General features: G+C 49.6%; 6 protein-coding genes, 1 non-coding gene and 2 pseudogenes across 10 annotated transcripts; 7 read left to right on the plus strand and 2 right to left on the minus strand.

Moving 5' to 3' along the window:
• The first annotated feature begins 6,866 nt into the window (after nucleotides 1-6,866).
• On the plus strand, nucleotides 6,867-6,982 carry LOC115896577. The gene has a single exon (XR_004056497.1). It is a non-coding gene; the product is annotated as a U5 spliceosomal RNA (small nuclear RNA).
• A 536-nt stretch (nucleotides 6,983-7,518) lies between these two features.
• Nucleotides 7,519-18,451, minus strand: ECSCR (endothelial cell surface expressed chemotaxis and apoptosis regulator). The gene is made up of 10 exons (XM_010388118.2): nucleotides 18,296-18,451; nucleotides 13,913-13,957; nucleotides 13,531-13,581; nucleotides 13,319-13,378; nucleotides 12,279-12,323; nucleotides 10,822-10,935; nucleotides 10,346-10,444; nucleotides 10,101-10,137; nucleotides 8,040-8,136; nucleotides 7,519-7,873 (listed from the first exon to the last, which is right to left on the minus strand). Exons 1-10 carry the CDS (start codon nucleotides 18,354-18,356, stop codon nucleotides 7,865-7,867), a joined length of 618 nt encoding a protein of 205 aa, XP_010386420.1. The 5' UTR covers nucleotides 18,357-18,451; the 3' UTR covers nucleotides 7,519-7,864.
• Nucleotides 18,452-30,116: 11,665 nt separating this feature from the next.
• On the plus strand, nucleotides 30,117-32,972 carry SMIM33 (small integral membrane protein 33). Its single transcript, XM_030927672.1, has 2 exons — nucleotides 30,117-30,385; nucleotides 31,791-32,972. The coding sequence occupies exons 1-2, from the start codon at nucleotides 30,377-30,379 to the stop codon at nucleotides 32,178-32,180; spliced, it is 399 nt and encodes a 132-aa protein (XP_030783532.1). The 5' UTR covers nucleotides 30,117-30,376; the 3' UTR covers nucleotides 32,181-32,972.
• Nucleotides 32,973-35,445: 2,473 nt separating this feature from the next.
• On the minus strand, nucleotides 35,446-42,661 carry STING1 (stimulator of interferon response cGAMP interactor 1). Of its 2 annotated transcripts, XM_010388119.2 has the most exons (8): nucleotides 42,423-42,661; nucleotides 42,089-42,181; nucleotides 41,356-41,582; nucleotides 41,042-41,225; nucleotides 40,670-40,778; nucleotides 37,863-38,101; nucleotides 36,916-37,102; nucleotides 35,446-36,034 (listed from the first exon to the last, which is right to left on the minus strand). In XM_010388119.2, exons 3-8 carry the CDS (start codon nucleotides 41,580-41,582, stop codon nucleotides 35,841-35,843), a joined length of 1,140 nt encoding a protein of 379 aa, XP_010386421.2. In that variant the 5' UTR covers nucleotides 42,089-42,181; nucleotides 42,423-42,661; the 3' UTR covers nucleotides 35,446-35,840. The 2 variants fall into 2 exon arrangements, with proteins under 2 accessions (XP_010386421.2, XP_030783534.1); XM_030927674.1 differs by lacking the exon at nucleotides 41,356-41,582 and having other exon boundaries at nucleotides 42,423-42,628.
• A 110-nt stretch (nucleotides 42,662-42,771) lies between these two features.
• On the plus strand, nucleotides 42,772-53,310 carry LOC104681857 (cancer-related nucleoside-triphosphatase). The gene is given in 4 exon segments (XM_010388293.2): nucleotides 42,772-42,781; nucleotides 43,495-43,567; nucleotides 52,843-53,012; nucleotides 53,015-53,310. Coding segments are annotated over 4 exon segments (549 nt in total).
• Nucleotides 53,311-54,140: 830 nt separating this feature from the next.
• On the plus strand, nucleotides 54,141-56,059 carry LOC104681745 (annotated as a pseudogene).
• A 48,526-nt stretch (nucleotides 56,060-104,585) lies between these two features.
• Nucleotides 104,586-172,591, plus strand: UBE2D2 (ubiquitin conjugating enzyme E2 D2). Of its 2 annotated transcripts, none has more exons than XM_010388120.2 (7): nucleotides 104,586-105,219; nucleotides 144,508-144,571; nucleotides 158,139-158,170; nucleotides 158,249-158,326; nucleotides 158,413-158,518; nucleotides 166,662-166,755; nucleotides 170,916-172,591. In XM_010388120.2, exons 1-7 carry the CDS (start codon nucleotides 105,196-105,198, stop codon nucleotides 170,959-170,961), a joined length of 444 nt encoding a protein of 147 aa, XP_010386422.1. In that variant the 5' UTR covers nucleotides 104,586-105,195; the 3' UTR covers nucleotides 170,962-172,591. The 2 variants fall into 2 exon arrangements, with proteins under 2 accessions (XP_010386422.1, XP_010386423.1); XM_010388121.2 differs by lacking the exon at nucleotides 104,586-105,219 and adding an exon at nucleotides 105,438-105,811.
• Nucleotides 172,592-177,908: 5,317 nt separating this feature from the next.
• Nucleotides 177,909-178,358, plus strand: LOC104681747 (annotated as a pseudogene).
• A 15,374-nt stretch (nucleotides 178,359-193,732) lies between these two features.
• Nucleotides 193,733-230,145, plus strand: CXXC5 (CXXC finger protein 5). Of its 2 annotated transcripts, none has more exons than XM_030927675.1 (3): nucleotides 193,733-194,286; nucleotides 226,651-227,734; nucleotides 229,115-230,145. In XM_030927675.1, the coding sequence occupies exons 2-3, from the start codon at nucleotides 226,811-226,813 to the stop codon at nucleotides 229,157-229,159; spliced, it is 969 nt and encodes a 322-aa protein (XP_030783535.1). In that variant the 5' UTR covers nucleotides 193,733-194,286; nucleotides 226,651-226,810; the 3' UTR covers nucleotides 229,160-230,145. The 2 variants fall into 2 exon arrangements, with proteins under 2 accessions (XP_030783535.1, XP_030783536.1); XM_030927676.1 differs by lacking the exon at nucleotides 193,733-194,286 and adding an exon at nucleotides 194,353-194,449.
• The last annotated feature ends 17,642 nt before the right edge of the window (nucleotides 230,146-247,787 follow it).

The following is a 247,787-nucleotide window of genomic DNA, read 5'->3' on the forward strand; positions in this document are numbered from 1 at the left end:
GAGTGGGGAGGAAGGCATAGCAGGGAAGGCACTAGCACCTCACCCTTCTTCAATCAAAGCAGCTCTGCTTTTTTCTGTTTTGTATTTTGTGGTCTACTAAAGGAAAGAAACCCCATATGTTTGAAAACTACCAAACTGGTTGACCGCTAAAGGCTTGTGTCATTTGTAATATCAATTTCTCCTGGAGCACTTGAAGACAGTATTCTTTCCTCACCCCCACCCCCATAAGCACTGAGAAAGTAACAGTTGTCTAGAAATTTGGTCATTTTCACTTAATTTAGGAGGAGGAATTTAACATAGTGGTTAAAAAATCTGCATAGGATTGCCGTAGGATATAAGAAGATAATGCTTGTAAAGCTGTTAGCACCTCATCTGGCATGTAGTATGTATTTAATAAATGCTGGCCACTTATAGACTGGCTCAGAGGAAGAGAAAACATTTTTTACGGTTTGACATTGTAAATTAGGAGCGAAGGGGTGTGTATGGGGCATATCATAAGGTCCTGGATATGACTAACTGGACCCCATTCCTGTCTATCTGGCAATCATTACCTGCAAATAGGACAAGAAGCAAAACACTGCCAAAAAGGGCTGGGAAGCTGCTTGTCCATGCACCCTAACCCCTGAATCCAGCCACTAAAACTGGTGATTTTCTCCCTTTCAAAAAGAGAAGATGGCAAAAGTGAACCAGTATGAGAAGGTTTTGGGTCGTCCTAAATCCAATGAATTATGGATGTCCTTAAACTTGAGAGGCGAAGGAGGCCCCAGAACCATGAGATGAGTCAAAAGCTCCACTCTGGGACATTGGACCTATGACCAGCTAACTAATCCAGGCAGCAGTGTGCTCACAGAAGGCTGGATCCTGAAGGTCCCACTTGTGCTCTGCAGCTGAGGGACCTGATCAGGGACATCCACCAGGTGGTTGAATATAAAAAGGAAGTTCTTCTGGTTTGGGGAGGCTAGACCGCCTGCTCTAGAAGATGGACAACTGAGGGTGGGATGGACCTCAGGGTCTGGGGGCACAGGGAAAAGGTTTGGAGGTACTACCTGGAGGTGTTAGAATACCGTGAAGTCAGAGGCGTTTGGCTGAGAGTGGGCTGTTAGAGCACTGTAGGGGTTAACTGGATTGAGAAGAGGAACTATGAATTATAAGACTATTTAGGAGCAGAGTCTAGGCTCAAGAGTATTGGACAAGATTTGGGAAGCTGGGGCCTCTTCTCAAATCTTAGCTGCGTTCTAGTAGCTAAGCATCCTCTCTCCTCATCCTCTGAAACTTTACATCCCCTTCTTTTCCAGACTTCTTTTAATTTGCGTCTAGAACAGTAACAACAATGGTTTAGCATTATGACCTTCTCAAATATTGCCAAGTATCCACATGTATTCTTCAGTTTGTTTACACCTCAACTAACACTTCTGGATGAATTTTTGTATGATCACATCACTTGGACTAACGCGGAACTCTAAAGCTCAACATTGAGAATACTTCTATGCCAGTTTCTGCTTAAACTCATCAACTAGTCAGCAAAAATAATCCTACTGTAAAGTTCAATTTCTGTGTTTTGTAAAAGAGGAAGCTGTGGGCCCAAAGAGTACAGGATGGGGATGCCAGTCGAAAAAGACCTGCGGGAAGAGTGAGAGGGTAACTGGGAAGGAGATAAGGGAAGAGAAATTGGGGTCTCCAAGGCAGTTCTCAAAGAGAAGGAGGTAGATGTGGAAAGAAGTTTGAAGAGGAGAGAAAGGAGGACATCCACAAACCCAGGAAAAGACTGGTGGACATAATCACACGGTGTTTTCCAGCACATTCAAATTGAATAGAGTAGTACTAGCTGCGCTTGGGGAAATTGTGTGCCAGAACTAGGTCAAGGAGGCCTGCAATGCTCCTTCATCTGCTAAACCATTTTACCTTAGGGCCAGCCTCAGGTTTCTCTCGGTTTTCTCCACTTACTTTATTTTTTTCAGACAGGGTCTTATTCTGTTGCATGAGTTGGAGTGCAGTGGCTCTATCACAACTCACTGCAGCTTTGGTCTCTTGGGCTCAAGCGATCCTCCCACCTCAGCGTCCCGAGTAGCTGGGACCACAGGCACATGCCACTATACCCAGCTTTTTTTTTTTTTTTTTTAGATGTGGTATCTCACTATGTTACCCAGGCTGGTCTGGAACTCCTGGGTTCAAGCGATCCTGCCCTCGGGGACTTCCCAAGTGCTGGGATTACAGGCGTGAGTCACCATGCCCAGCCTCCACTTACTTACGTGTTGAACAGTAGTGGATTCTTGCTGGTGATACTGAGGTTTGTCCTGTGCCCTATATGATTGAGATGCTGCCCCATCCAGCCCTAGAAGAAAGAAGCTGAGTAAATGATCCCACTGGGCCTGTGTGTCTGAGCTGGTTTATTGGTTGCCCTCCCATAGGATGGGGGAAGAAATGAGAGAAGGACATTCTGCAGCAAGCCTCCCATCCCCGCCACCTATTCCTGTTTAAGGACCACGTAGTCCTGTGTGAGAAAAGGGAGGAAGTCATCTTGTAAACGATCATCATCCTGTTGTCTAGAAATGAAGGAAGAGAGGGTTTCAGAGAAGCTGCAAGGGCTGCAGAAGGCTGCACTCAGATTTCCTGTCAGAAGTGGGGTCTGGAATTTGCATAAATAGTAGGCTCCTCCAGGAGAAACCTCTCTACTAGAATTTGCTCCAGAGCAGAATTCAGCATTAAATTCATCCTCAACCCTTTCCCAAAGGAAAGAGTTACTTAGCAACAAGAAAATCCACATGGCTCATGTGGTACTGCAGTGTCAGTGTCAGGGTAAAAGCCTTTCAATCTCATAGATTATTAATACCAGTTCTCTCCTTCTTCCCCCACATATAAATACCTTATGACTAACAGCTTATATATGCAGGTCATTGCCCAGAGTCAGAGGAAAATGTGTGGTTTTATAATGAAGACGTCAGCTGAGTTACCTAGAGTGAATTCAGCCCCATGTCCTTGACCTGATTAGTCCAGTATGATGAGCAGCTGAACCGAGTGCCCATGGCAGGCAGAATAACAACTGCACAAACAGAATCCTAGGCATTGTTATGTCATCTGAGGGGTTCCATCCCAATGGTGGATGTTGGACCAGAATGGCTAGTAAGTCATGTGCTGTTGGCTGTGAGATTTAAATCAAATATATATGAATTATTTTAAAAATACTAGCCAAGTCTGGGCGCGGTGGCTCACGCCTGTAATCCCAGCACTTTGGAAGGCTGAGGTGGCCGGATCACCTGAGGTCAGGAGTTCGAGACCAGCCTGCCCAACATAGTGAAACCCCGTCTCTACTAAAAATACAAAATTAGCCAGGCGTGGTGGCAGGCACCTGTAATCCCAGCTACTCAGGAGGCTGAGGAAGGAGAATTGCTTGAACCTGGGAGGCAGAGGTTGCAGTGAGTGGAGATCGCACCATTGCACTCCAGCCTGGCCAACAAGAGTGAAACTCCGTCTCAAAAAAAACAAAACAAAACTAGCCAGGTGTGATGGCTCACACCTGTAATCCCAGAAATTTGGGAGGCCGAGGTGGGAGGCTGTCTTTAACCCAGTAGTTTGTAACCAGCCTGAGCAACATCGCAGGACCTCATTTCTACAAAAAATTTTTAAAAATTGGCTGGTTCTGCAATCCCAGCACTTTGGGAGGCCGAGACGGGCAGATCACCAGGTCAGGAGATCGAGACCATCCTGGCTAATACGGTGAAACCCCGTCTCTACTAAAAAATGCAAAAAACTAGCCGGGCGAGGTGGCGGGCGCCTGTAAGTCCCAGCTACTCAGGAGGCTGAGGCAGGAGAATGGCGTAAATCCAGGAAGCGGAGCTTGCAGTGAGCTGAGATCCGGCCACTGCACTCCAGCCCGGGCAACAGAGTGAGACTCCGTCTCAAAAAAAAAAAAAAAAAAAAAAAAAAAAAAAAATTGGCTGGTTGTGGTGGCACACGTCTATAGTCCTAGCTACTTGGGAGGCTGAGGCAGGAGGATCATTTGAGCCCAGGAGTTTGAGGTTGCAGTGAGCTATGATTGTGCCATGCCACTGCACTCTAGCCTGGGAGGCAGAGCCAGGCCCTATCTTCCCTCCCCCGCAAAAATACTGCAGTATTGCTTTCATAGGTTAGGTACCCCACAAAATAGACTCCAAGACACTGAGATTTGCATACTAAAGGTTTCTTGGTGAGCACTCCTGGAACAACAGCTGTGAGGAGTAAGGGAAGCAGGAATGGGGGCAAGGTAATTGAGGCAGGGGGTCCAGGTCTTCATCCCCAATCCCAACCCCCACAGCCAATCATCAACCAGCTGTGAGTCCTCAGCAGCCAACAATCCCACAGCTGGGGAACAAGTGCCTTGATCCTGAAGTGGGACCTGGGTGCTGGTGACCTACGCCAAGCTGTCTGTTACAGTTGCTCACTTCCCAAGTATCTCCACATTTATTATCCCATTTTACCTAGTCACTAGCCTGTGAGGTAGCAAGGGCCAGGTAGGGCACATTCTTCCCTGTTAATACACAGGAGAAATGGAACTCCTGAGAATGTGAAAGGCTTGTCCAGAGCCACCTGCGACTTGTCTACCCAGAGTGATCTCTACTTAGCACATAATATTCATTTTTTCTTACGTCCAGAGTCTATAGAACTGTGGAATATAAGAATGAGAAAAGGTAGTGAAGGCCAAGTCATCCAGCCAGCTCACTTTAAAACCCGCCAGGCACAGTAGCTCATGCCTGTAATCCCAGCACTTTTGGGAAGCCAAGGGAGGAGGATCACTTGAGCTCAGGAGTTTGAGATCAGCCTGGCCAACACGACAAGAGCCTGTCTCTACAAAAAATTTTACAAAATTAACTAGGTGCAGTGGCTCATGCCAAGAGTCCCAGCTACTTAGGAGGCTGAGGTAGGAGGACTGGTTGAGCTCAGGAACTCAAGGCTGCAGTGAGCCATGATTGTACCACTGCACTCCAGCCTGGGTGATGGAGTGAGACCCTGTCTCCAAAAAAAAAAAAAGTAAAAATGTAAGAGAACAGGCTTGGAGGAGGGGGACAGTTTCACCCAAAGTCAACCTGCAAGTCTGTGGCAGAACCCAATCTTATGACCAGATTTCCTTCACCCAAGAGCCAGTTTATATTACCTAGGAAGTGCTGGGCACAGTGTGTCACACAGGAGCTACAGACATGGGCAGGTTACAGGCCCTGTCCTGGGGGATTTTAGAATACAGTAAGTTCTCTTCTTTTCTTTTTTTTTGAGTTGGCTTGTGGTTGGTATGGGGGGGGTGATGGAGGGCGTTTGTGTAGTTTATTTGGGTTTTGTCGGAGGGGGGGAGGGAGGGAGGGAGGGAGGGGGGGCGTCTGTGAGGGGTTGGTTTGGGGTAGGGAGGGAGGGGGGCGGGATTTAGGGAGGGGGGAGGGGGTAGGAGGGAGGGAAGGAGGGGGAGTGAGGGAGGGCCCTTTCCAGTCCTTCCTTCCTTCCTCCCTACGTCCTCCTTTCCTTTCCTTCCTTCCTTCCTCCTTCCTTCCTTCCTTCCTTCTTCCTCTTCCTTTGTTTTTTTTCTTTCACGCCTTACCCTGTCACCCAGGCTGGAGGACAGTGGTGCAATCAACCATGGCTCACTGCAGCCTCTACCTCCCAGAAGCAAGTGATCCTCCTACCTCAGCCTCCTGAGTAGCTGGGATCACAGGTATGTGCCACTACACCTTGCTAATTTTTGTGTTTTTTTGTACAGACAAAGGCTTGCCATGTTGCCCAGGCTGGTTGATATGGTTTGGTTCCGTGTCTCCATCCAAATCCTATCCTGAATTGTAATCCCCATAGTCCCCACGTGTCGAGGGAGGGATCAGGTGAGTGGTGATTGGATAATGGGAGTGGTTTCCTCCATGCTGTTCTCATGGTAGTGAGTTCTCACGAGATCTGACAGTTTTATAAGGCAGTTTTCCCTGATCTTGCTCACTCTGTCTCCTGCTGCCTTGTGAAGAAGGTGCCTGCTTCCCCTTCCATTGTGATTGTAAGTTTCCTGAGGCCTCCCCAGCCATGTGGAACTATGAGTCGACTAAACCTCTTTCCTTATAAATTACCCAGTATTTCTTTACAGCAGTGTGAAAATGGTCTAATACACTTGTCTTGAACTCTTGCCTCAAGCGATCCTCCCACCTTGGCCTCCCAGAGTGCTGGGATTACAGGCATGCGCCACTATGCCCTGCTCACTAGGTTTCCACAGTTTCATTTTAATAGTTTTAATGAGACAGAGAAGATGAAACTTTTTGTTCTAGGCTGTCTCTCTCATCACCTTGAGAAGTCCGAATCAGGAAAAAATAGCATATTGTTGCTTCAGAATGAGTAAGCAGTGTTCTCCCTATGTTCCAAACTGCCAATTAGCTGGTACTTATAAAGTTAAATACTCCTAAAAGACACACATGGACGACTCCTCCCTCAATTTTCCACAAGATTCATTTCCAAACTAGTGTCATGGTAGACATGACTAAGACTAAGAAAGCAGACACCTCCTTTCTTCTCCTCCTTCTCTTTAAATGACTTTCCAGTATTTCTACAATCTTTTATTCTATGTCTAGGACACAAGATAACTGTTGTACGGGGTAAAGTGGGTGGGGTTTGTGTTGATGAAGTCACAGACCTATCTTCACCACAAATCTTCCCCGTGTTCATCCCATAGCTAAGACCAAAGTGATGCATGTCTACCTGGGGGCAGGCAGAGGACATTTGCCCTCATCTCATTCACCTCTCCCCATTGGCATTTCCTAGTCAAAACTTCTTTCTTGGTGATGACTGGTCACTGTTTACAGTCCCTCGTTTCTCTCCTCTATTAGAGTGGTTAGTCAGTCGCCTCAACCCTACTAATAAAAATAAACCAGGTGATACTCTGGTTTCTCTTCAGATCATATAAATCTTTCACCTTTTACTAAAGATTCCTGTGGAGAGGAGCAACTTTGAGCTTTTAGCTAACTTTTTGAGGCTTTGCTTTAGCAGGGCTAGTATAAAGAAGAAGAAAACAAACAAGCCAAAAAAAACAATGACTGGGTGTGGTGGCTCACACCTGTAATCCCAGCAGTTTAGGAGGCCGAGGCGGGTGGATCACTTGAGGTCAGGAGTTCGAGACCAGCGTGACCAACATGGTAAAACCCCGTCACTACTAAAAAAGTACAAAAATTAGCCAGGCATGATGGCACACACCTGTAGCTCCAGCTACTTGGGAGGCTGAACCAGGAGAATCACTTGAACCCTCGGGAGGCAGAGGTTGTGGTGAGCCAAGATCGCACCACCGCACTCTAGCCTGGGAGACAGAGTGAGACTCCATCTGAAGAAAAAAAACAAAAGCGACAACAACAACACCCAGGTGAACCTGATAAAACCTGACACAAAGTCCCTTCTATCCACCATCCAAGTTTCTCAGAGAGCTCCCCATAGGGGCAGAAACCTGCATGTATGTCTGGCCTTGGAAAGAAGGCCCAAAAGCTGCTAGAACATTCTGTTAAGAAATGTGCATGGGAGCATAGACCTTAAAAGTAATTAGACTGCAGGCTAGAACATAATTTTAATGCAAAGTAGAAAGGATCAATCCACTTCGTCACTTTCCTTGCTCTCGCTCTGTCACCTCCTCTTTCTTGTGGCTCTGAGAAGGTGGGGGAAGCAGGCAGTATTTCCACAGCAGTTGTCCATATAGGAAAGTGTCTCCCCCATTGGTAGCTTGCTCCCAGATCTGGGGCAATGCTAGTGTCCTTTAGATCTGGGAGCAGACATGAAACAATAAAATAATTTACATGTGGTTCATTGCCTCTACTAATTCCATCTCTTCCTCCTTGTAGTCACAGGGCAGCTGCATCGTCCTTGGACTCATGGGGTCCCAAAGTTACTTTTAAAGAACCTGCAAAATAAATGCATAATGGGGAAGAGTGAACTTCTTAGGAGTGGCGGGGTAGAGAAGAGGGGAGAAGAGCCAGGGTCTTTCAAAGTATCTCCTTTCTGCCTGAAAGTAGGAGGAGGGGAAAGGTGAATTTGGGGAAGGAAGGCAGGAAACAGAAAAAATGTACCTTCTCTGCTGAGAGACTTTGTTTGCCATTATTCATGTTGATGTTCTTCATGGAGATAAGGGTGATGCTGTCTTTCTCTCCATTGGCTGTGGAGCAGCTGGGGGAGGAAGGGTGTCTGGGTTAAAGAGAGGAGGAGGGCAGGGCAATGGGGAGTCAGGGAACTGTGAGGTTGTTGAGCCTTAGACCTTTGTCTCAAAAAATCTATATGTTGGTGGTGAATCATAATGAAATGAGAGTGTGCTTTGAAGACCAGAAGACTGCATTTATTTATTTATTTAGAGATGGAATCTTGCTCTGCCACCCAGGCTGGAGTGCAATGGCGCAATCTCAGCTCACTGCAACCTCCACCTCCTGGGTTCAAGCAATTTTCCTGCCTCAGCCTCCTGAGTAGCTGGAATTACGAGCACGTGCCACCACACCCAGCTAAATTTTGTATTTTTTAGTAGAGACAAGATTTTACCACGTTGGCCAGGCTGGTCTTGAACTCCTGATCTCAAATGATCTGGCCATCTTGGCCTCCCAAAGTGCTGGGATTACAGGTGTGAGCCACTGTGCCTGGCCAAGACTTGCATTTAAATTTTGGTGTTACTACCTACTACTTGTTTGATCTTTACCAAGTTACAGTCTTTATTAAAGCCTCAATTTTATTTTTTTAGTTTTTATTGAGACAGGGTCTTGCTCTGTCACCCAGACTGGAGAACTGTGACACAACCACAGCTCACTGCAGCCTTGACCTCCTGAGCCTACACAATCTACCTGCCTCAGCCTTCCAAAGTACTGAGATTACAGGCGTGAGCCATCACATCCACCAAAGCCTCAACTTTTTTCCCCCTGAGATGGAGTCTTGCTCTGTCACCCAGGCTGGAGTGCAGTGTGTGTGTTGTGTGGTGTGGTGTGTGTGTATGGTATGGGGGGATGTGTGTGGTGTGTGGCTGTGTGGTGTATGTGTGTTGTTTGGGTGGGTATGTTGGGTATGGGGTGTGGGGTGTGTAATGTGGGTATGTGTAGTGGGGTATGGGATGTGTGGTGTGTTTGTGGTGTGTGTGTGGTTTGGGTGGGTGTGTGGGGTACGTGTGTGGGGAGGGTGGGTGTGTATAGTATGGGTATAAGGGTGGGTATGGTGTGGGTGGGTGTGTAGGGTATAGGGTGTGGGACATGTGTGTGTGTAGTATGGGATGGATGTATTGGTGTGTATGTATAGTATAGGGTGTGGGGGGTGTGTGTTTGTGGTGTGGATGTGTGGGGTATGGGGCATGTTGTGTTGTTTATGGTGTGTGTGGGATGTGTGTGTATAGTACAGGGTGTGTGTGTGGTGCATGGGGTGTATGTGGTGTGTGGGTGTGTGTGTAGTGTGGGGTATGGGATGTGTTGTGTGTTTGTGGTGTATGTGGGAGTGTGTGTATAGTATGGAGTGTGTGTGTGGTATGTGAATGTACGTGGGGTGTGTGTGTAGTATTTGGGTGTGTGTGAGTAGTGTGGGGTGTGGGATGTGTTGTGTGTGGTGTGTAGGGGTGTGTGTATATGATGTGTGGGGTGTGTGGGTATATGTGTATAGTGTGGGGTGTGTGGTAGGTTTGTGGTATGTGTGTGTGTGTGTAGTGTGGGGCGTGTGTAGTGTGTGATATGTGTGTGGAGTGTGGTGTGTGGGGTGTGAAGCCTGTGGTGTATTTGAGATGTGTGTGTGTAGAGGGGTGTATAGTATGGGGTGTGTGTGGTTTGTGGGGGGTGTGTGGTAGGTGGGTATATGTGTGGAGTGTGGGGTGTGGAGTGTGTGGTGTGTTTGTGGTATGTGTGTGGGGGTGTGTATAGTATGGGGTGTGTGTGGTGTGTGATGTGTGAGGGGTGTGTGGTGTGTGTGTGTGTAGTGTGGGGGGTGGGAGGTGTGGTATGTGGTGTGTTTGAGGTGTGTGTGAGGGTGGTGTGTACAATATGAGATGTGTGTGGTGTGTGGTATGTGAGGTGTGGGTGTGTGAGTGTGTGCGTGTGGAAGGCAGGAAGTGTGAATTCCCTCTGGGAGTTGGGATCTGGGTGTCAGATAGAAGATTCTTCTGACGTTCTTACCTTTCAGACAGCCCTGAACTCCCAGGTTTCTGGGGATCTGTAAAAGCCAAAGGCACGGATTGGGGCTCACATGCTGTAACTCACAAGTCCAGCCTTCCTCTCAAAGCCCACCTGGGGACCCTCCCGCTCATGGAGAGGCACTCATGTGCCATTCCTTCCCCCAGATGCAGGCTGGTGTGAGCTGGGGCTCTAGCCCTGGGTCTGCCAGCAGAGGGGAAAAGGGTCCCCGAGGGCAGGGTACGCACCTTCAGACTCCTTGCTCTTCTGACACTTGAACCTCAGGCTGACCACACCGACTAGGACAATCACCACAACCACCAGGATGACAATGAAGCTGATAACGCCTGAACAGAGAAAAGAATGGGGTGAAGGGGGCCAGTCGGGGCAACAAAGGGGGGCCAACAAGAGTCCAGCGTTCCTTTCCCAGCTGAGTACTTTGTAGACAGGCTCCAGGAGCAAAGTGAGTTCCACTTCTCTGCTGAACAGGTGAGCTCTCAGCCTGCCGCCCCCTCTCCATCCCCCTGAGAACATGGAACCCAGCACAACTAAGAAGAGTGGACTGGAGGGGCAGGAGCCCCCCTCCCACAAGGGTCTTCCTCATAAGCCAGAACCTCCTGGAACAAATGGGTGAAATTTGAACTTGCGTTTCCAGATCTAGAGTCCAAGTCAATTCTAGGGGTGGGGTTCCCTCCTATGTCCCACCTTCTCCTCCCGCTCTCACCAAATGCAGCCACAGTGAGCACAGTCTCCGACGTGGGGCTGGGCAGGATGGTTGTATCTTCCCTCATGCTCAGGCTCATGGTGGTTGAATTGGGGGGAACATTTTGAAATGTGTCTAAAATGGAGTGGGGTCAGGGGCATCAGTGAAGGGGACTGACACAGCCTATCAGCGAGAGCTAGCTTCCCTCCCGCTTCCCCCTAGTGAAGGACCAGAATTTATGCTGCAGAGCTATGAGGTCAGACTGGGCAAAATAGAGCCGTCTGTATTGTGCCAGGGTTGAGGTGGGAGGAACGTTTCTGCTCAGGCAAGGCTCCAACAAACCAGGCTGCTTGTTAAGGGCAAAGGTTTCCGACTCTCTTTAAAAGTGCTATGCTGGCCTGGTGCAGTGACTCATGCCTGTAATCCCAGTACTTTGGGCGGCTGAGACAGGTGGATCACTAGAAGTCAGGAGTTTGAGACCAGCCTGGCCAAAATGGTAAAACCCCATCTCTCCTAAAAATAAAAATAAAAAATAAAAAATAAAAAAAAGATCGGGCACGGTGGCTCACGCCTATAATCCCAGCACTTTGGGAGGCCAAGGTGGGCAGATCATGAGGTCAGGAGTTCGAGACCAACCTGGCAATATGGTGAAATCCCATCTCTACTAAAAATACATAATTGGCCGGGCGCGGTGGCTCAAGCCTATAATCCCAGCACTTTGGGAGGCCGAGACGGGCAGATCACGAGGTCAGGAGATCGAGACCATCCTGGCTAACACTGTGAAACCCCGTCTCTACTAAAAAATACAAAAAACTAGTCGGGCGAGGTGGCGGGCGCCTGTAGTCCCAGCTACTCGGGAGGCTGAGGCAGGAGAAGGAGGCGGAGCTTGCAGTGAGCTGAGATCCGGCCACTGCACTCCAGCCCCGGCGACAGAGTAAGAATCCGTCTCAAAAAAAAAAAAAAAAAAAATACATAATTACCCAGGCATGGTGACGCGTGCCTGTAGTCCCAGCTAGCCAGGTGACTGAGGCAGGAGAATTGCTTGAACCCAGGAGGCAGGGATTGCAGTGAGGCAAGATTGTGCCACTGCACTCCAGTCTGAGTGACAGAGCGAGACTCTGTCTCAAAACAAAAAACAAAAAAAAAACTAGCTAGGCCTGGTGGCACATGCCTGTAATCCCAGCTACTCAGGAGGCAGAGGTTGCAGAGAGTCGGGATCGCACCACTGCACTCCAGCCTGGATGACAGAACAAGACTCCTTCTCAACAACAAAAAAGGCACTATGTCACCTGTGTCTTCCCTCCTCAACGCATCATACTTCAGGCCCAATTGCTGTTCCACTTCCTTATCCCTCCTACTCCCCCTTCCCAAATAAGTCTGGGAGAATAAAAAATCTGAGAGCCAAGAGATAAGATGAGAGAAAGGGTCACAGATATCTCCTGCCCACTCCTCTTCAGGGTGAGCGCAGCAGGACATACCTCTGCTTGTGCCTCCGCCTCTTCCACCGCTGGGGACACCTGCGCCTGCACCATGAAACAGCATGACCAAGATGGGGGATCCCCCAGCAGCCCTTCTCCCTCTCTGCTAAGCAAAGGCCAATCTTCCTTGCCTGAGAGGAGTCTAGCCCTTTCCCAGCCTTTTCTGCCTTCCTTTTCCTTCATTTTGGGGTATCCTTCCCCTCCCTCTCCTCTCTGGCTATGCCTTTCTCAGTCTCAAGTCTAAGCTCCTTTTACCTTCATTGTGACCAGGCCCAAGTTTCTGCCTCTATGCCCCACCAAGCCTCTTTCTTTCCTGAGCCAGGGTGCCACTGATGTCGGTCCTGACCCCTGTGGCCTCCTGAAGAGGGCAGAAGGAACCCATCCAGATGGAACCTAGTGTTTTTCACCGCTGCCCCTCGCCTTGGGCACTCAACAAATCCTGATGTGTGCATCTGTGGCTTGGCCCAAGTTAGGCCCAGCCAGGTCAGGAAGAGCCCATCCGCAGTGCCTGCCCTCGGCGTCACGGGTTTACTGGGTGCCATGGGGGCCTGCACGGCCTTCTTTGGAGCTGCTGTGAATGAGGAAGCACATGTGGGCCTGCTCAGGGCCTTGGCTGGCGTGTGCACCGGAAGGGCTCTTCAGTCCAAAATCTTCCTCTTCTTTCCTGCTTTCAGTTCCAGAAGGGGCCATTCTCTTGTTCACCTCTGGGCAGTTCCCTCTGCCTGGAATAAGCCCCACTACCCTCCATCCCACAGCCTCCACGTGCTCAGCTGACCCTTTCTCGGCTTGGCTTCAGAAGCCGCTTCTAGCAGTCATCCTTGGCCCCCAAGTCCAAAGTGACTGACATGTGCCTGGGCTCCCACACTTCTGCTTGTGCCCACCGCAGCCCTTCTCACCCTGCATGTCATCATCAGCGTGAGGTTCTATTTCCTTGTCTGTTCCCCCTCGCCCTGGTCTATAGTCTCTTTTAGAGCAGAAACTGTGTCGGGGTCCTCACTGGGCCCTCCCTGGATGCGTTTGTAGTCTGAATGACACAGTACCTGGCGTACCGGTGCTGGCCAGATGGCTTAGGCTGTTAGCCTCTGAGGAAGGGATGTATCCTGCAAGGACAGAAGCAGATGGGGAGTGGGAGGTGGGGCAAGTTTAGTGACACCACACTCCCTCGCCCATCCAAGAACCCCTGGGCTCCAAGCAGGTCTGAATGAATGGATGTGGGGCAGGAGCAGGGACCTCAGTAACTGCACTCACTTACCTGGGTTGGAAGAAACTGGCTCTGTGGTCGGACTTAGACTGCCGAGGCCTCCTGAAACAGATCATCTGAGGCTGAGGGGTGCACAGCCTCCTACTGTTCCATCTCCCTCTCTTCTTCCCTAGATCTGTGTGTCTTTCTCCCTACCCCATTCCCCACCCCTCACTCCCAACCATTCACCTCTTTTTTCTTTCAAGGCACATTAGACTCGGCCAGGCTGAAAAAAAAAATCCTTAGATGAGCTCAGCTTTGGTGAGTCCTGAGAGCTCCTGCTCCAGCCGCAGTCCCAGCCCCCTGAGGTTAAGGCTAAATTGGCACAGAGCTCCTCTCGCCCTTCCTAAGCTCCTAGGCCTACACGCTGGAGTAGAGCCATGTTTGGTCTTACCCTGAGAGCTAGAGGTCTGAGTCGTTGTGGGCTGGGAGTTGTAGCCTGCAAGAGAAAGCAAAACACATAGCTTGGTAAGTCCCCTGCCTAGCACAGAGCCTAGAGAGGAACCCTCAGAAAGCCTTCTGGCACCGCCTGGGCAACATAGCAAGACCCTGTCTCCTTAAAAAGGTTTTTTTTGTTTGTTTGTTTTTTTAATTCTTCAGGCATAGTAGTGCACACCTGGAGTCCTATCTACTCAGGAGGCTGAAGTGGGAGGATTGTTTGAGCCCAGAAGGGTGAGGCTGGCTTCAGCAAGCTATGATTGCACCACTACACTCCAGCCTGGGCAACAGACAGAGACCCTATCTCAACAAAAAGAAAAGAAAAGAAAAAACACTGTCCAGGTGCGGTGGTTCACGCCTGTAATCCCAGCACTTAGGGAGGCCAAGGGGGGTGGATCATGTGAGGTCAGGAGTTCAAGACTAGCCCGGCCAACATGGTGAAACCCTGCCTCTACTAAAAATACAAAAATTAGCTGGCCTGATGGTGCACACCTGTAATACCAGCTGCTTGGGAGGCTGAGGAATGAGAATCGCTTGAACCCGGGAGGTAGAGGTTGCAGTGAGCTGAGATCGTGCCATTGCACTCCAGCCTGGGCGACAAAGTGAGACTCCATCTCAAAAAAAAAAAAAAAGAAAAGAAAACAGAAAAAACCCTTTTGGCTTTCTAAGCCTCCCATGCTAGAAGGCAGACACACTAGGCAGAGGGCTAAAGGGTGCGGGCTGTAGCTCATGGTGCTGGCTTCCTCCGAGACTGTGACTCAGTAGCAGCATCACCACTACCTCATGGCTCAGGGTCCTGAAGTCCTTCCCTGGCTCTTCAATCTAACATGGGCATTTTACCAACCTGATGCAGGGTCAGGGGAAGGTTATTTTAAACTAGTGACATTTCTAAGGAAGGACAGAGGACCTGCCACACCTTGACAAGGAAGGGCCCAGGACTCCAGGTCCATAGGCTAATGTTTACCCTAAGCTACTGTCACCCTAGTCCTGCCCCCAAGGAAGGGGCTAAGAGATGGGAAGGTGAGTGAGATGGGGATGGGGATTAGGGCTTGTATCTTGGCTGGAGGTAGGAGCCTGTGCAGGAAGTAAGTTCTGAGGTATATATAGGAGGCAGGGAAACTCTAGCCTGAGCAACCCATTCACTTTTACAGGCAGAGGATACATAGGAAATGGTTGTTATTGACCAAACCCAGAGAGGGGTCAGTCACCAAGAGTCCCCAGTCAGAAGCCCTCACTGGCTTTTTTGTATGTACAAGTGTGTCTGCGGGGCTCTATGCAAATGTGAGTGCATGCTCGTGTGCCCCTGTGTGTGTCCTGCTGTGTATGTGGAACCTGAAAGGTCAGGTTGTATTTGCTCATTTTCCACAATGAAATCATTCTTGAAACCTGTGAACAATGTGAAAGGAAAATAACGTGGGGAAGTGGAGCCGCCCAACTGGGTTCCCGTCCCTCTGCTTGAGTGGGGACTAAAGCCCCTGGCCTGGCTCTGCTGCTCCCTTGGCCTCTCAGCATCAGGGGAGCATTCAGCCCAGGCCTGGGTGGACAGAGGCGGCTGGGTGCCAGGGGTCCACCCCTGCCTGTGGCAGCCTGCTGCTGTGCTTATTTTCCTTAAGCCACTGCCTTCCTCCATGGGGCTATCATTTGGATAGTGTAGAATTAATTGTTTCCAAGTGTAAAATTGCCAAACCCTGGGCCATGTTTTTCTAGATCACCATTTCTGAGAGTCCCATTCCCTTGTTGCGGGGAGGGGGATGGTCAAGAGGGAAGTTAAAATTTACAGGAAGCCCAGGCTAGAGAAAACCCTTTCTAGCTAGGGATGACCCTGGGAGAATCTTTTTAACCCAAGGCATGACCTGAAAACATCTATCAGTTACTAATCCAGCATATCTAATGTACTTTTTTTTTCTTTTTTTGAGATAGTTTCTCTCTTGGTCACCCAGGCTGGAGTGCAGTGGCACGATCTCAGCTCACTGCAACCTCCGCCTCCTGGGCTCAAACAATTCTCCTGCCTCAGCCTCCTGAGTAGCTGGTATTACAGGCTCCTGCCACCACGCCCGGCTAATTTTTATATTTTTAGTAGAGATGGGGTTTCACCATGTTGGCCAGGCTGGTCTCAAACTCCTGACGTCAGGTGATCCATCCGCCTCAGCCTCCCAAAGTGCTGGGATTACAGGCGTGAGCCACCATGCCCGGCCTAATGTACTATCTAAATGCTGTAAGGTTATAACTTAATTTTTGGTGGGAAGGCACAAGGAACTGCCCTTCTGCATTTATCTAGAAAGAAAACTATTCAGTGGCTTAGGAGGAGTTCCAAAGTCACAAGCTTCAAGACCCACTAGCCTGCTCTTTCCTTGCCTCTTGCCCCTCCCACTACCCAAACTTCTTGTCACCAACAAAGATTCCTCTGTGAGTAGGGGAGGGACTTAGCAAGCATCTGTATCTACAGCAGAGGGTGTCTCTGACCACGGGGCCTGCAGACGCCCAAAGAGCTCTAGCCACAGGAATTTCTGATTTCTCTGGTTTCCCCTCTCTAATCCTGTCTGCGTTATCCCCTTCTGGTCTATCTCCACACACACCCCTCCCCATTTTCCTCAGAAGCATAGTTTAGTAGTTAAAATCGTGGGTGTTAATGGAGCCCGGCAAGCCTGAGTTCAAGTCCTGGCGTTGTCGCTCTCTGGCCTAGGCCTCAGTTTTCTTTCAAGTGCAAGTGACCAGCCTGGGCAACATGGTAAAACCTTGCTCTACAAAAAAATACAAAAATTAACCAGGTGTGGTGGCGTGTGCCTGTAGCCCCCAGCTACACAGGAGGGTAAGGCAGGAGGATTGCTTGAGCCCAGGAGGTCAAGGCTGCAGTGAGCCATGATCACGCCACTGCACTCTGGCCTGGGCAATGGAGCTATCCTGTCTCAAAAATAACTAAGTAAAATGCAAGTGGTATTAGTACCTCGCAAATTGTTATGAGGGAAGGAAAATGCATATGAAGCACTTAACTCAGTACCTGACAAGCTCAATGAAGGCCAGACACTTTTGTTTTTGCCCCATTCTCTCAAATCCTCCAAGTCTCAAGTCTGCCCTGCCTCTGGGTATCCATAGTCAAGTCCCTTTATGGGCCTGAATATGCTCAGGATTCCTCAGTCCATCAAGATGAAGGAGCCAGGAAGAGAGGTTAGGAAACTCAGGGGGAGGTGATAGCGGCTTAGGTAGAGCTGACACAGGGCATTTGAGAGCCCTGGCACTTGCCTGGGAGAAAACAGTGTGTAGGGAGGCTGGGAAAAGTCTACGCCTGTGAAAATGCCACCTCATGAGCCTCACCTGCAGTTTCCACAACAGCCTAGACCCCCAGCCCGAGAACTGTGACTCTGTCATGGAGGGGGTAGAAGGGGATGGGGACAATCAGAGTTTTGTCCTCCAGCCCATGGGCTTTTAGAGAAATGCCTGCCCTCTCCAGGAGGCAGTGTTCTGGTACTCAGGCCTCTTACCCACCACCGATGGGGGGCCACCACCCCTCCCCATCCAAACCCTCTTGCGCACTCTTTCTGCTGCTTTGAGCACAGAGGACTTGTAGAGGGTGAGGTGGGGGCAGGGCAGAGATGGTCAAAGGGAAGTTGCTGCCCTGTGAGTCAGAATGTCCTGGACTCATCATGATTCCCAGCAACTGCTCCCTGATGCGAGGACCCCTACGAGTGGCTTCACAACTCATTGGCTGGCAAAGCCTGTCGGAGAGGTGAGGTTTCCGTGTAGCCTCCTCTGGAGGTCATCTCCTCTAGACCCCTGGATGTGAGAGTGTTATGCACATCCTCCTTGGTGAACAGTTCTTTGTGTCTAACCTGAGTCCCTCTTGCTGTGATTTAAGTTTACAATCAACATTTGGAATTCCTAGGCTGCTACTCCTCATGTGAAAGGAGAGAACAGATCCCCTGTGAAGCCCAAGGTGCAGAGGATTTGTCTTAGAACAGTTGATAGAGGGGCCGTAGTCAGCCCTTCCCGAAGATCAGAGGGTGAGCCTCATGAGTAGCCTGAGCACATCCTAGAAGAAGCTTTGGGCCTGGGTCTCGCACGAACACAGCTCCCTCCCACAATTCAGGAGGCCAGCCTCTATGGGGAGCCCAGCTCCCCCAGGGCAATTTCCTACAAGAGGGTTTAACCATAGCTCCATTTTACCCCTGCCTGGTAATCAGGACCCCCAATCCAACTGATCCCCTTCAATGAAAAGGCTCTGGAATTTCCCCTGGGCACAGTCCCTGGATGGAAAGCATGTGTATTCTGAGAAAGGGACTGACGCCTAGAATGGCCAGCTGTGGAGAGGAATTGCTGTGGAAAAGTGGCAGGCGCCTCTTACCTCGGAACAGGAGGAAGCCCAGGATCACCCAGCACAGCTGCATGGCTCCTGCGGTGCCCATGTCAGCTGGATATGTGGCGGGCAGGCAGCAGCTCAGTGGAGGCTCTGTCCATAGTGGAGAAGAGAGGGAGAGCTGGGGCGGGGTGGGGGTGGGGACTGGCTCTCCAGGAGCTTCCTGTCAAAAGAATAGAAGGAAACACATTGGGACCAGCTCCAGGGGCCCTGCTCAGCCATGTCCAGATGAGGATGTGAGGCTGCAGCAGCAACTGTGCCTGCCCAGCATGGCTTCTAGTGCCTATGCACAATGACTAACCATGGTAACCTGGCCCCATCCCCATTCTCTTCCCTTCTGAGGGATCCATCAGGTTCCACCACAGATCGCCTGGGGGTTTTTCTGGAATCTAACACCAATCCCGCCCAGTACTGTTTCAGACCAGGTTCTCCTTTCCCATGATTCAGCCTGGAAGCCCAGCCCACCAGCCGCCCATGCTCCCTGGACTCTGAATTCTCCACATTCCTCTCCCTCCTCAGGGATCCCAGTGCAGATAGGACTCCCTACATCTTTCAGAGAGGCCCAACATGCATGATGATTATTCCTTTTTTACTTTTTGTAAAGAGATAGGGTCTTGCTCTATTGCCCAGTCTGTACTCAAACTCCTGGGTTCAAGTGATCCTCCTGCCTCAGCCTCACAAGTAGCTAGGACTTCAGGCATGTGCCACCATGCCTGGTATTGTTGTTATTAATAGAAACGCAAGAGTACCTATTTGAAGCACTCCTCCCTCTGCACCCTCACTGGGGTGAGGTGTCCCCTGTCCTCAGCATCCGGCAGCACTCATCCTTATCCCAGGATTCTCTTTCTTACAGACTACGAGCCAGCATTGTGACTTTTTTCAGTATTCCTTGGACCTGGCACAATGCCTGCCACATAGCAGGTCCTCAGCACATATTTACTGAACTAAACTCAAAAGATTTAAGGTCAGGGCTGCACAGTGGCTCATGCCTACGATCCAGCACTTTGAGAGGTTGAGGCAGAGGATTTCTTGAGGCCAGGAGTTTGAGACCAGACTAGGCAACACAGCAAGACCCTGTCTCTACAAAAAAAAAAAAAAAATTTAATTAGCCAGGCATGGTGGTGCATGCCTGTAGTCCTAGCTACTCATGAGGCTAAGGTGAGAGGACCTCCTCAGCCCAAGAGTTCAAGGCTGCAGTGAGCTATGATCAGAGTGAGACCCCATCACTGAAATTAAAAAAAAAAAAGATTCGAAAGCAGAGGAATGTTACAAAAAATCCTACCTCCTTAATATTAATTACATTATTGTTATTAATTTCCTTCCAGTCTATTTGCCTTCCAGTCTTTGACAATATGCATATACATATACAATCATTTATATGATTGGTATCCTTTTTTCTTTCCTTTTTTTTTTTTTTTTTTTTGAGACAGTCTCTCACTGTTACCCATATTGGAGTGCAGTGCAAGATCTCTGCTCACTGCAGCCTCCGCCTCCCGGGTTCAAGCCATTTTCATGCCTCAACCTCCAGCGCAGCTGGGACTGCAGGCTCATGCCACCAAGTCTGGCTAATTTTTGTATTTTCAGTAGAGACAGGGTTTCACCATGTTGGCCAGGCTGGTCTCGAACTCCTGACCTCAAATGATCCTCCTGCGTTGGTCTCCCAAAGTGCTAGGATTACAGGCATGAGCTACCATGCCTAGCCCTTTTTTCTTTATTTTTTAAATATTTTATTATGAAGCAGTCACAAGAAAAGTTGAAAGTACATTACATAGAACTTTTTTAACTTTTTTCCCTGAACTGTTTCAGAGAAAATTGTCAACAGGATGCCCCATCACCCCGAATAGTGTGTATTTCCTACAAGGGACAGTCTCCTACATAATCACAATACAGCTATCAAAATTAGGAAATTAACATAAATATATTAATATCATCTAATCTTCAGATCCTATTCAAATTTTGGCAGTTGTTTCAATAATGTTCTTTATAGCAAAAGGATCCTGTCCAGAATTACTCATTGAAAGTCTCTTTAGTCTCCTTCAATCCGGAATACCTCAGCCTTTCCTTGATTTTCATGACCTAAACACTTTTGAAGGTTACAGTCCAGTTATTTTATAGAAGGTCTCTTAATTTTGGTTTCTCTGATGTTTCCTCATGATAAGATTTAGGTTATCTATATTGACAGTGACGTCGAAGAAGCAATGTTGAGCCCCTCTCTTCGCATCCTATCAAATAATGCAAGATTTTTTTCCTTTTTTTTAAGAGACAGAGTCTCAGGGATGGGTGTGATGGCTCACGCCTGTAATCCAGCACTTTGGGAGGCTAAGGAGGGAGGATTGCTTGAGCTCAGGAGTTTGAGACCAGCCTGGGCAACATGGCAAAACCTTGTCTCTGCTAAAAATAGAAAAATTAGCTAGGTTTGGCCGTACCTGCCTGTAGTCCCGGCTACTCAGGAGGCTGGGATGGGGAGGATGGCTTGAACCTGGGAGGCGGGGGTTGCAATGAGCCAAGATTGTGCCACCGCACTCCAGTCTGGATGACAGAGCCAGACCCTGACTCAAAAGAGAAAAAAAAGAGAGAAGGTTCTGGCTCTGTCACCCAGACTAGAGTGCAATGGCGCAATCTCACCTCACTGAAGCCTTGAACTCCTGGGCTCAAGTGACCTTCCTGCCTCAGCCTCCTGAATTGCTGGGATTACAGGCGTGAGCCACAATGCCTGGCTCAATTTTTTTTTTTTCTGCGATGGAGTCTCATTCTGTCACCGAGGCTGGAGTGCAGTGGCATGATCTCAGCTCACTGCAACCTCCGCCTCTCAGGCTTAAGCAATTCTCCTGCCTCAGCCTCCTGAGTAGCTAGGATTGCAGGTATACACCATCACGCCTGACTAATTTTTGTGTTTTTAGTAGAGATGGTGTTTCACCATGTTGGCCAGGCTGGTCTTGAACTCTTGACCTTGTGATCTGCCCGCCTCAACCACTCCAAGGTGCTTGGATTACAGGTGTGAGCCACCGCGCCCAGCCCCGGCCCTGGCTCTATTTTTATTTTTATTATTTTTATTATTTTTCAAGAGCGAGTCTCACTATGTCACCCAGGCTGGCCTCGTACCCCTTGTACTCCTCATACTCCTCATACTCCCCCTGCCTCAGCCTCCTGAGTAGCTGGGACTACTGGTGCACACACCGCCCCTGGCGTGCATGATTTGGATTTGTTCTGTTACTGAGGAGGTTTGCTTTAATCATAAAGTGGTATCTGCCACTGTATTAGTTTCCTGTGGCTACTGTAACAAATTACCACAAACTGGTGGCTTAAAACAATAGACATTCAGACCTTTATTCTGTCACAGTTCTAGGGGTTAGAAGTCAAAATTGAGGGGTCAGCTGCACCACAGTTGCTCCCAAGGCTCTAGGAGAGAATCATACTTTGCCTCCTTCAGCCGCTGGGGATTGTTGAGCATTCCTTGGTGTCCCTTGACTTGTAGTGCAGCATTATCACCTGCGCCTCTATCTTCCCATCACATCACTTCCTCTGTGTCTTCTCTCCTGGGTGTCTCTCAGAAGGACACTTGTCATTGAATTTAAGGCCTGTCTGGATAATCTAAGATGATCTCAAGATTTTTTTTTTTCTTTTTTCCTTTTTTTTTTTTTTTTTTTTTTTTGAGACAGAGTCTCACTCTGTCGCCCAGACTGGAGTGCAGTGGCGCTCTGGCACAATCTCGGCTCACTGCAAGCTCCGCCTCCTGAGTTCACTGCAGTCTCCTGCCTCAGCCACCCAAGTAGCTGGGACTACAGGTGCCCACCACCATGCCTGGCCAATTTTTTGTATTTTTAGTAGAGACAGGTTTTCACTGTGTTAGCCAGGACGCTCTCGATCTCCTGACCTCATGATCCGCCCGCCTTGGCCTCCCAAAGTGCTGGGATTACAGGCGTGAGCCACTACACCCGGCCCTTTATTTTCTTTTGAGACAGGGTCTGGCTCTGTCACCCAGGCTGGAGTGCAGTGGTGAGATCTCGGCTCACTACAACCTCTGCCTCTCAGGCTCAAGCAATCCTCCCACCTCAGCCTCCTGAGTAGCTGGGACTACAGGCGCACATCACTATACCCGGCTAATTTTTGTACTTTGTTTTGTTTTGTTTTGTAGAGATGGGGTTTTGCCATGTTGCCCAGGCTGGTCTTGAACTCATGGGCTCCAGTGATCCACCTCCCTCGGCCTCCCAGAGTGCTGGGATTCTTAACTTAATTACATCTGCAAAGATGTATTTATTTTTTTTCTTTTCAGACAGTCTTGTTCTCTTGTCCAGGCTGCTGGAGTGCAGTGGCATGATCTCAGCTCACTACAACCTCCGCCTCCCGAGTTCAAGTGATTCTCCCACCTCAGCCTCCTGAGTCGCTGGGATTACAGACACATGCCACCAAGCCTGGCTGATTTTTGTATTTTTAGCAGTGACGGGGTTTCACCATGTTGTCCAGGCTGTTCTCAAACTCCTGGCCTCAAGTGATCCACCCATCTCAGCCTCCCAAAGTGCTGGGATTATAGGCTTGAGCCACCGCGCCCGGCCTCCAGATACACCTTGTGCTTCACCTGCCCCAGCCCTGGAATCAGCTATTTCTTTAAGGGGCCTTCATTCCTTTGGCGCAAATGGTATTTAGAAACTGAGGGCCGGGCACAGTGGCTCACGCCTGCAATCCCAACAATTTGGGAGACCTAGGCATGAGGATCGATTTAGCTCAGGAGTTTAAGATCAGCCTGGGCAACATAGTGAGATATCGTCCACACACAAAAAAATTTTAAATTACCCAGGCATGGTAGTGTGAGCCTGTAGTCCCAGCTACTCAAGAAGCTGAGGTGGGAGGATCACTTGAGCCTGGGAGGTCGAGGCTGCAGTGAGCTGAGATCAAGCCACTGCACTCCAGCCTGGGCCACAGACCCTGTCTCCAAAAAAAACAAATTTTTTCAAGGAAAGAAACCGAGGTCTGAATTGTCAGTGTGCTCATTGGTGCTAGGGGGTAGCGTCTCTAAGGCCCTCCTCTGACTGCCATGATCCTTAAATATTACTTATTGGATCACTCCCCTTGCACTAACCAAGCTCCCATTTCTGCTCCCATTCCTTCCCCACCATGTGGATGCCTTCCTCACCCTCTCCCCCGTCCTCATTTGAAGTGCACAATTCAGTGGCTTTTTTTTTTTTTTTTTTTTTTTTTGTGACAGTCTCCTCCCTCCGTTGCCCAGGCTGGAGTGCAGCGGCGCAGTCTCAGCTCACTGCAACCTCTGCCTCCCGGGTTCAAGCTATTCTGCCTCAGCTTCCTGAGTAGCTGGGATTACAGACATGTCACCAAGCCTGGCTAATTTTTGTATTTTTTAGTAGAGACAGGGTTTCACCATGTTGGCCAGGTTGGTCTCGAACTCCTGACCTCAGGTGATCCACCCATCTCGTGCTGGGATTACAGGCCTGAGTCACCACACCAGCCTCAGTGGTTTTTGTTTTTGTTTTTCTTTTTTGTCTTTGAGACGGAGTCTCTCTCTGTCGCCCATACTGGAGTGCAGTGGTGTGATCTCAGCTCACTGCAAGCTCCGCCTCCTGGGTTCACACCATTCCCCCTGCCTCAGCCTCCCAAGTAGCTGGGACTACAGGCACCCGCCACCACACCTGGCTAATTTTTTGTATTTTTAGTAGAGACAGCATTTCACCATATTAGCCAGGATGGTCTCAATCTCCTGACCTTGTGATCCGCCTGCCTCGGCCTCCCAAACTGCTGGGATTACAGGCGTGAGCCACCGCACCCGGCTGCCTCAGTGGTTTGTATATATTAGAGAGTTATTCACCCATCCCAAATAAAACCAATTTTATAACATTTCCATTACCCTAAAAAGAAACCTCACACTCCTTACAGACCTATAGCTTTTTACAAGGCTAGAAGTGGGGTGTGGTAGAGGAAAGCAGCCTTTGCTCCTTACTTACCCAACTCTAGCCCAGAGTTTCCAATGACCTCAAAAGTTAGCCGCCTCTCAGACCTGCCCCGAGTCTATCATGGCAACCCCACTTTGGCCTGCTCAGGATGTTCCCACAGGCCCCTGTCCTTCAGCTCCCTCTGCAGACTCCTCAGCCTGCCTGCCTTTGGTGGCGATGGAGTGAAAGAAGGGTTGCTCTTTGCCTTCCTCTGGCCAGCAAAGCCACTTTCACCCACCCCTGGAGAGGTGGAAAGGAAAAGTGACCCTAGTGTCTGGAGCTGGATCAGGCGCCTCCCGCCCAGCGCAGTGATGGTAGGGAGAACCCCAGAGTCTTTATTTTTGGTTGCAGAGCTTGAGCCTCAGAAGTCAGGGCATGTGTTCTCTATGACATAAGAGCAGATTCTTGATCATTATAGCCCCCTCCAGCCAACCTAAGAGGCTCTGTGACAACAAAATCCAGAAAAAGACAGCGGGAGCAAGGCAGTGAGCATTCTGTCATGGCTCAGAAGTGCCCTCCTGCAAGTGAAGGACGCTCTGCTTGCTCTATGCTTCCAGGATTAAGAACAGATATGTATGTATTGTGGAGTGAGAGGGTACATTCCTCCAGGTTCCACTTGTATCAGCAAACTTTTGTTTTTTTTTTTTTTGAGACGGAGTCTTGCTCTGTCACCCAGGCTGGAGTGCAGTGGCCGGATCTCAGCTCACTGCAAGCTCCGCCTCCCGGGTTTACGCCATTCTCCTGCCTCAACCTCCCGAGTAGCTGGGACTACAGGTGCCCGCCACCTCGCCCGGCTAGTTTTTTGTATTTTTTAGTAGAGACGGGGTTTCACCGTGTTAACCAGGATGGTCTCGATCTCCTGACCTCGTGATCCGCCCGTCTCGGCCTCCCAAAGTGCTGGGATTACAGGCTTGAGCCACCACTCCCGGCCTAAACTTTTGTTCTTTATTAGAAACCCCGCTGGGCGTGGTGGCTCACGCCTGTAATCCCTGCACTTTGGGAGGCTGAGGTGGGCGGATCACGAGGTCAGGAGATCAAGATCATCCTGGCCAACATGGTGAAATCCTGTCTCTACTAAAAAAAAAAATACAAAAAATTAGCCAGATGTGGTGGTGGGTGCCCACTGGGACTCCAGTAGTAGTCCCAGCTACTTGGGAGGTTGAGGCAGGAGAATGGCGTGGACCCGGGAGGCGGAGCTTGCAGTGAGCTGAGATCACACCACTGCACTCCAGCCTGGGCCACAGAGCAAGACTCCATCTCAGAAAAAAAAAAAAAAGAAACTCCCATGGTTCTCAAGGAATGAGACATGGTTCCTGGAATCACTTGAACCCGCGAGGTGGAGTTTGCAATGAGCTGAGATTTTACCATTTCACTCCAGCCTGGGTGACAGAACATGACTCAGTCTCAAAAAAACGAGAGACATGGTTCCTGGAAAAATGAGCCCCCACACACCTGTAACATAAGACAAAGTGTGATCAATGTTAGGAGCGTGTAAGAAACATTATGCTGTAAGGCTTAAGGAAAAGAAAGCAAGTTACTCAAGTACAGGGCTGAAAAATTTATCCCTAGAGGAGGCCACACTTGACCTAAGCTGTAACAGATGTTTAAGGTTTAGACGGCAGGAATGGGCAGGCAGCTCACAGCAGTGGTAGGGAAGTGACACCGAAGGCTGGGGCTGTAGTCTGGTCCCAGAAGTTCCACCTCTCAGAAGCCCTTTAGGAGATAGATCCAGGATTAATGAGGGAGGGAAAGGGAAGAAGTAGTTATCAGAAGGATCAAAAACTGGGCTTTTGGACACAGGGACAGGCGCCCCAGTGGAGGTATCTGCCAGAGCAATGGCACATGTGTCTTGAGGGGGCAGGAGGAGAAAAGCAGTGGCCGAAGTTCAGGACCCATGGCAGAGTCCAGATTCCCTCTGGCTGAAGTCTAAATGGACCAAGATGGGAAGCAGAGGATGAGCAGAGTCTTTGATCCCGTTGGGAGGGGCTCAGCCAGGGACTTCAAGGTCAGCCAGCAATAGATCCCACTTACTTTGCAGATCAGGTCAGCAGCCCAAGGATCTGGGCTCAAGTGAACTTGGAGGTCTGAGTGGGGGCCCTGGATGTCAGGATGTGGGACAGCTCGGCTGAGAAACAGGGAACCAGGATGTTACATTCTGCTTCATCCTGGATCAAGACTCCAGCGGAGGGGAGTTCCCAGGGTGTCTCCAGCTCTCCAGACTGGACGGGAGGATGGTAAGTGCACAGCAACGGACAGAACGAGGGATGGTTGGTCCCGCAGAGTCAGCCGGGGCTAAAAAAAACTGTCTCTAGAGAGAGGAGAGATTGGTGGGCAGTTTTTGTGACTTGGACACATTAAAACACATACATACTCTCAAATGAAGTTGCCTTCAGGCAAATGCAAAGAAATATAGAATTCGTATTTATAAAAACCAAAAGAAAAAAAGGGAAAACAATGCCTTGTGTGAGAATAATAAACATCAAATTCTATTACTATTATTTTTTTGAGATGGGGTCTCCCTCTGTTGCACAGGCTGGAGTGTAGTGACACAAACATGGCTCATGGTCTTTGACCTCCTGTGCTCAGTGATCCTCCCACCTCAGCCTCCCAAGTAGCTGGGACTATGGGTATACACCACTACACCCAGTTCATTTTTTAAATTTTTCGTAGAGATAAGGTCTTACTATGTCGCCAAGACTGGTCTTGAACTCTTAGCCTCAAGTGATCCTCCTGCCTTGGCCTCCCAAAGTGCTGGGATTACAGGCATGGGCGACCACACCCGGCCAATAAACATCAAATTCTATAAGATGTTTATCCCTGTGGTAAGAAGGAGGGGAGAGGTCAGGAAACAAGGGATTCTGTTTTCATTGTAATGTTAATATTTTAAAAATAAATGTGACAAACTATTGATAGAAGACAGAGCTGGTGGTTGAGCCTTGGAGATTTAGAGACTTACTATGTTTTTTTTTTTTAATTTCTTAAAATTTTTATTAATCATTTACAAGTAACAAAAATCCATTATGTATAAACACATAAATAACATTTTTGACAAATAGCTATTTTTATTTTTTTCACATATTAAAACCCACTAAAAATAACCATTTTTCTAGCCAACAACAACAAAAATCATGGTGAGAAGAGTAGTGCTGCTTTACATTTCTCCAAATCTCTTCGATGTCTGATGACAGACAAAAGATGGATTCTCATATCTGCTTTTGCATTCAGCTATTACAATATCACAGCAGATGGCCTCTCAAAAACTTCTCTGCACACTCATGAAAAAATGAGTGAAAAAGATAAATGATGGCCGGGCATGGTGGCTCACACCTGTAAGCATTTTAGGAGGCTGAGGTGGGCAGATCACTTGAGCTCCAGAGTTCCAGACCAGCCTGGCCAACATGGTAAAACCCCGTCTCCACCAAAAATACAAAAATTAGCCAGGTGTGGTAGTGGGTGCCTGTAATCCCAGCTACTCAGGAAGCTGAGGCAGGAGAATTGCTTGAATCCAGGAGGTGGAGACTGCAATGAGCTGAGATCGTGCCACTGCAACAGAGCAAGACTCCTTCTCAAATAAAAAAAAGGAAAAACTATAAATGATGAAATGATGTCTTAGTGTTATAAAAACAGCTTTGACCTAGAATACCCTTAAAAGGCTCTTGAGGCCCCCCCGACCACACTTTGAGAACCACTGCTCTAGACAAATCTCTTCATTTTACGTATAAGGACCCTGGACCTCAGAGAGAGTAAGTGAGAAACTCAACATCACACAGCCTGTTAATAGGAGGATACCGACATTAGATGGTTTGTCTCACTTCTCTTGGTTTAGGTTCTCAATTGAAAACCTGGGAAATATACCCTAATGACCTGTCCTATTCCCTGTAAGTTGCAAAGATTGTCACAATGTATTTATTACCCTCTCCCCAACATTTCTGTAATAAAAGAAGTAATCAACAAATTTGGTAAATTTTGCAACAGGCATACTGTGTTTGAACCTAAACTACAATATTTGAATTCAGGTCTCTATTTGAACAGAAACACTAAGGCAAATTCGACTGCATCCTACTCCATGCAAGCTAGTAATGACAAACTGCACAGTAAATATCACGGGTAAATATGGAAAGCAGATTACCCATAATATCAGTATTTATCATATATTCTGTGTCTGGAATACAATTCAATGACATATTTCAGAAAAATTTTCTCAAGTACTGGCTGAAAGGGTGGTGGATACATTAAGAGATTGCAAATAAATTGGCGATCATAAGAACTTTTTTAGATAAAATGGAGTTGTTCTGAAATGTAGACATTTTTCATTCCCTAACCAGACCTTATTCTTGTGTTTTTAAAGAAAATCAAGAAATCTTCTCAGCCACCTAGAGATGATTTCCTTTGTATCCCACGAGAAGGTTCAGATCTTCTTTAAATGGATCATAGTCTTGTTTTTTTTTTTTTTTTTTTTTTTTTTTTTTTTTTTTTTTTTGAGACGGAGTCTGGCTCTGTCGCCCAGGCTGGAGTGCGGTGGCCAGATCTCAGCTCACTGCAAGCTCCGCCTCCCAGGTTCACGCCATTCTCCTGCCTCCGCCTCCCAAGTAGCTGGGACTACAGGCGCCCGCCTCGTCGCCCGGCTAGTTTTTTGTATTTTTTAGTAGAGACGGGGTTTCACCGTATTAGCCAGGATGGTCTCGATCTCCTGACCTTGTGATCCGCCCGTCTCGGCCTCCCAAAGTGCTGGGATTACAGGCTTGAGCCACCGCGCCCGGCCTAGTCTTGTTATTTTGAACAACGCAGTCCCCAGATAAGCTGGTCCAGAGGAGGAAATTCTTCCCACGGAACCCACTCCCAACTTTCATTTTTTTCAGGTTCTACATTCTTTGGTTCTGAATCACAAGTCACATCCACTTCTCCTTTTATTAATACAATAACATAATGGTAATTCTCCTTCTCAGTGAAAAGAATTCACAACTGAGGCAAAGCGAACATTTTTCAGGTGAAGAGCTGCTGCTTCCCAGGTTTCCCTTTGAGCACATTCTTCCCAGGTCTCACCGAACTCCAAATGACCTCCAGGGAGTTGGAAACTGCCGGCTCCAACCGAGCGTTTCCTCTTCCCCAGGAGGACGCAACGCGGATGCTTGCAGCTGGTCACCACAACTCCGACTCCGGGCCGCCGCCCCGCCCCCGGCCGCCGGTCCTCCCGCCCCCCCGCCCGGCTCTGCACTGTCAGTCATAGCGCGCGGGAGGACGCGCCTGGCAGCGGCAGGAAGTGACGCGCTCACCGCCCTTACTATGTATTTATTAAAGAGAGAATGTATCTGCAATTTCCATTGTGTTTGAAATATTGCATTTAGAAAGAAAAGATCAGGCCGGGCGCGGTGGCTCAAGCCTGTAATCCCAGCACTTTGGGAGGCCGAGACGGGCGGATCACGAGGTCAGGAGATCGAGACCATCCTGGCTAACACGGTGAAACCCCGTCTCTACTAAAAATACAAAAACTAGCCGGGCGAGGTGGCAGGCGCCTGTAGTCCCAGCTACTCGGGAGGCTGAGGCAGGAGAATGGCGTAAACCCGGGAGGCGGACCTTGCAGTGAGCTGAGATCTGGCCACTGCACTCCAGTCCGGGCGACAGAGCGAGACTCCGCCTCAAAAAAAAAAAAAAAAAAAAAAAAAAAAAAAAAAGAAAAGATCAAAGGACAGTAACTCCAGGAAATCGGTTAAGGCAAGGAGCCAGCATGACTTGTTGGGGGGCAAGTTGGGTCGGGGCCCTGGCCAGGCTTCTGGGATCTGGTGGCGGCGGCGGGGGAGGGGGGCCGGAGGGGGGCCGGGGGGGGGCGGGGGGGGCGGGGGGCGGGTAGGCAGGCACATCCAGGCTCCTGAAGCTGGCAGGGGGCATGAAAGGAGGCGCCAGGGAAGAAGATTAAGATACTATCAGAGTTAAGGGCAGAGCCCAGGGTAGCCCAGATGTTCCCGGAAGGAAGTGCAAGCACAGGAGAGCAGTGAGAGTGTGTGCACAGGGTGTGTGCCCATGGGCCCCGCAGACGTGGCAGCTCCGGGTAGGGGCTGAGCTAGGGCGGCCAGCCCTCCTTTACCCAGCTGGCTGCCAGTCCCAAGGGAGCCCTGTGCCAGCCCGGACAATGCACCAGGTAGACTCTGCTCACCCCTTCCTGCCAGGCTGAGCTGACTCCCTGCAGGGGCCCCCTGTCTGTCACCAGCCTCAGCTTCCCCTTTTCCTCTGCACATCTAGAGCTGCTTCCCCTGGGAGCTCCCTGCCCTGGGAGCTTTGTGGCCTGGGACCCAGAGATAGTTGAAAGGTAGGGAGAGGGGGGTGCCTTTCCACAGGCAAAGGGATGCATGTGGGAGATGGGATAGTGTGGACAGGGGGACTGAGGGGCTAAAGGACATGGGTTTGTCCTGGGCAGCCTTTCCTGGCCTTCCCATAGAGTGGGCCACGCTGAGGGTGCAGGGCTAGAGGGAGGGGCTCCACCGGCTAAGATCTGTTCCAGGATGGCCCATCTGGGAAGGGGAAGCTGGGGAGGAAAAGTTTATTGGGCCTGTGAGGACCTCAGCTCTAGGGTTTACAGTTTTGCAGTTTGCTACCTTTACTACAATGCCACCACCCCCATCTGATATCCAGCAGGGTGGAGTCAGACAGGGGTACGGATCATGACCCCCAGCTTTTGGTAGAAGAACACTGGGACTTTGACAGAGGAAGACTGGCACAGGGTTTCCTCAATCCATAGTGGGCACAGCCAGAAGTCCACACTGGGTACTGCCTCTCCTCCAAGACCCCAGAACCTGATGCTGAGACCTTGGCAGGGTGGCGGGGGCACAGCTATGGGATGAGGCATCCCCCTGCCTTCTAAGTTCATGTCCCCTCTACCTCTATCTCTACCTCTTCCACCACCAGGGCACCGCCTATCTGTCTTCCGTGTGAGTAGGGAGTAAGGGGAGCCTAAGATGCTGGATAAGGACCCCCTTTCCCCAGGACTTGAAGAAGCAGGTGCTCTCTTCCCACTGCCTAGGATGTGGGGACAGCAGCCCATAGTGTGCCAAGACTCCTGACCCAGGGCACAGGATCTATTTAGGAATTTTGCTGGAGACCTGGGAAGAGGGGACAGTGGGAGGAAACTTGGGGGGCCAAACTATGTATGCTGAACTGTGAGGAAACCAGCACTCTCTTTGTCCCTGTCTGAATGTCTTTGTCTCCCTGTGTCTGTTTCTTTTTTCTCTGTCTCTGTCTCTATCTGTATTTCTGTCTGTTTTTATGTGCCTTTTTCTTTCCCCTTTCGTCTTTCTTTCTCCCTCTCTGTATCCCACTCTGCCTTTTCTGACTTTTCTTTTATTGTCTCTGCTGCCATGTGGTTTATCTCTGTATTCTCTACCTCTCTCCAGGTCTTTACTCTGACTTTTTGTCTTTCTGTCTTTGTCTTTGGTCCCTCCCGCCCTCATTCTCCTGCCTCAGGTTCCTTTGGGTGCTTGTCTCTATTTTAGTCTTTTTCTGTATGTATACATCCATGTCACTCTCTTTCTCTGCCACTCTCCTCCCAGGCTGGCCACTACTCCTGGCCTTCTCCAGCTGTGAACAGTTCATCAGGGCAGGAGTCCCAGAGGCAGCTACCGGAGGTGCTTGGTGGCATCTGGGAACAACCTCGAGGTGACGGGCTGCCCATGGTCACCATCATGGTTGCTGTCTTTGTTCTGCTAGCCGTCTGCATCATAGTGGCAGTCCATTTTGGGCCAAGGCTGCACCAGGGTCATGCCACTCTCCCTACAGAGCCACTGACCCCAAAGCCAGACGGTGGCATCTACCTCATCCACTGGCGGGTGCTGGGCCCCCAAGACAGTCCTGAAGAAGCACCGTGGGGCCCTCTTGTCCCTGGCTCCTGCTCTGCACCAGATGGACCCAGGCCCAGCATCGATGAAGTCACTTATCTGTAGGAGGGAGACTTTGGAAAGTTAATCTGACCTAGCTCAGAACAAGAAACCAGGCAGAGAACTAGGGCAAAAGCAAATTGGAGACTGGGCATCAGAGCGTCGGAAGGGCACACTGGACTCAGCTGGAGCTGCTCTCTCAGAACATTTATAGAGAAAGCCCTGTGGTGGGCAGGAGAAATCAAAGCTTGAGGGCCCTGCCCAGAAACATGCTGCTGGTGGCCTCCCCAGGGCCCAAGGTCACCTCACAAAGTCCCTCCTTCCTCTTCAGGGACCACCAGACCCCTGAATCTCCTTTTCTGAGTCTCTGCCCCTTCAGTGCACCTCTGATCTCCTTCCCTTGTAATGTGAATCCAACTCAGGAGATTCCACCACCTCCCCCAAGCAGGAATGTCAGAGGCCCTGTGGAGCAGCCCTCATCCTACAAAGGCCAGCCAGGGAGAGCCCAGGCAGAGAAGCTGGTGTCTGCCTTCCCTGAGACTCACTGGGCTCAAGGAAATGACGAACGTCTATTCTCCTTGGTCAGTCAGGGGCAGTCCTTCGGCTGTTAGGGCCCAGACCTTGTTGACAAGCTCCAAAGTCCTTGTAAGCCCAAGCACAATTTATAGTTCAAACATTGGCTTTCAGAGGCCCCCACTGACTCTGTCTTGCCTCCCCAGAAGGGATAGGGGGGATTTGGGAGGCTCTCATGGCCTCCCACTTTCTGTGTGCCTGGGCCTGTTGGAATAAGCCTAGAATGTACCATAGGACATTTCCCAGATCTTTCCAGCTGATGAGAAAACAGGAAAGGAAAAGGAGCTCCATGGAACTTGTTTTGGGAAGGAAGGAGCGGGGTGGGGACCACTCCCAGCAGTGGGAGGGCCTGGGTCTAGTCAGCAGGGGGGTCAGGATGATGCATCCAGGAGCCAGGAAGACAAAACTGGGCCTTCTGGTGACTCAGTGCCTGCTGGTGGCACTGCCTTCCCCAGCACCTCTGAATCTCACTCATCTGCAGTCAAGAACAAGCAAACATTTATGGCCGGACTTCTGGTGCTGTACCCTGGGGAACTCCTGGGGACAAGAAGTCCCCTGGCGGCATCAGCAAGACCCCAGCACAGCCAGGGAGGCTGGGAAATAACAGGAGATAAAAAGGAACAGAGGTGGGGATTGCAGAGTACACAGAGGGCAGGCTTGCCTCCTTTGGGATCGGGGAGCGGCAGCTAAAGTGTTAATAGCTGCCCCGTGTTGTGGGTTAGCTATGTGCTGGACACCAGGCTTCTCTGTGGACCTACAGATATGATACCATTCACTCCTCACAGCAACCTCCAGGGGAGGGGCCACTACTATCCCCATTTTACACTTGGGGAAACCGAGGGTTATCAAGATACTTAGGTAGACACAGGTACTAAGTGGTAGAGTCAGGATTTGAACCTGGGGCCATCAGACTCCACAGCCTAAGCCCCATGATAGGGACTGGATGGATTGGAAAGGCCTTTGATTCTGGGCTGGTTTCTAGTATACGAGCCACTGGTGTGATGATGGAGGATCTTCAGGCCTTGGGGACAGGGTGGCTGGGATACTTAGGGAGAGTGGGGACAGTTCCCTCTTGACTCCCTTGGCTCTGCCGTCCTTAGGGGCAGCCAGTTCCTTCTGACCCATGTGTGTCTGTGTGGAGCGTTTCTCCACCGTGATGCTGTACTCAGAAATGTATATTGAGCATTTGTGACAAAAAAAGAAAGAAAGAAAGAAAAAAGGCCAGCCACGGTGGCTCACGCCTGTAATCCTAACACTTTAGGAGGCCAAAGTGGGAGGATCACCCAAGGTCAGGAGTTCAAGACTAGCCTAGCGAAATCCCGTCTCTACTAAAAATACAAAATTAGCCAGGCATGGTGGTGCATGCCTGTAAACCCAGCTACTAGGGAGGCTGAAGCAGAAGAATCACCTGAACCCTGGAGGCGGAGGTTGTAGTGAGCCGAGATCACGCCACTGCACTCCAACCTGAGTGACAACAGTGAAACTCCATCTCAAAAAAGAAAAAAAAAAAAAAATGGGAGGGAGGGAACGAGCCCAGCCTGGTGAGACAAATGAAACTAACAGAGATGGGCTGCCTTCCCTCCCAGATGGGGGCAGCTGTGCCACCACAGTGTGGAATCGGTGACTCAGTTATAACCGTGATAGCGGAAGGTATGGCACGGCAGTTGGCTGTGCTGTCCAAGGCCCTCCAGGGACTGTCCCATCTCATCACACAAACTCTTTCCCCTTGTCCCTTTGCAGGCTCTCTCATCTGGCACCTATAGTTAGTGTCACCTGCTCCTTTGAGTGGCCCCTTGCCCAGGACACAGCTGTGTACCCTCATGGCATCATCTGTGTGCTGGCTCAGGCCAGCCTGTGGTCCCTGCTCCCCAAGCCTCTCACGGAAGAGAAAGGCACTGAAAGGACAGGTGCCTCAGCCTGACTAGTAGGCTCTGTCCGGATGGAAAATGACACCCCACACCCTGCTGCCCTGTACTAGGATAAGGAGGGGTGAAGGGAGGCATGCATGTGCAGACAGGTTTGGACATCAGGGACAGTAATTCCCATCTGTTATATCAGTCAGAGTCCAGCAAGAAAAAGACGACACACTCACATTGGGTAATCTGAGGTGTGCTTTAAAAAGGGAAAAGGGTGGAGTATAAGGAAACCGCAAGTGAGAGGGAGAACTCTAGTCGGCTGGCGGTGGGGGAGCGGTGGATACACAGCTAGGCTTAAGGGGCCAGGGAAGGAAGTGGTGCCAGAATCCTAGAGATAGTCATGATTACTCAAGAGTTGCCCAGCAGGAGAGTCCACAGCAACCTTGATGCTGCAGGGCAGGAGCCGGGGGATTCATTACCCCAAACTCAGCCTCCTCCTCCCCTCCATTCTCCTGCTGGGGCTCCCCAATAATGGAACATGACCAGGAGCCAAAGGGCAAGGGAGCCTGTCGATACCATGGAGAGAGTTCGGTGTCCTCGGGCAGAGGAAGGGCAGAAGGCTGGGGAGTGGGTCTGGAAGGCCGCATGAAAGACACCTGGCACATTCCCTAAGTACCTAGCATCCAGAGTTTACAAAAAACTTCCAACCGGGCGCGGCGGCTCAAGCCTGTAATCCCAGCACTTTGGGAGGCCGAGACGGGTGGATCACAAGGTCAGGAGATCGAGACCATCCTGGCTAACCCGGTGAAACCCTGTCTCTACTAAAAAATACAAAAAACTAGCCAGGCGAGGTGGCGGGCGCCTGTAATCCCAGCTACTCTGGAGGCTGAGGCAGGAGAATGGCGTAAACCCAGAAGGCGGAGCTTGCAGTGAGCTGAGATCCGGCCACTGCACTCCAGCCTGGGCGACAGAGCGAGACTCCGTCTCAAAACAAAACAAAACAAACAAACAAACAAACAAACAAAAAACTTCCACACACTCAGTCCTCACAACAACTGTGAGGGAGGTAAGGCAGTGATTATGATCCCATTTCACAGGTTGAAGACACCGAGGCTCAGAGAGGGGAAACGACTGGCCCAAGGGGACAGGACTCATCTTAAGATGTCAAGTCCTGGACCCTTCCCTGCAAGGCCCCCTGTGGAAGGAAATAGCTCTGCTGGACATGCAGCCACTGAAGAAAGCCCCCAGTCCAGAGGCTTGGAGACCACTGGAGGCTCTGGCAGGGTGACCCTGGGTCTCAGGAGAAATCCGTGCGGAGAGGGAGGGGCTTTTCCATTCCACTGATGAGGAGCTCAGGCTCTTGGGACATTGTGGAGGTACTGGGCGCCCCTGAGGTCTTCAAGCTGCCCACAGTAACCTCTTCCTTTTCCTCCTGCCGCAGGTGCCGGAGAACCTCTTGGGACAGTGAGAAGCTGCTGTCATCTGCAGGTTCTGGAACAGGGAGATGGGGGAGAGTGGAGAGAGGATCTTACACATTCCCACTCGAACACACCTAGAGGACTTGCTGGGAAGATCCCCTAACTCTCCCTACCCCCTTTTCCTACCCACCCCCCAGCCACTGGGACTAGAGTTTCATGGAATCCTAGGCTAGAAGTGGTTTCAGGCTGGGTGCAGCGGCTCACGCCTATAATCCCAGCACTTTAGGAAGCTGAGGCAGGTGGATCACGAGGTCAGGAGTTCGAGACTAGCCTGGCCAGTATGGTGAAATCCCGTCTGTACTAAAAATACAAAAATTAGCCAGGCGTGGTGATGGGCACCTGTAGTCCCAGCTACTCGGGAGGCTGAGGGAGGAGAATCGCTTGAACCTGGGAGGTAGAGGTTGCAGTGACCCAAGATCGAGCCATTTCACTCCAGCCTAGACAGCAGAGCAAGACTCTGTCTCAAAAAAAAAAAAAAAAAAGAAGTGATTTCAGAGAGAATGAAATTCTACTCTCTCACTTCTAAAGCTGATGTTCAGAGAGGAGCAGAAACATGCCTGAGGTCATACAGTGAGGGAGTAGTGGAGCCAAGCCTGCAGCCCCAGTCTCCTGTGCCCACTACATACTGGCCTGGGACTCTTCTGTTTCCTCTGGAATCCTAGATGAAGTGAGGGGCCCCTAGAACCCATCTCTTCAGGCTCCACTGAGGGACTACAGTCAAAGACCTAAAAAAGCAATCTGATGTGCTGGGAAGAGGGGGCTTCTCCCAGGGAAGGAAGGTCAGGCCCAGGGCATGGTGCTGCTGTAGCCCCTTCTGACTCTTTGGGAGACCCTGGGACCCCTGACTCCTCCTGCCTTCCAACCTATCAACCTCTCACCCTATCAACTCCTCACCCTGGTAGACAATGAGGCGGCAGTTGTTCTGAGACTCAGGGTTATCTGCCAGGATGTCCTCAAGTGTCCGGCAGAAGAGTTTGGCCTGCTCAAGCCGATCCTCCCGGCTAAATCCAGCTTGACCATGTTGTGACATGGCAAACAAAGTCTGCAAGGGGGTGGCGTACTCTAGGACGCAGGTGCCTGCCTGGAGGAGGTAAGAGGAAGACCAGACTAAGCCAGGGACCAGGCAGATGGAGAATGGAGGATCCAGTCCAGGCTGTGGCCCCCAGTACCACAGACTGAGGCCCCACTCCCTCAGCCTGTAACGATAGAGTCCTGGGAGGTGGCCACCCTAATGGGGTCTATGCTGTCTGGCCTGCCTTTGCCTCTGATACCCAACTCTGAAATCAGGGACAGGGCTGGGCTAAATTTACCCTTCACAGATCCTTCTCCTAAGATCCTAGGGCAAGACCTGCAGAGCGAGGCTGTCAACTGCTCCAGCTAGGAATCAGGTCTGGGGCTGGGCTCTGGGGTTCAACTCTGATCTGGGTTCCCCTGCACCCACATGAAATCCTTCAGATGTTCTCACAGGCTTCGTCTGGGGCAGCTTTATGGTCAAGAGCATAGTACAGTCAAGTTGAAATCGTCCACTTTCCTATGGTGTCTCTGAGCCTCAGTGTCCTCTGTAAAGTAGGGATGCTAACAGTCCCTACCCCATAGGGTGGTGGTGAGATTTCAATGAGGTGATCAGATGACACACCCAGAATAGCATCCAGCATGTAGTAAGTGCTCAATAAATGTTACTTATCATTATCATTCGGTGCTGAATCCTGCCCAGACCTGGGACCAGCTAGGGACACTACAGCTCAGAGAAGGGCAGTGAATTTTCATTAGCTCTTGGCTAGGGCCCAGGGTTCTGGGGTCCTGACCTCTGCCCAGGGACCCCCACTCCCTTGCACACTCACCCGCTGCCCGTTCTCCAGAAGCTCATAGATGCTATTGCTGTAAACCCTATCTTTGATGCCAGCACGGTCAGCGGTCTGCTGGGGCAGTTTATCCAGGAAGCGAATGTTGGGATCAGCCATACTCAGGTTATCAGGCATCCCACAGTCCAACGGGAGGAGGATATACAGCCGCTGGCTCACTGCACCCCGTAGCAGGTTGTTGTAACGCTGATTGTAAGTTTGAATCCGGGCCTGGAGTCCTGAGGCAGGGAAGCCCAAGAAGTCATTCCTGCTAACCCTATCTCCCACCTAATTCAGGAGTGAGACCCAGGTCATTGGCCCCTGCAGTATGTAGATGCCAGAGAATGGAGAGTCCAGTGCACTCTCATTATACAGGAGGCCAGGAGGGGCAGCGCCTCCAAAAGCCCTCCCCACCCCTCCTCTTACTGCACTGCCCTTTGCCCTCCCTCACTTCTTTCCTCAGATGTCTATGTCAGCCCCGCCCCTTTCCACCATGGCTTTCAGGGCTGAGAGGCAGGCACAGCACTGGGAAGTGACATTTCCAGCATTCTCCTGTACACAGAGGGAAGCCTCTAGCCCCAGATCAGTCTCCTAGCAGAAGCCTTAGGAGACAGCAATGAGATATGGAAGAGCTGCAGCTTTAGCCTGCAAGTCAGAGGAATAAAACACACAGGCTTAGGCCAAGCATAGTGGCTCACACCTGTAATCCCAGCACTTTGGGAGGCAGAGGAAGGTGGATCATTTGAGGTCAGGAGTTCGAGACCAGCCTGGGCAACATGGTGAAACCATGTCTCTACTAAAAATACAAAAATTAGCCAGGCATGGTGGCACGTGCCTGTGATCTTAGCTATTCAGGAGGCTGAGGCAGGAGAATCACTTGAACCTGGGAGGCAGAGGTTGCAGTGAGCCGAGATCTTGTCACCACTATACTCCAGTCTGGGCAACAGAAAGAGACTTCATCTCAAAAAAAAAAAGAGGCTCCACAGTACAGTGGTCTAGGGTCCAGCCTGGACAAACCTGGGTTCAAATCCTTTCTCTTCTTCTCTCTAAGCTATGTGATGTCGGATAAATCACTTGATCTCTCAGAACTGCACTTAAAAAAAAAAAAAAAAAAAACGCTGGGCACAGCAGCTCACGCCTATAATTCTAGCACTTTGGGAGGCCAAGGCGGGTGGATCACTTGAGGTCAGGAGTTTGAGACTAGCCTACCCAACATGTTGAAACCCCGTCTGTACTGAAAATACAAAAATTAGGTGGGCATGGTGGTGGGCCGCTAAAATCCCAGCTACTTGGGAGGCTGAGGCAGGAGAATCACTGGAACCTGGGAAGCAGAGGTTGCAGTGAGCCCAGATTGTGCCACTTCACTCCCATCTGGGCGAAAGAGTGAAACTCCATCTTAAAAAAAAAAAAAAAAAAAAATCTAAGGCCGGTGCAGTGGCTCATCTCTGTAATCCCAGCACTTTGGGAAGCCGACGTGGGTGGTTTACTTGAGGTCAGGAATTCAAGACCAGCCTGGGCAACATGGTGAAACCCCGTCTCTACTAAAAATACAAAAAATTAGCCAGGCATGGTGGTGGGCACCTGTAATTCCAGCTACGTGGGAGGCTGACGCAGGAGAATGACTTGAACCCAGAAGGCAGAGGTTGCAGTGAGTCGAGATTGTGCCACTGTACTTCAGCCTGGGCAACAGAGTGAGACTTCGTCCAAAAAAAAAAAATCTAAAATAGGGATGGGCATGGTGACTCCTGCCTGTTATCTCCGCATTTTGGCAGGCCAAGGCAAGAGGATTGCTTGAGCCCAGGAGCTGAGACTAGGCTGGGTAACACAGCAAAACCCTCTTATTTTTAAAAATAAGTAAACAAAACAGGAATGAAGATTATTCCTTCCTCACAGGGTGTGAATTAGAAAATGCACATGAGGCTGGGCGTGGTGGCTCAAGCCTGTGATCCCAGCACTTTGGAAGCCAAGACGGGTGGATCACGAGGTCAGGAGATTGAGACCATCCTGGCTAACATGGTGAAACCCCGTCTCTACTAAAAAATACAAAAAACTAGCCGGGCGAGGTGGCGGGCGCCTGTAGTCCCAGCTACTCAGGAGGCTGAGGCAGGAGAATGGCATAAACCCGGGAGGCGGAGCTTGCAGTGAGCTGAGATCCAGCCACTGCACTCCAGCCTGGGCGACAGAGGGAGACCCCATCTCAAAAAATAAAAATAAAATGTACATGAGAGCACACAGCATGCAGTAAATATTTATTGAAAGAATTTACGGCTGGGCGTGGTGGCTCACGCCTGTAATCCCACACTTTGGGAGGCTGAGGCAGGCAGATCACTTGAGGTCAGGAGTTCGAGACCAGCCTGGCCAATACGGTGAAACCCTGTCTCTACTATCTACTAAAAATACAAAAATTAGCCAGGCTTGGTGGCGGGTGCCTGTAATCCCAGCTACTCGGGAGCCTGAGCCAGGAGAATCACTTGAACCTGGGAGGAGGTGGTTGCAGTAAGCTGAGATGGTACCACTTACTCTAGGCTGGGTGACAGAGCGAGATTTCTTCTCAAAAAAAAAAAAAAAAAAAAAAAAGAATTCACGAGTGACCTTGGGTAAGTCACTTAATGGCTCTAAGCCCCATATTCCTTTCTGCAAACCAGGCATCATAATGACATCCTTCATGCCTTGGGATTAAAGGATTTGGCAGACATGAAAATGCTTTGAAAAGTATAGTGAGTCCTGTGTGTTAAGAAACACAAGAGGCTGTGTGTCTTAGTGTCTATTTGTTAGATCTAGAAATGGGGACAGAGAGGATGGCCCACCTGGCAGGATGAGCTGCAGATATCCGATGTAATATGACCATGCCAGCCCATGGGCCACGTTGAAATTCCCTTTTTCACAGACTGCAGAGATCTCAGCTGGGGTCAGGCCCTGTGGACAGCAGGATGGGGATGTGGGGCCTCCATCAAGGACACCCAGAGAACTCCTCCTCCTCCTCCTCCAAGGCTTCCCAACCTGCTCCTGACTTGATCCCTCCTTTGCCATTGCCAAACCCACTGTTCTAGGACATAATAGGTTCTACTCCATGGACTCCAACCTTTAAACCAGTTCCACTTCCAGTATTCAACTCAGGGCAGGTCACACCAGCCACAGCCTCCACTTGGCCAGAGCTTCTACCTCCCCCTGTGTCATACCTTGAGGCCCAGGAGGATGTTCAGTGCCTGCGCGAGGCCCAGGAGGGCAAGCATCCAAGTGAAGGGCAGGCCGACCGCATTTGGAAGGGAACAGTAGAAATAGCTGGACAGCAGCAACAGGGTCCCACAGCGGAGCGGGCAGCCCAGGCAGGCCTGCACAGTCCTCCAGTAGCTGTCCCGGTACCTGTGGGTGACAGCCAGGCCCCAGCCCCCAGCCCAGCTCAGCCAGAGAGGTTCAAGGAGGGATAGGGCTAGGCATCAATGGAGTGACACATGTTGGAAACCCTGTCACCATGGGTACTGCAATGAGTCACCTGGAGTGGATGTGGCGCAGCTCCTCGGCCAGGCTGCAGACCCCATTTAACAGCTGTCCCAGCTGCAGGGAGGCTAGGTGGAGCACCAGGCACCGGAGAATGTGCTCTGGTGACTCTCCTAGCCCCCAAAGGGTCCCCAGGCAGGCAGTCAGCAGAACCAAGGCTGCCTTCTGGGCCCCGTGACCCCTGGGACACGGGATGGATGGATGCAGACTGGAGCGGGGCATCTGTGGGCACCAAGAAATGCATGACCATTCTCCCCTTGCCCTCCTGCCCTTCTGGGACTGAGGCTCTGGCTGGGCACTTCCTCCCAGTTCCCCTTTCGCTGGTGCCCAGCCACTCCCAAAGGCTGCTCTTACAGACACCTCTAGGAGACAGGCTGGGACTAAGTCACCCCAAAGCTCCTGTCTCTGTGAGGTTTGCTGAAAACAGAGCAGGTCCTACACACACATGCCCCACCAAGCCCCAGGGAAACCACAGGTGTAGTGAAGAAAGAAGGCAGCAACTACCCCAGATCCAGACTTGAAGCTGTCCTGTGCAGCCCTACCCAACCAAGAACCCTTGGGGACCTGGGTTCCCCTGTCCCCGGAACCCACCCCAGGGAGGACCTTAGTTAATAAGGTGTGGAAAACAGAGCTCAGGGAGTAGGGATAGGGCAAGCAGCAGCACCCCCTTGCCTCTGGGTGCCAGGGGCCCTAGGCTTGGCATTCTGCCAGGCTGATCTTGAGCCTACCGTCTGCCTCCCGGACACTGGCTGCTCTGGATGATGACGAGGAGAGAAGGCCTGGCACTACCAGCAGCCAAGGGCAGCTTCTCTGAGTGCAGCCTGAAAATGAGATGTTAACAATTGGTTTCTCCACAACACTCTAGCCCTGGTGTCTCTCCAAACCACAGCTTTAGTGGTGCTGGGAAGGAGGGTATTTCCTCTTCCTGGGGAGAGGTAGGACCCTTCCCTCAAAGCCCTGATGAGCTGGACCTGAGTCCTGGGGTCAGGGGTGAGGTTTGAGAAAGCCTCTGTTCCATTGCACTTTGCTACCCCCAAACCAAGCATTTTTAGAAACATTCACCACAGTCACAGCTCTGAACACCAGGTTCCCCTTAAGCCACACGATCAAACACACTGTGCCCACCACCTGAGCAGGACTCCACACGCTCAGCCAAAGGCAGCACACATGTCACACGATGCTTCCCGTCTCATATTTTTCTTCTGGTTCTCAGAATGCAGATTCTTTTTCTCAAAAGTGTGACCTAGGAGGGAGGAGTGGAAAATGAGCAGTTATTTCCGGTAACAAGAGCTTTTTTTATAAAGCGCTTGGTGGGAGAGGAGGGGCACAGAGGAATGGGGGTTTGGCTCTTTGCAGGAAACGGCCACGCCTGTGACTTCTGCAAGAAAGCCTGCTGGTTTTGGTTGTGGGGATGATATTAGGTAAGTGCAAAAGTAATTGCGGGCCTGGCACAGTGACTCACGCCTGTAATCCCAGCTCTTTGGGAGGCTGAGATGTGTGGATCACTTGAGGTCAGGAGTTCAAGACCAGCCTGACCAACATGGTGAAACCCCATCTCTACTAAAAGCAAAAATTAGCTGGGCATGGTGGTGGGCGCTTGTAATCTCAGCTACTTGGGAGGCTGAGGCAGGAGAATCGCTGGAACCTGAGAGGCAGAAGAAGTTGCAGTGAGCGGAGATTAGGCCACTGCACTCCAGCTTGGGCAACAAGAGCGAAACTGTCTCAAAGGAAAAGAAAAATGATGTAACCTACATTGTTTGAGTGTAGGTTATAAAACCCCATGCATCAACCTAATAATAATAATAATAATAATAATAATAGTAATAATAATAATAATGTGTTTACCTTGTTCCAGACATTATGCCAAGTCTTGCATATATCACTTCACTTGTATATCATTTCACCAGCCACCCTGTCAGGTAGGTATAATTCTAGCCCCATTTTATAGATGGATAATCCGACGCTCAGGGAGGTGAAATAACTGGCCTAAGTAATTGAGAGTGGGGACTTGAAGCCTGGTGGGTTGCTCCAAAACCCAACTTGCTCTGGCCTTGATTTCATGCCAGTAATCCCAGCACTGGTGGCTAGAAGAGCCACCAGAGCACATTTCTTCAGTGCCTGGTGCTCCACCTAGCCTCCCTGCAGCTGGGACAGCTGTTAAATGGGGTCTGCAGCCTGGCCGAGGAGCTGCGCCACATCCACTCCAGGTGAGTGGAGGCCCAGGCAGGAGGATCACTTGAGCCCAGAAGTTTGAGGCCAGCCTAAGCAACATAGGGAGATCCCATCTCTAAAAAAAAAAAAAAAAAAAAAAATTAGCCAGGAGTGGTGGCACACGCTTATAGTCCCAGCTACTTGGGAGGCTGAGGTGGGAGCATCACTTGACCCCTGGAGGTAGTAGAGGTTGCAGTGAGCTGTGATGGCGCCACTGCACTCCAGCCTGAGTGACAGAGTGAGACCATATCTCAAAAAAAAAAAAAAAAAAAAAAAAAAAAAGACCAGGGGCAATGGCTCACCCTTGTAATCCCAGCACTTTGACAGGCCGAGGCAAGTGGATCACTTGAGGTCAGGAGTTCGAGACCAGCCTGGCCAACATAGTGAAACCCCGTCTCTACTAAAAATACAAAAAATTCGCTGGGCATGGTGGTGGGCACCTATAATTCCAGTTACTCCGGAGGATGAGGCAAGAGAATCGCTTGAACCTGGGAGGCGGAGCTTGCGGTGAGCCGAGATCGTGCCACTGCACTCCAGCCTGGGCAACAAGAGCGAAACTCCATCTCAAAAAAAAAAAAAAAACTCCGGGTGCAGTGGCTCACTCTTATAATCCCAGCAATTTGGGAGGCCAAGGCGGGCGGATCACCTGAGGTCGGCAGTTCGAGACCAGCCTGACCAACATGGAGAAACCCCATCTCTACTAAAAATACAAAAAATTAGCTAGGCGTGATGGCGCATTGCCTGTAATCCCAGCTGCTTGGGAGGCTGAGGCAAGATAATCACTTGAACCCGGGAGGCAGAGGTTGCAGTGAGCCGAGATCGTGCCATTGCACTCCAGCCTAGGCAAAAAGAGCAAAACTCCATCTCAAAAAAAAAGAAGAAGAAAAAGAAAGAAAAAGAGAGCGAGAGAAAGGAAGGAAGGGAAGGGAAGGGAAAGTCTGACCTACATTGTTTGAGCATAGATTATAAAATCCCCATTCCAGAGAGGGCCCCTGCCCCACACTCAGAAAGAAGGAACACATGCTCAGAGAGGCCAAGAAGAATCTAGACAGACGGGCGTGGCTGGGTTTCCCCACTCATTCTATTAGCATTAGCACATACCCTTTCTGTCCAATTATATTTCAACAAGGGTGTCCATACTTTGATGAACCTAAACATAAAAATAGACAATTTGCCCTCTGTCTTTAGGTCTTCATTCTGAAGGCCTCTGTGACACATAAAACTCTGATCAAATAAATTTGTATATTTTTCCTCCCATTAATCTGCCTCTTGTCAGTGATTTTCAGCAAGCCTTCACAGGGCAGAGGGGGAATTTTTCCTTGGCCTTGATGCAAGCTTTTAGTTCCCTTGGGGTGGGAATTGCCTCTGGCTGCAGTAAGCTGCTTCAAAAACGGGGCAGGCCTGGAGAGTGAGGCTAGGATGGCACCTGCAGAGCAGCAATAGGTTCATTCCTGTCCAGGTCAGACGGTCCTTGCCCTGGACCCTTCCCCACGTCATGACTAGACACGGGAAGACACACACTCATAGATGCCCTGGCCTCAGAGGAGCAATGAGGCTTCCTGGAAACTCTGGTTTTTCAAAATCATGTCCTAAGAATGCAGGGAATTCCCTACACTTTCTCTAACCTACAATAGGCTCACATAAAGACCTAGGAGAAGGCCAGGAACAGTGGCTCACGCCTGTAATCCCAGAACTTTGGGAGGCCGAGGCGGACAGATCACGAGGTCAGGAGATTGAGGCCATCTTTGGGAGGCTGAGGCAGGAGAATCGCTTGAACCTGAGAGGCGGAGGTTGCAATGAGTCAAGATTGCGCCACTGCACTCCAGCCGGGGTGACAGAGCGAGACTCCGCCTCAGACAAAAAAGAAAAAAGAATCAGGAGAATATATGATAAAGTGCTAGCAAAGGTTACTCTGTGCAGTTGGAATATGGGTGATTTTTATTCTATTGCCCTTTTTTGCTCATTATGTTTTCTAAGATTTCTTTTCCCTACATTGAACATGTATCGTTTGTTTAATATTTGTTTGTTTGTTTGTTTATTTTTGAGACAGAGTCTCTCTCTGTCGCCAGGCTGGAGTGCAGTGGCGCGAACTCGGCTCACTGCAACCTCCGACTCCCTGGTTCAAGCAATTCTCCTGCCTCAGGCTCCAGAGTAGCTGGGATTACAGGCACGTGCCACCATGCCCAGCTAATTTTTGTATTTTCAGTAGAGACGGGGTTTCACCATGTTGGCCAGGATGGTCTTGATCTCCTGACCTCGTGATCCTCCTGCCTTGGCCTCCCAAAGTGCTGGGATTACAGGCATGAGCCACCGCGCCTGGCCTGTTTAATGTTTAAAATATACCATAAAGAAAGAAAATCCAGCTAGGCACGGTGGCTCACGCCTGTAATCCCAGTGCTTTGGGAGCTCAAGGCAGTAGGATCGCTTGAGCCCAAGGAGTTAAAGGCTGAAGTGAGCTATGATCACACCACTGCACTCCAGCCTGGGCAACAGAGCAAAACCTAGTCTCAAAAGAGAGAGAGAGACAGAGAGAGAGAGAGAATTCCAACATTGTCTCAGTCTTAAGACCGCCTTCCGGCCGGGCGTTAAGGCTCACGCCTGTAATCCCAGCACTTTGGGAGGCTGAGGTGGGAGGATCACTTGAGCCCAGGAGTCTGAGACCAGCATGGGCAACATAGGGAGACCCTGTCTCTACCACAAAAAAAAAAAAACACCTCTTTCCACTCCCTTCTGTCCCCTCTCCCTCCCCTACCTACTACTCTGGGCTCATTTCCCTGAATCTGAATCTGCTCTAATGCAGGCCTTGCAGGCTCGGAAGGCATTGAGGCCAGGTCATGCAGATAAAGTAAGCTGTGGCTTGGCCAAAAAGAGTGGGAATGATGGGGGCCAGGGAAGCCAGGAGGCCAGCCTATCCTGGCCTGACTGGAGAGAAAGGTCCTATAGGGTGGGGGAGGGAGTGCAGGCTGCGAAGGGAGCAGAGGCCCCCTGCCTCCTGGGCCTTCCAATGCCAGGCCAGGGTTTCTGCACACCCTTTATCCATGCTGTCTATCCCTGTGTGTACTGTGCTCTGCATGGGATAGGACTGCTGGTGCACGTGCCAGGTCAGTACTTATTGTCATGGCATCTACAGTTGGACAGGAGAATGGGCAGAACACAACTATATGAGTGAGTAGTTAACTACAGATGTGGCAGGGCCACGAGAAATGCACTCAGCCTGCTGCTCTGTGCAGAAGTTGGAATACCCAGGGTCAGGTTTCCCTGAAGGTGGCCATTTACGCTGAGTTTGGGAGGAGGATGGGAGTGATGGGGGGTGGGTGGGTATGCAACATTCTGAAGGGAGCAGCACACACAAGGGCCCTGGAGTGGGAAGGCACCGGGCCGGTGGAGGAACAGAGCAATGGCTGGTGTAGCTGGGGCATGTAAGCATGTTGAGGGGTCTATGTTAGTTTCTAAGAACTGCCATAACAAAGTATCACAAATTTCGTGGCTAAAAACAACAGATGTTTATTCTCTCATAGTTCCAGAGGCTAGAAGTCCAAAATTAAGGTGTTGGTAGGGCCACACTTCCTCTGAAATCTCTAGAGTAGCAGTCCCTAATCTTTTTGGCACCAGGGACCGGTTTCTTGGAAGACAATTTTTCCATGGATGGGTAGGGGGATAATTTCAGGATGAAACTGTTCCACCTCACATCCGAGCATTAGTTAGATTTTCCTAAGGAGCATGCAACCTAGATCCCTCGCATGTGCAATTCACATGTGCAATTCACAATAGAGTGTGTGGTCCTATGAGAATCTAATGCCACCACTGATCTGACAGGAGGCAGAACTCAGGCTGTAATGCTCGCTCACCCACTGCAGCCCGGTTCCTAACAGGCCACAGACCAGTACTGGTCCAAGGCCCAGGGACTGGGGACCCCTGCTCTAGAGAAGGATCTCTCCTTGCCACTTCTACCTTCTGGTATTCCCAGGTGTGCCTGGACCCAATCTCTGCCTACTTCGTCACATGACATTCTCCCTTCTGTGTGTCTCTGTCTTCACATGTCCTTTCTTCTTATGAAGACACCAGGTGAGGTACAGTGGCCCATGCCTGTAATCCTAATGCTTTGGGAGCCTGAGGCAGGAGGATTGCTTGAGGCTAGAGTTCAAGGCCAGCTTGGGCAACATAGGGAGACCCCATCTCTAAAAAAAAAAATAAAGAAAGAAAAAAGAAAAGGGAAAAAAAAAGGCCAGGCACAGTGGCTCATGCCTGTGATCCCGGCACTTTGGGAGGCCGAGGTAAATGGATCACCTGAGGTCAGGAGTTCGAGACCAGCCTGGCCAACATGGTGAAACCCCATCTCTGCTAAAAATACAAAAAATTCACTGGGTGTGGTGGCAGGCGCCTGTAATCCCAGCTTCTCGGGAGGCTGAGGTAGGAGAATCACTTGAACCCAGGAGGCGGAGGTTGCAGTGAACTGCGATCACACCACTGCACTCCAGCTTGAGCAACAACAGCAAAACTCCATCTCAAAAAAAAAAAAAAAAAAAAAAAAAAAAAAAAAAAAACTTACCTAGGCATGGTGGCTCATGCCTGTAATCCCAGCTTCTCAGGAGGCTGAGGCAGGAGAATCACTTGAGCCCAGGAGGTGGAGGTTGCAGTGAGCTGAGATTGCACCACTATACTCCAGCCTGGGGGACAGAGTGAGATTTCATTTCCAAAAAAAAAAAAAAAAAAAAAAACCACTCATTGAATTAGGACCCACCTCACCTTACTCAGTTGCATCTGCAAAAGCCCTATTTCTAAGTTCCAAGTAAGGTCACATTCACAACTACCATAGGTTAGAATTTCAGCATTATCTTTTTGGAGACACAACTTGATTCATAACAGGGTCAGTGGTATAAGAATGGGACTGGAGGGTGGGTGGGACCCTTGTGGCCTGTGGCCAGGGCCTCAGTACCTAGGAAGCGTCACAACAGCTACCTGCATGGGATTGTCCTCAGCAGTCAGACACACATCAGCTGTATTGACAGGCAGGGACATCACAGCTCTTCCAGACTGACCATCTGGTCCTCCGAAGAGGAAGCTGAGGGCCACGGAGGGAAGTTAGGCCCAAGTTCCAGGCTGCCTGGCTTATTGGCTGCAGCTCTCAGGCCGGTGGTGCTGAGTTCCCACACGCCTCTCCACGCCTGCTCCTTCCTCTGGTAGTTGCTTCTTCCCTCCAGACACCTCGGAAGTGCTGGCTCTCACTTCTATTTCCAGATGAGTTACAGCTCTCACAAGTCTTCCCTGAAACCCATCATCAGTGCTTCCGGTGAGAAATAAGCCCGCATGCTTTCATTCAGGGGACCCTGGGCCTTGGACAGAGTGTGAATGAGGTAGGGAGGCCTCTGGCCTCTACGGAGCCACTCTTTTGCCCACACAACCTCAGTACCCCTTAATCCTGCCAGAACAGGGACATTGGGGGGATTTTAATATCGGTTGATCACAGTAGACCTGGTTTCCAATCTGGTCTCTGCTTCTCCTGGCTGTGTGACCTTGGCCCAGATGTGCAACCTCTTTAAACCCAAATTTCCTTATACCTAAAATGGGGATAGCAACATCTTTTATCTGACAGAATTGTTTTGAGAATGGAAAGAAAAAATGCATAAATGCATGTGCAGACCTGAATTGTAAATGTTCAGTAATTGTTAAGTCTTTTTTTTTTTTTTTTTTTTGAGATGGAGTCTCACTTTGTTGCCCAGGTTAGAGTGTAGTGGTGCAATCTCAGCTCACTGCAACCTCCACATCCCGGAATCAAGTGATTCTTCTGCCTCAGCCTCCCGAGTAGCTAGGACTGCAGACACATGCCACCTCACCTGGCTAAGTTTTGTGTTTTTAGTAGAGACGAGGTTTCACCATGTTGGCCAGGCTGGTCTCAAACTCCTGACCTCAAGTGATCCACCCATCTCGGCCTCCCAAAGTGCTGGGATTACATGTATGAGCCACCTTGCCCAGTAATTTTTTTGTTTTTGTTTGCTTGTTTGTTTGTTTTTGAGACAGGGTCTGTCCCCAGGCTGGAGTGCAATGACAATCACAGCTCATTGCAGCTTTAACCTCCCAGACTCAGGCGATCCTCCCACCTCAGCCTCCCAAGTAGCAGGGACTATAAACACCTAGCTAATTTTTTTTTTTTTTTTTTTTTTGTAGAGATGGGGTTTCACCATGTTGTCCAGACTGGCTTAGAACTCCTAGGCTCAAGCAATCCACACACCTCAGCCTCGAAAAGTGCTGGGATTACAGGTGTGAGCCACTGCATCCTGCCAGTAATTGCTAACTCTTATCACCCACCACCAGCACCATCACCATCATTATCACCACTGACAATCACACTCTTGGAGTTGCCAGCGCCTCTCACCTTGGTTTCTACCTTGGGCTCAAATCACCTCTCTAGCAGACACAGAGATTTGATGTCTAATCCAGGGGTGGCTTCTGAGTCTGACTCCAACTGCCCCTCTGTTATAATTCTATTGTCCCATCATGGAATTAACTATTGTGTCATGGTCTTCCCTAAACAGGGTGCTATCCTAGTAGACATGATGAGGAAAGAGGGGCTAAATGATGGCATGATTGGGGGCAGGGAAGCACAGTTGGCTGGCTGAGCTGCTGCATCTTCAGGAAGTGAACAATGAACCCACATTTCGTTGGAAGGAGGTATCTAGCCGGGTGCAGAGATCTACTATTTATTTATTTATTTATTTGTTTATTTATTTATTTATTTTTGAGATGGAGTTTTGCTCTTGTTGCCCAGGCTGGACTACAGTGTGTGATCTCTGCTCACTTGCAACCTCCACCTCCCAGGTTCAAGCAATTCTCCTGCCTCAGCCTCCCTAGTAACTGGGATTACAGGCATGCACCACCATGCCCGGCTAATTTCGTATTTTTAGTAGAGACGGGATTTCTCCATGTCGGTCAGGCTGGTCTTGAACTCCCCACCTCAGGTGATCCACCCCCCTCAGCCTCCCAAAGTGCTGGGATTACAGGCGTGAGCCACTGCGCCCAGACTTATTTATTCGTTTTGTTAATGGCTTTATTGAGATATGTCATATGTTATATAGCTCACCAACTTAAAGCATGCTATTCAATTCAATGGTTTTAAGTATATTCACATAGTTGGGCAACCATCACCACAGTTAATTTTAGAACATTTTTGTCACACCCAAAAGAAACCTGTACCTTTGGCCATTGATATTGTTTGACTGTGTCCCCACCCAAAATCTCATCTTGAATTGTAATCCCCATAATCCCTACATGTCAAGGGTGGGACCAGGTGGAGGTAATTGGAAGATGGGGTAGTTTCCACTATGCTGTTCTCATGATAATGAGTGAGTTTCATGAGATCTGATGGCTTTATAAGCATCTGGCATTTTCCCTGCTTACACTCATTCCATCCTGCTGCCCTGTGAAAAAGGTGCCTGCTTCTCCTTTGTCTTCTGCCATGATTGTAAGTTTCCTGAGGCTGCCCAAGCCATGCAGAACTGTGAGTCAATTAAACCTCTTTCCTTTGCAAATTACCTAGTCTTGAGTATTTCTTCATAGTAGTGTGAGAATGGACTAATATAGCCATCAACCCCCAACCACCAACACCCCTACCTCATCCCCAGACAACCAACCGCTAATCTGTTTTCTGTATCTATAGATTTGCCTATACTGGACACAACATAAATGGAATCATGCAACATGTGATTGTGTCCGACTTCTTAGCATCTCCAGTTTTTTGACTGTTTTTCATGTGTGTGTTTTTGAGATGAAGTCTCGCTCCGTCACCCAGGCTGGAGTGCAGTGGTGCAATCTCAGCTCACTGCAACCTCCACCTCCTGGGTTCAAGCGGTTCTCCTCCCTCAGCCTCCTGAGTAGCTGGGATTACAGGTATGAGTCACCATGCCCAGCTAATTTTTTTGTATTTTTAGTAGAGACAGGGTTTCACAATGTTGGCCAGGCTCATCTCGAACTCCTGACCTCAGGTGATCTGCCATTCTTGATCTCCCAGAGTGCTGGGATTACAGACCTGAGCCACTGCACCCTGCCCTTAGCATCATTTTTTACAGGTTTACTTACGTTGCAGCATGTATGAGTACTTCATTTCTTTTTATCCTTTTTATTGCCAAAAACATTCCATTGTGTATAATATTCCATTGATATACCACGTTTATTGACCACTAATTAGTTAAGGACAATTGAGTTGTTTCTACTTTTTGACTATTATAAATAATGCTGCAATGATCATTGATGCCCAAGTGTTTGTGTGGACATACATTTTCATTTCTTTTGGGTATGTACCTGGGAGAGGGGATGCTTGGTCATGTGATAACTCTAGATAAATGAACTTTTGAAGAACTGCCAGACTGCTTTCCAAGTGGTTGCACCATTTTGCTTTCCCACTAGTTATGTGTGAGGGTTCCAGTTTCTCTACATCCTAGTGAATAATTGCTATTCTCTGTCTTTTAAATTCTAGCTATCTAGTGTATATAAAGTGGTATCTTATTTTTTTATTTAAAAAAATTTTGGGCCAGCCTCGGTGGTTCTCACCTATAATCCTAGAACTTTGGGAGGCTGACGCGGGTAGATCACAAAGTCAGGAGATCAAGACCATCCTGGCCAACATGGTGAAACCCCGTCTCTACTAAAAATACAAAAATTAGCTGGGCATGGTGGTGGGTGCTTGTAATCCCAGCTACTTGAGAGACTGAGGCAGGAGAATCGCTTGAACCCAGGAGGCAGAGGCTGCAGTGAGCCGAGATCATGCCACTGCTCTCCAACCTGGTGACAGAGCAAGACTCCATTTTGGAAAAAAAAAAAAAAGAAAAAATGGGGGCCAGGTGCAGTGGTTCACGCCTGTAATCCCAGCACTTTCGGAGGCCAAGGTGGGCGGATCACCTGAGGTCAGGAGTTCAAGACCAGACTGGCCAACATGGCGAAACCCCATCTCTACTAAAAATTAGCCAGGTGTGGTGATGCATGCCTGTAATCCCAACCACCCGGGAGGCTGAGGCAGGAGAATCGCTTGAACCTGGGAGGTAGAAGTTGCAGTGAGCCGAGGCCATGCCACTGCACTCCAGCCTGGGTGACAGAGTGAGACTCCATCTCAAAATAAATAAATAAATAAATAAATAAATAAATAAATAAATAAATAAATGAAATAAATTGCTGGGGGCCTATGGTACAGGGTGAGCAGGGCCTGAATTAGGACCCTAACCTGGACCTGACCTGAATTGCAACCCCAACCCAACTGCAACCTTGACCACGACCCCAGTAGATTTTATAGAGAGGAAGTCAGACAGGGAGGGAGAAGAATAGGATTTGATGTCATCATGTTGTCCGGCATCCACGGGCCTTTATTCAGAGTTGGGTTAGAGCCTCCACCTGGAAAATGTGGATGCTAAGTTGGGCATTATGTGGTTAACCTGACTTATTTTGAGCAGTTGGCGCTCCCGTCTTGAGGAATGCAGATTCCAGCAGTGGCCCAGGGCAAAGAGTGTGCGTCATTGATGAGAGCGGGAAAATTAAACTCTTAAATCAGCCTTTCATCTAAGCTGTTTGTGAGATGCTATCTACCCCAGGGACTATAATCGCTGGCACAATCCTAGTCCCTAAAGGAAAACCACTGGCCCTTGTAGAAGAAATCAGAAACAGAAATGACGTGAAGGTGTTTAATGTCTCTAAGGAAGACAAAAACCACCTTCTGCCAGATATTGAGATGTGTGTGCAGAGCAGCAGGAAGTGAAGACAGGAAGTGAAGGAAGACACACATGTCTTCACTGCTTTTCTACCCGTGAAGGAGTGCCCAGTTCAAGAACAGCCCGATGGAGTCCTGCCTGTTGAGGCTGTATGCCTTTGGGGTTATGAAAGTTTGTGGGCTTTTCTAGTGAAAATGTCAAATGTTTTCCATAAAATGTTTAAAAGATCAAATTAGCCTTAATGCTGGATTGTCTGTACAGGATTAATAATATATTGTGGTTTATGTATGCTTAAAGATTTCTGTTTATTTCCTCTTGCAGTCGTGCACATGATTTGGGTAAATTATGAGATGAGAAATGGTTTTCAAAGTATTGGATGGAATTTGCCCCCATTGAAGTTTATAAATGTGTTCACAGGGAGGGGGGAAAATAGCTCATTGCCTCATCAATTTTGCAGGTCATGAAAATGAAATTCCTCTCCAGGTGCAGCTTCAGTCTCATGCAACTTAAAATAATAACAGTTATTTGATTTCTTAAAAAATCATTCCTAAAGAAAACCATTTTAAGTTATCTTCCCCAGCTCTTACTGTTTCCTTATTGCTTAATAAATATAAAAATGAATCTAATGGTTACAGACAAAAGAAAAAAAATTTAGTCCGGGAGCAGTGGCTCATGCCTATAATCCCAGCACTTTGGGAGGCCAAGGCCAGCAGTTCACTTGAGGCCAGGAGTTCGAGACTAGCCTGGCCAATGTGGCAAAACCCCATCCCTACTAAAAATACAAAAAATTGCTTTGGGCCCTAGGTTTGTGTGGTCCGTGTCTCAGACCACCCAAGGTCCCCTCGGATCATCCGGAGAGGCACTCGGACCTGGAGCAGTGAGCAGGATGAATACCTTCTAAGACCAGAGTGGCAGCTCCAGTAATGGAGAACCCCTTTTGAGGTGTAGTGATGCATGGAGGGACTTGGAGCTTGCTATTGGTGGAGTTCTCCGGGCTGAACAGCAAATTAAAGATAACTTGCGAGTGGTCAAAGCTCGGATTCACAGTTGCATAAGCTGTTGCCTGGAATGTCTTAGAAGTCATGAGGTGTGGCTATATGAACAGGTGGACCTCATCTATCAGCTTAAAAAGGAGACACTTCAACAGCAGGCTCAGCAGCTCTACTACTTATTGGGCCAGTTCAATTGTCTTACTCATCAACTGGAGTGTACCCAAAACAAAGACCTAGCCAATTCAGTCTCTGCGTGCCTAAAGAGACTGGGCAGTTTGACCCTTAAGCCTAAAGATTCAACTGTCCTGCTCTTTGAAGCTGACACAACTGCTCTGCGCCAGACCATCACCATATTTGGGTCTCTAAAATTCATTCAAACTCCTGAGCACCTGATGGCTCATGCTAGTTCATCAAATATTGGGCCCTTCCTGGAGAGGAGAAGCTATATCCCAATGCCAGAGCAGAAGTCAGCCTCCAGTATTGTAGCTGTCCCTCTCAGTGAATGGCTCCTTGGAAGTCAACCTGCCAGTGGTCATCAGGCTCCTTACATACCCAGCACCAACTCCCAGGACTGGCTCACCCAAAAGCAGACCTTGGAGAATAGCCAGACTTCTTCCAGCCTACAATTTCTTCAGTAATGTCTGGGGAAACCTAAAGGGCTTAGAAAACTGGCCCTCAAGAGTCAGCAACAAGAAATTCCTGAAAAACCAAGTTATCAAAACTGTAACAGCTATTCCACTACTAGTTATTTCTCCATTGAAATGGAAAAGGTTGAAGAGCTAGAGCTTCCTGATCAAGATGAGATGGACCTATCAGATGGGCTGACTCCCCAGGAATCCCATAAGCTGAGGAAGCCTGAGAATGGCCGTCATGAAACCAGTGAGAAGTTTAAGCTGCTGTTCCAGTCCTACAATGTGAATGATTGGCTGGTCAAGACTGACTCCTGTACCAACTGTAAGGGAAACCAGCCCCAAAGTGTGGGGATTGAAAACCTGGGCAATCTGAAGTGCCTGAATGACCACTTGGAGGCCAAGAAACCATTGTCCACCTCCAGCATGGTTACAGAGGATTGGCTTGTCCAGAACCATCAGGACCCATGTAAGGTAGAGGAGGTGTGCAGAGCCAGTGAACACTGCACAAGCTTTGCAGAGTGTGTGTGCGATGAGAATTGTGAGAAGGAGGCTCCGTATAAGTGGCTTCTGAAGAAAGAAGGAAAAGATAAAAATGGGATGCCCATGGAACCCAAACCTGAGCCTGAGAAGCATAAAGATTCCCCAAATATGTGGCTCTGTCCTTCTAGAAAAGAATTAATAGAACAAATTAAAGCACCAAAGACAATGGTTCCTTCTAGAATTGCTGATTCCTTCCAAGTCATAAAGAACAGCCCCTTGTTGGAGTGGCTTATCAGGCCCCCATACAAAGAAGGAAGTCCCAAGGAAGTGCCTAGTACTGAAGACAGAACTGGCAAACAAAAGCTTAAAAGACCCATGAGCACTTCCTGGTGTCCCTTTAACACAGCTGACTGGGTCCTGCCAGGAAAGAAGATAGGCAACCTCAGCCAGTTATCCTCTGGAGAAGACAAGTGGCTGCTTTGGAAGAAGACTCAGGAAGGATTATTTAATTCACCACTACAGGAGAAACATAACTTCCCCCCAGATCATTACCGCCTCCCTGCAGTTTGTGATCTCTTTGCCTGTATGCAGCTTAAAGTTGATAAGAGAAGTGGTTATATCGAACTCCTCTACAGATACGAAGGAATGGACAAGAGTTGAGCAGCCTTTCTGCCTATTATCACACATCATGAGCTGAGTGACTGAGGCTTGCCAAATCATTGTGTTTCTGGGTCTGACCAGTTAGCTCAGTTCTTCTCCTGCCTAATTTTCAACTAGTAAAGCGAAGTGAGTCATCAGATTATGAGTTACTGTTTAAAAGAAAAATGCTGTTTATTGATGCTGGGGTGATTCAGTTCCTTCCTTCTTACAGAAGTATTAATTCACCCCCACACTAGAAATGCAGCATCTTTGTGGATACATCTTTTTCACAAGTCTCCAAGTCTCCTTAGATTGGATTGTTACTAAAAGTACATTAAAACACTCTAGTTTTGGCCGGGCGCAGTGGCTCACGCCTGTAATCCCAGCACTTTGGGAGGCCGAGGTGGGCGGATCACGAGGTCAGGAGATCTAGACCATCCTGGCCAACACGGTGAAACCCCGTCTCTACTAAAAATACAAAAAATTAGCCGGGCTTGGTGGCGGGCGGCCTGTAGTTGCAGCTACTCAGAGGCTGAGGCAGGAGAATGGCGTGAACCTGGGAGGCGGAGCTTGCAGTGAGCCGAGATTGCGCCACTGCACTCCAGCCTGGGCGACAAAGCGAGACTCCGTCTCAAAAAAAAAAAAAAAAAAAACACACTCTAGTTTTAAAAATGAAATATTTCCATAATCAAAGTGTATCGATGTATTCTAAAGCTAGTAACTTCCCTAATGTTTAATTGCCCTATAAATGCTTCTCTTGCTGTGGGTTTTCTTCTGTTAGTGGTCTGAAATAATGATTTTCCTGTTCTATTAATATATAGTGTATTTTGCACAAAAAAATTAACCTGCCCAATAGTGATTACCAAAATATATATTAATAATCTTGGCAATTTTTGACATTAATTACCAAACATTTTAGCCTACATGTTAGTTCTACATTATTACTTTTCACTTGAAAGGATCTCAGCTACTGCAATTTTTGTGTTTCTTTCTTTCTATAAATGTTATTAAAATATCCAATGAGCTCTTTTAAAAGGGCTCGGTATTATTTCAATACTATTTTTGAGGTAGTTCTAGCCTTTTAAAATATTCTACAGACTGGCGCGGTGGCTCACGCCTGTAATTCCAGCACTTTGGGAGACTGAGGCAGGTGGATCACGAAGTCAAAAGTTAAAGACCAGCCTGGCCAAGATGGTGAAACCCCATCTCTACTAAAAATACAAAAATTAGCTGGGCACAGTGGCAGGTGCCTGTAATCCCAGCCACTTGGGAGGCTGAGGCAGGAGAATGGCTTGAATCCTGGGGCCGGAGGTTGCAGTGAGCCAAGATTGCGCCACTGCACTCCAGCCTGGGCGACAGAGTGAGACTCTGTCTCAAAAAAAAAAAAAAAAAAAAAAATCTACAGACCCACGGGGTTTAAAGGAACCCCAATACTGACTAAGCAAATAGGCAAAAGACCTATTGGAAATAGTACTTGAACCATTCACTATCTATAGTACTTGAACCATTCACTATCATAGGGATTATTGGTGCATGCTGTGTAAATGGAAGCTGAGCTTGACACCTGGTGCTTTTAACTAGGGATAAAGTCATCCTGTCACTGCAAGCACAGCATACCTATATCTCCAAAAGTAACGTTCTAGTGAACAGGCCGTTTTCAACACTTGTACCTTGGGGTGTTTGTTGAAGCTTTACAAAAACTACTGATGTTTTCTCAATCTCCTTAAAGTTATGTCCATGCTTTAAAATGTCTCTGTAGGAGAGAAGTGGAGTTTATGTTTTCAAATTCTCTAAGATATCTTTTACTGCTTTCCAGACTTTGAAACTATTAAGCTTCTTAACTGCCTGTTATTGGAAATACTTCTAGGGAAACTTCATGGTCCCATGATATCATTGCCATACAGCTTCACTAGAGTTCTTTGAACCACAGCTGAAAGAGCTTTGTATTATTTTTTAATTCCCTCTCCAGATATCATTTAGAAGTATTATAATAAAGGTGGTGAGCAAAAACAACGTAAGGAGCCTTTCCAGTTATCTTAAGTTGCAGCTAATTGTCTAGTTTCTTTTCTGAGGCCAAACACACTGTATTTTACATTGTCAAGATATAATTTACATTAATCACTATGTTAATGGGGATGTAAAATGTTCTTTTGCATTGATGAATTTTGTATCTGCCTCCATTAAAAGCATAACAGTTATTTAAAAAAATACAAAAAATTAGCCAGACGTGGTGGTGCATGTCTGTAATTCCAGCTACTCAGGAGGCTGAGGCAGGAGAATCACTTGAACCCAGGAGGTGGAGGGTGCAGTGAGCTGAAATCATGCCACTGTACTCCAGCAGGGCAGTGACAGAGCGAGACTCCGCCTCAAAAAATGAAAAAAATAAAAAAGAAAAAATTTCTTTTAGAGAGAGGGGGGTCTCACCGTGTTGCCCAGGCTGGAGTGAAGAAGGTATTCACAGGTGTAATCATAGTGCACTACAGCCTCAAACTCCTTCATTCAAGGGATCCTTCCACCTCAGCCTCCCAAGTAGCTGAAATCAGAAGTGCTTACTACCATACCCTACTCATTTTTTAATTGGGTTGTCTTTTTATTATTGTAATAATTTGTTGTTTTAATTATTATAAGAGTTCATTATTCTAGATACAAGTTACTTATCAGATATATTATTTTTAAATTTTTTCTTCTCTTTTTTTTTTTTTTTTTTTTTTTTTTGAGACAGAGTCTTGCTCCTCTGTCACCCAGGCTGGAGTGCAGTGCATGATCTTGGCTTACTGCAACATCTGGCTCCTGAGATTTTCCAAGTGATTCTCCTGCCTCAGCCTCCCAAGTAGCTAGGACTACAGGCATGAACCACCATGCCTGGTTAATTTTTATATTTTTAGTAGAGATGGGGTTTCAACCTGTTGGCCAGGCTGGTCTCAAACTCCTGGCCTCAAGTGATCCGCCTGCCTCAGCCTCTCAAAGTGCTGGGATTACAGGTGTGAGCCACCACTTCCGGCAATCTTTATTTATTTTATTTTGAGACAGAATCTTGCTGTCACCCCAGCTGGATCATGCAGTGGCATGATCACGACTTACTGTACCCTCAAACTCCTGGGCTCAAGTGATCCTCCCATCTCAGCCTGCTGAGTAGCTTGGGCCACAGGTACACACCATCACGCCCAGCTAATTTTTTATTTTTTGTAGAGACAAGGTCTCACTACATTGGATTATCTTTTTGCTGTCTTCATGGTGTCCTTTGAAGCACGAAAGTTTTTAATTTTGATGAAATCCAATTCATCTACCTTTTCTTTTTTTTGTTTTGTTTTTTGAGTTGGAGTTTATCTCTTGTTGCCCAGGCTGGAGTGCAATGGCACGATCTCGGCTCACCGCAAACTCTGCCTCCCGGGTATTCTCCTGGCTCAGCCTCCCCAGTAGCTGGGATTACAGGCATGTGCCACCATGCCTGGCTAATTTTGTATTTTTAGTAGAGACGGGGTTTCTCCATGTTAATCAGGCTGGTCTTGAACTCCCGACCTCAGGTGATCCCCCTGCCTCTGCCTCCCCAAATGCTGGGATTACAGGAATGAGCCACTGTGCCCGGCCTACGTTTTCTTTTGTTACTTTTCCTTTTGGTACCATATCTAAGAAACTCTTGCCTAAGCAAGGTCACAAAGATTTATGCCTATGTCTTTTTCTAAGAGTGTAAACAGTTCTAGCTCTTATATTTAGGTATTTGATCCATTTTGAGTTTTTTTTTTTTTTTTTTTTTTTTGAGACAGAGTCTTGCTCTGTCGCCCGGGCTGGAGTGCGGTGGCTGGATCTCAGCTCACTGCAAGCTCCGCCTCCCGGGTTTACGCCATTCTCCTGCCTCAGCCTCCGGAGTAGCTGGGACTACAGGCGCCCGCCACCTCGCCCGCCTAGTTTTTTGTATTTTTAGTAGAGACGGGGTTTCACCGTGTTAGCCAGGATGGTCTCGATCTCCTGACCTCGTGATCCGCCCGTCTCGGCCTCCCAAAGTGCTGGGATTACAGGCTTGAGCCACCGCGCCCGGCCTTGAGTTCTTTTTTATATGGCGTGTGATAGGAATTCACATTTATTCTTTTCCATGTACATATTCAGTTGTCCTAGCACCATTTGTTGGAAAGACTATTCTTTTTCGCCTTAAATTGTTTTGGCACCCTTGTTGAAAATAAAAATCAACTGACAGGGCCAGGCACATTGGCTTATGCCTGTAATCCTAGCACTTTGGGAGGCCGAGGTGGCGGATCACTCGAGGTCAGGAGTTCGAGACCAGCCTGACCAACATGGTGAAACCCCATCTCTACTAAAAATACAAAAATTAGCCTGACATGGCACATGTTTGTATTCCCAGCTACTCAGGAAACTGAGGCAGGAGAATCACTTGAACCTGGGAGGCAGAAGCTGCAGTGAGGCAAGATTGCATTGCTCCACACCAGCCTGGGCAACAGAGCAAGACTCCAGCTCAAAAAAAAAAAAAAAAAAAAAAAATTCAACTGACTGTAAATGTGAGAGTTTATTTCCGGATTCTCAATTCTCTTCCACTAATATATATGTTTTTTTGTGTGTTTTGTTTTTTTCTTTGGACGGAATCTCTGTCACCCAGGCTGGAGTACAGGGGCACTGCGTCAGCTCACTGCAACCTCTGTCTCCTGGGTTCAAGCAATTATCCTGCCTCAGCCTCCCGAATAGCTGGGATTACAGATGGGCACCACCACGCCAGGCTAATTTTTGTGCTTTTGGTAGAGACAGGGGTTCACCATGCTGCTCAGGCTGGTCTCGAACTCCTGACCTCATGTGATCTGCCCACCTCTGCCTCCCAAAGTGCTGGAATTACAGAAATGGGCCACTATGCCTGGCTTTTTTTTTTTTTTTTTTTTGAGACAGGGTCACTCTGTCACCTTGAATTCGAATTCCTGGGCGCAGGTGCTTCTTCTGCCTCAGCATTCTGAGTGGCTAGGACCACAGACGTGCACCACTACACCTAGCTAAATTTTGTATCTTTTGTAGAGAAGGGGTTTTACCATGTTGCTCAGGCTGGTCTGGAACTGCTAGCCTCAAGTGATCTGCCCACCTCAGCCTCCCAAAGTAGTGGAATTACAGGCATGAGCCACTACGCCTGGCCAAGACTCGCTTTTAACTGCATATGCTTTTGCACTTTTGTATCTTTAAATTTTTAGTTTTAGTTTTATTTATTTATTTATTTTGAGACAGAGTCTGTCGCTCAGGCTGGAGTGCAGTGGCAGGGTCTCAGCTCACTGCAACCTCTTCCTCCCAGGTTCAAGCGAGTATCCTGCCTCGGCCTCCTGAGCATCTGGGATTACAGGTGTGTCTAGGCCGGGCACATAATCCCAGCACTTTGGGAGGCTGAGGCAGGCGGATCACCTGAGGTCAGGAGTTTGAGACAAGCCTGGCCAACATGGAGAAACCCCATCTCTACTAAAAATACAAAAATTAGCCAGGGGTGGTGGCGTGTACCTGTAATCCCAGCTTCTCTGGAGGCTGAGGCAGGAGAACTGCTTGAACCCAGGAGGCGGAGGTTGCGGTGAGCCAAGATCACGCCATTGCACTCCAGCCTGGGCAACAAGAACAAAACTCCATCTCAAAAAAAAAAAAATTACCTGGGCATGGTGGCAGGCACCTGTAGTCCCCCCAGCTACTCGGGAGGCTGAGACAGGAGAATCACTTGAACCTGGGATCATCCCACTGCACTCCAGCCTGCGTAACAGAGCAAGACTCTGTCTGAAAAAAAAAAAAAAAAAAAAAAAAAAAAAAAGATGTGTATAGGCCTGGTGAGGTGGCTCACCCCTGTAATGCCAGCACTTTGGAAAGCCAAGGCAGGATTATTTGAGCCCAGAAGTTCGAGACCAGCCTGGGCAACATGGTGAGATTTTTGTCTCTACAAAAAAAAAAAAAAAAAAAGTCCACAAGTTATCTGACACTTCTCCCTTCAAAAAGGGAAGCCTAATTCCACTCCCAAAAATAGAACTAAGTATGTTCTAAACAGCACTGTGGCTTCCTCTTTGATCTCTTTCTTGGATCACTTGCTCTGGTGAAAGTCGTCTGCCCCGCCATAAAGACACTCAAGCAGCCCCATGAAGAGGTCCAAGTGGTGGAGCTACAAGGCCTGCTATCAACAATAGGCAATATCTTGCCAGGTCTATGAGCCGGCCACCTTGGCAGTGAACCCTCAGTCCTAGTCAAGCCTCCAGATGATTGCATCCCTGGCTGACATCCTGATTGCAATCTCATAAGAAACCCTGAGCCAGAATTATCCAGGTAAGTCACTCCCAAATTCCTGAATCTCAGAAACTGTAAGATAATAAACATTATATTTTAAATTTTTAATTAAAATGGACGTGTATTGCTTGTATAATCAAAACAGAGAAAAAAGGAAATAAGAGAAAAATGGAAATAAAACTCGGTCTTAGGTTCATTAACACAGCTGTGTGATCCCCAGATGGGGGTATCTTGGTCTTTCAGCAGTTTGAGTGAAGAATCCTTGAGGGCTTTGAAGGGCCACAGGTATACTTCAAGTTATGATCAAAAAGTTGATGTTGGGCCAGGCGCAGTGGCTCACACCTATAATCCCAGCACTTTGGGAGGCTGAGGCTAGTGGATCACCTGAGGTCGGGACTTCAAGACCAGCTGCCTGACCAACATGGAGAAACCCCATCTCTACTAAAAATACAAAATTAGCTGGGCGTGGTGGTACATGCCTGTAATCTCAGCTACTCGGGAGGCTGAGGCAGGAGAATCGCCTGAACCCGGGAGGCAGAGGTTGCGGTGAGCCGAGATTGTGCCATTGCACTCTAGCTTTGGCAACAAGAGCAAAATTCTGTCTGAAAAAAAAAATAAAAGGTTGATGCTGGCTGGATGTGGTGGCTCACATCTGTAATCTCAGCACTTTGGGAGACCGAGGTGGGTGAGTCACTTGAAGTCAGGAGTTCAAGACCAGCCTGACCAACATGGTGAAACCCTATCTCTACTAAAAATACAAAAATTATCTGGGCATGGTGGCACACGCCTATAATCCCAGCTACTTGGGAGGCTGAGACAGGAGAATCGCTTGAACCTGGGAGGCAGAGGTTTCAGTGAGCCAAAATTGCGCCACTGCACTCCAGTCTAGGCAATAGAGAGAGACTCTATCTCAAAAAATAGAAACCAAAGGCAGATGTTTTCTTGGGCCATGTTAGTGGAAATGCAGTGCCTGCAAGAGAGGTAACCTACATCAGGCTAGATCTGGGCCTTGAACACTGTCATTGAGATGGCATTCAGGGGCCCAAAGGTGCTTCTTCCTTCATCTTGGGCCTGTTCCCTCATAGTTCCTTCATCCCTTGTGTGCTCCCGAAAGACTGGGCTTATCTGCCTCCAGACACTCCGTGCTCTCTCTCACTGCTTAGGTGGCTCTTCCCATCCCCTCTTCCATGATGCTGCATTTTCCAGTGAGCAGACTAAGCTCAGAGCATCAGCAAAACTCTCTGTTTTTCTTTGAAACTTTGAACTTCATGGAAGTTGCTCACCTTCTGCCTAACCACAGGAGATGGCCCCAGAAAGTCTTCCCAGTACCCATGTGGGTGAGGGCCTTGCCTCCTGTTCCAGGTCCACCCACATCTTTCCTATTTGGCCGTGACCATGCCTTATTATTACTGTTGGTTTGGTTGTTGGCTTCTTACACAGACTATAAGCCACAGGAGGACAGGCCTCAACCTTATTTATTCTCTGCTATGGCCCCAAGGCCTGGCACACAGCAAATGTTCTGTATAGAGTCATGAATGAGTGAACAAACAAATAAATGAACAAACTCAGGGCACCAGAACAATCTCTTAAAGTGCCTGCAGGGCCAAGTTTGGCAGAAGAGCCTTCCTCTTTACAAACACAGATGGCAGAAGTAGGACAAGTCAAAGTGAATGTCAAATTTTGGTTCTAAATCAGGAAGAACCTTCTAATAACATGGACTGCATTGTGAAGTAGTGAGCTGTGGTCACCAAAGGGATTTACAAGAAGGCTGATGGACTCTCTATGAGGAACAGGCTGCAGAAAGAATTCCAGACTGGACAGAGGTTGTGAATTCCCAAGGTCCCAAGCCAGTTGGGCTGTTGAGGAAGCCATGAATGTATCTTTATGGCGAGGGAGGATTGAGGAGATAGATTTTTTTTCCACTTGAGGAACTTGCTTTTTTTGTTTGTTTGTTTTTGCTTTTTTCAGTTTTTTGAGACAGTCTCACTCTGTCGCCCAGGCTGGAGTGCAGTGGCCCGATCTCGGCTCACTGCAACCTCCACCTACCAGGTTCAAGTGATTATTGTGCCTCAGCCTTCTGAGTAGCTGGGACTACATACAGGCACTACGTGCCACCATGCCTGGCTAATTTTTTTTTTTTTTGAGATGGAGTCTCGCTTTGTTGCCCAGGCTGGAGTGCAGTGGCGCATCTCAGCTCACTGCAAGCTCCGCCTCCCGGGTTCACGCCATTCTCCTGCCTCAGCCTCCCGAGTAGCTGGGACTACAGGCTCCTGCCACCACGCCCGGCTAATTTTTTTTGTATTTTTAGTAGAGACGGGGTTTCACCGTGTTAGCCAGGATGGTCTCAATCTCCTGACCTTGTGATCTGCCCGCCTCAGCCTCCCAAAGTGGTGGGATTACAGGTGTGAGCCACCACGCCTGGCTTTTTTTTTTTTTTTTTAAACAGAGTCTCGCTCTGTTTCCCAGGCTGGAGTGCAGTGGCACGGTCTCCGCTCACTGCAAGCTCCGCCTCCCAGGTCGACGCGCCATTTTCCTTCCTCAGCCTCCGGAGTGGTTGGGAGTACAGGCGCCTGCCACCACGACCGGCTAATTTTTTTGTATTTTCAGTAGAGATGGGGTTTCACCGTGTTAGCCAGGATGGTCTCGATCTCCTGATCTTGTGATCCGCCTGCCTCGGCCTCCCAAAGTGCTGGGATTATAGGCGTGAGCCACCATGCCCGGCCAATTTTTGTATTTTTAATAGAGACAGGGTTTCACCATGTTGGCCAGGCTGGTCTCAAACTCCTGGCCTCAAGTGATCTGCCTGCCTTGGCCTCCCAGAGTGCTGGGATTAAAGGCATGAGCCACCATGCCCAACTGGAACTTATCAGGCTGGCTGAGCAGAGCTGGCCAGGTTCACTCATCCATACTTCCTTATCCCAGCCCATCTTTTCTCAGGCCTGCAAGAGGCCATGTGACTGGCACTGGTGACACCTGGTGGCCAGTTGGACGAGGACAGAGACAGCTGTCTATCTGGTTCATGGCTGTATCCCAAGGGCTAGAACAATGCCTGGCAAAGAGAAGGCTCTCCCCTTGCAGGGATGAATAAATGAATAGACTAGAAAGAGAAAAAGGAGGAATAGATACTGTCTCTTTAGCCTGGAGACCCACCAGGGCAACGAACCAAGACTGCAGGAGGAGGCCAGAAATTCACCTACTCAGGGATGTGCAGACAGAAGGGCCTCTGCTCTCTCTTACCTTCCTCGTCTGTGCCTGTCCTGTGTTCTAGGGCACCTGTAAGGCAGGGGAGGGGCTATTTTCGGAAAAGGCTGATGTTAATTAAAGCTGCTTCTGCATCTGAGCTTAATCGTGCTCTGAAGCTATGAATAGAGAGAGCCGTGGGCGGGGTTGGAAGTGCCTGAGCAACACTCCTTTCAGTGAGAGGACACTGAGGCCAAGAGAGGGCAGGAACCTGCCTAAGGTTCCAGAGCCAGGACTCCCAGCTCCAATTCATTAAGCCATAGCACTGGCCACCTAAGATAGAAACACAGAAGAAAACAGTTGGTGTGGAGCCTGGAGGAGCAAGCACCAGCACCCCAGCCTGGCAGGCAGGGAGTGTCAACATCACTGCCGACTGCCCAGCATGCACCTTTCCTTCCAGCCAAAAAGCCGAGGCTCTGTTGGCTGCACCAAGTGTGCATCCCTCCCAACTCACCCAGGCTCCCTCCTCTCAACTACTCTGCTTTACACCCATCCCTTCAAGTGTATGGGCTGGCTTAACCTCTCTGGGTCTCAGTTTCCTAATCTGCAGAGGGATTGTTTGAAGTGTGGAAGAGACTACGTGTCAAGTGCGTAGAACAGTATTTGACACATGGTAAGCATCCAGTAAGAACTACAGCTGCAGCCAGGCACTGTGGTTCAAACCTATAATTCCAGCACTTTGGGAGGATGAGGTGGACAAATCAACTGAGGTCAGGAGTTCAAGACCAGCCTGGACAACGTGGTGAAACCCCATCTCTACCAAAATACAAAAAAAATCAGCTGGGCATAATGGCACATGCCTGTAATCCCAGCTACTCAGGAGGCTGAGACAGGAGAATAGCTTGAACCCAGGAGGCAGAGGTTGCAGTGAGCCGAGATCACGCCACTGTACTCCAGCCTGGGCGACAGAGTGAGAATCCATCTCAAAAAAAAAAAAAAAAAAAATGCCAGGCGCGGTGGCTCCCACCTGTAATCCCAGCACTTTGGGAGGCCGAGGTGGGTAGATCACTTGAGGTCAGGAGTTCAAGACCAGCCTGGCCGATATGGTGAAACCCTGTCTCTACTGAAAATACAAAAAAATTGGTCTGGTGTGGTGGCACATGCCTGTAATCCCAGCTACTCGAAAGGCTGAGTCAGGAGAATTCCTTGAACCCAGGAGGCAGAGGTTGCAGTGAGCCGAGATCATGCCATTGTACTTCAGTCTGGGCAACAGAGCAAGACTGTCTCAAAAAAAAAAAAAAAGAACTAGCCAGGCGCTGTGGCTCATGACTTTAATCCCAGCACTTTAGGAGGCCGAGGCGGGCGGATCACCTGAGATCGGGAGTTCAAGACCAGCCTGACCAACATGGAGAAACCCCGTCTCTACTAAAAATACAAAATTAGCCGGGCATGGTGGCACATGCCTGTGATCCCAACTACTTGGGAGGCTGCAGCAGGAGAATCACTTGAACCTGGGAGGCGGAGGTTGCAGTGAGCTGAGATCACGCCATTGCACTCCAGCCTGGGCAACAAGAGCGAAACTCAGTCTCAAAAAATAAATAAATAATAAAAAGAACCACAGCTGCAATGACCATGGTTATTCTAATTAAGGCTCAATTTAAATCCTTCCCACAACTCCCAGCTAAATGGTGAGAAATGTACTTGAGGTCAGGGTCAGAGTTCCTTGACTCTGTATCCAGAGAAGGACCAGAGCACAGGGTACAGGGTGGTCTATGTTGGCTCAGGCGGCATTAGCTGGCTGGTTTCCCATGGGCTCGGCAGGGACTGGCCCTGCTGTCTGAACCTGGCTTTCTTGAGGCTGTAATGGCTTATCTATCTAGACTGGGCTTGGGATTTCTCTGATGGGTCAAAAATCAGAGAGACAAGGTACTGCTGGAGTACAAAGAGGCCATCTGAAGCTGGGCGCAGTGGCTCATGCCTGTAATCCCAGCACTTTGGGAGGCTGAGGCAGGTGGATCACCTGAAGTCAGGAGTTCGAGACCACCCTGGCCAACATGAGGAAACCTTGCCTCTACTAAAAATAAAAAAAATTACCCGGGCATGGTGGCGCACACCTGTAATCCCAGCTACTTGGGTGGCTGAGGCAGAAGAATCGCTTGAACCTGGGAGGCGGAGGTTGCAGTGAGCTGAGATCGTGCCATTGCACTCCAGCCTAGGCAACAAGAGTGAAATTCAGTCTCAAAAAAAAATAAATAAAATAAAAAAAAAAAGAAAGATGCCATCTGCCAGTTGCTCTGGATGGTACAGGTAGGACTCAACCCCCCAGTAGAGGGGTAGAGATGGGTCAAGATGTCCACAGAGACCACAGAGAAGAAAGCTGATATATGCACACAGGTTCTCCTTGGCATCCTTGGGAAGAGATACATCCTTAAACTAGACCCCTGTGGGTGACAGCTGGAGGGGGACTGGAAGGGCCTGATACTCCCCAGTCACTTCCTTTCCTCCAACCCCAGGGCTGGCTTATTCTAGTTCCTCTTCTCTCTCACCAGATGCCAGGTCCTAGAATTGTCTCAAGCTTGGAATATGCCCAGATATTCATTAATTCAATACTTAACATGTATTTATTGATCTCCTTCTCTATGCTAGGCACATTGCTCTGTGAACAAGACAGACACAACCCTTGCCATAAGGAGTTTACATTCTGATTGGGGGACAAAGAAGCAGACAGGCAAAACTCCACTTAAGCACTGTTTTAGGAGTAAGCCTGGGGCTTCAGGAGAGCAGGAGAGGGATGACCTGTAACCTCAATGTGAAGGAAGCAGAGGAGGTGTAGTGTCTAAGTAAGGGGAAACTGCACCTCCTGTGCTGTGTACAGGCTGGGAGGGAAGAGAACCGTTTTTGGCTTTTTGGGTTTTTTGGTTTTTCTCTTTTTGTTTGTTTGTTTGTTTTTGAGACAGAGTCTCACTCACTCTGTTGCCCAGGCTGCAGTGCAGTGGTGCAGTCTCGGCTCACTGCAACCTCCACCTCCTGGGTTCAAGTGATTCTCCTGCCTCAGCCTCCAAAGTAGCTGGGATTACAGGCGCCCACCACCACGCCCAGCTAATTTTTTGTATTTTTAGTAGAGACGGGGTTTCACCATGTTGGCCAGGCTGGTCTCGAACTCCTGACCTCAAGTGATTCACCCGCCTCTGCCTCCCAAAGTGCTGGAATTACAGTAAGCCTGTAATTTTTGAGGAGCTGCAAGAAGCGGGTCTCAACTAAGGAAACCTTGTGAAAATGCGTGCCACTCCCAGGGATTCTGATTTGATGGGTCTGGCACAGGGACCCAGAATCTGTGTATTAAACAAGTTCCACCAGTGATGTTGATGCAGGTGACTGTGGATCCACCCTGAAGGAGGCTTTGTGAAAGACGGGCTGGCCGGGCGCGGTGGCTCAAGCCTGTAATCCCAGCACTTTGGGAGGCCGAGGCGGGCGGATCACAAGGTCAGGAGATCGAGACCACCCTGGCTAACACGGTGAAACCCCGTCTCTACTAAAAAAATACAAAAAACTAGCCGGGCGAGGTGGCGGGCGCCTGTAGTCCCAGCTACTCGGGAGGCTGAGGCAGGAGAATGGCGTAAACCCGGGAGGCGGAGTTTGCAGTGAGCTGAGATCTGGCCACTGCACTCCAGCCTGGGTGACAGAGTGAGACTCCTTCTCAAAAAAAAAAAAAAAAAAAAAAAAAAAAAGAAAGAAAGATGGGCTGGAGGGTGCGGGGTCCAGGCCTCAAAGGCTGGTGGGTCAGACGGAGAAGTTTGATCTTTATACGAAAGGAAGGCTGCTGAAGATCATCAATCCTAGAAACGACATTATCTTTACAAATATCCTTCCTCAGAATCGCTTGAACCCAGGAGGCCGATGTTGCAGTGAGCCGAGATCGCGCCACTGCACTCCAGCCTGGGCGACAGAGCGAGACTCCGTCTCAAAACAAACAAACAAACAAACAAACAAACAAAATTTCCGTCCTCCAGCTGCAGGGCAAAAAATGGGTTGAAGAGCCGGACTGGTGGTGGCTGGTGTGGCCATCCAGCCTGGAGTAGATATTGGCAGGAATGAAGAAACAGGCAGTTGGGACAGAGAGAAGCGAGTGGGATGTGGAGGGGACCCGGTGAAATACTGGCCCGGAGACGTGAGGCATGAGGCGGGGAGCACGAGGGTGTCCAAGAGCCAAAACGTGGTAAGAGAAGCCGGAGGAGTGTGAGGACGGGAGGAAGGGATCCAACGTTGAATCTGAGGGGTCTGAGACCACCGTGGCCGTGGGAGGCAGGGGAAGGTACCGCAGAGCTCTCGGTGATGTGTCAGGAGGCCCTACACTCGCGCGTGCACAGGCTCGCAGTTTGGACAGAGACCCTACAGACCAGGCCGCAGCTGCGCCCAGACCTCCCCCAGCGGGTGGAGACGGGCGCGGCGGCTCCGTTCCCGGCATGCCTCCGGTCGGTGACCTCATCCGGCCCGGGCCAAGGCCCGGCATCCGCTAGAGGGCGCTGCTCTCAGCAGCGGCGCCTCTCGGCTGGACTTGCGCCTGGGTACGACAGGGCAGGCAGGCGGCGGCTGCTCGGTGCAGCTCCCACGCTTCTCAGGTCCTGCCTCGGACCTGGGACCACTGGCTGGCGCCTGTGGCTCACATCTCCGCGCCTTTGCCTGCTTCTCCCAGGCGCCCGAGTCAGAAACCTGTGCTTCACCCTCGAGAGCGCTGCCATCCTCCCCCTCAGCCAGACGGGCATGGCGTCTGGTTGTCAGTCCTGTCTCCTCATCGTCTCAGAGCCCTTCCCTGACCCCTACCCTCTCTCAGACCAACAGTATGATGACAGGAAGAGGATCCAGGACCAATTCCTAGCAGTGACCTTGAGAAAACAATCTCATACCCCAGTTTCCTTTACAACGCAATGGAAATAATACTAACAGCCCTGGAAGAGTGTTGGAGGGACTAAACAAAGTCATCTTTTTCATTACGAAGCAGATGCTCAATGAGCATCAGCGTTTTTGTTTGTTTGTTTGTTTGATTGTTTTCTTGAAACAGGGTGGAGCCCAGGCTGGAGTGCAGTGGCATGATCTTGGCCCACTTGAGCCTCAACTGCCATGGGCTCAAGCCATTCCCCCTCCTCAGCCTCCGGAGTAGCTGGGACCACAGTTACATGCCACCATGACTGGCTAATTTTGTTCACTTTTTTGTAGAGTTGGGGTCTCTCTAAGTGATCTTGAACTCCTGGACTCAAGCGATCCTCCCACCTCAGCCTTCCAAAGCACTGGGATTACAGGCGTGAGCCATTGTGCCTGGCCAGCATCAGCTATTTTAACACTTCTCTCTGTGTTGCTTGAAGGTATTTGCTGGCCCCAAACTCTTCAGTGGCTTCTGACTGCCCTCAGGATCAGTCCACACCTTTAGCTTTGGCATGCACAGCCCTTTCAATCTCATTTCTTGTCATCTCCCACGTCGTTTGTGTGCTTTATCACAGGCTTTGGCCTGAACACTCCTTTGCCACGTTTTCTACCTGTCTAAACACTCCTCACATTTTGAGACCCAACATAAAAGCGTTCCTATCACACATACCACCTGCACCACCTCCCCCATAATGATCCCAAAGTTTGAAGATGCCCAGAACATCTTTGCTGCTGCTGCTTTTTTTTTTTTTTTTTTTTTTTGTTTGTTTGTTTGTTTGTTTGAGATGGAGTCTCGCTCTGTCGCCCAGGCTGGAGTGCAACGGCACGATCTCAGCTCACTGTAACCTCCGCCTCACGGGTTCAAGCGATTCTCCTCCCTCAGCCTCCAAAGTAGCTGGAACTACAGGTGTGAGCCACCATGCCCAGCTAATTTGTGTATTTTTAGTAGAGACGGGGTTTCATCATGTTGGCCAGGGTGGTCTCGATCTCCTGACCTCATGATCTGCCCGCCTCGGCCTCCCAAAGTGCTGGGATTACAGGTGTGAGCCACCGCGCCTGGCTGCTGCTTTTACCAGTAACAAAATGGAAAGACTAAGGTACACTATGTCATTATTATAGATATTCTTGAGCACTCTATGCTTGCTTTTAAGGACAATAATAGTCCTACTTCTGGGTAGGGTGTGTTGGTGGTAGATGGCTGAGGAGGTGAGTGAGCTGGGATATTGGATGGGAAGAGGATGAGGAAGGAGAAAAGGAAGGGAGCTCCCAGAAAGGTGTAGTGGCTCATACCTGTAATCCCAGCACTTTGAGCTGAGGTGGGAGGATCACTTGAGCCCAAGAATTTGAGGCCAGTCTGGGCAACATAGTGAGATGCTGTCTCTACAAAAATAGTAATGGTGTGCCCCTGTAGTTTCAGCTACTTGGGAGTCTGAGGTGGGAGAATCACTTGAGCCCATGAGGTCGAGGCTGCAGTGAGATATGATCGCACCACTGCACTCCAGCCTGGGTGACAGAGGGAGACTCATTGTTTATTTTTAAGTAAAAATAAAAAGAGTCAGGCCAGGCACAGTGGCTCACACCTGCAATCCCAGCACTTTGGGAGGCGAAGGTGGGTGGATCATGAGGTCAGGAGTTTGAGACCAGCCTGGCCAACATGGTGAAACTCCATCTCTACTAAAAACACAAAAATTAGCCAGGCGTTGTGGTAGGCGCTGTAATCCCAGCTACTCAGGAGGCTGAGGCAGGAGAATTGCTTTAACCTGGGAAGCGGAGGTTGCAGTGAGCTGAGACCGCACCATTGCACTCCAGCCTGGGCAACAAGAGCCAAATTCCGTCTCAAAAAATAATAATAATAAAATAATAAAATAATAAAATAAATAAAATAAAATAGTCCAGGCGTGGTGGCTCACGCCTGTAATCCCAGCACTTTGGAAGGCTGAGAGGCAGGCAGATCATGAGGTCAGGAGATCTAGATCATCCTGGCTTACATGGTGAAACCCCGTCTCTACTAAAAATACAAAAAAATTAACCGGGCGTGGTGGCAGGCGCCTGTAGTCCCAGCTACTTGGGAGGCTGAGGCAGGAGAATGGCATGAACCCAGGAGGCAGAGCTTGCAGCGAGCTGAGATTGTGCCACCACACTCCAGCCTGGGCGACAGAGCGAGACTCCATCTCAAATAAATAAATAAATAATAAAAATAAAAAGAACTCCCCTCACCTCCCTAAGGTGTCCAAGCCCTGAGGAGACCACCTCCCCAGGAACCAGGTCAGGCATCCAGATAGAACTGATTTATAAGTTCTTGACCAGGTGTGGTGGCTCACACCTGTAATCCCAGCACTTTGGGAGGTCGAGATGGGCAGATCACTTGAGGTTGGGAGTTCAGGACCAACCTGGCCAACATGGCAAAACCCCACCTCTACTAAAAATACAAAAATTAGCCAAGCGTGGTGGTTCACACCTGTAATCCCAGCTACTCAGGAGGATGAGGCACAATAATTGCTTGAACCCGGGAGGTAGAGGCTGTAGTGATCACCTGAGGTCGGGAGTTTGAGACCAGCCTGACCAACATGGAGAAACCCCATCTCTACTAAAAATACAAAATTAGTCGGGCAGGGGGGCGCATTCCTGTAATCCTAGCCACCCAGGAGGCTGAGGCAGGAGGATCACTTGAATCTGGGAGGCAGAGGTTGTAGTCAGCTGAGACAGCACTACTGCACTCCAGCTTGAGCAATAGAGCAAGACTCAGCTTCAAAAGAAAAAAAAAAAAAAAGAATAAGAAAGAATCCATTTTGTTTATCAGAAAAAGAGAAAGGAACTCCCAGGCCCCTTGGCACTGTCAGAATCATGTCCCAAACTCTCCAGATCATCAAACACATAAATGAGGATGACAAAGAGTATCAAAAAAGGGACCACAGAAGTGCTCATGTCTCTTTCTTACTTTTATTTTGACTCTAACTTCTAGATGTGCTGGGGCTTCTTACTCTGGTGTTCATTGGGCTACCAAAAGACAAGAATCCATCCAGGGGCTAAATACAAAGCCAGTCAGGGCAGGCACGGTGGATCACACCTGTAATCCCTGCACTTTGGGAGGCCGAGGTAGGCAGATCATGAGGTCAGGAGTTTGAGAACAGCCTGGTCAACATAGTGAAACCTAGTCTCTACTAAAAATTAAAAATTGGCCAGGCATGGTGGCACGTGCCTGTAGTCCCAGCTACTTGGGAGGCTGAGGCAAGAGAATTGCTTGAACCCAGGAGGTGGAGGTTGTGGTGAGCCGAGATCGTGCCACTGCACTCCATCCCAGACAACAGAGTGAGACTCTGTCTCAGAAAGAAAAATAAAAAAATACAAAGCCAGTCAAAGGCCTTCAACCCCGATCTGTACACAATACACAATATTGTATACAATATTTGCCAAATATGGGCTTTTCCTTCTTCATTACAGGATTAATACATGCTCATTTGCAAATAAATTAGAAAACATAGATAACAAGAAGAAGTATATGATAAGTTTGTATCATTTTCCTCAAAAATATGACAAGTTAAATAAAGTATGTTCTGAAGATTTGATCCTGTCATTAAAACCTTTTTCTGCTGCCCAATTTGTAATGGCTGTAGAATGCTGTGTTGGAGACATATATCTCCCAGTCTCCTATCATTACACATGGAGGTTGTTTCTGTTTATAAATAACATCAATAAGACCATTCTTATAACAAAATCCTTGCTAGGCGCTTTAGTTATTTCAGGATACATTTCTAGATGTGGACTTGCTGAGTCAAAGGGAACAGACTTTTGACTATATTGCCAAAATACAGATGGGCCTATTTAGAGTTAGATTTTAGGAGTCAAGTTAGGAGATAAAGTTGATGGGAGGTTGAGAGGGGTAGGCATGAGGAAAAGAAGTCAGCCTGGGTTTGCAGCTATTCCAAGGAGCTCTGGGAGATAAAACTAGAAAATAATCACAGGACCAGGTGCAGTGGCTCATGCCTGTAATCCCAGCACTTTGGGAGACGGAGGCGGGTGGATCACCTGAGGTGGGGAGTTCAAGAGCAGCTGGACCAACATGGAGAAACCCTGTCTCTACTAAAAATACAAAAACTAGCCGAGCATGGTGGCACACACCTGTAATCCCAGCTACTCTGGAGGCTGAGGCAGGAGAATTGCTTGAACCTGGGAGTCGGAGGGTGCAGTGAGCCAAGATTGAGCCACTGCACTCCAGCCTGGGTGACACAGCAAGACTCCGTCTTGGGCGGGGCGGGGCGGGGGAGAAAATAATAATGCAATCAGATAGCCACCCCACTCTAGTTTTCCTGCATGTGGTTCCAGTCCCCCACCACCCAGGGCCCCCCAAGGGATCGTTTAGCAGGGAAGGGAAACTTTCATCCCTGGGGACTGGGGAGTAAAATTGTCTTTATTTGGGACCAATGGTGCTAAACTAATGACCTAAACCATTCCATTCTGCTCTTCCCCAACATTTAGTTTCAGGAATTGTGTTAATGATTGATGTGTATTATCTAATTTAATTCTCACCGTTGGAAGTAAATGGTCGGTGCTGCAAAGTGAAAACAGCGCTCAGGCAAAGTTTTCTCAGCAAAGTAATTTACTTCTATAGAAGGGCACGTCTCGCGGATGGAGCAAACTCGAGAGCGCACAGGTTAACGGGTTCTTATTCCTGACGCAGCTAGTCCCTACTGCTGTGTCTTTCCCCTATTGGCTAGGGTTGGACCGCACAGTCTAAGATAATGCCGATTGGCTATTTTAAAGAGATCGGGGTACGAGTCTGAGAGGCAGGGTGAGCAGTTTCGGCGGGAAGGATGGTTACAGAGCAGGTGACTAAGGATGGCTAAGGACAGAGCAGGTGACTAAGGACAGAGCAAGTGACTAAGGATGACTAAAGACAGAGCAGGTGATAGAGGCTAGGAGGGGGTCGTTTACTGAAACTAGGGGCAAGGAGACTTAAAGAACCAGGAAGCTAAACTTTAAAATGGAGAACATCCGGGCGCAGTGGCTCACGCTTGTAATCCCAACACTTTGGAAGCCAAGGCGGGTGGTTCATGAGGTCAGGAGTTCGAGACCAGCCTGACCAACATGGTGAAACCCCGTCTCTACTAAAATACAAAAATTAGCCAGGCGTAGTGGCGGGCGCTTGTAACCTCAGCTACTTGGGAGGCTGAGGCGGGAGAATCGCTTGAAACCAGAAGGCGGAGGTTGCAGTGAGCCGAGATTGTGCCACTGCTCTCCAGCCTGGGCAACAACAAGAGTGAGAGTCCGTCTCAAAAAAAAAGGGGGGGGATAACAAAGAACAGGGAAGCTGAACATACTGACATATTGATTCTTTCAAGAGGAACTCAGAATTCATTGTACTTAACAATTTTTCACATCTTGAATTTTAAAGGAGGTTAACAGGCTAAAACCTTTGAAGAGGAATCTATTGTATCCTACATCACGAAAGCCTGAGGGAGAAGGTGTCATGTTTAGTCCTAATTTATGGATAAGGAAACTGAAGCACAAAATAGATAAGTGACTTGGCCAAGGCCATGCAGCTAGCAAGTGGCCGAGACACAGCTTTTTGTTTCACCCTCAGCCCCGCTGGTTGGGTTGCCTGGGTCAACCAGACCTGGCCACCCTGGGGAGAAATTGACAAAAGAGGGTTGAAGCTGCAGCCTAGGCCATTTCCCAACCTTCTCGAAGAGCCACATTCTGTCCAGGGCCAGCAGCTGACCCTGGGATGAGGAAGGTGTGGACAGAGCCCCTTCTCAGCACTGGTAACCTTTGATCTCCAGGTGGATTGTCTAGCAGCGGCACCTGAAAGGATGGCAGGGTGGCTGGACTGGGAGGGACTGGGGATCTAATCTGTTTGTGACCTCAGGGGTGTCTTCAATAATTGGAGGGACAGTGATTGATGGTGGGGGGTATTGAAAATCCCAGTTGTGTCGGGGAGGGCGGAGATGAGGTGAGAGAGGGGCCTGAAGAAAACTCTTCAGATACAGAAGGACGGGGGGCCAAAGTGCCAACAGGAGGAAGACATGGGGAGTACTGGTTTTGGAGCCCCAGCACGGGCATTTTGTTGCGTTATCATTTTGAGCAATTAAGGACCTTCAGCTTTCTTTTCCTTGTCTGTAACAGTATCTTCCTCCCAGAATAGTTGTGAGGAGTTTGGTACCTAATAAACACTCAGTAAATGCAAGCTATTATTATTACAAAGTACTTAAGATGTGGCCCTGAGTGTGGTGAGCGCTGAGTCCCAGGGGCCCATTGTTATGCATTGCTTGGCCGCCTGTGGAGGCCCAGCCTAGACCCCCAGCTCAGGATGGAGTGATCAAACGAGGCCAGAAGATCCTGAATGTGAAAGCCCCTTAGGAGGCTCCAGGGATCCTGGGAGCCTAGCCAGGAAGGCCTTTCTGATGATTATTAGGCCCTAGACAGGGGCCCACTTCCAAGCTTGGCCAAATCATTCCTTCTCTAGAAAGGCTCAGTGGTCCCCTGGGGCTTTGGCAGGAGACATGTGAAAATCCCCAGTGGAATAGGGAAAGCCACACACCAAAGCTGGGCCAGGTGAGCCTTTTGTCCACCCCATCCCCAACCCCATCCCACCCCTGCTGCCTGTTGCCCCTCTCCCCAGCCCCCACCATCGGCAGATAGTATCTGAGTCTCCAGCGATTGGTTCAGGGCAAAGAAAGAGTGGAAGGTGCCCCCAAGAGCACCCTCCTTGTGCTGCCTTCCCCTCCCCACGGAGTTTGACAGACCATTCCTGGAACCAGGGAGAAAAGAGAAAAAGCTACAGGAGGGCCTTAAAAATGACCTCCTCGCCGGGCGCGGTGGCTCAAGCCTGTAATCCCAGCACTTTGGGAGGCCGAGACGGGCGGATCACGAGGTCAGGAGATCGAGACCATCCTGGCTAACACGGTGAAACCCCGTCTCTACTAAAAAATACAAAAAACTAGCCGGGCGAGGTGGCGGGCGCCTGTAGTCCCAGCTATTCAGGAGGCTGAGGCAGGAGAATGGCGTAAACCCGGGAGGCGGAGCTTGCAGTGAGCTGAGATCCGGCCACTGCACTCCAGCCCGGGCGACAGAGCAAGACTCCGTCTCAAAAAAAAAAAAAAAAAAAAAAATGACCTCCTCTCACTATGGAACTCAAGTAAATGACCTGAAATGGCAGTAGGAGGGATTGCGATTAGACTGCCAGAGGGAATTTACTGACTGACAGCAATGTTAAGTGAGCTACTTACAGAGAAGTTATAAAACCTTTTGTTAAAGAAGAATAATAGCTACCTAGTTAGGTGCCTAGTGCTCTTCATACATTTGCTCATCAGTGCCTACAACAATCCCACTGGGTAAGTGCCATTATTATTTCCATTTTGCAGATAAAAACACTGGGATCAGAGATGGGGAAGCCACTTGCCCAATACTACTCAGCAAAATAAGTGGCAGTGCTGGGGCCTCCACCCAGCAGGCAACCCTGCCTCTTAAACACACATCTTCAGGGTCCGATTTAGAGCTTCCCACAATACCTCTCAATGATTCTTGTTTTTAATTTGCAGAATCTCTGCCCCCCCTATAAAGCTGTGACCTAGGAGTACAGGCAAATGGGGATCCTGGTTGTCACTGCTACCATCGGCTGGGGGCTTCCAGTGAGTTACCAAAAGGGCCCAAAGACCACTCAGAGCAGAAGCTCCTAGTGTCCCCCTTCTAGGGTCAGAAGCCCTCTTCAAAAAGGAAGCCAAAATGCATGAGACTATCACTCACAGTGGGTAGGAGAAAAGGAGGCAGGAACTGCACAAGCTTTGAAATTCATTTTGACCTTCTAATTCTCATGCTTAGGATTACCAGGAGTCTACATCCCCATTTTTACAAATGAAGAAACCAAAGTTCAGAAAGATACAGGCATGCAAGTCTCTGAACAAGAAATACAAGTGACCAATAAACTTATGAAAATTATGCCTGGGGCCAGGTGTGGTTGGCTTACGCCTGTAATCCCAGCAGTTTGGCAAGCCGAGGTGGGCAGATGGTCTGAGGTCAGGAGTTCAAGACCAGCCTGGCCAACATGGTGAAACCCCATCTCTACTAAAAACACACAAAAAAATTATCCAGACGTGGTGGCATGCACCAGTAGTCCCAGCTCCTCGGGAGGCTGAGGCAGGAGAATTGCTTGAACCCAGAGGTGGAGGTTACAGTGAGCTGAGATTGCATCACACACCACTGCACTCCAGTTTGGGTGACAGAGTGAGACTCCATCTCAAAAAAAAAAAAAAAAGGAAAAGAAAAGAATGCCTAGCCAGGCACTGTGGTGCATACCTGTAATCCCAGCACTTTGGGAGGCCGAAGAGGGAGGATCACTTGAGCTCAGGAGTTTTAGAACAGCCAGGGCAAGAGTGCGGGACTTTGTCTCTACAAAAAACACAAAAAAGATACAAAAGCAAAAACTAGCTGGGTATAGTGGAATGCACCTGTAATCCCAGCTACTCGGGAGGCTGAGGTGGGAGGTTTGCTTGAGCCCAGGAGTTCGAAGCTGCAATGAGCCATGATCATGCCACTGCACTCCAGCCTGGGCAACAGAGCAAGATCCGGGTTGTTGTTGTTTTTTTAATTATGCGTGACCTCATTTATGATGAGGGATGTTTTGGGGGTGTGGGGAAACACTGTTGGTGGGGGATGTAAATCTGTACAACTTCCTTAGCAAACTATCTGTTAATATCTATAGAAAATTTAAGTTTGCATATCTTTTGACATGGCAATATTACATCTAGGAATTTATTCTACTTTTTTTTTTTTTTTTTTGAGACGGAGTCTCACTCAGTCGCCCAGGCTGGAGTGCAGTGGCGCGATCTCGGCTCACTGCAATCTCCGCCTCCCAGGTTCACGCCATTCTCCTGCCTCAGCCTCCCGAGTAGCTGGGACTACAGGTGCCCACCGCCACGCCCAGCTAATTTTTTGTATTTTTTTTTAGTAGAGACAGGGTTTCACTGAGTTAGCCAGGATGGTCTTGATCTCCTGACCTCGTGATCCACCCGCCTCGGCCTCCCAAAGTGCTGGGATAACAGGCGTGAGCCACCGCACCTGGCCTTTTTTTTTTTTTTTTTTTTTTGAGAGAGAGTCTTGCTCTGTTGCCCAGGCTGAAGTACAGTGGCACGATCTTGGCTCACTGCAACCTCCACCTTTCGGGTTCAAGCGATTCTCCTGCCTCAGCCTCTCAAGTAGCTGAGATTACAGGTGCCCACAACAACGCCCAGCTAGTTTTTGTATTTTTAGTAGAGGCAAGGTTTCACCATGTTGGGCACACTGGTCTCGAACTCCTGACCTCAAGGGATCAGCCTGCCTGGGCCTCCCAAAGTGCTGGGATTACAGGCATGAACCACCACGCCCTGCCCTGTTCTACTATTTTTAATGGGCTAAAAAATGAACCTCCTCGGCCGCGGCCAGTGGCTCACGCCGGTAATCCTAGCACTTTGGAAGGCCCAGGCGGGTGGATCACCTGAGATCAGGAGTTTGAGACCAGCTTGGCCAACATGGCGAAACCCCGTCTCTACTAAAAATCACAAAAATCACCACTGGGCGTGGTGGCACATGCCTGTAATCCCAGCTACTTGGGAGGCTGAGGCTGGAGAATCACTTGAACCCAGGAGGTGGAGGTTGCAGTAAGCCGAGATTGCGCCACTGGATTCCAGCCTGGGTGACAGAGCAAGACTCCATCTCAAAAAGAAAAGAAAAAAAAGAACCTCAACTCCTCAACTTAAATATCCTTCAATAGGGGATATACACACACATACACACTTTTCTGTGTGTGTGTGAGATGGAGTCTCACTGTGTCCCGCAGATTGAGTGCAGTGGTGCAATCTCAGCTCACTGCAACCTCTGGGTAGAAAAAAAAAAGAAAAATCATTGAATTGTACACCTAAAATGAATGAAATTGATGCCATGTAAGTTATACCTCAAAAAAAACGTTGAAAGGAAAAGAAAAGGGGCCGGGCGCGGTGGCTCACGCCTGTAATCCCCAGCACTTTGGGAGGCCAAGGCAGGTGGATCACCCGAGGTCAGGAGTTCAAGACTAGCCTGGCCAACATGGCGAGACCCTGTCTACTAAAAATACAAAAATTAGCTGGGCCTGGTGGCAGGCGCCTGTAATCCCAGCTACTTAGGAGGCTGAGGCAGGAGAATCGCTTGAACCAGGGAGGCGGAGGTTGCAGTAAGCTCAGATTGCGCCATTGCACTCCAGCCTGGGCAACAAGAGCGAAACTCCGTCTCAAAAAAAAAAAAAAAAAAAAAGAAAAGAAAAGGATTGATAAGGACCAGTGTATTATCGGGAGCATCAGAAAACAGGTAATTCCAAGGATTTAACTACAGAACAATCTCACCATAAATTTAAAACCTTTTTTTTTTTTGAGATGGAGTCTCACTCTGTCAGCCAGGCTGGAGTGCAGTGGCACAGTATTGGCTCACTGCAACCTTCGCCTCCTGGGTTCAAGTGGTTCTCCTGCCTCAGCCTCCTCAGTAGCTGGGATTACAGGCGTGCACCAACATGCCTGGCTAATTTTTGTATATTTAGTAGAGAAAGGGTTTCACCATTTTGGCCAGGCTGGTCTTGAACTCCTGACCTTGTGATCCACCCATCTCAGCCTCCCAAAGTGCTGGGATTACAGGCGTGAGCCACCGCGCCCAGCAAATACAAACATTTTCTTTAAACCTGCACATTCTTTGACCTGGCATCTTCACTTCTGGAAATTTATTCCAGGTCAGGCACAGTGTCTCATTCCTGTAATCCCAGCATTTTGGGAGGCCAAGGCGGGCAGATCACCTGAGGTCAGGAGTTCGAGACCAGCCTAACCAACATGGAGCAAATCCGTCTCTACTAAAAATACAAAATTAGCCAGGGGCAGTGGCTCACGCCTATAATCCCAGCACTTTGGGAGGCCAAGGCAGGCGGATCACAAGGCCAGGAATTCAAGACCAGACTGGCCAACGAGGTGAAACCCCGTCTCTACTGAAAATATACAACATAAATTAGCTGGGCATGATGGTGTGCGCCTGTAGTCCTGGCTACTTGGGAGGCTGAGGCAGAATAATCTCTAGAACCCAGGAGGCAGAGGTTGCAGTGAACTGAGATCGCACCACTGCACTCTAGCCTGGGCGAAAGAGTGAAACTCTGTCTCAAATAAATAAATAAATAAATAGTACAAAGTTAGCCAGGCGTGCTGGCACATGTCTATAATCCCAGCTACTTGGGAGGCTGAGGCAGGAGAATCGCTTGAACCCTGGAGGCTGAGGTTGTGGTAAGCAGATATCATGCCATTGTACTCCAGCCTGGGCAACAAGAGTGCAACTCTGTCTCGGAAAAAAAAAAAAAAAAAAAAAAGCATAAGAAAAAAAAAAGTGTTCTAAGGAAACAGTTAATTGGGCACAGACATTTGTACAAGAATATTTCCTATAGTATTGTTTAGAATATTGAATATTTGAAAATAAAATAATTCAAGGTTGGGTGTGGTGGCTCACACCTGTAATCCCAGCACTTTGTGAGGCCAAGGCTAGAGGATTGCTTGAGCTCATGAGTTCGAGACCAGCCTAGGCAACATGGCAAAACCTTGTCTCTGCTAAAAATGGAAAAATTAGCCAGGTTTGGTGGTACATGCCTGTAGTCCCAGTTACTCAGGAGGCTGAGGTGGGGAGAATCGCTTGAACCTGGAAGGCAGGGGTTACAGTGAGCCAAGATCTAATGCCACTGCACTCCAGCCTGAGTGACAAAGTGAGACTTTAATCTCAAAAAAAAAAAAAAAAAAAAATGAGCCGGGCGCGGTGGCTCAAGCCTGTAATCCCAGCACTTTGGGAGGCCGAGACGGGCGGACCACGAGGTCAGGAGATCGAGACCATCCTGGCTAACACGGTGAAACCCCGTCTCTACTAAAATAAAATACAAAAAACTAGCCGGGAGAGGTGGCGGGCGCCTATAGTCCCACTACTCAGGAGGCTGAGGCAGGAGAATGGCGTGAACCCGGGAGGCGGAGCTTGCAGTGAGCTGAGATCCGGCCACTGTACTCCAGCCCAGGCAACAGAGCGAGGCTCCGTCTCAAAAAAAAAAAAAAAAAACCATAAAAAAATGAAGACGGCCGGGCGCGGTGGCTCAAGCCTGTAATCCCAGCGCTTTGGGAGGCGGAGACGGGCGGATCACGAGGTCAAGAGATCAAGACCATCCTGGCTAACATGGTGAAACACCGTCTCTACTAAACATACAAAAAACTAGCCGGGTGACCTGGCGGGCGCCTGTAGTCCCAGCTACTCGGGAGGCTGAGGCAGGAGAATGGCGTGAACCCGGGAGGCGGAGCTTGCAGTGAGCTGAGATCCGGCCACTGCATTCCAGCCTGGGCGACAGAGCGAGACTCTGTCTCAAAAAAAAAAAAAAAAATGAAGACAGGGTGTGGTGGCTTACGCCTGTAATCCCAGCACTTTGGGAGGCTGAGGCAGGTGGGTCTCGAGGTCAGGAGTTCAAGACCAGGCTGGCCAAGATGGTGAAACCCCATCTCTACTAACAATACAAAAATTGGCCAGATGCAGTGGCAGGTGCCTGTAATCCCAGCTACTTTGGAGGCTGAAGCAGGAGAATCGCTTGAACCCAGGAGGCAGAGGTTGCAGTGAGCCGAGATCACACCACTGCACTCCAGCCTGGGCGACAGAGTGACACTATCCCCCCCCCCCCAAAAAAAAGTTCTCTAATAGAGAATTAGTTAAATAAATATGGAAGGCTATGCCCCTATTAAAGAGCATAAGGCAGGTTTCCATGTATTTACATAAAGGATATTTATGATATGCATTTTTATTATTATGGAACATCTGCAATATATACAAAGGTAGAGGAAATGTATTACAGTGAGCTCTCATGCATTCCTTCTCCAGCTTCAACAATTACTAACTGTGGGAAGTCTTGTTTCATTTATACTTCCACTTGCTTACTTTTTTTTCTTTTTGTTGAGATGGAGTCTCATTCTGCTGCCCAGGCAGGAGTGCAGTGGCACGATCTCGGCTCACCGCAACCTCCACCTCCCAGGTTCCAGTGATTCTCCTGCCAAAGCCTCCCAAGTAGCTGGAATTGCAGGCACCCACCACCACACCTGGCTAAGTTTTGTATTTTTATTTATTTATTTATTATGTTATTTATTTATTTATTTTGAGACTGAGTTTCGTTCTTGTTGCCCAGGCTGGAGTGCAATGGCACAATCTCAGCTCACCGCAACCTCCACCTCCCAGGTTCCAGAGATTCTCCTGCCTCAGCCTCCCAAGTAGCTGGGACTACAGGCATGCGCCACTTTGCCCGGCTAATTTTGTATTTTTAGTAGAGATGGGGTTTCTCCATGTTGGTTAGGCTGGTCTCGAATTTCAGACCTCAGGTGATCCTCTCGCCTTGGCCTCCCAAAATGTATTTATTTATATATTTATTTATTTTTATTTATTGTTTTGAGACGGAGTCTCGCTCTGTCACCAAGGCTGGAGTGCAGTGGCACAATCTTGGCTCACTGCAACCTCCACCTCCCAGGTTCCAGTGATTCTCCTGCCTCAGCCTCCCAAGTAGCTGGAATTACAGGCACCCACCACCACACCTGGCTAAGTTTTGTATTTTTATTTATTTATTTATTCATTATTTTATTTATTTATTTATTTATTTATTTATTTATTTATTTATTTATTTTGAGATTGAGTTTCACTCTTGTTGCCCAGGCTGGAGTGCAATGGCGCGATCTCAGCTCACCGCAACCTCCACCTCCCAGGTTCCAGCGATTCTCCTGCCTCAGCCTCCCGAGTAGCTGGGATTACAGGGATGAGCCACCGTGCCTGGCTAATTTTGTATTTTTAGTAGAGATGGGGTTTCTCCATGTTGGTCAGTGTGGTCTTGAATTTCTGACCTCAGGTGATCCGCCCGCCTTGGCCTCCCAAAATGTATGCATGTATGTATGTATGTATGTATGTATTTTTATTTTATTTTATTTTATTTTTTTGAGACAGAGTCTCGCTCTGTCGCCCAGGCTGGAGTACAGTGGCGCGATCTCGGCTCACCGCAATTTCCGCCTCCTGGGTTCATGCCATTCTCCTGCCTCAGCCTCCAAAGTATCTGGGACTACAGGTGCCCGCCACCATGCCCGGCTACTTTTTTGTATTTTTAGTAGAGATGGGGTTTCACAGTGTTAGCCAGGATGGTCTTGATCTCCTGACCTCGTGATCCACCTGCCTCGGCCTCCCAAAGCACTGGGATTACAGGCGTGAGCCACCGTGCCCGGCCGTATTTATTTATTTTTTAGAGACAGAGTCTCGCTCTGTCACCCAGGCTGGAGTGCAGTGGCATGATCTTAGCTCACTGCAACCTCCGCCTCCCAGGTTCAAGCAATTCTCCTGTCTCAGCCTCCTGAGTAGCTGGGAACACAGGCACACGCCGTCGCACCTGGCTAATTTTTTATATTTCAGTAGAGACGGGGTTTCACCCTGTTGTCCAGGGTGATCTTGAACTCCTGAGCTCAGGCAATTCACCCCCCTCAGCTTCCCAAAGTGCTAGGATTACGAGTGTGAGCCACCTTGCCTGGGAATTTTGGTATTTTTAGTAGAGACTGTGTTTCACTCTGTTGGCCAGGCTGGTCTCCAACTCCTGAGCTCATGTGATCCACCCACCTCAGCTTCCCAAAGTGCTGGGATTACAGGCGTGAGCCACCGCATCCAGCCCACTTGCTTACCTTTTATATTATTTTGAAGTAAATCCCAGATATCATATCATTTCATCTGTAAACATAACCATACACAGTATAATTATCAGGCTTTAAAAAGTAATAAACCTGGGCCGGGCGCGGTGGCTCACGCCTGTAATTCCAGCACTTTGGGAGGCTGAGGCAGGCAGAACATGAGGTCAGGAGTTCGAGACCAGCCTGGCCAACATGGTGAAACCTCGTCTCTACTAAGAATACAAAAATTAGCCAGGCGTGGTGGTGGGCACCTGTAATCCCAGCTACTCGGGAGGCTGAGGCAGGAGAATTGCTTGAATCCGAGAGGCAGCAGTTGCAGTGAGCCAAGATTGGGCCACTGCACTCCAGCCTGGGTGACAGAGCTAGACTCCATTTCAAAAAAAAAAAAAAAGGAGGCCGGGCGCGGTGGCTCAAGCCTGTAATCCCAGCACTTTGGGAGGCCGAGGCGGGCGGATCACAAGGTCAGGAGGTCGAGACCATCCTGGCTAACACAGTGAAACCCCGTCTCCACTTAAAAAATACAAAAAATTAGCCGGGCGAGATGGCGGCGCCTGTAGTCCCAGCTACTCGGGAGGCTGAGGCAGGAGAATGGCGTGGACCCGGGAGGCGGAGCTTGCAGTGAGCTGAGATCCAGCCACTGCACTCCAGCCTGGGCGACAGAGCGAGACTCCGTCTCAAAAAATAAAAAAAAAAAAAAAAAAAAAAAAAAAAAAAAAAGGGCTGGGCGCGGTGGCTCAAGCCTGTAATCCCAGCACTTTGGGAGGCCGAGACGGGCGGATCACGAGGTCAGGAGATCGAGACCATCCTGGCTAACACGGTGAAACCCCGTCTGTACTAAAAAATACAAAAAACTAGCCGGGCGAGGTGGCGGGCGCCTGTAGTCCCAGCTACTCGGGAGGTTGAGGCAGGAGAATGGCGTAAACCCGGGAGGCGGAGCTTGCAGCGAGCTGAGATCCGGCCACTGCACTCCAGCCTGGGCGACAGAGCGAGACTCCGTCTCCAAAAAAAAAAAAAAAAAAAAGGTGCACGTAGGGCTCAATGCTGGCACCTGTAGTCTGAGCTACTCAGTAGTTGAAGCGGGAGGATCATTTGACTCCAGGAGTTGGAGTTCAGCCTGAGCAACATACCTAGACCCATCCCTACTGAAGAAAAAGTCGCTGGGCTCAGTGGCTCACACCTGTAATTCCAGCATTTTGGGAGGTCAAGGCCGGTGGATCACTGAAGTTCAGGAGTTGGAGACCAGCCTGGCCAACACGGTGAAACCCTGTCTCTACTAAAAATACAAAAATTAGCCAGGTGTGGTGACACACGCCTGTAATCCCAGTACTTTGGGAGGCTGAGGTGGGCAGATCACCTAAGGTCAGGAATTCGAGACCAGCCTGGCCAACATGGCAAAAACCCATCTCTACTAAATATACAAAAAGTAGCCGGGCATGGTGGCATGTGCCTGTAATCCCAGCTACTCAGGAGGCTGAGGCAGGAGAATTGCTTGAACCTGGGAGGCGGAGGTTGCAGTGAGCTGAGATCGTGTCACTGTACTCCACCCTGGGCGACAGAGCAAGACTCCGTCTCAACAACAACAACAACAAAAAGTATGAACTGATAAGTACCATTTTTTAAGGGTAGTTATTCCTGGGAAAGTATAGTAGTAGAGAAATGGGCTTATAGGCATGAGCCACCACGCTCGGCCTGGAAGAATTCTATTAAGAGAAACTTTCCCTAACCTACTATCTTGTTAACCCATGGCATGATATAGTTGTTTTTGTTTGTTTGTGTGTGTGCGTTTTTTGAGACGGAGTCTCACTCTTTCACCTGGGCTGGAGTGCAGTGGCACGATCTTGGCCCACTGCAACCCTGCCTCCTGGGTTCAAGCAAGCACATCCGGCTAATTTTTGAATTTTTGGTTGAGATGGGGTTTTGCCATGTTGGCTAGGCTGGTCTCAAACTCCTGACCTCAAATGATTAGCCTGCCTTGGCCTCCCAAAGTGCTGGGATTACAGGGGTGAGCCACCATACCTGGCATGGCATGATATAGTTTTGACAAGTAAAATTTATTTATAGAACACCCAAGCTCATAGCAGCATTACTCACAATAGCCAAAAGGTAGAAGTAACCTAAATGTCCATCAGCAGATGAATGGATAAACACAATAAATATCCATATAATTCAGACTTAAAAAGGAAAGCAATTCCACACATGCTACAACATAGATGAACCTAGAAGACATCATGCTAAGTAAAATAAGCCAGCTCTGCGGGTTTGTTTCTGTATTGTTTTAATAGTTTACACAAACATATGTAACTTTTTGTTTGTTTGTTTTTTGAGACAGAGTCTGGCTGTGTCCCCCAAGATGGAGTGCAGTGGTGCAATCTCAGCTCACTGCAATCTCTGCCTCTGGGGTTCAAGCGATTCTCCTGCCTCAGCCTGCTGAGAAACCGGGACTACAGACGCGCACCACCATGCCTGGCTAATGTTTGTATTTTTAGTAGAGACGGGGGTTTCACCGTGTTGGTCAGGCTGGTCTCGAACTCCTGACCTCGTGATCCGTCTGCCTCAGCCTCCCAAAGTGCTGGGATTACAAGTGTGAGCCAACGCGCCCGGCATATGTTACTTTTTAAATTAAACAAAAATGTTAAATAAATTTTCATGACGGGGAGAAAAAGAAGATTGACTTTGTGTGACACTCCTCCTTTATGAACTAATGGAGAACATACACCCTACATTAGTTACATTATTCTGGAAGATAAACGCTCGGCACAGTGCGCTGCCAAACTGTGAGGGTGTCCTCCTTTCCCCGCTGCACTTTATGTCCATCTCTTTGGCCTTTCTGCCTTCCGTGGGCCGAGCTTCCCTCTATGGCCGCATAGATCCTAGATTGCACGTCAGTGGGCGGGCTGCAGAGGAAGGGCGCTGTTCTGGTTGGTCCCAGCCCTACCCCGCCGGAGGGCGCCAGCTGCCCCGGCGACGACACTGGGAAGGGACAGAGCCGCGGGCGGCCAGGGAGGGGCCTGGCTGCAGAAGGAGCGTTCTCACTAGCGACTCGGGCCTCTCAAAACCAGCATCCGCCTCTCAGGCCCTCGGCGCCTGCTTCCCATTGGCTTTTACTGGCAGTGGAACCTTTCCAAAGGAATGCTTCTAGGGCACGGTAAAAATAGGCATTTAAAAAGTGATACAGTTCATGCCTAGCTTCGCCACCAGATCCCAATTCTTTCCTGAGAGCAGTGCTGAAGTGACAATAGGCCCATAGCATTAAAGGTCGTCTGCTTCCTTCTTCAAAAAAGACCGACCTCAACCAAAAGTTCAATTTCCTCAATGTAAATTAGAGGGAAATCAGCAATCACATTATCTGGAGTAGGCACAATTTGCACGAAGCCTTTGGTAGGCGTTCACCTTATTTTCTTTTCCCACAGAGCGCCATTGAAGGCAACAGGAATGCCCCTGAAATCAATGGAGTGATTTAGGGAACCCCACAGAAGACAAAGGATTTTTTTTCTATTTCTTTTTCTTTCTTTCTTTCTTTCCTTTTTTTTTTTTTTTGAGACAGAGTTTTGCTCTTGTCACACAGGTTGGAGTGCAATGGTGTGATCTCAGATCACTGCAACTTCTGCCTCCCGGGTTCAAGCGATTCTTCTGCCTCAGCCTCTCGAAGTAGCTAGGATTACAGGCATCTGCCACAATGCCCAGCTAATTTTTTTGTATTTTTGGTTGAGACGGGGTTTCACCATGTTGGCCAGGCTGGCCTTGAACTCCTGACCTCAGGTGATCTACCTGCCTCAGCCTCCCAAGTGCTGGGATTACAGGCGTGAGCCACTGTGCCCGGCCGAGATACTGCATTCTAACACATACACACACACACACACAAAACACCAAAATTGTATGAAGGTTAAAAACCTTTTATTGAGGTATAACTTACAATAAATAGTGCACGTTAAGTGTGCAACTCCATTAATTTTTTACATATGAATACATCATTGAGACTTTCTTTAATCCACATAAGGAAGGGTATAATTCTATCAGATACATTTTACTGCAGTTTGCTTTTTTTTTTTTTTTTAGACGTAGTCTCGCTCTGTTGCCAGGCTGTAGTGCAGTGTTATGATCTCGGCTCGTGGCAACCTCCGCCTCCCAGGTTCAAGCGATTCTCCTGCCTCAGCCTCCCGAGTAGCTGGGACTACAGGTGTGCACCACCACGCCCAGCTAATTTTTTTTTGTATTTTTAGTAGAGATGAGGTTTCACCATGTTGGCCAGGATGGTCTCGATCTCTTGACCTCATGATCCACCCACCTCAGCCTCCCAAAGTGCTGGGATTTCAGGCGTGAGCCACTGCACCTGGCCTGCTTTCTTAACTCAACAATTGCTGTGGTAGTTCTTCCATAGGGACATATAGATCTAACTCACACTTTTTATGCTGGCATAGTATTCCATAGTATTAATTACGGTAATCTAATTAACCTTTCCCAACTGATGGATAGATTGTCTTCAATTTTATTTTTTTATTTTTAGATATGATAGGGGTCTCTATGTTGCACAGGCCGGACTTGAATTCCTGGACTCAAAGTACCCTCCTGCCTCAGCCTCTAGAGTAGCTGAGATTATAAGCATATGCCACTGCTCTCAGCTTTGTCTTCTAGTCTTCTATTTTTTTAATATTGCGTGTTAACAGATTTTAAATTTTCTTTTCTTTTTTTTTTTTTTGGTGATGAAGTCTCCCTCTGTCACCCAGGCTGGAGTGCAATGGTGTGATCTAGGCTCACTGCAACCTCTGCCTCCCAGGTTCAAGCAGTTCTCTGCCTCAGCCTCCCAAGTAGCTGGGATTACAGGCACCCGCCACCACGCCCAGCTAATTTTTGTATTTTTAGTAGAGACAGGGTTTCACCATCTTGGCCAGGCTGGTCTTGAACTCCTGACCTCGTGATCCACTCACCTCGGCCTCCCAAAAGTCTGGGATTACTAGCATGAGCCACCGAGTCCAGCCTAAATTTTTCTTTGGAAACAGAGTCTTGCTCTGTCACCTAGGCTGGAGTACAGTGGTGTGATCTTGGCTCACTATAACCTCCAACTCCCAGATTCAAGCAACTATTCTGCCTCAGCCCCCTGTGTAGCTGGGATTACAGGCATGTACCACCACGCCCAGCTAATTTTTGTATTTTTCTAAGTAGAGATGGGGTTTCACCATGTTGTCCAGGCTGGTCTTGAACTCCTGACCTCAAGTGATCCACCCGCCTCAGCCTCCCAAAGTGCTGGGATTACAGGCATGAGCCACTGTGCCTGGCCTTAAATACTCTTTCTTTTTTTTTTTTTTTTTTCTTTTGAGACAGTTTTGCTCTTGTCACCCAGGGCAGAGTGCCATGGTGCGATCTTGGCTCACTGCAACCTCCTTCAATCGCTTGAAGATGGCTTCAAGCAATTCTCCTGCCTCAACCTCCCGAGTAGCTGGGATTACAGCTGCCCGCCACTACGGCCGTCTAATTTTTGTATTTTATTTTTATTTTATTTATTTATTTATTTTGAGACAGAGTCTCGCTCTGTCATCCAGGCTGGAGTGCAGTGGCGGGATCTTGGCTCACTGCAAGCTCTGCCTCCCGGGTTCATGCCATTCTCCTGCCTCAGCCTCCCGAGTAGCTGGGACTACAGGCGCCCGCCACCACGCTTAGCTAATTTTTTGTATTTTTAGTAGAGACTGGCATTTCACCATCTTGGCCAGGCTAGTCTTGAATTCCTGACTTTGTGATCACCTGTCTTGGCCTCCCAAATGCTGGGATTACAGGCATGAGCCACTGTGCCTGGCTGCCTGGCTAATTTTTGCATTTTTAGTAGAGACAGGGTTTCACCATACTGGCCAGGCTGGTCTCCAACTCCTGACCTCATGAACCACCCACCTTGGCCTCCCAAAGTGGTGGGATTGCTGGCGTGAGCTACCGAGCCTGGCCTAAATTTTCTTTTGTTTGAAACAGAGTCTTGCTCTGTCACCCAGGCTGGAGTACAGTGGTGAGATCTCAGCTCACCGTAACCTCCACCTCCCAGGTTCACGTGATTATTCTCCCTCAGCCCCCTGTGTAGCTGAGATTACAGGCATGCACCTCCACGCCCAGCTAACTTTTGTATTTTTTAAAGTAGAGATGGGGTTTCACCATGTCTGCCAGGCTGGTCTGGAACTCCTGACCTCAAGTGATCCATCCGCCTTAGCCTCCCAAAGTGCTGGGATTACAGGCGTGAGCCACCTTGCCCGGCCTTAATTAATCCTTCCTTCCTTCCTTCCTTCCTTCCTTCCTTCCTTCCTTCCTTCCTTCCTTCCTTCCTTCCTTCCTTCCTTCCTTCCTTCCTCTCTGTCTCTCTCTCTCTCTCTCTCTCTCTCTCTTTCTCTCTCTCTCTCTCTCTCGGCGTGATCTTGGCTCACTGACGTGAGCCACCGTGCCCAACTAAATTTTATTTTTTTCTTCATATAGGAGCAACATATGTTCACTGTAAAACATTTGACATTTCAGAAATGTATGGCTTAGAAAGCAAAAGTCCTTCATAATCTCCCCTCAGATTACCACCAAATACAGATGTTATTCTATGCATATGCCACATAGATCATCTATAATGTATAGTCTCTACACATTATTGGAAACACTACATATCAGGTTATACTATACGTCTTATTCGCGGCTCAAGCCATTACATTTTGTATTTGGCGTCCTTGTCTCCCTAGCATGAAAAAGCTGGTCCCTTTTAGGCTACAGGCTGTGAGAACTGCCAAGTCCTCAAAAATGGGGAGGTTATTCAGCTGTCTACACTACCCTGCTACCCATTCTGCCTCACTGTCCTTAAACTCTCCTTCTACTTCTCCAGGACACCCCTCCTGGCCTTGTAATCTCTAAGAGAGTCCCACACTCCTCTGAAACTCCAAGTACTTTTCTTTCTTTGTTTTCTGGTTTTTCCCTTCCCTTCCCTTCCCTTCCCTCCCCTCCCCTCCCCTCCCCCCCTCCCCTCCCCTCCTTCCTTCCTTCCTTCCTTTTCTCTCCTTCTCTCTCTCTCTCTGTCTACTCCCCCACCTTTCTTTCTTTGGAGACAGGTCTCACTCTGTCACCCAGGCTGGTGTGCAGTGGTGTGATCATGGCTAATGGCAGCCTTGACCTCCTGGACTTAGGTGATCCTCCCACCGCAGTCTCCTGAGTAGCTGGGACTACAGGTGGGCAACCACCATATCCAGCTAATTTTTGTAGTTTTTGTAGAGACAAGGTTTTGCTGTGTTGTCCAAGCTGGTCCAAGTACTTTTCTGTTTTTGTCTTTACAAATTACCCCGACTCATGATAGATACATAACTTGGCCACATCCTTTGCTATGTGAGCCACTTTTTTATTTGAGATGGAGTCTCACTCTCTCACCAGGCTGGTGTGCAGCGGCGCAATCTTGGCTCACTACACCTCCGCCTCCCAGGTTCAAGCAATTCTCCTGCCTCAGTCTCCCGAGTAGCTGGGACTACAGGCTCGTGCCACCATGCCCAGCTAATTTTTGTATTTTTAGGGGAGATGGGGTTTCACCATATTGGCCAGGATGGTCTCAATCTCTTGACTTCATGATCTGCCCACCTCAACCTCCCGAAGTGCTGGGATTACATGTGTGGGCCACCATGCCTGACCTTTTTTTTTTTTCCAGATGGAATCTTTTTTTTTTCTTTTTTTTGAGACGGAGTCTTGCTCTGCCGCCCAGGCTGGAGTGCAGTGGCCGGCTCTCAGCTCACTGCAAGCTCCGCCTCCCGGGTTCACGCCATTCTCCTGTCTCAGCCTCCCGAGTAGCTGGGACTACAGGCGCCCGCCTCGTCTCCCGGCTAGTTTTTTTTTTGTATTTTTTAGTAGAGACGGGGTTTCACCGTATTAGCCAGGATGGTCTCGATCTCCTGACCTCGTGATCCGCCCGTCTCGGCCTCCCAAAGTGCTGGGATTACAGGCTTGAGCCACCGCGCCCGGCCTTTTCCAGATGGAATCTTGCTCTGTCACCCAGACTGGAGTGCAGTGGCGTGATCTCGGCTCACTGCAACCACCACCTCCTGGGTTCAAGCAATGCTCTACCTCAGCCTCCCAAGTAGCTGGAATTACAGGTGCCTGCCACCACACCCAGCTAATTTTTTTTTTTTTTTTTTTTTTTTTTTTTTTTTTTTTTTTTTTTTTTGAGGTGGAGTCTTGCTCTGTCGCCCAGGCTGGAGTGCAGTGGTGTGATCTTGGCTGACTGCAAGCTCCGCCTCCCGGGTTCACGCCATTCTCCTGCCTCAGCCTCCCGAATAGCTGGGACTACAGGCACCTGCCACCATGCCCAGCTAATTTTTTGTATTTTTAGTAGAGACGGGGTTTCCCCGTGTTAGCCAGGATGATCTCAATCTCCTGACCTCGTGATCCGCCTGCCTCAGCCTCCCAAAGTGCTGGAATTACAGGTATGAGCCCCCGCGCCCAGCATTTTTTTTTTTGTATTTTTAGTAGAGATGGGCCTAACCTCGTGTGCCATCCATCTCGACTTTCCAAAGTGTTGGGATTACTGGTGTGAGCCACTGTGCCCAGCCGAGCCAGTTTTACAGTTAGGTAAATCTGTTATTTAAGCAGCAGGGTTAATAACTAACAAAGTTTCATTTTATTTATTTATTTATTTGTTTATTTATTTATTTATTTGAGACGGAGTCTCGCTCTGTCACCCAGGCTGGAGTGCAGTGGCCAGATCTCAGCTCACTGCAAGCTCCGCCTCTCGGGTTCACGCCATTCTCCTGCCTCAGCCTCCCGAGTAGCTGGGACTACAGGCGCCGCCACCTCGCCCGGCTAGTTTTTTGTATTTTTAGTAGAGATGGGGTTTCACCGTGTTAGCCAGGATGGTCTCGATCTCCTGACCTTGTGATCCGCCCGTCTCGGCCTCCCAAAGTGCTGGGATTACAGGCTTGAGCCACCGCGCCCGGCTATTTATTTTTTGAGAGGGAGTCTCTGTTACCCAGGCTGGAGTGCAATGGCGTGATCTTGGCTCACTGCAACCTCTGCCTCCCAGGTTCAAGCGATTCTCCTGTCTCAGCTTCCCGAGTAACTGGGATTACAGGTGCCTGCCACCACGCCTGGCTAATTTTTGTATTTTTAGTAGAGACAGTGCTTTGCCGTGCTGGCCAGGCTGATCTCGAACTCCCGACCTCAGGTGATCTGCCTACCTCAGCCTCCCAAAGCGTTGGGATTACAGGCATGAGCCACTGAGCCTGGCCAAAGTTTCATTATAAATTTAATGGCTGGGTGTGGTGGCTAAGGCCTGTAATCCTAGCACTTTAGGAGGCTGAAGCAGGAGGATGGTTTGAGCACAGAAGGTCAAGATTTCAGTGAGCTACAATTGCACCATTGCATTCCAGCCTGGGTGACAAAAGGACTCTGTCTCAAAAAAATAAATAAACGTGGCCAGGCGCGGTGGCTCACAACTGTAATCCCAGCACTTTGAGAGGCCGAGGTGGGCAGATCACGAGGTCAGGAGATCGAGACCATCCTGGCTAACACAGTGAAACCCCGTCTCTACTAAAAATACAAAAAATTAGCTGGGCATGGTGGTGCGCACCTGTAGTCCCAGCTACTGGGAGGCTGAGGCAGGAGAATGGCGTGAACCCAGGAGGTGGAGCTTGCAGTGAGCCGAGATCGTGCCACTGTACTCCAGCCTGGGCGACAAAGAGAGACTCAGTCTCAAAAAATAATAATAATAATAAAATAAATAAATAAACGTTTCCTTCAAATAATGCCCCCCAAAAATGACAGATTTTGTAGACAACTCATATATGCACGGCCTCTCATTCAAGTGTTCCTCGTTTTCCCACCTCCTCTCCAAGATACAGAGGAAGGTTGGGGGACTGTCTGTGGATTGAAACGCCAGACTGTTTGTTTTCCAGACAGAAAGACCCAAGATTGCCACATGGAGTGTGGGCTGAGCCTGCAGGAAAGGATCCATCCTCTGCTGATGTACTGTCATCCCAGCCACAAGATCACAGGAAAAGGAGTGATTGAAGCCTCTGGGAACCCAAAACCCCAGCTTCACAAGGACTGAGCTTGTAGATTTCCCTCATGGGCAAAAGGTTGGCTAGGACCAGTCTTTTATAATCCCTCTTTTCTCAGAAAAATCATCATCATTATCATCATGGCCATCATCAATACTTATTGAGCATTTCCTTCACACCCCAAACTTTATACACACCACTTGTTATTTAACCTCACAATCTATGAATATACTAACATTATCTCCATTTTACTAATGAGAAAAATCAGGTTTCAAGAAGTCAAGTAACTTGTCCAAACTTCACAGTATGGCCTAATAAATAGCAGAGTAGGGCTTGAACCCACTGACTTCAAAGTCCTGGTTCTTTTTTCTTTTTTAGACAGTGTCTCGCTCTGTTACCCAGGCTGGAGTGCAGTGGTGCGATCTTGGCTCACTGCAACCTCCGTCTCCCGGGTTCAAGTGATTCTTCTGCCTCAGCCTCCCGAGTAGCTGGGATTACAGGCACGCGCCACCATGCCTGGCTAATTTTTTGTATTTTTAGTAGAGGCGGGGTTTTGCTATGTTGGTCAGGCTGGTCTCGAACTCCTGACATCATGATCCGCCCACCTCTGCCTCCGAAAGTGCTGGGTTACAGGCATCAGCCACCATGCCCGGCTTTAAAAGCCCTGGTTCTAAATCACTGTATCATTGTATTACACTGGTCTCAGCACCACTGAAGTCAGTATGAGAAAAAGCACAAGTGTGCACACCATCTCCTTCTCCTTTTAGAATATTTCACTGGGCTGGGGCAGGGGGGCGGCGGGCGCAGTGGCTCACACCTGTAATTCCAGCACTTTGGGAGGCCAAGGCTGGTGGATTGCCTGAGGTCAGGAGTTTGAGACCAGCCTGGCCAACATAGTGAAATATAAAAAATTAGCTGGGTGTGGTGGTGGGTGCCTGTAATCCCAGCTACTCGGGAGGCTAAGGCAGGAGAATTGCTTGAACCCAGGAAGCAGAGGTTGCAGTGAGCCAAGATTGTGCCATTGCACTCCAGCCTGGGCAACAAGAGCGAAACTCCATCTCAAAAAAAAGAAAAAGAAAAAGAAAAAAAAGAATATTTCACCAGAGGAACTCCACACTTGCACAATATCTTATCCAAGGACAGAAGAGGGACAATATTTCTCCTTCCTACTGAATTTTGAACCCCTTTGCACTGAGTGTAGACTGTAGTTCTGTGACATACCATGTAGTGTGTGTGTGTGTGTGTATGTGTGTGTGTGTTTTAAGATAGCTACTGTCTTACCCAAAACCTGTGACTATAAAGTGGTTTTTCCTGAATTGCTCATTATTCAGCCAGTCATTCATGAATTCATTTAACAAGTGTCTCTGAGATGCCAGGCACTGGGGATTAAAAGAGGAACAATAGAGACAAGATCTCTGCCCTCCAGAAACTGACAGTCTATTGAATGAGATAGTTGTCCAACAATTACAATCAAGTGTGATCAATCTCTGGTGACAGGACTCTAACCTAGAGGCATCTGCCTAATCTGGGGTGACTGGTTAGGGAAAACTTCCAAAAAGAGGTGACTTTTAGGCTAAAATCAGACTGCTAACAAACATAAGAAAGTGTTACAGGAAGTAAGTGGCAAAGCTAGTGTCATTTTTTTACTTAGCAGCTTCAGTGAAGTTGGGCACGGATACTGGCGTCAGATCCCAACAATAGAATAAATGCTGGTAAGCAGAACGCATCCCAAATCTAATTACATTAATGAATGAGAACAACAGTACAAAAGGAATGTAAAATCAAGTATAATTCCTTGGACAAACCACTGTTCCCACTTTTGGCCATGAAAAAATGAGTTACTACAAACTCACAAAGCTTACCTTTCCAAATAAATAGATTAGCCTCTAATAGATAACATCTAATAGTTAATTTCTTCTTCTTCTTTTTTTTTTTTTTGAGACGGAGTCTCGCTCTGTTGCCCAGGCTGGAGTGCAGTGGCCAGATCTCAGCTCACTGCAAGCTCCGCCTTTCAGGTTCACGCCATTCTCCTGCCTTAGCGTTTTTTGTATTTTTTAGTAGAGACCGGGTTTCACCGGGTTAGCCAGGATGGTCTCGATCTCCTGACCTTGTGATCCGCCCACCTCGGCCTCCCAAAGTGCTGGGAATACAGGCTTGAGCCATTGCACCCGGCCCTTCTTTTTTTTTTTTTTTTTTAAGACGGAGTCTCACTCTGTTGCCCAGGCTGGAGTGCAGTGGCATGATCTCGGCTCACTGCAGCCTCCCCCTCCTGGGTTCAAGCAATTCTCCTGCCTCAGCCTCCCGCGCAGCTGGGATTACAGGCATTCGCCACCACACCCGGCTAATTTGTTTTGGGTTTTTTTTGTATTTTTAGTAGAGATGGGGTTTTGCCATGTTGGCCAGGCTGGTCTCGAGCTCCTCGGGTGATCCGCCTGCCTCGGCCTCCCAAAGTGCTGGGATTACAGGCATGAACCACTGCGCCCAGCCTCTAATAGCTAACTTCTTTTTTTGTATTTCTTTCTTTTTTTTGAGACGGAGTTTTGCTCTTGTTGCCCAGGCTAGAGTGCAATGGTGAGATATTGGCTCACCGCAACCTCTGCCTCCCGGGTTCAAGCGATTCTCCTGCCTCAGCCTCCCAAGTAAGTGTGATTACAGGCATATGCCAACACACCTGGCTAATTTTTTTTTTTTTTTTTTGAGACGGAGTTTCGCTCTTGTTGCCCAGGCTGAAGTGCAATGGCATGATCTTGGCTCACCGCAACCTCTGCCTCCCAGGTTCAAGTGATTCTCCTTCCTCAGCCTCCCGAGTAGCTGGGATTACAGGCATGCGCCACCATGCCCAGCTAATTTTGTATTTTTAGTAGAGACAGGGTTTCACCATGTTCGTCAGTCTGGTCTCGAACTCCTGACCTCAGGTGATCCACCTGCCTCGGCCTCCCAAAGTGCTGGGACTACAGGCATGAGCCACCATACCTGGCGTCTAATTTTGTATTTTTAGTAGAGACCAGATTTCTCCATGTTGGTCAGGCTGGTCTGGAACTCCTGACCTCAGGTGATCCGCCCACCTTGGCCTTCCAAAGTGCTAGGATTACAGGCAGGAGCCACCGCTCCTGGCCTCTAATAGCTAACTTCTAATAGTGGTATCATCTTACAAAGTCTAGAATGTTTTGGGACAATCTTACATTTTAAAACTATACCTTAGGAAATACCAGAAAAAGGGATCATACTGATGCAGCTAGGAAATCAATAACAGGTTATTCAATACTCCTTCATCAGCCATTCTCATAAAACACAATGAGCTCTCCTATAGGGTTGCTGAGATCCAGAAATCGGGAGTTCCCAAACTGCTTGGGCTGTACTCTCTATTCAGTAGTACTTTTCACCACAGCAGTCATCTGCCTATTTATATTAATGACTGTCCTCCTTATCATTTAATCTCCAGCTGTATGACAGCTGTCAGCTGTGGGAACACCTTTGCCAAGGGAAAGCCTCTAAATACTAAAATGTTTGCAGCACTAGGTTAACAACCAAGAGGGGAGATCAAACTCCAGGAACATACAGTGTGCTTGCAATTTCAGTAAGATAACAGAAGGTAAAGCAGGGCCTGTATGATCCACGTGGGGTGAGTGGGAAGAAAAATGACCCCAAGGCAAAATCAATTATGTAAGATCTGAAAATTCTTCACACTCTTTAAAAATTTATAATATTGTTTCTATACATATATCCAATTTACATACAATAAATCTTTAATGTTTGGTTCCATGAGTTTTTTACTTATTTAAATTTTTTGATATGGAGTCTTACTCTGTCATCCAGGCTGGGGTGCAGTGGTGTGATCTCGGCACACTGCAACCTCCGCCTCTCGGGTTCAAGCGATTCTCGTGCCTTAGCCTCCTGAGTAGCTGGGATTACAGGCGCCTGCCACCACGCCTGGCTAATGTTTGTATTTTCAGTAGAGACGGGGTTTCACCATGTTGGCCAGGCTCGTCTTGAACTTCTGACCTCAGGTGATCTGCCCATCTCAGCCTCCCAGAGTGCTGGGTCATGAGTCACCGTGCCCCGCCAAGGTTCTGTGAATTTTGACAATTGTATAAACTTGTGTAACCTCCAACCAAAACAATAGATAGAACATTTCCATTACCCTAGAAAATTTCCTTGATTGCCTTTTTTTTTTTTTTTTTTTTTTTTTTGAGACGGAGTCTCGCTCTGTCCTCCAGGCTGGAGTGCAGTGGCCGGATCTCAGCTCACTGCAAGCTCCGCCTCCTGGGTTTACGCCATTCTCCTGCCTCAGCCTCCCGAGTAGCTGGGACTACAGGCGCCTGCCACCTTACCTGGCTAGCTTTTTTGTATTTTTTAGTAGAGACGGGGTTTCACCGTGTTAGCCAGGATGGTCTTGATCTCCTGACCTAGTGATCTGCCTGTCTCGGCCTCCCAAAGTGCTGGGATTACAGGCTTGAGCCACCGCACCCGGCTGCCTTTTTTTTTTTTTTTTTTTTTTTTTAAAGGCTCATGCAGGCTGAGTAATACTGAGAATGGGGTCTCATTATGTTGCTTAGGCTGGCTTCAAACTCTTGGGCTCAGGTGATCCTCCCACCTCAGCCTCCTGAGTGGCTGGGACTACAGGCGACCGCCACCACACCCGGCTAATTTTTTGTATTTTTAGTAGAGACGGAGTTTCACCATGTTAGCCAGGATGGTCTCGATCTCCTGACCTCGTGATCAGCCCGCCTCGGCCTCCTAACGTGTTGGGATTACAGGCGTGAGCCACCGCGCCAGGCCAAAAATTAGTTTTGTCTGTTTTTGAACTTCATATAAATGGAATCATACAGCCCATATTGTGTTTTTCTTTTCCTTATCATTTTGAGATTCACCCACGTTGTTGAGTGCATCAATAGTTTGACCTGTTATTGTTGGTGTTGAGCAGTGTTCCATTGTTTGAATGTGTCATAATGTGTTACTCCATCCTCCTGTGGATGGATATTTGGGCTGTCTCCAGTTTTGCACTACATTCAAAAAAGGCTGCTATAAATATTTGTGTACAAGTCTTTTTGGGGACATATATTTTCATTTTTCTTGCTTACCAAAGAGTAGAACTGCCGCGTCATATGGTAGATGCATGTTCAACTTAATAAGAAATCACCGGTTTTCCTAACTGATTATACCATTTTACACCCCCATTTGCAATGTATGAGTTCCAATTGCTGTACATCCTTGTCACCACTTACTTCCATCAATGTTTTTTATTTTAACCATTCTAGTGGCTATGAAATGGTATCTCATCGTGATTTTTTTTTTTTTTTTTTTTTTGAGACAGAGTCTCGCTCTGTCGCCCAGGCTGGAGTGCAGTGGCTGGATCTCAGCTCACTGCAAGCTCCGCCTCCCGGGTTTACGCCATTCTCCTGCCTCAGCCTCCCGAGTAGCTGAGACTACAGGCGCCCGCCACCTCGCCCGGCTAGTTTTTTGTATTTTTTAGTAGAGACGGGGTTTCACCGTGTTAGCCAGGATGGTCTTGATCTCCTGACCTCGTGATCCGCCCGTCTCGGCCTCCCAAAGTGCTGGGATTACAGGCTTGAGCCACCGCGCCCGGCCGATTTTTTTTTTTTTTTAAGGCTAGTCAGGTGAAGCAGTGGGAACGGAGAAGGGACAAAGAAATCTGTAACTGGTTGTGATCAATTAGTTGTAAACACCACATCATTCATACTAGCCTGTCATTGTGACTTTAACTTGCATTTCCCTTTTTTTTTTTTTTTTTTGAGACAGGGTCTCACTCTGTCACCCAGGCTGGAGTGCAGTGGCACAATCTCGGCTAACTGCAACTTCTGCCTTACGGGTTCAAGCGATTCTCCTGCCTCAGCCCCCGAAGTAGCTGGGACTACAGGCACATGCTACCACACCTGGCTAATTTTGTATTTTTTGTAGAGGCTGGGTTTCACTGCCCAGGCTGGTCTTGAACTCTTGAGGTCAAGTGATCCACCCACCTCGGCCTCCCAAAGTGCTGGATTACAGGTGTGAGCCACTGTGCCCAGCCAACTTTTATTTCTGTTTTGAGACTGAGTTTCGTTCTTGTTGGCCAGGCTGGAGTGCCGTGTGCAATCTCAGCATACTGCAGCCTCTGTCTCCCAGGTTCAAGTGATTTTCCTGCCTCAGACTCCCAAGTAGCTGGAATTAAAGGCATGCACCACCACGCCAGGTTAATTTTGTATTTTTTTTTAGTAGAGACAGGTTTCACCATGTTGGCCAGGCCGGTCTTGGACTCCTAACCTCAGGTGATTCACCAGCCTCAGCTTCCCAAAGTGCTGAACCTTGATATGAAAATTTGGTGAAGATATTACAAAAAAAGAAAATTATAAATCAATATCCCAGCTGGGTGCAGTGGCTCACACCTGCAATCCCAGCAGTTTGGGAGGCTGAGGCGGGCAGATCACCTGCGGTCTGGAGTTTGAGACCAGCCTGGCCTACATGGTGAAACCCTGTCTCTACTAAAAAAATACAAAAATTAGCCAAGCGATGTGTTGCACACCTGTATCCCAGCTACTTGGGAGGCTGAGGCAGGAGAATCGCTTGAACCCGGAGGTGGAGATTGCAGTGAGGTGGAGATCACACCACTGCACTCCAGGCTGGGCAATAGAGTGAAAGTCCGTCTTAATAAACAAACAAATAAATAAATAAACCAATATCCCTCATGAACACAGATGCAAAAATGTGCATATCTGTTGATGCTGCAGTTTCATTTCTAGGAGTTTATCCTAAAGCACTGTTAGAGGTGTTTACAGATGAAGAGTCTGTTTATCAAGAAGAGTCATATGGATTTTTAAAGAAAAGGATCCTGTTTCTACAAAAAAATACATAAAAATTAGCCAGGCATGGTGGCTCCAGCTTACAGTTCCGGCTACTCAGCAGGCTGAGGTGGGAGGATCACTTGAACCAGGAGTTGGAGGCTGATGTGTACCACTGCACTCCAGCCTGAGGGAGAGACAGGGACCCCATCTCAAGAAAAGAAAAAAGAAAAAAGACGAACTATAGGATATCTAGGATATTTACCACAGCATTATTTTAATAGTAAAAATGGGAAACAAATGTTCCCCAAAATGTGACCAGTTAAATAAATATGGTACATTTATATGCTAGAATATGCAGCCATTAAATAAGGTAGAAATATTTGAAACAGGAAAATTCACGATATATTGTTTATTTTCAAGGTAGATTACCAAAGAGTATTATGCAATGACCCCACATTTTTCAAAGAAAAATATGTATTGATATTTATATGTAAGGGAAAAAAAGACTAGAAGGACATTAACCAAATGTCAAAAGTGGTAAATTATTGGATGATGAGAGCGTGGGTGACTTTTATTTCCTTCCTTTACTTATAGGTATGTCTAGGTATGTCTTGCAACAAATGTACATTGCTTTTTTTCTTTAAGAAAGGATCTTGCTCTGTCATCACAGCTGAGGTGCAGTGGCGCCATCACAGCTCACTGCAGTTTTGACCACCCAGGCTCAAGCTATCCTCCCCACCTCAGCCTCCCAAGTAGGTGGGACCACAGGTGCGTGCTGCCATGCCTGGCTAATTTTTACAATCTTCTGTAGAGATGAGGTCCCACTAGGTTGCCCAGGCTGGTCTGGAACTCCTGAGTTCAAGTGATCTTCCCACCTCAGCCTCCCAAAGTACTGTGATTACAGGTGTGTCCAGCAGCTTTTCTAATATCAAAGTTATTACTGAGAATAAAAAAAAAAAAACCTGTCCAGTGGAGATTTTTGTACCCCTCCCATCACATTTCTTAGGAAGAAAATATCTGGGGCTGTGAGATGTTCCACTTTACCCTCAACCTCAACCATACCCACCCTGAACCACTGGATACAATTTTCTCTCACTGGGTGCACGGTGGTTCTGTCCTAATGGTCCAACCTTCTCAGTAGGTGAGGCAGTATGAGCTTTGCCACTCACCTGCTGTGTGGCTTTTGGCAAGATCCTTCCCTTAGTTGGGCTCCAGTTTTTTCTTCTCTATAAATTCAGTAGTTAGAATCAATGATCTGCAAGGTCCTTTCTGGATGTAGCAGAAAGGAGACATTTAGAATCAGAAAACGCCAGGGGTAGATTTCAGAATGTGGGCATTACCTCCCAGCAAAATATTCCTTACTATTCTCCTGTGTGAGGCCTCCAGCAAGATAATAAGCACCCTCCAGCCCTGGCTTGGCTCCGTATCTTACACTAGTCATGGTGTAGGACTGGGCACAGGGTAGGTGCTCAGTGATTTAGCTTTTTGTCTCCATCTCCTAAAAAATAATTCCACATATTCTAGGTTTGATTATCAGTGGACCCTCCTGATGAGTATCTGGAGCAGGAGGTTGGTTTTTTTATTTTTTATTTTTTGGAGATGGAGTTTTGCTCTTGTCGCCCAGGCTGTAGTGCAATAGCACGCTCTCGGCTCACTGTAACCTCTGCCTCCTGGGTTCAACCGATTCTCCTGCCTCAGCCTCCCTAGTAGCTGGGTTTACAGGCACCCACCACCACGCTCAGCTAATTTTTTTTTGAGACGGATTCTTGCTGTTGCCTAAGCTGAAGTGAACTGGCGTGATCTCGGCTCACCGCAACCTCCGCCTCCCGGGTTCAAGCGATTCTCCTGCCTCAGCCTCCCGAGTAGCTGGGACTACAGGCACCTATCACCATGCCCCGCTAATTTTTGTATTTTTAGTAGAGAAGGGGTTTCACTATGTTGGCCAGGCTGGTCTCGAATTCCTGATCTCGTGATCCGCCTGCCTTGGCCTCCTAAAGTGCTGGGATTACAGGCGTGAGCCACCGTGCCCGGCCTAATTTTTGTATTTTTAGTAGAGATGGGGTTTCACCATGTTGGCCAGGCTGGTCTCGAACTCCCGACCTTAAATGATGAGCCAGCCTTAGCCTCCCAGCATGCTGAGATTACAAGCGTGAGCCACCACGCCCAGCCGGTTGGTTTTAACTATTTGGGGCACACACTGTGATTTTTTTTCTGACGCAGCTGGTACAGCGCTTGACTGTAACAATTTGCAATTCACTAAGCTGAGCAAGGTCTGGGCACCTCCAAGGCAGACATGCCAGTGGCTGAAGAGAACACAACATTAAAATCCTCTCCATTTAGGGCCTTGGTCCGGAAGGCCAATCTCACGGCAAGTCGAGCGGCTTTGAGACATCTCCCGCGTGGCGGGTGCCCGAGCTGCAGCCACGCGGCCTCTGGAAAGAGATCTGCTAAGTACCAGGACTTCAGAAGAGTCGTGTGACTTTGGCCAAGTCCCTTCCTCCTTCAGGAACGTTGCAGTGGGCCTGAGTGCCTCCTCCCGGAACTGGTACGGGGACGGTCGTGCGATTTTGACAACATTCGCCTTTTAATGTTTATTGATCTTTTGTAACACGCGCGTCGGTTCCCATCAGAAAGGAAGTCAACGGTAGCGGCGCGGGAGCCTGCAGAACTCGCGCTCTGGCTCTCGCGGGATCACCGCCCAGGGCTTCGCAGCATCACCCCCTCCGCGGCCGTGGCGGTGGCGGTGGCGGTGGCGGTGGTGGCGGTGGTGGCGGCGGCGGCGGCGGCGCGTAGCTTACTCACGGGGGCGGCCCGTATCCCTCCGCCGCCGGCGCGGCTCGGCCCTCCCTCTCCTGGCCCGCCAATCCCCGCGCCTCCCGACCTGCCCCTCGGTCGGGCCCACCCCGTGCTCCCACGGCCCCACCCCGGCGGCGCCGCCCGCCCGCCCGCGCGTCCCTCGGTCCACCTGCAGCAGGCAGGAAGACAGGCAGTCCCTCCGGCTCTACGACCGAGAGACGCCGGCTGAGCTTGGGCTTTTGCTTTCTGGCGGAGGGATCCGCGGCGGCTGACTAGGCGGCGCTGATCCTGGGAGGAAGAGGCAGCTACGGCGGCGGCGGCGGCAGCGGCGGCGGCGGCGGCTGGGGCGGCGGCGAATAAAGGGGCCGCCGCCGGGTGATGCGGTGACCGCTGCGGCAGGCCCAGGAGCTGAGTGGGCCCCGGCCCTCAGCCCGTGCCGCCAGACCCGCTCTCCTCAACTCTCCATCTTCTCCGGCCGACCGCGATCGCCGAGGCGGCCTCAGGCTCCCTAGCCCCTTCCCCGTCCCTTCCCCGCCCCCGTCCCCGCCCCGGGGGCCGCCGCCACCCGCCTCCCACCATGGCTCTGAAGAGAATCCACAAGGTAAGCGGCCGGAGGTCGGCTGCGGGGCTGACCAGCTGAGCAGGTTGCGGCCTGCACTTCCCGCCGTAGTCTCCGCCGGCCTCGCGGCCTCCTTGGATCCCGCTGCCGGTGCTGGCCCCGCTGGGCGGCCTCCATACCCCACTCCCAGTGATGGCGCCCGCGGAGGCCCCGGCGCGCAGCCCGCGCTTAGGCCGGAGGTGCTCTGGCGGCCTCAGCGTTCCTCCCCGGCTGCCCTTTCAGGCCCGCATGGTGTGGATTCTTAGGGCTTCTCTCCAGTCTGGGACTGCCGCTGCACTTAAGGGCCATTGTCCGGCCAGGATGGCGGGGTTGGGGCCGTGGGGGGCGCTGGGGCGTTGGGCGGCCCCTTCGACAGAGGTCGAAAGGGCTTCTCGCCCCATTTCTGTTCCCTCCTCCCACACCTGCCCTAGCTCCCTCCACAAAACCGCCTGAGCTCGGGCTGACGGAGGAAGTCGTTTTGCCCGATCCACAAGTATCTCTTGAGTTCACTTACCTCTTGGGTGGCAGCACACATCGGTCCACCCTGCTTGTTCAGAAACTGTTAAGAGTTGGAAGTTCAGAAGAAAAAAAAAAGGTGACTTATGAGGGAGGAGGGAAGTGGAGGGAGAATCATTTTATTCTTTGAGGTTGCAATATGTAGTTAGAAACTAACACTTCGGTTTTGCAGGATTGGATTTAATAGAAAAGCTGTACATTGGCAAAGGTAGAGATAGAAACCTGAACATTGAAAAAACCACCAGAGAAATTACACAAAAGTTCCTTTCACAGTCTCTTCGCAAAATGGGCTTGACGCTATTAAGTGATACGTTTACGGAGACTGTTCAAACTGGGAAGGGATTTTACTAGATTTTGTATTAAAAAGGATTTCTTTGCTCTTTAAAGTGAAGGATTATTTAGTTATCGATAAGGAGGTTTTCCTAATAATACATCTAGAGTATAAGATTGGGTTAAAATTTAGTTTTTTTCCTTTTCTGATGTTGTAACCTGTTAGTGCCACTTTCATGTTTTTTTCCTTGGAAGTAAGGAGGCACCACTATTAATTTCTGTTCGGTGTTTCACCTGGCTACTCAGATTGGCTATATTAAACTGGCAGCTACTTTTTTCTTCAATACATCTTTTTCCTTTTTGTGGAGAATGGGATCTTGCCATGTTGTCCAGGCTGGTGTCAAACTCCTGGGCTCAAGCTAGCCTCCCACCTCTACCTCCCTTAAGTGTTGGGATTACAGGCATCAGTCACCCACTGCACACGGCCTATACCTGTAGCTACTTACTGAGAAGTAGGTACTGGGGTTATCCATTCTGGATGATGGGATGGGTGTGCAAGAGGAAGAGAACCAGTTTTCACCTTGTCTTAAACTAAGTCAGAATACAGATTGATGATTTAAACACCTCAGCTCAGCGGTTGGTCGTAATTTCATTTTTGCTCAGACTTAGTGTGGAATCAGTCCCATTGGTTACTATAATTAGGTTAGCTCCTTAACTTCTTTTGACTTCGATTTCTAACAAATGAAGAAGGGCAGATTTTAGACAATAAAATCTTATACTAAAATGAAATGGTATTTGTTGAATACCATAAAGAAGCTTGAAACTTAAGCAAAGATGTCTTAACCATTTAAGGGGCAGGAGCACACAGGAATAGTCATCCAAATAAAATGTATACATATGTATTTTTAAGGCATTTAGGAATTGCTAGGTCCTTATAGAATCTAATTGGGAAGTTATCAAATACTTGTAGAAGATTGTGCTTTTATTTTAAAACCTGAGGAAGAGCAAGTGGGTATAATGTGTGATAATTTACAGATAAAGAAATGTAGACTTTAATCTCTACATTGATTTATGTGTGTAATGGACTTATTCAGAGAGGGAAATATCTCTTCGACACAAAGCATACATTTTAATTAATAATACTTGCCCTGGTAATATGGTTTCTTATGAGTTGCTACATATTTTCCAGAATAGATTTTCCCTAAAATATGCCTTTGTAAGATTTTTAAATAACATCAAGTTTAGAAATAATTTGAACTTTTTTTGGGGGCAGAGTTTCACTCTTGTTGCCCAGGCTGGAGTGCAATGGCATGATCTTGGCTCACCGCAACCTCCACCTCCTGGGTTCAAGTGATTCTTCTGCCTCAGCCTCCCGAGTAGCTGGGATTACAGGCACGCACCACCATGCTCATCTAATTTTTTGTATTTTTAGTAGAAACAGGGTTTCACCATGTTGGCCAGGCTGGTCTCCAGCTCCTGACCTCCGGTGATCCACCTGCCTCAGCCTCCCAAAGTGTTGGGATTACAGGCGTGAGCTGTCTTGTCTGGCCTGAACCTTTTTTTTTTTTTTTGTTTGAGACAGAGTCTCCCTCTGTTGCCCGGGCTGGAGTGCAGTGGTGCTATCCTGGCTCACTGCAACTTCCGCTTCCTGGGTTCAAGAAATTCTCCTGCCTCAGCCTCCGGAGTAGCTGGGATTACAGGCACCCTGCCGCCATGCCCAGCTAATTTTTGTCTTTTTAGTAGAGAAGGGGTTTCACCATGTTGGCCAGACTGGTCTTGAACTTCTGACCTCAAGTGATTACTCCTGACCTCAAGTGATCTGCCCACTTTGGGCTCCCAGAGTGCCGGGATTACAGGTGTGAGCCACCTCATCTGGCCCGGCCTGAACTTTTAAAATTCGATATTAGCCATTTTCCCCTAGTTTATACCCCTAGAGCTCTTCACAAAGTATGGCTTGACTTCTCTGAGACTGCTGGTGATAAGAAAAATGAAATTTATTTTGATATACCAGTCAAAAAGATTGTGAAAACAAAATGGAGATGAATTTTTTTTTCCAAACTGTTTGTACTACAATGTTAAGTTGAACAGCAGACTTACTAGGCATGGATAAGATCAGTTCTATCTTATCTGCAGTCCTAGTAATGTGTCTGCAGTGGAATCCCCATTGCTTGGCTTCTATAATTGATCTTGATCTTGAACCTTCCCAATTGTTCCCTGAAAAAAAAAAATTCTACTTAAATACCTTCTTGACTTATATGTCATGAGTTGCTGTATCTGGGTTCTAATGAAATTTTTCTAAGAAAAACTACATTTGACATGTGACATCTTCAGGAATTCAATATCTTGTTTCTTTGACAGAGGGACACTATTCATGTCTGTGAATTTGGCAGTCTTTGAAATGCCATGTCTTTTTTGGAAAAAGCTTCTGATGGACTTTATTTTGATATACATCTTAAGGTCCCCTGACCTATGCTATAAAAGAGCATAGCAAAGAGTGTCATTATGAACATTGTGTGTAGTTCTGGGCAGGGATTGGGATCCTTTGGGATTGTTGGTATCTATACCACATGGCCCCACCCTGCTATGTTTTGAGGTTTTCTGCTGACTTTTTAGGTCTTCAGCTTTGATTTTGATGCTTTGAGTGCCTGCCTCTAGCAGCACCACCCCCAGCCCTTTTCCAGTTGGCTGCATCTCATCTGTTGTGGGCTAAGAAACCAGATCACAGAGCTTATTAAAATTGTGTCTAAATTAAGATCCAGTAGGCTCTTGACTGAAGAGGGCTTCATGTGCTCCGTGAACTGTGGTTTCCTTGGCTGATCAGAGACCTTTTTGACTTGCTTCCTGTTTTTCTTCTTTACTTTTGCTATACAGATGTAGGAGGCTTTTTGGTGCTCTTAGAGTGCTGTAATGTTGAAGTATTTGGTTAGTTTCTCTATTCTTGGGAAGGGTAAAAGGCTAAATATCTTGATTCTTTGAGGAGTTGAAGACTGACCAGAGTTGGATACTAAAAGCTTTTCTTAACAGTAATAGGCCGGGCGCGGTGGCTCAAGCCTGTAATCCCAGCACTTTGGGAGGCCGAGACGGGCGGATCACAAGGTCAGGAGATCGAGACCATCCTGGCTAACACAGTGAAACCCCGTCTCTACTAAAAATACAAAAACTAGCCGGGCGAGGTGGCGGGCTCCTGTAGTCCCAGCTACTTGGGAGGCTGAGGCAGGAGAATGGCGTAAACCCGAGAGGCGGAGCTTGCAGTGAGCTGAGATCCCGCCACTGCACTCCAGTCCGGGCGACAGAGCGAGACTCCGCCTCAAAAAAAAAAACAAAAAACAAACAAACAAACAAAAAAAACAGTAATAGTGCATTGTACATTTTAATGGTGTCCTACTAGTAGCAGGTAACGTTTAGTATACATAGCTTTCAAACAAAGTAATGCTAGGATTGTCACTTGATCTATTTCTGTGATAGAGATTTTTTTTTCTTTTTTTTTGAGACAGAGTCTCACTCAGGCTGGAGTGCAGTGGCATGATCTTGGCTCACTATGAACTCTGGCTCCCAGGGTCAAGCAATTCTCTTGCCTCAGCCTCCCAAGTAGCTGGGATTACAGGCACCTGCCACCATGCTCAGTTAATTTTGTATTTTTAGTAGAGACAGGGTTTCACCATGTTGGCCAGGCTGTTCTCAAACTCCTGACCGCAGGAGATCCGCCCATCTCGGCCTCCCAAAGTGTTGGGATTACAGGTGTAAGCCGCTGCACCCAGCCTATGGCTAGCTTCTTTTAAGGCGTCTCAAGACAAAGTTCTCAATGAAATAAAGGTATCAGGTCAGGCACGGTGGGTCATGCCTGTAATCCCAGCACTTTGGGAGGCCCAAGTGGGCAGATCACTTGAGCTCAGGAGTTTGAAACCAGTCTGAGCAACATGACAAAACATGATCTTTACAAAAAATACAAAAAATTAGCTGGGTATGGTGGTGGATGACTGTAGTCCCACCTAGGTGGGAGGCTGAGGTGGGAGGATCTCTGGAACCTGGGAGGTAGAGGCTGCAGTGAACCGTGATCAAACCGCTACGCTCCAGCCTGTGCAACAGAGTGAGACCCTGTGTCAAAAAAAAAAAAAAAGATTTCAAATGCTGATGTCTATAAAAGCCAGGCAGGTACCAAAGTGAGCAGAGATAATTTGAGGGAGCTAGAAAATGCATGTGCTATCAGATGAGGGCAACTGCTAACCAGCTCCCTGCAAATGTTGCCATTGCCAAAATCTGTGGACCCAGTGTTGCCATATCTTTCATTAAAAAAAAAAAAAAAAAACAGAGAAGCCACAAATCCAGATTTTTTTGCCAACCGATTCAAATTAAAAAAAAAAAATACACGTTTTGGTCGACATCAGTTTAGTATGTGGATTAAAGTAACAAGGGATTGGGGTTCCTTAAGTAATCAGGAGTGTAAAAAGATTAAGTCATTTAAACAATACTTCCTGTGTTTTTAAAAGTTTGAAAGTATTGCTTTATGTAAGATTAAGTTTGTTTTTTAGACAGTCTTTGCTTTGTCACCCAGGCTGGAGTGCAGTGGTATGATCTCGGCTCACTGCAACCTCTGCCTCCCAGATTCAAGCAATTCTCCTGCCTCAGCCTCCTGAGCAGCTGGGACTACAGGCTTGCGCCGCCACACTCAACTAATTTTTGTATTTTTAGTAGAGATGGGGTTTCACCATATTGGCCAGGCTGGTCTTGAACTCCTGACCTCGTGATCCACCCACCTCGGCCTCCCAAAGTGCTGGGAATACAAGCATGAGACACTGTGCCTGGCCTTAACGTAGTTTTTAAATACAATTCTAATTAACTTGCCTTTTTTTTTTCTTTTTTAAATGAGACGGAGTCTGGCTCTGTCGCCCAGGCTGGAGTGCAGTGGCGCGATCTTGGCTCACTGCAAGCTCTGCCTCCTGTGTTCACGCCATTCTCCTGACTCAGCCTCCCGAGTAGCTAGGACTACTGGCGCCTGCCGTCACGCCCGGCTAATTCTTCTATTTTTAGTAGAGACGGGGTTTCACCGTGTTAGCCAGGATAATCTCCATCTCCTGACCTTGTGATCCGCCCGCTTCGGCCTCACAGAGTCCTGGGATCACAGGCGTGAGCCAATGTGCCCGGACAAACTTGCTTTTTTTTTGAGACCTCAGTTGATTTGCCCTCCTCGGCCTCCCAAAGTGCTGGATTACAGGGGTGAGCCACTGCGCCCGGCCAATTTGCTAATTTTTATATGGTTTTGTGTGAGGTCTTGGGAAAACCAGTTTTGTAAATACATTGATCCCGTAGAAGTTTATGTATTAATCTTCCATTATGATCTGTTTCATGTTTTGAGTTTTTCTGTAGACTGACAATACACTTTAAAAATGTCTGAGATTGGGAAGTTACCAAAGCATGATCTTTTTGTTTTGAGACGGAGTCTCGCTCCGTCACCCAGGCTGGAGTGCAGTGGCGCGGTCTCTGTTCACTGCAAGCTCGGCTTCCCAGATTCACGCCATTCTCCTGCCTCAGCCTCCGGAGTAGCTGGGACTACAGGCACCCGCCACCACTCCCGGATAATTTCTTTTTGTGTTTTTAGTAGAGACAGGGTTTCACCGTGTTAGCCAGGATGGTCTTGATCTCCTGACCTCGTGATCCGCCCGCCTCGGCCTCCCAAAGTGCTGGGATTACAGGCTTGAGCCACCTCGCCTGGCCACCAAAGCATGATCTTAAGGAAAGTAGTTGTAACGCTGAACAGTGCTGTATTTTAAAAAATTGCTTAGGCTGGGTGTGATGGCTTGCGCCTGTAATCCCAGTACTTTGGGAGGCCAAGGAGGGCTGACCACCTGAGGTCAGGAATTCGAGACCAGCCTGCCCAACATGGCGAAACCCCGTCTCTGCTAAAAATACAAAAGTTAGCCAGGTGTGGTGGCACTCACCTGTAATCCCAGCTACTCAGGAGACTGAGGCAGGAGAATCACTTGAACCTGGGAGGCAGAGGTTGCAGTGAGCCAAGATCTTGCCACTGCACTGCAGCCTGGGCAACAGAGCGAGACTCCATCTCAAAAAAAAAAAGAAAGAAAATTGCTTTAAAATGCCGTAGGCTGGGCGCGGTGGCTCATGCCTGTAATCCCAGCACTTTGGGAGGCTGAGGCGGGTGGATCACACGGTTAGGAGTTCAAGACCAGCCTGGTCAAGATGGTGAAACCCCGTCTCTACCAAAAATATAAAAATTAGCTGGGCATGGTGGTGAGTGCCTGCGATCCCAGTTACTGGAAAGGCTGAGGCAGACAATTGCTTGAACCCAGGAGGTGGAGGTTGTGGTGAGCCGAGATCGCGCCACTGCACTCCAGCCTGGGTGACAGAGCAAGACTTTGTCTCAAAAAAAAAAAAAAAAAAAAAAAAGAGGAAAAAGGCCGGGCATGGTGGCTCATGCCTGTAATCCCAGCACTTTGGGAGGCCGAGGCAGGCAGATCACCTGAGGTCAGGAGTTCAAGACCAGCCTCAACGTGGAGAAACCGCGTCTCTACTAAAAATACAAAATTAGCCGAGCGTGGGGGTGCATGCCTGTAATCCCAGCTACTCGGGAGGCTGAGGCAGGAGAATTGCTTGAACCTGGGAGGCGGAGGTTGCGGTGAGCCGAGATCACGCCATTGTGCTCTAGACTGGGCAACAAGAGCGAAACTCTGTTTCAAAAAAAAGAAAAAAAAAATACTGTACTAGAGGTGTGGTACCATATATTAGATTAATATTAGAGGTAAGGACTGATGGAATTCCTATCAAAATGACGAAATGAATTAACAGGTAGTAGTATTGGGAAGTTTAATAAACGGTTGTCTGAATATGGCTATTTAAATTAGTTTTATCTTGGATAGCAGACATACCTTCTTAATCCAAAAGGTGAGCTTCTTCACATAATTTCTAGGTAGTTTTTTTTTCCCCCACTAAAAAAGTATTATTTCCTTTACAAAAGATCATTGAATTGAAGCACTTTCTTTGGCTCTACTAGGTTGTTATTTAAATATAATTCAAACAGCCATCATTGAGGATAACTGTTAATAAATCTAGGTTTTCTCTGAAGTCTCCCAGTGTATATTACTGTACTGATGACTGACAAGGAAGAGGTTTTGACAAGGTCTAATTCTGTATATTTCTGCTAAAATATCCTAGGCAGTTCCCAGGATAGGAATATCTGACTCATTCCTCATGCTAGCAAAAACTTTTGCAGCCTTATCCCAGAAATGCAGGAACACACTTGTTTTGTCTGTAGAAATAAAGTTTTGATGGTTAGATTTCCAGACAAACCTTCAAAATCATGTTAAACTATAACATAGGGAAATAAAGTAGTATTTCTGTCTGCAGAGTCAAGTGAGATTTCGGGTAATAGAATCATAAAATGTTAGCACTGTAGCACATCTCAAGGCTGCTGTCTGGAAAGGCTGTGTGACCTACCAGATAAGACTAGGTCTGAATTGAGAACCTGGATTTCTTGACTGTGTCCAGTATATTTTCTGGCAAGCCATGTGTTATTGTTACATAGCTGATAGGTATATAAATCCAGAGGATGCAGCCTTTTTTTCTTTTGTTCAAACAATTGGATATTTAAACTATGGCTTGGAACCCGAAGATCTTCCTCAACTTCCCTTTTTTTTTTTTTTTTTTTTGAGACGGAGTCTCGCTCTATCGCCCAGGCTGGAGTGCAGTGGCCGGATCTCAGCTCACTGCAAGCTCCACCTCCGGGGTTTACGCCATTCTCCTGCCTCAGCCTCCTGAGTAGCTGGGACTACAGGCGCCCGCCACCTCGCCCGGCTAGTTTTTTGTATTTTTTAGTAGAGACGGGGTTTCACGGTGTTAGCCAGGATGGTCTCGATCTCCTGACCTCGTGATCCACCCGTCTCGGCCTCCCAAAGTGCTGGGATTACAGGCTTGAGCCACCGCGCCTGGCCTCAACTTCCCTTTTTATGGTTGGCAAGGTTACTCATAAGCCCTCTTAAAACTGCAAATTTATTTAGGCTTGACACAGTGGCTCGTGCCTGTAATCCCATCACTTTGGGAGGCCAACGTGGGAGGATTGCTTGAACCCGGGAGTTCACGGCCAGATTGGTCCATAATGGGAGACAAAAACAAAACAAAGCGAAACAAAATTAGCTGGGCATGATGATGTGTGCCTGTGGTCCTAGCTACTCAGGAAGCTGAGACAGGTGGATCACTTGAGCCTGGATGGAAGATCAAGGCTACAGTGAGCTGTGATCACACCCCTGCACTCCCGCCTGGGCAACAGGGCCAGATTCTGTGTCAAAACAACAACAACAACAACAAAAACAAGTATTGCAAATTTGGTATTCTATTCTCGCTACCACCACCCCCGCCTTTTTTTTTTTTCTCTGAAACAGAGTCTTTACCTCTGTTGACCAGGTTGGAGTGCAGTTGTGCAATCTCGGCTCACTGCAACCTCCATTTCCCGGGTTCAAGAGATTCTCCTGCCTCAGCCTCCCAAGTAGCTGGGACCACAGGTGCATGCCACCATGCCTGACTAATTTTTTTTTTTTTTTTTTTTTTTTTGAGATGGAGTCTTGCTCTGCCGCCCAGGCTGGAGTGCAGTGGCCGGCTCTCAGCTCACTGCAAGCTCCGCCTCCCGGGTTCACGCCATTCTCCTGTCTCAGCCTCCCGAGTAGCTGGGACTACAGGCGCCCGCCTTGTCGCCCGGCTAGTTTTTTGTATTTTTTAGTAGAGACGGGGTTTCACCGTATTAGCCAGGATGGTCTCGATCTCCTGACCTCGTGATCCGCCCGTCTCGGCCTCCCAAAGTGCTGGGATTACAGGCTTGAGCCACCGCGCCCGGCCTGTTTTTTTTTTTTTTTTTTGAGATGGAGTCTCCCTCTGTCACCCAGGCTGGAGTGCAGTTGTGTGATCTCGGCTCACTGCAACCTCCACCTCCTGGGTTCAAGTGATTCTCCAGCTTCAGCATCCCGAGTAACTGGGACTACAGGCGCATGCCACGACGCCTGGCTAAGGTTTTTTGTATTTTTAGTAGAGACAGGGTCTCACCATGTTAGCCAGGATGGTCTCCATCTCCTGACCTCGTGATCTGCCCACCTCGGCTGGTTTCGAACTCCTGACCTCAAGTAATCCACCTGCCTCAGCCTCCCAAAGTGTTGGGATTACAAGCATGAGCCACCGCCCCCGGCTTTCTGCATATATCTTTTATCAGAGTCAAATGGATTTTTTTTTTAAGTGAAAGCGAGTTTATTAAGAAAGTAAAGGAATGTCTACTCCCTAGGCAGAGCAGCCTTAATATCTAAAAAGATTAAAAACCACCGTCTTTCTACCTTAAACATTATTTTAATCTCAGCAGATGAACAGAGTATCTGTTCTGCAGAGAAAAAATAAATCTTACACGTGAGTTCTTAGGGATTTCCTTCAAGGTATTATAACAACAGATTGGCCAGGTGCGGTGGCTCATGCCTGTAACCCCAGCACTTTGGGAAACCGAGGTGGGTGGATTGTGTGGTCAGCAGTTCGAGACCAGCCTGGCCAACGTGGTGAAACCCCGTCTCTACTAAAAATACAAAAATTAGCCAGGCGCGGTGGCTGAGGCAGGAGAATTGCTTGAACCTGAGAGGCGGAGCTTGCAGTGAGCCGAGATTGCACCACTGTACTCCAGCCTGGTCGACAGAGCAAGACTCCGTCTCAAAAAAAAAAACATTTCAGCTATCCTCTTTAGAATACTCACTGTGCATCAGGAATTACTTGATCTTTTCAGCAATCTTTTAATAATTCTGTTCTCCCCAGGTTAGATAAGGAAACAGTGGGAGAAATAAATTTGCTTAAGATTATATGGTTATAGTAGGAAGAACTAGGATTCAGATACAGGCGATCTTGACTGTAGAGCTATTGTCTCACCAGGTTTACTTGTTTTAGTCATTGCCCTTCTCCCCTCTAATCTCTAGAGAAGCGTTACTTTTCCCTTTGCCATACTTAACTTTTGCTTTCCATCCTTTTCTCTCTCTTTCCCTCTTTCCTTCCTTCCCTCCCTCCCTCCTTCCTACCTTTTTCCTTTTCTTGTTTTTGCTCTCCGGTAATTGTCCTTGTTTTCATACTTCCAATCTCTTCTCCACTAACTCCTCTTAGCATCCAAACTTATTGAAGGTTTTCCCCCATTAAAAAAAAAAAAAAGGCAGTAAAATAACTTTTTAAACTTCCTCTCCCCAAGAAGAGCTACTTCCTTCTTCATCTTTATCCTTCCCATCTCTTACATTTCAGTCCCAAAATTATTGAAAGAATAGTCTTTTCACTGTTGTGGAACTATTTAGTAAGTTCACTAATGATTATTTAATTGCCACATTCAGTGGATACCTCAGTTTTTGTTTAACTTTTGTAATAGTTGGCATCGTTTTTATTCAGTTATTTTGGCTTCTGATAAACTGCTTTCTTCTTCCTCATATCTGGTGTTTCCCAACTTTATTAGAATGCTTATCAAAGTAATATTATTGATGGAATACAAGCCAAAATGTATGAAATCATGCATACTTGTATTAAAATTGAGAGCACTGGCCAGATATGGTGACTCATGCCTGCAATCCCAGGACTTTGGGAAACCAAGGCAGGAGGATCACTTGAGCTCAGGAGTTCAAGACCAGCCTGTGCAATATAGCAAGACCCTGTGTCTACAAAAAATTAAATGTGCCTGTAGTCCCTGCTACTCAAAAGGCCGAGGTGGGAGGATTGCTTGAGCCCAGGAGTTTAAGGCTGCAGTGAGCTGTGATCATGCCACTGCATTCCATGCATTCCAGCCTGGACCACAGAGCGAGATCTGTCTCTTAAAAAAAAAAAAAAAAAAATTGAGAGCACAAATTATCTCAGATACATTAATAAATACATGCACCACTATGCCTGGCTGTGTATTTTTAGCAGGTTTCACCTTGTTGGCCAGGCTGGTCTTGAACTCCTGGCCTCAAGTGATTCACCCACCTAAGCCTCTCAAAGCGCTGGGATTACAGGTGTGAGCCATCATGCCCCACCCAATCTCAGATAAATTAATTAAAATATATAATCAAACTATGTCACAAACAAAATTATTAAGAACTATCAAGATGAGGCTGGGCGAGGTGGCTCACGCCTGTAATCCCAGCTCTTTGGGAGGCTGAGATGGGCGGATCACAAGGTCAGGAGATCGAGACCATCCTGGCTAACACGGTGAAACCCCATCTCTACTAAAATATATAAAAAATTAGCCGGGCGTGGTGGTGGGCGCCTGTAGTCCCAGCTACTTGGGAGTCTGAGGCAGGAGAATGGCGTGAACCTGGGAGGCGGAACTTGCAGTGAGCCGAGATCGCGCCACTGCACTCCAGCCTAGACGACAGAGAGTAACTCCATCCCAAAATAAAAAAAGAACTATCAAGATGAAACATCTGTCATTCTTATTTTGCTATCAGTTTTAAGAATAGTATTTTTCACACATAATAAAAGTCATCCTCATCAGGTACCACTTTAAATGTCTTACTGTATATTGTTTTTATTACAGTATATAAAAATTTGTTTCAAACAGATACATGGTAGCAAAAGAAAGAATACAGACTGCGTATTTTGCAGTTAGACTGCTGCTGACATTAATTATCCCATCATGGATAGGTCACCCTAATTTTTCTGAAAAATAAATGCCTGTTCTTTGCTCATGTTTATTTTAACATAATATGACTCCTTGGGTTTAAGAATCAAAGGACTCTGCTTTCAGTTTAAAATGTCTTTCTCGGCCGGGCGCGGTGGCTCAGGCCTGTAATCCCAGCACTTGGGGAGGCTTAGGCGGGCAGATCACGAGGTCAGGAGATTGAGACCATCCTGGCTAACATGGTGAAACCCCGTTTCTACTAAAAATACAAAAAAATTAGCTGGGCATGGTGGCAGGTGCCTATAGTCCCAGCTACTTGGGAGGCTGAGGCAGGAGAATGGCGTGAACTCGGGAGGTGGAGCTTGCAGTGAGCCGAGATCTTGCCACTGTACTCTAGCCTGGGTGTCAGAGCGAGACTCCATCTCAAAAAACAAATAATAATAATAATAATAAATGTCTTTCTCCTAGATATAAGTCAATTGAGGATGGGTTAGTACACTTGAAATATTTAATATATAATAAGCTTCAGTTAAATAACTTTTTTTTTTTTTTGAGACAAAGTTCATTCTTGTTGCCTAGGCTGGAGTGCAACTGCGTGGTCTCGGCTCACTGCAATCTGCGCCTCCCAGGTTCAAGCAATTCTCTTGCCTCAGCCTCCCAAGTATCTGGAATTACAGGTGACTGTCACCACGCCCAGCTAATTTTTGTATATTCGGTAGAGATGGGGTTTCACCGTGTTGACCAGGCTGGTCTTGAACTTCTGACCTCAGGTGATCCACCTGCCTTGGCCTCCCAAAGTGCTGGGATTACAGGCGTGAGCCACGGTGCCTGGCAATAACTTCTCAAATATATATTGAATTATGATAAGAAACATAGGATAGATCTGTGATGGTCAAATAGACAATGCTGCAGACTAAATGATGTTTATACCTCAGAACACAGATGGAAAGTCAAATGTAGGCATCATTTGCTTTCTTGTGTGCAAGTTTCTTAAGGCAAATTACTGCTTTAAAACTACAAAAATATGTAGTATTTCTTAAAAACATGTTAAAAGTGATAGAATTGACCAGGCGCCGTGGCTCTTGCCTGTTATTCCCAGCACTTTGGGAGGCCAAGGCGGGTGGATCACCTGAGGTCAGGAGTTAGAGACCAGCCTGGCCAACATGGTGAAACCCCAACTCTACTAAAAATACAAAAATTAGCCAAGCGTGGTGGTGGGTGCCTGTAGACCCAGCTACTTAGGAGGCTGAGACAGGAGAGTCGCTTGAACGTGGGAGCTGGAGGTTTCAGTGAGCCCAGACTGAGCCACTGCACTCCAGCCTGGGCAACAGAGTAAGACTGTCTCAAAAAAGAAAAAAAAAAAGCATGCCAGGCATGGTGGCTTAAGCTTGTAATCCTAGCACTTTGGGAGGCCGAGGCAGGTGGATCACCTGAGGTCAGGAGTTCAAGACCAGCCTAGCCAACATGGTGAAACCTTGTCTCTACTAAAAATACAGGAAAAAAAAAATTAGCTGGGTGTGGTGGCGGGTGCCTGTAATCTCAGCCACTCAGGAGGCTGAGGCAGGAGAATTGCTTGAACCTGGGAGGCGGAGGTTGCAGTGAGCTGAGATCGCACACTGCAGTCCAGCCTGGGCAACAAGAGTAAAACTCCATCTCAAAAAAAAAAAAGTAAAATTTGAAACAAAAATATTACTGTCTTTATTACTATAATATATATTAGTAATATCTCCCGGGGAATGCTGCTGTAGTTGTAACACTTGTAGTTGGTCCTTCCCAGAATCATGTTCTCTTTGATCTTTGTTTAGCACCTTTGCTTATACAGAGAATCTCTTCTCACCCCTCTCCCACCTCCTGAATTCTTTATTCATACTTGGAGACCCAGCAGAAATGGCTTCTCTAGGAAGCATGCATGAGGCATACAGGCAGTCAGAGTTCAACTGTAGAATTGTTTCCTAGTGTGTAGACATGATTGATTGTTCCCTTATTTAGACTGAACTCCCCTGGGCAAAGTTCTTGTCTTATTCTTCGTATTCCTAGTAGCTAAAGCATGGTATTCCATGTTTGCCAATAACATTCAGTGAATGCCAATATCAGGTGGTGTGGCAAAAAAAAAAAAAAAGAAGAAGAAGAAAGAAAAAGTGGAATTTTGGAGCATTTGTGGCCTTAGGCAAGTGACTTAGTGAATTTTCTTGAAGCTCAGCTTCCCTGTCTGTAGAATGGGAATTATACCCTGCAAGCCTGTGGTGAAGATTAGACAGAAGAGGGTTTAGCACTTATGGACTACATAAAAGGTAGTTTTGTTGTTACTTTTTTACAAATGTGCTTGGCAGTTTTATTCACAGTACCCAATATTTAGAAATAACTCAAATATCCATCATTAGCTGAATATATAAACAAAATGTAGAAAATCCATATACTGGAGCATTACTCACCAATAAAAAGGAACAAATAGTGAAACAGCCCTGCCACTTAGCAGTTTATTAGTCGGCTCCAAGTTCACCCTCCAGTACTTGCTCTGCTTTGACTAAATAACTTCTGAAGTATGTATTTGAGCTGGTGAAGGGCTGGACTCTTTCACCTTTGCAGTGAACAAAATGTTGGACTTTGTCAATAGAGGGCACTAGAGGGACATTACAGAGGGAATGGGCCTCTTGGATTTGGTAGGACTTTTTTTTTAAGGTTTTTTTTTTTTTTTTTTTTTTTTTTTTTTTGAGGCAGAGTCTCACTCTGTCTCCGGGGCTGGAGTGCAGTGGCCGGATCTCAGCTCACTGCAAGCTCCGCCTCCCGGGTTTACGCCATTCTCCTGCCTCAGCCTCCTGAGTAGCTGGGACTACAGGCGCCCGCCACTTCGCCCGGCTAGTTTTTGTATTTTTAGTAGAGACGGGGTTTCACCGTGTTAGTCAGGATGGTCTCGATCTCCTGACCTCGTGATCCGCCCGTGTCGGCCTCCCAAAGTGCTGGGATTACAGGCTTGAGCCACCGCGCCCGGCCTTTTTTAAGGTTTTTAAATATTATCATGGTGTCTTAACTTGCCAATAATGTTGGCCTACAGAATTGGTATAATCTCGAAATCTTAGGTGTCAGTGTTAGATATGTGTTTCACATTTTACTTCATTGTCACCCAAGCAAAAAAAAGAAAAAAAAAAAAAAACCTGAATGTGAAAAGAATGAAGTCTTAGAATATTTCTAAACTAAAAAAGGGACTGAATCCCAGTATTCTTCAGCAAACTTCAAAATACTGTCACCTTAAATACATTTTTAATACATGTGATATTTTTGTAGGTCTAGATTTGTGAGATCAATTCTGTTAAACATTATCTTACTGTAGAAGTGTCTGCTGTTATCTTTGAGCACTAACCCCACCACCTGTAATGCATCATGCCAATGTAAGTGATAGAATTGCTTTGCCAAATTCTTAAGGGCTTATGTCAGGGAAAAACTTTGAAATTAGCTGGGTACAGTGGTTCATGCCTATAATCCCAGTGCTTTGGGAGGCCAAGGTGGGAGAATCACTTGGCTGGGAGACCAGCCTGAGCAATTCAGCAAGACCCTTTCTTTACAAAAACTGCAAAACTTAGCCAGGTTTGGTGGCACACGCCTGTAGTCATAGCTACTGGGAAGACTGAGGTGGAAGAGGAGGATCTCTTGAGGCCCAGAGTTCAAGGTGGCAGTGAGCTATAATCTGCACTGCACTCCAGCCTAGGTGACAGAGCGAGATCCTGACTCAAAACAAGCCTTGAAATCAAAGTTGATTTTTACAAAAGCCTCAGTGGTAGGAGTGTTAGATTTCTTAAAATAATAGCACACTAATGGAGTGAGTGATTTTCTTTAGATTAAATGTTTACGTATTTATACCATCTGTATTAGTTTCTTAGGGTTGCCATAATAAATTACCACAAACTGGGTGGCTTAGAGTAACAGAGCTATATTCTCTCACAGTTCTGGAGGCCAGCAGTTTAACGTCAGTGTGTCTTCAGGTCCATACTCCCCCTGGATGTTCTAAGGGAGAATCCTTCCTTGCCTCTTCCAACTTTGGTGGCTGTCAGCATTCCTTGGCTCCTTTGTTTTGTGGCTACATCACTCCAGCATCTGCCTCCGTCTTTGTATTACCTTCTCTGTGTGTGTCTTCTCTTTTGGGTTTTATATGGCCATTTGTCATTAAACTTGCCCATCCACGGAACCCAAAGATGATTTTTTTTTTTTTTTGAGACGAACTACAGACACGTGCCACCATGCCCAGTTAACTTTTTGTATCTTTAGTAGAGATGGGGTTTCACCGTGTTAGCCAGGATGGTCTCAATCTCCTGACCTCGTGATCTGCCCGCCTCAGCCTTCCAAAGTGCTGGGATTACAGTTGTGAGCCACCGCACCCGGCCAGTAAATTCTTTTTATTACTGTAGTAGATGATACTTGATTAGATGCCATCTTGGGGGGTGCTTTCATTGTGGACAAAGGGGCTCCCATCTCTAAGCTTACATAAAATGTAATTTTAAAAAGATATTTCTTTAGATGTACCTGTTGACATTTTTGTTAATAGTGTCTCATGTCTAGTTTTGGAGGCCGGAATGTTCCAGGGAGCCACAAAAATCTCTGTCAGTTGGTGTTTTGAATAATTATTCTGAAATACACTCCTAGGCTTGAAACTTGGATCTGGCTTTTTTTTTTGTAACTTGAATTTTTTTTTTCTCTTAAGTTATTCTTAAGAATTTTGCAAATAGAGCCAGTTTTGTAGCATAGTAAAATTTAAGTTTATGTGACTATTGATCTACTCATCTTATAGAGATTGTCTGTCTGTAGGAAGACTGTGGTAACCGTGGTCAGACTCATCATTTTGAACACTCTAGGTTAGTGTTGGAGAATTTGTAAAACAGAAACTTAACCAACTGTGCTTTGAAAGAGTAAAGTCCATGAAAAGTATTACTTTTAAGTTTCCAGGATTTACAGTTTTAGGTTAACAGTTTTTACATACTGTATTTCAAAACATCAGAGTACTGAAACTTACCTATATGCTCCTTACTAAAAATAGCTCATGCAGGGTCTTTTTTTTTTGAGACGGAGTCTCGCTCTGTGGCCCAGGCTGAAGTGCAGTGGCCAGATCTCAGCTCACTGCAAGCTCTGCCTCCTGGGTTGACACCATTCTCCTGCCTGAGCCTCCCAGGTAGCTGGGACTACAGATGCCCACCACCTCTCCTGGCTAGTTTTTTTTTTTTTTTTTTTTTTTTTTTTGTATTTTTTAGTAGAGACGGGGTTTCACTGTGTTAGCCAGGATGGTCTTGATCTCCTGACCTCGTGATCCGCCCGTCTCGGCCTCCCAAAGTGCTGGGATTACAGGCTTGAGCCACCGCGCCCGGCCCATGCAGGTTCTTTTCGGTGATCATAGTTTTACAGAGTATAGTAGAAAACAGGATGCCAGTTAGCATCTCTTTTTTTTTTTTTTTTTTGAGATGGAGTTTCACTCTTGTTGTCCAGGCTGGAGCGCAATGGCGTGATCTTGGCTCTTTGCAACCCCCGCCTCCCGGGTTCAAGTGATTTTCCTGTCACGTCCTCCCGAGTAGCTGGGATTACAGGTGCATGTCACCACGTCTGGCTAATTACTGTACTTTTAGTAGAGATGGGGTTTCATTATATTGGTCAGACTGGGCTCGAACTCCTGACCTCAGGTGATCTACCCGCCTTGACCTCCCAAAGTGCTCGGACTGCAGGCATGAGCCACCACACCTGTGCCTGGCCAGCCAGTTGGCATCTCTTTAAGGTCTCCACTATCCTGCCATGTTAAGTAGCACGAAAACACACCAAGTTAATTATATTAGCATTCATCCCCCCCACCACCACCACATTTTCTCAAGCTTCGTATTACGGTACATGCGTGATTTAGTGTTACAGAAGAGGGTGTCAGTAACCCAACAAATAAGTTCTTCAGATTCTTGGTTTGCTGTGTAGTTACTAAGGAGGGATTCAGCTGGTGGAGGAGATCCTGGCACAAATGCCAGGAAAGAAGCCCTTTTCCTAGCATTTCAGTGTTTCCTTTGAAGCTTAGTGAGTGGTGAAGTCTTTTGGCATAGGTGCTCCACCGTCTGTCTATTCACATAGACTCTTTCCATCTACCTGGCTATGTGCCACCCTTGTTTTGGACATAGAGGGGTAGAGAGCAGAGACCACTGCTTCAGTAACTAGAAATAGATGGAATTTCAGATCCTAACAGAGATTCTCTGTGGAGTCGCCACCCCTGTTCCTCATCTCCTGGAGTTGGTAGCAAGGAACAGCTGATCTGCTGTTGGTACTATGTATACTTCCTAATGCTTTTGTTCCCCTACTTGCTATAGAAGTAGAAGTAGTTTTACTGGCATCCCTACGATTTTCCTGTCCTGTCTCTCTCATTTACTTAGTTATCTTCTACCTTGGCTCTGGTTGCCAAAATTCTAAACTTATGTTTTGTGTATGTGGGTTTTTTTTTTTTTTTTGGAGGCAGGGTCTTGCTCTGTTGCCCAGGCTAGACTGCAGTGGCACAATCATGGCTCACTGCAGCCTTGACCCTCTGGGCTTAAGTGGTCCTCCCACCTCAGCCTTCCCAGTAGCTAGGACAGCAGTTGTGTGCCGCCATACCTGGCTATGTTTTTTATTTTTTGTAGACACAGAGTCTTGCTTTTTGTTTTTTTTTTTTGAGACGGAGTCTTGCTCTGACGCCCGGGCGGGAGTGCAGTGGCCGGATCTCAGCTCACTGCAAGCTTCGCCTCCCGGGTTTACGCCATTCTCCTGCCTCAGCCTCTGGAGTAGCTGGGATTACAGGCGTCTGCCACCTCGCCCAAATAGTTTTTTGTATTTTTTAGTGGAGACGGGGTTTCACTGTGTTAGCCAGGATGGTCTCGATCTCCTGACCTCGTGATCCGCCCGTCTCGGCCTCCCAAAGTGCTGGGATTACAGGCTTGAGCTACCGCGCCCGGCTGACACAGAGTCTTGTTATGTGGCCCAGGCTGCTCTCAAACTCCTGTATTCAAGTGATCCTCCTGTCCCAGCTTCCTAAAGTGCTGGAATTACAGACAAGAGCCACCGCACTCTGCTAAACTTTATATGATCCCATGGCTGCAGTATCAGAGAATGAGGTTATTGCCTTCCCATGTACCTTATTTCATTGACTCTAAAATGCCATCAATTGAAAGATTTACCATTATTCTACTAAGAAGGAAAGTATACTTAGTGCCAGTTAAGCTGACATGCCATTGATTATGATATGCAGCCTGATTTCAGCTATGTTTTATTTTTAGTTAGTTATTTATTTTTGAGTCGAAGTCTCACTCTGTTGCCCAGGCTGGAGTGTAGTGGCGCAATCTCAGCTCACTGCAACCTCTGCCTCCCAGGTTCAAGTGATTCTCCTGCCTCAGCCTCCTGAGTAGCTTGGATTACAGATGTGTGCCACCACGCCCAGCTAATTATTGTATTTTAATTTTTAAAATTTTTTTGAGATGGAGTTATGCTTTTGTTGCCCAGGCTGGAGTGCAATGGCATGATCTTGGCTCACTGCAACCTCTGCCTCCCGGATTCAAGTGATTCTCCTGCCTCAGCATCTCAAGTAGCTGGGATTACAGGCAAGCACCACCACGCCTGGTTAATTTTGTATTTTTAGTAGAGATGGGGTTTCTCCATGTTGGTCAGGCTGGTCTCAAACTCCTGACCTCAGGTGATCCACCCGTCTTGGCCTCCCAAAGTGCTGGGATTGCAGGGGTGAGCCACCGTGCCTGGCCTAATTTTTGTATTTTTAGTAGAGATGGGGTTTTGCTTTGTTAGCAAGGCTAGGCTGGTCTGGAACTCCTGATCTCAAGATGATCCGCCCACCTTGGCCTCCCAAAGTGCTAGGATTACAGGCATGAACCACTGTGCCCAGCCTCTGCTATGTTTTTTTTTTCTTTTAAAGTCTTACAATCAGTGACAATCACTGTAATTATAACTATCTGGTTCTTCAACAGATATTTACTGGGCAGTTTTGATGGACCAGGCTCTGTGTAAAAAGCTGGAAGTCAGGTCCCTATTTGTTACTGGGTCAAGAGACATTAAATAATCACATATGGCCGGGCGCGGTGGCTCACGCCTGTAATCCCAGCTCTCAGGGAGGCAGAGGCGGGAGGATAGCTTGAGCCCAGGAGTTCGAGACCTGCCTGGGTAATACAGCGAGACCCCGTTCTCCACAAAAAAGGAAAAAAAAAAAAAAAAGATAAATAATCACATAGATGCCAGGTGTGGTGGCTCACATCTGTAATCCCAGCACTTTGGAAGGCCGCGGTGGGCAGATCACAAGGTCAGGAGTTCGAGAACAGCCTGGCCAACATGGTGAAACCCTGTCTCTACTAAAGATAGAAAAAATTAGCTGGGTGTGGTGGCGTGTGCCTGTAATCCCAGCTACTCAGGAGGCTGAGGCAGGAGAATCACTTGAACCCAGGAGGTGGAGTTGCAGTGAGCTGAGATCATGCCATGCCATTGAGATCATGCAATGCCATTGCACTCCTGCCTGGGCAACAGGGCGAGACTCCGTCTCAAAAAAAAATTGTTCACATAGATAAGGCTCATGCCTAGTGCTTTTCTTTGAGACAGAGTCTCCTCTTGTCATCCAGCATTGAGTGCAGTGGCACAATCATGGCTTACTACAGCCTCAACTTCCTGGGCTCAGGTGATTCTCCAGGCATGTACCATCATGCCCAGCTAATTTTTTGTATTTTTAGTAAAGGTGGGGTTACACCATGTTGCCCAGGCTGGTCTTGAACTCCTGGGCTCAAGTGATAACGCCCACCTCAGCCTTCCAAAGTGCTGAGATTACAGTCGTGAGTCACCTTGCTTGGCCAGTCCTATCATTTTGAATGGCTGAGGAGAGAGGATGGCTTGAGTCCAGGAGCACAAGACCAGCTGGGACAGTATAACAGAGTGAGACCCTGTTTCTACAAATTTTTTTCTTTTTTGAAACGGAGTCTCACTGCGTGACCCAGGCTGGAGTGCAGTGGTGCGATCTCGACTTACTGCAACCTCCGCCTCCCGGGTTCAAGCGATTCTTCTGCTTCAGCCTCCTGAGTAGCTGGGACCACAGGCATGTGCCACCACACCCAGCTCATTTCTTATATTTTTAGTAGAGACAGGGTTTCACCATGTTAGCCAGATGGTCTCGATCTCCTGACCTCATGATCCGCCTGCCTCAGCCTCCCAAAGTGGTGGGATTACAGGTGTGAGCCACCGCACCCAACCTCTACAAAAATTTTAAAAATAAACAACAGCCAGGTGTGGTGGCATGTGCCAGTAGTCCCAGCTCACTCGGGATGCTAAGGCAGGAGTATTGCGTGAGCCTAGTTCAAGGTTATAGTGAGGTATGATTCACACCACTGTGCTCCAGCCTGAGCGACAAGAGTGAGACTCTGTCTCAAATAATAATAACCACACAGACAAATATGAACTGTATAAAGTTGTTTAAGCAACCTGGGCTTTACCATAGTACTTAATAAGAAATAAATGGAAATGGCGGAAAGAGGCTTCTGGGAAGGTCTCTAAGGGCAACATTTAAGTGAAGCCTGAAGGTGGATGTGGGGGAGGAGAGGATGGGAAGAATATTCTAGGCAGAGTGTTCCTATGGTCCCGGAGTGGTTGAATTTAAAAGTTGGCCGGGGCGGTGGCTCAAGGTATCCAAGACACTTTGGGGGCCGAGCGGGCGGTCACGATCAAGACTCTGCCATCCTGGCACGGTGAAACCCCGTCTTAAAAATAAAAAACTAGCGGCGATGGCGGGCGCCTGTGGATCACGGAGGCGAGGCAGAGTGGCGAGAGGCGAGCTTGCAGTAGCTAGATCTGGGCCATGCACTCAGACACGGCGAACTCCGTCTCAAAAAAAAAAAAAAAAAAAAAAAAAAAACAGAATAAAAGTTATAGAAAAAGAGGCCGGGCGCGGTGGCTCAGCCTGTAATCCCAGCACTTGGGAGCGAGGCGGTGGATCCGAGCAGGAATCGAGACCCTCCTGGCTAACACGGCGAAACCCCGTCTCTACTAAAAATACAAAAAACTAGCCGGGCGCGGTGGCGGGCGCCTGTAGTCCCAGCTACTCGGAGGCTGAGGCGGGAGAATGGCGGGAACCCGGGAGGCGGAGCTTGCAGTGAGCCGAGATCGCGCCACTGCACTCCAGCCTGGGCGACACAGCGAGACTCCGTCTCAAAAAAAAAAAAAAAAAAAAAAAAAAGTAGGCTGGGCGTGGTCACTCACGCCTATAATCCCAGTACTTTGGGAGGCTGAGGCGGGTGGATCATGAGGTCAGGAGTTTGAGACCAGCCTGGCCAAGATGGTGAAACCCCATCTCTACTAAAAATACAAAAAAATTAGCTGGGTGTGGTGGTAAGCACCTGTAATCCCAGCTACTCAGGAGGTGGAGGCAGGAGAATCGCTTGAACCCAAGAGACGGAGGTTGCAGTGAGCTGAGATCACGCCAGTGCACTGTAGCCTGGGTGACAGAGCAAGACTTCGTCTCAAAAAAAAAAAAAAAAAAAGTAAAGTTGATCTTTCCTTATCCAAAATGCTTAGGACCCTAAGTGTTTCAGATTTGAATTTTTCTGGATTTTGGGATATTTGCATATACATAATTAGGTATCTTGGGGGTGGGACCCAAGTCTAAACACAGAATTCATTTATGTTTCATATAGGCCTTGTACAATTTTTTGAAGCCTGAAGATTATTAGTTTAGTTTTTTCTTTTTTTTCCTTTTTTTTGAGATGGAGTCTCGCACTGTCACCCAGGCTGGAGGGCAGTGGTGCAGTCTCGGCTTGCTGCAACCTCCGCCTCCCGAGTTCAAGCTATTCTGCTTCAGCCTCCCGAGTAGCTGGGACTATAGGCATGCGCCACCACGCCTGGGTAATTTTTGTATTTTTAGTAGAGATGGAGTTTCACCATGTTGGTCAGGCTGGTTTCAAACTCCTGACCTTGTGATCCAGCCGCTTGGCTTCCCAAAGTGCTGGGATTGCAGGCATGAGCCACCGTGCCAGCCTTTTAAATTTTTTCGAGATAGAGTCTCACTTTGTTGCCCAGGCTGGAGTGCAATGCAATGGTGTGATCATGGCTGACTGCAGTCTTAAACTCCAGTGCTGAAGCCATCCTCCCAAGGACTGCAGGCACTGTGTATACAGGTGTATAGGCACTGCCGCCTAGCTAATTTTGTAGAGACAAGGCCTCACTATGTTGTCTAGGCTGGTGTTGAACTCCTGGACTCAAGTTATCCTCCTGCCTTGGCCTCCAGGTGTTGGAATTATAGGCCTTACGCGATTTTTTTTTTTTTTTTTTTTAAGATGGAGTTTTGCTCTGTTGCCCAGGCTGGAGTGCAGTGGTGTGATCTTAGCTCACTACAGCTTCCACTTCCTGGGTTCAAGTAACGTCCAGCTAATTTTGTATTTTTAGTAGAGACGGAGTTTCGCCCTGTTGGCCAGGCTGGTCTTGGACTCCTGACCTCAAGTGACCCTCCCACTTTGGCCTCCCAGAGTGCTGAGATTACAGGTGTCAGCCACTGTGCCTGGCCTTTACACAATATTTTAAATGATTTTGTTCATGAAATAAAATTTGACAGTGTTTTAACTGCTGCCTACCACATGAGACCAGGTGTAGAATTTTCTACTTATGGCATTATGTCAGTACTCAGAAAAAGTTTCAGATTTTGGAGTAGTTTAGATTCAAATTTGTTTTTTTTGAGACGGAGTCTTGCTCTATGGCCCTGGCTGGAGTGCAGTGGCTCAATCTCAGCTCACTGCAAGCTCTACCTCCTGAGTTCACGCCATTCTCCAGCCTCAGCCTCCCGAGTAGCTGGGACTACAGGTGCCCGCCACCACGCCCAGCTAATTTTTTGTATTTTTAGTGGAGACAGGGTTTCACCGTGTTAGCCAGGATGGTCTTGATCTCCTGACCTCATGATCCGCCCACCTCGGCCTCCCAAAGTGCTGGGATTACAGGCGTGACCACTGCGCCCGGCCTTTTTTTGTTGTTGTTGTTGTTGTTGTTGTTGAGACAGTGTCTCACTGTGTTGCCCAGGCTGGAGTGCAAAGGCGTGATCTCGGCTCACTCCATCCTCTGCTTCTTGGGTTCCAGCGATTCTCCTGCTTCAGCCTCCCTAGTAGCTAGGATTACAGGCATGCACCACCATACCCAGCTAATTTTTGTATTTTTAGGAGAGACGCGGTTTCACCAGGTTGGTCAGACTGGTCTTGAACTCCTGACCTCAGGTGATCCACCTGCCTCAGCCTCCCAAAGTGTTGGAATTACAGGCGTGAACCATTGCACGTGACCAATAACCATGTATTCTTAAAAATTGCTGAGAGTAGATTTTTTAAGTGTTTTCACTGCCAAAAGAAATAAGTATGTGAGGTAAATAAGTATGTGAGATGATAATATGTTAATTAGCTCAATTTAGCTATTCCACAGTGTATTCATATTCCAGAACAACATGTTGTGCGTGACAAATATATACAATTTTGTCAATTTGAAGAAAGAAGTTGGCTAGGCCCGGTGGCTCACGCCTGTAATCCTAGCACTTTGGGAGGCTGAGGTGGGTGGATCACCTGAGGACACGAGTTGAAGACCAACCTGGCCAACAAGGTGAAACCTTGTCTCTACTAAAAATACAAAAATTAGCTGGGCGTGGTGCCAGGCGCCTGTAGTCTCAGCTACTCAGGAGGCTGAGACAGGAGAATCGCTTGAACCCAGGAGGTGGAGGTTGCAGTGAGCTGAGATCACGCCACTGCACTCCAGCCTGGGCAACGGAGTGAGATTCCATCTCAAAAAAAAAAAAAAAAGCCGGGCGCGGTGGTTCAAGCCTGTAATCCCAGCACTTTGGGAGGCCAAGACGGGCGGATCACGAGGTCAGGAGATCGAGACCATCCTGGCTAACATGGTGAAACTCCGTCTCTACTAAAAATAAATACAAAAAAAAAAAAAAAAAACTAGCCGGGCGAGGTGGCGGGCGCCTGTAGTCCCAGCTACTCAGGAGGCTGAGGCAGGAGAATGGCGTGAACCCGGGAGGTGGAGCTTGCAGCGAGCTGAGATCAGGCCACTGCGCTCCAGCCTGGGCGACAGAGCGAGACTCCGTCTCAAAAAAAAAAAAAAAGGAAAAAATTGTGAAATGAGCAAAGGATAGTGAAAGGTAAAATGGGAAAGGTTCTTGATATTCAATAATGAACAGAGAATACGGTCATATGCCACATAATGACATTTTGGTCAATGACAGATGATATGACAGTGGTCCCATAAGACAGTGGAGCCAAAAAATTCCTGTTGCCTAGTAACGTTGTAGCTGTTGTAATGTAGCGTAATTCCTTTTTTAAAAAAGTAAATTAGGGGCCGGGCGCGGTGGCTCAAGCCTGTAATCCCAGCACTTTGGGAGGCCGAGACGGGCGGATCATGAGGTCAGGAGATTGAGACCATCCTGGCTAATACAGTGAAACCCTGTCTCTACTTAAAAATACAAAAAATTAGCCGGGCGACGAGGCGGGCGCCTGTAGTCCCAGCTACTCGGGAGGCTGAGGCAGGAGAATGGCGTAAACCTGGGAGGCGGAGCTTGCAGTGAGCTGAGATCCGGCCACTGCACTCCAGCCTGGGTGGCAGAGCAAGACTCCGTCTCAAAAAAAAAAAAAAAAAGGTAAATTAAAAAATAAATTTATTATAGGCTGAGTGCACAGTGTTTATAAAGTCTGCAGTAGTGTACAATAATCAGTAATGTCCTAGACACTCAAATTCACTCACCATGGACTCATCCAGAGCAACTTCCAGTCTTGCAGACTCTGTTCATGGTGAGTGCCCTATAGAGGTGTGCCATTTTTTACCTTTTTCCCCCCCATGTTTTTTTTTTTTTTTTTTTTTTGAGACGGAGTATTGCTCTGTCGCCCAGGCTGGAGTGCAGTGGCCGGATCTCAGCTCGCTGCAAGCTCCGCCCCCCGGGTTCACGCCATTCTCCTGCCTCAGCCTCCCGAGTAGCTTGGACTACAGGCGCTCGCCACCTCGCCCGGCTAGTTTTTTTTTTTGTATTTTTTAGTAGAGACGGGGTTTCAACGTGTTAGCCAGGATGATCTCGATCTCCTGACCTCGTGATCCGCCTGTCTCGGCCTCCCAAAGTGCTGGGATTACAGGCTTGAGCCACTGCGCCCGGCCTCCCCCCCATGTTTTTACTGTACCTTTTCTGTTTACATATGTTTAGGATACACAGATGCCATTGTGTTATAGTTGCCTGTGGTATTCAGTACAGTAATATGCTGTATAGATTTGTAGCCTGGGATCAGTAAGGCTGTATACCATGTGGCCTAGGCTGTACCATCTAGGTTTTTGTAAGTACACTTCGATGTTCTACAGCTACAGATTTCTCAGAATATATGCCTTTTGTTAAGTTTAGCATGACTATATTCTCTTCATAAACACATTTCTATCTCAGTGGTTGCTAAAGTACTCAAAGAAAGAAACTCCTTATTCTCTCCTGTTTTCCACATTTACCCCAAAACACCTTTTTCTTTCTTTTTTCTTTTTTTTTTTTTTTTGAGACAGAGTTTCGCTCTTGTTGCCCCGTCTGGAGTGCAATGGTGTGATCTTGGCTCTCTGCATCCTCCGCCTCCTGGGTTCTAGCAATTCTCCTGCCTCAGTCTCCCTAGTAGCTGGGATTACAGGCATGCGCCACCACACCTGGCTAATTTTTGTATTTTTAGCAGAGACAGGGTTTCACCATGTTGGTCAGGAGGGTCTCGAACTCCTGACCTCAGGTAATCCACGTGCCGTGGCCTCCCAAAGTGTTGGGATTATAGGTGTGAGCCACTGCGCCTGGCCCAAAACACCTTTTTCATTCAAGTTCAGTAATTACATCGTAATATATTGTGTATGTCACTATAAACTAACTTTTTTTTCTTTTTAAGATGCATTTTCGCTGTTGTTCCCCAGGGTGGAGTGCAGTGGCATGATCTTGGCTCACTGCAACCTCCATCTCTTGGGTTCAAGCGATTATCTTGCCTCAGCTTGTCATGTAGCTGGGATTACAGGTATGCACCACCACGCCCAGCTAATTTTGTATTTTTAGTAGAGACAGGACTTCTCCGCGTTGGTTAGGCTGGTCTCGAACTCCTGACCTCACGTGATCCGCCCACGTCAGCCTCCCAGAGTGCTGGGATTACAGGCGTGAACCACCATGCCCAGCCGCATGCAGGTCTTTTCTTTCTTTTTTTTTTTTTTTTTTTGAGACAGAGTTTTACCTTCCCGCAAGATGCTTGAAGTACAGTGGTGAGATTATAGCTCACTGCAGCCTCAAACTTCTGGGCTCAAGGAATCTTACTGCTTCAGCCTCCTGAGTAGCTAGGACTACAGGAATGTGCTACCACATCCCGGCTAATTGTTGTTGTTGTTGTTGTTGTTAATTTTTTGTAGAGACAGGGTCTCACTATTTTGACCAAACTAGTCTCGAGCCCCTGGGCTCAAGGAGTCCTCCAGCCTCAGCCTCTCAAAGTGCTGGGATTATAGCCATGAGTCCCTGTACCTGGCCTGTAGACTTTCTGTTTCCTGGTTATTGGGCTGAATGGACTAGACTTCCTTTTGGAAATTTTTTATTTACCTTTGTAAGTATTTAAGCACTAATTCTGCTTGGTACCCTACTAAGCATTAACCCACTCAAGACATTTGAGTGTCTCTCACGTTCCAGTCTCTACAGAATGTGGTGAAGAATATGATACACCTTGTCTCTCATTCAAGGAGTCATAATTAAACATTAAAGGGATAGAGATGAGTTTGTGCAGAGGTTAACTTCTGGTAGTTGTAGATAATTTAAAAATGAAATATAGGGAGGCTGAGGGAGGGGAATCACTTGAACCTGGGAGGCGGAGATTGCAGTGAGCCGAGATTGCGCCACTGCACTCCAGCCTGGCGATAGAGCAAGATCCTGTCTCAAAAAAAAATATATATATATATATATGTATATATATATATACACACTTATAGCTATATAGTGCCATATATGATACTAGATTTGTATAGTACAGTTAATAAAATAGCTTTCTAGGAAAAGGAGGCCTATAAAGAATAAAGAGTTAAGATTTTTTTTCATCCTAAGAAAGATAAGTCTAATCTTTTTAATTGCAAATGTTTAGTGTTGATGTTTTAAAACCATAACTGCTGTTGTGAAGATAGGTAAAGATTATCTGGGGTCTAGCTTAGAATTTTTTTTTTTAATCTCAGAATTTCATATTGGTTTATCCTTTGTGAAACTTTAAACGTGGTAGGCAAATGTTAATGTCTTAACTACAATTTATTGGATATAAATAACTTACTAGACGGAACTCAATGACTTTAAAACTGCTTTTACCATAGCTGACCTTTTCTACTTAACGAACAGTGATAGACCTTATTCTCTGACTTCCTGATTCTAACTAACACTCTCCACCCCCTCTTCAAGTGTAGATCTGGTTTTGTATTTAAGGTCAATGATGAGTCTAAAAAAGAATTTTCTTAGGCCGGGCGCAATAGCTCACACCTGTAATCCCCACACTTTGGGAGGCTGAGGCGGGTGGATCACGAGGTCAGGAGATGGAGATCATCCTGGCTAACATGGTGAAACCCCATTTCTACTAAAAATACAAAAAATTAGCTAGGCATGGTGGCAGGCGCCTGTTGTCCCAGCTACTCGGGAGACTGAGGCAGGAGAATGGCCTGAACCCAGGAGGTGGAGCTTGTGGTGAGCAGAGATCTCGCCACTGCACTCCAGCCTGGGCAACATAGCGAGACTCTGTTTCCAAAAAAAAATAAGAATTTTCTTTAAAATGTCTATAGTTTTTTGAATTATTTGTTTTACGTTAGGGTAATCAGCATCTTCTTTTGTTAAACAGAATTTTAGACAATTTACTTTATCAGCATAAATACAATATAGTGCCTTGTTTAGTTTTTATAAAAAGTATTTTTAGAGACAGAGTCTGTTGCTTAGGCTGAAGTACAGTGGCATATCATAGCTCACTGCAGTCTCCAACTCCTAGGCACAGGTGATAACCCGGCCTCAGCCTCCCAAGTGGCTGGGATTACAGATGTGCACTACCATGCCTGGCTAAATGTTTCTATTTTGTAGAGATGGAGTCTTGCTCTGTTGCCTAGGCTGGTCTTGAACTCCTGGCCTCAAGCAGTCTTACTGCGTCAGCCTCCACTGCACATGTCTTGTTTAGCCTTTTTTTTTTTTCTTTTTTTTTTTTTTTGAGACAGAGTGTTGCTGTCTCAGCCAGGCGCGGTGGCTCAAGCCTGTAATCCCAGCACTTTGGGAGGCCGAGACGGGCAGATCACGAGGTCAGGAGATTGAGATCATCCTGGTGATGATCTCACGGTGATGATCTCACCGCTAACACGGTGAAACCCCGTCTCTACTAAAAAATACAAAAAACTAGCCGGGCGAGGTGGCAGGCACCTGTAGTCCCAGCTACTCGGGAGGCTGAGGCAAGAGAATGGCGTGAACCCGGGTGGCAGAGCCGAGATCGCACCACCGCACTCCAGCCTAGGCTGGACTCCGTCTCAAAAAAAAAAAAAGAAAAGAAAAGAAAGTAAGAGTGCTAAGGGATTAAGTCTATCAGCACCAGATAATTTGATTTGTCAGAAATTATGTCTTTCAAACTCATCTAAGTTAATTATGAGTTACTAATATTTCCTGAGTTTTAAAAATTAATAATTTAAAAATATGCAAGCAGTTATTTTCAAATATTAGCTGAAGTGTTGTGCTGGGAACATAAGCAAGTAGTAAAAATTAAATTGTTTCTGTTGCACCCCTAGTTAAGAAAGGAGTGAGGCAGGGAGAATGCATGTACTGTAGTAATGACAGATTGCTCACCTTCAATCAGTCTTGAAAACCTGGGGCCGGGTGCGGTGACTAATACCTGTAATTCCACACTTTGGGAGTCCAAGGCGCGCGGATCCCTTGAGGTCAGGAGTTCTCAAGACCAGCCTGGACAACATGGTGAAACCCCGTCTCTACTAAAAATACAAAAATTATCCAGGCGTGGTGGCGGGTGCCTGTAATCCCAGCTACTCAGGAAGCTGAAGCAGGAGAATTGCTTGAACTTGGGAAAGACAGAGGTTGCAGTGAGCCAAGATTACTCCACTACAGTCTAGCCTGGGCGACAAAGCAAGATTCTGTCTTAAAAAAAAAAAAGGAAAAAAAGAAAACCTGGAACACACCTTGGCCTTCTAAGTCTCATCTCTTTGATTTCAGTTTCTGCCATTTTGTCATTTGCCTTCCCTTGCTTTCCCTTCAAATCTTGTTGGTAGTGAGTTTTCTAGTATCACCTTTTGTCTCTGATACTTTTTAACTCATCAGACATAAAAGTAATAAGCTCTGGTGTGCATTATAATTTTCTGAGGCCTTGTTAAAACAGTTCAACTCCACCTCAGAGTTTCTGACCTGGTAGTTGTGGGATAGAGCCTGTGAATTTGCATTTCTAATAAGCTTCCTTGTGATGGTGATCCTCCTGTGTCAGTATCTCAGTTTTTTTTTTTTTCTTTTTTTTTGAGACGGAGTCTCCCTATCACCCAGGCTGGAGTGCAGTGGCCAGATCTCAGCTCACCGCAGGCTCCGCCTCCCAGGTTCACGCCATTCTCCTGCCTCAGCCTCCCAAGTAGCTGGGACTACAGGCGCCCGCCACGTCGCCCGGCTAGTTTTTTGTATTTTTGTTTTAGTAGAGACGGGGTTTCACGGTGTTAGCCAGGATGGTCTCGATCTCCTGACCTCGTGATCCACCCGTCTCGGCCTCCCAAAGTGCTGGGATTACAGGCTTGAGCCACTGCGCCCGGCCAGTATCTCAGTTTTGAGAACTACTGGTTTAACTGTTTTTTCTTTGCAGTTCAGTAATTTTTTTTTTTTTTTTTTTTTTGAGACAGAGCCTTGTTCTGTTGCCCAGATTGGAGTGCAGTGGCACGACCTTGGCTCACTGCAACCTCCGCCTCCTGGGTTCAAGCGACTCTCCTACCTCACCCTCCCGAGTAGCCGGGACTACAGGCGTGTGCCACCACGCCCGGCTAATTTTTTTGTGTTTTTAGTAGAGATGGTGTTTCACCGTGTTAGCCAGGATGGGTCTCGATATCCTGACCTCGTGATCTGCCCACCTTGGACTCCCAAGGTGCTGGGATTACAGACATGAGCCGCCGTGCCCGGCTGCAGTTCAGTAGTCTTAAAAGAGGTTCAGCTTAATTTCCCAAATACCATGTAGATTCTCAGACATTTCTTTTTTTTCTTTCTTTTTTTTTTTTTTTTTTTTTTTTTTGAGACGGAGTCTTGCTTTGCCACCCAGGCTGGAGTGCAGTGGCCAGATCTCAGCTCACTGCAAGCTCCGCCTCCCGGGTTTACGCCATTCTCCTGCCTCAGCCTCCCGAGTAGCTGGGACTACAGGCGCCCGCCTTGTCGCCCGGCTAGTTTTTTGTATTTTTAAGTAGAGACAGGGTTTCACCGTATTAGCCAGGATGGTCTCGATCTCCTGACCTCGTGATCCGCCCGTCTCGGCCTCCCAAAGTGCTGGGATTACAGGCTTGAGCCACCGCACTCGGCCTTTTTCTTTTTTTTTTTGAGACAGAGTCTCGCTCTGTCACCCAGGCTGAAGTGCAGTGACGCGATCTCGGCTCACTGCAACCTCCGTCTCCTGGGTTCAAGTGATTCTCCTGCCTCAGCCTCCTGAGTAGCTGGGACTACAGGCAAGTGCCACCACGCCCAGCTAATTTTTGTATTTTTAGTAGAGACGGGGTTTCACCACGTTGGCTAGGCTGGTCTTGATTTCTTGACGTTGTGATTTGTCCGCTTCGGCCTCCCAAAGTGCTGGGATTACAGGCATGAGCCACTGCACCCGGCCGATTCTCAGACATTTCTAACTTGTACATTTCTAATATTTTAGATCCAGATTTAAAGAACCATGGTATAGCAGGACACTCAAGTCCTTACCCTTGGGTTACTTTGTATTTTGTTTTCTTATAAAATTGGGAATAGTTCTAAATGATGTCTTATGACCCTGAAATTTTATATATACATATGTATTTTAATATATGTTTTTAATATGTAAAAAAATATAACATAATGTATACATTGTTATATAATGTATATAATGTATAACATGATGTATATATTATGTATATAATGTATATATAACACACAAATACGTATGTATGTATGTAATAAACACATACGTAACATATGAAAAATGTATTTTAAAATATGTACTTTTTTTTAGAGATGGGCTCTCACTTTGTTGCCTAGGCTGGAGTATAGTGACACAATCCACTGCAGCCTTGAACTCCTGGGCTCAAGCAATCCTCCTACCTCAGCCTCCCAGGCAGCTAGGACTACAGGCTCCCTCCACCATGCTGGGCTAATTAAAAAAAATTTTTTTTTTGTGGAGATAGAGTCTCACTGTGTTGACCAAGCTGGTCTGGAGCTCCTGGCCTCAAGTCATCCTCCCTGCTTAGCCTCCCAAAGTGTGGGGATTACAAACGTGAGCCACCATGCGCAGCCCTGAAATTACAATGCTATGAATCATAATCTTTGTTTAAATATTTTCATAGTGTGATTTTAACCACCAAAGAGCCTTGATTTGTATAGCAATATTCAGACTACTAAAACTTGACTTCAGAGCCATTTTTCTACAAAGTTAATCATAACCCCTTTCAGTTTCCCGTCTTGTTCCTTTCACCTTACACCATAGGGTGAGGACCAAGGGTAAACACATCTTTCCCATGCTATTTTTATTTTGTTTCATAATTGTTATGATTAGGGAAGGAGGGTGGTTTGTAAAGAAGCATTAATTTTTACTGACTAATAGCTTGAGTTGCCTACTCAAGGATATAGTGAAAGGGAAATCTGCACATCCCTTGAAGGATGCCTTCCCCTCAAGGAATTTAGAGGGTTTCTTTTTGCTATAGTGGTGTGATGCATATATGTCTTTGGCTTTCAAAGTTTCAGTATTCTACTTTAATTATCTTTTTTTTTTTTTCCTTAAAATTTCTTTTTTTTGAGACAGTCTCTATTGCCCAGGCTGAAGTGCAACAGCACGATCTCAGCTTATTGCGGCCCCTGCTTCCCGGGTTCCAGCAATTCTCCTGCCTCAGCCTCCTGGGTAGCTGGAATTACAGGCACGCACCACCACACCTGGCTAATTTTTGCATTTTTAGTAGAGACTGGGTTTCACCAGTGTTGGCCGGGCTGGTCTTGAACTCCTGGCCTCAGGTGATCCACCCGCCTCAGCCTCTCAGAGTGCTAGGATTACAGGCGTAAGCCACTGCACCGGGTTGAGAATCTTTTTATAAATTGAGAATGTTCTACTTTAACTGTCAAAGTTCCTTACCTATCACTTTTTTCTAAACGTAATTATATATACATTCCTCCCTCAGTATCCATGAAAGGTTGGTCCCAGGTGCTTCCATGGATACCAAAATCTACAGATGCTCAAGTCCCTGATATAAAATGGCATAATATTTGCATATAACCTGTGCACATCTTCCTGTATACTTTAAGTCATCTCTAGATTACTTACAAAACCTAATACAGTGTAAGTGCTCTGTGAATAGTTGTTATGCTGTGGTGTTCAGGGAATAATGACCAAAGAAGTCTGCACATGTTCAGTACAGACATCATTTTTTCCCCAGTGTATTTGACCCACAGTTAGTGGAACCTGTAGACACAGAGGGCTGGCTGTACTTTATTTCTCTGTTGTTCTTTCTCATAAAATAGTTAAAATTAATGTATAGGTTTAAAGCCAACTGTTAAAACACAGCCTGATATATTGGGATATTATTTTTTTCTGCCCACATGTTCCAACTAGATTCAACTTCAGTTTTCATCATGATGTAGAGATAATCAGTTTTATAGATTGTATGTTTATTTGCTGTAATTGGGTTTTCACTATTTAGATTACACTGCAAATGATGACAATTTTTTTTTTTCTTAAGTCGGTATCTCGCTCTTGTCACGCAGACTGGAGTGGAGTAGTGTGATATTGGCTCATTGCAACCTCTGCCTCCCAGGTTCAAGCAATTCTCCTGCCTCAGCCTCCTAAGTAGCTGGGATTACAGGAGCCCCCACCACGCCCAGCTAATTTTTGTACCTTTAGTAAAGATGGGGTTTTGCCATGTTGGCCAGGCTGGTCTTGAACTCCTGACCTCAGGTGAGCCACTGTGCCCGGCCATGATGACAATTTTTAACAGCTATTTTAATCCACATTTGTGGTCAGGATAATTCTTGCACAGACCCACTTGGTTAAAAAAAGAGAAAAAAAATTTTAAAGGGTAATTTATTTTTCAAATAGGCAGTATACACACTTTTATAAAATTCAAAATGTATAAAAGGAATATAGTTCCCATTCTCACCCCTAAGCTTTCCTTCCTAAAGACAATTATTTATTGACTAGTTTTGTGTGTGTGTGTGTGTGTGTGTGTGTGTGTGTGTGTGTGTGTGTGTGCGTTTTGAGACAGAGTCTCACTCTGTCACCCAGGCTGGAGTGCAGTGAAGACATCTCAGCTCACTGCATCCTCTGCCTCCCAGGTTCAGGCAATTCTCCTGCCTCAGCCTTCCGAGTAGCTGGGACTACAGGTGTGTGCCACCATGCCCGGCTAATTTTTGTATTTTTAGTAGACACGGGGTTTCAGCATGTTAGCCAGGCTGGTCTCGAACTCCTGACTTCGTGATCCACCTGCCTCAGCCTCCCAAAGTGCTGGGATTACAGCTGTGAGCCACCGTGCCTGGCGTTTCTTTTGTATTCTTTGGAGATATTTTGTGCACATGTAAAGATGGATAGTTATGTGCTTTTTTTCTTTTTTTAAAAAGATCTGTTTCTGAATCCAAATGTACTGTGTGTGTGTGTGTGTGTGTGTGTGTGTGTGTGTGTGTGTGTGTGTGATGGAGTCTCGCTCTGTCGCCCAGGCTGGAGTGCAGTATCACAATCTCAGCTCACAGCAACCTCCGCCTCCTGGGTTCAAGTGATTCTCCTGCCTCAGCCTCCCCAGTAGCTGGGATTACAGGTGTGTGCCACCACACCTGGCTGATTTTTGTATTTTTTTTTAGAGATGGGGTTTCACCAGGTTGGTCAGGCTGGTCTCGAACTCCTGACCTCATGATCCACCCGCCTTGGCCTCCCAGAGTGCTGGGATTACAGACGTGAGCCACTGTGCCCAGCCCAAATGTGCTTTTAAGAATAAAAAACTGGGCCGGGCGCGGTGGCTCAAGCCTGTAATCCCAGCACTTTGGGAGGCCGAGACGGGCGGATCACGAGGTCAGGAGATCGAGACCATCCTGGCTAACATGGTGAAACCCCGTCTCTACTAAAAATACAAAAAACTAGCCGGGCGAGGTGGCGGGCGCCTGTAGTCCCAGCTACTCGGGAGGCTGAGGCAGGAGAATGGCGTGAACCCGGGAGGCGGAGCTTGCAGTGAGCTGAGATCCGGCCACTGCACTCCAGCCTGGGTGGCAGAGCGAGACTCCGTCTCAAAAAAAAAAAAAAAAAAAAAAAAAAAGAATAAAAAACTGGCCAGGCTCTGTGGCTCACACCTGTAATTCCAGCACTTTGGGAGGCTGAGGAGGAAGGATTGCTTGAGTCCAGGCATTAGAGACCAGCCTGGGCAACATAGTGAGACCTTACCTCCCCTTTAAAAAACAATAATAAACAACTTTGAGATACAGTATTACATACCTTAAAATTTAGTGTACAATTTGAGTTTTGACAAATAGGCATATAGTTGTACAATCTCTACCAAAATAATGATTTTGAACACTTCTATCATTCCTCAGATTTTCTTCATGTCTGTTTATAGTTATGCCCCCCTCCAACTCCCTCTAGCCACTGGAACCATGAATCTGCTTTCTGTCACTATAGTTTTGCCTGTTCTAGAATGTCATATAAATGGAATCATACATCATGTAGCCTTATGTCTGGCTTCTTTCACTTAGCAGTATGCTTTTGAGATTCAGCTGTATCAGTGCCGTCAGCCAAGGAAGTGTTGAATGAGCGCGTTAAAGGTCTATTAGTCTGAGTTTGGCTTAGGGTTTTAAAATTATATCATACTGGCTCGTGAAACAGACTGATGGATCTTGTATTCTGCTTAGATAAATCGTAGCTCTTGAGTTAAAAACCTTGATGTCATTCAGCATGGAAAAAAGTAACTCAGTTTGAAAGGAGCAAAAGATTAAAGTGAAATCAAAAGTAAAATTCCACTTAATGAACATGGCAGGACCTCAGAATTGTTCAATTGTTAAATTCAAGTTATATTTTAATAACAACCTGTTGCTACAGCAGTGTCTTAAATAAAGCCAGATGTTCTTAGTTATACCAACCTGTGCTGTCAGTAATATTTGAGAATGGGAACTATTACTTTTTTTCTTGAGATGGGCAGAAAATCTCTATTTTAGAGACACAAAATCCAAAAATTGAGATATTTGAGTAAGTTAATCATCTCAATCCAGAGCCTTCTTTTCAAACTTTCTTTTTTTTTTTTTGAAATGGAGTCTTGCTCTGTTGCCCAGGCTGGAGTGCAGTGGTGCAATCTCGGCTCACTCATGCTCCGCCTCCCAGGTTCACGCCATTCTCCTGCCTCAGCCTCCTGAGTAACTGGGACTACAGGTGCCCGCCACCACGCCCGGCTAATTTTTTTATATTTTTGGTAGAGATGGGGTTTCACCGTGTTAGCCAGGATGGTCTCGATCTTCTGACCTCGTGATTCGCCTGTCTCAGCCTCCCAAAGTGCTGGGATTACAGGCAGGAGCCACTGCGCCCGGCCCTTTTTCAAACTTTATCTCTGAACTTCATGCTTTGTACTCCAAACTTACAGACAGGATGAAACAACATAAGAGTCTAAATGGTTTTTGGATTTAAAAAATCTTAGACTTTTCTCTTTTTACTGTTGTAGTTTTCAAATATAATCGAACACTAGTTCTTGAGAACTTTGTTTTTGTCTCAAAAACCAAGCTGAGGGGAAATGGAATATAGTATGATTTCCTGCCTTGTAATTTTTCAGGCGTCCCCACCCAATAACAAGTCTCAAGCTTCTGAGCTTTTATGTTTAAAAAGCTGAGAAACTGGTAACTGTTTATAAAGCATTATTACAAATAGAGGAGTCTCTGACTAAAAAGCTTTTTTTTTTTTTTTGGAGACAGGGTCTTAATATTTTTTTTTTTGGAGACAGGGTCTCGCTCTGTCGCCCAGGCTGGAGTGCAGTGGCATGATCTCAGCTCACTGCAAGCTCCCTTTCCCGGGTTCTTCTGCCTCAGCCTCTCGAGTAGCTGGGATTACAGGTGTGTGCCACCACTCCCAGCTAATTTTGTGTTTTTTTAGTACAGGGTCTCGCTATGTTGGCCGGGCTGGTCTCAAGCTCCTGGCCTCAAGTGATTGGCGCTGCCTTGGCTTCCCAAAGTGTTGGGATTACAGGTGTGAGCCATCGCTCCTGGGAACTACAAAGCTTTATGGATGGTGGCTTTTATTACTTCAGTCAGCCTTTTAAATACTTATTTTTTTTTTTTTTTTGGAGACAAAGTCTCATTCTGTTGCCCCAGGCTGGAGTGTAGTGGCATGATCTTGGCTCACTGCAACCTCTGCCTCCCAGGTTCTAGCAATTCTCCTGGCGTAGCCTCCCAAGTAGCTGGGACTATAGACATGCACTCACTATGCTTGGCTAATTTTTGTATTTTTAGTAGAAATGGGGTTTCACGATGTTCACCAGGCTAGGCTGGTCTCGAACTCCTGACGTCAGGTTATCCTCCCGCCTTGACCCCACAAAGTGCTGAGATTACAAGCATGAGCCACTGTGCCCAGTCTAAAATATATTCTTTCAAAGTTTTTTCTACTTTTAGAACCCTGGTAGTGGACTTCCATTGAAAACGTATCAACTTGTCAGATGGTCCAGTATAATTTTGGAACATTTATGACTTTAGGAGGTTGTCCCAAGTGTAACCTAATAGTTTTGAGGTACTAAAATTAGCCTTAAATTTTTTTTTGAAAAATAATAAATGAAATGTTTACATTAAAACAGTTTTGGCTGGGCGTGGTGGCTCGTGTCTGTAATCCCAGCACTTTGGGAAGCCGAGGTGGGTGGATCACGAGGTCAGGAGATTGAGATCATCCTGGCTAATACAGTGAAACCCCATCTCTGCTAAAAATACAAAAAGTTAGCCAGGTATGGTGGCAGGTGCCTGTAGTCCCAGCTACTCGGGAGGCTAAGGCAGGAGAATGGCGTGAACCCAGGAGGCGGAGCTTGCAGTGAGCTGAGATCGCGCCACTGCACTCCAGCCTGGGCAAGAGAGCGAGACTCCATCTCAAAAAAACAAAAAAAAAAAAACAGTTTTTATGATTCTTTAATACATAATACATGTTTTTTGTTTTTGTTTGTTTGTTTGAAATGGAGTCTCACTCTATCACCCGGCCTGGAGTGCAGTAGTGCAATCTTGGCTTATTGCAACCTCTGCCTCCCTGGTTCAAGGGATTCTCCTGCCTCAGCCTCCTGAGTAGCTGGTATTGCAGGCATGTACCACCATGCCCAGCTAATTTTTTCTATCTTCACTAGAGACAGTCTTGTTGGCCAGACTGGTCTCGAACTCCTGACCTCAAGTGATCTGCCCGCCTCAGCCTCCCAAAGTGCTGGGATTACAGGTGTGAGCCACCGCTCCCAGCCCATAATACATGTTTTACCTTCCTCATTGTATTTATTTACTAAGCTCTGAACAAAGCAAAAATGACCCACTTTAAAAAATATACATTGCATTGGAGAATCCAAAATACCTTAAAGATTCACCAATCTACTGATCTCTTACTCTGAAGGAATGCTCTTAAAAGAGTTTCACCAGCATGACAGAGAATATTGGTAACAATATAAACTTTAGTAATGGATAAAAGGTACATTTACATTGAATATATTTCTTTTCTTTCTTTTTTCTGTAGGAATTGAATGATCTGGCAAGGGACCCTCCAGCACAGTGTTCAGCAGGTCCTGTTGGAGATGATAGTAAGTATTTAAAAGGAATAATGGAGTAATAGCATAACAGTGGTTATTTGTGTGAAGAAACAATTACGCTATAGGGAAGAGGCAGTGTTTAACCCTTAGTGGCCCATGAATGGAGCAACTCTGTGTTCATCCCATTATCATCTGTGTTGTTCATTACATTTTGAATCTTCTGCCAGGTATTGGCTGTATAGTTAGTTGTTCTGGTCCTCTCCTACCTGACCTTCATCCCTTCTGGGTATTTTCCTGGAGTGAAGGATTTGAGCTTTTACCTACAGCTAGCTATTATTCTTGAGTAAGATAATACTAAGGATGATGGTATATGTGTCTGTGTCTGACTTTCTACTGGCTCATACTTGTGAAATCAGGTCTTTATTTATTTTTTTCTTGAGACAGGGTCTCGCTCTGTCACCCAGGCTGGAGTGCAGTGGCATGATCTCAGCTCACTACAGCCTCTGCTTCCTGGGTTCAAGTGATTCTCGTGCCTCGGCCTCTCAAATATCTGGGATTACAGGTGCATACTACCACGCCTAAGTTTTATATTTTTAGTAGATTCGTGGTTTCGCTATGTTGACCAGGCTGGTCTCAAACTCCTGGCCTCAGGTGATCTGCCTGCTTCAGCCTCCCAAAGTGCTGGGATTACAGGCGTGAACTACCACGCCTGGCCAAAAGCAGATCTTTATTTTTAAAGTCCAATTTATCTGCTTAATTCTGTCTAAAATAATCTATGAGATGTCTTAATGCATACATTGGATGATAATTTCCTCTGTGTTGCACTTCATTGCAACATAATTTTTTCCCATATAGTGTCTTTGAACTTTTTTAAAGAGGGGATATTTGAACGAGACTGTGCTATGTAAAACTAATTCACAAAAAACTGTAACATTTGGTTGGGTGTGATGGCTCATGTCTCTAATCCCAGGACTTTGGGAGCCGAGGCAGGTGGATCAATTGAACCCAGGAGTTCAAGACCAGCTTGGTCAACATGGTGAAGCCCTGTCACTACAAAAAACACACAAAAAAATTAGCCAGGTGTGTTGGTGCATGCCGGTCGTCCAAGCTCCTTGGAAAGCTAAGGTGGGAGGATCTCTTGAACTTGAGCCTAGGAAGCAGAGTTCACAGTGAGCCAGGACCATGCCACTATACTCCAGCTTGGTGACAGAGTGAGATACTGTCTCAAAAACTAAAAACAGGACTGGGCCTGGTGACTCACGCCTGTAATCCTAGCACTTTGAAAGGCCGAGGCGGGCGGATCACGAGGTCAGGCATTCAAGACCATCCTGGACAAGATGGTGAAACCCTGTCTCTACTAAAAATACTAAAAAAATTAGCCGGGCGTAGTGACAGGCGCCTGTAATCCCAGCTACTCAGGAGGCTGAGGCAGAGAACTGCTTGAACCCAGGAGGCAGAGGTTGCAGTGAGCTGAGATTGTGCCACTGCACTCTAGACTGGGTGACAGAGTGAGACTTACTCTCCAAAAAAAATTTGTAACATTTAACAAGTATTTTAAGTATATATACTTACAAATACTTGTGTAAATATGTAGGTTAAGGTCAAAATGAGTACAGGGTTAAATTAGCTTGTGTTTAATATTTTTGTTTGTTTTGTTTTTTAAGACGGAGTCTCACTCTCTTGCCCATGCTGGAGTGCAGTGGCGTGACCTTGACTCACTGCAACCTCTGCCTCCCGTGTTCAAGCAATTCTCCTGCCTCAGCTGTCCAAGTAGCTGGGATTTACAGGCACCTGCCACCACACCTGGCTAATTTTTGTATTTTTAGTAGAGACGGGGTTTTGCCATGTTGACCAGGCTGGTCTTGAATTTCTGACCTCAGGTGATCCACCTGCCTTGGCCTCCCAAAGTTCTGGAATTACAGGCATGAGGTACTGCACCCGGCCTCTAATTGTTTTTTCCTGATTTTTCTTACTAATGTTGTGTCTGGGTCCAGCACAGTGGCTCACACCTGTAATCTCAGTGCTTTGGGAGGCTGAGGCAGACAGATCACTTGAGCCCAGGAGTGCGAGACCAGCCTGGGCAACATGGTGAAACCCTGGCTCTACAAAAAAATACAAAAATTAGCCTGGCCTGGTGGTGCATGCCTGTAGCCCCAGCTACTCAGGAGGAGTTTGAGGTGGGAGGATCGTTTGAATCCAGGAAGTTGAGGCTGTAGTAAGCCAAGATTGCACCACTGTACTCCAGTCTGGGCAACGGGAGCGAGACTGTCTCAAAACAAAAACAACAACAAAAAAGGAAAAAAGAATGTGTCTGGTCTACTAAATCCTGAAGAATCAAAGCAAGGCCCTTTTACAAGGATTACTTTACAGATAAAATAGATAAATACTATAAATTATGAGTCCAAGTACATGTCATGAAAAAACTCATTTACATTATTGTGTTCTGACTTACCTAGCGTGAGTAACTATAGTATTTGGTACCAAACAAGGCAGACTAAGTACCTAAACCATACAAAATGATTTAGTAAGTGCTCTTACACACTGTTGTCTCATTTAAGCCTTACAACAACTCATTTAGGTGACTGGAGTAGAAATTTTAAACTGTTTTAGAAAAGAGTCCCATGAGAAGCTCATGGAGATTCTCCGTGTGGACTCACTCTCAGGTTTTCTCATTCTAGTTTGTCCTTCCACTGTATCATATCGGCCACATCCATCAGCGTACTCTTTCTATTCAGTTGGAAAAGTGCTTTTGTTTTAGGTAAATTCCTCCAAATTAAGAATGGTTGAAAATCTTTAATTAAAAGTGGTTGGAATCAGGGGACTTGATTTCATTTTGGAAGTTTTCTTTAGCATGCTGAAGTAATTTGTCTTTGCTTTGCTTCGCTTCTGCCATAGTTAGCACTATACATTTCTTTCTCAGTTTGAAAAATTGTTCCCTTTGGAGAGTTAAATAAAACTCCCACAGTCGAGTGCGATGGCTCATGTCTGTAATCCTAGCACTTTGGGAGGCCAGGAGTTCAAGACTAGCCTGGCCAACATGGTGAAACCCTGTCTCTACCAAAAATACAAAAATTAGCGGGGCGTGGTGCCACCTGCCTGTAATCCCAGCTACCCAGGAGGCTGAGGCAGGAGAATCGCTGGAACCAGGAGGTGGAGGTTGTAGTGAGCCGAGATCATGCCACTGCACTCCAGCCTGGGTGACAGAGTGACACTCTGTCTCCAAAAAAAAAAAAAAAAAAAGCTGGATGTGGTGGCTCACGTCTGTATGCCTGTAATGCCAGCACTGTGGGAGGCCGAGGCAGGCGGATTACCTGAGGCCGGGAATTCAATCAAGACCAGCCTGGCCTTGAACTCTGCTGAAACTCCATTTACTAAAAATACAAAAAATTAGCCAGGTGTGATGGTGGGAGCCTGTAATCCCATCTATTCAGGAGGCTGAGGCAGGAGAATCGCTTGAACCCGGGAGGCAGAGGCTGCCAGTGAGCCGAGATCACGCCATTGCACTCCAGCCTGGGCAACAAGACTGAAACTCAGTCTCAAAAAAACAAGCAAACTCTCCCAAAGCTAATCAGTAAGAGAAAAAAATAGGTATTATTAGACTTCATCAGAATTAAAGATATACAGGCTGCAAATGATGCCATCACGAAAGTGATAAAACACACTAGAATGGAAGAAATTTTTGCAAGTCATATATATATATATATATCCAGTAGATTTTTTTTTTTTTTTTTTTTGAGACAGAGTCTCGCTCTGTGGCCCAGGCTGGAGTGCAGTGGCCGGATCTCAGCTCACTGCAAGCTCCACCGCCTGGGTTTATGCCATTCTCCTGCCTCAGCCTCCCGAGTAGCTGGGACTACAGGCGCCCGCCACCTCGCCCGGCTAGCTTTTTGTATTTTTTAGTAGAGACGAGGTTTCACCGTGTTAGCCAGGATGGTCTCGATCTCCTGACCTCGTGATCCGCCCGTCTTGGTCTCCCAAAGTGCTGGGATTACAGGCTTGAGCCACCGTGCCCGGCCTAAGCTAATTTTCATATTTTTAGTAGAGATGGGGTTTCACCATGTTAGCCAGGCTGGTCTTGAACTCCTGACCTCAGGTGATCCGCTCACCTCCACCTCCCAAAGCGGTGGGATTACGGGCGTGAGCCATCCCACCCAGCTGTTTAAAAACTCTTATAACTCAGTATAAAAATAAATAACCCAATTAAAAAATAGTCAAAGGATCCGAATAGACATTTCTCCAGAGAACATGGCCAGTAAGCACATGAAAAGATGCTCAGCATCATTTGTCATTAGGGAAATGCAAATCAAAACTACAGTGAAGAAGAGCCAGGCACAGTGGCTCATGCCTGTAATCCCAGCTACTAGGTAGACTGAGACTGGAGGATCACTTGAGGCCAGCAGTTTTTCACCAGTCTGGGCAACAAAGCAAGACCCCATCTTTAAAACTAAAATTAGCTTGAAGTGGTGGCTCATGCCTGTAGTCCCACCTCTTCATGAGGCTGAGGTAGGAGGAACACTTGAGCCCAGAAGTTTGAGGCTGCAGTGAGCTATGATTGGGCCACTATACTCTAGCTTGGATGACAGATCGAGACCCAGTCTCTACAAAAAAAAAAAGTATTGATCAGATCTTTCTGATGAACCTCACATAAGAGTACATAAAGTATAATTGGATAGCTAAATGTCCTTTTGTCATCTTATTTTTGTTATAAGGAGTCAGAATTTAATCTTAGAAGAAGGAAGACAGAAACTGTTGGCCTTTTGAAACTTTTGAGCTCCTTTTGACTATCCTGGTACCCAAATCCCTCATTACCACATGTTATTGATATTTAGTGTAAAAATGAAGTCGAGACTTGTGCTTTATTTTAAAACATCCAGATTTTAATGTTGATATTTTGTATAAAAATAAAGTAGAGATCTGTGCTTTATTTTAAAACATCCAGATTTTAATGTACCAGTAAATTTTTTTTCACTTTCCTGCAAAGATCTGGTAAGCAGGAAGAAATGTACTTCCTGAAAGAAGTAAGCAGCCAGGCCCTGTGGCTCACGCCTGTAATCCCAGCACTTTGGGAGGCAGAGGCGGGCGGATCACGAGGTCAGGAGATGAATACCCTCCTAGCTAACATGGTGAAACCCTGTCTCTACTAAAAATACAAAAAATTAGCCGGGCATGGTGGCGGGCGCCTGTAGTCTCAGCTACTCAGGCAGCTGAGGCAGGAGAATGGCGTGAACCCAGGAGGTGGAGCTTGCAGTGAGCCGAGATCATGCCACTGTACTCCAGCCTGGGCGACAGAGCAAGACTCCATCTCAAAAAAAAAAAAGTAAGCTGAAGATTGAATGGCCATGTGTCTGTTTCCTTCTATCTTCTCTTCCCTCCCCGCCTTTCCCCCTCCCCCTGTGCTGGCATTATAGGCATACAGACATGAGCCACCACACCCAGCCCTTTTTTTTTTTTTTGAGACAGAGTCTCCTCTGGTCTTTCAAGGCAGGGGATGACTCTGTTGCCCAGGCTGGAGTGTAGTGGCGTAATTGCAGCTCACTGAAGCCTCAAACTCCTGGGCTCAAGGGAGCCTCTCACCTCAGCCTCCTGAGTAGCTGGGACTATGGGTACATGCCCTCACACCCCTGGCTAATTAAAAAAAAAAAAATATATATATATATATATAGCAATAGGGTCTCACCATGTTTTCTGTGCTGGTCTTGAAATCCTGGGCTCAAGTGATCCTCCTGCTTCTGCCTCCCAAAGCCCTGTGATTACAGCTGCGAGCCACCGCACCCAATTTTCTTTTGTTTTGAACACTTGGTAAATGTGACTGTCTTGAGATCTGTGCATTCAAGTGTAGGTCTCTGGAGATTCAGTCTCATACTACCAAATATTCTCACTGTCCCCTGCTTTTTTGTTTGTTTGTTTGTTTGAGACGGAGTCTCGCTGTGTTGCCCAGGTGTGCAACAGATCATGCAGTGGCGCGATCTCGGCTCACTGCGACCTCTGCGTCCCAGGTTCAAGCAATTCTCCTATCTCCATCTCCCAAATAGCTGGGATTACAGGCATGCACCACCACACCTGACTAATTTTTTGTATTTTTAGTAGAGACGGAGTTTCACCATGTTGGCCAGGCTGGTCTTGAACACCTGACTTCAGGTGATCCACCCACCTCAGTCTCCCAAAGTGCTAGGATTATAGGCGTGAGCCACTGTGCCCAGCCTGTCCCTTTTAACCTCAAGGCTTCATTCAGAATATTAAAGAGTAATCATTCATCTGTGAACTTCACATTTAAACTCTCATAAAACAGATTGTGTAACTTTCAGTTTGCATAATTTGGTTTGATAGTCTTAAACCAACATAGTGCTGGGAACTTATTTTTGTTTTTTACTATCAAAACTTTTTATTTTGGTCAATTTTGATCAATCCTAAGATGGATCATTAAAAGAAAGATTTTTGAAATAGATGTTTATGTAAAATGTAGCAATATTTTATACTTAGGGGCCAGTATTTCATTCAGTAACTATTTTTGGGGTCCTTTTTACTTGAACCTCTAGTAATTCTTGAGCTATTTCTCCTTTTGTTTTTTTTTTTTTTGTTGAGACAGAGTCTCACATTGTCGCCTGCTTGGAGTATAGTGGCATGGTCTCGGCTCACTGCAACCTGTGCCTCCCGGGTTCAAGCAATTCTCCTGCCTCAGCCTCCTGAGTAGCTGGGATTACAGGCACCTGCCACCACGCCTAGCTAATTTTTTGTATTTTTAGTAGAGATGGGGTTTCACCATGTTGGCCTGGCTGGTCTCGAACTCCTGACCTCGTGATTCGCCTGCCTCGGCCTCCCAAAGTGCTGGAACAGGCATGAGCCACCGCGCCTAGCCTACTTGAGCTATTTCTAAAAACATTGTAATGTGAGGCAGGTTTGGTATTCTCTCACTACCTTCTCTGATTTATACTTCTACCTTTAAGAGCTAGGGAGTCTAGAAAGGCTTCCAGAGAGTAACCTAAATCAGTGGTTTTAGTAGGTATCTTTATATTCAACCAATGTGACAAAATTCTCAAGATTTAAATGGTAGGTCTTTAAATGCTTTCATTAATTCAATTCATCTGAATGGGTTTTAGTTTCTCTTTCTCTGCCTTTTTATTGGTACTGTAGATTCTAGATCATTTTATGAGAGGCATAAAGATTACTTGTCTTGGTTGCTACGTTAGTAATTTTTTTCTTCCTTTTCCTTCACCTGTTTTAAAGACTTAGTCCTGTGTATGTGTTTTTGCTCATTTTCTTGATGATGGAATTTGACCTTAATCACAGTGAAGACAAATTAACATAGTGTTATTAGAATGTGAATAGGTTTTTATTCAGAGTTTAGTGCCAATGGATTATATATGTTTAGTCCTGTTGGAATGTTAAACAGATATGATCTACTAAACTAAATAGATATGGATTACAGATGAGGTCACCTATTTTTTTTTATTTTTTATTTTTTTGAGACGGAGTCTCACTCTATCGCCCAGGCTGGAGTGCAGTGGCCGGATCTCAGCTCACTGCAAGCTCCGCCTCCCGGGTTTACGCCATTCTCCTGCCTCAGCCTCCCGAGTAGCTGGGACTACAGGCACCCGCCACCTCACCCGGCTAGTTTTTTGTATTTTTTAGTAGAGACGGGGTTTCACGGTGTTAGCCAGGATGGTCTCGATCTCCTGACCTCGTGATCCGCCCGTCTCGGCCTCCCAAAGTGCTGGGATTACAGGCTTGAGCCACCGCGCCCGGCCGAGGTCACCTATGATGTTGAGTTAAAAGTTTACAATAATGTAAGAATCTTCTGCCTGGTACAATGGTTCATACCTGTAATCCCAGCACTTTGGTAGGCCAATGCAGAAGGATCGCTTGAGGCCAGGAGTTTGAGACCAGCTTGGGCAACATAGCAAGACCTGATCTCTATGAAAATAAAAATTAAAAAAATTAGCAGGACATGGTGACACTCGCCTGTAGTCCCAGCTGCTCAGTTGGCTGAGGTGGGAGGATTGCTTGAGCCCAGGAGTTTGAGGCTGCTGTGAGCCAAGTTTGTGCCACTGCACTCCAGTCTGGGCAATAGAGTGAGACTCTGTCTCTTAAAAAATACATATATATACACATACATATATATGCATATATATGTATGTATATATACATATATATAAAATATACAGTATGCTAGAGTATCTTTAACTTTTTGTAGTGTGGGTATGAAAGATTGCAATATTAGTTGAAAATATGTTTTTTTTTGCCATCTTCTATCAAGAAGGGTATTCTGGCTGGGCGTGGTAGCTCATGCCTATAATCCTAGCACTTTGGGAGGCCAAGGTGGGTGGATTGCCTGAGCTTAGGAGTTTGAGACCAGTCTGGGCAACATGATGAAACCCGATCTCTACTAAAAATGCAAAAAATTAGCTGGGCGAGGTGGTGCACACCTGTAATCCCAGCTATTTGGGAAGCTAAGGCAGGAGAATTACTTGAACCTGGGAGGCAGAGATTATAGTGAGCCTAGATCTTGCTACTGCACTCCAGCCTTGACAGAGCGAGACTCTGTCTCAAAAAAAGAAGGGCATTCTGGGTATTCTGGTTGAGCACTGCTGATGGCTCATGCCTATATTCCCAGCAGTTTGAGAGGCCAAGGCAGGCAGATCGCTCGAGCCCAGGAGTTTGAGACCAGCCTGGGCAACATGGCAAGACCCCTTCTCCATTTAAAAAAAAAAAAAAAGAAGAAGAAGGGTATTCTTTCCATAATTGTAAACATGAGCAGCTTGTTGGCATTTCTGCTTCAACCCTGTTGGGGATTCTGCATTGTCCGATTGTTAGTAGATTTTGATCCCACAGCCTATTTGTGCTTTGTTTGTGTTAGTAGGAAGAACAGGGAAACACAAAAAAGGAAATATTTAGCTAAAAATTTCTGATTTAAGGCTGGGCCTGGTGGCTTATGACTATAATCCCAGCACTTTGGGAGGCCAAGGTGGGTGGATCACCTGAGGTCAGGAGTTCAAGACCAGCCTGACCAACGTGGTGAAACCCCGTCTCTACTAAAAATACAGCAAAATTAGTCAGATGTCGTGGCACGCACCTGTAATCCCAGCTACTCAGGGGGCTGAGGCAGGAGAATTGCTTGAACCTGGGAGGAGGAGGTTGCAGTGAGCCAAGATCGAGCCACTGCACTCTAGTCCAGGCGACAGAGCAAGACTCCATCTCAAAAAAAAAAAAAATTCTGATTTAAATTTTTCTAATAACTTCTTAAGTCTGGTAGTAGTATTAGCAAGAAAAGAAGAAGATTGATTTTGAAAAGACTAGGAGGAAAGAATTAGTACTTAAATGGTTAATGGAAAATTTAATTTTTTAAATTGTCTCAATATTTTTATATTTTGGCTGGGTATGGTGACTCACACCTATCACACCTATAATCCTAGCACTTTGGGAGGCTGAGGTGGGTGAATTGCTTGAGCCCAGGAGTTCAAGACCATCCTGGACAACATAGTGAGACCTCATCTCTCTCTTTTTTTTTTTTTTTTTTTTTTTCAATGAGATGGAGTTTCGCTCTTGTTGCCCAGGCTGGAGTGCAATGGCGCAATCTTGGCTCACCGCAACCTCAGTCTCCCAGGTTCAAGCGATTCTTCTGCCTCAGCCTCCCAAGTAGCTGGGATTACAGGCAATGCGGCACCATGCTTGGCTAATTTTGTATTTTTAGTAGAGACGGGGTTTCTCCATGTTAGTCAGGCTGGTCTTGAATTCCTAACATCAGGAGATCCACCTGCCTCGGCCTCCCAAAGTGCTGGGATTATAGGCGTGAGCCATCGCACCCGGCCACCCATCTGTATTTTAAACAAAAATAAAATAAAATAATACTTTATTAAGTGCTTTCTTTCTTTTTTTTAAAGTGCTTTCTTTTCTTTTCTTTTCTTTTTTTTTTTTTTTTTAAGATGGAGTCTCGCACTGTTGCCCAGGCTGGAGTGCAGTGGCACGATCTCGGCTCACTGCAACCTCCGCCTCCTGGGTTCAAGCTATTCTCCTTCCTCAGCCTCCCGAGTAGCTGGGATTACAGGCACCTGCCACCACGCCCAGGTAATTTTTTGTATTTTCAGTAGAGATGGGGTTTCGCTATGTTGGTCAGGCTGATCTCGACTCCTGACCTCAGGCGATCCACCTGCCTTGGCCTCCCAAAGTGCTAGGATTACAGGCGTGAGCCACCGCACCCAGAGACAAGTTTTATTTCTTTAAGAGATGGCCACATTCTTGGAAAGTGTGTAGACTGAAATAAATCACTGTTGAAATGACATCAGTGTGAAACTGCCCATTCCACTGAAGTTCTGAAATCTTTCATCATGTAAATAATTTCCATGTCTCTCTTTTATATTAAACTAATGATATAACTAGTGACAAAAATAAAATCCAAATGCTAGCATTGTCCAGAAAAAATTTACAGGTCTGTTTATAATTGTTATAAAGGTGAACTGCTGAAACTTGTTCACCGAAATAGTTTGATTTGAATTAATGCTTTACATCCTCAATTTTATATTAGAAATTCACACACAAGTTAAAATGGAAAAACTGCCAATACCTGATTTCTGTCCCCTATTTTTCCACTTGCAGTCATATACATAGTTACCTTTTGACCTCATGGGGGCAAAATACATCTAACAGAGAACTACCAATAACAGAAAGAAGAAAAATAATTTTTTTTTTTTTTGAGAATGAAATGTTTCCCAATCTTAAGCACAGTCTCCATGTAATTGGCATGCTAGGTGGATGTCTTTTGGCATACTTGTTACATATTTGGCATGAGTAGCACATAAGTTAGTGTCTTCATAAAGCCCATCAGATAGACCTCACTTGCCTCCTGCAAAGTACCAAAAGCTAGAAGTGTAGATTTGTTTTGAAGTCCTCAGCAACTTTTTCTGTCAGATGCTGGAAAGGAAGTTTGCTAATCAGAAGTTCAGTGGACTTCTGATGAGATCTATTTTCACAGAGTACCACAGTACCAGACCTGTAACAGTGGGGTTTCTTTACCCTTCCAGTAAAGGGTACACTCTTGTGAGTAACTTCCGTAGCCAGTTGCTTCCTGGGTGCTTTACCACTGGGCCAATTTGCTGATAATCTACCTTCTACTAGTCATGATCTAGATACCTCCTTGCTTATCCGCCTTCTCAGCAAGCTAGAGGTAGCGCAGACATTAGAGATGAGGGCGCCACTGTGGCAGGCAGTGCCTGAGAACACTTAAAAGCAGTGCTTTCTTATTATCTTACCCAACTCTTACAGCTTTGCGCGGGAATGCAGGTACAATTAATACTCTTCCATTATAATCACAAATTTAAATAACATAAAAGAATTAGGCCGGGCGCGGTGGCTCAAGCTTGTAATCCCAGCACTTTGGGAGGCCGAGACGGGCGGATCACGAGGACAGGAGATCGAGACCATCCTGGCTAACACGGTGAAACCCTGTCTCTACTAAAAACTACAAAAAACTAGCCGGGCGAGGTGGCGGCGCCTGTAGTCCCAGCTACCCGGGAGGCTGAGGCAGGAGAATGGCGTGAACCCGGGAGGCGGAGCTTGCAGTGAGCTGAGATCCGGCCACAGCACTCCAGCCTGGGCGACAGAGCAAGACTCCGTCTCAAAAAAAAAAAAAAAAAAAAAAAAAAAAAGAATTAAGTAGAAGAACAGGTCCCTTGGCTAGTTGGTCATTCTTTTGTCTAATAGTGTTTTTAGCCTTGTTATTGGGGGTTAATTCTAGTTATCAATGTTTTATTTACTCAAATTGTAAGTATATTTGTGATTAAAAATAGAGTGAGATTCATGTGTATGTGTGCATGCATGCGTGTGAGCATGTGTGTGTGTGTGTGTTGTAGTCTTGTTTTTATTTTTTTGGAAACAGGATCTTGCTATGTTGCCTGGGCTGGGCTTGAACTCTTGGGCTCAAATCATCCTCCCAACTCAGCCTCCTGAGTAGCTGGGATTACAGGTGCCTGCTTTTGTGTCTTTAAACAGCATATAAGGGGCTTTTTATAGGACTTCCCTTGAAGATACTAGGTCCAGTTTTAGTGGCCCAGAGTGGCTTTGTCCTTTGCTTACACAATCCATTAAATGGTCGGCAGAGAGTAATATAAGTGTTTCTAAGTACTAGTGAGGGCTAATCTAAGGAAGGGAGCCTCAGCAATTCCTGTCCTTTACCTTTAACTCCTAATCAACGAGCTGCTATTTTTAGGTTCAAGTCCCAGTAAGCAACAAACCAACCATAGGGATTAGTTTCATATTAAGGAGGTTGGAAGGAACTTTAGGATTTGGACTGACATTCTGGTGGATTTTTATATGGCTTCTTAGTCTTCATGTTTCTTCTACCTTGTGACAAGAGTTATCTCGTTTGGGTTGTTCAAATATAACCCCAGTGACAACTTCCCTTAGGTTGCTCAGATCATAGTATGAATGTTAAGTGTGCTAAGTAGTAGCTTGCTTATAAATAAAAACTCTGGCTTTTGATCTCTCATACTGCACTTAGTAACATGAGAACATGGAACAAGCACCATTTTCTGCATTTGGAAGATATTTATTTATTGAACAAGTTTGTAACTTATTGGAAGTATCCCTAGAGCTTGTAATCAACCTTGGGCTTTTAGCTAATATTTTCTTTTTAAATTTCACTCCTTTTTTTATCTTTTTTCCTCTTTAACTTATCCTCTACATTAGAAGAGATGATGTTTTTCTTTCTTTAATGAGGACCAGTAATGTACAGACCTACACAAGAGTTTTTAGAAATTTGTTCTCATTGTTAAAACCAGTCTTTCTTAATTTGAGTATTATCTACCTTGACTTTACTGTTTTGTCCCCCGTTTACCAGCATTGTAAATGAAGTCATGCCTATAATGCCAGCTTTGGGAGGCCGAGGTGGGTGGATCATCTGAGGTCAGGAGTTTGAGACCTGGCTAAATGTGGCAAAACCTTGTTTCTACTAAAAACACAAAAATTAGCCAGGTGTGGTGGCACTTGTCTGTAGTCCCAGCTACTTGGGAGGCTGAGGCAGGAGAATTGCTTGAACCTGGGAGGCGGAGGTTGCAATGAGCTGAAATTGGCCACTGCACTCCAGCCTGGGCGATAGAGTGAGACTCTGTCTCAAAAAAAAAAAAAAAAAGGATATTATATGTAATTGTTTTGAAGAAATGATTTACCCTGTGAGGTAAAGAAATAGCTGTTTAAAAGTAGAACTATGAGCCTTGTCAAGAAGTTTGTTTCTCTGACATGAAGTTTCAAGAAGTTTTAGCCCAAATACTTTGTTTTTTTTTGTTTGTTTTTGAGAGAGTCTCGCAGTGGCGCAGTCATGGCTTATTGCAGCCTCCACTTCTCAGGCTCAAGCAGTCCTCTCACCTCAGCCTCTCAAAGTGTTGGGATTACAGGTGTGAGCCACCACACCTGGCTCCGAATATTTTTCATTGAGCACCTTATCAGTGTTCTAGGCCATTCTAGTCATTTTTCTTGTTTCTTTAGACTGTTATTTTATGTTCCTCATCTTGCTCATACTCATCATATTATTTATAAATGGGTTTGGATTAGAAGGGGAATGATACGTTACTATGGCACAGATACAATGTAGATATTGTTACATGGTGACTTTTTTCTTGTTATTTTTCAGTGTTCCATTGGCAAGCTACAATAATGGGGCCAGTAAGTATTCAGTTTAATTTCAGAATAAACAGTTTATGTAATTTACTTATTTTAATCCCACTTTTCTTTTATCAACAGAATGACAGTCCCTATCAGGGTGGAGTATTTTTCTTGACAATTCATTTCCCAACAGATTACCCCTTCAAACCACCTAAGGTAATTAATTGGAATGTGGCAGTTTTTAATATGCTTTCTATAATACTAATAAACTAGTTTACAGAAAGTTTCCTTTCTTTCTGTAGGTTGCATTTACGACAAGAATTTATCATCCAAATATTAACAGTAATGGCAGCATTTGTCTTGATATTCTACGATCACAGTGGTCTCCAGCACTAACTATTTCAAAAGGTAACAATGGGTATTTGATATCAAGATAACGCAACCGTGTCTTTTGTCTTTTTAGAGTTACTTATTTTTGAAAAGATTATTTTTCTTTTAAGAAGAGATAGTAATTCTTCTTATTCTGAAGTGGACCTTGAGAACTGAAAACGAGTTGGATTTTTCAAGCAAAAGCGTTCCTTGGTGTAGTGACTACTCTGTTAGTTGTGCTACTCAAGCATAGGTTAGAAGATGGACACTGGGCCGGGCGCAGTGGCTCATGCCTGTGATCCCAGCACTTTGGGAGGCCAAGGTGGGCGGATCACAAGGTCAGGAGATCGAGACCATCCTGGCTAACACGGTGAAACCCTGTCTTTACTAAAAATACAAAAGAATTAGCCGGGCATGGTGGTGGGCACCTGTAGTCCCAGCTACTCGGGAGGCCGAGGCAGGAGAATGGTGTGAACCCAGGAGGCGGAGCTTGCAGTGAGCAGAGATCATGCCACTGCACTCCAGCCTGGGCAACAGAGCGAGATGCCATCTTACAAAAAAAAAAAAAAAGATGGACACTGGTATGAATTTTTTTTAGAGCATAAACACAATTAACATCTCTTCCAACCTTGAGATTCATGAATGAAAAAGATAGATACTATTCCAGAACAGGAAATAGATCAGCCCTTTAGACAAATGCTTATGGTATAAACATAGACATTAGGTTCTTGAAGAATGAAATATTGGTAAATATTTTACCAGCTCTTGTCTTTAGGTTTCTATATCAATGAACTGAGTGATGTAGTTGTCTTATGTGTTGATTTGAAATTGTACAACCCTTGAACATTATTCCCAGATGAAATCACAGTTGGATTAAAATACTCTCTCATTATTCCCAGATGAAATCACAGTTGGATTAAAATTTTCTCTCTCTCTCTGTATATATATGTATTTTTTGTTTGTTTGTTTCTTTCTTTCTTTCTTTTTTTTTTTTTTTTTTTTTGTGAGATGGAGTCTCACTTTGTCGCCCAGGCTGGACTGCAGTGGCACAATCTTGGCTCATTGCAACCTCCGCCTCCCGGGTTCAAGTGATTCTCCTGCCTCAGCCTCCCTAGTAGCTGGGATTACAGGCATCCACCACCACACCCGGCTAATTTTTATATTTTAGGCTGAGGCAGGAGAATCGCTTGAACCCGGGAGGCGGAGGTTGCAGTGAGCCGAGATCACGCCGCTGCACTCCAGCCTGGCCAGCCTGGGGGACACAGCAAGACTCTGTCTCAAAAAAAAAAAGAATCTTTATCAGATCTCACCGCTCTACTCTGAGAGGTGATAAAAGAGCTTACTGGATGTACTTTTGTGAAAATGAAATCAGTTGTTTAAGAGAAAAATGAAATATGGTAATGGATTAATATGTTTAAAATATGAAGTACAAAAATCAGAAAAAAAATTCAGATCCTAATAGATGAGTGGACACAGGGGGACCAAAGAATAAATAAATGAATGTTACATTCCCATTTTTTACCTTTTTTTTTTTTTTTTTTTTTTGAGACAGAGTGTCGCTCTGTGGCCCAGGCTGGAGTGCAGTGGCCGGATCTCAGCTCACTGCAACCTCCGCCTCCCGGGTTCACGCCATTCTCCTGCCTCAGCCTCCCGAGTAGCTGGGACTGCAGGCGCCCGCCACCTTGCCCGGCTAGCTTTTGTATTTTTTTAGTAGAGACGGGGTTTCACCGTGTTAGCCAGGATGGTCTCGATCTCCTGACCTCGTGATCCACCCGTTTCGGCCTCCCAAAGTGCTGGGATTACAGGCTTGAGCCACCGCGCCCAGCCCCTTTTTTACCTTTTTAATTAACAAAGATATTTTTAAAAGGAGACAAAATGCTAATGAGGTATATTGAAATGAACACTCTATACTTCAAGTAGAGGTACAGGTTTGTAGAGCCCAGTCTGCCAGTATGTGTTAAGATACTTAATCATCCATGCCCATTTACCCAATAATTCTAGTTTCATTTATTTATACTAAGAAAACAATCCCAAATGCTGAAAAAACTTTGTATGCAAGTACATTTGTGACAGTGTGATTTAGTTCTGAAAATCAGAGGTTACTTACATAAGAGGAAAAAATAAATGGGTTCTAGCACATGCATTTAAGAGAGTATTGACCCTGGCCAGGCACAGTGGTTCATGCCTGTAATCCCAGCAGTTTGTGAGGCTGAAGTGGGCAGATCACTTGAGACCGGGAGTTTGAGACCAGCTTGGCCAACATGGCAAAACCCCATCTTTACTAAAAATACAAAAATTAGCCAGGTATGATGACACGTGCCTGTACACTCCTGGGTGTGATGGCGTGTGCCCAACTACTCAGGAGGCTGAGGCAGGAGAATCACTCGAACCCAGGAGACGGAGGTTGCAGTGAGCCAAGATGGTACCACTGCACTCTAGCCTGGGTGACAGAGGGAGACTCTATTGCCAAAAAAAAAAGTATTGAACTTTACAAATATTGCGAAAATAGGAAAATACTGTGTTTGAGAAAAGCAGAAAAAAGAAAAAAGGCATATACACTATAACAAGAGTTACATGTAAAAGTATGTTAAGTGAGGCTGGGTGCGGTGGCTCACGCCTGTAATCCCAGCACTTTGGGAAGCCGAGGTGGGCGGATCACGAGGTTAGGAGATCAAGACCATCCTGGCTAACATGGTGAAACCCCGTCTCTACTAAAAATACAAAAAATTAGCCGGGCGTGGTGGTGGGTGCCTGTAGTCCCAGCTACTCAGGAGGCTGAGGCAGGAGAATGGCATGAACCCGGGAGGCAGAGCTTGCAGTGAGCCGAGATCGCGCCACTGCACTCCAGCCTGGGCAACAGAGCGAGACTCCATCTCAAAAAAAAAGGTGGTTAAGTGGCCAGAAATAGACAAACAATGTTAGTTTTGGTATTTGTGTGGTGAAACGTGGTGTATGAATTTTTGTTTTTTTGTTTTTTGAAACGGAGTTTCACTCTTGTTGCCCAGGCTGAAGTGCAATAGTACGATCTTGACTGACTGCAACCTCCGCCTCCAGGGTTCAAGCAATTCTTCTGCTTCAGCCTCCCGAGTAGCTGGGATTACAGGCGCCCACCACCATGCCCAACTAATTTTTGTATTTTTAGTAGAAATTATCTGCTTATAATTTAGCATTTGTTTAACGCATGTATTTAGACAGGAAGCAACGTAGTTTCATGGTAAAGAACATAGATTCTAGATCCAATTGCCTGTGTTCAGATCTCAGATCCACCTCTTATTAAATGAGACTTGAGACACATTGGCCCCTATATTCCTAAATTTTGTCATCAGTAGAAAAGGAACAATAATAAATATTTCATTGTTGTTACGAAGATTAAAGAAGCAAAAACGGACAGTTAACTGGTTCCTTGTAAGTACTCTAGAAACTGGGATAAAGGCACAGTTGTCAAAAGTGTTGAGTATTTGTCATGTTATAACTTGGATGTCAAGACTCAATCTTAAAATTTTATTTTATTTTTTTGAGAAGGAGTTTCACTCTTGTTGCCCAGGCAGTGGCACAATCTCGGCTCACTGCAGCCTCCACCTCCCAGGTTCAAGCCATTCTCCTGCCTCAGCCTTCCGAGCAGCTGGGATTACAAGGCATGCGCTACCACACCTGGCTAATTTTGTATTTTTAGTAGAGACGGGGTTTCTCCATGTTGGTCAGGCTGGTCTTGAACTCCTGACCTCAGGTGATCCGCCTGTCTTGGCCTCCCAAAGGGCTGGGATTACAGGTGTGAGCCACCACTCCTGGCCACAAATTAATTTTTTAAAGCAAACAAAACTCTGAGGCATTAATTTAAAATTTTTAGAGTCCTAGGCAGAAATAAAAACAGGATGCCAGAGAACCACATTTTTTTAAAAGTTGTAATGAAGTAGTTTTTTAGAGAAGAGTCCCCTTTTCTTTTGGTGGGCCCTCTTACAATTCAAGAGCTACTTGAGAAAGTGTTTATGGACCTGTGCCTGGCCTGGTGAAGGTCCCATTGGTTGCACTTCCTTCACCAAATAGCAATAGAGATGTAAATCTAGTAATGGGACCAAGATAAGTGGAATTATGTGAGAGGTGTGTTTTGGTGGGGTGGGGTGTTGGAGGCGCAAGGTAGCTGAAATTATTGCCATATCTCTTTTTGTTCTTCCCCTTCTCTTGCCTAGCATTGATTTTTTTCAGCTATTGTAAATGATAAGGACTGTTACAAGTTAGATTTGTTAGGTTCTATCTGGATAGCTATCCTTTAAAATAATTGCAGTGCCATTTTGTTGAATTTGATTGTGTTAACTGTCTCAGGTTTAAGGTTTTAATGATTCCCTTTTTGTAAATTGAATGTATGGGCAAGTAGTTCTATGAAACGCCTTAATCCTGTATGATATTATTCCTTTAACATATAGTCTGTCTTCAAGGATAGAAATTTTGACCCAGTATTCCCTCTACTTTGAAGATCCATGATGGGAACCTAAATTTATTTATTTATTTATTTATTTATTTATGTATTTATTTTATTTATTTTTTTTTTATTTTTTTTTTTTTTGAGACAGAGTCTCGCTCTGTTGCCCGGACTGGAATGCAGTGGCCGGATCTCAGCTCACTGCAAGCTCCGCCTCCCGGGTTTATGCCATTCTCCTGCCTCAGCTTCCGGAGTAGCTGGGACTACAGGCGCCCGCCACCTTGCCCGGCTATTTTTTTTTTTTTTTGTATTTTTTTAGTAGAGACGGGGTTTCACCTTGTTAGCCAGGATGGTCTCGATCTCCTGTCCTCGTGATCCGCCCGTCTCGGCCTCCCAAAGTGCTGGGATTACAGGCTTGAGCCACCGCGCCCGGCCTTATATATATATTTAAAAAAAAAAAAAAAAAACTGAAAAAAAACGAAAGGAAGCAGATAAGTGTGTCATAAAGCCATTTGATTACATGTTTTTAGAAGTGAAAGTAACTGTCGTTGTAACACTTGTGAAAATACTGGCCAGGTGCAGTAATGACTGTAATCCACTTTGAGAGGCCGAGGAAGGTGGATCACTTAAGGTCAGGAGTTTAAAAACAGCCTGGCCAACATAGTGAAACCCCATTTCTACCAATAATACAAAAATTAGCCAGGCAGGGTGGTGTGTGTCTATAGTCCCAACTACTCAGGAGGCTGGGGCACAAGAATTGCTTGAACCTGGGAACCTGGGAGGCGGAGGTTGCAGTGAGCCAACATCACACCACTGTGCTCCAGCCTGGGCAACAGAGCGAGACTCTGTCTCAAAAAAAAAAAAAAAGTAATACTGATAAATATATATAGGTAAAAGTTCAATGAAGAAACTATACAGGTTATAGAAATAAGAGTTATTATCTTTACAGAAAAAGGTATAGTATATATATCAGCCCATTCTTGCACTGCTATAAAGAAATACCTGAGACTGGATAATTTATAAAGAAAAGAGGTTTGTTGGGCGCAGTGTCTCACGCTTGTAATCCCAGCACTTTGGGAGGCCAACGCGGGCAGATCACCTGAGGTCGGGAGTTTGAGACCAGCCTGACCAACATGGAGAAACCCCATCTCTACCAAAAATATAAAAATTAGCTGGGCGTGGTGGTGCATGCCTGTAATCCCAGCTACTTGGGAGGCTGAGGCAGGAGAATCGCTTGAATCCGGGAGGCAGAGGTTGCAGGAAGCTAGGATCGTGCCATTGCACTCCAGCCTGGGCAACAAGAGTGAAACTGCATCTCAAAAAAAAAAAATAAAAAGAAAGTTTAATTGGCTCACAGTTCTGTGGACTATACAGAAAGCATGGCAGTATCTGCTTCCGGGGAGCCCTGAGGGAGCTTTTACTCATGGCAGAAGGCAAAGGGGGAGCCACCTGTCTCACATGGCAGTAGTAGGACCGAGAGAGAGATGGGGGGAGGTGCCACACACTATTAGCCAGATCTCATGAGAACTCTATCACAAGAACAGCATCAAAGGGGTGGTGCTGGCCGGGCGCGGTGGATCAAGCCTGTAATCCCAGCACTTTGGGAGGCCGAGACGGGCGGATCACGAGGTCAGGAGATCGAGACCAAGGTGGCTAACACAGTGAAACCCCGTCTCTACTAAAAAATACAAAAAAACTAGCCGGGCGAGGTGGCGGGCGCCTGTAGTCCCAGCTACTCCGGAGGCTGAGGCAGGAGAATGGTGTAAACCCGGGAGGCGGAGCTTGCAGTGAGCTGAGATCCGGCCACTGCACTCCAGCCCGGGCGACAGAGCGAGACTCCGTCTCAAAAAAAAAAAAAAGGGGGTGGTGCTAAAGCATTCATGAAGGATGCACTCCCATGATCCAGTCACCTCCCACCAGGCCCCACTTCCAACACTGGGGATTACAGTTGAACATGAGATTTGTGTGGGGACACAGATCCAAACCATATCAGTATATTATAAACCAAAATGAATTTTTCATGAATTCAGGAAGCTAAGTAGTGTACTAAGAATCTTTACAAGGTCCAGATATCCAGTACCCTACTTTCCTTTTCTAGAAAGAAGGAAGAGCCCTTTCTTTAAAACCTGTCCTTTAAAGTTGACTTATTAGAATATTTAGAAGAATAAGTTAAAGGAACATTCAAATATTTCTAACTTCCTGTTGTCATTTCCAGGAAATACCTGAGGTCTTTCCTAATTGATGTTAGAATGTTCTATGCTTGAAGAGGGCTTCAGGTGATGACACCTGACAGTGGGAAAATGTTTTTGGAATGCCAACTGCCAGAACTGTGGGCAACAGGAATGAAGTCACAAAACATCTTTCCTGATTTTTTTAAAAGAACTTTTCGTATACTCTTAAGGCAAGGAAATAGCATTTTTGTTACCAAACCGAATAGGGCATGTCAGCTTTTTCTTTACTTCTCAGAAGCCCTTGATCTCTATAGGATAGATTTGATAGGAATATGAGCAAATCCTTTCCCTGCTGGATTTCTGTGCTGGGAGTAAAGTAGGCTGAGAGTTATTATCTCTTGGTACAGAACATTAGAGAAAAGAAAGATGGCTGCGCTCTATTAGCATTAGTATAGAAGGATTTAAATTTATTTCATTATGTCAGAGGCTACTGAACTTAATGTAATCAGTGACTTTATGCCCCCTTTGCATTCAGTAAGGAATGCATAAGTTAATGATAGATATGGCCGGGTGTGGTGGTTCACACCTGTAATCCCAGCACTTCCGGAGGCCGAGGCAGGTGGATCACTTGAGCCTAGGAGATCAAGACTAGCCTGGCCAACATGGCAAAACCCAACCTCTACAAAAAATACAAAGAAAATTAGTTGGATGTGGTGGCACTCACCTGTAGTCTCCCCTGTAGAGTGAGGTGGGAGGATGACTTGAGCCCGAGGATGACTTGTGATCCACCCGCCTCCGCCTCCCAAAGTGCTGGGATTACAGGCATGAGCCACTGCACCCGGCCTTCATTTTTGTTTTTTAATGACCTAACCTGAAGTCTGTTTAAGCTTCTTAAAATCCTTGTTGGTAGACTGGACGCGGTGGATCATGAGGTCAGGAGATCAAGAGCATCCTGGCTAACGTGGTGAAACCCTATCTCTACTAAAAATACAAAAAAATGAGCCGGGCATGGTGGCGGGCGCCAGTAGTCCCAGCTACTCGGGAGGCTGAGGCAGGAGAATGGCGTGAACCCGGAAGGTGGGGCTTGCAATGAGCCGAGATTGCACCACTGCACTCCAGTCTGGGCAACAGAGTGAGACTCTGTCTCAAAAAACTATTTGCCAGGCGTGGTGGCTCATGCTTGTAATCCCAGCACTTTGGGAGACCTAAGTGGGTGAATCACGAGGTCAGGAGTTCAAGACCAGCCTGACCAACATGGCGAAACCCCGACTCTACTAAAAATACAAAAATTAGGCCGGGTACTGTGGCTCATGCCTGTAATCCCAGGACTTTGGGATGCCAAGGTGGGTGGATCACCTGAGGTCAGGAGTTCGAGACCAGCCTGGCCAACATGGTGAAACCCCAACTCTACTTTTATAAAAGAGAAAAAAAAAAATCCTTGTTGGTTACTGTTAATATAAAGGTAAGTAAAACTTACAAAGCTGTAGGCATTACAGTATAAATTCTTAGAATTTCCTCATGTTTTGGCATCTCATGTTTCTCTCAACCCTTTGCTTTTATCCTCTACTAATTTATACGATTTTTTTCATTCTAGTACTCTTATCCATCTGTTCTCTGTTGTGTGATCCCAATCCAGATGATCCTTTAGTGCCTGAGATTGCTCGGATCTACAAAACAGATAGAGAAAAGTAAGTATGGCCTCAAGATGGAAAGTTGTCTGTGGTGGGATGGAGATGTTTGTCACAAATCTTTCTTGTTTGAGGGCTGAATATGGGCCAAATATTTAAAGTGAAGTCCTAATATACTCTCCTGGGGCTAGAAAAGAAGAATATATGCATTGAGTATTATTATAAGTAGATGATGCCAGTCTTATCCCTGATTGTTTCATGGGACTCCTCTTGTCTACAAAAACTTTTTTTTTTTTTTTTTGAAACAGGGTCTCACTTTGTCACCCAGGCTGGAGTGCAGTGGTGCAGTCTTGGCTCACTGCAACCTCCGCCTTCTGGGTTCAAATGATTCTCATGCCTCAGCCTCCCGAGTAGATGAGATTACAGGTGCAGCCACCACACCAGGCTCATTTTTTTTGTAGTTTTAGTAGAGACTTTCACCATGTTGGCCAGGCTGGTTTCGAACTCCTGACCTCAAATGATCTTCCTGTCTAGGCCTCCCAAAGTGCTGGCATTACAGGTGTGAGCCACCATGCCCATACAAAAACTTTCCTGTGGTATATTTTTCAACAGCTTCATGTCTTATGCTTGACTTTTGATATATAAAGCATTTTTCATCAAGTACCCATTTGCCTGCTTTGTGAATTTGTATTTGTGAATTAATGGGAAAAGAGAATTGATTTTCTACCATTTGACATAATCTAAAGGAAGAAAGTAAATAAATGCCATTAGGCATGAAAGCCCCAAATTTCTTTCTTTCTTTTCTTTCTTTCTTTCTTTTTTTTTTTTTTTTTTGAGACGGAGTCTCGCTCTGTCGCCCAGGCTGGAGTGCAGTGGCCGGATCTCAGCTCACTGCAAGCTCCGCCTCCCGGGTTCCCGCCATTCTCCTGCCTCAGCCTCCGGAGTAGCTGGGACTACAGGCGCCCGCCACCGCGCCCGGCTAGTTTTTTGTATTTTTTTAGTAGAGACGGGGTTTCACCGTATTAGCCAGGATGGTCTCGATCTCCTGACCTCGTGATCTGCCCGTCTCGGCCTCCCAAAGTGCTGGGATTACAGGCTTGAGCCACCGCGCCCGGCTCCAAATTTCTTTTAAAAACAAAACTTGATTGTAGAATTTGGGTGTTTTAGAATTGTACTATGAATTACTGAACAGTGGTCAAGATATCAAAAGAGATAGTAGCTAAAAGTGTTCTAGTAGCATTTATTCTTTTCTTTTTTTCTTTTGAGATGGAGTCTTGCTATGTTGCCTAGGTTGGTCTCAAACTCGTGGGCTCAAGTAGTCCTCCTACCTCAGCCTCTGGAGTAGCTAGGATGATAAGCATATACCACTATGCCTAGCACTAATAACATCTGTTGTTTTATGTACTATTCAGTGAAGTTATAAGAGGAAGTAGACAGGAGAGGGTAGATAGTTTTTTTTTTAGGGCCGGGCGTGGTGGCTCATGCCTGTAACCCCGGCACTTTGGGAGGCCAGGGTGGGCGGATCACAAGGTCAGGGGTTTGAGACCAGCCTGGCCACCAGGCTGAAACCCTATCTCTACTAAAACTACAAAAATTAGCCAGGCGTGATGGCGGGCACCTGTAATCCCAGCTACTTGGGAGGCTGAGGTAGGAGAATTGCTTAAACTCAGGACGTGGAGGTTGCAGTGAGCTGAAATTGCGCCACTGCACTCCTGCCTGGGCGACAGAGCAAGATTCCCATTACCAAAAAAAAAAAAAAAAAAAATTAAAATAGAAAGGATTTAAGAATTACTTGAATTCTACTGGATTAGAGAGGCATAGATACTTTTTTTGTTTTTAATGGAGGTAACACTGGGAATGGGGTAGTCTAACAGTTGGTTCTTGCTTTTTCCTATTTGTGAATTTATTCACAAATTTTTTTGATTAGTGAACTGTTTTGTCCAATATTTAGAATTGTGGGCCTGAATGCTTACCGGAAGTCATTTCCCAAGTCAGCATGGAGTAATGTTGAACACTGTTGAACAGAACTTTCCTAAACCGCACTGCCCCCACCCTCTAACACCCCACTTTTTTTTTTTTCAGAGACAGGGTCTTGCTCTTCTGCCCAGACTGGAGTACAGTGGCACAATCGTGGCTCACTGCAGTGTCAAACTCATGGGCTCAAGTGATCCTCCCACCCCAGCCTCCCCAGTAGTTAGGACTGCTAGTACATGCCATTACACCTGGCTAATTTGTTTTGTTTGTAGAGACAGGATCTCACTATGTTGCACAGGCTGGTCTCTAATTCCTGACCTCAAGCAGTCCTCCCACCTCAGCCTCCCAAAGTGCTATTGTTATAGGCATGAGCCACCATGCGAGGCCAGCATACCCATCCCCACCCCACTTTGTTTTTGAGTCAGGGTCTTGCTCTGTTGCCCAGACTGGAATGCAGTGACACAATCAACAGCTCACTGTAACCTCAACCTCCCAGGCTCAAGTAGTCCTCCAATCTGAGCTTCCCAAGCAGTTGGGACCACAGGCACATGCCATCACATCCAGCTAATTTTTTTTTTTTTTTGAGACCGAGTCTTTCTCCATTGCCCAGGTGGAGTGCAGTGGTGCATTCTTGGCTTCCTGCAACCTTTGCCTCCCAGGCTCAAGTGATTCTCGTGCCTCCTGAGTAGCTGGGATTACAGGCGCACACCACCATTCTTGGCTAAATTTTGTGTTTTCAGTAGAGACAGGATTTTGCCATGTTGGCCAGGCTAGTCTGGAACTCCTGACCTCAAGTTATCCAGCCACCCCAGTCTCCCAAAGTGCTGGGATTACAGGCGTGAGCCACCACACCCAGTCACCAGCTAATTTTTAAATTTTCTGTATCAATGGAGTATCCCTATGTTGCCCAGGCTCAGCATCCCTTTTTTTCTTTTTTAAAATTTAATAGAGATTAGGTCTTGATGTGTTGCCCAGGCTGGTCTTGAACTCCTGACCTCAAGCAGTCTTCCTGCCTTGGCCTCCCAAGGTGCCAGGATTACAGGCATGAGCTACCACACCTGACCTTATCTTTCTTTCTTTTTTTTCTAGCATCTTTTTTTTTTTTTTTTTTTTTTGAGCTGAAGTCTTGCTGTGTCACCCAGTCTGGAGTGCAATGTCACGATCTTGGCTCACTGCAGCCTCCACCTCCCAAGTTCAAATGATTCTGCTGCCTCAGCCTCCCGAGTAGCTGGGATTACAGGTGAACACCACCACGCCCAGCTAATTTTTTTTGTATTTTTAGTAGAGACCGGATTTCACCATGTTGGCCAGGCCCGTCTCAAACTCTTGACCTCAGGTAATCCGCCCGCCTCAGCCTCCCAAAGTGCTGGGATTAACAGGCGTGAGCCACCGCACCTGGCCTAGCATCCCTTTTTTAATAGAATTATAGAACCATTTGCTCTGCTTACTTTATTCAAACATTCTTCTGAAGCAATAAACCCATTCATTTTGTCAACCGAATTGTTGAAATAAGTTCTACCAGAACCAATTTTATTGATATGAAAGGAAAGTTGGGGTTCCCCCCCCTTTTTTTTTTTTGAGACAGAGCCTCACTCTGTCACCCAGGCTGTAGTACAGTGTTGCAGTATCAGCTCACTTCAACCTCTGCCTCCTGAGTTCAAACGATCTTCCCACCTCAGCCTCCTGAGTAGCTTGGACTACAGGCATGCGCCACCACACACTGCTAATTTTTGTATTTTTTGTAGAGACAGGGTTTTATCATGTTGCCCAGACTGGTCTCAAACTCCTGGGCTCAAGTGATCCACCCGACTCAGCCTCCCAAAGTGCTGGGATTACAGGTCTGAGCCACTGCACCCAGCCTTATGTCAGTTTAATCATTATTAGTATATGAGTTCAATAACTATATAATGTAGAATCATGTAGTTTCAAGTACTTTAAATAAATAAATTGAGTTGATGTCTTCTGTAGAAATAGGCCAATCAAGTATAGAATAAGATATATGCCAACAAATACTAAAATTTAATCAGAACCCTCTGTAAGTAGCAATTAAAGGAGACTTTCACATTTTACAGCTCCTTCCCATTATCATTGAATTAATGCTTATCAGAAATTTGGGATAGAAAGGGGCCTTTCCTTGAATGTCCTATGAGTTACTCTCTTCACGTTACTTGATGGGATAATGAATGGAATCTGTTGCTTACTGACTCCACACCTGTGTTAAGCCAAGCTTCTCTTTGTGTGTACAGGTACAACAGAATAGCTCGGGAATGGACTCAGAAGTATGCGATGTAATTAAAGAAATTATTGGATAACCTCTACAAATAAAGATAGGGGAACTCTGAAAGAGAAAGTCCTTTTGATTTCCATTTGACTGCTTTCTATGAGCCCACGCCTCATCTTCCCCTGTGCACATGTTTACCTGATACAGCAGTGCTGCGTGTTGTACATACTTGGAACAACAAACTAGAAATACTGTACTTCTGTACCAACATTGCCTCCTAGCAGAGAAGTGTGTGTGTGACAAGCCAGTTCTACAGGCATTACCTAGGTGTGAGACTAAAAGCTTTTCTTACTGACTTAAATTTGGATAACAGCAAGGTGTGAGGGGGGTGGTGGGTATGGTGTGAGCTTGGATGGGAAAGAAAAGGCTCCACTCACCTGTAGGAGATTATTTTTAAGTGGAATCCATTTAAACTCAAAACAGTTATGAAAAGCAAGGTGAAGAACATGAAGCTGTGTCTGTATTCATTTTATTCCGAAGGAGCTACGTCTTAGGCGAAAGTTATGACCAACCAGATTAAACTCTACCCACATCCTGCATTTCAAGGTCTAAGTTTAACTGGTCAACATTTAAATGGATTGGAGCTATTAGTACATCAAGTGTGATGGGCTTTGTTCCCAACTCTTTTACATTTCCCTACCCCTTCAACCTTTGGCCTTTCATCCCTTCTTTCTCTCTTCCATATTCTTTGGTTTGTATGTGGTTTCTCAGTTAATACATAGCTAATAGCTCTTATTTTTCTTATGTTTTTAACCGCTTAGGTCTATTTGGATGTAAGGGTGAAAATTCATTTGATGGAAATACTTGTGTATATTTAAAGACCCAGTTGCTCCTCTGGAGCTTGTACGTTCAAGAATGATTAATCTGTGTAATAAACTGATTACTACAGTCATTACATATAATTTTGTGTGAATAGGCTTTTTGATTTTTAAAAAGTTTGTCTAGTTGAGATTAGTGGTGGATTTTCTCCCACTTCTGAGATGTTCATTTATACTGGTTGCATTTCAAGATCATGAAACAATTCCAGTTACATAGTAAAAAGGATATCTTAAGAGTGATTTTATTGAACAAGATAGAGGCATAAGCTTAAGAGCATTTCCATGAAACTTAACACATGCAGCATTCCAGGAACCTGATTGTTAAATTCAATAAGAAATTTGCTTTATTAATGAAACTAAGCTGCGTTTCATCAAAACCTTGTGACATTCCCTTGGTACACAGGACATAAAACACAGAGGCATTGCTATTTGGTAAGTTAAGCCTCTGTGATTGTAATCATAAAAGAGCAACATTGACCAAACCTGGGAAACAAGAGCACAATCTTGTTTGGAGAGTCTACATAATTACTTTGCACTAACATTTGCAGGATGTTCATCCAATTTTAAATTGTACTGTATGTGGCTTTTTGAAGTCTTCCCTTGACTCTAGTAAAATATAGCTTGAAACTTGTAAACGACTGTGTTTGCCAGAAACACCAATCATGTGAACTAGGCAAGTTATCTTTTTTTCCCTTCTTTTCCTGATTGTAAACTAGGCCAACCTGAAAGCCATGGCTGATGCTCTAGCCATCAGGTTCTTTCAAATGCATCTTTACACTCTTGCACAAAAATTAAGGAATAAATGTCCACTGCTTTTGGTTTTAAACTTGTTCACCTTGTCTTATCTCTCACTGTCACTGCTCCTCCACCTTGGAACTTGTGTGATAAAACCCAAAACCTCTTACAGTTCTCTTATAAGCATTTCAGGGATGCTTATTAGCATCCTTGACTTTGCAGAAAAGGCTTAACTGTTAACAGTTGTGGGGAAAGGAGTTAGAATTTAGCTTAAGCCTAAAATCACCCTGTATTCTCAGTATTATTGGCAAGTGGGAATTCATCTTTTTTTTTTTTTTTTTTTTTTTTTAAGAGAGAGACAGGGCCTCATTCTCTTGCCTAAGCTGGAGTGCAGTCAGAGTCATGACAACACAGCTCACTGTAGCCTCAACCTTCCAGGCTCAAACAGCCCCTGCCTCAGCCTCCCAAGTAGCTGGGACTTATGGCACATGCCACCACACCTGGCTAATTTTCTAGAGACAGGAGTCTCACTATGTTGCCCAAGCTGGTCCTGAACTCCTGGGCTCAAGCGATCCTCTTGTCTCAGCCTCCCAAAGTGCTGGGACTACAGACATGAGCCACCATACCCAGCCTTCCATCAATTATTGGCTTGCTATTAGCTATATACTGTTGACTGGGGGTCAGTTGCACAGATCCTGAAAGCTCATTGTATATTTGCCTGTCATCTTAGCATCCATCTTATTACCATTTATTAGATCATAATATGGATATTTTCACAAGAATGTTCTTAAGTATTTTTAGGTGCCAAATAAAAGCCATCCTCCAGGTGCGCAGGTGCCAAATGAAGGGGTTTGGATGGTCACAAACAACATTAGGCCCTTGAATGCGTTTTGGTCTTGCCCAATTTGAGTATGAAGCTTCTTTGGTCCAGTCTGTGTATATGTACCTGGCCAGAATGAAAGCCCAGTGAGGGAAGCCACTTTTCCCACTCACCAAAAAAAAAGTCCCTCTCAGGGTGGTTTTCATCTGGGACCACATTGCTCATCACAGAAGTTTCTATGGCTTTGTCATATGTAAAGGCCAGTCTGTAGAAACCTTGATTATCTTGGAAAAGTTACAGGAGAACGTCAAGTATGGTTTCCTTTTGTTTGCTTCTTAATAGCCAAAAGTACTTTGTCAGGTTAAAGCTGGGGCAGTGTCTTTTGGTAAAAAGTCACTTCAGATACTTACATGCTTTGCTATTGGCCAGTCAGTGGTCAAAGGTAGCATTGTCCTGCGGATTTATGCACTTTTGACTAGTACAAAGACTTGGAAGGAGGGCTGTAGGGGTGGGGAGGAAGAAGTTAGGAAGGTCCGTGGAGAGAAGGAAAAGGTAGTTGTCAGAGAGAGACCCTTTCTCTACGCTAACATAGCAATAGAGGCATTCTTTTTTCACTTCCAACTGCTAAGATACTCTGCTTTCTGAATCATTCCTCTTTGCTTCAGCAGGTTATTTTGAGACCTGGGTAGCTTGTCAGGAGAAATGGATTATTTCTAAATAATGTCTGGAATGCCTATAAACTGTCCCTTGTCTGTAATTAAGGTGAAACTCTGACTTTGTGTGCTGTATGGCACCCCTTAACTACCCAGGGTAAGTTTTTTTGCTTTTTTGTTTTTTTGGAGACGGAGTCTCGCTCTGTCACCCAGGCTGAAGTGCAGTGGCCGGATCTCAGCTCACTGCAAGCTCCACCTCCCAGGTTTACGCCATTCTCCTGCCTCAGCCTCCCGAGTAGCTGGGACTACACGCGCCCACCACCTCACCCGGCTAGTTTTTTTTGTATTTTTAGTAGAGACGGGGTTTCACCGTGTTAGCCAGGATGGTCTCGATCTCCTGACCTCGTGATCCGCCCGTCTCGGCCTCCCAAAGTGCTGAGATTACAGGCTTGAGCCACCGCGCCCGGCCTACCCAGGGTAAGTTTTTAAGAGAAGAACTCTCAGCTGGGCCTGGCGGCTCACGCCTGTAATCCCAACATTTTGGGAGGCCAAGGTGGGTGGATCACCTGAGGTCAGGAATTCAAGACCAGCTTGACCAGCATGGAGAAACCCCGCCTCTACTAAAAATACAAAATTAACGGTGCATGGCGACGCATGTCTGTAGTCCCAGCTACTCGGGAGGCCGAGGCAGGAGAATCGCTTGAATCCGGGAGGCGGAGGTTGTGGTGAACCAAGATCGCGCTATTGCACTCCAGCCTGGACAACAAGAGCGAAACTCAGTCTCAAATATAAAAAATAAAAAAACCTCTTTTCCCATTCCTGAGTCAGGATTATAAACACATCTTTCCTTCCTTCCAAATCAGGAGTAAGCGTTTTTATTACCCCTACAGAAAACTGCCACTAGCGTTTGGAATCCCATCTCCTTTTGATTTCCTTATTTTCCCTTTGTGAAACACTATTTCAAGTGATAGGTGATTCTGATGAGTGATGTTAGGAGAAAGGAGGTTTGTTTTTTGTTGTTGTTTGGAGACAAAGTCTCACTGTCACCCAGGTTGGAGTGTAGTGGCGCGATCTTGGCTCACGGTAATCTCCACCTCCCAAGTTCAAGTGATTTTCCTGCCTCAGCCTCTTGAGTAGCTGAGATTATAGGCGCATGCCACCACGCCTGGCTAATTTTTTGTGTTTTTAGTAGAGACAGGGTTTCACCATGTTGGCTAGGCTGGTCTTGAACTCCTGACCTCAGGTGATCTGCCCACCTTGGCCTCCCAAAGTGCTGAGATTACAGGCATGAGTCACGGCACCTGGCCAAGAAAGCAGATTTTTAATATGAAAATAACTGAAGGTGGCAAACTGTTTGCACTATACATCCAACAAGAGGAAATAGACTTGCTTTGGGGCACTCCTGGAGCTGGTCCCCCCTTTTTTTTTTTTTGAGACTGGGTTTTGCTCTTGTCGCCCAGGCTGGAGTGCAGTGGCGTAATCTCGGGTCACTGCGAGCTCCGCCTCCTGAGTTCACGCCATTCTCCTGCCTCAGTCTCTCTGGTAGCTGGGACTACAGGTACCCACCACCACACCCGGCTAATTTTTAAATATTTTTAGTAGAGATGGGGTTTGGCTGTGTTAGCCAGGATGGTCTCGATCTCCTGACCTCGTGATCCACCCACCTCGGCCTCCCAAAGTGCTGGGATTACAAGTGTGAGCCACCGCACCCAGCTGGTCCCTTCTTTTCTTTTCCTTTTTTTCCTTTCCTTTCTCTTCCTTTCCCTCCCTTTGGCTGGCTGCCTCCCTCCTCCCCGCTTTCCTTTTTCTTTCTTTCTTTACTTTCCTTCCTTCTCTTTTTCTCTCTTTTCTTTTCTTTCTTTTCTTTTTTTTTTTTTTTTTGAGACAGGGTCTCACTTTGTTGCACAGGCTACAATGCAGTGGCGCAAACATGGCTCACTGCAGCCTCACACTCCTGAACTCAAGAGTCCACCCACCTGGACCTCCCAAAGTGCTGGGATTACAGGCCACCTCACCCAGCCCATTTTCTTTTACATTGTGCATGCACTTAGATGAAAACTGGCTTTTTCTTAGTTTTCTCCACCCCACAAAAGCCTTTTTTAAGTGTTTCCCTGGCACTATAACCTTTTTTAGTCAAGACTGGTATAAGTGGTTGATATTCAGGCCCCTCTGAATATTTCCAGACCAATTTCTCAGATGAGCTTAGAAATAGGGAAATGAGATGGGATCATATTGTCAAGGTTACTATTCATGAAGCAATTCCTTCATTGTTGCCATATTTTACCTTAGTAAATGTAAGGAGAAAAGCTCAATGATTAGGACTAAGTAAGCCTTTAAGGCCTTTGTCCTCTGACTGAATGTATAATACAGTCACCAACCAGCTTTGCTCGTTCTGTGTCTATGGTCTGGGTAAGGCAGAGGCAGACATTTTTGTGATGAGCAGTCACTTTTCATTAAATTAAATTATTTGTGGATCTTTATCTGATCAGAAACACAGTGTAATCTGCCTCTTAGCAGATGTAAAACTATATGAATACCTTAGTGCCAAGACAGCAGCTTAATAGTTTTCTTTGATTGAGTGGTGGTTTGTTTGTATGCTTGTTCTTAACATCCTGTGTAAGTTGTTATTGGTAGAAGGGTTTTTTCCAGAGCTGAGGAGCCTGATTGCCCAACATTGTACTCTGAAAGCAAATGATTGATCCCATGTGGAAAAGCCAAGAAGAGGCCATTGAGTGTCCAGCCCAGGCCTCCTGTGACTGCTCTACAGGAAAGAGCAGCAGCAGCCTTGGTGAATGTACCATGTTCCTTTCCTAGCTTCTAAGGATGCAAGGAGTGACAACTGCCATTTTCCCAGGCACACCTTTCCCTGCCCTGAGCCACTTGTTCTTGATTCTTTTTAAACTTCCTTTTTGGTACTTAAAAATCTTAAATCTTAAAAAGATGTTTCCCTTCCATAAACTTTAGAGCCTCTAGAAAATGTAAGTGGGGAGGGTTTGGTTTTTTTTACTTAAAACCTAGTCTTCAAATTGCCAGCTTTCTTGGGTTTAAAGTTCTCCATAGAAAATGAGATTGCTTGGCCAGGCGCGGTGGCTCAAGCCTGTAATCCCAGCACTTTGGGAGGCCGAGACGGGCGGATCACGAGGTCAGGAGATTGAGATCATCCTGGCTAACACGGTGAAACCTCGTCTCTACTAAAAATACAAAAACTAGCCGGGTGAGGTGGCGGGCGCCTGTAGTCCCAGCTACTCGGGAGGCTGAGGCAGGAGAATGGCGTAAATCCGGGAGGCGGAGCTTGCAGTGAGCTGAGATCCGGCCCCTGCACTCCAGCCCGGGTGACAGAGCGAGACTCCGCCTCAAAAAAAAAAAAAAAAAGTGAGATTGCTTTAGAAGCTCCAAAGCTCCTGGGCCTTCTGACTTGGAGGTTTCTAGAAACACCCCATAAATACAATCTGACATTTGGGATGCAGAGCCAGTACCATCTTGGGTAAGAGAAATGTTCCATGTTTGAGGTAGCTGGCAAATGCTAAGCTGCCTATGTGGCGACAGTTGTCTGGAGCTTTCCCCATCTGATTAAGGGGCAATACTGATTTGGTTGTTGTGGGCAGTTTCTCCTAGCCAGCATCACTGCCATCTTGGAAGGTGTGGCTACCTACCTTTGTTGCACAAAGAGTTGAGGGGAGCTGGCCTTGTTTGAGAGGGCACTCGAGACTTTCAGTCACCTGCTGCAGAGTGACAGGAAGAACAAAGGAAACCAAAGTTTTCCCAAACTTGCCAGAGAAGTTGAGCTTTTTGGAAGGATGGTTCCAGGTGACCTCAGCTTAGTCCTCCTTTGGAGGAAGTAAGGCAAATTGGGGAGGCTCTGGTGCATAACAAGTTATAGGGCAGGTACTGTTTCCTGGATTCAACCTCCAAGCTGCATAAAAAAGGGCACTTTGCCCTTTCCACCATCTTTCCGCGCCGCCACAATGGTGCGCATGAATGTCCTGGCTGATGCTCTCAAGAGCATCAACAATGCCGAAAAGAGAGGCAAACGCCAGGTGCTTATTAGGCCGTGCTCCAAAGTCATCGTCCGGTTTCTCACTGTGATGATGAAGCATGGTTACACTGGCGAATTTGAAATCATTGATGATCACAGAGCTGAGAAAATTGTTACGAACCTTACAGGCAGGCTAAACAAGTGTGGAGTGATCAGCCCCAGATTTGATGTGCAACTCAAAGATCTAGAAAAATGGCAGAATAACCTGCTTCCATCCCGCCAGTTTGGTTTCATTGCACTGACAACCTCAGCTGGCATCACGGACCATGAAGAAGCACGACGAAAACACACAGGAGGGAAAATCCTGGGATTCTTTTTCTAGGGATGTAATACATACATTTACAAATAAAATGCCTCATGGACAAAAAAAAAAAAAAGGGGGGCACTTCCAGCTGGGCGTGGTGGCTCACGCCTGTAATCCCAGCACTGTGGAAGGCTGAGGCAGGTGGATCACCTGAGGTCAGGAGTTCAAGACCAGCCTGAGCAACATGGAGAAACCCCGACTCTACTAAAAATACAAAATTAACTGGGTGTGGTGGCGCATGCCTGTAATCCCAGCTACTTGGGAGGAGGAGGCAGGAGAATCTCTCGAACCAGGGATGTGGAGGTTGCAGTGAGCCAAGATCACGCCATTGCACTCCAGCCTGGGCAACAGGAGTGAAACTCCGACTCAAAAAAAAAAGGACGGAGAGGGGTCACTTCCTTTTGAAGTTTCAGATGTATATTGGAGGGAGCAGAATTCCTTTGTGATTTCTCCCTTGATACATTGTGTCCCTAAGGTGGTCCCTGTTCTTCCTGTCTCCTGTCAGCCCCCTGGCTCAGAGGACAGCTGAGTGGAGTTGCATTTCAGTGCCCACAGATGACGGTGATGACTGAAGTGTGTTTGCTTACATGGGGAGTGAGATGATGGCTTTGGTGTCTGAGTGGATGCTAGTGCCTTGAGTGGCCAGCAGAGGGCAGTGGTTACCCATAGCTGTGACAACCATGAGGTGTGTGGTCAGTGCATCTGCATGGGCAGAACCCGAGCGGGGCTTTTGTTGGAGTGGGGAGATTCTTTTGGACTTAAGCTTTGTTCGTGGTGTATCCAGAACCAGATGGGCCAGTGCCAAGTTCAGTCAGGTTCTCAGCCTTGCAGTGAAGGAAAAGGCTAGTGACTTGTATTTCAGCCCAAAGCCTACCTGAAGTGTCAAGCTGCCAGCTCCCCTCTGCCCTCCCTGCTGCTACGTTAGCGATATCTCTGTGTGTGAACAGGTGAACCAGGCTCCAGGTTAGGACCTCTGGCCACCTGGATCCAGGTTACATGGAGGCAAAGACCTGTCCATTGTTTCATGTGAACAAGGAGATCCCATATTTCTAGCAGCTCTCTGGTGCCCACCTGTTACCATTTCACAGAGGCAGCAGTCCCTGTGCTCCCATTCAGCTAGTCCAGTATCACTTGCCTGCCCATCTACCCTGGGCAACCAGCACATGGCTCCTTAGACCTTGAAGATGGAGGCCTGGGGACAGAAGGAGCAGAGTTGGGGGCTAGTGATAGGGCCTGGGAAATGTTCTCGTCTGTTTCAATCTACCTAATATTTTGGGGCCCTGGTCTCCCCAGTCTTCCAGCCCAACAGCTGTGAGCCTCTGGGACCACCACCCAGAAGCCAGCTGCCTCTTCATGGGGAAATCTTTGAAATTCAAGGCTTGGCCATCTGGGTATACAAATATCTCCAGATTTGCTGAGCCCACCAAGTGGCTGCACCCCAGGCAGGGCTGTGAGAATTAACTATCACTACCCCTAGATGGGGAAAGCTGCCTGGGTGCTGTTGGTACCTAGAACCCAAGCTTTTCCCCACTGATAGACTCTAAAGAGAAGGGTGTATTGAGCGCTCCACGAGTCCTGCTGTAGTGCCTAATCATGAGGGATTTTGCTGGATCCAAAGGAATCTCAACTAAGAAAGTTCCTGGAATAAGGAGGGAAGCCTTGGGTCTAGCCTCTCTAGAGGGTGGGAGCTACCTGCAGGGAAAGCTGCTGACTTATTATTATGTCAAACCCAGGGAAAGAACTGGAGCATAGGCAGTGGGCCCCCAGAATTGCTTATTCTCCCCCAGGCCTCCCTCTGGGGCTGGTTATCATGCTGCAGCAGGAGGAATGTGTTCTCTGAGTGGGAAAGGAGGCGGGTCAGGGTCAGGGCGGAAACCTGGGAATTTAGATTCCCTGCCTGCCCGTCCCTGTTAGAAGGAGGGAGCCACGGATAATGTGGCTGACAGGCCCAAGGCATGGAAGAGTTTAGGCCGGCTTGTATGTGTGTGTGCAGAAGGGGACTGCACATGTGTTCAGGAGCTTGAGAGAATTATGAGCATGTACACTCCTCAGTGTTTATGCATCAGGGTGTGATGCATAAACACGAAGGCTCTGTAGCCTTTGAAAAAGCAGGATCAGGTCTGGGTCTGAATCACAAGACCATGGGTTTTCAGTTGGGCAATATACTTATCTGTCTTTTGCCTTGATTTTCTCATCTAGAAAATGGGCACTTGGTCCCCAGCCTGACCCATAAGCAATGCTTGGTGGAAAATGGCCTTATCAAATTAAAGGGTTGTGACTGTGGGTGCTTATGGTTCAGGGAGGTAGTGGACAATGGACAATGGACTGGACAATGGACTGGACAATGAGACATCTTTCTTGGATTCCTGTACAAGCTAGAGGTTTGCCCTTCTTTGAGCTGGGCTAGCTCCTGGGACAACCAGGGACCCGGGGCAGACTGGCTGGGCCCTTTTGCAGCCTATGGCTCACATGTCCACTTGTTAAGGCCTGCAAGAGTGTGCCCACAAACAGGGTGAACAGGCAGATGGATGGACATGCCCAGCCAGCCTGTGTGTCCTTGCCCAGTATCTGTCCTGCTTACCTTGGGGGACAAAAGGGAGTCCAGTTGTCCTGCCTGGTGAATAAAACCCTGGAGTTGGGGGAGGATTTGCCTCCAGCCATGGAGGAGGGGATATGCTGTGGAAGGAGGCCAGATCTCCCCCAGCTGTTTCCCAGCCCTGTTTGAAGGGGAAGGGAGAGGGATAAATGACAAAGTGATTGTGGCACCTCCTACAGCCAGCATCTTTGCTCTCACATTCTAGGTCACAGGCCCACACCTCTCTCCCTAGTCAAAGAGAGCCTCTGTGAGGGGGTTGAAAGGTGTCTCGGATCTATAGGCAGAACTTGGGATCTGGGCACAGAGAGGTTGGGGAATTGACAAAGGTCACACAGCCAGGCAGAACTAGGGAATGCGGGGAGTCATTCTAGACAGGACCTTTAGGGGGAGCTCCCTAGCTACAAGAGATTTCCTGGAAGCCCCTGGGTGGGCCCAGGCCTGAACTGAGGAAGTGAGGGCTACAGCCCAGCTGGCCTTACACTGGAACCACAGGAGTGGCCTTTAAGGGTGTGCTGAAGGACTGACGAATCTTGGCCCTGCTCCCACACACATGCACCGCTGGGAATGGGAGTGGGGAGATTGCTGAGCTCTGGGGCCAGCCATGCTTCCTGCTTTGGATTTGGAATGGGGAGAGCCTTTCTGGGGACTGTGAAACTGATGCTTCAGCTTCTCTAGGGGGAAATGGGGGAATGGAGAGGGGGACTGACAAGGGATAGTCTTTAAGAAGCTTATTTGGGAGGTTCTGGGACCCTTTGTAACTAGGTGAGTGACCTTTGGGAGGGAGGTGCTTTGTGTTCTACAGCTTTGTGAGAGTGGCAGGAAATGGGGCCGGTAGCTGTGCACACTAGTTGGGTTGCACCTGGTGAGAGATTGGGGGGGGGTTCCCCACCAAGGTCTCTGAGCCAGAGCTTTCAGCTGTATGAGCACAGCCTGCTGCCCCTGTGGAGGGGATTCTGGGGTAGGTGTGGTTGTACACTGGGGGAAGTGAGAATGTGGCCTCTCTGTGGGTGAGTGCAGTGCTGTGAATTGTGTTTGTAACACTTGAGTTGTGTTTCCCAGGTGTATGTGATGGCAGAACTAGTTCTGCTGCTGGGGTGAAGCAGGTTCCTGGAGGGACTAGACTAACATGGAGAGAATGATGCTAAGTAGTTGCAGTCATTATTATATAGATACGATTTAGTAGTATAGAACCAAGACCACCTGTGTGTCAAGTGCTTACCATGTGCCTGGTGCTGTGCTAAGCACATCACCTGCAGTGGCTTATTTAGTCCTGTCAGAACCCTGCAAGTTTATGCTGGTTTGCCTGGTGTTTGTTTATTGTGCCATGTTGGGTGGGTATAATTATATTCATGTTGGAGGATGGAAAACAGCTTTATCCCTCTCTTACTGGGGTGCAACTTATGGCAGCATTTGCCATACTATACTTGGACTCCTGGTCCCATCCTGTTGCCAGTATGGGCACCATTGTGTTGTACAGTGTAGAGACCCAATTTGACAATGTTCTTTGAGGTGGTGGTGATGGATGATATATGACTTTTTTGCTTTATTGTTTGACTGTTGTGCACCCAAAGTATGTAACTCCCTTCTGCTGTGTGGTTGAGACCAGCTAGTGTGTGACTCATTTTGTGTCCTGGTGATATTGTGGGTGTCTAGTGTAGGGACATCTGCTGTGGTATGGTGAACTGGTTGTGAATAGTGTGACTGTATGTCATATCATTAGGTGTGTCTGACCCTGTTGTGTCCTGTTCTGACTTGTGTCAGAGACTGTTGTGGTGTAACTCTGTGTGGTGAGCGTGCCTCCTTTGTGGTGTGGGTGGCCTATGGTGGTACTTGGTACTTCCTTGTACAAATTGTGTGTCCGTGTGACACCCACCCCCCCCAGCCGCCGTGCCCCTTTGCGGGTCTGTGTTGTTTGACCTCGGCCGCGGGTGCCCCTACCCCTGCCGGCCCCGCCGCCCCTCCCCCGCGCCGTCCGCCCGCGCCGCGCGGCGATCGATCGCCATTGATTGTCCCTGACGAGCTGCTCCACTTTCCAGCCAATGTCAGGAGGGGGGATCTCCGCCGCCCTGGCGGTGTCATTTCCACACACTCCCTGGGCTGCCGCCAGCGCGGGCGCCTGGAAGAGCCGGCCTGGATCGCCCGGAGCTCGGGCCGGACCGCCCAAACCGCGCGAGGAAGCCCCCGATGGCGTGGCCCGACCCCCGTCTGCCTGCCTGCCAGCCCTGGGCCTCTGCACCCAGGCCCCCCTTCCCAGCGCGGGTGGATGTAGTCGCCACGGGAGTTTAAGCTGGGCCGGGTATGGGGAGGGACGCTGTGTCGGGTGCGCCCAGCGCCTGCCCTGGTGGGGGCGCGGGGCTGTTTCCGGCGGGCGGAGACGCCGGCAGGCCAACTTTGCCGCGGTCCAAACAGATGCTAATGATTTTCCGGGAGGCGCCGGTTATCTCTGGCCCCAGCCGGCCGGTGTGCTGGGACTGGGCCCCCGGCACTGACACCTCCTCGCCCCCCACCCTCACTCTCGTGAGTCCCACCTAATAACCACTTGGCCCCGAGTGGATGGGCTGGATGGGCGTCGCGGGGAGTCCACAGGCTGCCCCGGGTGTCCTGGAACTTGCTGTGCGGGATTATTTGCGCCACCTCCACCCAGGATGCTACTGTCTTTCTGCGCACTTCCCAAAGCCACACACACACCCGAGCACGGGAAACAGGTTCACAGAAGCTCGGCCCAAGGTCATGCCGACCCATTCCCTGATCAGCTGAGTGGGTCACCCGCTCTGAGAGCCATCCCGTCGGAGGCTGCAGCCCCCTCGTCCCCTTCTTGCTCAGGGTCCTGAGCCAGTTTCCAGACTCCCCGGTTGGAAGTGCTGACGTGGCTCTCTGGGCAGCTGTCTGGGGCCGGGAAGCGGGGCAGATGTCACGCAGCCCAGGGGAGGAGGCGGCTCCGCGGGGAGGACAGGCTGGGCCTCAGGCCTGGCAAGACTGCCTCCTCCCCCTAGGGCCTGGCTCTGCCTGCCTGGGGCTGGGGCACAGCCATGGGCCAGGCTGACCTGCTTCCAAGTCTAGCTCCAACTCTTCAGTGTGGCTACCTGCAAGTGCTAGAGCCTTTCTGAGCCCCTTTCTCTCCTGCTAGAGAATAACAGCACCTGCTTTGAGTGGGTGTGATCCTCTAGTGAAAGTAGAGATGTGCAAAGCCCAGCCCAGTGCCGGGCACACTGTTCCTGCTCAATAAATGTCAGCTGCTATTACTGTTGTTGTCTCTGCAAGTGAGAACTTGGTGTGTCTAAATGCAAAACTGAATCCTGAGGGTGCAAGCCAGCTTCAGAGGTCATTCCAGCCAGCCTCCTGCCTCACTGCCCGTGGCCTTCTTCATTTCTCATGCCTGTCTAGCTTTGTGCCTTCTTGCTGTGCTGTCAGCCCCTCTTGGCTTTGCTTACTGCCAAGCTGACCCCCCCCCCTCCGTCTCTAATCCATGTGGTTCCCTCCTATCTGGCGGCCACATTGGGTCCCTCGAGCAGCACAGCCCCCTGGGAACAGCAATCGATGGGGCGGAACAGCCTCCCTGACAGATGGACCCACGGAGGCTGGGCTGCTTCAGCAGAGCTCCCTAGGAAACCGGAGACAGGAGCCGAGCCACCATGGCTGCCTCCTAAATAGAAATGAAAGGGAGTGGGGAGATGAGGAGGAGGAGGAGACCAGAGCTTCCAACCAGCCCCCTGGAGGGGCTGGACAGCCCCCACCCTTTTCCATAGCAAAATCCCCGTATGGGCAGGGGTCTGTAGAGTTTGCCTGGAGATGGGACTTGTGAGCCCCCACCATGCTCAGGTGAAGAGCTCTGCCAGGCTGTCCATCGTGGACACCTTTTCTAATAAGCCCAAAGGCTGGTGTGTGGGTAGGGGGTTGGGGGTGCAGGCAGGCAGTTTACCACATTCCTAGGGCCACAAAGGGCCTTGGAAGCCAGAATGGCAGAAGGGCCTTCTCTGCCTGTGGGGGTGGGAGATGATCCCTGGCCCCTGCATGTGTGGTGGGGGATGGAAAATGCCTCCTGCTGGCTTCCATACTCCCAGATCAGTCAGGGAATTCCTTCCAGGGTTTAACCTGGGATTTCTCAACCTCACACTATTGACATTTTGGGCCATTTAATTCTTTATCTTTTGCATTGTAGGATGTCAGTAATGGTAGTGACAACCAAAAATGCCTCCAGACATTGCCAAATATCCCCTGGGAGGTTCTCTAGTTTAGAACCACCAGTCTACCCTCAGGACCAGTCCCCTGGAGGGAGTAGCGAGGACCCCCATGAGGATGCCAAAGATCTGCCATAATGAGGGAGAGAGGTCTTCCAAAACAGCCTTGTCCCCTGCTGTCTCAGGCCCAGAAGGGTGGAAGATGCGGCTCCCCCCGCCCCCCACCATCCCCCCACCATGGTCCCAACTGCCAGGTTGGAGCAAACCATGCTTGCCTGAGATGGCAGGGCTGTTGGCGTCACTGCTCAGCTGCGCCAGGCCTGGTGCCAACACCTCACTGCTGAGGCTACGAGTCATGGGGGCAGGGGAGCAGGCACGGTCAGTGGGCACTCGGGCTGCCTAGGTGTCCTTCTGTCTAGTCAGCTTGAGATAGGGGTAGCCAGCACAGATGACCAGCCTTCTCCCTTCCCGTGGCACCCAGGCAGTGTCTCTGCTTCCTCCCTCTAGGTCAGTTTTGGGCTGGTGTTGGGGCTGGCAGAACTAGTGGGGGCTACTGCTACTGCCGAGCAAGAGAAAGGATTGTGGACACAGGTCCTGCCGGCCCAGCCAGCTGACAGCTGGGCCACCTGAGCACTGAGCAACTGCCCCCTCCAGGAAGGTGGGAGGGAGGAAGGCACTATGGGTTGGCTAAATGGTACAGAGTCCCCTAACTCACAGCCTTTAAACCAGGGGGTTGGGGAGGGGGCTCCCTCTGGAGACATTTTCTTCCTCTTCCTGCCCAGGAAGACAGGAGGGAAAGCACTCTAGTGCACAGTCTCACTGCTGGGAAGTTCCTGCATCTGTCTAACCTACTTCCTTTCTTTCAGCCCTATAATGGCCTGCAAGCTCTGACCCCAACAGAAACTGGGCCCAGCATTGCAGGCTTTCTGGCCAGGGTGTGCCCTCATTCCTGGGGAAGATAACTCATCCATGGGAGAAATCTCAGAATACAGCTCGATGGATTCCCGTGTGTGGGGAGGAATGAGGGTACCTCAGTGCACAGGGCTGGGGGATGGAGAGGAGCATTGCTGCCAGTTGACAGACTGCCCCAAGACACACTGAATCCTGTACCAGCCTAGGGGGTCCCAGGGCAGGGAGGAAGAAGTGACTGGGAGGTGGGCAGTGGCTTTGTAATCAGAGATGGCCTGGCGGGCTAAGGCGGCAGCTTGGGGCTGGGGTTTAAAATAGCGTCTTGGCCTGGCTAGGACCTGGCCAGGATCGAGTTCGGGTCACCCGCAAGGCAGCGTGGACACCACCATCCGGCTCGGGTTTCTTGCCTTCCTGGATGATTTGGCGGTGGAGGGCGGGGGGCTCACCCAGGCAGATGAATCTAAGGAAAGGTGTCCAGGTGTGGCCACTAGAGGCCCCACAGCAGGCCCTGGTCCATCTCTTTTTCCTGTGCCCTACCCCCCCCGACATGGGACAGACTTGGTCCAGTCGCATCCCAATGCCGTCTCTAAACATTTAGCACCAACTGGGACCAGGCTCTGGACGGCATGGAGATGGGTTAAGGCCTTATCCCTCTCCTGAGCCCCAGGAGTGCACAGGAGAGAGAGATCAGTATGCATTGTGACCCTGTCGCTCCCATGTTTCACTGATGTCCCAGACTCACTCTGAATTGTAGGCCCGAGGAAAAAAAAAAAAACCCTCCCAAGCTGCAGCAAGAGTGGAAGGTGGAGCTTCTGGTAAGCCTTCCACCTGAAAAAATGGCTGCAGTGGGGAGGGGAAGATGTCCTCAAAAGCTAGTGATCATCCTAGAACATTTCCTAGGATGGTTCACTCCCCTAGTGTTCCCTGGAGGGAATGACCAAACAGAGTGATCTCCCCTACCCCTCACCCCTCCCACAAAGATCTCAGACAAGGTCTGAGAGTGCATTCTGGTAATTCTGTCTCCAAGTAGGGTGCCCACTTCCTCAGGCCAACTCAAGGGACAGGGAAAGGGATCAGGGGATATGAAGGGGGTGTCCCCTCTTTAGTGTTTCAAGGGAAGTAGATAGTTATAGCCCTACCATTCTCCATTATGCCATTTGAAAGAGGAAAAAAGTTACTTCCAACAATAAACAGTTCCACCTAACCACAGCCCCAGTGCTCCACTCTCCCTTGCTATAGTCTCTGGGCCCCTGGACACAGTTGCAGTCTCTGGGCAGTGGTCTCTGGGGCCTGGCAGGTAGGGATTCTCTTCACTTTCTCCTCCTTCCCCTGGATTGAGGTGGGTGACACAGGAGGCCAGCCAGCTCAGGGCCAGATCCCCTCTCTCTAGCTGGAGCAATAGCCAGCCCTCCTGATGGAGCTCACATGTATCTAAAACATCGTCTTGTATATCTTAATGATTTCTCAACAGCCCCTGATTGAAGCATGCCCAATTTAGCAATGCCGTAAGTAACTTTTTATATTTCCTTAGGGAATCATTTCACTTATGAATCTTTTCTGAATCTGCAATCTCGATTAAAAGTTGATGTTGTTTTTTCTCATCTCCTCAGCTTCTGAGATGCCTCCCTAGCGAAAAGGGTGGTAGCACCATCAATCCTCCTCATTAGTCTGTCTGGAGAATTTTTCTTGAGGGTGGAGTGGGGGACAGCAACCAAGTCTCCTCTGTGGTGGCACCTAGGGGGGTGTGACCTGGGGGAGGGCTGCCTTCGGGGAGGAGCTTGGAGAGGTTGCAGGGTGGGGGGGCATTGACTGTCTCCTGCCCACATACACTCCCCCACCTGCCCCCATCTCAGGGGCCTCTGACAGTGTCTCAGTCAGTCGGGGAGAGGGCTTGTCCAGCCCATTCTGCCTTTAGGGTGTGTCCTCACACCTGTAGCTTAGGAATTTGAGGAGAGGGCTGAACCCCATTCAACGCTCAGCTTGATAGCACAAAACTGGACCAAATCCAAGCCCTTTCCTGTACAACTGCCATAGCCTGGGTGAATCAGTCACTCCCCTCTCAAAGCCTCAGTTTCCTTATTTGCAAAATGGGAATCAGATTTCTAAACAGATGACCTAGCATGCTGGTGAAGGGTTCACTTAACACAGTTCCTCTACAAAGGGTCCTGTCCCAATTCTGAACAGTAGTTCTTTTCCTCATCTCATTCACCTTCTAGTCCTGGTGATGCCTTTGAGGTGGAGTGAGTGGGACTGGCATAATTATTTCCAGGAGGAGAAGGGACTGGTGGGATTGGGACTTGCCCAGGGGTTGCCCCAGGAAGCCCACCCAGAGGCCTGCCTCCCCTGAGAGGCAAAGGTCAGGGATGCAGGAAGGCTGGGGGGCAGACGAGGATGATTCTGCATCTGCAATCTCGATGAAAAGTTGATCTCAAAAGAAAGCCCTCCTGCTCCCCTCCCTGTTGCTAGCTGGGGGAAGGACTTGCCCAGGTGCTGGGACCTCTGGCTCTGACCTCTAACCTTTGACTTCTGGGCTGGGATGGGCCTTCTCAGGACCAGAGTCACGACTGGGGGTGGGGCCCAGGGCATCCAGCGGCGGCTGGGCTCTGGGAGTTAACGATTTACGAGGGGCCCTTTTTTGAGGCCTCCCTCCTCCCAGGCCTGGCGGGCAACCCGTGACTGCCCAGGCGGCTAGACACAGAACCAGTCTCACCAGTTCAAAGAGCAGTTCATCCCAGGCCCACCCCCAAGCACTGTCTGAGCACCCCATTCCTTGGAGTCTGAAGGGGAGGGCAGAGTAGGGGGTGATAGCTGGGGTCTTGGGGCCCCAGGTTTGAAGAGAAAGAGACTGGGCCATTTTTGGAAGTCTCAGTGCAGGCCATTTCTGACCCTGCACTGCCCTCCAGGACCAGATTTGTAGAGAGGAGGCTGAGCCCCACCCTGCCTCCTCCAGCAGGCCTCCTCCACACCACCACACCCTAGCCTGCAGGCTTTGGGTCGGGCAGGGCACTTTCAGGGCAGGCTGGCTTCTCCTGCCCAGGGCACCCCTCCTCCAGGTGTAGGGCTCCAGATTGGGACACTGTGCCCTCTGCCTCCCCTAAAGCCCCATTCAGTTACCTCCCCACCTCTCAGCAATGCTCTCCCTCCCTCTTCCTGAAACGGGGCAGGGAGGCTGGAGCCACAGCTTTGGCCTCTGGGAGCACTCAGTCCCACTCCCATAGGACACAGTTGAACCATGATTATGCCTAGAGAAGCCAAGGGTTATTGTCAGGGGCACGAGAGCCCCCAAACTGTCCCTCTCCCCATCAATATCCCATATACAGGCGGAGTTCCCTGTGCCTGCCTGAGAACAGGGCTGTTTTTGGTTGTCTATGGCACATGTGTAGCTGTGTCTGGGCAATGGGAAATATGACTTGCTTCCTGCTCTCTCTCAGCCTCTGTCCCCGGAGTCATTTTGTTCTGGGGCTGGAGTCTCCCTTCTGTCCTCATCCTTTCCACTCTGTTTACACAGGTCAAGGCCAGGCATCAGCCACCAAACTGTATTCTCAGGAATGGGCAAGCCTGGGTTACTTGAGAGACCTGGCTTTTTGAATTTTCATTTCACAGCTCTCTGCTCCTTCGGAGGTCATGGGGGTGGGGTGGGGAGGACCTAAAGTCCAGCGGTCAGTGCATAAGGGCCCAGACCCAAAGGCTGGGGGCCACAGTCTGGTGTGGTTAGGCTCCTCCCTGCCTCTGCCTGTGTGTGTACCCCCAAGCCTGCCCTGGGATTTTGGCTGAGGTCACAGTCCAGCATGACCCCACTGAACACTATCCTGTGCCCTGCCCCAGCAGGCAGGGTTTCAAATGCCCTTGCTCCCATCCTTTGTGATACAGGTGACAGAACTGGTACCCAAAGAAGGGTAAACCTTCGACGGAGTTCCAGATTGGCCATCTTTATTGGAGACCCTAACTCCCACACTGTTCTTCATGTGTCCATTTCCAGTCACTGGATGTTTAATCAATGACAGATATTAGCAGATAAATGGCAGTCATGAAAAATGCCTCAGAAAAAGCATGGATTGAAATCCTGGTTTTGGTACTTTGTAACCTCACACGGGTGTCCAAGCCTGTGGATTTAATAAGCCTATGTTCAAAAAGCAATTAGCATGGTCCCTGACAAGCAAGAGCTCAGAAAGATTCTGGCTACAATTGTTATTACTGGTATCTCTTTGGAGGCCAAGCTTCGGGCCCAAGGCAGGTAGGGGACTCCTCCTTACCTTCAAAGCATTTTCATGGCGGGAGGTCGTGGCAAGGGAACAAATAGTGAGATGAGCAAATAAAAGCTATTTCTGTGCCCTGTGGTCACTGTGGCCATAGGAGAGGTCCCAAAGCCAGATGAGGGACCCAAAGCCAGGCCGCATGCAGTGCATGCACTGCAAAAAGGCACCTAGCAAAGGGAGCTAGGAAGCTGAAAGGCAGTCTGTACCTCCTTCGTGGTTTCCTGTATCTGCCAAAAGTGGGTACCTTTTTCTGATTTGCACAAAGGCTAGTGGTGGCCCTGTAGGTATGGCCCAAACTCAGGCTGGAAGTGGCAGTCTGAGACGCTTCCCAGGTGATATGTGCTCCTAGTCTTCCATGAGGAGTTCATGAGCTGAGCTTGATGAGGCCTATCTTAGCAGAGGGAATGGTACATGCAAAGCTCTGGGAACCTGGAGAGGAGTCTTAGGGTGTCAGGGAACTGCCAGTGTTAGATGGCATTGGTCAGCAGGGCCTGGTGGGGAAGAAGGCCAGTTAGGGAAGCCAGGCTGAGTAGGGTAGTCTGTGAGGAACCACTGCAGGATGTGAAGCAGATGAGCCTCACTGGAGGCTGTGGAAAGCCTCCCTAGAACAGCACATGGCCTCAGGGTTCGAGAACAGCTCTGATGCCAATTTCATTTCAGTTTCCTCATCTGAATAAAGGGGATGACATTATTGCAGGGGCTGCTATAAGGACTAAATGAGATAAGGTACCTTAACTGTTTAGCACAATGCCCTGCTCAGGGTAAGGGTTGCACAAATACCAGCCATGGGTGCTATCAGCAGGATCCAGGAGAGCACAATCCAGGATCCCGGGCGGATACACCCCTCCCTAGAAGACAAGGCTGGCGATGCAGGGGCCATCTCCCCCAGCGGTGCTGGAGACTGAAGGAACTTCTTCCTGACTTGAAGGCTGATTGTTTCAAAAAACTCAGCAAAAAGTTTAATAGCAAGGTGAGACTTCAATACTCCTTTTTGAGGTAGGGAGAGGTGGGAGAATAGTGAACCAGGCTTCCCTTCTTCTTGGAGAAGGGGGCTGTGTTGGGGACAGTCTCACCCAAGGGCAGAGACCCTCATCCCATCCTTCCTGGATGTCCCCCACTTGTCTCATTGGCATCTGTGGTGGAGAGTTCTTTGTGGATGGCTTGCACATGACATTTTCTGTTTCTGTAACACTTTCTGTGTGGACAATTCTGCCCTTTTCCTCTGTGGCTCCCACATGGGTTGGATAGGTGAGAGTCTAGGTCTCCCTCCCGAGGTGTTAATTTCCAGCAAGGGAAAACTCCAAGATCCACCCTCTAAACTGGGCCAGACATGTCAACACCCCTTCCCTGCGGAAGCCATCACCACTGGGACCACCTGGCCTTCCTCAATTGCAGCCTGTGGCTCCTTGACCTTTGCCCGCCTGAGTTGGGGGTGGGGGTGGGGGCGTGAGTCTCAAAAAAAAGTGGGTAATAGCAATTCCCTAAAGTGGAATTACTACCCACCCTCCCCTATGGACCCCAGCATAAAGCTTTTTGGGGGGTGTGCATGACCTGACTCTGTACTGACCTTAGGCTTCAGGAGATCTGTGGCATAGAGTTTCACTTCATGGATCCTAACCCTCTGAGACCTGCTGCTGACTCCCAGGGAACAGGTCCTCCCTCACAGTCTGTGCCTCAGCTTCCCCAGAAAAGGCAGATGGAGGTGGGTTAAATGCTTGGAGATCCTACACCTGGGATTTTGCTTCCTTTTTCCTTGCACCGTCAGTGCCCAACACAGTGCCTGATACTCACACTGAGGCCCAGAATACCCATCTTTAAGCAGTTTAGAAGTGATCTTCTGGGGGTGATGGGCATCTTAAAACGGTTTCCATAGCAGGCACCTTACTTTTACTCACATGGCATGTTTGTTTGGAGGGAGGCATTAAAAGGGCTGCTGTGAGGAGGAGAGAAACTAAACACCTCCCCAAGGGAGCCATTTCTTGGCATAGTAGTTAAGGGAGACCACTTCTCAGCATTCGGAAGGAACTGGTTGGGAGCAGGTGTCCACGATGTCTGGGGAAGGGTCACTTCATGTGGTCTTGGATATCAGGAGTGGGAGAGAGGCAACACATTCCAGATGAGTTCTGCCCTTTAACACCTCCCCCCCGACACCACTCCGGCTGGGTCAAGGCCCCAAGGCCACATATAGAAGGCGTGGAAGGTGGGCACCAGCTGCTGCTGCTGCCAGGAGATCCATGCTCCACAGCCCTCGCGCCAGCCTCGGAGACAGCCAGGCTGCGCAGAGCAGAGGAGAGGAAGCAGCGAGGTGGGAGACAGTTTCGCTTCTCCCACCGAGGCCGCGCCTGTGGCTGCAGGCGCCCGGATCTCCTCAGTTAACTCCCTGTTATCTGGGCCCCAATCGATCTCAGGCTGTAACGTTTAACCCTAGGCTGACTTCCCCAACTGGTCCTCCCCCTCTCCCTCCCCTGCTCGGGTCTGGGGACCGCGTTTTCTTCGCCTCGCAGATGAAAGTCGGCTTTGCACAAACACGCCCCCACGAATCCCAAAGAATTGAAGAAAACTTCCACTTTGGGATTATATGCAGTTGGGATTATATGAGCCCGGGGCTTGCACCATGGGTACGTGAGGTGAAGACATCTGCAGCAGCAGAGTTAGCCCAAGATGGGCAGACGAAGGGGGGGGCAATGATGGAGTGAAAGCGGGATATGTGGGTCCAACTCTGTCCCCACTGGAAGCCGACTCTGGCAAGGCTGAGTTTTCCTTCTGTCTTTCAACAGCGCTGCTGTTCCAAGCATTGTTTCGGGTTTTGAGTGCGTAGGCCATGGTCTCAAGGTACCAAATGTACGTAGTCGTTTTAGCCCCGGGACTCAAGAGTTGAGGCTTGGTGCTTGCCTAAGAGGCAAACTATTCTTTCTCGGATCAGTTTCCTCATCTGAGAAATGGGAACGGGAATCTCCGCCCCTTTTCTCCCGGGGCCCTAGTGCCCACTGAATCCATTAAGGTGCTCTTGGAAGGGTGGGGTCTTGGAACCCGCGTCTCCCTCCCAAGAGCCCTAGGCTAGGAATCTCTGGCCCGCCGCGCACCTGAGCTGGGGGGCGCGGCCAAATTCTCCCTCCCGGTCCTCGAAGCTTCTGGCCCCGCTGAAGAGGGCACAGAAAGATAGATTTCCCCGGAGGTGCGTCTCTAAACCCAGACCGCCTCACCAAAGCGGGGAGGTCGTCCTTTTTTTTTTTTTTTTTTTGTAAAGTTGGGGGAAATAGGCGAAGACAGGGCGCGCCAGGGAGCTGAGCCTGGGTGGACCGCGTCAGGGCGCGGGGAGCTCGAGGCGCAGCGGCTGCAGCTCCGGCCTCAGAGCCCGCGGCGTCCAAGTGGCCCGAGCTGCGCTGGGAGGGAGGCGGCGGGAGGAGGGAAGTGAGCCGAGGTGGAAGACGGGTGGCGGGGGGGGGGGGTAGGGAGGGAGCGGCGAGTCCGGTCCGGGTTTTGCCGGCAGCCCCCGGGCAGCGTTCATAGCTCCTGCCCGGGCGGGCGCGCGGCGGCGGCGGCAGAGGCGGCTGAGCCTGAGCGGGGATGTAGAGGCGGCGGCAGCAGAGGCGGCACTGGCGGCAAGAGCAGGCGCCCGAGCCGAGCGAGAAGAGCGGCAGAGCCTCACCCCTGAAGCCCGGCCCCGCGTCCCAGTCTTGCCCAGCCCGCGCCCAGCCATGCGCGCCGCCTGCTGAGTCCGGGCGCCGCACGCTGAGCCCTCCGCCCGCCGAGCCGCGCTCCGCTCGGGGGTGATTAGTTGCTTTTTGTTGTTTTTTAATTTGGGCCGCGGGGAGGGGGAGGAGGGGCAGGTGCTGCAGGCTCCCCCCCCTCCCCGCCTCGGGCCAGCCGCGGCGGCGCGACTCCGGCTCCGGACCCGGGCACTGCTGGCTGCTGGAGCGGAGCGCACCGCGGCGGCGGTGCCCAGAGCGGAGCGCAGCTCCCTGCCCCGCCCCTCCCCCTCGGCCTCGCGGCGACGGCGGCGGTGGCGGCTTGGACGACTCGGAGAGCCGGTAGGTGTCGGGCCACGGCCCTCCCTCGACCCCCCCGGAGGCCGGCCCCCTCCCCTTCCCCGCCTACCTCCCTCTCCTCCCCCGGGGTTCGGTGCGCGGCCGGGGCCGGAGTTCGCTGCAAGTCGGCGGAAAGTTTGGCTGCGCGGGTTCCCCCTAAGTTCAGGTGCGGAGAGCCGGGGACGGGGAAGGAGGGGTCCGTGTTTGGGAGGGGCGGGGGGGCGCCCGCAGCATGAGCCGCGGTGCTCGGGAGCCTGGGAGACCTAGCGCCGGTGATCGCTCGGTGGCCGCTGCTATACCCAAGCCTCCCTAAGCCGCAGTATGCTCGGTCGCAGATCACTGAGTTCAGACAAAAAGAGGGGTTTTAGGGTCTGGGACGGCGGCTTGGGCGCCGTGGAGTGGGGCTGGGACGCTCCCTGCGGGGTGCCGCCCCCCCCCCCCCCACTACTCCAGCTCTCCGGCGCTGGGGCGGCGGGCGCCCGGGGTCCTCACCTCTTGGCGTTGGGCGGGCGCTCAGCCTGCGTGGGAGGCTGCTTGTAGATCTCTGGCGCGCACTCCCCCACATCAGACCCCACTCGCAGCCCTGTGTTGAGGGGCGACGTTAACTGCTCTGGGCGCCCTCGACCACGCGTGACTGAGCCTCCCCCACCACTTGGAAGAGGCGGCGGCTACTTCTGCATTTCTCCTCCGGCTCCTCGCCCCCGCCGCCCGCGGGGTGCCCAGCAGGCTGATGAAGTTTGACCTTTTTTTTTTCCATCAAAGTACCCCACCACCACGGTGCCCCGCGGCCCCTCCCTCCCTTCCCTGCCTTGGGGAGTTTTTGGGGACTATCTCCCGAGCCCCGCGTGGGCCAAGCAGCATGCAGAGCCTGGGAGGGAGAATGGGGGTGTTCCTCTAGCTGCAGAACTGTCGGGGGACGTACGTCCCAGGCGCCTGCCACGCTGCTCCGGCCCCAAATTTACCCCTGAAGTTCGACCTGAGCCCCCCTCCCCTTCGCATCCCCGGAGCGGAGTGAGGGGCTGAACCGCCGCGAGAGGAATGTGTTAATTTTCTGGCTGGGGGAAGTTGTCCTCGCCCGGAATGGGCTGCTTTCCGGCGGGGAGCGCGGGGTGCGCCTGGCTTTGTTTATTTGTAGGATCGACGGAAAGTGAGTGACCCCGGTTTTTAAATCAGGGGCCACCTTCGGGACCTGTCAGAAGAGCTGAAGTGCCCAAAGTGGGAGCAAGATCTCTTTTTATTCTTTAATCCCCCCCGGGAATCGGAAGGGGTGTGCGGAGTTGGACTGGTGCCTCGGGCTGCAAGGAAGCACCAGTAAATTTGGGGGGTTCTGTAGTGACTCATTCGGAAAGACCCGTTCCCTGAAGTCTCCCGCGACAGGGGTCTGAAGGTTTGGCAACCGCGCCCTACTTTGCCCCCTGGACCTTGGGTGGTCTGAGAGAGTCGCGTCTTCGGATCGGGGCTGGGGGGAGGGGAGCTAAGGGGGTGGCCGGCGGACCAGACTCCTGACCCCCGCCTTTCCCCGCGCGACGGGCGCTATTTGGAGCCCTTGGATTTGTGGTGGGCCCTGTCCCCGCCCCCCGCATTTTCTTTGGAAGCGTTGGGGAGGGGGCGTGTGTGCTATCGCTGGGCCCTCGCCCCCGCCGGAGCCGCCCCAGGGCCGCAGGCAAACAGAGTCCCTTTCAAGTTTTCCGCTGGGGCCGCCTGGCGGGGGCTGCGAGCGTAGTCGCTGCGGACTGGTTTGGAGCGCGATTTGAACGCCCGGCGCCACCTCAGCTGCCCAAGCCCGCGGGGTGGGGGGCGTCTGTCCTTTGCAGTTGGGAGTATTTAAATTGGACGTTTTGGGGGGCCTCTGGCCTAAGCTTCACCTAGTCGCCCTCCTGAAAGACGCCCGTGCCTTGGTTTCCAACCGCCACTAGAAAACCGGGAACTGAGACCGAAGCCCCCTCTAAACCCCTTTCTGAGAGCCGTGCGGGGAGACTCAGGCCGGCGGGCTACCTACCCGTAACTGCGTATTGTTGATTTAGCAGTTTCCCTAGATGAGAGTCAGGCTGGAGCTTGGGGGGGTGGGGAGTGGCTCGCTCTGCAGCTGTCACCCCCCTCCCAGAACGGAAATTGTCCTCTCCTTGGGGAGGAGGGAGAGGGGGTGACGGTTTGATTTTTGCCCTGGGAAGAGATGGGAACAGCTGAGGGAGGTTGGCCTCTGAGTTCCCAGCCAGCCCTTGGAACTTGGGTAGAACCCCCTACCCCTCATCCTCGCAGGAGCTGGGTCTCCCAGGGACGTCCCTAGTCAGCCTTGGCCTCCCTCTCCATGCCACCTCCCTTTCCAAGGTGAGCTTCTGCAGAAGACAGACCCTTGGCAGGCTGGCTGTCGGGTTGGTGCCTTATTTATGTGTGTATCTGGTCCTGGCTGTTTTCGCCGCTCAGCAGGTGACCCTGGCCAGGGCCTCCTATCTCTCCCGCGACAGAGCCTGTTGACTTACCCGAGGGCCAGTGGCCTCGTCTTTATCACGTGAGGCCTGGAATGTCCACCCGGCTGGGCTGGGCTGGGGTGGGTGGGGGAAGGGGAGGGGAGGATTCTACATCCAGGGCCCCGGCCAGCAAAGGCCCATGTTCCAAGGGTTCCCACTGTGACCCTAAACTCTTGCTGCCCCTTTCCAGGTCTGCCTGCCTCCTACCCATTTGGCACATGTGAAACTGGGACCCATAGGAGTGTGGGGGCAGGCTTGTATCTGGGTGAAGAAACAAGTCCAGGGGAATGAAATACCCTGCTTTCTTTAGGACTGACTGCACCTTGTTGTTTATGGGAGGATGGAATGGAGGGGGTCTTGCTAGGAGGGAGAGAGGGATGTAGACTGGGCTGACTTTCCAGGTTGCAGGATAGGGTGGAGAAATGAGGGAATACAGGTGAGCCAGACCCAAGCCTGGGTTCCTAGAGCCCCTGTCTGGTGGCTTGACGATTTAGTCCAAATTAGCAAGCATGATGCTCTGGGGCATGCTCTAATTGAACAAGGATGGGGGGTTCACACATTGTTATTACTGTTATTATTGCCCACTCTTTATATGTTATTCATTTGTTGGCCCAATATGTTTGTATTGAGCACCTACTGTGTATCAAACCCCACCCTTCTGGTGGTGCACAAATGAATCACTGCTCCAGCTCTGGAGGCAGGCCCGGGATAGAAGCTCCGCCCCCTTTCCCCGCCCTCTGGGGCCCTGATTGGGGCTTTCCTTCTTTCCTTTTTTCTGGGACTCTCCCTCTCTTACCCCCACCACCTGGTCCCATCCTAGCTGCTTGTGTGTGTGTGTGTGTGTGTGTGTGTGTGTGTGTGTGTGTGTGTGTGTGTGTGACTGTGTATGTGTGTGAAGTGTCCTTGATTAAGTGTATTAATAGTTAAACTCTCACTCATAGCTGGAACTCACCAGACCACAAAAAACCTCCCCCGTTACTCACGCGCTACTGCCCAACAAGAATATCCCACTAAAGTTTTTTCCTGCTTTCTCTTACTTCCCCCTCACCTCCCCCCAACGCTGAGCCCACCCTTCCTGGATTCGAGCAATGAGAAAGGACTGCCCCCTCAAAGACCCAGGAATCTCCAACCCTCCACCTGCCCCCTAAAGCCAGAGGCAGTGTCAGCTGACAGAGATGAGGCTGTGTGGCACTAGTCTGTTGCTCTGGGATGTGGAAATCTGGGTGATGTGTGCTTATGACTCAAGACGTGTGTCTCTAAGTCGTGTGTCTGTATTTGTGAATCTCTGTGTTGAATGTCTTTCTCAGGGTGACTTCTCAGAGTCTGAACATACATGGATTTATGAATCAGGGCATGTCTGTCTGTCCTGATCTAGAAGTGTGTGGATCTGTAGTGTATGTGTACATGTGTGTTTGTGAATCTGAGATTGTATTTCTGAAGACTGGCTATGTCCCTGTGAATCTGGGAATGAATATATTCTGAGTTGTGTGTGCTTGGAATTTTGGAGAGTTTGGATTTGTGATTTGTGTGTATCTGTGTGCTTTGTATATGCTTATAAATCTGGGGGATCTGACTGAGTAGAGTGTGTCTGAATTGTGAATGTGGGAGTGGGCCTGTCTGTGCTGTATGGACAGTGGTTTCTCTCTGTCTGTGGCGGTGGCGGCTGGCTATGTTTTCCTTTCTCTTTCTGTATCTCTGTCTTACTGAATCTCCCCCTCTGGTTGTTTGTGGCCCTGAATGTGTGTGTGTAGAATTGAACCTCTCACACCCAGTCCTTCCTGCTGCAACCCCTACAGCCCTTCCCTCCCCAGCAGTAACTGGGCAGCCTCCCCGTCTGCCTGCCTGCTGGGAGTTTTGGAAGCCGCAGAGGGAGACAGGCTGGGGCCGGGGTGACAGCATGTATCCACGGCAATGGCAGCATGTGATTATGGGAATAAAAGGATTTTAAGGTCATGGGTGGGTTTTCTTGAGGGAGGGGTTGTGCCCCCACAACCCATTTGGTGGAGCCAGTAGCAGCAAAGGGCCGGCCTGTGTGTCTCCAGGCTGGGAAGCTTGCCCCTATGCAGGTGAATGTGGATATGTGGGGCTTACCTGGGAGTGTGAGCACATGCTTGCACACGTATGAATGGAGCCTGTGAGAGCATGTGAGTCTGGCTGCCAACTCCCCAGATGAGAGTCCACAGACTTGTTCCCTGGGGGAGGATTCCCAGGAAAACTTCTTGCTTCTGGGTATCACGTGGAGCTGGAACCTTGCAGTCCTCTATATGTTGAGAAGCAGTCTGGTCCCAACCTTTGCCTGTACCCATACTCCCAACCCCAAGTCTCATGTCTCTGGCCAGAGACTGGCTAGGCCAAGTCACCTGGGCCAGGCCACATCTTGGGGTGTCAGTGCCCCTGGCCCCGCTCCAGCCCCTGTAATTGCATTCTGCCGCCTAATCCCCCGCCAGCTCAATTAGATCGCAAATTCTTCTTCATTTCCTGCCTCTGATGCTGGCCTCCCTCTGGGCTCACAGGGCCTAGGAGGGAGGGAGGGGATCCTGCCCCATCTTTCACAGCACTGGGGGCTCTGAAGAGGTGATTAGTTCCAGGCACTCTGGCCCCGGAGCACAGGTTAGAACCCTGGGGACCAACAACACAGGGCTCCACTGACCCTTTTTGGTTCAGCCTCAGTATCCTCACACTGGGGCAGGGCTGGTGTTACCTGGTTCAGGGGCTCTGGGTAGACCAAGCAAATCACTCTAGCCAGGACCCTAGCTTGCACCCTCACCTGGAGCTCCTACAGGCTCTGTGCCTCTCCCATCCTCAAAACAGTTGCCATCTCCCCAACCCCCACAGCAGTTGTGACCTTGTTTTTGACCTTTTCTGGGTATCCCTTGTCGGAGCCAATTGAACCACTGAGCTCCACTCCTACCAGGTCCTCCTAACCCCCACCCAGACAAGTGTGTATGAGCAGTGGCTCTAGAGTCCATCAGATCTGACTCCAAATCCTGGCCATGTCACTGCCTAGCTGGATGTATGACATTTGGGCCAGTTGTGTTATCTCTACAAACCTCAGTTTCCTAATCTCTGAAATTGGACAGTAAAAGAATGCCTGCCTCACAAGGTCATTTTCAGATGGACACAGATGGTTGCATAGTGCCTGGCAGGGGGAGGTGCTCACCTACAATCTGTATTCAGTAAACACCGGCTTTTATAGAGACAAGGAATGCATGTCCCCCATGAATCCTAAGAAAATAGCATGTGGCTCACACCTAGCACTTCTGTCTCCATTCTGCTGATTACCAGATGTGTGACCATGGGTGCTTCACTTTGTCTGACTTTCTCTTCCCTATCTGTAAAATGGGACTGATAATAGGACAGACCCCATGGGGCACATGGTAGCCTTGTCTGGGATGATGCATGCAGATTCTTGGCCTCAGTATGTTTTCAAGGTGTTATTTGCCTTCTTTCTTTCCTCACACCAAGCCTAGGGTGGGGTGGAGCTGGTGAAGACACAGGCTCAGGGACAAGGGGACTGACCAAGGTCGTTCAGCTAGTAATAGGGCCAGGCTGGGGTAGGGTGCGAGGGCTGGGGCGTGACCTGCTGGCTCAGCTGAGCTGTGAGGCCCAGTCATCCCTCCCTGCAGGTCACTGTGGAAAGTGGTGGCTTGGCTGATTTTTCCTGGGAAGGAGAAGCTGGATGTCTCCCGCTCCTTCCCCAGGAGGTGCCATGGCAGCGGCTGTGTTGACAGGCCTCCTGGCTTTCTTGATAGGGTGGCTGGCAGCTCTGGAAGGCCGGCTGTGCCCAGATCAGCCCGAGGGAAGAGGGAACCGCAGAGGTCTCCCTGCCATCACTAATCCCCACGGCCCCTCCCACCCTCAGCCTGTCCCTCCATCGCAGGAGACTGGCTATGATGGAGGTGGTGGAGAGACAGGCCAGAGGTGGGGCAGCCCTCCACCTCAGGGTCCCCCATCGCTCCCAGCTAGTCTCCTGCTTCCTATGACCTCTGTCACTCACTGGCCTAGCTGTTTAATATTTCATGGCCCTTCAAGCCGGCCCCCTGCCCCAGCCCACACAGCCCCCTTTGTCTCTGCCTGCCACCCGCCCCCGGGGCATTCCTGCTGCTGAATTACTGACCCAGTGGCTGCCTCTGCCCTAACTGTCCCCCACTGTGCCTGCCCCTGACACTTTCCCTGTCTCTCCTGACCTGCCTCCCCCACACCTCTCCTTGTGACACCCTTCATCTCTTCGGGATTCTCTCCCCTTCGCTGACATCTCTGACCATCTCCCTGCCCTTTTCCTCCATTTTCCTCTTTTGTTGGCTTCCTCCTTCCCAGTGGAACAGAAACCGCGGCAACTGGTCCGCCTGCCTGTCCACCCCCCCACCCCTGTCCATCCCTTCCTGCCCCCTCCCCCACCGGCTGTGCCGGCCGGCCGTGAGAGCTGGTTTTATTTATTTTTCTGTTTGTTTGGGAAGAGGGCAGTGGCGGCTCTGGGCCCTGGCTGCTGCGCTCTGCTTAGAGCAGCGGGCAGGCGGGCCTCACTGGCCTCCCAGGAATGTGGCCGGGACGCCCCAGCTATATTTACTCCCCTCCAGCTGCCGGCCCCAGCAGGGCAGAGCCAGGCCTGCCTGGTGGCCCCCGGGGAGCCCTGTACCCACCCTCCCCTGTCTGGCAGACCCCACATCGCCCTTGGACCCAGCACTCCCTCCCTCGCCTGTGACCTTTTCTGACCTCCTCAGACGTGCCCAGCCTTCCAGCAGGAACACTTGTGTGCCATGCCAGTACGGGCGTAATGTTCGGGCACTGGGGGCCTGGGTTCCTGTGGGGCAACACCTAGTGGCCCCTATACCCCCGAGTAGGTACCTAGGCTGGGCCGGTAATCCGATGAAAAGCATGTTTCCAGGCCTCTCTCCATGGACCTGGCCCCTGCTCTTGCCACAGTCCCTTCAGCTCTGCTGTGATCACTGGCAGGGGTGATGTCAGGTGGGGACCTGAGTGGGCTTGAGTGACTGGGCTTCTGGCATCACTGGATCCCCAGGTCTCTCACACAGGCATACATACGTATGTGTAACACACCTAACTGCTTATACACACACACGTGTGTGCAGAAAGACACACTCACCCATGAAAACATGCTGGCTTATACCTTCCTTGGAGGCAGGGCCATGCCTCCTGTCATTGATCCCCTCATTCATCAGATGCTTATTGGGGCTTTTTGAGCCTGCTCCTTGCCAGCCTTGCAATGGGATATGGCAGTGATTCTTCTTGTACCCCCAGTGCCTGGCACCAAATTAAGTGTTTGAAGAACTTTAGCTGCTGCTGTAATCAGTTGCGGCCCCCAACTGTTAACTGCTGTTTTTTTTTTTTTTTTTTTTTTGAGACGGAGTCTCGCTCTGTCGCCCAGGCTGGAGTGCAGTGGCCGGATCTCAGCTCACTGCAAGCTCCGCCTCCCGGGTTTATGCCATTCTCCTGCCTCAGCCTCCCGAGTAGCTGGGACTACAGGCGCCCACCACCTCGCCCGGCTAATTTTTTTTATTTTTCAGTAGAGACGGGGTTTCACCGTATTAGCCAGGATGGTCTCGATCTCCTGACCTCGTGATCCGCCCGTCTCGGCCTCCCAAAGTGCTGGGATTACAGGCTTGAGCCACCGCGCCCGGCCTGTTTTTGTTATTGTTTTTGTTTTTGTTTTGAGATGGAGTCTCACTCTGTCACCCAGGCTGGAGTGCAATGGCACCATCTCGGCTCACTGCAACCCCCGCCTCCTGGGTTCAGGCAGTTCTCCTGCCTCAGCCTCCAGAGTAGCTGGGATTACAGGCGCGCGCCACCACGCCCGCCTAATTTTTGTATTTTTAGTAGACACGGGGTTTCTCCGTGTTGGCCAGGCTGGTCTCGAACTCCTGATCTCAAGTGATTTACCTGCCTTGGCCTCCCGAAGTGCTGGGATTATAGGCGTGAGCCACCGCGCCGGCCAACTACTATTGTTAGAATAGATTGTAACAAAGCCAGTGATAATGGGTAGCCCCACAAAAGTCCTCTCTGTGGCAGGCACCATGTTAACAGCTTTCTGACTTTCACCTTTTTTCATCCCCGCAGTAACCTCTGGTGACATGAGCCCATACCTGGGACAGATGTGTGTTGTTAGCATCCCCATATACAGATGAGGAAACTGAGGCCTTGGGAGTTTGTGGCTTGCCACTGCCTAGTGGGATGGAGTCCTGGCAGAGCCCTTGACAGGCTGTTGGCCTTTGTGTGCTGCTTCCTGAACCTTCTACACTACCTGGCACACAGAAGGGACTCCTTAAATGCTTGCTGGGCACAGGCCTTGCTCTTTCCTCTTTGAGGCCCCCATAACCCTTGGCAATGGGCCATATGTGGTGGGGAGATGGGCTGATAGGCTAGTTGGGTGGATAAAAGTGGATGAATGAATGACTGGATGACTTGGTGGTGAGGATGAGTACTGTCAGGGGACACTGGGATGGGAGTGTGCTGGTGGACAGGCTGGCATGTGGAGACGCACTGGCCCTGTGGAGGATTCTGGGAAGCAAGGTGGGGGCAAGGCGGAGAGATGTGGCCAGAGAGCAATAGGCTGCTGAGCCAAGCCAGTGGGGCAGGTCCTATCTTCTTCATCGACCACAATTTTTCCATCTGTCAGATGGGCTTGGGAGCCTTTGCCCTGGCTGGCTGCCGGCTGGCCTGGGCTGGGACTGGCCTGGGAGGTGAGGGGACTGTGGTGGGAAGGAGGAAACAGTGGGTGGTGAAGACAGGAAGATAAAGCGTGGAGCTTGGCTTGGAACCTGAGAAGCAGAGAGACCAGCCCTGACCTGACGCCCGCCCTCCCTCCCTCCTGGCCACAGGATGGGGTGCAGGCATGCAAACCCCCCGCCACCCACTCTCTCTGGTGCGGGCTGACTTCCTGACATCTGTGGCATTAGTGGCTGTGTGTGCCAGGAGGAGGTGGCCTGTCCCCTAGGACTAGACCAGTTTCTGTCCAGGCCAGGGGCCCCACACAGCTTCATGCCAGTTCCTGCTGACTCTGATGAGAGAGACCCAGCCCCTCTTCTGCCTGGCCCACCTCCCCCAGAGCTAGATGGGAAATTAGTTAACTGGGCTCATAGCAGTAGGCAGAAGTGGACCTGGCCCCCTTTCTTCCTGGGGGTGTCAGATCTTGGTGACCTAGAATTTCTTAGTCATGGGAGTCTAGAATTATAGAATCCTTGGAATGGAGGCATTTTTCAAGTCAGGATTCTTGTTGGGATTCTGGAGTCATAGAACCATGGATTTTGCTGCTAGAAGGAAGTATAAATGGTCATGTTTCAGTCTTCTTGTTTGATGCTAGGAGACATTAAAGCTTTAGGGATCAGGCTGCCCTGAGGTCACAGGGCCTGGTGCCCTCAGGTGACACGAGCCCATACCTGGGACAGAAGTGCCTGTTCTGCCCCTAGCCAGCCCCTCTCTGGAACTCTAGCCGGCGTGGAGAGTGGGCTGTGGGCCCAGTCAGGCAGTGAGGGGATGTGGCTGGCCCACAGGCACAGGAGGGGTCCTCACGGCGGTGCCCGCCGCCCGCTGCCCACGCTTCCCGAGGCACCAGCATGAGGAGGAAATGCAGGCTGTTGCTTCCAGCAACAGCCGGCAGGGCCGGGCGGCTTCCCAGCTCCCCCTCTGACTCATGGCCGCCTGCAGCTCCCCCTCCCTTGGGGTCCTCAGCAGCCCCATCTGTGCAATGGGGAGAGGAGGCTTTATTCAAGGTCTAACATCACCATGACAATACCTTGGGATTGTTTTCAGGACCACTGCTGAGCTGTGGGAGAGTTAGGATTGTCATCTAGAGCAGCCTAACTGGGCATTTGAACCCAGAACACTGAGAGGTTCTGTTTGGAGTCATCCTAATGCCTCCAGAAGCCTGGGAGGGCTCAATTGGCTCCCGAGGCAGAAAGTGTGTTGGGAGGCAAAGGAATAGCGAAGGGACCTGCAGTCAGCCCCTTTCAGGAAGAGCACAGTGGGGGAGGCCTGGCTCTCTGGGCTCTCCCCTGACCTTGGTTTGCCTATCTGCAGAATGGAGGTTGTTACCCATGAGGTCATTCATTCAGTGCCCGTGCTGTGCCTAGATGCTGGGGCTAGTGGCAGATTGGCCGGGAGGGGAGGATTAGGATTCCTCTGCTGTAGACGTGGGGTGGGGGTGTGATTTGGTGACTCCCAGGGAAGGACTGAGGTGGGGGGAGGTAAGGAGCCAGCCAGTGAGGCGTAGTGTCCAGCGGAGAATCCCAGCTGTTGTCAGGAAGTGTTTCCTCCACTGGTTTCCTGGGAGGGAGATGAGGCTAGCAGGAAGGAGGGCAGTGGGGACAAATAAGGCCCCCAGCCAGTCCAAGTGGAGACATCCCAAGCTTGGCAGCTGGGCGGGTGTGCCCTGCACACTGCAGGAGGGCTGGAATGCACCCCTCATGCTCTGAGGCTGGGCCTATGCTGGGGGGCTGGGACTGCCAAGAGGGGCTGGGCCCTGATCCAGATTTCAAAGCCTTCCCTAGGGGCCTTGTGGTGCCCTCTGCCCTGTCCTGAGCTGCCGCCGCGGGGGTGGCAGATGCTGTTTCATCGGCCGAGGCAAGTGGGAGGCCTCCGGAAGGTCCTCCTGGGAAGTTCCGGGGGGCAACAGGGGTGTCGGGGGGCAGCGGGGGTGTCGGCAGCTGCTGCCCCTCCTGGGCTGGCTCTCTGTGGCCTCCCAGGTCCCTCAGGCCCCAGGGGATGGGGGTGGTGCTTCTGCATTGAGGCTGGTCTGTCCTGCCCTTGCTTTCTCCCACTGCCCACTGAGCTTCTTGGCTCTGGCCCCCTCCCATCTCTGGCTGCGTCTGCAGAGCCCCCCGGGAAGGCAGGGAGGAGGTGCGGCAGGCTCAGAACAGCGGGTGCCCGCGCAGCCAAGTATTTGCGCGAGCTGTCAGAGACAGACAGGCATGTGGGGAATTTGGTGCGTGTGGGGCTGGGGGAAGCAGCCGGGTGGGCAGGCAGGCAGGAGGAGGGAAGCTGGGGCTGCCTCCCAGTCTGTGGAACCCTGCAGAGACCACCTCTCCCCAGTCCTAGAGGCGAGCTGCATCCACGCACCTTTCTCCTGCCTGTGCCAGTGCAGTGAGGGGAGTGGGATGATCCTGTAGGGTCTGATAATAGCTCTGACACGGGGAAGGGGTGCCTTGTGGAGGGCCTGCAGCCTGGAAGAGACTCTGGTGGAGTGTGGAGCCAGGCAGGAATCCGGGTTGTGCCCGACCGTGGCCTCCAGGAAATAGCAGCTGTCATGCTCCCGCCCCTCCACCCCAAGCCTGGCACAACTTGTTTCCTGGCCAGGATCCGGCCAGGGCAGATTGGAGGAGCCTGGTATTGCCCGGCCTGGGCAAAGAACGGGCAGGATGGAGGGGCCGTGTTTATAAGCCTAAAGGCGCTTGGGGTGCTCTGGGGAGGGGACCTCAGCCGTTATCTCCTATGCGAAGACCCCAACCCAGTCACCTTTGTGGTCTGCACTCCAAAAGCACCCATTAGGTAGGGCAGGGCCCAGAGCTGAGTAATGCTTGGTTTTTTGTAGCTTGAGAGCCCAGAGAGGGGGATCCGCTGCCCCAAGCTCACACAGCGGGCTCCTCAGCCTTCCCCTCTGGTTGGGGTAGGGGGGTATGTGGGTGGGGCCTCATGTGGGTGGGGCCCCTGGGAATTGGTGAACATGGGGGGTTTGCTGGGGTGGGGGGCCTATATTTAGTCAGCCCTGCAGAGCCAGGGCGCCTCTGGGAGCAGCTGCTGGGTGGGGGGGGTACACAGACAGAGGCCTAGAGCTGCATTTAGTCTGGACAGAAATATCCTCCCCCCACCCAACCACCCACTGGCTGGGAGGCCAGGCTGCGGGCCTGTCCCCTGAGGGGCAGCTTGCCTGGGCCTGGTGGCCGGCGGGACAGGCAAGATGACCCGATAGGCTTTTCCCAGCTCAGGTTTCGATGAAACAGGAACCCCGGAGCCGCAGCCTGGGCCGAGGGGGCCAGGGCAGCCGGAGCCTGGGGGCCAGGACAGCCTCCCCCACCTCCGCCCTCATGCTCCTCCCCATGCTGCAGCCTCCCCTTCTCAGAGGCCTGGGGAAGCAGCAGGTTATTTATCAAGCCAGCCTCCCCGCCGCGGCTGCCCGCGCCACCCCCCCACCTCTTGTGCTGGCGGCCATCAGCCCAGCAGAGCAGGGTGAGTTGGGCGGGCAGGCGGCAGGATTAGCTCAGGAGACGTGAGTCACCCCATCCCCAGCAGCCCCAAGAGGCCCTGCGGCCTGGCAGGCAGAGTGCACACTCACGCACCCCACACGCGGCACACCCGGGCACACACAGGACAGACACAGTCACTTGCAGCACACGTAGTTCCACACGACTCAGCACACCCAGCCGACACGCATGGTACAGACTCGGTCACATGCACCATGCACACACAGCTCCCATGTGGCGCTCCAGAAGCACACTCATGGTTCCAGCCACAGCCCAGCCTCTGGTGCACACACACACCGGCACATACCTAGGCGAATGCACATATACAGGCACACACAGGCGTGCCCCCTGCGAGGAGGCCACTCTCACCCCATTGGCCCCACATGCTGGGGTCTGATCATTCTCAGGCCATAGCTTATCCCCAGATGATGCCATAGGGTGGGCCAGGGCACTGGCACACACAGGCACACCTGCTGTGATCAGGGCTCTGCTCCCCCAGATGCCTTGTGTTTAGGCTCACACACAAGAGGCCTGGCCTTCAGCCATGTTGTGTCCACCGGGTTCTACAAGGTGTGGGTGGGGAGGTGGAGATGGTTTTTTCCCATAGCAAACCTGGCTCTGCCCTCTCTGGGGAGGAGGCCCAAGTATCAGGCATGAGAGTGTTAAACCCACCTGCCCTCTAGTACGGGGCCTCTGGCCCAGGCAGAGTGGGTTGGGTACATGGGAGAGGGATATAGGGGAGCTGGGAAAAGGAAAGGCTGGAGAGGGAGTGCCAGGGAATGTCGATTTCCCCAGGACCACTAAGTGGCCGGCTGGTTCCCAGACCCAGGGCATGGGGTCCTTGGGAGGTGGCAGGGGTGTGCCAGAGATAGGGGGAAGAATGACACCTCTGATCAAATGGACCCAGGAGTCTTTCTGCCCACCTTCCCTGCTTACCGCACACCTGCTTCTCTCTGTTCCCTTAGTTGCCAAGGCCCTCATTATCCAGTGCCCCCACTTAGATTTTGGCCATGGCCCTGGTTCTTAGTCTACAGCCCTACAAAATGGGTAGAGAGCTGGCTTGTGTATAAGGGAGTCCTGGGGTGCTGAGAGCTGAGGATATGCCCTCAGGGAGCCTTTTTAAGCCTCTGCCCCGCTTTGGGGTTGGGACCTGCCTTCCTCGCACTGGGCAAAAATAAGGGTGTACCCATTTTCCATATGCTACCAAAAAAGCCATTTTTCAGATGACAGAAGTGAGTCTGATGGGAATGGCTTCATGGTCATGAAGGGCTTTGGACACAGTCTCCTAACACCCAGACTACAGGTCATTCTGGGCCTACAGTACTGAGACAGCCTAGCAGTGGTCAAAGGGCACGTGGCTATAAGGACTCAGGCCCAGCTGGGCTCCCTCCTCCTGGCCACACAGGTCTCCATAAAGGACTGGGCCGTGGTTGAGGAGGAGAGAGGGACCCAAGCATCCTGAGGGACACAAACAGCAGTGGCCAGTCAGGAAACTGGATGCCCCTGTGCCGCGGACTCTGGAGTTGGACAGGCCTGGGCTCCACACCTGGCTTGGTCACTGCCTGCTGTGTAATCATGGGCGAGTCTGCTCACCTCTCTGACCTCCTGTTTGTCACCTGTGAGATCGGTATGACTCTCATCTCTGTCTCAAAGCTGCAGGACCTGAAGTAGATGGTGGGGTGTGTTGTCATCAGTTCTCATTATGTCACACAAGGATCTCAAGGCGAGTGTGCCCCTCCACCTGCTCCACTAGAGCTGGTATTTTTCTGGGGGTGGCATCCCATAACAAGGGCTCCTTAATTAGGTCTTGGATTTAGCCTTCTCTAGGGCTGTTCTCAGATGGGGATGATGAGGTACCCGAGTGAAGAGGCTGAGCTAGGGGCCAGGGGTTGCGGGGAGGGATGGGAATGGGTTGGACCTAGGGCAAAGGAACCCATGATCCTTGGGTGGAAAATCCTGGAGGCTTCCTAATATTAGAGGGAACAGAGAGAGCCGACTGTAGTTTCAAGGATTTCTCTGTCTCCCACCCCCTACACTCACACAGCAAGTCTACAAGTTAGACTTGAGCAGGGACTTCCAGGTGGCAAATGGAGCCTTTGTAGGGTATTGAGAGGCTTGGGATGTGCCTTTGTGAGGGCTGACAGGGCTGTGGGAAATGTAAGAAGAGCCGACATGAGCAGGCAGGGCTGAGGGCCGGGGAGGTAGGAGGAAAGGCTGTCCAGAAGTATAGGTAGGCCTTCTTCCTTTGGGCAGAAGAGAAGATGCAAGCTTGACCAGTGGGGTGCTACCCTCATTGTAACCTTCAAGCTTCTACCACATGTCCATCTCCCCATGGTCCTGCAGGCTAGAGGGGGAATGCTCTGTATTTGGGGCTGGGGAAACTGAGGCATGAAGGATTGCCTCAGAGCTCAAAAGCAAACGGTGAGAGAACCGGGGCCATAACCTGGCTTACACAACACGCCTGGCCTGACTTGTCCATGACGTTCACGCTTATGCTGGCAGATGATGACAGTGAAAACAACAACACAGCTATCCTTAGTTGAGCACCTACACTGACCCCTTCACATAGGTTCTCTCTAGGACCTGACGAGGTGGGGGCTGTCAGCAGCTGCATTTCAGTGGCTAGGGGTTGGGCTCAGCAAGAGTCAGCAACCTGTCTGAGGTCACCTAGGCTGGAGACAGCAGAGCTAGGAGAGGAATCCCTACTCCTAAGCCTACTTGGACCCTGGCATGGCCTGAGCCTGTGTCTCTGAGCTGAGGGGCTCCCCTCGCCCCATTACACACAAGATGCCCCATTACACACAAGATGCGTAGTGTTCCTAGTTGAGCCAGCTCCCTCCCCCATGCCCAGCGCCTTAACTCTCCTAGGAGAGGCACTTTCCAGGTTTGAACCTAAGAGCCTTGGAACTGCTAACCTAACCCCTTAGCTCCAGGGGAGAGGGTGGGTGGGTGGGCAGGGGACCCCCTGGGGAGCAGATGGATACCCCTTGGGGTTTCTGGGTTCTTCTGTAGACAGGTTCTGGGAAACTCCATGGTTAGGTCCGGGGAAGCTGCCTCGGGGCCTGGTCAGGGTTGCTTACCTTCTCCACCCCCTCCCCAGGGGCTTCATTTCCCTCTCCTGGGCACCCTTCAGGGAGGAGTTGAGCAAGTGCCCTTGAGCTGGCACTTCCTCTTTGGTATACAGGGACATAGCCACAATGACCCCCCATCCCGTGGTCCGTGTGTCACTTAGTACCAGGCGCTGCATGGCCCTGGGTCAGGGCTCACTAAAGTTCACTTCGCTGGGTTGACTTTACTACAGGCTGGTCCCAGCCTCAGGTCATTTCCCCTTTCTGGTCTCAGTTTCTTCATCTGTGAAATGACTGTGCAAGTCTGCCCTGCACATTCTCTGAAGCAGGGGTAAGTCCATTCCCTGCAGACAGACACACTTAGGAGCTTTGTGACTGGTGTTCCAGTCCCCCAGGCCCAGAGCTCCTGTAGCCCTCACACCTGCACGGGGGTCCAGGGGAAGAAGGGTGGGCTGTAGAGTTGGGCCAGCCTGCATTTCAGCCTCGCCTCCAGTGTCCACACTTGCTTGACCTTGACCCACACCAGTGCCCCACTCAGCTCTGAGCCTCAGTGTCCTCATCTGCGAAACGGGAAAATCATGTTGCCTACCTCTGTGGGTTGCTGTGAGCATCAGTCAAGATGATGTGGACAGAGCACCTGGCACAGAACCGATAGAGGGTGGTGACAGCGGAGCCCCTCCCCGCCAGACTATCCTCCTGGTCACTGTACCCCAGCCTTGGTCTTGAGGATTCTGGGAAGGAGACAGTGCCAATCTGCTGGCTCAGCCAGCTTGGCCACTGACCTTCAGAGCACCCAGGCTGTCAAGGCCGCCGACTGCCTGCCGGGCGGGCAGGGGGGAGTGCCAGCCAGCTCCTCGCCTGACGCTGCCCGCTCCTGCTCCCACTCTCCTCTCCCTCTCTGCGCCTGTGTGTGAGCTAATTAATCTCAGCCCCTTTGGGAAATTAGAACGCCGCAGCCGCGGCCTTCTCAGCCTCGCGGTGCCTGTGCTGCTACTGGGCCATGCCAAGACCCGCTGTGGTTTAGGGGCACTGGGGTGGGGGATGGGGCATCCGGATGAGCTGGGCTGACCATGGGTCTCCCTGAGCCCCCACCTTCTTGCTGGAATGCTCTGATCTCTCAGCCCCCTCCCTTCCCAGATAGCATCCATAAGGATGCCAGGCCAGTGCCCGACTGTGGTGAAACCTAACCCCCAGTGGCCTCTCTGACCTGGCCCCAGGGCTGGTATGGCCACCCCTTTACACCACATTCCATCTCATTGCAGGGTCCTCTTGCCTGCCCAGCTTGGACTGATGGAGACAGATGTAATTATGGAATTTTGCTTGGGAAATTAATTTGAAAAAGTTAATTAATTGGCGGTTCCGGAGGTGGCGGGCTCCACGCCCGGCCAGTCTTGCTGACGTCAGTGCTGACCCACTGGAGATGTACAGCTTCCGGGCGGGCTGGGGAGAGGGACCCCAGTGACCTGGCTGGGCAGCCCTGAGACAGGTAGATGGACAGCGAGGAGCAAAGGGCAGACCAGTGTCCTGGCCCAGAGTCGGCACCTGGGGAAGGGTTTGTTGACCAGACCTGCTGAGGATAAGAACCCAGCCACTTGTTTGTGTGTTCAACAAGCCATTTTCAAGCTGCTATGGTACACTGACCCCAGTGTCCAAAGTGCCGCCAGCCAAAAATAGACCAGTTCTTCCAAACCCCTTTTCTCAAGGAAAACCTCTAAACCTATTCTCAAAAACTTTTTCAAAGCGCTCAAAGGACATTATCGGGCCAGTGTGCAGATGAAGCCACTGAGGCTCGGAGAGGGTGGGCCTTGCCTGGCTCCTCAGCAGTGTCCTCCAGCAGGGTGGAGCGGGGGCAGGTAGAACTTGGTCTCATTTCCAGAGGATGTGTGCCCCAGCTTCAGAATCCCATGGGTGGCCTCCTCCCAAGTGTGGGTGATAGGGGCCTTGAAGTTGACTCTTCCCAGGGAGGAAGCCACAGAATATGGCCAGCCCCTCACCCCCCTCACCCCCATCCCTGTGTGTGCCTGTGGGAGCTTCCCCTACTACCCCATCCAAGCCTCAGAAGACCCCCATGCCGCAGGGGTCTCAGGGTACACAGAGACCCCCACTACCTCTGGACCGCCTGTGGGTCTCCTGACCACAAGCCTCGGCCAGATCAAGTCCTAGTTTCTGGAGGAGCGTGGGCTTTGGTGTGGTCTTTGTCTAGACAGGGGAAGGGTCAGGGTTGGGGCAAGAATGGCCAGGCCTGGGACAGGTCAAGGATACTGAGCCACAAAGAGGCCAGCAAGATGAGGAACGTGGGCCCTCCTGAGCTATGTGGTGTTGGACAGATCCCTTAGCTTCTCTAAGCCTCATTTTGCTCATCCGGGAAATGGGGATGATCATAGATGCCATTCAGAGAGCTGCGGAGAGGTGCAGGGATGCATAACCACTTGAAGTGGTGCTGGCCCTGGCACGGGCTGTTTCACTGCCCACTGGAGGCAGGCTGGGTGGGAGAGCAGCGAGCTGACTGGGACTGTGCTGTGGCTGGGGCCTGAGGACCAGGTTTTGAGAGGGGAGCCTGGTGCATGTGTCAGAGGAACTGAAGGATACAAGAGATGATTATTTATGAGACCCTGAGCCCTGCTCCAAGGGAGTCAGTCCACCCAGCATTTACCCTCCGACTTGTTTCATGTGTTCCCTCACCTCCAGGATTTCCAGGGGCCAGGTGGGCCCTGCTCAGTTTAATATGCCTCACTTCCCATAGCTGTTCAGGATCAAAGGGAGCATCATGGGCAGGCTGAGCTGGGCACTTTGCATCCCTGTCACTCTGATGTGGTCTGTAGTTCTGGGTTTCTTCAAGGTCCAACCCCAGTCTTGGGTTTAAGTGGACCACACCCACTCCCTGAGCATCCTGTGTGGGCTGGTTATGGGGTCAGAGGAGAGGCATTTCCTCCTCCCACCTCACCTCCTCCAAGAAGCCCTCCGGGTACTGCTCCCCAGCACTTTACCCATTGACTGAGCGCTCAGCGTTCTCTGCACAGACTTTGTTAAACCATGGGGTCCATGGTATCTCCTGTCTATCCTAGTGCCTGGCACTGGGTTAGCACTCAGTGTGGGGGCATAGGGCTCATGTGCTATTTTACAGATGGGTCAGTTAAGGCCCTGCGAGGTCACACAGCCTGTTGAGGGGCAGAGCCAGCCTGGCTCAGGTGGGTGTGGGGCCACTTGGTACAGACTGGGGTCTTTTTTCAGGCCTCAGGACCATTCCCAGGCTTCCTTAGGCCCTGCAGCTCCTGACCCTCCTGGCAGGCACTATTCCTGGAGGGTGAATAGTCAGTCCCGTGCTCTTGAGAGCTTGGGGGGTTGGGGGCTAAGGGGTTGTGGCATCAGACTGAGGGTCAGAGGGCAGGCGTTTGAGCCTCAGTTTCTTCATCTGTAAAACAGATACTAGTGTTTGGGGGAGCAGGGGTAGCTGAAAGAGATCACGTATATGTTGTTCTCGCCATCCTTATTATTACTACTGACACTGTTATTTTGTTATCATCACATTATTATTCATGCTCCCAGGGCCCCAGCAGCTGCGGTGGCTCCAGGCCTGGATGCAGAGCTCTGGTGTGCTGAAAAGAAGTTGCAGTTCCTAATTAGTCGGCATTCCAAGGAGAGGGCCTGGGTTTTAATTTTTGCTGCAGGGTCCCACCTGCCCGAGGCTTCCCAGCCCCTCTCATCCCCTCCTGGGCTGGGGCTGCGGCACCCTCCCCAACCTCAGGTAGGGAGCCTGGCCCCAGGCAAAAGCCTCCCCAAATTTCCCCTGCCACTCCCTCCGCCTGCCAGACCTCTGGGGCCATGAATCATTTATGAGGCAAAAATGAAACCAATTAAGGACAAACTTTGAAAGCCTCTAATTGCTGCGCCTGGTGGCACCGAGGAATGAGGGGAGGCCGGCCTTCTCGGTGCGGAATCTCCTTGGCCCAGGCCTTCCCAGGCTGCCCGTCCCGCCGCGGCTCAGGGCGCCTCCCGGCTCCCTGCCGCCTCCCAGCCGGACGCGGACGTGCCTGCGCGGCTCTGGCGGCCGCGTCTGCCGCCCCGGCGCCCGCCCTGGTCCCAGGCCGACTAATTAGGCCCGGCTCCCTCCCGCGCCGCCCACTGCCCGCTCCAGGCCCGCTGCCCGCTCCAGGCCCGAGGTGATGGCGGCTGTTCCTGCCGTTCTGGGGCCTGTGCCCCAGAGCTGGCCGCGTTTCTTGGGGCGGGAGCCAGGTCTGCTCGCCTGGCTTAACCCAGACGAGGCCAGGACGCCCTGTCCCTGAGCCCCATCGTGGCGTGCAGGTCTGAGTAGGCTCTGGGCTATGCCGGGGTACCTGGGTTGGAGGCTCTCTTCAGTCTCAGGAGAGATATGCTTATCCCAGGCGGAGCAGAGAAGGCTGTGGGATGACTGATGATAGGGGGAGTCACGAGGGGGTGTTGAGCCCTGAGGTGTTGCACTGAGCACGGATCTAGTACCTCTTGGCTTTGCCACAAACACAGTGACCTTATGTAGATTCCTTAGCCTCAGTTTCCCCGTTTGTAAACCATCAGCACCAGCCTATTTGCTCCTGAATTTGGGATTTAAGGAGCTGGGCTTTGTATCCCCCTGCCAGTCTCCTCTCTTGGGGGGCTGCTGAGGGAGTGGAGGTAACGTCTGGACCCAGGAGGGCCTGCCTTACTTACGTGAGTCCTGGGTGCCACTGGCCAGCCTGCTCGCTGTGCTGAGGGCCAGGCAGGCCCTGGGCACTCAGGCACGTTGTTTGCTGAAACCAAATTTCCGTGCTTGTGTTTTTCCATAATTATATTAGCAGGTGGGATTTTTCCTCGGGGAAGCAGTGGGAGGGGGAGCGCCATGGCAGTGTCCCCGCCCGCTCTGAGCGTGAGCTCACACTCAGCTCTGCCCGCCTGCCGTAATGATTTTTTAATTATGCAGCCAGTGCTCGGAATTGCTAATCCACCTCCAGCCCAGCATCCCCTCCTGCAACTCACCCCAGCCCCTGGCTGATGTCCCTAGAGTGGCGGTGCCCAGCCCCGTGCCCATCACTGAGTGCCTGGGACAACCGCTGTAGCGGGAGAGAGGGTAGGTCAGGAAGGGCCGGAGGGGCTCCTCTCCCCCATCTGCAAGTGACAGGACTTGTGGCTCTCTTTGTCTCCCATCCTACCCCTAGACCCAGCACAGCTCGCACCCGCCAGGACAGCTGTGACTCTAAATGAGTTTGGGGAGTGATCAGTGCCAACATCGAGTGATGTGGCCACACCCATTTCAGGGACATGAGCCTGTCTTCCCAGCCTTGTGTGACCCTGAGGACACATGTACACAAGTATAATTTTTGTCACACCAACACTCACGCTTTACTTCCCTTCTCCATACACACTCAGCCCCACAGCCAAGCTACACGCACACGATGGCAGGCTCTGCGTGCTTCTCACACACGTAGCCTTACCTGAGGGCAGAGGCACCCTCAGGAGACCCCACTGCTGCCTTTTGTGCCCTGCAGTGGCCCTGCTCCCACTCCCTTGCCTCCAGATACCCCTACCCCATCCCCATCCCCCCTACTGGGAGGTGCTCCGAGTCTTTCTGGCTCCCACCTCATGGGGTGGCTGCTTGTGGCTGGGGCCAGCTTGAGCCTCCATCGACCCTGGCCTGGGGGAGGTGCTGGGGGGGGTTCTGCAGCACTGTGGCGCGGCTCCTCTCCAGGCGCCCAGCTGTGGCATCTGTCAAGGTCAGATAGCGACTCCGGAACTAGCCGGCTTGGCCCCATGGCCCCTCTCGCCTCATTATTTTTGTGTTCCGGGGCTGCGGCGACACCTCCCTCCCTCCTCCTCAGCCTCCCGCCTCTTGCCTGCCTCCCCTACGCCTCTGCAGGGAGGGCCTGCGGTCTGGGGGCTTTTGTTTTCCAGTTTTTTCCACGTTCAGGCCAGGCAGGCGGTAGACACTGGCCAGAGCTGTTGGACCTTGAACAGCAGACAAGGCAGGTGTCCCCCTTACAGCTGGGACAGATTCTCGGCTAGTGGAACCCTGGGTTGGTTTCATAGAGGCACAAACTGAACCTGGGTGGAACCCAGCCCCCACCATAGCCCAGGTGCACCTGTGGGCAGCTTCCTGTTTCCATAGGGGCCCTAGCAGCTGGCACCAGTTCCTGTCTACACCATCCCCGTTCCATTAGGGCCCCAGACTCTCATACAGCCCAGAGCTCCTGACACAACTCACAGTGCATGTGAACACACACACTGACATTCATGCGGCAAAGATGTGTTGACACAGACCAGAAGAACCCACAAACATTCTGTCACCACATAAACCACCCTATTCGCACACGCGTGCACTGGGCATCCATATACATTCACAGACGTGGGTCGCACACACATGCCTCCACTTCACCCTCAGAGGTCACAGAGTCAAAGATCTCCCCCAGCACTGGTACATGATCGCCGTATATGCTTTAATGCTGTGGTGTGTAGAGGGCGACATCTGAGACTACACACTCAACTGGGCACACTCACAGTCCACTGGACACACACACACAGTTGTGCAGCACACCTCCCCGGTAGACACGCGAAAACACACTGTATGCAGTGCTCTTGTCACCATACACACTCCAGCCCCCTGAACTCACTCCCAGGTGCCCAGCATTCTTGGGCAGTTATGCCACCCAAGGAGCTTTTGTCCCCCAAAATACTGGGAAGTGAGCTTGAGGCCTCAGCTTGCTGAGCCTTGTATGTCCAGGGAGCCTCAGAGAGTGGGAAATGGTTTGACATGGACTGCCTGGCCCACTGCCCAGCTTCACTGTGTGCACCACTCTAGGCCCAAGAGCACCAGGATGGCGTGGGATGGGGGGGTTCCAGGTGTGTCATGACAGGCTTGGTGGCTGCTGGCAGAGGCAGACTCTGGGGGGTGACCTCAACTCTGTCTCTGGGTCCCTCTTCCCACCTTCAGCCCCTGATTTGGGTGTGTAAATGTTGGAGGAATGGGGTGTGGGCAGACTCCAGGCCCCCAGGGTCTCTAGAGTGGCCCTGGCCATCCCCTCTCTTCCTCCTCCAGCTGTGGACTGCTGTGGCTGCCCCCAGGAGGGGAGCTAGATGGAGGCTTAGCAGTGGCTGGGCCCCCACCCCCCAGGAAACTCAAAACCCTGGGCCAGCCGCGGGTGGCGGGTTGGGGCAGGCACAAAGAGGGCCTCTGTGCGGCCGGCTGGGCTGCCCACAGGATTCTGGGGGAGGAGGCAGGAGCTGGTTTCCGTCCCGTTCTGCTTCCTGCGGAGGCCGCCGGAATGCCCGGAGCTCTGGCCCAGCCTGGCCCGTCTGGCCCACCCGCAGCCCCTTCCCCATCTTTTCCTGGGCCATGGGGTACAGCTGCAGACTTCTCTGCAACAGGGCCCTGACAGCCACCCTCCAGGACCCAAGGGAAACCTAGGGGATTTCCCCAAGCCGAGAGCTGAACTGGACCTCACCCTTTAGCTGAAGTCTTCCCTCCATATGCTGTGGAGCCCTGAGCCAGGGTTGGAGCACCAGGCCCTGGAGTCATACAGACCTGGATTTAAATCCTGGCTCTGCCACTTACTGACCTTGTGACCTTAGGCAGGTGACTTTATGTCCCTGAACCTCAGTTGCCTCGTCTGTAAAATGAGGATAATAACAATGGTAGTAGAATCTGGTGAGAAAATGCATGTGAAATGCTTAGCACAGTGCCTGGCAAACAGTGAGTGTGCACTATTAGGACCTGCTGTTTATTTTTATTTATTTATTTATTTATTTATTCATTCATTCATTTATTCATTCATTCATTCAAGGTGGAGTTTTGCTCTTGCTGCCCAGGCTGGAGTGCAGTGGTGCGATCTTGGCTCACTGTGACCTCTGCCTCCCAGGTTCCAGCAATTCTCCTGCCTCAGCCTCCAGAGTAGCTGGGATTACAGGCATGTGCCACCATGCCTAACTAATTTTTGTATTATTAGTAAAGATGGGGTTTCTCTATGTTGGTCAGGCTGGTCTCAAACTCCCGACCTCAGATGATCCACCTGCCTCGGCTTCCCAAAGTGCTGGAATTACAGGCTTGAGCCACCGCGCCTAGCCAGGACCTGCTGTTTATTTTAATGTCCTCTGGGGAACTTAAGAGTGGAAGGGACTGGATGCTCCTTTCCCCGATGGGTCTCACCTCTTCTAGGGTTCAGTCTCAGCCCTGCGTCCTGCTCAAAACCCTTCTCTCAAATCAGTTTCCTACCTGCAGATCGTATCAGTGACTGATCGGGGCCTCTGGGGCCTTCCTCCTGAAGTCTGAAGGGTGGAGGGGATCGCTGTCTGGAATCCTTTTTTTATTCCCTCTGTATCTCTGCCTCCTTCCCCATGGTATGCCCTGGGATCGTGACTCCTCCAGTAGTTTGGGGTGAGGAGCAAGAGCCATTTTTCCATTTTACAAATGGGAGACAGGCTTAGTAGGGGAAAGAGCTTGGTCAAAGTCACTAGTCAGGGAGGGACAGGGTAGAGCCACAAACCTAGACCTCAGGACTCCAGTTCCCTAGCCAGTCCTATGCACGCATGCCCCCCCAAACCCCAGACACATAAACACACCCCACATAGGAGCCCCAGAAGGACAGTGCCCCATCTCTCATTTCTTGGCTCGTGCATCCCTGGGCTAGCCTTCCCTGGCTTGTCCCGTGGTGAGGCCCATCAGGAGGGAGGTCCTGAGGGGGTACATGGGCCCTAATTTCTGATTGGTGTCAGCTCAGAGATCACCACACTGGGAAATGTTTACTGCAAGATTCAGGGGATCCCAGATAGACAGGGCGTCATCACACCTGCTTAATCAAATGGCCTGCTCTAAATGGGGCAATAATAGGACTTCCTTTAGAGATTGGGTATGAGGATGACGTGAGATAAAGCATGGACAGTGTGGCACATAGGAAGAGCCCCATACCTGTTAGCTGTGGTTGGTCCTATGTGACAAATGGGAAAACTGTCTGGGAGGCCAGTTTTTTCCCACGGTCAAAAAATCAGGAAGGGTCTTCCTGAACCTTTGACTCTTCCAGGAAAGGAACCTGGCCTGAGAGAGGTGCCTATTGAGGAAAGGGCCTGTCTTTATCAGAGGCATCCCAGGCATCTCACTCCCTAGAGCCCCAGGTCAGAACATACATCCTGCCCGGGGCCTCAGTGTTGGGCTGATCCCCTCCTCCAGCTGTGTTGGGGAGCCCTGTAAAACAGAACAGAGTCTGGCTGGGTGTGGTGGCTCATGCCTATAATCCCAGTACTTTGGGAGGCTGAGGTAGGTGGATCACCTGAGGTCAGGAGTTCAAGACCAGCCTGGCCAACATGGTGAAACCCCATCTCTACTAAAAATACAAAAATTAGCCAGGTGTGGTGGTGTGCACCCGTAATCCCAGCCACTCTGGAGGCTGAGGCAGGAGAATTGCTTGAACCCAGGAGGTGGAGGTTGTAGTGAGCCGAGATCGGGCCTTTGCACTCCAGCCTGGGTGACAGAGCAAGACTCCATCAAAAAAAAAAGAAGAAGAGAGAGAAAACAGAGCCCTACGTACTCCAGGTTTGCTCAAACCCTTGTGTCCCAGCACAAACCCTTTAGTCCTCAGGCCAAGGCATGGTTGGTACCTGCCCCGGGAGGAGCGGTGGAAGAGGGTCGGGGGTGTGAAGTCAGGGACATAGAAATGCTGTCCCTTGTTCTGTCTTTGGCAGTCAGTCTTGGGGTGACTCTAGTGGGGTTGAGGCTATGTCTCACCCCAGGCCACCCACTGGGTGCTCACAGTGGCCAGTGTGTGGGGGTGTGTGTGTCCATCCATAGCTGGATGTGTGCCCTGTGCTCTCCGCCTGGGGCTGCGTTTCTCCCTGCCTCCAAGACCAGTCTCCCTGGGCTTGAGCAGGGCTTCTTTTTCCCTCTGGAAACTCCCCAGGCTGAATCATGGAAATCAGAGACGGAACACCCTCCCTTCCACCCCACTGCCCGGCTTGGTTCAACCACCATAGCCTGTGGTCTGCTTTGCGCACCATCAGCCTGTCTGCCTATTTTGCCTCACTTGGAGGCCAAGGAGACCAGCCCACCAAGGTGGTGGGGAGGGGGCAAGTGGGGGGTGTCAAGTGCTGCATGGAAGCGTGGAAAAGGGTGCATTGAGCCAGGATGTGCAGCTCTGCTGGGCTGGTGTTGGGGATCCTGAAACACAGCCTCTTCCACGAGCCTCCCTGGGCAGGCAGGATGGCTGCAAGGCTGGTCAGCCAGCAAGGAATAGAGGGGGGATGGTACCTTGGTCAAACCCTGCCCTTGGTAGTGGTGATGGTTGCATAACTCTGTAGATTTACTAAAAATCATTAAATTATATGTATACTTTAATGTGGAAGAATTTTATAGTATGTAAACTATACTTCGATAAAACCGTTTTTTAAGAATCCTGCCAGCCAGGCACAGTGGCTCACGCCTATAATCCCAGCAGTGTGGGAGGCCCAGGTAAGAGGATTGCGTGATCCTCATAGGAAGACCTCATCCCTACTAAAAAATTTAAAAAATAATAATAATAAAAATCCTGCCCTTGACCTCAAGGCTCTGCACAGTTGGGACCCTGTCAGCCTCACAGACACACCTCACGCCTACTTCCCCGCCCGCCTAGGCTCTCTTTCATGCCTTTGTCCCCTCTCGTTGCTTCTCCTTATTCTTTTTTTTTTTTTTTTTTTTGAGACGGAGTCTTGCTCTGTAGCCCGGGCTGGAGTGCAGTGGCCGGATCTCAGCTCACTGCAAGCTCCGCCTCCCGGGTTCCCGCCATTCTCCTGCCTCAGCCTCCGGAGTAGCTGGGACTACAGGCGCCCGCCACCTCGCCCGGCTAGATTTTTGTATTTTTTTTAGTAGAGACGGGGTTTCACCGTGTTAGCCAGGATGGTCTCGATCTCCTGACCTCGTGATCCTCCCGTCTCGGCCTCCCAAAGTGCTGGGATTACAGGCTTGAGCCACCGCGCCCGGCCGCTTCTCCTTATTCTTAACTCTCAGCCTAGCAGTCCCTTCCTCCAGGAAGGCCCCAGATAGTTCACTGTGTCCCCTTCCGGCTCTTGTTTCACACTGGTTCATGTGACTATGGGCCCAGCTCCTGTGCACTCCTGGAAGACAGTGCTGGAGTCTGAGGGTGTCTCTCCGGTATCATAAGGTACAGGGCTGCTGTCCGGGTACGTGCAGTGAAGATGTGTGCAAATGAATATCTAGAACATCCAGCTGTGGGCCACCTGTGTACATGTCTGTATGCAGATGGCACCATCTCATCCCAGGATGTCCCCTCCTTCCCAGTGCTTTCTGGCCCGAAAGTTTAAGATTGAACCCTGCGGGGGATGAAGTGAGGCTCTTCTAGGGCTGAGGGTTGAATAAGGAAGGGCACTGCCACCACCTCCAGTGACCTCACTGCCAGCTGGCATTATGATGTCACTGGCTTAGCATTCTGGGCCCTGGGCATCTCCAAGTCCCCCAGGTGGGGGCACTCTCCTGGGGTCTGTGACAGCTTGCCCCCAACCACGGAGAGGTAACAATCCTGGGGAGTAAGAGCAGCCTTAGGGGTACCTAGGTCACCTGCCGTGGGCCACTTTGTCAGTTGCCAAGGTGGCCACAGAGCAGGGTGACTAACACTTGGGCTCTGGGTTCAAGCTCTACCCCTGCTAGGCACCAGCTGTTTGACCTCAGACTGACAGCTTGAACCTCTCTGAGCCTAAATTTCCTCATGTCTGAAATTGGCAAATAGTTTTTGTCTCCCCAGGTTCTAGGGAGGCATTCAGGAGCTAAGATTTGTAAAGCATAAAAACACAGGGCATGGGACACAGTCGATACTCAGTAAATGCTTGTTGATAGGATCCATTGGTTAAGGAAACCGGAGTGGCAACACAGGTGGTGGGGGCTGGCTAGAAGGGGGCAGGCTCCCTGCCTTCTGGGGCTGGCCAGAGCCTTAGGGTAGAGGCACGGAGTGGCCTCTACTGCCAGGAGGGTGGCCCCAGGTATGACTCTCCCTCTCTTTCCAGCTCAGCCAGTGAGCTGGAGCCTACAGGAGGCATTGGGCCCTGCAGCCATGCTCTGGGGTCAAGAACCCATTGCTGGCCCGGCGCGGTGGCTCAAGCCTGTAATCCCAGCACTTTGGGAGGCCGAGACGGGCGGATCACGAGGTCAGGAGATCGAGACCATCCTGGCTAACACGGTGAAACCCCGTCTCTACTAAAAATACAAAAACTAGCCGGGCGAGGTGGCGGGCGCCTATAGTCCCAGCTACTCGGGAGGCTGAGGCAGGAGAATAGCGTAAACCCGGGAGGCGGAGCTTGCAGTGAGCTGAGATCTGGCCACTGCACTCCAGTCCGGGCGACAGAGTGAGACTCCGCCTCAAAAGAAAAAAAAAAAAAGAACCCATTGCTCTACCTCCTCCTCGCCCTCACCAGTCCTCCTCCCCACCCTCCTCCCCACCTCTTTCCAAGCCCTCCTCCCCACCTCCTCCTCAGCCCTCCTCCCCAGCCTCCTCCCCACTTTCCCCCAAGCCCTCCTCCCCACCTCCCCCCCAGTCCTTCTCCCCACCCTCCTCCCCATCTCCTCCCCACCTCCTCTTCTTAGGCCTTGGGCTACACAGTGGGTCTGATCTGGTGTCCTCGCCACTTCTCCTCTACCCTTCCCTCTGCCTCCCTCTCCTATGGGCATGCCCAGCTGCCTTCTGGGACTCCCTCCTCAAGGCTGTTTACTTGTCTTTTAGACCCTTAGGTCCCTGAGCCTAGACAAGGTGTCCTGGGTCCCTGGGTCTCTGAACCCTGTTGTCCCAGACACTGCTTCCCATGACACTGTCTCCACTAACCTTGACCCTCTGCCCCCTCCTCTCGAGCTCTCCTTTTCTCTGACCCACCCCTCTAGTTCTCTGTCTCAAGATTCTGTCCCCACCACCTGTCTCTGTTCTGCCCCCACATGCCCCTCTGCCCCCCAGCTTTCTGTAACTTGTCCCTCCTCAGCCCCCCGTGCTCTGTCCCCGCCCGTCAGCCCCTGGTCCCAGCGCCCGGCTGGCCGGCTCCTGCATGGACAAAGGGGTCCTTTGTGGGCTGACCGCGGCTGGCGGGGCGGCGGGGCGCTGGCTCCGCATTGCTGATGAAACGGAGCCCTTTGTTGTCCCTCCTCAGGCGCAGTATTTCTTTTTGGGGGCTGGATGCGTTCCTGGCAGGGCCGATGATGGATGCGCCCGCCGCCGCCCGCCTGCCCGCCAGCTTTCCCTCCCGCTCATTCCCGCTCCGCTTCAACACAGCCCTGACTCCTCCCCTGCTGCCTGGGCACTGCCAGGCCCTTCCTGGCCTGGAAGGGGGTGGCTGTGTGCCCTAGAGTAGAAGGCTGGGACCTGGGAGAACGTCCCCTCTATGTGCTCCCCTTCCATGAGTAGGGCAAATGGGGTTTTTGGTCAGTGGTCCACTGGGACCAGGGCATCAGTTTTTCCTAAGGTCTGAAGGAGAAGATGAGCCAGGTACCAGGGCCGATTTGGAACAAGCTTGAGGACCAGATGTTCATGTCTGTCCACTCTGGATTTGAAAACAAGAGTTGTCCCTGTGAGCCAGTCCCCCTGTGTACCCACCTCCCTTCAACTTCTGTGACTGAAAAACCATAGTGTTCTGCCTGTAGCACCTGTTTGGTGACATATCACATCCTCTGGTCCCAAGCTCAGCATGTCCCAGGACCTCAGAGGGTGGGGGTGGGTGGGCCCTGAGGAAGGACAGAATAGTGGAAGATCAGAGAAATTCTAAGAGAGGAACAGAACTTGAGGTTTGGTCCCCACCAGGAGAGACTCAGGACAGAGACAAAAGCCGAGACACTCAGCCAGAGCACCAGCCCAGAGCGCAGGCCAGCTGTGTTGGAGGGAGCTGACTTCTAATTGACCTGCCCGCCCCGCACACAGAGCCAGATCCTGGAGCTGGAAGGAGGGAGGGGGTGAGCAGAGCAGGAGCAGCGTTAATGCAGCTATCGATTTCTGCCACCAGCCAGCAGCCCGCAGAGGCGGGGGATGCACACAGGGTCTGGGGCACAGCCTGCTCTCCTCCCCATCACGCCAGCCCACAAGACACCTGCCTTCTGCCTTCTCCCCTTACCCAGTATCTGGGCTGCCGGCATTGTCATCAGGGGCAGGGCAGATGTGCTTAGTTGAGCTGGATGAGCTGACTTGATGGTTTCTGTCTCTGATCTCACTGACCCTGGTCCCCAGCACCTAGCCAGGGTCACTGATTCCTGTAGGGGTCACCAATCTCTGTGGAGAGGGGCTGAAAAGACCATCCTGGTCTTGGCCCTTACTAAGTGGGAAGGAACACAGCTATCCTTGGACACACATGGTCTTCTTGCTTCAGCTCTGACCTCTGATGCCCCCCAGCCCAGCATGGATTTTCTGCCAGGGCCCCCTGGCTCTGTCCTGGTGGAATCTGCCAGCTTGCCCAGCTCTTCCTCCCCACCCATTTCCCTCTGCAACGAAGGAACCCTAGGTGGTCCGGTGCCCACTGGGGAGGGAGAGGGAGTACCTGGCTGTTGATGCCAGCTACTCTTCTCACCCTAGAGACAGAGCTTTTCCTTTCCCCACACCCAGTCCTCTTTGGCCACTCCTTAGTCCTGGGGAAGCCCCCCTCCCCCCCACTTGGGGCCTCAGTTTCCCCCTCTGTGAATGCAGAGGGTTGGACTAGATGCTCTCTTGGGACAGGCTTGAGTCCTGTGACTAGGGGGGTGGTGGGGTTGCCTGGGGACAAAGATCCAGTATGTGCTGCCCTCAAGCCCAGGGCGCAATGGGGCCCGCCAGATGTGCGCCTCCCCCTTGAGCCGCCAGCTGCTCTGGGGCTGGGCCCTGTCCTCCTACCCCTCTCCTGGGGGATGCTAGGCCACAGCAGGCAGACGGAAGGGAGGCTGGAGAGCCAGGACTGATGAGGAAACCGCCACCCTGCTCCATCTGGCCCAGTTCCTTCAGCTGAGGAGGCAGCTCAGACGCCTTAGCCTTGAGACCTGAGCAGAGCAGGCCCTGTCCCGTGAAGGGCTGCCTCGGAAACGTGGAGGTGGCCAGAGGACAGGTTCCTGCTGGGTTCCACTCCCTTGAGGGTCATGCCTACTCCTCAGTGCCAGCCTGCCCCAGCCAGAGGCCCCTCCTGGCAACAGCCCACCCCGGCTCTCTGGGTTCTCACTGAGGCCTCCACCCAGGCCCTACTCTGCAGGCCTTGTGAGGCCTCCGCCCCCCCAAATCTGGGAGCGAGGCCAGAGCACCACAGTGAGGCCTGAGTAGAGACAAGAATGGGGTCTGAGACGATAATGATTGTGGTTCGGGGGTTGAGGAGGAAGCGTGTGCCAGGGTGTGCACAAGCATGTCCTCTCACTGTGGCAGGGGACGGCTTGTCCTCTGGCCCTGTGCTGCTCGCCCTGTAGGAGGGGAGAAGATCCCTGAAATAAGTGTTCTGTACTCATTAGCAAACTCTGGGTTACACAAAGGCAACCAGGTTCCTTTGCCTGCAGGACATGTCAGAGCCTTGAAATAACTGATTGTATTAGGAATCCCCAGATGAGGATTCAGGGGCCGCCTTCCAGACTGTATGATCTGTACCATCAAGCACTCTTCCCCTCGGACAGAGAAGGAAGATTAGGATGTGGAGGTAGTTTTTTTTTTTTTTTTTTTCTTTTTTTTTTTGACAGGGCTTCACTCTGTCACCCAAGCTGGAATGCAGTAGCATGATTATAACTCATTGCACCCTCAACCTCTTGGGCTCAAGCAGTCATCCCATCTCAGTCTCCTGAGTAGCTGGTACTACAGGCACGTACCACCACACCTGGTTAACTTTTGTATTTTTTGCAGAGATAAGAGTTTCACCATGTAGTCCAGGGTGGCCTCAAAACTCCTGAGCTCAAGCGATCTGCCTGCCTCTGCCTCCCAAAGTGCTGAGATTACAGGCGTGAGCCACTACACCCAGCTAATAAGCATCCCCAACACTCTCCCACCCCAGCACAAGAAGGACTGCCTGCTTCCGGCAGGTTTTCCTAGACCCTAGCAGGGCAGATTTGGGCTGCGGAGGCCTGGACTAAGGCCTCCACCATGCCACTTGGTGTCTGTGTGTTCATAGACTGGTAGTTCTCCTAAATCTTGTTTCCGTCATTTATAAAGTAGAGAATTACCAGCCACTGCTTCTAGAGTTCTTGTGGATCTTAACTGAGATAGTACAAATAAGAAATTTCTCAGGCCGGGCGCGGTGGCTCAAGCCTGTAATCCCAGCACTTTGGGAGGCCGAGACGGGCGGATCACGAGGTCAGGAGATCAAGACCATCCTGGCTAACATGGTGAAACCCCGTCTCTACTAAAAATACAAAAAGCTAGCCGGGCGACCTGGCGGGCGCCTGTAGTCCCAGCTACTCGGGAGGCTGAGGCAGGAGAATGGCATGAACCCAGGAGGCGGAGCTTGCAGTGAGCTGAGATCCGGCCACTGCACTCCAGCCTGGGCGACAGAGCGAGACTCCGTCTCAAAAAAAAAAAAAAAAAAAAAAAAAGAAATTTCTCACCAGGGTGGATCTGATGCTTAATAAATGCCTAGTCAAGCTCATGGTGGTCAGGATGACAGGACAGTTGATAGTGGCGGTGGTGGCGATGTTTAAGAGGGAGGTGTTCACTGCTGCCCTGACCCTGTATCCTCTTGTTGTGACAGAGTGAAGACATTTCCACCTGGACACCTGAACATGTGCCTGCCCTGAGCAGCGAGGCCCACCAGGCATCTCTGTTGTGGGCAGCAGGGCCAGGTCCTGGTCTGTGGACCCTTGGCAGTTGGCAGGCTCCCTCTTCAGCAGGGTCTGGGCCTCGGCCCCACCATGTCGGGCCTCGGCGGTGGCTCCCAGGACACCGGCGGCAGTAGCAGCAGCAACACTAATGCCAGCGGTGGCAGTGGCAGCAGTGGCCCAAAGGCAGGAGCAGCAGACAAGAGTGCAGCAGTGGCTGCCGCTGCACCAGCCTCAGTGGCAGATGACGCACCACCCCCCGAGCGTCGGAACAAGAGTGGTATCATCAGTGAGCCCCTCAACAAGAGCCTGCGCCGCTCCCGCCCGCTCTCCCACTACTCTTCTTTTGGCAGCAGTGGTGGCAGTGGCAGTGGCAGCATGATGGGCGGGGAGTCTGCTGACAAGGCCACTGCAGCTGCAGCCGCTGCCTCCCTGTTGGCCAATGGGCATGACCTGGCAGCGGCCATGGCAGTGGACAAAAGCAACCCTACCTCAAAGCACAAAAGTGGTGCTGTGGCCAGCCTGCTGAGCAAGGCAGAGCGGGCCACGGAGCTGGCAGCCGAAGGACAGCTGACGCTGCAGCAGTTTGCGCAGTCCACGGAGATGCTGAAGCGCGTGGTGCAGGAGCACCTCCCGCTGATGAGCGAGGCGGGTGCTGGCCTGCCTGACATGGAGGCTGTGGCAGGTGCCGAAGCCCTCAATGGCCAGTCCGACTTCCCCTACCTGGGCGCTTTCCCCATCAACCCAGGCCTCTTCATTATGACCCCGGCAGGTGTGTTCCTGGCCGAGAGCGCGCTGCACATGGCGGGCCTGGCCGAGTACCCCATGCAGGGAGAGCTGGCTTCTGCCATCAGCTCCGGCAAGAAGAAGCGGAAACGCTGCGGCATGTGCGCACCCTGCCGGCGGCGCATCAACTGCGAGCAGTGCAGCAGTTGTAGGAACCGAAAGACTGGCCATCAGATTTGCAAATTCAGAAAATGTGAGGAACTCAAAAAGAAGCCTTCCGCTGCTCTGGAGGTAACGGCGCCTTAGAGGGAGGTGTGTGGGCTCTTGTGTCTGTCTGGCAGTCCAAACCCACCCCCATCCCCTGACCCCACCTTTCCTACCTGGGCAAGTGTCTGGGGGATGCCCCCCCCAGTCCTTGGGGTCTGGGGGTCTGGCTTCGAGACACCAGTTTACTGCCCCAAAAGTCAGAACCACATTCTGAGAATTCCATCAGGCCATAATTTGCAAGGCAAGCTTGAAATTCCAGGTAAGGACCTAGCATTCTCAGCCAGGCCCTGGGATTCTGATTCCTCTCCTGGGGTTCTGGGTCAGGTATTGATATTTCCATACAGGTCCTAAGTTTCTGATGCTCAGACATGGCCTAAAGCATCCAGTCCATGACTTAGAACTCTGCGTCTAAGTGCCCTTAAGCCCTTCATTTGCCCCTCCAGGGCCATCTTTCCCCCAGGGCCACCCAAGGATAGAGCTGCTCCAGTGATGGGTGCCCTGCTCTGAGGCCTGGAAGAGCCCTTGGTCTGGGCACCTACTTGACAGATTTTTGGGGCCAGGGTAAGGGAAGGTGACCATGAGCCCAGAATGGTCAAGAACCTAGCCACTGTGGGATTGGCTTGGAGAAGGCAAGGGGTTCCCATGCTGCTGTCTCTGCATCCCTATGGCAGGGCCCGTCCCTGTGCCCCTGGATGCAGCAACCTAGCTGGAGTGCCAGGCCTGGGTACAAAAGCATCTTTTCAGCCTGCAGTCCCTGCCCCTATCCCCGCCCATCTACAAGTGGGCTTGACGCAAATGTCCAGAATGGTTGGAAAACAACAGTGGTGTATCCCAGCCATGGCTTCCTGGTTACCCTCCCCAACCCCAGCCCCAGCCCCAGCCCCAGCCCCAGCCAGCCCTTCCATTTCTGCTCTCCTATGTACACACAAAGGCACCCACTTTAGTCCAGTGTAGACACACATGCACACACACGTAGACACGGCTGCTTGAGAAATAGCCCAAATACCCACCTCCCACAGCTCCATACCACACAGCTCAGCATAGCACGAGGCACATACCCATATGCACACCCGCCGCATGTGCTCACACGCTCATTTACGGAAACATGCCACAGCCACCTGGCGCTGTTGCCTTTGGGCCAGGGGAAGGGTCTTTCTCTCTGAAAGGATGGTTCCTGGGAACAGTGGCTCAGGAGGCTTCAGAGTCCTCCGGGCCTTCCAGCAGCCCAGCAGGTCGAGCTCCTCCTTTTGCCTGGCTGGGGTGGCAGGAGCTCCGAGGGGTGGCTGCTCTTCCTCCATGCCTGTCCCTCCGCCATGAGGCCATCCACGGGGGAACGTCTTTGCTCCAGGCCTACCCGGACCCTGACTGAACTCTCTCCTTGTTTTTGTCTCCTGCCCTCGCCAGAAGGTGATGCTTCCGACAGGAGCCGCCTTCCGGTGGTTTCAGTGACGGCGGCGGAACCCAAAGCTGCCCTCTCCGTGCAATGTCACTGCTCGTGTGGTCTCCAGCAAGGGATTCGGGCGAAGACAAACGGATGCACCCGTCTTTAGAACCAAAAATATTCTCTCACAGATTTCATTCCTGTTTTTATATATATATTTTTTGTTGTCGTTTTAACATCTCCACGTCCCTAGTATAAAAAGAAAAAGAAAAGAAAAAAAATTTTAACTGCTTTTTCGGAAGAACAACAACAAAAAAGAGGTAAAGACGAATCTATAAAGTACCGAGACTTCCTGGGCAAAGAATGGACAATCAGTTTCCTTCCTGTGTCGATGTCGATGTTGTCTGTGCAGGAGATGCAGTTTTTGTGTAGAGAATGTAAATTTTCTGTAACCTTTTGAAATCTAGTTACTAATAAGCACTACTGTAATTTAGCACAGTTTAACTCCACCCTCATTTAAACTTCCTTTGATTCTTTCCGACCATGAAATAGTGCATAGTTTGCCTGGAGAATCCACTCACGTTCATAAAGAGAATGTTGATGGCGCCGTGTAGAAGCCCCTCTGTATCCATCCACGCGTGCAGAGCTGCCAGCAGGGAGCTCGCAGAAGGGGAGGAAGCACCAGGCTGGCTGAGCTGCACCCACAGTCCCCAGACTGGGATCCCCTACCCCAACAGTGATGATTTTGGAAAAAAAAAAATGAAAGTTCTGTTCGCTTATCCTTTGCGATCTGGGGAGCCCCGTCTCGATATTTCCAATCCTGGCTACTTTTCTTAGAGAAAATAAGTCCTTTTTTTCTGGCCTCTCTAATGGCAACAGAAGAAAGGGCTTCTTTGCGTGGTCCCCTGCCGGTGGGGGTGGGTGCCCAGGGGGCCCCCTGCGGCCTGGGCCCCCCTGCCCACGGCCAGCTTCCTGCTGATGAACATGCTGTTTGTATTGTTTTAGGAAACCAGGCTGTTTTGTGAATAAAACGAATGCATGTTTGTGTCACGAAGCACCGCTGGCTTCTTGCTCTCCGGTTTTGGGGGGCTGACTTGGGGGCCGTTCTTGAGCAGGGGTTGTCTGGGACCACCTGGAGGAGGAAGAAGGATGGCCCAGGGACATTTAGAATGGGAATTTCTTGGGGAAGAGAGGCCTCTGGATCCAGAATGGGCAAGAGCAGGAGCAACCAGCCCAGCAGACAGGAGGGAAAGGCTCTTAATCTGGAAGTCACTGGTACCAGAGTACCTCATCTGCCTGGTTGCACCCCATGCCCCAGAACCTGGACCTCCAGGGACCTTCACTCACCTGGGGCCACCTCTGTTCACCTAAGTTCCTCAGGGCCTGATGAGTAAAGCAACCAGCAGCATAAGGTGGGTGGGGGTAAGGCTGAGCCGCCTGTTCAGCGTCTGCTTTCTTCCTTCTTACCTGGCAGGGATCTGGTGTTCCCGAAGCCACCAATGTCATTCTCCAGGGAATAGTTTCAGCTCAGCTTCGTGGGGACCTGGCTGTGCACACACGCCCATTTCTCTTTAGGCCTGAGGGCTGCTAGACTGAGTTACGGGGGTGTCCTTGGCTTTGACTGTCCCCACTCTCAGAGTTTGTTGGTACAAGGTTGTCGGGGACCTCAGAGGTCAAATGTCTGGGGAAGTCACCACACAGCCACATGGTCTGGGCCAGGGCAGCCTGAACAGGAAGGGGTGGCAGTGGCATGCCCCTCCCTGTACATCACAGAGGCCAACCTGAAGGAGGAGGCTTAGCCATCCTCTGGGGGAGCGTTCATCTCATCCAGCTGCTTTGAGCCTGGCTGAGATGGAGGCTAGACTTGAGGAAGGACTTCCTGACAGTGTTGGGCCCTGGCTTCAGGTGGGTGAGAGCTGGAGTGATTTCTGAGGCTGAGTGAGCAGTGAGGTGGGGGAGATGGGCTATCTCTGCCATTGTCCTGAGAGGAGAAAGCAGCCATGTTGGGTGGGGGTGGTGCTGACCCCCAACCCCTTCCCAGGTGTCACAAGCTCCCTTCGAGCACCAGGGCCTCAGCAGCCTGGCCTGGCACAGCGGGGGCAGGCAGGGGCGGTGGGAGGCAGCTTTCAACTTCAGCTCTGCCTGGGAAAAATTCCCTTTCATGTGGCCGCCTGTGATCTCTCCAGGCGGCTCTGCCGAAGGGGGGTGTCCAGCAGGGAGTAGGGGGAGGCGTTGCAGCTGGGGGGCACCCTCACCCCCAGCACAAGGCAAACGGCGGCACCTCCACAACCTTGAGGAGGGTGGGGAGGGTCCTCCCGTGGGGAGTGGGGGGAGCCTGGCCAGCAGGGGGCACCGGGCAGGAGGCCCCTTCCTGCCCCCGCCCGCTGCTGGCAGCACACAGGCTGCAGATGGCCTCAGCCGGCCCTCGTTGGCACACCTACAGGTGTGGGGTGGATGGCTCTGGTGCCAGCCCCGAGGGGGTGCTGTGACTCAGCCGGCCTGTACCTTTCAGTGTGCCAACCCACAGCCCAACGCGTCTCCTGAGCCCACTCCCCAGCACACAGCCGAAGCTCAGAGCTCCTCACCTGTTCCAGTTTCACGCTGCTTTGTGGAATGGTAAGCCAGCCCCTCTGTGTTTGGAGGCCAGGGATGGGGACAGCTGTGAAGCTGGCTGAAATTATGCTGAGGACTCAGTTACCTCATCTGGGAAACGGGACAATAATTGTTTCCCCCATAAAGTTGCCTGAGGATGAAATGCGGTCACACTTGGGAAGGGCCTGGCTTGTAAGCTCTGTCAATGGCAGCTGGTGTTGCTATTTTTAAACTATTATTCACCTAAATCTCACCAAGATGTCCCTCACCTTCTGTCCGGCTGTGTGTCCTCCCTGAAGCCCTGGCCACCCCCACCTCCATAGAGTGGCCAAGCCTCTGGCCCTTCCCCCATCTGGGTGCAGGCCCACCCCAGCCTGCACCAGCTTTCTGTCTCTCTCTGGCTCACTCTCTGCATGTCCTGAAGGTCTCTTTCAGTCCCTGACATTCCTGTGTCTTTGGGTCTCCATCTTTTTTTTTTTTTTTTTTTTTTTTTGAGACAGAGTCTTGCTCTGTCGCCCGGGCTGGAGTGCAGTGGCCAGATCTCAGCTCACTGCAAGCTCCGCCTCCCGGGTTTACGCCATTCTCCTGCCTCAGCCTCCGGGTAGCTGGGACTACAGGCGCCCACCACCTCGCCCGGCTAGTTTTTGTATTTTTTTTTTTTTTTTAGTAGAGACGGGGTTTCACCGTGTTAGCCAGGATGGTCTCGATCTCCTGACCTCGTGATCCGCCCATCTCGGCCTCCCAAAGTGCTGGGATTACAGGCTTGAGCCACCGCGCCCGGCCCGGGTCTCCATCTTTCCTGATCTCTAAGCCTCTCTGTGTCTCTGCCCCTCCTGTCTCTCCATCTCTGTATCTTGTACTCTGTTGTAGGCTCACCCCTGCTGTTCCCTGGCTGACGGAGACATCCTTAGAGGCAGGGTCCCTGGCAGGGTTGTGTACCCAACTCCCCTCGCCTCAGGTGCCCTCACCTCTCCTCTGCTGCAGTTGGGAAACTGACTTCCTGGTGACCCAGGAGCCTTTCCTCCGGGTACCCTGTACCCCGACCTGGGTGATCTGGCATTCAGAGCCAGCTCTGGACACAGAACGGTGGGGGTTTGAGAGGCTGGGTGCACACACTGGGCTGGAGACAAGTCCAGCCTCCAGGTAGCCCTGCATGGAGTGTGTGTGTGTGTGTGTGTGTGTGTGTGATGCTTTAAGGGCCTGACAATTGTGTGAGGCTTTGTGCAGTAATGTAGCTATGTGTGACATTGGGTGTGATATGCAGATGGGTTTGTGACAGTGTATTGGAGACTCAGATGTGAGACCTGTGGCTATGGGTTGGTTGGTGTATGTCAGTGGCCACACTTTGCAATGTTCTGTGACATTGCATGTGTGATCTTGTGACATTGTACAGTTCTGTAACAGACCCGGTGTGATACCGGCTTGTACAACTGAATGTGTGACATTGGGTGATTCTATGTGAGTGTATAACTTTGCGTTTACAACACACATGGCATTGTGTGACCCTGTGGCAAAACTGGGTGATTCAATACGTGTGTGACTTTGTGTCTGTGTGGCCATCATGGATGTGGGCTGGGACCGACCAGGGATTGTGTGTGTGTGATGTCTCTGTGTGACTATGGTGTGACCCTGTGATGCTGCCTACATAACCCTGGGTGTGTGGTCATGGCTTTGTGTCAGTGTGCACCTGGGATCCTCTCAGTGATGCTGACACTATTGCCTTGTGTGTCTGCCTCCAGCATTTCCTGGGTCTCCACCCTGAAAGCCGTGCATCTCTGGGGAGAGAGTGGGGGATCTGACAGCCCCTCTCACCCGCAGCCTGCACCCTCGCATGGCCCTGAGGCCCACTCTGGATAGGGGAGCTGGCGTGGGGGCAGCAGGCGCAGTTCCCACGGCTGCTGCGGCCCCTCTCCCAGCCCCATCACCACCGGCTTCAGCTCCACAGAATATCCTGGCAACCCCGGCCTCTTTGTTCTCTGAGGCCGCCAAAGGCCTCCCCCTACCCCAGCCTGCCCAGCGCCTGCCAGTCGCCCCCTCCCCCGACAGCAGCCAGTCTTGGCCTGACCTAGTCTCTAGCCGCCTTTATCCCCCACCCAGACTGAGGCCCCTGTCCCATGCCCTGGACTTGACTCAGGACTCCAGACGGGGCCTTTGACCCTCTGCTCTGAGCTTGCTGTGGTTGTGCTGTGCAGGAAGAAGGAAGCAGGATAGGTCCTGCGGCTATACTGGGTGATTGTGGGCCAGGAGCTGGGATGTCTGTATGGGTACTTCCCCTTGGCCCAAGGGTGGTTGGAGGCCCAGGGGTGGTTTCAGTTTGTCCAGTAAGTTTACTTCTTTAGCCCCCGGAAGTCATCAGGACAGGACTATTACCCATTTTACTGGTAAGAAACTGAAGCCTAGAGAGGGTATATGACTTCCCCAGGAACAAGAGCAAGATGGTAGCAGGGACCTGATTACAACCCAGGTTCCTGGCTACCTTGGGAGAAAGACCAGGTGCTTCCAAAAGAATGGAGAGGGGGCCTGGGAGTCTGGACACATGGGTCCCTGCTTATTTCTTGGTCACCATGTGTCAAAGCCATGTTTGTGTTTGTGTGTGTATGTATGTGTCCTTGCTGAATGACCTTGGCCAAGTGCCCTTACCTCTCTGTGTTCCAAGAAAGAAGGACAACATAGCCAGGGGTTGTGGGGTGGTGAACTTGACAGGGTGCTTTGCAGAGCAACAAGGTCGTCTCACAGTTAGTGCCAAGACCCACACCATCTCCAACAGGTATAGATTCTGGCTCGGGGCCCTAGGCTCAGCCCAGCTCTGTGCTGCCACAAAAAAGGAGGTAGTGATGGCTACATGGCTTGGCTGTAGTCAAGGCCACTTGGGTCTGACCTGATTGCAGCACAGGCTCCCACCCGCTCCCAGGTGCCAGAGATGGATGGATGAAGGTCACTGCACAGCCTGGCCCCAGCCCCCCACTGCCCACCCACAGCCCTGGGCTAAACAGGCACTGCTGAAGACAGCCAGCCAGGGTCAGGGGAGGGACAGGCAGCCACCAGCATGGTAATAACCCATACCTTGGCCCTAACACCCTGCAGGCATGGCACAGAGAGGCCCAGCTGTCCCCTAGGGTCACACAGCCCTGCAGGGAGTCCTGTCCCCAGAGGCCCACATCTCCCTTGAGGGCTGTTCCTGCCACACAGGAGTAGAAAATGGCTGGGGAGGCTGGTGGAGGTGCAGGAGGGTCCCCCGAGGCTGCCGGCCAGGCTGCCAGTGCAGACACTTTCATCTCTTTCTGCCTGTCGACCTGCCAGCTCTCAGCGGCATTAAATTCCCCTCCTGCCAGAGAACAAGGGCTGCCTCAGATTCCAAGCAGCAGGGTGCGAAGATAGGGCAGTCCCAGAGGAGGTGAGCCGGGTCCTCCAGGGCTCCAGGCTTGGGTGCAAAGCGGCTGGACTCTCGGGGCACAGCTGAGCGGTTCAGGTGGCTGCCTACTGCAGCCTCCCAATGCTTCGTCAGATGCTGCTTCGTTTCCTGTTGCCATCTCCCACCTGTATGATGCCTTCCTCCCGCCTTCAGAGCTTTCTTGTCCCTTGCAAACTGGGTCAAGTGTCCCTTGCCCCCTGTCCCCCCACCCCCAGCCCATCACAACACTGGTCATTCTTGGTGACGTCTCCTGGTCTTAGGGCTGTGGTCTGCAGCTCAGCAAGGGCAGTGCTAGCACCGAACACATGGAAGGGGTAGGAAACATCTGTGGGCTGAGTAACACATTCTCTCGCTTTCTGGACATTATTTTTCTCTCACACATTTCCAGCCTAATTGGGGGTCTGTCCCCAGGTGAGGGAAGCTTACTACAAAGAGCCTCCTTTCTCCAGCCCCTGGAGCCTCCATACCCTTTGGCTAGAGGCCTTAAACAAGATCCTCCTGCCTCAAAGCATAGAGCCTGTGGCCTGTGTGCCAGGGACTGGGCCATTCCATTGCACTGACAGGCTCACAGCAACCTATGAGGGGGGCTTTAGGCAATTCTCTCCATTTGACAGATGAGAAAGTTAAGGCTCAGAGAGGTAGCGAGACATACACGGTCACATAGCCAGGTCTGTCTGCTTTCGGAAGCTAGCCCTTAAGCACCTGGCCATGCTGCAGGCTTTGGCTGGAAGGACCTCCGTCATCCCACACGCTGCCTGTGATTGTGCCCAGATGTGGGATTAGGGTCGAGTATTACTTACTTAAACTTGTCTGCACTTCTTTTTTTTTTTTTTTTTTATACCTTTGCTATTCAAATTGGAATACCTAATTTATTAATAAATTTATTTAAATTATTTAACCAAATGTTCTCAAGCCCAGAAAGGTCACAGTCTGGAACAAGGATAGGGGATTAGGGGGTAACCTAGGATCACCGCCCCCTCCCCTGCAATGACAGGGTGTGGGTATTTCGGGGGCCTGAAGTGGGTACAGCCTGAATCCACAAAGGCGCCTGCCTGCCGCTCTCCCTGGTGTCTTCCCACCAGGCTCCCAGTCCCTCTTCCAGCTTTGAGGCCTGCCCTGGAGGGGCACCCCGTGTGGCTGAGGTTTGGCTCTGCAGCAGTGGGTCCACAGGCGACTGCTGGGAGTGAGGGCGAGTAGTGGCCGCTGCCGTTGATAAGGCGACGGAACCCTCAGGAGCAAGGATGCAATGAAGCCATGGAAACATGGTTGAGGTGTGAGGCTGGCTCAGCAGCTTCCCCCAGGTGGCCTCCCAGGCCTAGCAGGGTCCTGCGAGACAGGTCCTGCCACCGGCTGCCTCGCTGCCTGCCCTTCTGGGGGCCAAGTCTGGGCTGCTGACTGGGCTGGCTTGGTGTCACCCAGCCATCTCCCCAGGGTCAGGCTGGGGTCAACCCTGGGTCTAAGTAGGGAGGGCTGAGGACAGAGGCAGGGGTGCTCTGAGTTCTCAGGCCCCAAAGCCCCCTTACCCTGATCAATCCCTCCCCTTCTACCACCTCCTCCTTTCCTATAAATATGTGTGCATTATTTACCTTAAGCATTTTGATAAATCATAATAGCAGAGACATCTGCTGTCAAAACTGCAAACTGCATTTGGGGCTCAGCTGGTGAACGATGAGGCCAGAGGCCAGGGTTCCAAGGGCTCTGATCGTCGGGCGAAGAAATAGGGATGCCCCCACCCCTCATCCAGGGCTGGGCCTTGAAGGGGACCCAGGCCCCATCCTTTGAGACCCCTCCTCACCAGCCACTTAATCACAAAACCCTCCCAAGGAAGCTGCCCACCACCCCCAGCTGCGTCCCCTCCTTCCTGCCTCCCTCTGCCTAGAATTAATGCAGCAGTGACAGCGGCTGAGAAGTCCCCCAGAGCGGAGATTAACTCCCAGGGCAGCGCGGGTGGGGTTGGCCATGGGAGGCTTGGGGGTGGGGGGTCTGACGCACAGGCCTTGCAAGATTAATCGCCCTGCAGCGGGCCTCATCACGAGGGCGCCCAGAGCTCCGGGCCCCTACCCGGAGGAGGGGTGCTGGGTCCCACGTCAGGAGCCTGCTCCGCCTCCTGCAGCCCTCTTGGCCCTCAGTCCAACTCGTGGGAGGATTTTGGGAGCTGAGTTTCCTTCTCTTCCCATTTTGGTGGCCCTCAGGGACCCTGAGGACCAAGCAGCAATCCTGTGGTCTCGTTCCCTCCCCCAGTTTCTGGCCTGGCTCAGCAGCCCTACCTCTTGCTGGCCCTACTGGCCCCGCTCCCATGGCTCTCCCAGCCTGCCAGTTCCCTAACATAAAGCTAGAGGTGTGGGGCACTGAAAGAGGTCCCTGGACCTGCCGTATTTATTTGGGGGACTCAAAGAGATGTGTGAGGGATCCGATGGCTCTGGGCCTACTATCCAGCCAGCCCTCTTGAACTGTCCTGGGGGGCTTGTGGAGGTGGTGGAGAGAGAAGATCCTGGGCAGGTACAGAGTGAGGCTACTGGGTGATAAAGCACTGGGGTCAGTACCTGGGTACTGGCCTTTGTCAGCTAGTCACTCACTTAGAAAGTCTTTGAGGGGTTGCAGCAAGTGGAATTGAGCTTAGACATGGAATAAGGTTCCCCAGGCAGGTGGGACCTAAGAGAGGTTGAGCTGTTTTGCATAGAAGACTCCTAAGGTCAGAGTTGGCCTTTACTCTGTAAGTCAGAGCTGGAGTACCCTCTTCTATGCACCCACTGCCCTAAGTGCTCCCATCACAACCCTGCTGGGATCACACTGGATGAACTCACCTGTTCACTTGCTGATCTTCTGAACTAGAAGGAGCACTCCGGGAGGGAGGGGCTTGTCTGCCTGGCAAATGCCAAATGCTCAATAATGTTGAATCAATGGATGAATTGGAGGAGGACATGGGTCAGCCTGTTGTATATGAGGGGCTGGGGAAAGAACTGTTAGGTCTGAGCTTGGGGAGCCCAGCTGCAGGGCCACAGGCTGGTGAATGCTAAGAGGGGCCCCCAAGAACTTCCAAGAGAAAAGGGGGTCTGGATCCAGGCACCAAGTGGACATTCACAGGCTATGTGACCTATAAAGGCTTTCCTTTCTGGGCCTCAGTTTACTCATCAGCAAGTAACATTGCTTTTCAGATATCCTATGAAGGTGGAATGAGAAATCCTGTGTGAGGTCCCTGTGGACTCTCTAACCTTGTACCCCTTGGTAAGCAAGAGATTTGAATGCATGGGAAGAGCCAAGAAGGATTCTTGGAGGAGGTGAGTGAAGCTGAGCCTCGAAGGACCAAGCTGTCTACCTAGGAGGCTTGGAGACTGGTACTTCTGGGGCAGTGAGGAGACCACACTGGAGAGAGCCCAGAGGATGATGGGCCTATCTCAAGATCCAAGACAAATGGGTATATATTGTCTTGGGGACAGTGGGAGCCAATGATGGTTCTGGAACCTTTGGCCTTTAGGCTTTGGAGGGGCTAACATGTATCTGGAGTGAAGCCTTTAGTCAATCTGGGTATGTGGGGCAACTTCCCAACCCCACTCTGGGGCCCTGAGACTGAGGTAGGAAGTAAGCCAGAGGCTGATCTCTCACATATCTCCTTCCAGAGGAATAAAAACATATCCCATGTTAAAAAGTGCAGGGCTGGGCCAGGCGCAGTGGCTCACGCGTGTATCCCAGCACTTTGGGAGGCCAAGGTGGGCAGATCACCTGATGTCAGGAGTTCTTGACCAGTCCAGCCAACATGGTGAAACCCCATCTCTACTGAAAATACAAAACTTAGCTAGGTGTGCTAGTGCACGCCTGTAATCCCAGCTACTCAGGAGACTGAGGCAAGAGAATCTCTTGAACCCGAGAGGTGGAGGTTGCAGTGAGCCGAGATCATGCCACTGCACTCCAGCCTGGGCGACAGAGCAAGACTGTGTCTCAAAAAATAAAGTGAGGGGCTAGGCTTGATCACAAGTAATCTGTTAGTGTGAGGGCCCTGAATACTCATTACAGGATGGGGAATCCAAGTCACAGAATGGCCAGGCCGGTCAGAGAGCTTCAGGACCCACACCCTCCTGGAGGTGGGGATAAGGGGACATCTGACCTCACGCCTAGCCTAGAAGCAGCAGAGTCCTGGGCTGGGAGGCATGGGGATAGGATTTCCATCCAAGCCCTACCCAAAACTGGATTCATGATCACATGACCAAAGGTATAGCCAGCCCTTCCTGAACCTAGCTTTCCCAGTTAGTGCAATGGACCTTCCAGTATCAATCAGCCATGGTTCTAGACCTTTTCTGGGGGTTCAGGACTCAGGAGGGAGCTGCAATTTGGGGGTCCTTCACTCTATCCCCTCCCCCACCCCCTTGCTGGGCCCCTTCCCTTTTCCTGCTCTTCCACCCATACTCCTCTCACCCCTGACCCTGCGGCCAGCAGCCTCTGCTGCTGTCATTCGTTGTCATGGGAACCTTGCAGCGCTGACCTGATGCAGGCGAGAGCTGGCCCAGAGCTCCTAGCAAGGGAAGCTGAGGTTAGCAGGGGGCAGATGGGGGCACCTGTCCCTGCCAGCTTAGCTGGGTCCTGACACACCCCCAAGGGAATGGGGCATTGGAAGGACGGCCTGGATGGGTGTGGGCAGGAGTGCAGGGGGTCAGGGCCTGACTGCCCCCAGTCATTGGGGTGCCTGCTCCTTTTCAGACCCACCCCCACCCAACCCGGCTCCAGGCTGCTGGTGGGAGGGAGAGGTGGTGGGGACCTTCCCATTTCCCTCACTGTCGATGGGAGCTCAGAGCCCTGAGCTCAGCTCATTCTCAAGGCTAAAAATACCAGGGAGGCAGCAGCAGCAGCTCCCCCAACACACTGTCCACTGCCGCCCCACTCCCAGTAATAGACACACACACACACACTCACACACACATACACACACACACACAGACACCAAGCCCAGCCTGGACCAGACATCAAGGTGCTGCTCAACCATACTGTGCTGTGGTCCATGGAGGTTCCCAAAGTCCCAGCCCTGTGTGAGACCCAGATCTGGGGTCGACTTCCACCTCTGACCCCAATTTGCCATGTGATTGTGGGGTAGTCCTCTGGCTTCTCTGAGCCTGGTTTCCCCTTTTGTGTACTAAGGGAGCTACATGGAAGACGGGAGGCTCAGGAATGGAGTAGAGGGTCAGGGCCTTAGCTGCCCCATCTCATTTAGTTACTGGAGCAGTCCTGACAACTCCCTGAAGGATGTATTGAGTCAGAATCTGCTTTTTCTAGATGAGTACACTGAGGCCAGAGACGGTGGCTCAAGGGATGCTACTCCAGGCCTTTGAGTTCCAGGTGGCCCTCTCCTGCCCTGCGGTGGCCAGCTGAGCTACTGAGACCTCCAGGCATTCATTGAAAAATAGATCTGTGCCCCACAGTGGGGCAGGAGGTTAGTGGCATCAAATCTCAAAAAAGTTCCTGGTTCTGTGAGCATGACTGGGAATGGGGTGGGGAGGCCATACTGCCCTCTGCCCAGGGTCTGGGTGAAACTTGAGGTGAGTGTTGACAATACCTGTCTGCCAAGTGCTTGGCCAAGGCCAGGGTGAAGGTCCACACTGCCCATCCAGGATGGGTGTGGTTGAGATACAGAGGAGTATCCACACTGTCCATTTGGCCAAGGCCTGGCTCTGTGTGAGACCCATATTGTTCATCTATCTGGGCTTGACCAAGACTGGGGTGAGTGCCCATGCTACCTGCCTGCCCAGCCTGGCTGAGGCTGGGTTGAGTGTTTACACTGCTCTGTTGGAGCTAAGGTCAAGATGATTAAACACACCGTCCATTTGCCCTGGGCCTAAGTCTTCTTTCCACCAGTTCTGGGCTCAAGATTTCATTTTGGGTTTCATATTCTCTCTTCTTTCCTGGAAATTTAGAATCATCTTCTCTGCTTATTATTTCTGATTTAGAGGAGGCCCAGTTTCATCTAGGGGCCCATGGGAGAAAGATGGGAGCCCCTTGCCATTCCTGGGACCCTCCAGGAGGAACCAGGGAAAATCCATTATAGAAATCACAGCCACTGGGCACTGAGAAGCCTGGAAAGCCAGACCCTGGCCTCTGGGATGCCTGAGAGATCCACTGCTGTTTGATCTGAGTCACTGAGTTCCTATACTTCTCCCCACTAGCCCTGTCACCCAGTAACACTGACATTTTGAGAACAACAAGGCATACTTCTCCCATAGACCCAAGGGCTCACAGTTTGAAGCCAGTATCTGCAGGACCAGAGTCTGGATTTTCTGAGGGGGCCAACCAATACTGGAGTGCAGACAGTGGACTTCGTGTCCCACACCCTAGTTTTGCAATGCCAGCTCTTCCCTTCAGCTGTCATGTGTGACCCTGGGCAAGACACTTCATTCTCCTGGTTCTCAGTGTTTCCATCTCTAAAACAGGTGTTTATACCTTACCTGTTTGTAAAGGTTGGGACAAGGATTAAATGAGATAGTCCTATAAAGTGTCTGGCAGAGTAATAATTATTTCTGGAGGCTAGCAGGGAAGGGGCATGCTCCAAAAGAATTCTGGGACATGTGGTTGGTTGGTTTTTTTTTTTTTTTCAGAGGCAGGGTCTTGCTCAGGCTGGAGTGCCAGTAGCATGCTCACTGCAGCCTAGACCTCTCAGGCTCAAGCAATCTTCCCACCTCAGCTTCCTGAGTAGCTGGGACTACAGGCACGTGCCACCATGCCCAGCCAATTTTTAAATTTCTGTAGATACGGAGTCTTGCTATGATGCTCAAGTTAGTCTTGAACTCCTGGGCTCAAGTGATTCTTCTGCCTCTGCCTCCATAAGTGCTGGGATTATAAGCATGAGCCACCACGACTGCGCATTTGTTTATTTTTTATTTTTTATTTTTATTTTTTTTTTGAGACAGAGTCTCGCTCTGTCGCCCGGGCTGGACTGCAGTGGCCGGATCTCAGCTCACTGCAAGCTCCGCCTCCCGGGTTCATGCCATTCTCCTGCCTCAGCCTCCTGAGTAGCTGGGACTACAGGCGCCCGCCACCTCCCCCGGCTAGTTTTTTGTATTTTTTTTAGTAGAGACGGGGTTTCACCGTGTTAGCCAGGATGGTCTTGATCTCCTGACCTCGTGATCCGCCCGTCTTGGCCTCCCAAAGTGCTGGGATTACAGGCTTGAGCCACCGCGCCCGGCCGCATTTGTTTATTAATTAGTGCAGTGCAGGGAGTTGTGTAGGTTGCTGGGTCTCAGGGCCTGAAACCCCAGCTGGGATCCTCTACTCTGAACTAGGAGCCTCCAAAACAGAAGCAATGCCCATTAGTTTTGTGAATGTGTTTTCAGTCCATGAATGGATGCTCTTAGGTAAAACATTAATAAACTGCATCACGTTGTTGGGGAAAATTAAATGTAAATTAGATAATTAAAAACGAAGCTGATGCCCGCTGCTTGGTGCTATTACCTCTTATTAAAAGTTATGAGAGGTGGCCCTGGGTGGAGGCTGGTTGCAGGGTTCCAGTGAGGGTGGGGGCAGCAAGGGACTGGCTATTGGAGCCCAGTGTGATCGTTGAAAGAGGCAGACAGACCTAGAAGATGCTCTGGTATGGGCTCTGGAGAGCTCTGCGTGTGCTGGGGTCACCGCCCTGTTGTCTCTTGTGGATGCCCGGGTCAGTGCCTTCCCCTTGCCCAACCTCAGTATTTCCTTATCTGTACAGGAAGGATAGTAACAGAACCTACTTCATAGGACTGAGGCAGAGACTAGATGAGATGATATGTAGAAAGTACCCAGCCTAGTAGATCATCTTAGGTCAGGAGTTCAAGACCAGCCTGGCCAACATGGTGAAACTCCATCTCTACAAAAATTAGCCAGGCGTGGTAGCACATGCCTGTAATCCCAGCTACTCAGGAGGCTGAGACGGGAGAATCGCTTGAACCCGGGAGGCAGAGGTTGCAGTGAGCCGAGATCGCATCATTGCACTCTAGCCTGGGTAACAGAGTGAGACTCAGTCTCAACAAAAAAGAAGAAAGTACCCAACCTAGGGCCTGGTACATAGTAGGTGTTCATTAAATAGCCTTGATTACCAGGAATATCATCAACACCATCATCATGACTGAGTCCCTTCCAGCAGCCGGCCCTGAGCTGAGGGCTTTAGAGATATCCAGTCCCCATTAGCACATGGAGTAGATGCTGTCGTCCCATTCTGCAGAAAGCAAGGCTCAGGCCAGGGGAATAAGGATCCAGGGTCACACAGCCGTTGAGGTAGGTGGCCTTGCTGTATTTCAGTTTCCTAGAGGAAGAGCCCTAGGAACAGCATTCCCACACAGTGCTCTGCTTCTCACGCTGAAGAGGTTTCATTGACTCCTTTTTTCTGCACCTGCCCTGTGCTCCTGGCCTGGTCCCTAGCGGGACAGGGGCGATCATTCTGGAGAGAAGAAGACAGCCCCGGAGAACTAAGTCCCAAAGGAGTGTTCTAACCACTTGTCGAGGATAGACGGGCCTCCCTGGGGGAGGGGACTGTGACTGCTGGACTGCACCGAGGTGCGAGCTGGTTCAGTGTTCTAAGAAACAGAGAATGGAGGACGGGCAAGGCAGGTAGCAGGACCCGCAGGAGCAGAACGGGGAGGCTGGAAAGCCTGGGGCCAGGCCTGTGGTGGGCAGGGGAGGGTGCATGATGAGGGGGTGGGAACACGGAGCGGGTGAGTCACCGTTTCTGGGCCAGGCAGGCGGCGGCTGCAGAGCGGGGGGCGCATTCCTGGCTGGCAGGGCGGCCGGCACTAATGTCTTTCCCACATGGCCCCGAATTCCCCGCTCGGCACGATCACACGGGCAAGACGCTCCCGCGGCCACCCCCGCCCCAGCTGCCTCCTTCCCACAGAGCAGGGAAGGGGGAGGGAGTGTGGTGGAGGCTGGCGGAACCGGCCCCTCCTGGGGCGGGATGGGGGTCTCTGGCATGGCCTCCCTGGGGCCTGCGCCCACGGTGTCGGCACGCGATGAGCGACTCACAGGGCAGCTGCAGTCACAGTGAGAGCAGGGCCGCGCTTGTGAAGCGGGGAAGGAAGGAGGCCGGGAACCGCCATGGGTCCTTGGCCACGTCTCTGCTTCCCTGGCCCCCATTCACCCACCCCCGCCCTGGGTCAGGCTTTCCCTCGCGAAGCGGCTGTCGGAGGGCGGCGGCCAGATAGGGACAAGCGGCGGAGCAGCAGCAACTCCGGCCGCCTCCGATCCTACGCCTTCTGGCCCTCCCCTCCTTCCCGACCTCTGGGCCTGGCTGGCGGGGGACGGGGAGGGGGGGACTGTGCTGCTGCCGCTGCATCCGGCGAGGGCCTGGTGGGGTGGTTCCTGGAAGAGGCCACACCCAGTCCCTCCCTCCGTGAGGTGGAGGCCAGCCCTTGCTAAGGCGAGGGGAACTAGGAGCGCCGCTCTCCCACGCAGCCCCTGTCCCCAGGCCAGGCCCCGGAGAGGGGGGAAACTGAGGCTGCTGAGAGGGCGGCCCACCCAGAGCTCCCTGTGCTGGGAGAGGTTGGCCGCTGTCCCTCCCAGCTGGGCTCAGAGGCGCTAATGAGAGTTAAATGTAGGACATGAGTCACCTCTGAGAGGGGGCTGGGACCACCCCCAGATGTGGGTCCAGACGCTCAGCCTTTTCCCTACTCCCCTGTGTGTCATCCCCTACGCTTGGCAGAGTGGGGCATGAGTTCTGACCTTGCTGACCAGGCTCTGTCACCCTGGACCAGCCTCACTTAAATGGCTGGCTGCCTCAGGAGCGGGTGCTGTGGGATCACAGGAGACTCTAAATCCCAGGATAGGCCCAGCGCACCCTGAAGACTTAGGGGATGGACCAACACCTGGGGTCTCTAGTGGCCGTGAGCCCTGGGGTGTGGTTATGGGTCTTGGGATGTGGGTGGGCAAAGGGCCCAGGCCACCCTGAAGATTCCCCCCACCCTACTGCCTACCTGGCTTTGCTCAGGCCACCAGGCTCTGACCACACAGGGTGCCTGTTCCCCCACTCCCCAGAGTCCCACTCTCTCTGACCTCCGGCCAGCACAAGGACCTCAGTCTGAAGTCCTCATGGCAGGGCAGGCAGTGAGTGTGTGTGTGTGTGAGAGTGTGTGTGTGTACACACATGTCCCTCTGCGGCTGGGTCTATTTGTGCCGCTGTGTGTATTTATGACTGAATGTACAATTGTGTATATTTATGTGTGACTGGCTGTCTCTGAGTGTCTCAGTGTTGCAGGGGCTTGACAGGGAATGTGCATTTCTGCGTCTATATCTGTTTATTCCTTCTATATCTACGTGTGGGGCTTTCTGTGTGACTGTGTTTGTGTCAGCCTGGCCCCTTCTATGGGGTCCCTGCCTCCTCCTCAAGCACCCCACCATCACCAGGAGCCACAGGCGTCTGGGAGGAGACTCGGGAGGTGAAGCGCCTGCTGTTCCCCAAATGGAATGGCTTAGCTGGGTGGGCAGCACCAGGGGGTGGGCGTGGGCAGTCACAGGAGACAGAAAAGTGGGGGCCAGGGAGGAGCCCTGCTCAGCAGTCCCCTCCCTGCTCCCTCTGCTCCCAGCTCTGCGCCTCCTGGCAAGAGCTTATTTGCATGGTATTTACATTTCATTTGCATCGTGTTCAATTAAAAACCTGACCAGCTCCCGCCTGCCTGGCGCTGCCCGCCCAGCCTGGTGAAAATGTTGGTTGGGCAAGACGGCCTTCCCACCCCCCCCATGCCCCCACGGACTGACCAATGTGGGAGGGGTCCTCCCCTCATTGAGATCGTGCAAGTCACCCACTCTGGGAGTGAGAGGGCTGGAAGTCCAAATGGAGAAACTGAGGTCCAGAAAGGGCTGCCTTGACCTCCAGGCTAAGGGCCAGTCAAAGCTAGAAGAATACTAGTAGTAACAGTTGCCCCTTCATGGAAGATCTCTTGTGCCAAGAGTGGTGCCAGCACCTGGTGTGCAATATCTCTTTGGAACTTTGCCATTCCTTGAGGTCAGGCCTTCCTTGCATTATCCTCATTTTCCTGATGAGAAGACCAAGGCTAGAGGGGCAAGTCCAATATCACTCAGCTGACCTAGAATTCAAGTCTCTATCAGTATGACTTCCAAGTTCATGCTCCAAACACATAAGCATGGCTGCCAGAAGTCTGGTGTCTCCTGCTTCTGGCAAGTGAACCCAACTCATTATTTCCAGGGTCATTGGTTCCAGGATGGGCTGCTGCAGTGCTCACCCTAATCTGGAGGCTGGCCTGGCTGCTGACTGTTTCATAAGACTGAGAGCCATACCCATTCCTGGCTATAGGGTGGAAGGCTCTCCCTGTGGCAGTCCTTCCTGGCACCTGCCCATAGTCTTTCCTATTCCAAGACTGCCCTTCCTGGGCTCTAGCCAGAGCGGGTAACTTTGTAAAAGGCAAGTAAAGACTCTTGATAATGAAACTCTAGGAGGAAGTTCACAGCTGAGCTAAGAAGTGAAGGATGGGTGGAGAGATAAGATGGGCCCATGGAGACATCCAAGGCACCAGAGCAGGCCTGGCAGGAAAAACTCCCAAGACCTCTCCTGTCCTAGATCAGGAAGCTTCCTGGAGGCCCCTGTCACCTAGCCAGAGCTGGGCTGCTGGTTGTCATCTACACAGGTGCAACTCTTAGCATTGGGGAGAAAGTGGGGGTCCTTAGGCTGCCCATAGAGGGGTCATCCAGGGCCCAGAATCCAGCCCCGGGACTAGGGCATCCTAGTGTTGACAGGCCCACAGTGCCCACTCTCCTCTGGAAGGACTACCTTTCACCTCTGCCACCAGCCTTAAGGCTCTAGAAGAACTCCACCTACCCCGGTGCTGAGGGACCAGGCCAAGCAGCTAACTCATCCTCCCTGGCCACAGTGATTGGTTCAGAGACAGATATGTGACTTGGGCCTGACCAATCAGGCTGAATCCCAAGACTTTGGTTAGAATTACTGGGAAGAGGCGGGGCTCGGTAGCTCACACCTGTAATCCCAGCACTTTGGGAGGCCGAGGCGGGTGGATCACGAGGTCAGGAGTTCAAGACCAGCCTGGCCAAGATGGTGAAACCCCGCCTCTCCGAAAAATACAAAAACTTAGCCAGGCGTGGTGGCACGTGCCTGTAATCCCAGCTACTCCAGAGGCTGAGGCAGATAATTGCTTAAACCTGGAGAGGTGGAGGTTGCAGTGAGCCGAGATCATGCAACTGCACTCCAGCCTGGGTGACAGAGCAGGACTCCACTCCGTCTCAAAAAAAAAAAAAAAAAAAAATTACTGGAAGAAGTAGTGGTTCTCTGATCTGGTAGTGTGGGGATCTGGGGCCACCCGCTTTTTGAGGAGAGCTACCCATGAATGAAGCCAGCAAAGGGATACTGAACTTGAAGCCAAACACTCTTCTACTTGAGCCTTAGAATTAGCCAGGACGTTCCCATTTTACTTAAGCCAGTGTGTGTTGGCTTTTTGTCACTGGCAGCCTGAGGGTCTGACCAGATAGTGCATGCCTTGCCCATTTCTGCCTTCAAGCTTTTGTCCATGCACTTCTTCTCTGCCTGGAATCGGAGAGCCTTCCTCTTGCCCTCTCCTGACCAGCCATGCCTGTGTTTTGAGGCCCAGCTACTCTCCTCCAGGGGGCTGGCTTCCATGCGGTACCCTCCCCTTTTGGCCCCACCCTCCTGGAGAGTTACCTGGAATTCTGACACCCAGCTTGGCACTCAGTGTCTATGCCTACAACTGCTGTGTTAA

Source organism: Rhinopithecus roxellana, chromosome 3, assembly GCF_007565055.1.
Source record: "Rhinopithecus roxellana isolate Shanxi Qingling chromosome 3, ASM756505v1, whole genome shotgun sequence".
NCBI classification, from domain to species: domain Eukaryota; kingdom Metazoa; phylum Chordata; class Mammalia; order Primates; family Cercopithecidae; genus Rhinopithecus; species Rhinopithecus roxellana.

Bases quoted from the DNA above. Each gene is read 5' to 3' on its own strand.
- ECSCR (XM_010388118.2), bottom strand. From the start codon at position 18,356: ATGGGCACCGCAGGAGCCATGCAGCTGTGCTGGGTGATCCTGGGCTTC. The intron at 10,936-12,278 runs GTATGTCCTGCT...ACTCCATTTTAG, and splicing joins AGGCGGAGGCACAAGCAGAG to ACACATTTCAAAATGTTCCC. The intron at 8,137-10,100 runs GTAAGAACGTCA...TTCCTCCCCCAG, and splicing joins AGTTCAGGGCTGTCTGAAAG to CTGCTCCACAGCCAATGGAG.
- STING1 (XM_010388119.2), bottom strand. From the start codon at position 41,582: ATGCCCCGCTCCAGTCTGCATCCATCCATCCCGTGTCCCAGGGGTCAC. The intron at 41,226-41,355 runs GTGACTCATTGC...TGTCACCCACAG, and splicing joins CTGCGCCACATCCACTCCAG to GTACCGGGACAGCTACTGGA. The intron at 40,779-41,041 runs GTATGACACAGG...TGCTGTCCACAG, and splicing joins ACATCCTCCTGGGCCTCAAG to GGCCTGACCCCAGCTGAGAT.
- UBE2D2 (XM_010388120.2), top strand. From the start codon at position 105,196: ATGGCTCTGAAGAGAATCCACAAG. The intron at 144,572-158,138 runs GTAAGTATTTAA...GTTATTTTTCAG, and splicing joins AGGTCCTGTTGGAGATGATA to TGTTCCATTGGCAAGCTACA. The intron at 166,756-170,915 runs GTAAGTATGGCC...TTGTGTGTACAG, and splicing joins TACAAAACAGATAGAGAAAA to GTACAACAGAATAGCTCGGG.
- CXXC5 (XM_030927675.1), top strand. From the start codon at position 226,811: ATGTCGGGCCTCGGCGGTGGCTCCCAGGACACCGGCGGCAGTAGCAGC. The intron at 227,735-229,114 runs GTAACGGCGCCT...TGCCCTCGCCAG, and splicing joins AGCCTTCCGCTGCTCTGGAG to AAGGTGATGCTTCCGACAGG.